Source organism: Ochotona curzoniae, unplaced genomic scaffold, assembly GCF_017591425.1.
Source record: "Ochotona curzoniae isolate NIBS_2020 unplaced genomic scaffold, NIBS_Ocur_1.0 contig_2404, whole genome shotgun sequence".
Classification (NCBI taxonomy): Eukaryota; Metazoa; Chordata; class Mammalia; order Lagomorpha; family Ochotonidae; genus Ochotona; species Ochotona curzoniae.
Window position 1 is genome coordinate 10,423,839 of NW_024465451.1, and position 288,358 is coordinate 10,712,196.

Genomic DNA, 288,358 nt, shown 5'->3' on the forward strand with positions numbered 1-288,358 from the left:
GTGGTTTTCAAAGGCTGAGTCATGGAAAAAGCTTTCATCACGTGCGTCATGAATCAGAGTGCTAATTATGCAGACTTAGAAGTTACAGGTGCCCTGTTCTCCCCTCGGTTTCAAAGGTGCCTTGCAAATAAGCACTGTGTTAACAACAGGGGTCTATGGCCCTGCTCTTGGAGACAGACTGTATCTCTTAGAGAGATCTTGGATTCAGATGTCCAAAGCCTGGCACAGAATTCAAAATGCCATAGTTCAATTTGCCTTTTTTTATTGGAAAGGTAGATTTAAAGAAAGAAGGAAAGACAGAAAGATGTTCTACTGGTTCATTCTCTAAGTGGCTGCAGTGGCCAGAGCTGAGCTGATGCAAAGCCAGGAGCCAGGAGCCTTCTTCAGGTTTCCCACGTGGGTGCAGGGTCCCAAGGCCTTGGGTCACCCTCACTGCTTTCCCAGGCCACACATAGGGAACTGGATGGGAAGTGGAGCAGCCAGAATACAAACCGATGTCCATATGGCATCCTGCCAGATGCAAGGCTAGGATTTAGCTACTAGGTTATGGCACCAGGTTCAGTGACTGGGTTTTATACACATACCATGACTCTCCTGGGTGCTAGTGAGTCGAGAATCTGCTAGTCTCTCAGTCTCAGGCTGTCCATTTACTTGGTGTGGTGTGCTTGGGTCGGGTCACTTGACTCTGGCTTCTGGACGAAGGCTAGAGGCACAGTGAGCAACCAAAAAATGCCAGGACGCTGACCCCTTAGTGATCCTCTGTCCACAAGTCACCTTGGGGACACATTGCCTGGAAACCTTTCAGACCTCAGATTCTTCACCACTGCTTGCATGGTATGTCGCTTACCGCCCCCAAACTGAAATACAATCATTGCTTTTCTTGTAAGAATGTTCATTTATCTGACTAGATGGCTAGAGAAAAGCCAGGCCACAAGCAAGCTAATAGTCACAAGGTAATTTCATGGTTATAATCCAATTCATCAAATATTTACTGAAGGCTCACTGTGTCCCCTTCTCTGGGGTAGGCACTGTGGCCCCAGTGTTCCGCTTTTAGTGGTAGAAGTACACAGGGACCACAGTTTGGGTGGAAACAAGTTAGGTGCTTGTGTGAAGCTGTGTTGGTATGATGAGGGCAGTTTTTATGCACATCGTGCCTATTGGAGGGTTTATAGAAGTTTCGAGAAGGCATTGTTACCTCCCTCTTCTAGCTGGTAGAGCTGGGAAGAGGCAGACTTTTTAACTTAGAACGTAGCAAACACAAACAATCTTAACAGGGTGCAGTGAAGGCTGGCAGAGCAGGATAAAAAGAAGTTTTAAGATCAGAGCGGGGAGGGGCTCCCTACCTAGTCTGAGGGGTCTGGGGGTCCCCTGAAAGGAGACCTGTTGCCATGGTTTGGGACCCTGAAAGTTAGAGCAAACGATCTGGAAAGTGTTTTCTTATTTACCCATTTATTTCCATTACAAGTCTCATAGAGCTACTACATCAAAATCCCATTTAAACATCAAAATCCCATTTAGTAGCACATGAAACTTATATGAAAAGTAATGTAATTCCAGAAAAACCAAACTGATGCTGAGCTAGGATACGCGATGATATTAGCCATGTGACTTTTCTTGACATAATTCATATTTGTGTTTGAGAACTTCTTATAAAGCAGCTGTGTATTTTTCTCTTCTATCTCATGTTGTTGCCATGGTTTTATTATATGATAAGGTCGCACAGAATAGCAACACATTATTACATGCCCTGGCTGGGACAGATGTCTACTCCAGATTGCTCTGATGGTCCAGCATGTTTTCTGTAAAGGATAGTAGTTAATCCACAGGTGGATACAGAGTTTGACCCCCAAGGCCAAGTGCATGTTGGAAGCCTCTGACTAGCTTTACATTCGGGGTAGCTTCTCTTCGTGAGTCTCTCAGGGAGGAGATGGACCTCGCTGACCCAGGTGAGGCAGCAGACTTTATAAGAGGTGCAGCAGAAGATGTTTTGTGATGTAGCCTGCCTGGCTGGGTCTGCAGAGCCTCCTGTGGAAATCTCCTGACTCTTTGCAGAAGTACCTGTCTGAATTGAACTGTGAAGCACTATCACCTGTCCCGTGACCCTTGCTCATGGTCAGCCATACTGGTGTAACTGAAACCATTTGTCTTCACTTTGTATGTCCTGTGTCCACTCCAGAAAGACTCAGAACAGGTGTATGATTCAGCAGCAGGAACAAAGGGCCTTTCAGTACATTTCCAAACAACTACTGAGCATGTGCTGTATTTGACTGGTGGGGGAGGTGCTGGGACGCAGGCGAGTGATGTACAAGCTGGAGTCTGGGGGTGGTTAGACTTCAATAAACCAGTCATTTCCTCATTGATCATAGCTTTGATAAACATCACCCAGAAAAACAGAGGTGACTTACGTAAGGGGTGTCATAAAGGGAATCAGGGAGGAGTGGTTTGAAGATGTGATCTTTCTCTTGAGTACTGGCTATGTTCCACATAATCATAGTAATCCACTTCACTTTGGCTGCTAAGAAGTTAAAAGTCAAGTGTGTGACTCATCTCTTGAAAGGGCATGGGAATTGTAATCTACTCACCTCTTACGTTGCTCCATTTGTAGAATAAATACTCACCAACACCTACTGTGTGCTGGGAGTAGGGATTGGCTGTACCCCAGGAAGTGACAAGCAGGGGTCTGACCTCAAAAGTTTTAGAGACAACCAGAAGACTTTCACAAGGAAAGGGGTCCCCGAAAAGAAATTTGGAAAGGGCTCCATTCAGGGATGTCCAGACAGCTAAAGGAGAATGGGAGAGGAGTGCCCAACCCAACCTGGGTGGGGAAGGCTGTCCAGAATACTCGCTCTGAGGAAAAGAAACTCGAGCTGAGAGGTGACATGAGTGAGACCCCGGAGATAACTATGCCAAAAGAGCCCCATGCGGGACTGAAACGGAGTGCTGCATTCAGAGCCCAGGGCAGCCGACTCACCCCGGGAGAGAACCAATACCCCCTGTGCATGGCCTTGGCAGCCATAGGGTGGCTTTGAGCTCATCCTGAAGGCAGCAGAGTGTTACAGAAGGGAAGAAGGCCCTGTCTGTGGTTTCCCCTAGTCATGTGGTTTCTCTCATTTCATGCAGGCACACATCTTTACATCTTTTTTCAAACAAAGGAAGGGGTAACCAACTGTTTCACTAAATAACATCATCAAGGAAGCACATTTCAGTGAGGAGACTATTTTTTTTCTTTTATTGTAAATGAGAAAAGATAGTTTTGACTCTTTTTTTTTAGAAGATTTATTTTGATGGCGAAATAGGGCAGAGCACATTTAAGCAGACGGAGAAACATTAACCAGTATGAAGCAGAAAGGACACATTCTAGGAAATAGGAGAGGACAGAGCAACAGCAGAGGGATACGTGGAGACCAACAGACACAAGAAAGCAGTGGACACAACAGTGTGGTGTTGCAGTGACTGATACCCCAGTGGCATTTGACGAATGGCGATCTGAACTCCACCTGCAGCCAGAACTTCACCAGCAACCAGGTGAGAAGAGACTTTCACTGACAAGGTGAATCCAACCAAAGAACTGCCCATCCTGCTGATCTGTTTGATTTGACCAGGAGTGGAGATAGAGCAGCAGATCCCAGGCTACCACCTAGAGCTGAATCGGGTGCCATTTCATTTAAGGAGGCAAAGGCTATGGGACAGGACTGCACATGCACTGAGCTGAGAGTGAACTCATTTCGGGCTCAGTGAACTGAGCCCAAGCTTCCACCCAAGGTAGGTCCAGGTAGCCCCTTGACTGACAGCCAGCAGAGCAAGAACTCTAAAGTGGCACATCAGGCACCATTTTGTACAGTGTGGAAAAAGTTTTAGGACTGCAGGGGACAACAGTGAGCTGTGCATGTGCTGAGCTCACGAGAACTCACTGAGCTCATTGCATTGCACTGATCCCATAGGAAAATAATAATGACTATGGTATCATACAGGTCAAAATAGGTCCATATGGCCCTCAGACCTAACACCCAACAGGTTTCTAGAAGTATACCATCAACAACAACCTAACTATATAGAACTCCTGGTGTCTCCCTAATCCTGGGACCTGCTATAACCAGAAGTGGGAGAAAGGTTATAGAGAAAACGGTGCAGCTTCAGCACGGTATTACAGGAGGTGGAGAGTGGTGAGCCACAAGCTGGGAGTACGGAGACAATGGTGGAAATCTAACATAAGAACCCAGACCTGGAACTCGCTGGAGGAAGTGGCACAACTGACTGCAAACAAAGAGCCGTGTGCCAACTGCAATACGTAAAATCAAACTGTAGACCTACGGGTGACTCAGCTTAGAAACCTGCCCCAAGGAGAAGATTCTGCAAACCAGAAGTACAAAGGCCAAGAGCAAAAGAAGATACAAAGGCACAATGAATATTACTGAAGACTCCCCTGCAAAGGAGCAAAACCCTTTGCCAAACTCAGAGTTCACTGAGGAAGACATCGAGAAAATGAGCGATACCGAATTCAAAACACATGTTATAAAGCTTCTGATCTACAACAAGAAGCATGTAAAGCATGCATTAAAGGAATTTAAGGAACATGTCACACTGGAAATGAATCAAATGAAAGCTGATCTATCAGAAATAAAGAATACAGTGCAGCAAATTAAATGTACAGTGGAGAGTCTCCAAAATAGAATAAAGCAAGCAGATAAAAGAATCTCAGAATTGGAACATATTTCCTGTCACCAGGGAGAAACAAACAAAAAGCTGGAAGCAGAGCTGTGTCTAGCTAAAAAAAAGTATTCAAGAACTTAAAGACACTATTGAATGGCCAAATATAAGAGTTCTGGGAGTCTCAGAAAGTGCAGAAAGAGAATCTGAGCTTAAAGATGTATTCAATGAAATAATAAGAGAAAACTTCCCTAATCTGGAGAAAAAATTGGGAAACAACATCCAGGAGGGGCACAGAACTCCAAAAAATGGTTGACCAAAAGTGATCTTCACCACGACACATGATCATCAAGCTCTCTTCAAGCGAACATAAGGAAAGTATCCTTAAATGTGCCTGTGAAAAAAACCAACTGACACATAAAGGAATGCCAATTAAACTCACAGGAGACCTCTCACAGGAATCTCTACAGGCCAGAAGAGAATGGAGCGACATATTCTAGATTCTAAAAGCAAAAAAAAAAAAAAAATTGTCAGTCCAGGATAATATATCCAGCAAAGCTTTCTTTTGTCTTTGAAAATGAAATAAAATTCTTCCACAGTAAAGAAAATTTAAAAGAATATGCCTCTTTCAAACCAGCCCTACAAAGTATACTTAAAGATGTTCTCTTGAAGAGAAGCGGAATAGCGCCCACCAAAACCAAAGGTAAGTATAAAGAACATCTCAGTAAAATGAAAACAGAAGACTAAATCAATGAACAACCCATTGCTAAAATGACAGGACCAAAGTACCACCCATACACATTAACCCTGAATGTAAATATCTTAAGCTCCATCAAATGTCATAGATTATTAGACTGGAATAAAGAAACAATGCCCATCTATTTGTTGCCTACAGGAGACACATTTCACCAACAAAAACCAGCAGAAACTATATCTCATGGATTTTGATGTTTTTGTTTTTCTAAGTTTCATCTCTTCAAAAAACCTTCTGATTAAATTCTTCACTGACTCATAGATCATATATTAGCATAATTTCTTCAAGAAGGTTCCTGATTTTCTTTTTCATGTCTTCAGCGACACTTTAGTCATTCAGTAGCATGTTATTTAACTTCATGGTGTTGTTAATTTCTTTTTTCTTCCTGTTGATTTTGTTTTGTGGTTTTTCACTTAAGGGGATGTATAGTAGCTGTGTAATGGAGACTCTCATATCTTGTAACATGTGATTTAACTTCATGGCATTGTAAATTTCTATTTTACTTCCTATTGTTGATTTTGTACTTTAGCTTTTCAATTAAGGTTATGTACAGTAACTGTGAAATGGAGACTAACATATCCAGATGTGAGGATGCAATGCAGTATGCATCTCTACTTCCAGACTAAAGATGGACTCTCAATGAAACTGTTTACTATATGACAATAGGATGATGGACTCTCTGCCATTGTCCACAATAATGGACATATGATTGTGCATGATATTTTAGTGATGATATAAGGGAACTTGGGGAGGTTTGAGGAGGGGATAAGGGAAATCCCAGGGGTCTATGGAACTGTATCATAAAACGATAATAATATGAAGTATAACCTATCAGGAACATAACAGGTAACTTATGGACAACAGACTCGAATCAGCATTAGACAATAGCAAAACTACAAAGATATACAGGTGGAATCAAGAGCAATCCTGACAACCTCTTAACAGGAGGTCATATGCATAAAGTAGGGGTTGATCCCAGGGTGGAGCAGGTGGGCAGGATGAGGCTTGTATCCCAACCCTGGGGACTCCTGGATCCTCACCAAGGACTATCAGTATGGGCACCAAGGACTACATCCCAACTGCCAAGCAGACCATGGGGAACTGGAATGCCTTTGGAGGCCAAGAACTCTGAGGTCAGCCACCCCCCTTTGGATCTACCACATGGGATGGAAGAAGCCCAAACCCTTCCTTGCAGGCTCCTAGGTCATCGGAACAGTAGGCTTCCTTCAGGACTAGGGAGAGAGCTTTCTCTGGTCCTCACTTAGTTCCAACTTTGGATCCCCACCCTATATTGCAATGACCATCAGGGTCGCTCCGGAGCCCCCCACCCCAAAGCGCACACACACACACACACACACACGTGTGTACACCCGCACGCACACACACACAAATTGGAATAGACAGAGAACAACAAGAAAAACTTGGAACCAGACAGGAAATGGTCAGCGTGGACTCACACATGCCTTACTAGGTAGGACACAAAGATTAGTTACTCCTCACTAAGGTATTGAAATTTCTCTGCACACCCCTGCTAAAACTATTCTGCACTTCAACTGTTGACATATGCCTTGTTAGAGTTATAAGCCAGTTTAGACTATCCCAAAATCTGCCAAGTTCAGAAAAATTAAGCTTCGACACTATAAACTGCTGAATGCTAAAATGAAAATAGTCACGAGACAGCTGAATAGTACCCTATAGCCATTTTAAGGTGTGTAGCAGCTGGTTCTGTGTATAAACCAAAATTGAAATGTCAATGAAGTAGTCAGAGGAAGCGGTTAAAAATTTACATTTTTAAAAACATATTTGTTACTCAATACCATGTCAATTAATTCCATAATGTTGTAAATTGATGTTGATGTTATGTTGTGGCTTTTAATTGATCGGGATGATATTCTACCAGCTCTGCTTTCAGGCCAGAGATGATTTCCCCAAGAAACCGTTGAATTTATCTGGACAATAAGATGCTGGAAGATCTTCCTCTCTACCTTTCCTCTTCTCTATATATCAAACTTTCCCATAAAAATAAAATAAAATAAATCTTTCAAAAGATCTATTATTATTATCTTTTTTGATATATTATTTTTTATTGATTACATTGCATTATAGGACACTGTCTCATAGGCTCTGGGATTCCCCCAACCCTTCCCCATACCCTCCCCCATGGTGGATTCCTCCACCTTGTTGCAGTATTACAGTTCAAGTTCAGTTAAGATTCTTTCATTGCAAGCACAGAGTCCAGCTTCAAAATGCCTGTGGCAAAATCGAATTAAGAGACTCATGCAGGGCCTGGCGAGGTGGCCTAGCGGCTAAAGTCCTTGCCTTGAACATGCTGGGATCCCAACTGGCGCCCGCCAGTTCTAATCCCATCCAGCTCCAATTCCCATCCAGCTCCCTGCTTGTGGCCTGGAAAAGCAGTCAATGATGGCTTAAAGCCTTGGGACCCTGCACCCACGTGGGAGACCTAGAGGAAGTTCCTGGATTCTGACTTCAGATTGACTCAGCGCCAGCCATTGCGGTCACTTGGGGAGTGATTCATTGGACAGAAGACCTTCCTCTCTTCATATCTGACTTTGCAATAAAAAAAAAAATCTTAAAAAAGGGGATTCATGCATAATTTTTAAAAATGATACACCTTTCCCTCTACTTTTTGAACCTCTTCATATGCTGGATTTTAAATTGTTTTGCCCCCAAAGAAGCATCTTTTAATTCCCCTTTCCTGGGAACTTCATGAAGTGCCAACATACAAGCAATAAGAAAGGATATACACAGAGAATATGGATGGCTGGAAGCAGGTGTGATAGGGAGGTTTTTTTTTTTTAATACACATTCCATTTCACCTTTTGAACATCATATGTTTTATATATGTATTAAAAATGAAATAAATGTAATTTTAGGTTTAATAGTTCCAATCAGGGAAAAAAAAACTATCAATGTCTGCTTCTGTCCCATTTCACATCCAGATTATCTCTGAATATCAGAGTTCATTGAGAGCAAACTGATGTGAAAGAAGTAACTCAGGAAAGTGTTGGCACAGAGACCTTTGTGAGGATTTGGTGGTGGTGGTAAGGAGAGAGCAGAACAGAAGAGGGATTCGGTTCTCTGTGTATGCGTTTTCACTTCACATCTGCAGTTTAACAGCAATGCCAGTATTTGCACCCTAGGCTAGCTGAGGGAATTATTAGGTTAGATCCTAGTAATTAAAAGGTGAACAAGACTACCTGATAAGGAAGACTACCTTACCTGATAAGGAAACTGAGGCACAAGAAAAATCAGCTAACCTTAAAGAGATAGCCTGGTGCCAAGGAGGCAGATAGGTAAATAGTTAGTCGCAGTCCTTTGTGGTGAATGCCTCAGGCAAGCCCCAGGTATGACATCAGACAGGTGTACCATGGGAGCTGGTGGAGGGATGCTATTTCAGATGTCTTCCCTGGGCACAGAGCTCGAGATTTTGAGTAAAGGGTGGTGCAAGAATGCTCTCGGTGAGGGAGGCAGTCCAGGGTCCAGAAGTAGCTGCATGAGATGGGGGTGTAAGCTCAAGGGCTGGTGAATTTTGGGCTTCAGATCAATCTGCATTTCCACGAATTAGAACTTCTTTAGAAGACAGTTACAATCTTTTTTTTTAAATGTCTTTTTAGTGGGCACATAGTAATTGTACATCTTCACAGGGTAGAATGTGGTGCTCAGTAGCTGACTACAATCAGCCAATCAGGGTAACTGGTAGATCTTTCACTCAAGACATATATAATCACTTTGTGTTGGGAACATTCAAGATGGCCCCTACTAGCTGCTTTAAAATATTTAGTTATCCTATTGTGCTATAGAACATTAGGAGCTATTCTTCCTTTTCGACCACAACCACACCCATATACTGGTGAACTATCCAATCTGTACCCCCAATCTAATTTAGCCTAGAAGCCACTGTTTTATTCTTAAGTTCTGTGACATCAACCTTTTAGGCATCTACATATGAGGATACCTCAAAAAGTTTAGGGGAAAATGTAGTTAAAATATTATTTTAGTGCAAAAAAAAAAAAAACAAACCTTCAAAATCCTTGCATAAGAGGACCTCTCACAATTTCATTAAAATGTATATTATGAAAAAGCCTAAATACGCAATTCAATTTTTTTGTACAGAATTTATCTTTGAATCCCATTTTCCACAAGTGTCCTGAAGTACCTTGGTATGTGAATCTGCATTATTTGTCTTTGTTTGCCTGACTTATTTCACTTAATATAATGTCTTTCAGTTTTACTTACGTATTTATATTGGAAAGGCTGACTTACAGAGAGCAGTGGAGACAGACAGATCTTCCCTCTGCTGGTTCACTCCCCAAGTAGCTGCAATGGCCAGAACTGAGCTGATCTGAAGCCAGAAGCCAGCAGCCTCTTTGCATGTGAGTTCACAGGCCCAAGGTTTTGGGTTATCCTCAATCGCTTTCCAAGGCCACTTGTAGGGACTGGATGGGAAGCAGAGCAGCTGAGACATGAACTGGTGCCCATTTGGAATCCTGGCATTTGTAGGAGGAAGATTAGCCAATTGAGCTATCATGTCAGGCCCAATGTCCTCTCATTCTATTGAAGTTGCTACAAATAGTGGAATTCCATGCTTTTTAAATGTACAGCCATAGATTTTTTGGGATAAGCCATGCTTACTTTATAAAATATCTACTGCTATCTTTAATTACTTTCATGCTATAAAGGCAGAGTGGAGCAGTGGCAACCAAGATCAGTCCCACATTGCCATTCTGATTACCTGGCTCTTTTCAGAAAGGTTGCACTAGCTGGATCCCACAGGTAGATCCACCACCTGAATTGCTCTTGCTGAGCTGTCCTATCTAAAGATGAAAGACCTGGCTGGTGTCAGGGCTTGTGCATGGAGAGCAGTCCTGGGTGGGAATTCAGATCCTGGAATGGTCAGAACACCGATGGTAGTTCAAGTGTAGTAGTACAGTGATGAGATCAGAGGACTAGGCCTGAGACCTGGGGAAGACTACATCTACAAGTTAGGAAGAGGACGAGTTTAGGAAGGAAGACCCAGAAAGAAAGATCTGCAAACTAGGAAGACACTCAATGTGTCTTCTCAGAGGTCAAGCAAAGAATGGGTTTTACCAAGGGAGCAGCCTGTTGATAAATGCTGCTGTGGAAACAGCCCGTTAGGTGACAGGTTCTGGGCACTGAGTGCCTGCACCCACGGTCACACAGGAAGACTGAGCCTACGATGAGAGAGTAGCTTACATATGCAAATACTGCACACACATACATGGGTGCACATTCACTCACACCACTATCTGGCATTTGTAAGCAGACGTGAGATTAGAGTCTAGGTTCACGTACAGAGCCGAGGAGTTTAATCTTTGACAAGTGTTTTTTCAGTGGAATCATGTGAGTCTGACTGTAAGGAATTCAAGAGAGTGGGAAGGAACTGGAGAAAGCCAGTAGAAACAGCTTGTTTCAGGACTTGCAATGAAAAGTGAAAGCTAGGGAGGGATAGCCAGGGAATGAAGGAGGAGTTCTAGAAGGGTTTTATTGGTAAGGTGGGACACCTGTACCAGTGAAACAATCTTGCAGAGAGCAAGAAACCAGCGATGCAGGAGGGGAGAGCTATGGACATTCTAGCATTGGCTCACCTCCAGGAGGGTGGGCAATTCGTGCACTGCAAGGGGAAAAAGGCACGGTTTGTGGGCACATAGAAAAGTGGGCTAGCAGATACAGAAGTGGTCTTGGTGGCTTTTTTTTTTTTTCTCAGTGAAAGTAGCAGCAAGACCAGCAGCTGAGAAAGAATTCAGGGAGGTGACAGGAGAGGATTGAGGGCAGAGAAGCAAGTGTGACACGATCTTTGTTCCTAGTGCAAGTACTTTCTTACAGTCAGACATTACAGGCATTACTTTTTTTTTTTAATATCGTAAAGGCAAATTTACAGAGAAAAGGAGAGACAAAGATTCTTCCTTCTACTGGTTCAGGGCGCAAGTGGCTGCAATGGGCAGAGTTGAGCCAATCAGAAGGCAGGAGCCTGGAGCTTCCTCAGGGTCTCCCATGTGGGTGCAGGGTCCCCAAGCTTTGGGCCATCCTCTACTGCTTTCCCAGCCTACAGAGGCAGGGAGCTGGAGGGGAAGTAGAGCAGCCAAGACACGAACCAGTGCCCATATGATATCCCAGTGGATGCAAGGTGAGGATTTAGCAACTGAGCCATTGCGCCAGGCCCTGTTAGTGTTGTAGGATGGTGGACACAAAAACACAGCAGCAACCTCAATCCTTGTCTAGCAGGGAAGGAAAATTTTCATATGGACAAACTCTAGTTTCAAAGCAAGATTTATCTGAGAAGAGAGAAGTGACTCATGTCCCGACAACGGGGAGGGGCTCTAAGGGAAGAAAGATCTGTGTGTAGGGGGTACTTGTATCTTTTAAAACCTCATTTCAAAGGAGTTTCTCCAACAACAAAGGAAAAATTTTGGTTTCCATAGTACCTGGCTCTGAGACAAAAATCTCAGAAAGGTGTTATTGGTTAACTTCCTCAGTCCCTTTTTAACGATAAATTGATCACTCAGATCCCTCCTTGACAATGTGGCCGGGAGATAGAGTTAGTCGGGCCACTTTAGGTGGTGGGTTGATATGTTAATTCTGCCCATCTCTTGGAAGAAACTGCTCTGGTAAATTTAAGACATGGAGTAGAAATATAATTTTTATATTTTAGAAAAAAAATAACTGGGGGGCCAGGAAAATCCTAACGGCCTACTATCCCATCTGACTCCTCACACATCAGCGGCATTTTAACTAACCTCAACTGCTTCCTCCAAGAACGTGTGCCGGTGAGAACACCTTCCATTGCATCTCATAGTTAAATCCCGAGCTGAATGCACTTGGGGCAGGTCCGCAGGGTAGCATCAGTGAGATTCAGATTTGGGAGGAGGTTTAAGTACCCTAGCACTCAGCTATTGAATACATTTTCTGAAACACAAATCTGCACGTCACACCTTTTCCCAGAGGAGAAGACTGTAAGTACCTTGGCATAGTATTTGAGAAAAAACATCAACCAGGCCCAAGAATTCATCCGCTACTCAAACAAAAAGCCGCCTGCCTTAAAGCTCCACTATCCATGGAAGAAAACAAAGTCCTTGGCTAGGTTTTGTGCTGGGGCCCTGGCAGCCTTCTCAGCACATTCCCTGACTTGGCTACACTGGTCTCCCACGTCAGCTCGTCAGCGCCCTCTTTCTTGTCCCTAATCTCTTCCGTCGGCATCGCAGCCAGTAAACTCGGGTCTCAGGGTCAAAGGCAGTGTTTCGGAGGCGCCGCGGAGGAAGGGTGGACCGGCGTGCCCGTCCGAAGCCGTCCCCTTTAGCCTCAACTGGCCGCGCGCTCCCCGGGCCCAGGCACCTCAGCATCCGGCGCCGGGGACTTGTGAGCAAAGGCCGCGTTCCAGCCAAGGTAGAGCCCCCCACCGGTGGGGTACACGGGAGGCAGACGAGGGGTGAGGGCCCAGAAGCCCCCTCCAACCCTGGACAACCGAGGTGACCCTGCCGGCGTCCCTCGGCCCACACACCCGGTGGGAGGAAAAGGGCGGCTCCAAAGGAATTCGCACATTCGCAGTTAAAGAGATCATCAGGTGGGCCTGGCCGGCAGTTCCAAGGGGGGAGGCGTGAGTGTCACTGACAGGAGTATTCCCCCTCTACCCGCCCCACAAAAGATACTTGGACTACCCGCGGGGACAAACGCAGCGAGGTAGAAAGACCCTAGAGTGGTGGCCTTGCGGGTCTCGAACAGCTAAAGCCTAGGGCCGCTGCGTTCGCCCGGCGCCTGCGCGCTCGGGCTCCGCCCCGTGATGTTAAGACCCGCCCCACTCCCGCCCTCTGCGTGCGCAGCCCCGAGAGCCCGCCTCTGAGGTAGACGGCCGGACGCGGGGTCAGTCACTGGCTGGCTCAACTCGTCGCAAGCGTCTTCGGCCTCACTCCGTGCTGACGGGAGGTTCGGAAGCCGGTCCCAGGTAGGCTCTGCCTGCTGGACCCCAGGGGAACTGTTCTCGAATGCAGAAGTCGGCTGCGCGAGCCGAGCTCCGGCGGGGGATGGCCCTGAGTCCGGGTGATAGACGGTGCTTCCCACCAATCAGGGGCGAGGTGGCCCGGCATCTTGGCCAATGGCTTGCGCCCCTAACGGGCGTGGGGCGGGCAACCCTGGCCGGCGAGGTGCGGGCTCCCGCGCGCGGGCCGCGTGGCCAGACGCCGCGGGGCAAAGAGGGGGCGGCCGGGTTCGAGGCTGGAGGAGCCGCGTGGCGGCGCCTGGCAGCCCCGGGGCCTCCAGGTCTGGCCTACAGGAGGGATGGAGCCCTGTGGAGCCCCCTTTCGCTCAGTCGAGCCTGAGGAAGCCCGCGCCCCTGTTCCCGTCCGCAGCTGAGGTCCCGCGGGCGTGGCCTCCCCGGGCTGGGGGGCCAGTGGGGGGGTCCGTGGCCGAGGCCTCCTGCCTTGCCACGGGGTGGGCCTCTGGCCGCCACCTCGTCGGTCCTCTGGGCACGCGTGAGGGAAAGGGGCCTGTGTCCTCGCAGGGCGGCCTGGCGCAGCACGGCCATGCTCGTTGTCACTGAGGCCTCGACAGCCCCGCGCGGCGGTACCGAGTCTGACCCCGTTTTACCGGGGCGAGCTTAAGGGCTCCAGCGGCCCGGCTGGGCTGTGACGTGACTCAGGTCTCCCACTGCCGATCTGGGGCTAGGATTCGACCTCACAACTTGAGCAGGGTGGGGAGGAAATACCAAAGCAGCTTCACTCTGCCGCCTCCACCCTATCGTGGAATTTCGGTTGCCCCTTGATGTGTGTTGCTTTGGTACTTGAAAACGGGTCCGTCCCTTCTGGAAGAAAGTTCACATGGGCCATGCAGGCTTGGTCGCCTGGCGCACGCCCTTCCCCTCGTGCTTGTCTCGGCCCCGCCTGTGTTGCCTGTCCATTCTGTCCCCTTGGCACAGGCCGGCTGGCAGGGCCCGTGGCAGAGCAGGTGTGCAGATGGGAGCCTCCCCTGTGCCCTGTACCTCCTCTGACCCGGGCTTGCCTTGGTCTTGGCACTGAGGCTCCCCGTTCACCCTGATTCCCCTTGTATCGCCTCCGGATGCTGTCTCTCTGCTTCCTGCCATCACTAGTTTCCCGTTATTTGTCCATATTTATTCTTGGCGGCTGGACTGGCAACAATTTGAGAGAGCGACTCCGAGCTGAAAAAGTGTTTGTGATCCCCAGAAGTGAGGGGCGCAGCACCCTGTGTGTGTGGGGGGCTCCCACCGGGTCACTGGCCTGCAGTATTCAATGCCCTTGCTGTGGGAGATCTGAAAGAGGGAGGTGCACTTGGGGCAGATGGCCTGCAGATGGGTGAGACAGGATTCTGTAGAAGGAATCCATGTTGTGACTAACCGGCTCTGGGAGGAGGAGGAGGAATTTCTAGGAATTTAGGAAATGTGGCAGAGTAAGAGTGTAGTCTCAGTAGGGAGTATGGCTAAGGCAGATCCAGAAAGTAGCCAAGTCTGAGATTCAAGTGTCAGGAAGGATGGGTTAGCTGTCATTTGAACTCGTGTGTTACCCCCAAATAGTAGGGACTTGGTCAGGGGATTTGTGGGGTGGGGTAATCTGTGTACTGTGGAATCCTGAAGGCAAAGCCCAGTGCGGATTATTGAAAATGCTCCAGCGTTTTTGTATGAAGGAACCAAATGCCTGGGCTTACACCCTGCATTTTGGTTCATCTTTTTATAAAACCTGTTTTGAGAATCTTATGTGTGCTTTGTAGAAACTTTGGAAAGGGCTGTAGCAGAGGCCGGAGGGGCTGCGTGGTAACTTCCCTGGGTCTTACTCTCCCTCTCTCTGTGGGGGGAGCCGTCCTGTGCATTCTCACTTTTGTACCAAGTGTGCTCATTCCTGCTGGGAGGGGGTACTTCGCACAGAACCCCCATTTCCCCTGCTCAGGTCTTGGGCTTTGTTTTTTTTTTTTTTTTTTTTTTTTTGCTCAAACTTGGCTTCTCATGGGTTGCCAGAGGGGAAAACGTTCTGAGAAGCCAAAGCAAGCAAGCATTCTCCGCTGCCCGGTGGTTGTGCTGCTTGTTTTCCCATGTGGAATTGCCAGCTGCATGGTGTTTCTAGGTCTCTGAGTTGGGGGCTGGGGAAAAGTCCTCAGCGTCTCCTTCCAGAACGTGCTGTGTTCCTGCTCGTACTCACTCTGCTCTCGTGGCATCCGCCTGTCATCTCCAAGTCTGTTCAACCACAGCCCTGCTGTTTGGATTTAATCCAGGCAGTCCTCTCCGCTAGTCTCCTGCCTGTTCTGTGGGGTGGGCTGATGTGCCACATTGTTTCTTTTGGGAAGATATGGCATGCATGTCCAAGTCTGAAAAAATTTTTCCCATGTAGGGGAAGTAATGAGGCACCTGCTTGCTCTCCCAATATCTGGCAGTGATCTCAGCCTGGATTTGGGGCATGGCGTTTTATCAACCAGCTGTGAGCTGCTCTTGTGCTAAAATTTGATTCTCAAGGTTTTTTCAAAGCTGTGTTGTTTGAATAGCAGTTTTTTGGCATATGTGTACTATTCAGATGACCTAAGAAACATTTGTTAGGATGTTGTTTAAACCCGACCAGTCTTTCAGAGCCAAGTGACAGGAAAGGAAGGGTGAGGTTTGCCGAGGAGGAGTGGAGGTTTGTGGCAGGGTCGGCATTTGAACCAGGCAGGTTGGTTTGATTTGTTAACATATTTCCTTTGTAATTTGTCCTTGCAGGTCACAAACTAAAATGAAATACATTCTAGTTACTGGCGGGGTGATATCAGGGATTGGGAAAGGAGTCATTGCCAGCAGTGTGGGCACAATACTGAAGTCGTGCGGTCTACACGTGACGTCCATCAAGATTGACCCCTACATAAACATCGATGCGGGAACCTTTTCTCCTTATGAGCATGGTAAGCAAAATACATTTCTTTCTCAAAAAGTAAAAATAAATAAATAATGCTGAAAAGAGATGTAGGATGGCATTATAACTTTGTTCAGTGCTTGAGAAGAGGGAGAATGCTCATCTTTAAAAACAGGATGAGTGGATAGAGTTCTAAGGAAATGGATCTAGCTCAGTGTAAGAAAGATCTTCCTGAATGTGAAGGCAGGTACCCTGCAAGAGTGGTGTCCATGGTGTTGCCCATGATGTTGCCACCCAGGTATCATGAGTCAAGTCCAAAAAGCTGCTGTTTGCAACATGCCTCAAGAAGATGGGGCTGGTGCTGTGGCATAGCAAGTAAAGCTGCTGCCTGCAATGCTGGCATCCTAGTGGCTACTACCTACCTAAATACCTTTCTCTCCTTCTTCTCTTTTCTTTTCCCTTCCTCCCTCTCTTCCTCTCTCCCTTCCTTCCTTATCTTTCTCTTTGTTTTTTCTCTTTGTCTGTCTGTCTTTCTTTCTTTCTTTCTCTCTCTTTTTCTTTTTCTTTTTAGTAGAAAGTCAGATATACAGAGAGGAAGATCTTCTGTTTGCTGATTTACTCCCCAAGTGGCTGCTATGGCTGGAGCTGAGCCAATCCAAAGCCAGGAGCCAGGAGCTCTTCTGGGTCTCCCACACAGGCACAGGGTCCCAAACAAAGCTTTGGGCCGTCCTCAACTGCTTTCCCAGGCCACAAACAGGGAGCTAGATGGGAAGCAGGACCTCTGGGACATGAACCAGTGCCCATATAGGATCCCAGCTTGTGCAAGGCGAGGACTTTGGCTGTTAGGCTGTAGCACCGGGCCCTGCTACATTTCTGATCCAGGTCCCTAGTGTACCTGGGAAAGCACCAGAAGATGACACAAGCCCTTGGGCCTTGCATTCATGAGGTTGATCTGGCTTTGATCTGGCTCAGTCCTGGCTATTACAACCCTTTGGGCAGTGAATCATTGAATGGAAGCCTCTGCTTCTGTTACTCCATCTATCTCTGTGACTCTAATTTAAAAAAATATATATATATATATATAAACATTTAAATCATGGGTCTCCTGTCATGGAGGTATCCACACAGAGGCTAACAGACCTCTGTGTGGAATTATATAGCGGAGGGGTGCTGGGTTTGGAAGATCTGTGAATTTGGCATGCTGTTTTGCTAGCATAGCTTGGAAAATTCAAACAAGGACTTCTGATGTGAGTGAGAAATAAGTGAGAAATGGAAACTTGCAAGGGAGGGTTGGAAAACAGTACTTTATTTCTTCGTCATTACTGAGTACCATCAATTGTGTGTGACTGAGTGACTTCAGAGATTTATTGTTTGAAACTGGAGCGTGACAAACCAGTGAAACCTCCTGGTAACGTTTAACATGCTGTGGCCTTAACACTTCTCTCTAGTGTTGAGGTGGGATCTTTAGGAATTGGAGTGGCTGACGCAGAACTCCTTGTGACTGGTCTGCTGGGCTGCCTGGGAGTTCTCCTGTGGGAATGGAGAAGATGCTATTGCTTCCTTGCCGGGCTCTGAGTTGTGTACCATTGTGATGTTAGGCCTGGGCCATTCTATAGTGAAGCTACAGGGCATCATTGTGAAGTGAGTGGGATAAACTTTGGGACACAGTGTAGTCTGGGAGCTGATTTTTATGATAGACACACAGTACCCTTCCTATGCATATGTCTTATTAGGGCACTCCAAAAAGTTTGTTTAAAAAAATAGGATTAAAAGATAAGTTTGACTTGGTGCAAAAAAAGCTTGAATTGTGAGCACATCAGGAGTCTTCAAAAAGTTTCTGGAAATGTGTCATGAACCTGATTCTGCTCAGGAGATTTCCACAAGTTCTGTTTCCCCAACAGCAGATGCCTTCTTTTGTTTGTTTGTTTGTTTTTATCCCCACATCTAGCCCCTTGGGCTGTATTTCTCCCATCCTGTGCCTTTTTATAGCTTCCTGTAGGTTTGCTGACTTGCTGAAAGGAGCGATCACCTTTATACTCCAGAAGGCCTGTTGTGCCCTTGGTACATGTGTTTCTCTCTTACCTAAATATGCTCCTGTTTCCTGCAGGTGAGGTTTTTGTGCTGGATGATGGTGGGGAAGTAGACCTGGACTTGGGTAACTATGAACGCTTCCTCGACATCCGCCTCACCAAGGACAACAACCTGACCACTGGCAAGATCTACCAGTATGTCATCAACAAGGAGCGCAAAGGGGACTACTTGGGGAAGACCGTCCAAGGTAACATTGCCTTACTTTGATTATTTAAGTAAAATACTAGCCAGCTTAATTTCTCTTAAGTAAAGATTTTGCTTTTTGTATGATTTCAGCATGAAACTGTCGAGGTATTGCTTCAGAAATATACTTTCTATTAGAAATTTAGTGATCACACAGGTGGTTTTCGCAGGGCAGGGCTCATCCATTGCATTCGGGATGTGTTGTCCCGTGTGATTTCCAGAAATGTGGGGAACTTGACTGCATGTTTTGTGGTAGGGAGGGACTGGAATTCATGCTCCGCCCCCCCCCCACCTGAGGGGAAAAAAAAGAAAAGAAAAAAGTAAAAAAAAAAAAAAAATTAGAATCGTGTGGCCTTTTACCACAGAGTGAATTTGACAAGACCATTACTGCTTGGAAAGTGACATGGAAGCTTGTCAGTGCAGTGAGGAATTACAGGGGAGAGGCACCTTGAGTGGGGCAGCTGGGAGCTGTACAGCTGGGACTGTGCAGCCATGACAAGGAAATGAGCAGTTGGGTGCATTGGTTTTGAGACTGCTGGTTGGTGTCATAAATGGGACAGGGAGTCTGAGAAGTGGGTTTCTGGGTCCTCCCAAGCATTCACCAGTGCAGCTTCATTTATGGCTGTTTGCTGTTTGGGGGTTTTACATAAGCATATGTTTGAGGAAAGTTTTCTGCTATTTTATCTACTTTTTTTTTTAAGATTTATTTATTTTTGTTGGAAAGTCAGTTTACAGATAGAAGGAGAGGCAGAAAGATCTTCCATCCACTAGCTTACAGCCCAAGGGGCTGCAAAGGCTGGAGCTGAGCTGATCCAAAGCCAGGAGCCAGGAGCTTCTATCAGGTTTCGCACATGGGTGCAGGATCCCAAGACTTTGGGCCGTCCTCTGCTGCTTTTCCAGGATACAAGCAAGGAGGTAGATGGGAAGTGGAGCATCTGGGATATAAACTAGTGCCCATATGGGATCCCGGGCGTGCAAGGCGAGGACTTTAGCCACTAGGCTACTGTGCCAGGCCCATCTGCTACTTAAAATATTTTTTAAAAGTAGCCGATACAACTTCTCAGGGTACAAGTTAGTAGGAAGCTGGGTGGGAAGCGGCATGTGAGTTGAACCCTGGCACTGCAGTCTGGGATGCAGGCGTCAGATGACTGTTCCCTGGGGCGGGTATAGCCAACAGGTTGAAGCACTGCTGGACATGTGCATCCTGTATTGGAAAGCCTGGGGGTGAGTCCTGCCCTGCTTCTGTTTCAGCTTCCTGCTAAAACTTACCCCAGGAATGCTTAGTGCCTTCCCACCTAGGTGGAGTTCCTGAGGCATTTAGGGGAATGAACCAGTAGATAGAGGATCTCCTGTTTCTGCTTGGTGAATACATAAAAATGAGTAAATAGCAGTTGAAGTCATGCTGTTAGCAAGTCCCTGGTTTCTTATGCTGGCTGTGGCTCGGGTTTGGGGATTGCCGTAAAGTGGCTTCGTCTGAGTTATGAGAACAAATCTGTTCTTGGCTTCAGACTTGCACAGCCTGGGATCTAGAGTCACACTGACAGCTGGCTGGGGTAGTCCTGGCTGACCCGGGGCTGATTGGATCATGATTAGGTGTTAGCTCTGTCACTTGCCAGCTCTGACTGTGAGCACTTTACGTAGAGTGTCTTGGTGGTCTGGTTCCCTTTTCTGTGAAATGGGGAGGCAAATAGCTGGGCTTCCAGGTCATTGGGGAGCTTAAGGACCTGTGTCAGTAAGTAGTTCCCTGAGATCCTGACACAGACCAGCTTGGAGCTGACAGGATTTGATCCAGGTTTGCTGTTCTCAGCTCCAAATGCATTCCTCATCTGCTTATCATTCGTCAGATATCTGTTGGCTGCTCACTGTTGGTCAGGCGATTCCTGGTGCCTGGCATTTATGAGGAACAAGGTCTGTGAGGCCATTGTCCTCAGGGAAGTGATCTGTAGCAGAGACAAAACCAACAGGTGACACAGAGGCCTTCCCAGAGCTGTGAAGGAAATGGAATGAGGAGGAGGAGCGGGACTGGGGAAAGGCACATTGGAGAGGTGGGCAGGGTGGCCCCCAAGGAGAGGGGCAGGTCCTCAGAAGGAGGTTTCCAGGCCTAGGAAGAGTTGGGTGGAGAGGCTTCTGTGGCTCAGGCATGGTCCAGGGGGCAGTTGGAGGTGGGTGAGATGAGCCACGGTGGGGTACAGATAGTCTTCCTGATTACAGCAAAGGGCCTGGGTTTCACTAGTAGTGGGAAGCCAGTGGAAAGTTCAGATATAGGGATGATGAATTCAGATTGGCCTTTTGGGGAGATCCCTTTGGCCTCTGTGGAATGGATTGACTATCCTTGCGCTCAGGGTACTGCCCATTAACTTAGCAGTCTGGAGTTGAGCGGAAGTCTCCACTCCCAGGAGCTGGCAGCCTAGTGTGGCACCGTGCGAAAGTTAGTGCTGCATTGTTGCTGGTGTTCCTGGTGCACTGGTTCGCCAGGCACTCTGATGTGCATTTTACAGATGTTTCTCAAAAGCCGCACAACTTCAGGAGGCAGATGGGGAAATCAAGCCTCAGAATGGGTCTTTGTTGCATGGGGGAGCTGAGCTTCAAACTGGATGCTCTCGTGCCTCATGCAGTGCCCTGTGTTGCTATGCAGCGTCTGGATAGTCATACTTTTTACAAACTGCAGGTGGCACAGCAGGGTCCTGGGGCCTCTGCTGGAAAAGCCTTTGGTTGTGGTGTGCCTGCTTGCAGCCTTGGCCGTCAGTGATGTGGGTGACCGTGTTATCCTTTGTGTTGGTGTGTGGCTCTGCACGAAGGGGCCTGTGCTCCAAGGTAGCACAGGACCCCACTGTTGGGCTTGCTCCTTTCTCGTACAACTTGGAAATCAGAAGTCTGAGAAGGAGTGGGAGCCCAGAAATGTATTGAAGCTGTTCACTGGGGGCTGCAAAATGTGTTTATGCACTCATCACCGCTGTGTCCCTGCCAAGGGAGAAGCAGTTCATTTGAACAGTAAATGTGTTTGCTTCAGGAAAGTGGAGCAGTGTGAATTGTGGATTTCTTTTTCTTTTCCCAGTTGTGCCTCACATCACAGATGCGATCCAGGAGTGGGTAATGAGGCAAGCACTAATACCTGTGGACGAAGATGGCCTTGAACCTCAAGTTTGTGTCATTGAGGTTTGTATGATGTATGCTCATGTCTGTGGGTGTGCTCTTGCATCTCTAGAGCCAGCAGCCAGTGAGACCATTCCCAGGAAGCCTTGGCCCTTGCTGCCTCAGACTGTGCCCTATGTTGCAGGGCAGCAGGTGTGGGCCCTGTGATGGTGGTGCGGAATGGCCATGCATGGAGGACACGTGACTAACATACTGGGGAAAGTGGCATGGCACATTCTCACCTGTCTTTTGAGGAAGTAGCTGTGCTTTCTGGGCACTGCCATAGTGTTTCTCTCTGATCACCCTTTGGTTTTGGTTTTTGTGCTCCTGCTGTGCTGTTCCCTGTACTGGGAGCCTAGCATTCCATCAGAAACGGGAGATAGCTGCTGTGGCTGGGATACTCACACGGCCAAAGTTACACTGGTCCAGGTCCCTTTTGCTTCTGACCTTGTTGAAATGGGTGGAAAGATCATGATCTCGGGTACTGCTGAGCCCGTGGTGACCTTTTAACACAAAGGAACCTCTCACTGTTGTTAACTGATGGTGTACAGGGCTGGGGTGTTGGCCAGGCTCTTGCGGTTGCTGAACTGAGATGTCTGAGCAGCCGAGGGAAGCTGAACTGCCAGAGACAGGTTCAGAGCTGAGCCTCTGCGACGACTTTCTCCTTGTAGCTTGGCGGAACAGTGGGGGATATAGAAAGCATGCCATTTATCGAGGCCTTCCGCCAGTTCCAGTTCAAGGTCAAGAGGGAGAACTTTTGTAACATCCACGTCAGTCTAGTTCCTCAGGTAAGGCATCTGTAAGTGTTCCCTTGGGGAAGAAGTAGAGGAGGGAGGAAAGGCTGGTTGTCGCTTGTTTCCTGATAGCTGTCCATCCTGGACATGCAGGAAGCAGAGGATAAATTTTGTGAATTTAAATCTCTTGGAAGATACCTGAGAAATAAGAGCAATGGTAGTTACAGATGATGGATTGATGATATGTACTTTTCTTTACTGCTCATACATGAGAAAACCAGAGTAAAGGAGTTTGTTTTAAAATAAACTCAGAAATACTGTGGAGGGAAATCCATAGTAACAAGAGAGCAGCAGCAGAAGAGCAGACAGCACACGGGAGGCCCCATGGTGTCCCATGCAATCTCCTGAGACTGGGGTCAGGGTGCTTGGGGAGCCTTGCAACTGCTGTGTATGAAGAGGTAGCCCCTGTACCCCTCCCCAGTGAGCGCAGATGGGGCTCGCCGATTCTGGCAGAGAACGGCATTCTTTGGAGCGGGTATGTCTTTGCAGGGGCAGGAGCACATGCTGAGGAGATGCAGGTCAACCTCTGCCACTCACCTCCTGGGACTGTCACAACTGGGCTGGGCCTCTCCGTGGCAGGGTGGGTGACTAGTCCATGAGAGTGACTAGTGAGACAGCAGAGAGACCTCTCTAGTGGTGGTCTGTCCACTCATGCGCAACTTCTGGGTGGCTATGAAGTGTGCTGTGGTCAAATAGGGAAATGAGGCTTAGTGGGCAGTGAGAAACAACCAAAGCCCCAGAAGGCAAGGGTTTTTTTTTAGGGATTTATTTATTTGTTTTTTTTTTTTTTTTTAAAGATTTATTTTTATTATTTTTTCATTGGAAAGGCGGATATACAGAGAGGAGAGACAGAGAGGAAGATCTTCCGTCCGATGATTCACTCCCCAAGTGAGCACAACGGGCCGATACTATGCTGATCCGAAGCCAGGAGACTGTTCCGGGTCTCCCACGCGGGTGCAGGGTCCCAGAGCTTTGGGCCGTCCTCGACTGCTTTCCCAGGCCACAGGCAGGGAGCTGGAAGGGAAGCGGGGCTGCCGGGGTTAGAACCGGCGCCCATATGGGATCCCGGGCGTGCAAGGCGAGGACCTTTAACCACTTGTGCCACCGCGCCGGGCCCTATTTATTTGTTTTTTATTTGTTAGGTAGATTTACAGAGAAAAGGATAGACAGAAACATATTCCATTTGCTGGTTCACTCCCTGAATGGCTGCAATGGCTGAAATTGAGCCACTCTGAAGCCAGAAGCCAGGAGCTTTTTCCAGGTCACCTTCATGGGTGCAGGGTCCCAAAGCTTATGGGCCATCCTCTCCTGCTTTTCCAGGCCACCAGCAGGGAGCTGGGTGGGAAGTGGAGCAGCCAGGACTTGACTGGCACCCATATGGTATCCTGGCACATGTAAGGCAAGGATTTAGCCATTGATCCACCGCACCAGGCCTGAAAAGGATTTTCGACCTGGAGTTCCATCCTGGCAATCTGTCCATCAAGTGAGCAGGAATGAAAATAGTTAATTGCAGAAAGGAAAGCTATGTCACATGGCATAACTGGTCAATATTTGAATACTCTTAAGTGTGTACACTCCAGGGTGCCTGCAAGCGCAGGAAGGGGGATAGCCTCATTCACGGAGAAATCAGTAGAAAACGCCTCAAACTGAATGTCGAGAAGTAGTAGTGAAGCATCCTGGCAGGACCATTTAGAGGAGTGGGTTTGGGAAGTGGGAGTGGGCAGATGAGGTCGGGGGCTCTGGCTGTTGAAGAGAAGTGTTGGACAGAACTAGCACTTGTGATTAAATTATTTTCCCACTAAAAAAGGTCTAGGGAAAAGTTTTACTTGGAAATTCGTTATCAAAGAGAAATGGACTTTCGTCTTATTTTGTCAAACAGCCCAGTTCAACAGGCGAACAGAAGACTAAACCAACCCAAAATAGTGTTCGGGAACTGAGAGGACTTGGTCTTTCACCTGACCTGGTAAGCTTCCCTGCCATCCTGCCTTCCAGCTGACCTGTGTCCGGTTGAAATCATTCCTCTGGGCCAGTAAGAGCTTTGGCTTTCTGGCCCGCTCTGATGGTAACAGCTAGAGAAAGGCCAGCTAAGCTTTGCAGGATATCTCGGGCTCCCAGTCTATCCTTCATTCCTTCCCTAGTTTCCTCCCTGTCAAGAGCATTAATTAGGGAGGAAAGCCACAGGTTATTCTGGCTCATTGATCTGCCTACTTATTCTGCCGATCCCAGGTGTTTTCAGTATAGGAGTTTGGAATTTCCATTGGAAAATGGAGCAGTGTTTACATTCACTTGTGGTATGTCTTGTCCAGGGTGAAAACCAGGGGGAAAAAAATTTCACCCAACCTGGTGACCGTGTCCTCCTTTCCTACCAGGTTGTGTGCAGGTGCTCAAATCCTCTGGACACGTCAGTGAAGGAGAAAATATCCATGTTCTGCCACGTGGAACCTGAACAAGTAGGTAGAACGTCCATCTCCGTGTAAGTTGTGCTTATGCCTGATTGTCCTAGAGCCTCCACGTGAGGGTGACAAGATTTGTAGTCATTTCAGAGTAAAGGTTGACTTGCCTGGACTGTTGGCAGCCAGTGTCCTGCTTGCTCGGCGAGGCAGTCCCCTGGTCGTGGTACCCTCAGGCTCTAGCGAGAAGCTTCACCTGCCGCACTAGCTTGCCCATAACCCTCAGAATAGTGTTTCTTTCTGGGCTGAGTGTGCCCCACACAAGTCGGGGTGGGCCTGTTTGTGCCCCTAGGGGATGTGTTTGCCACATGTGTGCTTCTATGTTTGCCTCAGATCATGAGTTGCTGGGGTTACAAGGGTCACTTCACATGCCTTGTGGTTCTGTTCCTTGGGGTCCAGGGTGTCATGGGTGCCCACATATGTTACTGTGCCAGTGGAGCATACCTGTGGTGCAGGATATGCACCATTTTGGAACCTGCAGTGTATGTGATTGTGGTACCTGGTACAGAATTTCTAGTGGTGTGGAATTGGGATTGTGGATTTGTTTGTCTGAAGGATAGGAGTAGGGAGTTGGGGTTAAGGACTTGCCAGATTATGGGGTTGTGGAGTCTATTACTAAATTCTTCTGACCAGGAGAGCTCTGTTGGCCTGGAGATGGGGAGAAAGCACCCTAGATTAAAGTAGGAGCCATCCTCCTAACAATTAGGAGGGCTTGGTGGACTATGAGGTGTTCAGAATGTGGCATCCATTTACTTGCTGTTAGAGGAACAGGGGCCTATTGGTTAGTTTCTTTGACAGTTTGACCTTCCTGTTGATAGATAGCCACAGACATGAATATAAGGTAAGTCACTGACCTGAATTCAGAGGAAGCCTTTGCCCATTGTGGAGGTAGCCATCCCATGTGCCAGGGCTCAAGCTCCAAAGTGCGAATTCCCCTGGGGCGTGGGATCAGCTCTCCTGTGTGTGAATCTTGAACTGGGAGATCCAGCCTAGGGATTTGGCTTCATACTGACTACATGGAACACAGTGTTCCAAGCAGCCTTTATCATGCACTTATTTTAGATATTTCTGTCCTATCGGATAAAAGGAATTGAATTCTGTAGCAGGATGGGCTGTGATCAAAATTACATATACGGTTGGGGAAGGTGTTAGAGCTTTGTCCCACATCAGAGGCCCTGGGGTTGATAGCAGGATCTGGCTTCAGAGTTAGAGAGATCTTCCATCTGCTGGGTTACTCCCCTAAAATGGTTGCAGTGGCTGGAACTGGACCAATCCAAAGTAAGGAGCGTCTTCTGAGTCTCCCCTTTGGGTGCAGGGCCCAAAGACTTGGACTGTCCTCTGGTGCTTTTTTAGACAATACCAGCAAGTGGAATTGGAAGTTGAGTAGCTGGTACTTGAACAAGTGCCCATGTGGGGTGCCAGCACTGCAGGTGGTTACTTCACGTGTAAGACCATTGGTTTTTTTATTCCTTTAATAAGGCTTTTTTTTTTTTTTATGGAATTCTGTGGTGAATTCCACCGCTAGGTTTCTAGTGCAGTGGTTCTTAGATGGGCTGCAGAGTGCAGTCAGTAAGCAGGAGCACTGATGCCTCTCTTCCCCAACCTGGCCCCTCAGAATTTCTATCTTAGGTGCTGTGGGTGTGGTGTGGTTTTTGGTTTTACAAAGCTCCCCTGGATAATCCAGTGTGCGTCCAAGTTTGAGAGCCACCATTCCTGGCTGGGCCATTGTGGATTCCTGGGAGAGGTCCTCCTAGGACATGCTTTTAAGAATGCTCTTTTCCCATCCATGTTCAGAATGAACTAGCCACTAATTTTCTGTTCTTGATACGGTTTTGGTAATTTGTTTCACTTTAGAAAATTGTCCTTTTGTCTATTTCAAATCCAGAATAGTTAGTTTCTCAAGGTCATATAGTTTGTAGGAGGCTGGAAGCAGAGTTTTGTTTTTATTAAATGACTTTCTTTTTAAAAACAGGTGATTTGTGTTCATGACGTCTCCTCCATTTACCGAGTCCCCTTGCTGTTAGAGGAGCAGGGGGTTGTTGATTATTTTCTTCGAAGACTTGACCTTCCTATTGAGAGGCAGTCGCGCAAGATGCTGATGAAGTGGAAGGAGATGGCTGACAGGTTGGCCTTGTGCAAGGGGCTGGGAGTGCTGGCACCTTTCTGTTTGGTCTGGGCCTAGAATTTAACTCCCATTTGTGGCACATCAACACTTTCATTGTCGCTTACATTAGAAAAGAAGTTACTGGAAAGAAACATTGGGATTGTGAAGAAGGGAACCCAGCTGTTGTGTAGTTAGTGACACAGAAGAGGTCTGGGAGAGCTGAGCCAGGTCCCAGGTCTCCGGGCAGCGAGTTCAGATTGAGTGCTGTCCAGCCTGTGTGCTGTCCACTGCACAGACACAAAAACAGGTGTCCTTGTGGTGGCAGTCTGTGTGGAGTCACAGCGCCACCACCAGCCTGGGACCTGCCACTTGAACTATACTAGGGCCTCTTGGGGCTTTGAGGACTGTTGAGCTCCTCCCCGTGGCTCAATGCTGTCCTAACACCACCTGTAAGATCTTTTTGTGTGTCCTGGAGCATTGGTTGTGCCTGATGGCTCTCACCTTTTGTGAGGCTTGGGGAGGAAGCTCTGCTGTTAGGGTTTCGTGATGCTTTCTTTTTGGCATTTTCTCTTTTAATCTCTGTCATTAAAGATGTGTGTCTTACGTGTTTGTTTATTTAGTTACTGAAATTTCTCAATGTTTTAGAATTTTTTTTAAACAAAACAAATGGTTTGTTCTGTTACTAATCTTTACAATGAGAATTCTCAATGAGTGTACACTTTTCTATTGTGAATATTCCGTAGTTTTATTTTAAAAATATTTGTATTGAAAGAGTTAGAGAGAGTAGAGAGACAGAGCGATCTTCTGTTTGCTGATTTACTGCCCAGATGGTCACTAAGGCTATTGCTGGGCCAGGCTGAAGCATGGAGCTAGGAGCTTCTTCCAGGTCTCCAACCTGGGTGGCAGGGGCCCAAAACACTTGGGCCATCTTCTGCTCCTTTTCTCAAGGTATATTAGTAAGGATCTAGATCAGAAGTATAGCAGCCAGGAGGACATGAAGCAGTGCTCAGGTGGGATGCCTGAATCACAGCCGGTAACTTTACCTGCAGTACTACAACACCAACCCCTGAATGTCCCATCACTGTCTGTGGGTGGGAGTGAATTGGCTTTTTTTTTTCCTACCCCCCTTTGGGACTTGATTTTTTTTTTTGAGAAATAAGTTGTGAGATTTTAAAACTCACCATAATAGCTTCTAAAGTGCTATTTTTTTTGCTATTGCCTATCTTGTTGATGTGAAAACTGCTTCCTCTTTATTGGCCTTGAAAGACCTCAGGTAATAGTCGTTCCCATTAGACTCTTCCTGGACAGTGTTTTTCTTCTCTTGCAGAAACTGATGTCATGATGGTGTGTGCTTGCTATGTGACCAGGTGTTTCTTGGCCTCTGTTTTATAGATATGACCGCTTATTGGAGACTTGCTCCATTGCCCTTGTGGGCAAGTACACCAAGTTCTCTGACTCTTATGCCTCTGTCATCAAGGCACTGGAGCATTCGGCGCTGGCCATCAACCACAAGCTGGAGATCAAGGTAGGTGGGACCAAGCAGGCACCCAGGCTGTGCTGTCATAGGTGCCTCAGGCTTTGTACATCTTCTTTTTGTGCTTGTTGCTCTGAGTTTTCTTTTAGACTTCTGGCCTTGAGGAAACAGTGTATTCAGGAAGCAATGAAGGACAAAGAAGAATAGAGGTTGGGAAAGACTGAATGCTTGGAGCTGACTATGACATGCCCTGTGGAAATGGTGGGCTCTGATGGGCCAGAGATTCACCGTGTAGTTGATGGCACTGCTATTCTAGACACTTTGGCTGGCACGTGGGCTGCCTTTGCTGATCTTTCTAGGATGTGAGAGTGATCACAAGCCAACCACAGAGCTGTGAAGTATGTCTACTTGCCCAGCTGATGCCCAGGACACCCATAGCTTTTGGTAAAGGCCAGCTCCTGTTTGCTGGCCTGTGTCATGATGGGCCGAGGCAGGGCTGTTGGGACATCCTAACACAGTCCTGCCTGTATTTCCAAGCAGCAGTGGGGGCTGGGGTTAAGAGCACAGGTTCCAGAACCAGATGGCCAGGCTCCACTCTGGGTTTATCACCTGTGGACTGTGTGGCTGTTCACACCTGACTGCTCAGTTTTCTCATCTTTACTACCAGAATTGTTATAACTCTTTGGTGATTTCTAAAAAGTAACATTAAATTTGATTATACAAGAGACTTAAAAAATACTTATGAAAGAGCTGGTGCTATGGCATTATAGGCTAAGTGTCCACCTGAGATGTTGGCATCCCTTGTGTGCACTGGTTTGTGTCCTGTCTGTCGCACTTCTTATTCAGCTTCCTGCTTTTGGCTGGGGAGGGCAGCAGAGGATGTCTCAGATCCTTAGGCCTCTGCTCCTATGTGGGAGATCTGGAAGAAGCTTCTGGCTCCTGACTTTGGATTGGCTCAGCTCCAGCAGTTGCAGCCACTTGGGGAGTGAAGCAGTGATGGATGCTCTCTTCATCTCATTTCTGTAACTCTGTCTTTCAAATAAATCTTTAAAAATTATGAATAAATGAAAAGGTAAGTTTTTCAAGTCAAAACAATTTTAACATCCATGCCTACTTTTCCTAATGCTTTCTTTGAACATTTGGACATCCCTTCATGCATGAATTTAAAAGTTTCATTGGCACCAAAATAAGCAATCTTTTAATTCCATTTTCTGCAAACTTTTTAAAGGAGCCTATTATAATTGTTCCTTTTTTGTAAATCACTTTTATTTATTTGAAAAGCAAAATACAGAGAGAAATGGAGAGGGGGAGAGAGATTGAGACTCTTCCATGTACTTATTCTCCCCTGTAATAATCTGGGCCAGGAAAATGCAGGGGCCAAGCTCTTGTTCTGGGTCTCAAACAGGTGCAGGGGTTCAGGTAGTTGCGCCATCTTTCACAGCTTTGCAAGGCGTATTAACAAGGAGCTGAATTGAAGGTAGAGCAGCAGGGACTCAAACTGGTGCCCAAATGCGATGCTAGTGCTGCAGGTGGCAGCTTTACCCACCATGCCATGGTGCCAAACCCCAACATTATACCTTTGAAACCAAAATTAAGAAATATGAAATATCAATAATACTGTGTTATATCATGAAAGAGGGGTGTGTGTCAAGGCTAGTGCCTTACATACAATCTTGGCTCTGTTGACCCTTCTCTTCCCAGCTTCTGGCTAATAATCTTCCTTGGAGGTACTGTTCTCTATCACCATGTGGCAGGATTAAATTCCTTCCCTGACTGTTGTAGGCATTCGGAGTGAGCCAGTGGGTGGGGGAGATCTCTGTCTCTCTGCCTTTCAAATACCATGTTCAGGTTTATAGTCTGAGCCTGCTCTTCCGTGTCTGAATAATCCCCAGTACATAGACTCCACGGACCTGGAGCCCAGCACCTTGCAGGAGGAGCCAGTGCGTTACCATGAGGCGTGGCAGAAGCTCTGCAGTGCCCAGTGAGTATGCGTGCATGCACGGGATCCTGGGCTTTCCTGCCAGTTAGGTCATCACTAAGTGTCTTTTTACTGAAAAGACCACGTGTTATATGATGTAAACCTTAGAAAAATAAAACTTAACAGTGTAAGTTGGAGCTGAAGAAAAGCCTGTTCTGACTTGGTCCATCCTGTTGCTGTTTGCAGCTGCAGTTGAAGCTTTTCCTCCTAGACACCTCATGAGTACTCGTCAGCTACTGATCACTTTGGACAGTTTCTGTGTAGAACAGGCTCAAGTTTAGCAAGTTTCCTGCCTACCAGAGAAGTGACTGGGGGTAGTGTGGGTGCTCTGAGTGACCTGGAAGGCCCCCTCTTTTGCTCAGGGGAGTGCCTAAGCCTAGAGGGAAGGCTGGTCACATTTCTGTTGGGTTCCTGGGTGTTAAACATGGCAGGGACTCCATGCCTGGCACAGCGCAGTACAGTCTGCATTTTCCATGTAATATTCATTGAGGTCACACACAGCCCAGTGACCATCTGGGGCATTATACAGTTCAGCGAGATGGATAGTGTGTGGCTATGGTGGGTGCTTGGGCCATCCCTAGCTGGAGTGTGTTCTCTTGTGCAGTGGTGTGCTGGTTCCAGGAGGATTTGGTGTTCGGGGAACAGAAGGAAAGATCCAGGCCATTTCCTGGGCTCGGAAACAGAGGAAGCCTTTTTTGGGTAAGGAGCTATGTAGTATGCTGGAAGGGGTAAGGGGGTACAGTGTGCGGGCCCATGCATACCGCAGGGGTCATTAGGCCTGTGCTGGGGCCATGTTGCCCCCGCTGTGCAGTAGAGGGTATCCTCTGTTGCCCCTTGAAGAGCCTCAGGCTGTCTTCAGTGTTAGTGTGGCACCTGTAGGCTGCATGCAGACCAGACAAGTTATTGATTAGGATGTCAGGTGGCATGGTGAGCCCAGCTGTCCACAGCTCACATGTGATGCGCATACCAGCCGGCTGTAATCAGATGCCTTCTGGTGTCATTTCAGCTTGATCAGTTGTAAATAAGCACTTAAGGAGGGAGAGTAAGAAATGACTGTGGATCCTGGGTTCCTGCTGTAGCCTTAGTCCTCGGGTGTGAGCCCCTGATCTGCATGAGGCATGCCAGTGAGGCACTGGCTAAGAGTGGGACATGTCAAGAACATCATTGTACTTCTGTGGCCTGAGCAGCAGAGTCTTTGGCAGACTGGTGAGAAACCCTGGAGCTGCTTTCTCCATGGAGCTTTGTTTGTTCTTCCTTCACCTTAGGTGTGTGCCTAGGAATGCAATTGGCAGTGGTTGAGTTCTCAAGGAACGTGCTGGGATGGCAAGGTAAGTATTCTGCGCATTTCCTGGATAGGCTGGTACCTGGGGCACTAGCAAGGCACAGGCCTGGTTTCGTGGTACCTACCTGGTGGGTGCAGCAAGGGCCTCCTCCACACACAAGGGAAGAGGGGGACACGGTTCAGCAAGCAACAGTTGCTTTCCACCCCCTCATTTCCTGTTCCTGAAATTCTCACTTTGATCATAGCCACCTCCCAGCTGGTGTGCCATGCAGGTTTGCTGTCCTGTTGACCAAAGCTAATCAGGGAGCATGCCACAGTGGGGTGGGGAAGCACACAGGCATGAATCCCAGGAGTGTGGGGTACAAGCCCACGATGGAATATTCACGATGAAATAGCTTGTTTGTTCTTCCTAGTCAGCTGACACGACTAGATTTGCAGACACAGCAGACAGCCCCAAGGAAGCTGAAGCCCGGAACCAGCTGGCTGTGTGCGGTGCAGTGGTGTCTCGGTGGCCAGCTCTGGTCTGACTGGGTTTTGTTGCTCCTTTCATTTGAGTGGTTGCTTCAGTTTGGTAGGCAGCATGCCCCTCAATTCTTGCGTGTGTGTCCGGGCAGGGCTAACTTAGGAGGCTTTTGGTGGGTGACTTGGGGATGGAGCTTACCCATCCTCTGTGGCCCTGGTTCCGCCCAGTGAGGGCCTTGCTTTCCCATGCAGAAGCTTGGTTCTTTGCTGTTTAGTCCAAGTTTGTTTTTCCTGTGATTAGAGGAGAGACAGGGTCTGGGAGTTGCAGGTGATTAATTTTTGGTTTAGCTTTAGAGTGAGGCAGTTGGTGCTGAGGAGGAAACGCAGGGCCAGTGCTTACCCCACTTGGACAGAACATGTAACACCAAATGGGAAGAAACTAAGATAATCTAAGAAACTAAATGAAGATTCATTTTCTTTTCTTTTTTTTTTTTTAAGATTTATTTATTTTTATTACAAAGTCAGATATACGATCTTCCATCTGATGATTCACTCCCCAAGTGAGCGCAACGGCCGGTGCTATGCCGATCCGAAGCCAGGATCCAGGAACTTCTTCCGGGTCTCCCACAAGGGTGCAGGGTCCCAAAGCTTTGGGCCGTCCTCGACTGCTTTCCTGGGCCACAAGCAGGGAGCTGGGTGGGAAGTAGAGCTGCCGGGATTAGAACCGGCTCCCATATGGGATTCCAGTGCGTTCAAGGCGAGGACTTTAGGCGCTAGGCCATGCTGCCAGGCCCAAGATTCATTTTCTAAAGACAGACTGAAATAATGGCATTGCTTTGCTTTCTTTTTGTGTGTGTGTGCAGCTGGGCTTCCTGGAGAGTTAGATTCGTGGGAAAAACTCACCTGTGTTTCTGTGTTCATGTCTGAAAAATACTCTTTTGTCATTGCTCTAATCATTGAATGATTTCAGACTGTGAAGGGAAATTGTGACTTAGCCCTCTACAGTGTACCTTTCTTTTGTAATCTTTTGAATCACTTTTCTTCTGTAACTGTTTTTACAACACAAGTGTTTGAATTTTTTAGATGCCAATTCCACGGAGTTCGATCCTAAGACCAGTCATCCTGTGGTGAGTTGTGCTTGAACGGTTCACTCCACTGGGCTCTGAAGGATGCAGGGAGGGGCCATCCAAATGTGACAGATGGCTTGGGCAGAAAGTGGGGCCCCCTGGCTCCATTCCTGAGAACCTTGAAGTCTTGCGCTTTCAGGCTTCACAGATGGGACAGTTTCCTTTTTCATTATGACATTTCTCACTCATGTTGCTAGTTTTCCAAATAGAGAGCATTTCCCATTAAGCCAATTTTTCATTCCTAGTTGCCTAGCTCATAGGAGCACTTGATAAATAACTCTAATGTCACATACATACACAGGATTAATGTGTCAGCCACTGTTCTCTGTGTTGTGGTGACAGACACATACACAGGGATCATTAAATTCATGGAGAAATAGGTATTATAAATAAATGGTGCATGGATTTCCCACAGTTTTGCATCAGAATTAACTTTGGAGTCCCTGTGTTAATTTATGTAAACCTCAGCAGCAGTCTTGGGAGATAGGGGTGTTGTTCAAGAACTGCTCAGAGACCAGACCAAGTGGCTTCAGGGTGGCCGAGACTTGCTGGTTGCCGCCTCTTGTGTTTCCTGCAGGGCATGGAGCACTGCTCAGCCCACTGAGCCATTAGGGTTCCAGGAGGAGGGACAGGATTTTACCCATCACTGAGTCTCCAGCCCCTTAGTGAGATGCACGTGGAAGGCATTTCTCTTATTTCTAGCATTCTGCCATGTGGGATCCCTATTCTCTAAGTGACTATACAAACTTGATGGGTAAGGTTCTAGTTCATGCACTTAGCGTTAGCCTGTGTTTGACCTACGGTTGAACATAAATAGTCATATTAAGACCTCAGGAAGAAAAAGGAAAGGTTTGGGTACATGGGACTTCAGGGTGGGGAGAGCAGAGTACAAAGAGGCCCGGGAGGTCAGATGATGCTCAGGATCCCAGGGCTGTCTGGTAGGTCCATGGTCACTTGCCCCGTACACCTGCTAAGATGCCTCCTTGGTGTTTATCAGCCTCTCTGGCTGGTTGAGCAGTATGGTGGGTCTGTCCTTAGAACATGCTGCAGCCCAGTAGCACTTGCCTAGTAGCAGGGATGAGCACTGTACAGCATGGTGATCACAGGGGTGAGCTGAAGAGTTGGGACCTGGCCCAAGAGCTTTCAGTGGGTGTCGGGAGATATTTCCTTTGGTGACAGAACATGTGTCAGTAGGCAGGCTGGAACGGCGGAGGTATGTCTCCTACCAGATGCAGCATTTGGTAGCTCACGTTTGTTTTCCAACATCTCCAGGTTATAGACATGCCTGAACACAACCCTGGACAGATGGGCGGCACCATGAGGCTGGGCAAGAGGAGAACCCTGTTCCAGACCAAGAACTCCGTCATGAGTAAGAGCTGTTGGGTGCTGGCCAACTCCTGGCCCAGTTTGGGCAGGACCCATAGTAGGGGGCGGACCGTGGGTCCACTGATGTGTTTTGGGTTTTGTTCTTGCTTTTGAGTTGGGTTAAGTCCAGTGTAAGCTATTATGTTCTTGTACTAGTTAGCCAAGGTGTAGGGAATTGCTGGTAGTTGATTTTGGTCCTATAAAAATAGCAGTTCTATAAGGTTCACCAATAGGTGCTAAAGATTTATGGAAAGTTTGGAAGGAAACTATTTAAGAAAGTAGCTTCTTGCTGTGGTCAGAAGGAGCCCGAGTGTGAATCCAGCTGCGCACTGAGGCATAGGGGCCGGGATGCTGGCTTTGGCTGGAGGCGAGGTTCCTGACCTGAGGTCTGCTCTATTCTACAGGGAAGCTCTATGGAGACGCAGACTACCTGGAGGAGAGGCATCGCCACAGATTTGAGGTGAGACTCCAGCTCCTTTGGCACATGCTGCAGCTGAGCCCACAGGTGGTGAGGCCAGCATTGTGACTTCTTATGATTAACCAGGTAAACCCAGTGCTCAAGAAGTGTCTGGAAGAGCAAGGCTTGAAGTTCGTTGGCCAAGATGTTGAAGGAGAGAGAATGGAGATTGTGGAGTTGGAAGGTGATTCCCTGGGCGGGTAGTATATGGGAAAATGTGTGTTGTGTCCTTGCCTGATGGAGTTGGGAAGCAGCGCTGTGTTGGGAGGGCTGTTCGTGTCTGCATGTGGTCTTCCAGTTACCTTGCCCACGTTCCACTCTCAAGGGGGAGGTTAGCCTTGGGACTGTACCCCTTCCAGCACTCACATGAGCTGCATGACAGCTGTTTAGGGTGGCAAGAGAGACCCTAAAGAGAAGCCCCTTTAGTCTGGGGGGCTCTTCAGTCCTCATGCAGGGTTCCAGTATTAGTACCCCTTTTGCTGATGGAAGTGGGAAAGACTTACACTGTTCTGTTGCCTTTGCCATCTCATGGCTTGTGCATGTCATGGCTTTGTTTCAGATCATCCTTTCTTCGTTGGCGTTCAGTACCATCCCGAGTTCCTGTCCCGGCCCATCAAGCCTTCTCCGCCATACTTTGGCCTGCTGCTGGCCTCCGTGGGCCGGCTCCCGCATTACCTCCAGAAGGGCTGCAGGCTCTCACCCAGGTGGGGCTCCTTGCCACTGTTGACTCCCCCTGGCTGCCAATGGGAAGTGTCAGAAGGCACTGTGCCAGGGCTGCTGTGCTCACAGGGGGTCTTGTCACTGTATCGGCCTGTATGGTCCCTTCCCACAGTCCCTGACGCTGCCAGCACAGTATGTTGGACCCCATGGCTCATGCTAATGGGTGCTGTTGTATTCCCAGGAACAAGGACACACCCTGGGGTGGGAGGCCTCTTGCTGCCTTTGTTCCCACTTGGAGTGGCTGGGCTGGGTCTCATGCCTGGTACCTGGGAGCGCCCCTGCTTGTAGTCCCGTGCTGCAGGTGGCATGAGGCGTCCCTGTTGTGATGGTGGTCACAGAGATAGGGAAGGACACCAAGTTCTAGATCGTAAGTAATGAGTAAACGATGTGAATTCTGCAGGGACACTTACAGTGACCGAAGTGGAAGCAGCTCCCCCGACTCTGAAATCACTGAATTGAAGTTCCCATCAATAAATCATGACTGAGTTGGGAACGTAAGTGGTTTTTTTCTTTTTTCTTTTTTTTCTCTTTCTTTCTTTCTTTTTTTGGTGAAAGAGTTACAGGCAGAAGAAGAGAGATCTTCCTTACACTGGTTCATTGTCCAAATGACCACAGTGGTCATGGCTGGACCACGCCAAAGCCAGGAGCTTCTTCTGGGTCTTCCACACAAGTGCAGGTCCTGAAGCCTTGGGGCATCCTTCCACTGTTTTCCCAGTTTTTTTAGCAGGGAGCTGGGTCAGAAGTGGATCAGCCAGGCCTCAAACTGGCACCCATGTAGGATGCTTGTGTTACAGGCCAAGGCTGTCCCTGTAAATGTTTCTAATTGAGGAAAAACTTAAGCAGATGGGAAGATGCTAGTAATGGAAGGATACTGAGCGTTTAGTGCTGAGTAGGGGTCGCAATGTGTGTGACCTCAGTCATGGTGCAGGTGTGCTGATGTCATTGCTGACAGCCACAGGCAGGAGCTATTGTACTGGATCTGGGGCCTGGAGTCTACGGCCCTGTTGCTTCTTGTGGCTGTAGACTGTGGAGGTGGCAGTGGGTTTGACAATGTGGCACTCTCTGAAGTCTAAGCTCTATGATATGAGCTCACAACTGTTTAGTGTGGATTGCTGCATACCCTGACAGTCCCTCCCAGCCACTCTGCACTCCTGGAATGGCTGACCTCCTGGACCCAGCTGGGTTCTTAGTATATAGTGTGCAGGGGCCACAGTTGCTGCTGGTCCTTTAGGTCTAGAGTGGTCTATGTTGGCAGGGTCTGCTTGTGAGGGTGCCCAAAAGGCTGAGGGCTGGAGTCCAGGCTGCTGGAGCAATACTGGTGCCAGCATGAGATAGGTGACCCTGGCTGATGGGCACACGCAGAGGCAAGGAACAGGAGCAGGGCCTTGGTGCATCCAGGTGTGCTCACAGCATTTCACGGAGGGACTACCCAGCCCTGACCGCTGTGGCTGTGGGGCAGTGTCTGAAACTGACAGGGGACCCGAACGGGAGTGTGGGGAACTCTGGCCACCAGGAAGGTGGCTCCCTGGTCTGTGCAGGAGGTATCCCCTTTGGCTGCCTTGTGGTGGACTATGAGTCTTTAACTTCTGTAATAGCCTACTAATTGCTCTTTTTTTTTCTTTTTAACAGGGATGATGGAAAGCCTCTGGACTTTGGTAGAGTTTACAGCTTTGACTTGACACTTGGCTTTTGACACTTCCTTTAAATTATGTTTTTATTAAGATTATTTTGTTATGGGGGAAAGGTATGTGGAAACCTTTGTCACTTGCATGTCCATCATGTGTGCTCAGCGCACAGCCTCTTGGAAAAGCACGCCTCTTCTGTGGTCCTCGGGGGTCTCTGATGAGCTGCAGCCATCTGACACGCAGTACTGAGGATGGAGGTGCGGGCAGAGGCTCGCAAAGTGCCATGTGTCTCCATAACCTCACGTCTCCATGGATCTGAGGCCACTGGGAGGTGTTGTGTGGATGGCTCCAGGCCCCAGGCCCTGCCTGTGGGGACCTGGGGCGCTTGGTGCTGGGAACCTAAGGGTACTGCTTGACACCAGGAGCTGGGACATTTCAGACCTGCCCGGGGCTGGGGAGACCTAGGGACAACCGTGGCTGGTCCTCATTCAGTGGTCAGGTCAGTTTGGTGTCCCATGAAGCTGAGTCTGTCCCTCTTCAGTCTGCTTCCTGAGCTGGGGACACTCCTTGCATCAAGGGGTCACTTATCGCGGCCCTTGGCAATGGCTGGGACACAAAGGCGTGGCTTGCTGTTGGGATGGAGATGCACCATGAAAGCTATTTTATTAACATGGTGGCCCTGAGAGTCCTGCCACGTTGCCTGCCTGCTGCTGAATTTGGTGTATGCTCTAACTTAAATAAATCATGCAAGCAGGAGGTGGTGTGGTGAAGCCTCTTTAGTTTGCTGCCTAGGGTCAGGGGAAAGAGGCCTGGATGGCCCCATGCTATCTGTTCCAGTCTGTGCTGTAGGGAGCCTTCCTACAAGATGGCTCCAGCATTGTCCACACAGGTTGAGCAGAGAGGCTGAGGTTTATAAAGCAGTGCCGGTTCTGAAGGCTGCCCATGAGGCTGGAAGAGGGAAGTGGCTGCCCATGGGGCTGGGGGAGGTTTGGGGACCCCTCCCTGGGCTCCTTGCACGGCAGGGAGCAGCAGCTCTTCCTCACACGCTGGCTTCTGAGTTCATGCCCAGAAGCTGAAGATCCAAGTTGTAGCCTGCAGAAGGTTGGTGCCCTTGGCGCCAGGTACTGGCTGGAAAGGGTAGTGCAGAACAGGCCTTGGGTGGAGGTGGGGTGGAGCAGTCATTTGGTTCTCTGTAGCCCCAGATCCGGTACCCGAGAGGTACAGGAGAGACCCAGTTCCACTCCCTGACCCACTGCCTGCCAGAACCTTGTGGCCCCTTGGAGTGAGCCCCAGGTCCTTAATTGCTGAGGCCATAACACTGCTCTTGGTGCTTAGTCACACTCCCACTTGCCAGTGGTCCCACCATCCCCTGCATCACAGTGCAGCAGGCTTATTGGTGACAGCGGCATCATTGACAACAGCAAGGACTTAACTTAAGTTCCTGCCCATAAAAGATAGTCCCAGCAGAGCCAGGTGCTGTGGTATAGCAGACAAACCATTACCTGAGATGTCAGCATCCCAAATGGGTGATGATTTGAGTCCTGGCTGCTCCACTTCTGATCCAGTTCTCTGCTAATGTACCTGCCTGGCGAAGCAATGGAGAATGACTCAAGTGCTTTGCACTTGCACCCATGTGGGAGACCGTAAAGGAGCTCCCGACTCCCCGCTTTGGCCTGGCCTGGTCCTGACCTTTGTGGCCATTTGGGAGATGAAGCAGCAGGTGGAAGATCCCCATTTCCCTTTCTGTAACTTTTCCAGATAAATACATCTTAACAAAGACAAGGAGATGGCCACAGCTGACCAGTGGATAGGTGCTGACCATCTGCATAATGCTCTAGAGAAAAGGGACACCGGCCAGCTCCCCAGAGCTTGTTAAAAAAAAAAAAGACAAGGACTGGAGCTGGGATTCTTGCTGTGCCCTGCCCTGCCATGCATACATGCCCTGAGAACTGCTGCCTGCACTCACACTGAGCACTGAGCCTACCCGTGGGTGCTGCTGCCCTGACACACTGGGCCAGCCTGGCCAGAGTCAGGGGGTGTGGAAGTGTCAGGGTGCACATGTCTGTGCTTAAGTTAGAGCCTTGGACCCACCCTGGGTTGTGTCCTTGTGGGTAAGAGGGAGCAGCCCAGGGAGGACGCCTGGGTGCCCACAGAAGGGTTATGGTGCCAGAGTTCATCTGTGATGTCTGTTCCATGGGGGTGACCAAGGGCCTTTAATCTATGAAGTGGAAGGGGATCAAGTGCAGTGTGGTTCCCCAAGTCCCTTTTCTACAAAACTCTTAACAAGATTTCTGGAATTGCTATTGGCTCAGATTCCCGATTCAGGAGTATCCTTTATTAAGGAAAACCAAGTGGGTGACTGCCACGTCCTAGTGTTGGTTCTGAGCACACTGCAGGGGTCAGCACAGTTGACCCCTGACTACTGTGCATGTATGTGTCTTGGTGTGGCGAGAATGAAAAGTCCCTCAAGGGCACAGGCCATCGAGTGCAGACATGTTGGAAGGAGCCGTGGTTGACAAGACTGGATAACAGGCGAGCACAAACCTGACAATGGTGAGGCCTGCAATGGTCTGGAGAGCTATTTCTGGTGGGGGGAGAGGGACAGCCAGGGTGGTGCTAAGGCACTGGGGCAGGAGGGCATGACTGGGTCAGAGGAGCTGGGGCAGGCAGGGCAGAATGTGAGCCATCTAAAACTGGCCTTACTCTTGAAATGGTAATCTCAGAGGGCTCTGAGTACTGGTGAGACTGTTTCTGCTGATGGAGAAAGTGGAGGAAATGGACAGAGCAGGAGTCCTCTCCAGGGGCCAGAGGAGGTTTGGAGTGGAAGCTGGGCCTTGCTGGCACAGGTGCTGCCCTTAGGGTACTGGCCCCAACCACTGCCCTACATAGGGGTGATGCTGAAGCAAGCGACAGTACCTAGTTGCAGTCCCCTGGAGAGCCTGCCTAGCCGGCTGGGCTCTCACCCACAGCTCTGGTAGCAGCCCACCGCAGGCTGTGGCTTTTGGCCAGTAGGAGTCAGGGGGTCACTGGTTGCCATGGGACACACAACCCAGCAAACATCTGACCTGCCATCCAAGAGTCTTGGGAAGAACCACTTTGCCCCTGGTGTGTGCAATTTATTAGGGAGCTTGGGTAGCCTCACGTCCCCACAAGTGGGACCCAGAAGCCATATGTTAGCATCAGTCACAGGCCTCACCCCCTTGTAGGGCTCGCCTGAAGGGACCATCCCTTTCTCACATGGTCCAGTGCAGACCCCGGGCTGGGGCAAGATGAGTGCTTCATGGAGGCTGGTACTGTTGTAGCTTGGCCCTGGGATGCCTGGCCTCATCTTCATAAGCTCCGTGGGGATCATGTGGAGAGCAATGTCAGCTTGGGGCCTGTTTGGGGCTGGAGTCACATGGGGACCATCCCATGTGTAGTGGTGAGGGATCCAGGATGTGGGGTCTCCGCCCACCTCCAGGCGGCTCACTGGGGTGGCATTCAAAGGACTCAGACCCGAACAGGAGCTCCTTGGCTCTCCCTGCCAAGTGTGGCACCTGCCAGCTGCCCCAAGGCCTCACAGGACACAACAGGTGCAGGAGACAGGCCAGAGCCGCCGCTGCTGTTGCCGCTGCTGGAGCTGCTCCTTCTCCACCGTCAGCACCTTCACCTTCTCCTCCAATCTGCCCAGCTCCGCCATCCACTTCTGAGGGGACAGTGCGGGAGCAGATGGCCAAGCTGCCAAGGTCTCAGGCCTGCCCACCAACCACCTGTGATAGAACCTGAGCCCTGGTTGGGTTGGGGGGTTGGGGTTTCTCAGCTGGGGGGAGCCAGACCTGTTGGCCATGCTTACTGTTTCTAGTTTGCCAAGGGGTCCCAAAGGAAGACACCCACGTGTGGGACTTCATGGTGAGGCCATCCTCCTTGGCACCCCTGTTCCTTCCTTCCCTCCCTCCTTGCTCCCTGCTTTCCCCATCTCCTTCCTCCCTCTTAAAAATGTTCTGCTTGTGGCTGTGCTCCTGTCCGCTACAAGGTGAAACTGGGTCCTCGGGGGCTTGGTACCCACTCCCCACCACTCGATACCTGAGTGCACCAAAAACCCGAGCTGGGCTTTGGGTGCTGGAAGAAGAATGGGTACAGATTTTTAAAAGGAGGGTGCCTGGGTCTCTTTGCCTCCCACCATTGAGCAGTGGGGTACAGAATGAGCTGGTGTTATTTTAATATGAACCATGCTGTGTGGTAACACAGGACCAGGGCCACATGGGAGCTGCCTTGGGGCCTGGGATCAGCTTGGGCCCCTGCTCACCTGCCGGCACCACTGCTGGATGGCACTGACAGACAGTGGGCCCTGGATGCTCCCATCGCGGCGCAGGAACACCTCGCCCTGGTCTGTCTCGTAGAGCTGCGGCTCACCCTGGGCCTTGGGGGCGTGCACAGTCAGGCGCAGTACCTGGGTAGGGCAACCATGGTAGACTGCGTGTCGCCCCATGCTGTGGGCAGTCTCCCACTCTCAGGTGGCCCCTCATTCATTGCTCTGCAGCCCCAGAGAGACCATTCCCCCAACCTCCTTGGCTGTGGTTGTCCTGAGTGAAGAAGGATGACAGGGCGGACCACAGGCTCACCTTGAGGGGGGTGTTGGTGGCAGCGGTGCTGATGACAGGAATGAAGGTGAGGGTGTAGGCATCAGGGAAGACCTGAGGTCTGAAGCCCTGCAGGATGGAGTCCACTAGCAGGCGTGCCCGGTCCTCTTCACGGTGGCTGCAGCGGATGCCCTGGACACGGCCACTGTCTTCCACACCCACAAGCAGGCTGCCACCCTCACTGTTGAGGAAGGCGCATGTGTAGCGCCTCACATGGTGCTTGAAGGCCAGGCTCAGGTACTCGCCACTACCCCGCTTGAACTCCATGTTACGTGTCTCACTGCCCAGGAGGGTGCCCTGGAAGAGCCGCTCCTGTCCCAGGATCTCCTGGTGGACAATGGCGCTGTCGGAACGTACACCACTGGGCCGGTGCTGGGGGCTGTGCTGCTGCCAGGCCCGGGGCCTGCTAGGAGAGAGGCCTGTAGGCCGAGCAGGTGGCTGGAACCCAGAGCCAGGGCTGGGGCTGCAGTCCTGCCGGGCATGGTGGGGTAGGAAGAGATCAAGAGCAGGGTGTTTGGACTGAGGCCACATCAGAGCTCCTCCAGCCCTCAAGAGACTGCCAGAACCCTGGCCCATGCCTACCACAGGCATCCTGATGTACCCTTCCGGGGCTTCAGGTCCAGTGATGCCCTCACTAATAAGGGAAGTGCATGGGAGAGCCCCCACCTGTGCTTGAAGGCCTGGTTCATGTGCTTACTGCTGCCCTGCTTGAATGCCATGTTTTCCACCCTTTTGGAGCCAGCAAGGGGCATTGCTGCCAGACCCAAGGCTCAAGCCACCTGCTGCTTGGCCTGCTGGGCTGGGCTGTAAGTGGGCTGTGGTGCCCAGAGGGTGGGGTCAGGGGAAGAGATTTCTCCTTCCTGGGGTTGGAAGCTGGGACACCTGTTGGCTGAACTTTCCCATGTGGACTGCAGATCAGCTTCTGATGCCCAGAACCAGGTTCTTCCAACACTTCTGTGATGGCTGCAGGTCCCTGAACTGTTGGGTGACCTGAGACCCCCACCTATCTCAACCCCTGAAACTTTTGCAGACCACTGTGCCTGCCCCACCCCCTCCGTCCCTCCTGAGGTCTCTTTCGTCTGGTTCCTGTTCTGTCTGGGGCGTAGGCATCATGTTCTGGCCACTTTGCAGGTTGGATGCCCATTCAGGTCAGTCCCTCACAGGTCTCCATGACTCTGGGCACTCTCCATCATGCCCTGCTCACTGACCCTAAATGCCAGTCTGATAGTTGCTTCTACAAACATTGCTGGCTTCCTGCTGCTTCCAGTTCACCAAGCTTCTAGGACTGGGCGCTTGGCCTGGGCTGAGGCAGAGAGTGAGAGGCATACTCCTGGTCCTGCAGCCATCCAGTCTGAGAATCTGGTAAAGCTGTCATACAAACATGCAATCAGCACACATGTGTTGAATGGTAAGTCATTGAGCTGTTCTGTTAACAGTTCAGACACCACAGGTGTCTCCAAAAGAAGTCAGCCCAGGTGTCCTGGGGGTGACCTGCCACTGCCCTCCTGCTCCTGTGCCCTGACTGGGCCATGCTCTCTATCCTACAAGCGCTAGGCCTGCAGATTCCTTCCTAGCTCCATCCTAGCTAACTACAGCTGTGGTCCGAGCCCCAGGGACTTGCTGATGTCTACATAATGCTCCCTCCCTTCTGCACAAAGTGTACTCAACACCTCTCTTTGCAGGTGCCCCCTATTTGCCATGACCTTCTGCCTGCCCACCTAGCTCTCTACAAGCAAGCCTGGTTCCCACTTTATTTAGCAGCTCTGTACTTTTGAACATGTGAGGGAGACTGAGAAAGGTCCAGACCTCTGTGGGCCTGAGGGCACCCAGGCTGCAAGGCTGTGAAGTCCACAGGGCCTGGTGAGGGCCCCCATGTGGCTGCCCAGCTGGGGGCAAACGGTGAAGGCCAGCTTTGTTCTCTGAGGCAACCCACTCTGCAGGCCACTGGCAGCCAGGCCTGCCCTTGAAGTGGGACCTTGGCAGCCTGTTGTGGAGTTCACTCACCTCCCTGCGGCTCGTGGGTCCCCGGCCCTCCGTCAGCACCAGCTCCTTGCCACGCACTGCCAGCTCCTTTAGAATCCGGTGCTCCTGCCAGGCCACCTGCAGGCGCCAGGGGAGCGAGGCCAGAGTGGCCTTGGGGGTGGTCACCTGCACCAGTGCGTAGGCCTTCCCGGGCCGCCGCACCACCTCAATGTCCTCCCGGGCTACGGGCAGCTGCAGACGCTCCAGAGTGTCCCGTAGCAGGCAGGCAAGCACGGGCACGGAAAACTGGGGGTTCAGGTGGCCCACATAGAGAGTGTGTGTGCTGGGCCCCACCTCCAGGCTGCAGTCCTCAGGCGGGGGCTCTTCTGGGGGTATGGCTGGCAGGCACTGCTTGCTTGGGGGCTCCGTGGGATGTCCCACATCTAGGTGCATGCTGATCTCTTTTGGGGGGTCATGGGAAGGGTCTGCCTCCGGAGGGTTCAGAAGGTCCTTACTGCTGGCTGTTCCATCCTGGACCCTGGGCTCTGCAATTAGCCCAGGGCCTCCTGGGGGACTTGGGGCTGCCAAGGCTCCTGGGGGGCTCCCACCTTGGCAGAGGCTGGGTAGGGCCAGAGAGAGAAAGAGGGAGGGAGGGCCTGGCATCTGCCCTTGGCCTAGCATGAAAGTGTCAGGCAGGATGGAGCCAGCCTATACCCCGTGGGAAGACTGAGGGGCAGAAAGGATCAGAAGCCAGGTCCTATAGGGCCCCGTCATATCCTTTCACTGCCTCCCCTTCCTATTCTACAGGCGTGCGGGTTTCCTGCCCGCCAAAAGAGAATCTGCACCTCTGGACATCCAAAACACCTCTCAAAGAAGGCGCTCTGGAGAAGAGGGCACAGCCCAGCACTTTGCAGGCTGGCCAGACGCCCCATGGCTGCTCTCCCTGCTTGGCTTATACCCTGCTCTGAACCCCTAGCATAGCTTGGACCCTCTTTTTGGTTCAGTGAGCAGGAGGGGGCTCTTGTGCCTCCTACTCACAGCCCAGGACCCCCCCCCCCCCAAGCCAGGTGTGTCTACACCCGTAGTACTCCTGCAACTCACCCCCACACCAATCTCTGCTTTGCATGGGAGCTGCCACTGGTCTGTAGCTTTTCAGATTGTATCCTGGGAGCTGCCATGGCTGGGTTGGGGGCAGTCAGGGTAATCAGATGCGCAGAAAGAGGAGGCCCATGAGCTTTGGGTCCTGCCAGCTTCTGGAGGGGTAAGGGGCGTGAGGGGTGCTGGCCCTGTACTCCCACAGCTCCCACGGGGACACTTGGGAGGTTGGCACTGGAGCAGTGAGACCCAAGGTTATAGGAAGTGGGTGGGGCCTACACAACCACCTCTGTGATCTCACTAGCAACAATGGCTTCCCAGGCAGCCTCAGATAGGCAGGCCTGTGGAGGTCAGGTGGCAGGAGTGCTCCTGTGCTCCCAGTGGATTCTGCCCTGGGAGCAGACAGAGTGCCTGCCCACCAGAGCTTTGTTAGATGCTGGGCAGCTTCCGGAACCCCAGGGCTGAAGATGTACCTGCCCTCTTGTAAAGCCTCCGCAGGCCTGGTACCCACGCAGTGTGCCAGCTGCCACTTCTAGGGCTCTGCTGCCCGAAGCCTCTGCTCCTACTTCCAGTCCCAGGCTCTACTGAGCACTGACTTCTTTTGAGATGGATCAAGATGAAAAGTGGGCTCCAGGGCATCCCCCTTACCAGGCCCTTCTCTATGCCCCAGAGGTTAGGGCAGCGAAAGTACAAGGTTAACAAATCCTTCTCCTTGCCTGCTGAATTTGACCTTTGATTACTTTTCTAGTTCTGTTCCCTAGGAAACCAGATAAATGCGGAATGTCAACTGTTTCAAGACAACATTACTTAGGGTAAAAAATGCCCTCTAATGTGCACACTCTGTTCTTGGTGCTCCAGGGGTCAACTACAGATGCTGGAGAGAAGCCATGGCCTTGGGCACAGCCCTCGCAGAAACCCTGGACACTAACTGGGCCTGCTGAGCTGCTCAGGACTCTGCATCCTGGGAGCAGGCAGCGTCTGAAGCGACATCAGCCTTCGTCCTGCTCCTTCCAGCTCAGAGCTCAGTACCTGAGCTGCCCCCGGATAACTGAGAAGTGCTCCCAATGACGATGGCTCTGTAAGGACTGCTCTGCTGGCTTGGGGCAGCATTGTCCCTGTCTAGGCAACCTTTATGGGGAATGCCACATGAGTGCAGCCTGTCAACACTAAAAGGTCAGCCAAAGCTGAGAAAGCTAAGGTTCCTCGTGGGAGTAGCAGGCAGAAACATGGATTGCATCCCTTAGTAGCTAGTGCGTGCTGGGCAAATCACTTAACCTTTCCCAGCTTTAGCTTCCCCATCTGTGGAGGTGGAGGGTGAGGAACACAATAGCTAACTTTTGCAGTGGTTGTGAGGTTTAATGAGGCAATACACACAATTAACACTGCACTCTAAGCCTTCAAAAAAAAAAAAAAAAACTTGTCTGTAAAGTTGTACTACTCTTGGTGATAAAGGGGTTGGGTGATGTGGGGCCATTGTGTCCCATCAGGCCCAGCTTTGACATCTGTCTGGCCTGTCTACCTATGCCAGTGTTACTACCTTAGTCCTTGTGTCTCTTGGGTGGGGCCAATCCCTGCAGTTCACTGCCAGGTTCAGTGAAGTTCTCTTTGGGAATATCCTGAATGAGTGGCTCCTTCTGGGCCCCAGTGCCTGGGACTTTATGGAACACAGAAGCTATTCTGGTTAACAGCCTTGACCCTAATGGCTTCCTGACAACCATGTTAGAACCTCACAGTGGCTAAGTGGGAAAAGTCACAACTTGTCACTGGTGATAGCTACCCTCTCACAGCGAAAAGGGCCTAAAGAAGGAAAGTGGCAGATACAAAGCTTTACAGGCAGTGCTGGAATCTCTGTAAGGCGAGAACCCCTGCCTTGGAGTCAGGTTACTTGGCTCCAAACTCCATCTTGGCACTGCCTGCTGTGGAGACTGAGAGAATTCTAATTCACATAAACCAGGCTATGTGGCCCATAGTAAGGAATGCAGAAGTGCTAGTATTGGGTTAGATCTGGTAGTTGGGCTGCTGCCTCCTCCTGAGGGCTCTGTACCCTCCACAGGGCTGTGTCCCCAGGCTCTGGACTTGTACTCAGCCCCGAGTCAGTGCATGGGGCAAGGCACAGACCTGCCCTGCATTCCTCCTTAGGCCTCCGAGGGTAACAACAGACATGGGCACCGAGGCTTCCTCCTGCTCAGCCTTGTGTGGCTGCTACGCACACCACAGCCAAGCCCCCTGCCAGCACAGGCCTTTTAGGGCAGGGTGTGCATGTATGCGTGTGTGTGTGTGCCCTCCGGGACACTGGGACCTATGTGTGCCTCTGGAAGATGGTCTGATCTTGAGGGATTGCTGGACTCAGCAGAGCTCTTGGGGAATCACTGTGTCTGAACTCCCCACTTTATAGATGGGAAAACCAAGACCAGGAGAAGGGGAGAGAGCTGCCCTGTGAATGCACGGCAGTTTGGCTGTCGGCTGACTAAGAAGACGCTGGGAACCATTTTTTTCTTTTATTTATAAACAAACTGGCATCAAGTCAGTCCAGATGGCAGCGGGAGTAGCTATGCTGTGGACCTGCTCACGGAAAGCATGTGGCTAGTGCAGTGGAAAGAGTCACTCAGCCCGAGACCTTCCCTCCTGCTCCACAGGTGTTAGGGTCATCGAGCCCAATCTTCTTCACCAGCATTTCTGGCCAGGGCGGGGAGCTGTGGTAAGGAACATGAAGCAAGCGGCTCCTCCCATGCCTACAGATGAGGCTTGGCACCGCAAGGGACTGCTGGGGAGAGAGAAGGGAAGGTTGACAGGGACCCTTCCTTCTCCAATGCTAACTGCTATGGTCAAGGCCTTATGGGGTCATCCATTTCAAAAACAAAGTGCCCTTGGGCAGTGCCCTCTGAAAGGACATGACCATCTGGAGAGGCCTCTGGACCCAGCAGGGCAGTCTTCCTCCCACTGAGACCCAGTGACTGGTATAAGAGGATTAACCAGAGGGTTTGCCAGAAATAATAAATTAGCAATAGAAGATTTTTTTTTAAAGGTAGAGATCTGCACCATGAGTTCAGAGTCAGGGAGTTTGGTAAGAAGGGAGAAGCCATGGGGCAACAGGGTGCCCCACCAAACCAGCAGGTGGTGAGGACATGGGCACAGGTGCCAACCCAGGGCCTATCTTCCTAGGCCCCAGGGCTGGCTTCTTCCTCTAACACTTAGAAGGGCTCAGTCTAAATTCCTGATGAGAGGCTAGGCTTGAAAAATAAATAGAGACCTCAGAGCGGTGACAGGGCTGAGGAGAGAGCCCTAGAGCCCGAGTGTTCTCCTCCTCAGTCCTTCATGGAAGGACGTGTCATGGTGGGAGGGGGCAGCAAGGGGCACCACACAGCCTGCTGGTGAGCTGAGGTGGCTGGAAGCCCACTGGGTGTGGGGTGAGCTGATGACCCTTCTTCCTGGGAGGCAGACTCTCCCTCTGCTCTCAGAACTTGCCCTGCTTCAGCCGATCGATGTGGTAGGAGAGCTTGAGGGCAGGCCCCAGTTTCAGACCCATGTACTTCATCATCATGTCGCTGCGCAGTAGAAGCAGGGCCTTGCCATCAATCTCCTGGGGGAAGAGGGGCAGTGCCATCACACACCTGCGTGATCTGACCACCCCAGATTCTGAATAAAGGTCACCCACGAAGGGCCAACCTACTGTGAGTGACATCGGCGCCTGCTGTTCTTCTTACCTTTCATCTTGAAGAATGTTCCGCCCCAGATATCCACCACAGACCCCACCCAGTTAGACTCTTCACACATTCCCATCCTTCTCCTTTCTCCACAGCCCAAGAAGAAGTTTCTTTGCCCTCCCACCGTTACTTGGCTCAACCCCACATCTTCCCAGAAGCCTCCACTGGTAGTGCACCTGTTTCATCCTGACCCTCCACTGCTCCTCTATGGGTCCTCATCTCTCCTGAGTGGTAGGGTCCCCCTCTGTGGGCTGGCAGTGAACAGCCACTCACTGAGCAGTTGAGAGGCCTGTGGGTTCAGCCCTTTCACCTGGCTGGTGTGGGCAATGTCAATAATCAGTGAAAAGATCAGAGATTGGAGGGCCCTTAGCAGAAGAGCACTGGGCTAGAAGGGAGTGAGCTGGAGCCCCAGATCATGAAGATGGATCCAGAGCAATCCCCAGCTGTGGAGCTAAAGGGCTGCTTGCAGAGCTGGGCGGGTAGAGGACCGGATGCTGACAACACTAGACAATGGGGGGCTGCTTTGTGAGAGACTCGTTAAGTTGGGCTGAGGCTCCTGAGTCAAGGGGAGGCAGATGGAGAAGCAAATACACCAAGCAAAAGACAGATTGCTATCCCTGGAACCAAATCCTTAGGCCAAAAACACTAAGAATGTGGCTGAGTCTAATTCTATAACAGTAGAGTCTGTCTGTTTATGGTGCCTCCTATGTAAGTCCCAAAGAACCTGAATCAAATATACTTCCCATACCCTTTAAGAAACTAAAAGCTGCAGAAGCAAATCTCCAAGCAAACATGGCAGAGGTCAGACAGGGCACCTACGTGTTTACGAAAGAGGTCAGCGTGGGGTCCAAGCTGAGGGTCAACTTCCCGGACAAACTGCATCACGTCCTCGACTGTCCAGGAGGAGGGGTCTCGGCCGCTCAGTCGAGAGGCATCCCGGCTTTCCAAGTAGCATTCCGACCCTGTGGGACAGGACGGCACCTACTATAATGAGTGGGGACTGCTCTTGAAACCCCTTGCCCACACACTCTTGGCACATCTCAGTGAACTCCCAGGTGATGGGAGTGCAAAGGCATAAGCAGGGGAAATGAAGCAGCTAATAAGAAAGTCTGATCTTTGTTTTCAGAGGCTAGATTTGATAATCAGAAATGATCTTGAGTTTTGCTATGATTCAGTCTGGGGTACCAATGAAGGTAAGGTAGGGGGCTGGCATAGAAGCTGACTTTACTTTGGCTCTCGGGACCACTTCTAGAGACCCTGGCAGACAGGCAAGAGAGAGATTCTTGGGACTTTGGGAAAAATAAAGTGATGGCTAATAGCCTGGGTCCTCTTCCATGGCCTGGAGAATAGGTGACATCACTATAATCAGATGCATTAAAGGTAGCAAAGAATTTTTGCCTTGGTTGCTAGGAATCACAATGCTAACTACACTGCTCAAATTTTTATCTTAATCTTACCTCAAACAAAACTCCTCCTACTTCTCTTTGGGCCCTGGGCCCTCTGTATTTTGACCATCACCTATATTTTGACCACTTGTAGGTATGTGCCCTCTGCCTGGAATGTGCCCCTTGTATCCCTGCAGTTTTTTCTTTCTTTTTCTTTCTTAGTGAGTCCAACCTCACTAAGCCAATCTTGCCTTCAAAGACAAACTCTTTTATGAAACATTTCCGGTCTCACCTGAATCTCCCAAAGCACAGAGTGTTATCTCTTGCTTATAGCACATTTGGTAGATTTTCCCGAGTAATCAATTCTTCATAAAGCAGTCAATGGGACCTTTCTAAACTATTTAATTGACTCAGGTCACTATTCGCTGAAACCCTCACTGTGATGGACTCCCCTGGATCAAGAAATGCACCCTGAGCTCCTTGGCAGGTTCTCCGAGGCACCCCTATCACCCTGCCCTTCCCATCTTTGCTGTTACTACATTCCATACACATGTCTACCTGCAGCTCACCCAACTCACCTACACTCAGGCACACTGACTGCCTCTCTGATCCTTGACTTCTCTGGGATGGTCTTTCTCCACCTTGAGCTCCTTTCAGATTCTGGAGCTCATCACAAACACTGGTTCCTGAGGGAGGCCTTCCCTGATCACCTCATTGAGGCAGGCAATTCCTCAACAATCACTCTTAAAGCAGGTACCCTAGTTTTTGCCCCTTAGAGATATCACTACCTAGAGTAATTTTATGCATTATTTAATTTGTGCTTATTACCTACTTTCTCCTTACCAAAGATAAGCTATTTTGCTCTCTGCTATGTGTCCAGCACGATTAGAAACAGAACCTTGGAGAAGATGACAGTATTAATAACTTCCCTCATACCTGGGGGATGGTTTAACTTTCAAAATGCTTCTATATTCCTACCTTCATCTGATTGTGGCATAGTTAATGCTCCTGTGGAAAAATCAGGTTGGCATTCCCATCTCTGTTTTGCCTATGACAATGACTTGGGGGGTGAGATGAACTTCCTCAGATGTCAAGACAGGAGGCTGAGGCTAGAATCAGCTTTCCCTTCTATGTCTACTTGAGAGACTTTTGTATTTCATTTGCCACCTTTCTGGGTTAGGGTTGAAGGAGGGAAACTATGAACTCCAGTCTTCATGAAAGCTTTTACTTTTCATTGTGAGCTTTGCTAATGGAATTTTCTTATTCTTTCATATACCCCCAACCCTGGGCTAGGGAGGAGAAACAGGGTATGGAGGTAGCATTCCCCTGGCTCCCTGTTGCTTTTTTTTAGACCATCCTCTTAGAAAGCTCATGATTTTTAGATGCCAAACAGGTACCAACCATCTGTTCTTCCTGGTTATTGTTTAGAGATCTCTATCCCTTGTTAAAAGAAGACTTGTTGATGGTTAGCTCACTATCTTTTGCACCATCTCAGTTCCTGCCATAACTCTTGGAAGCAATCCACAGGTCTACAATGCGACCAATGATTTTCACCTCCACCTGACTTCAGTTATCTACTGCCAAGGTCACTGTCTGGTTCCTGTCATCATTTGGAACACATTCACTTTAGAGTTGGAAATATTCTAATATCTGACTCACAACAACCTGTCTTTTCAATTCTCTTGGGACTTAGATCTGTACAACTCTTACATCACCAAGTTCTTTGGCATATCAAACTTTCAATTTCCCCCTCCTTTTTCTCCTCCCATCTGGCTTGGATCCCGTGACTCATGATTTAAATTCTCCCCCCAGCTCAACTGATGTCTTTACATACTCTCTTCACATTCCTCCCTGCTGGGGTTTGTGTGGTGGGTGTGGAAGACAGGAAGATGTGAAGAGAACTGTTCCATTGCAGGCAGGGCCCCACGGAATTTGCCGCTGCACAGCAGGGCCTCTCTGATGTCTCTATATCCACCTGAAGGCATTTCCACATCCCTATGCATGGACACCTGGACAATCCCACTGGCATTTCTGTAATCTATTTAGACATTGTTTGCCTCTGCGGAGTTGGTCTTTACTATCAATGTGAGCTTGGAAGTTGATGTTGCTGATACCTTTTTGGCAAAAGGGCCTTTTATTATTGCTGCCCCCCCTTGACCATATACTAATCAAGGGTGTTAAGTCCCCAGGTGTAGTGGGAATCTATTCTTCCTTCTTTTCTTGATCTTTAACTCCCTCCTGTGATGCATTTCCTTCCTTAACTGATTCAAGACAAAGGATTATAGTAGGAATGTGTTACTGATTGATATGTACCATCTATTGAGAACTTCCTGACCACAGGGTCAAGATGGATAACATCCTGCTTTAAGGTGAAACAATTGCCAGAATTATCCTTGAACACCCACTTTACCATGACATAAAAAGCCTGAGCCAGAGTTTGATTGCTTGTGTATAAATAAAGCAGACAGCTTTCCCGCATTGTTCATTATGATCCTGGAATTGTAGTGGTCCATTTTTCGTTCCTCTTTACACCTCATCCACGCACCCTTCTTGAGTTCCGAACTTGGCTGGAGCTGGACTCCGGCACCTCCCATCTTCTCTATCTAACTTACCAAAACCTTTACTTCTCAAGCTGTCTTTTCTTACCTCGTATCTAAGTTACTAAGAACAAAAGAAGAAAACTAGAGTTCTTATAAAGTAAAAAACTTGTCTATAAGCATAGCTGGATCTGTAATGTTTCCTGTAAACTATTCCCTTCTCTCTGGTCCACTTTCTTTCATCTTCTTTATGCCTAATCCAATATTTCTGCACTCCTAAGTCCTGTCCTTTTCAGTCCTCTATTTACCAAAGGACACAATCTTCCTTCCCTTCAGCCTTTGGAGTTTTGGGTGCGGCTTGGCACATTTGCGCTCCTTCAGCTAGGTCTGATTTTCCGCTTTTGGAAGACCAGTTCTGTAAACCCCGGCGGGGTGCCGTGTCTCTTGCCATTGGGCCGGAAGTCCCCCACCACTGGGCTGCAGGGGCGGGGGCCCCCTGTACCTCTGAGTCTGGCTGCTGGGCTGTTAACGACTTCGGATACAGGCAGTGTTTTGAGACCTGGCTTGTCCCTTACATAGGGGGGACGACCTTCTATGAGAGCCAATTTTTCTGATCACTGGGTCACCATGGACCACTGGGTCCACTGTGCTAATCAGTCCTGAGTTTTAAGCATGGGAGCTATTTTTTCATCACCTGTTCCTCCCAACACCCCCTTTAGGCTGTCTTCTAGCAAATTTAGAAACCCTTCAATTGGTTTGTTCTCTAAAATGTAAAAGTTTAAGACGCCTCTGTGATGTGGATTAGCCCCAATATCCCCTAGCTAACTCTTCCAAGTGGCCAGTTAATGCCATTTTGGGTCCAGACATCTTTCGGAACCTAGCTGATTGCTGCATGCATTCGGAAAAATGGGGGGGGGGGGTCTCATTCCCTCTTCACTCTCAGTTTTCTGTCTTTTCCATAGTTTTCTAGCCATGAAGTAGGAAACCCTAGTGCTCTCTTCCAGTGCTCTGGCGCCATGTGCTTTCCTCATCTCTTTTGTCATCTTTCTAAGAAACCCTCATCTTAGCCTCCATCTGCAGTCAGCCCCCACCCTATCCCTCTGTCCGCCATCTTGCCTTTTCTCTCCCTTCCATCCCCCTCTGTCTGAAGGTCTCCTTTGCTCTCCTCACTGGGTAGCAAAGATTTCCTGTTTAAAACTTTTTTCTGTTTTAACCCTTGGCCTAACTTGCTCTCCCAGTTTCTTTTGACTTGACCACACCCAGCCACCCTAAGGGCCTAAATTTCTCTAGCTTTCCCTTCCACTCCCACCCCTTAGCTGAGAGGGGTGGGGTAAGAGATAAGTGATTTAGCCTTTCTTTAAAAAAAAAAGAGGAAAAGAGGAAAAAAGAAGAAAAAAAATGCAACTTGTTCTGTAACTTAATGTAATGTAACAAATACTTTGGTATAAAGTTGTCCTAACCCACTGTTAAATTACTCCAAAGCATAGACAAACCTATGTGCTTGCTTTACAAGATATTTCTAGGTCAAAGTATGTCGAAGAAGGTGTGGACAGGTTCCAATTAAAAGCATCTTTAATTCAGGTTGCTAAGAGATTTTTCAAAAAGCTGTTACAAAACCTGTTTTGTTTTATAATGTATGTTACCTGGTATGCATGTACATGTTTACATGGCAAGCTATGTAACCTATTCTAATTGACTTATAGATGAAAATGTTCATAGATGAGAATTGCTAAGCTAAATCTCTTAATTTTGATATAAACAAATCCTTGAGATTAGGGCCACAGAGAAATTCTCCAACTTCTTAGAATGCTTGAGGAATGAATTTGAGTATATTCCATTAGATTCTATGTAGAGAATAGGTGCTGTATAGATGCTAGATTCTTAAGTACCCTGGACATTAGGACAGAGCTTTAGAAACTTACAAATGGGACCTGAAAGTACCCTGATATCCTCTTAAAGGGGTCACTATGGTCTTTTACCTTAAAGACCAGGAGGGGATCCCATGGCAAAGCAGGATGAGAGAAGTGTGTGCTCCTGGTTCCAGTGAGACCCCCGGAGGCCTTCCAAGTGCTCTTAGTTGCAGAAGCAATGAACACTTTGCCAAGGATCATCAGAAAAGACACCCAGGGCCGTGTCCCAACTACCAAGGGGGTCATTGGAGATATGACTGCCCCTGAAGGCCAAGCACTTCAGGTCAGTCATTTCCCATTGGATCTCCCACATGGGACAGAAGCAGGCTGGGAACCTGCACACGGGCTCAAGGCCATCCACGGACTTCGGTGACACCACAGAACAGCACCCAAGAGCCCCGGGTAATTCTCACAGTGGAAGAGAAAACTGTAAGTTTCCATCTGGACACTGCCTTCTCTGTCCTAGCTAGCTTTGGCTTCTTCCCTCTCTTACAGTGACCATCAGGGTCTCTCAGGAGCCCCAAATTAGTTTAGGTGACAGACTAATCCAGAAGCTCAGAAAAGAAGCTTTTCTAGGGAAAACTTGGTTAACCTGTAACTGCTCAGCCCGCATCACTGACCAGGCTCCCGACAGGGCCTGCTTGCCATCTCACTCTTCAGTTTTACTAGACTTCACTGAGGTAGGACCCCTGAACTGTCATAAGGTAGACTTCATGTCTTCCTTATCTGCCAAGTTATTTTGGATTTCTCAGCTCATCTACTTAAGATTCTTGTGTTCTTCATGATTTGTTAGCCTATAAGTTAGTAGATTGCTTGCCTCTGCCTTAAAGTGTATAAAGTTCTGTAAAATCTTGTTGGAATACTATAAACTGCTGGGTTATTATAAATGAAAACTAGTTTAACTCTTGTGCCATCTACAGTGTGACTAGTAAGTCTTGTAACAGAATGTTGTAAGTGCTGTGTGTTATGTTCTAGCTAAATGTCTTCCTGAGACTCTGAGGGCTTACAACGATTGGTAAAGTATAATTGTTTAGAAAAATTGAACACTTGCCTGTTCCCTAGCTAGATGCAAAACTACTATAGCATTTCCAAACGGAAGTTGGCTTGCATTTACCTGTCCTGTGATGAGTTATATTCTGATGCCAATACTAATCCTTTCATTGTTTCAGACAACAATTTCATACAACCGAAAAGGTTTCATGTGTTCCATTGTATTCATTGGGCATGTTTCAAAATTTGGGACGTAAAATAGTTAAGTTAAACTGATATAAATCTAGTCCATCATTTTAATCTAAAGTAATGTTTATTCTGACAAAAGTTTGAAACCTGACAATTCTTTTATATCTAAGCTTGAAAGCCCAAGCAGTCCAACTGGGTTTCTAACTGAACTCATGACCTGCTAGGTTGGGAAAGATTATAATTATAATATGTTTTGTTATCTAGACTTCACCAAAGAGAAACGTTCAAGTGCCAGGCAGTACTTCAGACATCTGATGACTTCTACCTTCTACCAGGAACCTCTAGAACCCCCTACTGCTGCAGTTACTCAACAACGCCCCCTTTCAGCTCGAAGAAGCTAGAGCGGTCGTCGTCCCTTTATCCCTGTTCACTCCTCTGTTTTGAAACGTAAGGAGTTAGATAGGATGATAGACAGTCAGGGCCTCTGGTTCCTGGTGAAGCTACCCTGTCTACTTTGACCATTCAGGAATAATGAAGAAGCCAGTACAAGAAGGCCTGGCTAAGAGAAAATGAACTCAAGCCACCTTTTCAAAAGGACTCTTAATAACCCTTCCCTACATTCCCATCCACTGAAATACAAAATTTTTTTTCTAATCAAACCATTAACTAGTTTCTTTTGCAGGACTAGAAGCGTTCCTCCATCTCCCATTCCTCCCACCAGGCTGCAACCACTGCCAAGAAAAAACAGCTCTTAGAAGCCATAGAGAACAATACCCCTCTTTCTTTATATATAACAAAAGGGAGGAATGTAAGGAGCTATTAGAATATCCCACCCTGGACCTGGTGTCATTCTTTCTTCCTCACAGCTCACGAAATTCGCACCAGTCCAGCCATCCACCAATCAGATGTAACCTAGCATTCCACCTGAGAATCTCACCCCCAATCTTGCAGCCCCTTCCCCAACCCTGCCCACTCACCAATCATCCCTAGGCATTCACCTGCAGGCACCAATCCCCTGGGGCTGCTCTCAATCCCTCCCAATCCCTACCCCCAACACCTGGCAGACAAGGCCCCCAGGTGCTGCTCTCTCTCTTCTTTGCTCTTTCTCTTCTCTTCTCTCTTCTTCTGGCCTCCCTTCCCCTCCTCCCCTTTCCCTTCCCCTTTTCTGATCTCCACTACTTCCACCCTCTTCCTGCCCCGCTGGAATAAATCTCCTAAGATAGCTCATTGCGTCTGGTGTTTTCAGCTCACGGTAAAGAACCAGGTTGTGGGAATTGGCTGTGCGTAAAATATCCTAAGAACTGGAACTTAAACTGTTTTAAATAACTAACATTTGGTCCCAAGGCTTTGTGCTGTCCTCAAGTGCTTTCCCAGGCCTAAGCAGGAAGCTGGATGGGAAACAGGAATCCGGCACCCATATGGGATCCCAGCACGTGCAAGACGAGGATTTTAACCACGATGCTGTTGTGCCGGGCCCAAAACTGGCATTTCTAAAATCACCACATCCAACAGGTATTTCCTAGCCCCTATTTAAAAAAAATATTTATTAATTTTTATTGAAACTTAAAGCAACAGAGAGAAGGAGAAACAGAAAATCTTCTATTTGCTGGTTCACTTCCCAGGTAGTTGCAACAGCTGGAGCTGAGCCAATCTGATGCCAGGAGTCAGGACTTCTTCTGGGTCTCCCACATGGGTGTAGGGTCCTAAGGCTTTGGGCTGTCCTCAACTGCTTTCCCAGGCCACAAGCAGGGAGCTGGAAGGGATGTGGAGCTGCTGGGATACAAACCGGTACCCATATGGGATCTTGGTGCATGCAAGGTGAGGACTTTAACTGCTAAATTACTTTGCTGGGCCCTATCAGCCCTTATTTCACTGAAAATTTGTTGTACTATGCTGGGTACCATAGTATCAAATTTTCTGCTTTCTTTGAATGTGCCCTGGTTTCTTGGTAGGCAGTTCTTCCTAGTCCTACTTTTGGAACTTTGCTGATCCTCAGAACTCCATCTCTGGTCAACTTTTCATTTCACGTTATCTTCTGGAAAATGAGTGTCACTCACCTTATCATGTTCTGCTATATTTAATTTTGGTGCAATAATCCCCCCTAAGAATTGGACCTGCTGATCCTAGGTGACCCAGGAGCTCCTTCCCTTTCCTCTTGTCTAAGCGTGGCTGTCCCTGTCAATGAAAGGCACACAATCTACTCAGCAACTACATCTGGAAACTTCTCCCTCAGAATCCTTAACTGACTAAATTTACTTTTTGAAGTTTCCAATAGATTCTCCAGTCTTCAGTTCTTCTGTCATTCCTCTAATCCAGGTCTAGTATGGTAAACTCCTAATTGGTCTTTTATTCTTACTCCTCCTCAAATTCATGCTCAACACACTAGTCCGTGACCTAATCAAAGCACATTAAAAGCCTTTACTAGCTTCACACTGCCTCTAAGACTACTGTCAGACTCTTCAGCATGGCATTTAAGGTCTTCTCTAAGTCCTGTTAGCTTATATATATTTATATTTTACATTTTATGTTTATATGCAATTCCTCATATCATCTGTATCACAAGAGTACTTCAACAAGTTTGTTAAAAATTGAATTTTCTTAGACAAGTTTATTCTGTTTCAAAAAAGTTAAAATCCATGCATACAAGGGGTCTTCAAAGTTAACAAAAATACATATTATAAAGAGAAGCTATGTACAGCTTTAAAATTTTTTGGCACCATAGTAAACTTCCCTTTAATCCCACCTTTTATTAACTTTCTGAAGGGCCCTCATGCATGTTGCCTTTGCTCATGTTAATCCTCTTCTTGGAAAATTCTCCATCCTCTAAAACCCCTGGGGGCCATCCATGGAAGCTTTGTCTGAACACCAAGCTGCTTCATTCTTACAGTTTTCATATCATCCACAGTGCAACTTTGTCACTGCACTTAAGACATACTCTCGCAATGACTGGTTTAAGTGTTTTGTTTGCTCCACTAGACTCAGGACAGTGATCAGTTTTTGCCTCACGCCTTGGGACTCTGCACCCATGTGGGAGAACTGGAAGAGGTTCCAGCCTCCTGGCTTCAGATTGGCTCAGCTCCAGCCGTTGTGGCCACTTGGGGAGTGAATCAATTGGTGGAAGACCTTTCTGTCTTTCATCCTCTCTATATATCTGCCTTTCCAATAAATTTTTTTTCCCTCACCATGCTAACTACAGATGGTGTTCATATAAATGGCTAAGGGATAAAGAAATGAGTCCTTTTCCTGTCCCCATTGACCTTAGGTCTTTCAGCTTTTAGTTTCTGTCATTCTCAAACCAATCTCAGAGCTCCAGTTACTTCTTAGGTATGCGACCCAGCACAACAATAATGCCACCCCCAGTGCCACCCCTAGGCAAGAGAAAAAGTGGCACTTTCTGGCTTCCCAGAGCACAAGCAACAAGGAAAGGAAAGCCTAAGCGGGGTGACAAGAACCCTAATCAGCTTACCCCGGGAGCACAGCCTGTGCATGGCTAAGGCAGTACTGGATGGAAGGCCACAGGAGGGAAGTAAGGGCCGGAACCCAGGAGTTCGCAGAGTTTGGGAGGTGCTGACAAGGCTGGTGGGATTCAAAGCAGAGTCCATTGAGTCTGAGTGTGGCTCCAAGGACCTGGCCAGATTGTTCCCTAGAACAAAGGTTCCACCTGGAAAACAGTAAACCAGGGTTAGAATAGAAACTAATTTGGAAGGACTGCCTCGTGTTAGCTCCCAGCTATCTGCCTGAGAAGAGCAAGTAGTAACACAACAAACAAGCCTGGCTGGGGATTGGGAGGCCTGTGTACTGGGCATGTCTCTGGCTCTCAATTGGTGACCATCATTAAGTTTAATGTCTTTATCTACACTTGCGTTTCCTTAGAGTCTGTTCCTTAGACTAGATGGTCTTTAATGAGTTTTTTTTTTTTTTCTTTCCTGGTCTGCAAGTCCTGTTCTTTTCTGAACAAGAAGAATTTAAGAAAAAGAAAGAAATTAGGCTACTTTAGGATGGAAGAGACTACCTTGTATCTAAGATACTAGGGCAAGGAACTGCAGCAAGTGCTGTAGCAAGAACACACTTGTTCAGATGAAGGTCCTTTACAAGCCAACCGTCTGGTAAGCCAGCAGGTCAACTCGGGTATACTTCTTGATTCCTGGCTAAAGGTATTTCTGCAAAAGATCCGCTCTTACTTTCATTTCCTTCTTTTGTATTTTCCTGTTTTACAGAAGCATTCCAAGGAAGATGGGGGTATACAGTGGTGAGAGGTTGGGATACTAGAATCAAGCTTAGAATTTGGCTCTATAACCCAGCAGTGTCTCAGTCTGATCATCTGTAACATGGCTGGTCCACTTCTTCCAAGGAGCCTATGAACACCAGAAGACAATGTTTATAAATGTTACGAAGGGAATTGCCCCTTGGTGCCTCTGTGCCCAGCCCGTGGCAGCAGGCAGCAGTGTACCATTATTGCATTCCCTTTCAGGATTGGCCTCAGCCTAAACCAAGGCAGCTCCTCAGGCACAGCATGCCCTGATTCTGAGGGGGTGTCTTGTCACTGGCCCCTTCACCCTCTTTATGGTCTTCCTCAGAGATCAGATACTTAATCTTTGGCATTTACTTGAGTCTCCAATGAACACTGGTTCAAGCACATAGTTTGGCACACAGTAAGACTTCAGTGGCAACACAGTCTGGGATTGCAAGGCTGCTTCCTCACACGTGCATGGGCTCCAGATCAACTCTGGCTATCAATCCTTCTCCCAGGAGGTGATTCACTGAGCCCATTCCTAGAGGCAGTTCTGAAAAGAGAAATCCTGGAGACTCTAGAATACCTGAAGCACATCCCACTGCCTTCCTATTGAGGGAGTTCTTATTCATCCTTTCTAGCAGAGATGAGGGTAGTAGTGTCCACTTGGAGACATGGATGGAAACTCAACGCCTAGAGCAGGGGACCTCAGTTCAGAACATGGACTCATTCACTAACCAGGTGATTGTTGACAAGCAACTTGGCTTCTGTGAGCACCGGTTTCCTTATACAAAAAACAGGGAAAAAAATCATCCTCTGTCAGGCTAGGAGCATCAGGTAAGGAGACTGAATGGATGGAAACAAGTACTGCCTGCTTCATGTAAAGAACAGTGATGGTAGGAAAGCCAGGGGCTTACTAGATGCTGATGTAAACAACTGGGCATTTTTCTTACCAGCAATTTCAAGAATGCTGACTGAGATCTGGATCCTGAGGTGTGGACTGTGAAAACTGGAACTGACAGCACCTGGCCTATAAAGGATCACTATATCTTACTCTAATGAGACATACTGAATGCTCTGGGAGGACCTAGAGCTCTCCAGGTTGACCAAGTGACACCCTGAGTATATCTCGCAGGACAATGCAAGGGTGGAGATTCATCTTTAGAGCACATTCTACTTCTGATATTCACAGATTCCATGTTGACAACCAAGCTTTCCCTTGCATGGGGGGTGAACTCAGTGAGTACCTAACTACAGCTGTTGACCTACAAAACTTCTTATATCAACACAGGATTCATATACCAGTACAATCCTCCTGAATGTTTAAGTCACGCGCATATAAAAAAAATCCCTCTGAACTACATGTTCTACATCCTCCACTACCTGTTTATTCACCAAATATTAACGAATCCTGGGGCGAAGCACACTAATCCTCTGCCTGAAGTGCTGGCATCCCATGTGGGTGGCAGTTGGAGTCCTAGCTGCTCCAGTTCTGATCCAGCTCCCTGTTTGTGGCCTAGGAAAGCAGTGGAGGATGGCCCAAAGTCTTGGCCGCTTGCACCCATGTGGAAGACCTGGATGAAGCTCTTGACTCCTGGCTCTGGGCTTTGGACTGGCCTAATTCTGGCTGTTGCAGCCATTTGGGGACTGAAATAGTGAATGGTAGGTCTCTCCCTCTCTATCTGTAACTCTGATTTTCAAATTAATATTTTACGAATTTTTTTCTTAAAATATTTATTATTATTGAAGATTTACTTATTTTTCTTGGAAAGGCACATTTACAGACAGAAGGAGAGACAGATCTTCTGTCCACTGGTTCACTCCTCAAGTGGCCACAATGGCCAGAACTGAGCTGATCTGAATCCACGAGCTTTTACTGGGACTCCCATACGGGTACAAGGTCCCAAGGCTTTGGGCCATTCTCTATTGCTTTCCCAGGCCACAAGCAGGGAGCTCTAAGAGAGGTGGAGCAGCTGGGATATGAATTGGCACTTACATGGGATCACAGGCATGCAAGATGAGTACTTGGCCACAAGGTTATCGTGCTGGGCCCAATATAAAAATTATTATTATTATTTTTTATTTTAAAGAACTTAGCATGCAGCAGTCAAGGTGACAAGTAATGGAGAAAGATATTGTTCCTCCCTTCATAAAACATTTACTCTACTGGGGAAGATGACTATTTAGGAAGAAAATTAGAAACTATGATAAATATTACAAAGGAAAGGAATGCAGTCTTCGGATCTCTTGGTTATGCAGACTTATTCTCCCTGACAGCTGGATGCTTAAGCTGTGCTCGGGAGGATGGTATGACTACCTGAGAGTGTAGGTGTCCCCAGTGGTGGGATCCAAATCATCATGAACACATCTGAAAATATGACAACACAATGAAGAACCCTATATGAGGATAAAAGGGTATCCCATCAGGTCCCACAGTTCTCACTTGGCTTTAACCATGGTAAATCTTTGGATCTGGGCAGGAATTATTTTAACTAATGCTGAATATCTGGATGGAAGCTTAGAAATAGAATGCACAAAGAACTTGTCATAGGACTAATGAACTACTTTCTCCAGCAGTAAGGAACCTGTAAAATTCTAAAATGGAAGACCCAGCTAATTTATTGAGTAGATTTCAATAACAATGGAATTAATACCATCTCCTGCCTAACACTGTTAACTTTCTAAGGGCAATAGCACCCATCTATCCTCACAAGCTTTTCACTACATCCAGCTGCAAGGGTAGTTCTAAAGAGGGACTCTGCTGTAACACTGTGGCTGGACAGCAATTCTCCCCTCAACTTCTTTCACTTTATTTTTTGCTTCTCACACATGGCTGGGCCAGAGTTAACTGTGTCGTGCTCTTAACACATACATGTTCATCTCTCTTAAGTGAATTCAATTTGTTTCATATATGTCTCCCCAGAATTCAGTACAGAATCTGACATATGGCAAGTATTTAGCAAATGTCTAATGACTTAAACCAAATCAGCTGACTGGATTTTTAAAAATGCCAATGTTAGTGTCAGATCTGTGGCACAGTGTTTTAAGCTGCCACTTGAGATGTTTGCATCTCATACTGGAGTACCATAATATGGTTGCTTTGCTTCCACTCTAAATTCCTGGTAATGTACCTGGGAAAGCAGCAGAGGCTAGTTCAAGTACTGCTTGGACTCCTGCTACACATGTGAGAGACCAGGATGGAGTTCCTGACTTCTGACTTTGGGCTGACCTTGTTGCTGTGCCACTTGGGTAGTAAACCAGCAGATGGAAGATCTTTCTTTCTGTCACTCTTTCAAATAAACAAGCAAAATTTTTTTTTCTAAAAAAGATTTTTTTAATTAAAAATACAGCTTTGGGCCCGGTGCGGTGGCGCAAGTGGTTAAAGGTCCTCACCTTGCACGCCCGGGATCCCATATGGGCGCCAGTTCTAATCCCGGCAGCCCCGCTTCCCTTCCAGCTCCCTGCCTGTGGCCTGGGAAAGCAGTCGAGGACGGCCCAAAGCTTTGGGAACCTGCACCCACGTGGGAGACCCGGAAGAGGCTCCTGGCTTCGGATCGGCATAGTATCGACCCGTTGTGCTCACTTGGGGAGTGAATCATCGGACGGAAGATCTTCCTCTCTGTCTCTCCTCTCTGTATATCTGCCTTTCCAATAAAAAAAATAATAATAAAAATAAATCTTTAAAAAAAAAATACAGCTTTACAGAGAGAAGGAGAGACAGAGAGAAAGATCTGTCTGTCAGTTCACTCTCCAAGTAGCCACAACAGCCAGAGCTGAGCCCATCCAAAGTCAGAAGCCAGGAGCTTCTTTCAGCTCTCCCATGTAGGTGCAGGGTCCCAAGGCTTTGGGCCATCCTCTACTGCTTTCCCAGACCACAAGCAGGGAGCTGGATGGAAAGTGGAGCAGCAGGAAAACAAACTGGTGCCCATGTAACCCATACAGGATCCTTGTGGTGCAAGGCAAAGATTTAATCACTGAACCATTGTGCAGGCCCGGCAAATAAAAAATGTGAAATGATTTTATTTCAAAGTCAGCATTAGAGAGAGAGAGAGAGAGAGAGAGAGAGAGAGAATCTTTAATCCCTACCTGGCTACTACAGCAGAGCTGGACCAGTACAAAATTAAGAGCCAGGAGCTTCCTCTGGGTCTTCCATGTGGGTAAAAGAGCTTAAGGATCTTTCTGCGCTGCTTACCCAGGCCACTAGCAGGAAGCTGGATTAGAAGTGGAGCAGCTGGGCCATGAACTGGCACTCATATGGGATGCTAGCACCAAAGGCTGAGAATTAGCCTGTATGCCACCAAGCTGGCCCGAAAAATGAATCTTTAATTAAAAAATGCCAGTGACATGTCATGGAAGCTGGAAAAAGTAGTTGGAGAAATTTTATAGATAAGCAAACTAAAAAGATAAGACTATTGAAATGCAGTGAATGGATAACCCATTATTGGGCCTAGGAGTAAGACAAAGCCAAAGAGGAGCAGGTATTTGATATAGTGGTTAAGAAGTCTGTGCTCCACATCAGAGTGCCTCAGTTTCACGCCAGATCTATTCCCAATCTCAGCTACCTGCTAATGGGAAGCCCTGAAAGGTAGCAGGTGATGGTTCAAGTGACTGGATTCCTTCCTTGGCTTCCAGTTTTAGCTGTAGCTAAGGGTCACTGGAAGCATACGGAGGTAAACCAGAGGATGGGAATTTACTTTCTGTAGATGTTCTGTTTCTCAACTATCTAGACAAAAAGATTTTAAAAAGTAAAAGAGGGGGAAAAATCTATAAAGGATACTGCAGGAGCAACTGAGGGAAAATTCTACTAAGGACTATATATTTCTTGAACATAATAATACTGCTTTCTTTATTCTCAGGAGATACATAAAAATGAATTTAAAATAAAATCTCATCTGCAGTTAGTTCTAGTTCTCAAATAGTCCAGTAAATTAAACATATGTAAATTAAAATTTGAAAAATATTTATTTGGGTCCAATGTGATAGCCTAGTGGCTAAATCCTTGCCTTGAATGTGCTGCGATCCCGTATGTGTGTTGATTCATGTCCCAGATGCTCCACTTCCCATCCAGTTCCCTGCTTGTGGCCTGGGAAAGCAGTAGAGGATGGCCCAAAGCCTTGGGACCCTGCATCCATATGTGAGATCCTGAAGAAGCTCCTGGCGCCTGTCTTCAGATCAGCTCAACTCTGGCCATTATGGCCATTTGGGGAGTAAATCAGAGGATGGAAGATCTTTCTTTCTGTCTTTCCTTTTCTCTGTAAAGCTGCCTTTTCAATAAAAATTAAATAAATCTTTCTAAAAATATTTGAGAAGAAGAGAAACACAGAGAAGGAGAGAAGCAAGGAGATTGACAGCTCTCATTAGTCTGCAGTTCTAGGGATGGGCCAAGCTGGGAACTGGAAACTCAATCCACACAGTGGCCCAACTAACTGCACAAATACCTGCTGTCTCCCAGGGTGTGCACCGGCAGGAAGTTAGAATGGAAGCAGAGTTTGCACTTGAATCTTGGTACTCAATCGGTAGTTGAATGGTTGTCCATATAGCTACATTTTGTAGGTTTAAGTTTTTAAAAAATAAAACACTAGAGAAAAAAATTTAACAGTCTCATTTGAAGTAAGGAAGCTTAGTGAGATGTAAAATTTAACCTGTGGTGCCAACTTAGTGCCACAGCAGGCTGGACCATCCCCAATGGGCATGCTGATTCAAGTTCCAGATCCTCCACTTCCAATCCAATTCCCTACTAATGCTCTTGGAAAAGCAACAGAGGATGACCCAAATGCTTGGGCCCCTGCTGTCCATGTAGCAGACCTGGATGGAATTCTGGGCTCCTGGCTTTAGCTTGGCCTGGTCTTGGGAGCTGTGGTTATTTGGGGGAGGGAACCAGTGAATGGAAGGTCTATCTCCTAATCTCCTTTCTGTAACTCTGCCTTTCAAATAAATGAATCTTAAAAATAATTGACCTAAGTTTTTGGTGAGTATGAGATACAATGGAAGTGCATGGTCAGCTGGGCCAAGACTATTAGTAGAAGGGTAGTGTGAAGACAAGCTGCAAGGGAAGTGATATCCGTTTGGGTCAAAATGGAAGTGTGTACCCAGGTAAAGGATAGGAATCACCCATAGGATAAAGCAAAACAGTGTTGTCTGGACTAAGCTCTTGAGGAGAGGTTTGAGTCAGTTATTAGAAAAACCACTAGAAATGATAAAGAAATGATCAAAAGTGGTACAGTAGGACCGAGGGGGTAAGAAGTCTAGGCAAGGTTCTGGCTTATTGGAACACTGTTAAAACTCTCATCTTGGAAATAAACAGAAACAAGAGAGCAGACAAGATGCTGCTCAGCCATGATGAGGGCACAGAAAGTTGGTTCTGTTCGTTTGACAAGGAGGAAGGAAGGGTGGTGGTCAATAAAGCAGAATGTAATATTTATGGCTTTAACTCTCTCTCTCTCTCTCTTTTAAAAAGACTTATTTTTCTTTTAAAGATTTATTTATTTTTATTTGGAAAGCAGATTTACAGAGTGAAGGAGAGAAAGAGAGAAAAAAATCTTCTACTGGCTGGTTCATTCCCCAATTGGCTACAATGGCTGTAGCTGGGCCAGTCCGCATTCAGGAGCCAGGAGCTTCTTCCAGGTCTTTCACATGGGTGCAGGAGTCCATGGACTTAAGCCATGTTCCACTACTTTCCCAGGATAACAGAGAGCTGAATCAGAGGTAGTGCAGTTGGGACATGAAATGGTGACCATGTGGATTTTGATGCCAAAGATGGGGGATTAGCCTGCTTGATATGCTACTGTGCTCTATACCTGTGCCCCCTTTTTAATTTGAAAGGTAACGTTAGAGAGAGAGAGAGAGAGAATGAATCTAGTCACTAATTCACATTCCCCAAATGGCCATAACAGACAGGGACGGCCAGGCTAAAACCAGGAGCCAGGAACTCCATCCAGGTCTCCCAGTGAGTGGAGGGGTCCAAGCACTTGGGTCATGTTCTGTTGCTTTCCCAAACACATTAGCAGGGAGCTAGAGACACGCGTATGGGACAGAAGTATCACAGGCAGTGGCTTAGTTTGCTGGGCATGTCGGATGGGCATTTTTAGCAGCAGCAGAAATACTGGATGCAATGCCTACAACCTGTTTTGGAGTGCCCAAGTTTGAAGTTTGGTTTTATATCTGACTGCAGATTTTTGCTAGTGTGCAGCCGGGCTATTTTGGGTGTTTGAGAAGTGAACCAATGAATGGAAGACCTCTGCTTTTATCTCTCTCTGCTTTTCAAATACAATGAAAACAAATAAAAAATTTTAAGAAAGATTTACTTGTTTATTTAAAAGGCAGAGTTACACAGAAGGAAAGACAGAGAGAAGAGAGAAGAGAGAACTCTCTTCTGCAGGTTTACTCCCCAAATTGCTGCGATGGTTATGGCTGGGCCAGTCTAAAGCCTGGAGCCAGAAGAATTCTTTCAGATTTCTTAAGTGGATGCATGGGCCCTGAGCACTTGGGCTATCCTCTGTTGCTTTCCCGGGTGCTTTAGCAGGAAGCTGGATTGAAAGAGGAATCAGTTTTTAGTAGCTATAGTCATGGACCTGTTGCATCTTCTTGCATACCCATTCTTTATGAATCCCAAGCAGGCCTAACTTTCATTACTGAAATGAAGATGAATGTTTCTGTATGCTAGCAGTTGGAAATACTAAAAAACTTGCTTTTGCATTGAATCAACCATACTCAGACTACACAGACTCTACTGTAAAATTCTAACTGCAAGTAAGAATATCATTTTCTGTTCTCAGAAACTCTGATGTTGAAAGAACACCATCCAGAGCGAGTTAGGTGAGCAGAAATAACCTCTGGGTCCCACAAGGAATATCTGGAATCAGATGCCTGCCCTCTCTGCAGTCATACAAGCAATACTCACTAGCATGTGGAAGTATAGATGGGGACAGGAGAGGACCGGTCAAGTAGTTACTTCCCTGAGCACAACCCCCAAAAGTGGCACTACTATTGGAAGTGATTCTGCTGATGAAAAGCCAATAGGGAAGGTAGTGTGGGCATACCTTTCTGTCCCTGCCTCCTCCCCATCTCTTGTATCCTGTCTTCTCTGACCTCAGCTGCTCTGCACAGGACATAGCTCACAGGACTCTTAAAAAGGGCCTTTCTTTCCTCTTTCAACAGTGACCCACCTTGTTACATTCTGGCCTGAACTTTCCTCTCTGCTTCTAATTCTGTGTGGTGAGCTCTAGATTAGAGATGTGGAGTTCTGTTCACTCTTTAATCTCTCTTAAAAGTACTCAACCACTGTTCTGAGCCACACGGCATCACTTTTGCAATGTGGGTTTGGTATGTTAACCAAGAAAGTTATTTTCCAGCCTGGTTAGAAACAGCAGGAACTTGAATGGACTTGCTAGACTGGCAGTGCTGCAAAAGTTAGGGCAATGTGCCAAAGGAAAGAATGAATGGCCAATCACCAGGGAGCTCATTTCTCAATCAGTAGCCTGAAACTAAACCTTTCTGTTGGCAAAGGCCATCTATGTTTGGCTTTTGCTGCCAGGTTCACACTGAGAGATGTACTGACTTCACTCTGTCTCCACATGCAGTCTGGAGCTCAGAAGGAGCATGGGAACCATCTTTGCAAGGATTCAAGATCCAGAGTAAAGAAAGATACTTCCAGAATTAGAAGACAAAATTCAGAACAGAAAGTAAAGATAAATGGAGACTGAAGAAGTCCCTGATATGGTCTGGGGTAAGAAACCAAACTGCTGAGTTCTGAAAGGAAGGGCCAGACCCGGCTCTGAACGCTCACAGCCACCACTGCTAGCTCTGCACCTCCCACACTGGAACCCCCTTTCTCATCTCCCATCCCCAAAAGCTCAGGCCCCATCCCAACTCCTACCTGGTAGGTACCTGTCGTGGCTGTGGCTGTTCTCTATGGCAGTGAGTGACAAGTGAGTCTTCTGTGTAAAGGGCTGGTTGCCGAACAGATTGTCACTCCGAAGGTTGTGGCAGAGTTTCTCCAAGAAGCGGAGGACGTAGGTGATGCTGTTGACTGCTGGAAGGTTGAGAGTATGCTGTTCTCGGTCAAACACGGCTGTGGAGGTGAGTAAACAGGGCCAGGCACGTCAGTGCGGCAGTGCAGTGCAGTGTGCAGCAGGGGCGGGAGAAGCCCAGCCCACTGCCTGCCTCAGGCTCACCTGGTTACACAGAGGTAATCTGGGCCTGGCTTCCTCCCTGACACCCTGACCTCCCTTCCTCCAGGGCTTTGATTTTTACCTGCAACTCCAAAGAGCTTGCAAAATGGGAGTGGCCAAGCCAGGCCTATTGCACCCTGGGGCTCTGGAAAGATTTCATTCACCCTGTAAAAACAACTGTGAACATAATTCTATTGGCTCCATCACTTGGCTGGGCCTCCTCCAGGAAATCTGTTCACTTAGGGTGATGTTTTCACAAGAACTGCCACAAAACTGCTAAGTTGGATAGAAAGGAGACAAGAACTGTTGCCAGAGATGGTTCCAGTATATAAATTTTAATCTCTTTTAGAGCTGGAGAATTTTGGAAACATCTGGAACTGTTTCAGGCTTGATTTTATTTTTCTTTCTTTTTCTGATTGAAAAATCAGTACAATTTTCCTTAAATTTTTAACTGAGGGACAAGTATTTGGCACAGTGGTTGGGGCCTCTATTCAATATGTCTGCATCTCATATGTGGGCATGAGGATTTAAGTCCTGGGCCTGCTTCAGGTTCCAGATTCCTGCCAATGCACACACTGGTAAGGCAGCAGGTGTTAGCTCCAGGTAGTTAGGTCCTAGCCACCACATCAGAGGCTGGGCTGATGTTCCAGTTCTTGGTTTCAGCCCAGCCAGTTTCACTTACAAGCATTTGAGGAGTGAAGAAGCAGTTCGAGGATATATGTGTATCTGTCTCTCTGCTTTTCAAATAAATAAGAAATTTTTTAAAAAGTGACCCATAATGCTTGTAAACATTTATGGGCTATCATAGAGTATGATTTTGGTATATATACAATTTATAATGTATAAAATTATAAATAATCAGAGTAATTATCAATTCAATCTCATTCATTTTTCCTTTTTTTTGACTTCTGGTTATTTGGAAATGTATCACAAATTATTGTAGACTATAGTTAACTTAATCTGATAACATAATTCTCAGAATACAAAAGGCAGGCCTGAGTCAGCATCATTAAAAAGGGATTTGGGAGCTGGGTCACTCTAAGTAGCTAATTTGGGGGCAGAGAAGAAACACTAGAAAAGGAATATGTAATAGAGCAGAACAGAAAGGAAAGAAGGAATCCCCTGCAGACTGCTGTGCAGCAGCCTACCAGAGGACAAGGAGGAACCCGGACCTCAGAAAGAGGGCTTCCAGAGGGCTGAGAGCCTTTCTCTCCCAGGCACTACCTACTCTTCTATAATGATTTCCTTGCTTTTTGCCCCATTTTCCCTATAGCTGATCACTCCCTTGTCACGCTCCCACACATTCCTCTATTATAGTACTTCTTATAGCTAGACATTTCTGCTTTCTTTTCCACAGTGCAGACTTTGGTTTGTCATCTTCTACCAGGGTCTTTCAAAAGTTCATGGAAAATGAAATTTATTTTGGTACAGAAAAGTTCAAAATCCATACATATGGGAAAATTTGTGACAAGCGAGTGTTTTGAAAAATCTGTGCAGACATCTAAATTTATTTTGGCACCCAAACAAATTTCTCTTTTCATTTCAGTTTTGCACCAACTGTGTGAAGCAGCTTTGTACTCTCTCTACTCCCAGCCAGTGTCTGGCAATAGCTACTAACATGTGCAAAGGGCTTAAGCAATGTTGGTTACTGAAACTCACTCAGGAAATGGTGGAGAATCCTGGGATGGCATTACTGAAAGGTTCTAGATTGCTTTCATAAGCTTCATGAGTAAGAAACAGGGGTCTGGACTTAGGAAAACTGAACCAGATGCAAGGCTCTGCAGAACAAGTACACATCTTCAGGAAGAACAAAAAACAGCATGGTGTTGGATCAAACTCTCCCAGTGGGGAAGAGGAGGCACTGACTCTTCCTATTCTGTACTGGGACTCCATTCCCTGTATTAGGCCTGGCAGACGACTGAACAGCCAAGGAGTCCAAGGAATGATAGGAGAATTTAGTATCACAGAAGCCAGGCGAGGAGCCATGGCAGGATGGAAAAGTTTGTCTTTTGCCACAACACAGCTCCTCTGGATTATTTCTTCTGGAAAGCCTTTTAAATCAATATACTCATTTATTTTCTGTTTGGAAGAAGGTCAGCAAGATAACAGGAGAGAGGATTCTGTTTCCAGGCTTAGTTAAACAGAGTCTGGTTTATTCTTCTTGAGTATTCTTGGTAGAGCATCTTGTGGAGGAATGGAATACCACTACATTATCCAACACTTAAGGTTTCATGTAGGAATCAGAATACCCTGTCAGAAATCCAGTGGAGAAGGCTTGGCAGTCTGGCTAAGAGACCAAACCAGTGCAAGGGTGCTTACCTGAGATAACCTCACCACCGTGGCCTTGCTTCAGGAAGCTGAAGACAGTTTTCTGATGATAAGCACAGTCAATGCAAGCCTGGACAGCCTGCTGCAATACCACAGATGCACGGGCTGGCCCAAAATGGTCAGGGAGCTGCTGGACCTTCTTCTTATCTAAGTGGGGGCCTGTGCTGCCATTCTTGTTCAAGTAGATACAAACTACAGAAACAAGAAATCAAAGAAAATTTAAAAGTCTCCAGTGTGCTCTTCCATCTTTCATATCCTGGGCTCTGGTCCCCAGCAACATTTCCAGCAGCTGAGCTAATGAGACACTGTGATCCACAGAGGGGTTGGGGATGTCAAAAAAGGCTGTGTAGCAGCTGTTGCCAGCCCAAAGCGCATGACTGGCCAAAGGCTTTGGGAACCCAGCCTGCTGGGAGAATAGCCCAGACCAAAGGCCAAGACAGAATTTGCACTTTGTCTTGTATGCACTGAGAAGAAAATCTAAACAATTTCCCAGATGTTTGTACTTGAATGTTCTGTACTTGATTACCTCATATATACTTCATGTCAGTTTATATGTTTAAGGAGCTGTAGAACCATGATAATATAAGTTAAGTGTATATGCATATGTTACTAGAATGGCTGGTCACCTGCCTTGCTTTCTGTTCTGAGCCTTAAAAGCCACTTGCTTATCTTCTAAGCCAGCAGTCAGGTTCAAAGAAAATATTAAAAGTAAAAATAAATAAATAAATAAAAAAAATAAAAAACCAGAAAAAGCCTGGAAGTTCCCATCTAGGTATTTACTTGCTTTGTTAGCTTCGCATCTCAAGAAGCTGGGCATTTACTTGCTTGCACCTCTGCACCTGGCGTTGTGGAGAGGGAGGAGTAGAGTGGGCACACCCTGACCATTTGTTCCCTTGGTCTGGTCAGCAATGACATTTCATCTCATTATCTGCCATCTAGGCTCCCACTTGCAGAGGCCAGAGTCTTTTTCTGTTAAGAACAAACCAGATAAAAGCAGTAGCTATGGATGGGTGGCAGTTCTCTCTGGTCTCAGGGTCACCTTCTGTGAACTGAGCAGTCTGAATTACAGGCTCTATGAGGACTTTCCAGTTTTGTAATTCTGAGAAGCCACATGGAGAGAAGGAAAGGGAAAACAGCAGGAAGTAGGAAGTGAAAGGTTACAGTAGAAAAAGAAGGAGAGAAAAAAATAGATGGGTAAGTGACAAAGTGACTATATGCATTTAGCCTTGTTCTTTCTTAGAATTCACAAAGATGAGCCAAGTAAGATAGCACACAATGATAAAATTTTAGAAGCTAGAAATCAGACTGGAAAAATACAACTGACTCAGTGTAAACAAAAAAGCAATCCACAAAAGCTGTAAGCACTGCAGACTGTTTCTGACAGTTGGCGTGAAGGTACATCTAATAAAAGTATTGCTTCATGGGGAAGGGAAGTCCGTGACTGTGGTTCCCTGAAATAAAGGTCATCTAAATTCTTTTCATATATTTGGCTGAATTATTCTTTCCCTAGTGGTCAGCGAATCTAACATTTTGGCCAGAAGTGAATCTAACAGACTCTAGTGATTGACTCTGACCATTAAAATATGTTCGAATTGATGCTATGCTAAGTTCGGGGCTCAGGTCTTCAGAAACAGTAGTCCCCACTTCCTGCTTCCTGGGTCACTTACTCTTGGAATCCAGTAGCCTTGATATAAAGGAACCCAAGACACCTTTCACAGAGGGTTGTTTGTGATGAAATGATATCCAGTACGTTTTGTTAGCTATGAGAATGAAGAATACTTAGCCCCAACGGAGCCACATCAATTGACAGGAGCAGAGATGAGTTATCTTAATTTAAGGCAGCAGCATACAATGATTTATAATTTGTTTATCATCTTGTTTCAAAAAACTTGCCAATGACAAAGTCATAAAGACATTTTTGTATATTGCCATGCTTTGTTTTTCTCTTGCATTCCTGCAATCAGAATTGGGAACTGTTAAAAAAAAATTTAGAGAAGAGTCTGCAACATACTTTACAAGTAGCCACTTCATTCTTAACAAATAAAGGCTGAAAAACCTTAAAAAAAAAAACACAACAATTCTTAGATATGAAAGAATGAGGATAATAGACAAACTACTGCCCTAAGCTCTGGAGAAACAGAACAGAGAATCACAGCTTAGAGGAGCAGAGACCTGTATAGGAGTAGGAAAATCTACAATCATACTTGATGAATTATTAGAGGTTTGTTAGCAACACTAGTACAGGACTCCCCATATTTTCCTGAGTTTTACCTCCAAAAACTCAGCTAGGTTCTCACAACAGAGATCAAGGAAAAATTTCCTGGAGTTTTTTTTTTTTTTTGGGCAGGGGTGAGGTTGGAGAGGTGGGGAGAAAAGGTGGTAGTGTGTATGTGTGTGTAGGGAGGAGAGTGAAGGTGGAAGGAATAACTATGAAATGTGCCACAGCACTATGTCCTAGGCAAAAGCCTTCTTTCCTCAAGAAAATGGCATAATAGAGCCTAACTGCTGGAAATTTTTCAAAGTCTACTCACGAGGGGAAGCCTCCCACGTAGGAGGGAAGCATGTCACTACTGTGACTGTCCTGTCCAAACTGAGAAGCACTAAACAGCCCAAAGACAGAGGCTCACTAAAGGACTGAAATCTTATTTTAGAACTATAGAATGGTTTTCCTTCCACATGTCTTATCACTACACCACTTAAGGCCTATGTAACCCAGTCCTTGTATCCCATATATCATGTCCAGTTATCAAAGAAAAAAAGTACACAATACAAGTGTATTTAAAGACAAAAAGCACAGGGCAACGATTCAGGGTTGGGCTCAGAGGCAGATTCAGGTATGGCAGGGAGGTTATGATTAGAGGCCAAAAACCAACAGACTGAAACAATGCCTTGGACTGACGCAATAGAAGAGGGAACAAATGGCTAAGCAAAGAAATTACTGAGCCTTGGATAGAAAAAAAGATGAAAAGAGAAAGCTGAGCAGAATATTCAAGAACTGTGGAACAACTATAAAAGATGCAAAATATGAAAAATGGTAATAATGACAAAAACAAAGAGAAAGGAACAGACACAACTAGTTGAGAAAATTAGTGACAGATTACAAACTACAGATCTAGACGTTCAGAGCACCTAAGACAGGAAAAATATCAAGACCCCAAGCCTAGGTGTACTATTTTAATAAAAGAAAACCAAAAATAAAGAAAAAAATCTTGAAAGAAGCCAGAATAAAAAACCTATCTCACTTAAAGAAGAAAAACCAAAAATAAGACTCACACCTAATGTCTCCTAAGAAATCTTGCAAGCAATAATACCAATACATTGTAACATTATTGCAACCTCTGACAACATGTATCCAATGCAATAAGACAATGCATTGTAACCTATAATACAACAATCAATGTGAGTCAGAATGCTTAAGATCTACATCAAAGAACTGTAAAACCTAAAACACTCTTAATACCTTATGTTACTCCATAATGGGGAGGGAATGCAGAGAAAGCCCTGAAAGTCTCTAAATAGGAGGTCATGTGTATGGGGCAGGGGGGAGACTCCAGAGTGGAGTGGGGGGTCAGGAGGAGGCTCGCATCCCAACCCTGAAGACTCCCAGATCCTCACCAAGGACCATCAACACGGATACCAAGGACTACATCCCAACCACTAAGGAGACCATGAGGAATAGGATTGTCTTCGGAGGCCGAGAACTCTGAGGTCACCCACCCCCATCTGGAGCCTCCACAGGGGATGGAAGAAGTCCAAACTCTGCAGTGCAGAAACCAGCACCATCCGAACGACGGCCAGGAGCCCTGAGCGATCTGCAGAAACAGAAGAATAATAAACTCCCTCTGGGAGTAAGGAGGAGAGCTCTCTCTGGTCCTAGCCTGGCTCTGGCTCTGGGTCCCCACCCTCCCTCACGGTGACTATTAGGATCGCTCCAGTAACCCCTCAAAACAAACAAACAAATATACATACAAACAAAAAATCTAGAATGGACAGGCAACAACATGGAAAGCTTAGAATCAGACAGGAGACGGCCAGCATGGACCCAAACAGGCCTCACTAGGTGGGAGACAAAGATTAGTAACACCTCACTGGGGTATTGGGGATTTCTCTGCACACCCATCCTAAATTAAAAAAAAAAAAATGTATTGTACCTAAACTGATAACTGTATGGAAACAGGTTGAATACAAACCAAAATTGAAATGTCTATGAAGAAGTCACAGGATGTAGTTAAGAAACCACATCTTCCCCATCAACATACTATTAATCAATGTCATGTCAATTGATGCCATGAGGTTGTAAATGGCTGTTGAGGGCATGTCCGGGCCTTTAATCGTTTGGGATGAAGCTTAGCTGGACTTACCTTCAGACCAGAGATGGTCTCACCAAGAAATCGTGAACCCACTGGGATAATAAGACACTGGACTTTATGCCTGGTAAATATTTCCAATGAAAGAACCACAACTGAATTTGAACTGTGGTAATGCAACATGGGGCGAGGGATCGAGGAGGGGTGGGGGGAATCCCAGTGCCCATAACACTGTGTTACATAATGCAATACAATTAAAAAAAAAAAAAGAGAAATCTTGCAAGCAAAGAGGTAGAGAGAAGCACTTAAAATACTGAGGGAAAATTCCATTATCTAGAATTCTTTGCTCTGAGAAATTAACCTTCAAATAATAAAGAGAAATTCATAGAGTTTATTGGTCTTGCAAGAAATATTTGAAGTTCTTTACAGAGAAGGAAAATTATACTAATTTGAAACTTGCATCTAAAAGAAGAATACTAGGGTAAGTGAGGGTAGAGTAAAACTTTTATTTTTCATATTTTTAATTGGAGTAATTTGTAAAATTTTTGCTCAAAATAATAATGGCAACAACATATCTTATGTGCTTATGTGTGTATGCTTATATATAAGTGAAATGATTACTAATATAAGAAATAAAAAAGGAATTAGCATTGTAAGGCATCAAACTACCTGTGAAGCAACACAGTGGTATTTGAAAATGAACCTGGATAGAGTTTTAAGTGTATATTTTTAAAGACTAGAATAATCACCAGGTAAAGCAAAAGAAATACAAATTATATTAAGAAAACAGAGAAAATGAAACATAAATACTCAGTTGAAACCACTTTACAAAATAAAAGGGCGAAACAGGAGGCTGGTGTTGTGGCAATATGGGTCAAGCCACCGCCTGCAGTGAAAGCCTCCCATGTGGGCATCAGTTTGAGATCCAGTGGGTCTATTTCCCATCCAGCTCCCTGCTGGTGCATGTGGGAAAGCAACAGAAGATGGCCCAAGTATTTGGGCCCCTGCACCCATGTAGGAGACCCAGATGAAACTTCTGGCTTCTGGCTGGCTCAGTGCTGGCTGCTGCAGCTATATAGGGAATGAACCAGAAGATGGAAGATTCTCTTTTTCTCTCTCTGCCTCTTCCTCTCCTTCTCTCCATAACTCTACCTTTCAAATAAATAAATACATTTTTTTTAAAGAAGAAATGAAAACAGAAATAGGAATAGGCGACAGTAACAAATATGGTAGACATTAATGTAATTATATCAATCACTCTGTCAGTGGTTTAAAATAACAATTAAAATAGAGAAAGAATTTCAAAAGGTATAAAGAAAGCAAGTCAAAGTTATATTTGTCTACAAAACAGATTCATTAATATAAAAAATAGATAGGTATAGAAATATATAGCATACCAACACTAATTCAAACAAGGCAGGAATATTAATCTCAGAGCAGAATTCAGTGTAAGGAAAAATATCAGGAGAAGCGAGAGATTTACACATTGATAAAGAGATTGATTCTTCTGGAAGACATATCAGTCCTTACCATGTTTAAACTTGACAAACCAGTACCAAAATGTGAAGGCAAACAGAGGTTTGGCTCAGAGTTCGAGAGGTTAGTGCTGGGGATGCCCACATCCTACCTGGGTAGTACCTGGGTTTACTTCAGTTTCTGGCCCTGGCTCCTGTCTCCAGTTCTCTGGCAATGCAGATGCCTGGAGACCACAGTGAGAGCTGCTTATTGGGTTTCTGCTCTCCACATGGGAGACATGGACTATGTTCCAATTTCCTGGCTTTAGTCTTGGCCAAGACCCAGTTGCTGGTATTTGGGTTGTGAGTGGTGGATGGCAGCTCATTCCCTGTGTCTATATCCCTTTCCAATAAATAAATGATGGACAGGACAAATATTAACAAAAATCCAAGAAGAAACAGTTGAATCCATTATCACAGTTCATTTCTATCAGAAATGAACACATCTAGCAGACAGAAAATCACTGAAGACATAAATAACAGCATCATCAAACACTGGGATATAACTGATACATCAACCACTTTGCTCTACAAGATCAGAATACAAATTCTTCCCTTGTTCATATTTGCTAAAAAATCATTTGGAGAAATAAAAAATGCAGTCAAATTTAAAATAATAGAAATCACAATCTTTTCTCAGGCTATCATGGAATTAAACCAAAAAACCAGTAATAGAAAGATATGTGGTTAAATAAGACACACTTCTTTTTTTAAAAAAGATTTATTTATTTTTATTGGAAAGGAACTAAAAGGTATACATATTGGGAAGAAAGAAATAGAAATCTCTTTGCCCAGAAGACAAAATTGTTTATGCAAAAAATCTGAAAGAAATCAGGGGGAAAAATACTCATTTCTGGAACTAGTAATTTATTATAATAAGGTTGCAGAGTACAAGGTTAACATTGAAATGAAGTTGCTATATATACTTATAATAAATAAATGAAATTAAAATGAACACCATCTGAGGAGCAGGCATTTGATGCAGTGTATCCCACATCAGAGTCCCATATCAGAGTCCTGTTTCTAATCTAGCTTCCCACTAATACCCCGTGGGAGTAGGTGACTGCCCAGGTACTCGGGTCTCTGCCTCACACATGGGGACACTTAGAATGATATCTAGGCCCCTGGCTTCAGCTGGCCCAACCCTGGCTGTAAGAAAAGATTTGGGGAGGTAACTAGCAGATAAAAGATTTCTCTCTCTGTGTGTCTCTTTCAAAAAAATAAACAAACAAATAAATAAAATACACAAGCACCTCCAAAACCAGAAATATTTAGGTATAAATCTAACAAAATATGTAGGGAACTTACATAAAGAAAACTATACAAACTCTAATGAAAGAGATCAAAGAGCAAAGTAAATGAAAAATATTTATGAATGAGGACAGTAAAACTCAAAATATCAGTTCTTCCCAACTTGAAGAGATTCAAAATCCTAGGAAATTATTTTAAAGTGAAAGAGTCAGAGTCAACAAAAATCCAACACCAGGGCCCGGCGCAGTGGCGCAGTGGTTAAGGTCCTCGCCTTGCACGCCTGGGATCCCATATGGGCGCCAGTTCTAATCCCGGCAGCCCCGCTTCCCTTCCAGCTCCCTGCTTGTGGCCTGGGAAAGCAGTCGAGGACAGCCCAAAGCTTTGGGACCCTGCACCTGCGTGGGAGACCCGGAAGAGGCTCCTGGCTTCGGACCGGCATAGTATCGACCGTTGTGCTCACTTGGGGAGTGAATCATCAGATGGAAGATCTTCCTCTCTGTCTCTCTTCTCTGTATATCTGCCTTTCCAATAAAAAAATAATAAAAATAAATCTTCAAAACCTCCAGCTGCCTCCTGGCAGCTGGTGGGTCTCAGGACGGGGCGTCTCATGCCTGGATCCCGGACGGCCGCCATGGGCACATGGTGAGCCGTCCTCCCCGGGCCTGCTGGGTTTCGGGGGCCGCTTCCTTCGGGGTGAGTAGACCGAGGGGGGGAGGCCTCCGGGACTGGGCAGGTCCGGGGCCCACCCGCCGCCTTCATGGGGCGGTGAATGGGATTTGGGAGGGGCGCGACCTTGGGCCTGGGTTATTTAAACCTCCAGCTGCCTCCTGGCAGCTGGTGGGTCTCAGGACGGGGCGTCTCATGCCTGGATCCCGGACGGCCGCCATGGGCACATGGTGAGCCGTCCTCCCCGGGCCTGCTGGGTTTCGGGGGCCGCTTCCTTCGGGGTGAGTAGACCGAGGGGGGGAGGCCTCCGGGACTGGGCAGGTCCGGGGCCCACCCGCCGCCTTCATGGGGCGGTGAATGGGATTTGGGAGGGGCGCGACCTTGGGCCTGGGTTATTTAAACCTCCAGCTGCCTCCTGGCAGCTGGTGGGTCTCAGGACGGGGCGTCTCATGCCTGGATCCCGGACGGCCGCCATGGGCACATGGTGAGCCGTCCTCCCCGGGCGGCCAGTGCGCCATTGGTGCCAGGCTCCGCCTGCTGGCCGCCCGGCTGGGGAGCTCTGGGGATTTGGTTCTTTGAGTTGCTGCTTAATTAGCTCCAGGTTGAACCCATTGTGCTTCTTGGACCTGAAAGAGGCAGTAACTCTTCCTTAGCAAAACTTGTAATCACTAATAATTCTGAGCACCAAATACCAGTCATGCAGAAGCTATGGCTTGGGGCTTGCCCTGCACAAGTAGCTCCAACAGTTGGCCAATGTGTCAACTGGTAATGGAACAGAGTAGATTAGGCACGACTGAGCAAACCTTAGCCCACAAGTAAAACTAGAAACCAGGAGGGAGCAGAGGTCATGCCGAGCTAGGCTCTTGTACCTGCTGGTCTGTGGGAGCCTGGGACGCTAAGCCACAGTGTCTAAGGCAGAGTTCGGGACAGGGGAGGGGTTGTGCCAAGCTGAGTCAGAGCATCCATTGGCAGGCATGTGATCTATGCCTGGGAACGGACCCGGTTGGGGAGCAAAGGGGACAACCCTAGCTGGGCTGAGGTTCCCACCAAGAGGCGCGTGGCCTGGAAAGGGGCTGCGTTCTGATCTGGAAACAGTTGTAGTCTCCCTTGGCACAAGTGTGGACTGGGATTGAATGCACCGAACTGGGCCGGACCCCGACTCCCCCTGGTGTTCTGGAGGACCAGGGCAGATGTGGGATGGACTAGGCAGGGTCTCAAACCCCTACTGAGCCATGTGTGAGCCATACGTGGGTATGGACAAACCATGGCTGGGCTGGAACATCCAACAGCAAGAACCAGATTGGGTTGAAGGCCAGTCAGGAAAAGCCACAGTTCCTGCTATGACAGGAGGTGGACTGAGTAGGGTTGGCTCATGGACCCACTGGTAAGCGTGAAACCTGGCATTGGGAGAGGTTCTGATGGAGGAGCCTGGGCAACTCCTCTGGCAGGACACAGACCCAGCAGGTAAACGCAAGAAACATGATAGGAAACAGCCCAGAAAAGGCCATGGAAACCTACCCACTGGCATACAGTTGGCAGACGTGGGGGCAAGACCAGGCTGAATCTGTCCACATCATCCACTGGCAAATCCAGGCACCAGTGTGGGTCGACCCAGGGTCGGTCGCAACAAAGACTAGTGCACATTATGGAATGCCGAGGTGAGGTTGCCTGTACCAGTAGGGACCGCAGCGCCCAACCAGCCTGAGAACAAGCAAGGAAGTGGGCAGAGCTGGCAGGGGAATAAGGGAGGGTTCCTTTGCTGGACAGCTACTTCCGCAGGAGAGCATGGGCTGGGATGGGGGCAGACCAGACTAGGCAGAGCTACCACACCTGTGCGCCTCATGTGGACTAGATCAGGGAAAAGCCAGGCTGGGCGGATTATTCCTACTGGTGCAAACAAAATTAAAGTGGGCGAGGTTTGTTTGGGCAGCATCAACTGGAATCTGGGAGTGGGAGAGGCCTGGGAGGGAAATAGTGGGCTCATCCCTCTTGGGTTACCACTTCCACGGGAGGACATAAAACTAAGACAGCGGCTGGGGTGGAATGGGATGTGGGACAGACTGGATTACTGCTACACTTACTGGCAAATCAGGGTAGGGGGTGGGCCTGGTTGGGGTTATTGTGGGTCGCTCCAACCTAGGCTACAGCTCCCGCTGGTTTATGTGAGGGCCAAGTATGTGCTGGGCAGAACCAGGCTGGACTGCAACACCCATTGGCTCCAGTGGAAGACGGGAGTGAAAACAGAACCAACCCAGGAATTGCAACCACCAGCTGATTGGAGCGATGGACGGTGCCAGGCCCTGTACTTGTTAGCACATACAAGAAGTTTCTTTGGAGATCTTCCTAATCTAAATGCTGGACTCAGAACCATAGCAAAGAAAAGAGAGAAGACAGAACGGGTCAACCAACCATCTAAGCTATGATGGACTATGTCAATCAGTGGATGTTTCAAAGACCTCATAGTGCTTGGAGCGGCAAGATTGACAGCGATTCATAACTGTTGCAATATCAAAACCACTTGAGCAAGAACCTCAGAGCATGCCCTACACCCGGGACTTGGGGAGGGTGGGAAATTGGGTGGGCCTTCTCCCTTAATACCCCCCTTTTAAACATGAAGGTAACAATATGGAAAACATATTAGTATTATCCACTTTCCTGTAGCCCTTGAACCTTCTTACCCTAATTAACTATGTAAAGAATGTCAAAATAAAATTTATTAATAAAAAAAAATAAATAAATCTTAAAAAAATGATAGGGAAATACACAGGGAGAAGTATATTTTAAAAGACATTTTTTTCTTTTTCTTTAAAAGACATTTAATAAAGGGTTATTACCCAAAATATACAGAGAATTTTAAAATTCAACTCTATTAGGGGGCTGGCATTATGGTGCAGCATGTAAAGCTATCACTGGCTTTGCCAGTATCCCACATGGGAGCTGGGTTATATCCCAGCTGCTCTACTTTCAGGTCAGCTTCCTGCTGATGACCTAGGAAAAGCAGTGGAAAATGGCTCAAGTATTTGAGCCCTTGACACCCACGTGGGAGCTCTGGATAAACCTCCTGGCTCCTAGCTTTGTCCTGGTCCAGTGCTGACCATTGTAGCATCTGGGGAATGAATCAGTGAGTAGAATATTCATTTCATCCTCTATAACTGACTTTCAAAAGCAACTGCTACATTTTTTTTTCAAATATTCAATTTTGTATTTGAAGAATACAATTGAAAAATGGACCAACAGTCTTAGCAGACACCTCACCAAAGATATACAGGAGGTAAGTAAATCAAGTGTGATATATCATTACAGAAACCTAGAAAAATAAAATGCCTTTATCCATCTATTGAAATGGCCAAAATCTAGAACATGGACAACACTAAATACTAATAAGAATGGGGAACAACATAAATCCCTTTATTGCTGTTGGAAATACAAACTGGTACAATCACTTTTTTTTTTTATCTGCAAAGCAGAGTCACATAGAGAAGGAGGGAAGATAAGGAGAGAGATCTTCCGTCTGTTGGTTTAATTCCCCAAATGAAGGATCAGGGAAAAACCCTAACATATACTGTGGACTTTGGGTTATGATGATAAATCAATGTAAATTCATTGATTGCAATGAATTGCCTTCAGCTGGGAGATAATGGTGAATGGCAAGACTGCATGAATAGGGATATAAACATGGTAAATCTTCGTATCTCCCATTCAATTTGTGAACATGAAATTGCCATAAGAAATGAAGTCTATTAAAAAAATCTGGACAACAAAAAGAGCTTTCAATATTAGATGTAAAATTCCAAACATGGGGAAATAGAGTACCAAATACTTCCTAAATGTGTGTGTCTAAATTTTCAAAGCATAATTTATGCAAAGCATTTGTTACCAAGCACGCTTTGGAAAATGCCACTGGAATAATGTAATTTAAAAATAAAATGGAAGGAATGCAAAACTATAGGTTAGAAGGTGGAGTTGAGAAAAGCTTGAATTAAGTTGAAAAGACAAAGAGAGGGCAGGCATTTAATGCACTTGGGACACTGGCATCCTATATGGGAGTGCCTGGCTTTGAGTCCTGGATCAGTTCCCAATTCCAGTTTCCTTATGATCCACACCCTCAGAGGCAGCAGACACTGGCTCAGGTTGTTGAACTTCTGCCACCCACATGGGAGATGTGGATTAATCTACTGCTCTGGGCCCAGCTCCAAATGCTGCCATGAACGGAGGAAATCAGCTGATGGGCGGTCGTTTTATCTTCCTTTCTTTCTCTGCTTTTCAAGTTAAATAAACGAATACTTTATTTAACAAAACAGACCATGGATAAGGACAAAGGGGGATATGAAGACAAAAGGACTAGTTCAAGAGGTTCAACAGCTGAATAATAGCTTTGTCAGAAGGAGTAGAAAAAAAAAAGGAAGAATGAGAGAAAATCACTGATGAAGAAATTTAGGAAAAGTTTCAAAAGTTAAAGTTTCTAGTATGGTGGGTGAAAATACACGCATACACGCAAAATAAAATTTCAGAATGTTAGGGATAAGGAGAAATGTCAAAGCAAATAGAACTGTAGATATAAAACCTAAAACACTTACAGGAGAAAGCAAGTGTGGGAAAGAGTAAACTGGGAACCTAATCTAACAGATGAAGAGAACCCAAAGACACTCAGAAGGCTCCAGGGCAGGTTTCTTCTAGGTATGATATGGGCAAAATATACAATCTGCTCATAAAGAAAAATGAATATATCACAAAGAGATAAAATATTTCCTCTGAAATCAAAATGCTGCAAAGGAAAAGTAATCATTGCACATTATATGGCTCAATTGAGAATTGCATTTATTTACCTATTCTACAAGATTTTTAATCATTTATTTGCAAGTCATTACAAAGAAACAGGGAAAGATGGATAGATAGATGAGGGGTGGGGAGAGAGAGAGAGAAAGTATGTATCTTTCATCTGCTGGGTCATTCTCCAGATGGCTGTAAGGGTCGGCACTGGGCCAGTATGAAGCCAGTAACCAGGAGTTTCATATGGGTCTCCTACATGGGTGGCAGGGGCTCAAGGACTCAAGCCATCTTCTTTTCCTAGGCACATTACCAGGGAACTGGATCACAAGCAAAGTATCAAAGACATGGAATGATGCCCACATGGGATTCTGGTGTTTCAGGCAACAGCTTTAGTTGCTAACCTACAATACCAGCCCCAAGAATGGTACTTAGCTAGCTATAACAAAACACTGGATTTTTATTTATGCAATATTATAATATCACAGAATTTCATTTGGGTGGTGTGTATATGTGGGCAAGGGGCAAGGAGCATGTTCTAAAGTGTACAGTTAATATAAAAATATCTTTTAATAAAAAATAAGAAAGTAAAAAAAAAAGCAACATGAGGAGTCTTCTAAAAACCGATTGCACGGGAGAACTATGTAAAGATTTCACATTTTTGGAAGCAAAATAAATTTATCATTTAACTTCAACTTTCCATAGCTTTTCAAAAATATATGTGTACAAATATGTTATTTAGATATGAGGAGGTAAAGAAAATTGAAAATGATTGAATCAGCTGAATTGAAAATGATTGCCTCTGGGAAGAAATAACTGACACGACCTGGCAGGGTCCGCTGGTTTTGTTTTTGTTGTAAGTTTCTTATATGCTTTAATTTCTTGAAACTATGAGCGTGTATCACTTTTTTTTTAATTCTTTATTTTATGACACAGTTTAATAGGCTTTGGGGTTCCCCTCCCCCAAGCATGTATCACTTTAACTAATATCTAAATAACTTTAAACAATTATTAGAGATGTACATATGGGCTACTAGATGAAAGGTCTCATTTCTTTTTCTCTGTCACACCAAGCCCTCTATTACTCTGACTTTGAAGTAAACAGCAAATCTTTTTAAAAATCAAAGGCATTATAGCAGCAGTTGTATTACTGCATGCTGCTAGGATTTTAGACATTGGGACAGATCACTATGAAGCAAGCCCTCCTAACTGGGAATGATAACTATTATTCTGACTTGGGTCAGGGAACTTTTGGCATTACACACTCCAACTGCTCACCTCTGAGTTTATAGAATGCTTACCTACGTTTCTCAGTTTTCACAGAATGGAAATAATTCTGAGACTATTTCCAATGTCAAAGAATGCATTTTTAAAAGATTTTAGCTAGGTTTAAAAATGGACAAGCTAGTTATCAGTCCAAGACAAGAGAAATTGCAGACAATGGCGCCAGGGACTTTGTTCAGTTAATCTCTTCCTCTGCTCTTACCTGTGGGGGCCTGCATGGCTGAGCTGGGGATGGTGGCAGCATCTTGGGGTACAGTGCTGGTATCCGGTTCAGGGGTGCTGGTTGTAGGTGAGCTGGGTGGTGGGTTCAGCCAAGTCCGAGATTTTCTCTGTCAAAATGGATGGGTAAAAGTTTGCTACCCATGACAGGTAACTTGTCTTCTTCTTTCTTTAATTCTAGCACTTAGTTACCCATGAAACAAAATTGTATTTGAGGATAGAATTGTTTAACTTTTGTTTTTCTCAAGACATTTGGCCCAAAGTTGCGCATTACCTACAGTATATGTCTAGAAAGAATTTCTGATTCAGTGTATAAAGATCTGATCTTCTGTGGAGTCAGAGTTAAATGCAGTATCTTGCACTTGATTCCAAATTTTTGCAAGAATTTCACGATCCTTTATTAGTTTACAGAGAAAAGCAAAAAGAGGGGCTTTTTTTTTTCTTTTGTAGCTTAAGTCTACTCTGACATTATTTTCTTTTTTTCTCTTTACTTCCTATTACTTTACAAATTGCTTTCCTCTGCCTTCTTCCTCTTAGATTATTTCTGTTTATCTAGGAAAAATTCCTAGTATTTCTCCAGTTATTCTTTTATGCTACCTCTGTATTTGTTATATTGGTCAGTGTGTCATCATTATATGTTTATATATTGGTGTCCCCTATTAGTCTAGAGGGCCGCTCCTAGCATGTTTTTCATGAAGTGTACAGTATTGGGTCAAGCAATATAGATTATCTGAAACAAATCTAAGTATCTTCTCTGTGCTTTTCAGGGCAATCAATAGTGGCAAAGGATCTCAGAAGGTTCTTTCTAAGACATACCTTTCTCTAAAAGCCATTCTAAATGAAAGAAAAACATAATAATCACACTGAGATCCAGAAATCTTCTTTACTAAATGCCTCACATAGGACCACTGCTGGAAGCTCTGTAAGTCTGTCTGCCTTCTAGGTGTGTACTACCTGAAGAGACTACGTTAATGACAGTGGGCATTCATTTGATGGCCTTCCCTGTGAAAGCAATTGTGAAACTTTCATGAAGTGTTTAAAAAAAAAAAAACACTGGACATGGACATCTGCTTATACTGTCTAATACTACCGAAAGTGAAAATTCAAATAAGTGGTGAGTCAGGGAGGAAGGGGAAATACCAGATCAACTTTAAGGAGTTTTTAGGAATTTGTAGTCTTTCTAAGGAAGCAAGGCTGTGAATTAGGTGCCACGATATTGTGGAAGCAGAAAGATGAAAGGCATTTCTATTTTAAATAGGTGCATTGGTGCATGGTCCATCTATTCATATATTATTTCACCTCCATTATGTAGGTGAGGAAGGTTAAGACACAGAGTCTCACCAAAGAAGTGCTCCCCAAATCACACAGGCAGTAACAAATAGAGATGAGCTCTATACCTAAGTCTGGCTTTGAAGCCCTTGTTGTAGCCCTATGACCATTCCAAAGCTCATGGACAAACTGGAAAGCATATATATATTTGCAGGGGTAAGAAAAAGAACAGTAAGGAAAAGGAGGGAGTCAAATATTAGGGGATAAAATATAGGATAGCATAAGAATGATTGTTTTCAAGAAGTCTGGAAAACAAAGAAGACTATATTCAACTTCCTGAGGGAGCAGAGTAGAGGCAATCGTTGCATCACAGGTCTTGGATTTTGAAGGCTCATTAATTTGATCCAACCTTTTATCTAATACTTCAATTTCCCTGAAAATACCCCTCCTTCAGAGTCACTGAGTTCCTTATAAACTTATTCTAGTGACATCGACTCCACTGCTTTCATTTTGGGTTAGTTAACTGTTCCTTTTAGGTCAACAAAAAGCCTGTCTGGTTCTGTCTTTAGGGACTACCAAGATAAGTTTTCTCCCTCTTTTGACTAGCCTCAAAATGCTTCCACATCATCAAAAGCTTCTTCTACTTCGGCACCCTTTAAGCTTTCAGTCTTTTCCTTACAATAACAGACAGAAATGAACCAGGGTCTGGGTTAGGGATTAGTGATCACAGATCAGGAGTATTACATGTTACACAGGAAGATTAGAAAGTAATATTGAGAATTCAAAGCCAAAACCAAGAGACAATTGAGATTGATACAACCACCAAATTTCTCCATCCACTCATCCATCCAGCCACCAACCCATCCTCCCTCCCTCCTTCTTACTCATCTTGCATATACTTAATATCTCTCAAGAGACTAGAATACAAGGCAGTGCAGGAGAAAGACTAGGTTTCTGATCTTAAAAATATGTTCTATAGGGACTGAAGATACCTGGAGCTAACAAACAAATCAACCAACCAATCAACCATAGGAAGAACTTATGAGACTGGGATGGAATGTTGAAGGAGAACCAGGTATTTGCACACTGACACTTAGCAACTGTAGCTCAGAGGCGTGTTCAGGGAACTCCCCTGATGGTTAGGAAATAAGTGGAAGAGGTAGTACTAAACTAAAATGGGCTTTTAGAGAAACTAATGAGAAGCCTAGGGAAGATATTCATGAAAAACTGGCTGTGACTAAGAAGTAGTGCTTTCAGTAGTACTACTCAGTGAACCCTCAACAACCTCTTCCAACACGGGAGATAAGTATCATGTTTCTCAAGAAATGTGTAGAATGAGTATGTGGTAGGGCACCAGGCATCTTGGAACTAGAGCAGCTGAGGATCGATCAATGCATCCTTTAACACTTGCTAGCTATGTTACCTCAGGGAGATAATTTCAATCTCTAAATAATGTTAACTGTGCTTATCTTCTTGATTCTTATACAATAGTGCCATCTGACACTTAGTAGGCATTCAATAATTTTCTTTAAAAGAAGGAATAGGAGAAAGAGTAATATATTTCTTCTGCTATTATCTACATGTTGGGTATACATTGTGGTTAGTTCAACAAGGAATAGGGCCTTCCATCTATGTAAAACATCAGATTAGAATTTCTTTGAAGTGAGCAGTTTTCAAAGTCAAAATTTATTTCCTAATCTAACTATGATAGCTCTAATATAAACAACTCCAGGATAAGTAGCTACATAGGGATGATCATCCATGAGATTCCTGGTAAAAGCATATGCAAGTACAGAATTGGGCTACATATGCTCCTTTCCAAGATAGATGTATACGGATGAATCACCCACTTCTAACCCCTTATCCCTGGGAGACCCGTGAGTGTGTGTGTGTGTGTGTTTTACCTACCTTACTGCCAGGTTTGGGACCCCTCTTCTTTGGGAATTTCAAAGGTTCAGCTGACTTGGATGGGGTAGAGATGAGATGGGGAATTAGGGTCTTGGGTGTCCGGCCTCGCTTCTTTCCTGGTTTACGCCCCCTCTGTCCTGATTGATGGTCCAAGACAATTTTGGTGCTGCTGTGGATGCTGGGCTTCTCAGTGTTCACATCAGATGCAGGGTAGGGATTCTTTGGAATCACAACTGAAAGAAAAAGACTCATTCTATCACTCCCTTTCTTCCCCCCCCCCCCCCCCCCCCCCCGCATTCCCATCCCTGCCAGAGGTTTTTTGTATGTTTGTTTAAAAAAAAAATTGTTGCTCCTGTTCAGGTAGTTTTGTCCCAAGAAGCTACCTTCCTAGAATTTGACTTGTGTTCAGAAAATTACAGATAAAAATAGAATTTTGGCTAGAATTAGACATTGCAAATTATTTCTGCTAATTTCTCCCCTAAAGTATTTTAGAGAAATACTGACACCTAAGTGAAAGCTGAAGCATACAATATAACCACAGGCTCAGAGCTGGAGCAACTCCTAGGAGTCTACAATCCTCTCCTGCTAAGGATGATGTCTGAGGCTCAGAAGAGGAAATGACACCTTCACTTGGTTCACTTGGTTGAATGGCAACTTGGAATATGAACTTCCATATTGCACAGGGTACAGATTTTCTACATCAATCTACTTCAAACTTTTAGCCACGATTATTGCAGTGAGGAGCAGTGAAGCACAAAAATGTAAGTCAGACAGCACCTCTTCTTACCTTAAAACTCTTTGCTCCTTGTTACCTTTAAGGTAAATAATAAATTCTTTACTCTGATATCCAAGGATTTTGTGACTCGTCCATCTTTGCTTTCTAATTATTTCTGATGTCATTTCATATCAACAACCCTCATATTCTAGTGATCATATGTTGAATTCTCTATTATTTTTGACCGTGTGTGTGTGTGTGTGTGTGTGTACATACATACAAACACTCAATTTTCAACAATCAATCTGGGGCCACCTCCTTACTGAGGATTTCTCTGACCATGCCCAAACTTATCTAGTGCGCTCCCCTCACTTCCAAAGCATTGTGTAGATACCTATGCTACAGTACTTCTCAACTTTCCTCCAACTTATCTTCTCCTAAAATTGACAGTTTTTCAAAGTAAAAGATATGTGATTTACTTCATAAGTAGTTTTTGAGCAGTTACTAGGGGTTATGCAGTATTGTAAATTCTGGGGATAGAACAGTGAACAAAACAGACATGATTTACACTATTACGGAGCTTACCTCCTAGTGGGGATGGCAAAAAAGAAACACAAATATAATATAAGGTCAGGTGATGGCATGTGTTAATGATCAAAACCAATGCAAGGAAAGAAGGTAGAACTGTAAGGAAGTCTTCTTTGAAAAGGTGATATTTATCCAGAGCTCACAAATGAAGTAAAGGCAGGACCTTATGAAAATGTAAGGAAAGAACCTTAAAAGCAGAGATAAAATAAGTGCAGATTCTGTGACGGGAAAACACTGGTGTGGTTGAGGAATGAAAAGAAGGTCAGTATAGCTGGGATTTAGTAAGCAAAGGGGAGAACGGGAGTTAGGCTAGAAATGGAGAAGCAGTAAGACTGTAAAGGACTTCATAGACTGAAAATGAATGGAAACCTCTAGAGAGTTGACACAAGAATGACAAGATGTACTGAAAAGGACTTTTCTGCTCTGTGAGGACTGCTAGACCAGACTAGTTAATAAGGGGACCAGTGAATAAGTCAGTGGCCAAGCAGAAGACAACAATTTTTACACTTCTAGGTAGGATGTGACAGATTATGTTGGTGCAGTGTTGACAATACACAACCAAACAAAATTAGATAACTATTTTCATGAGGATTAGATGTTTTCTTTCCTGAGTACATTTTCCAGTGAACTCAGGAACATACTCAGCCCATAAAGAGATGCTGTCTTTGGGGAAAGTGAAGGCTGCTGTGATAGATGGGAACTAGAGGTGGGCCCTGTACAAAGAGGACATTTGCTGAATTTTGGGCCCAAACATTAGAGCTACTTGGCTGAGCTGAGAGCTCTAAAAGGCAGAATGAATTTCTCATAATCTTGAAGTTTTAGGAGATTAAAGGCCTGATAGTAGATGGCTTATGTTAAACCCATGTTCCTATCTTCAAGATGTATATCATATTTTGAAACTGTAAGGGGTTAGAGGTGAAAAGAACTAAACACCAAATCTTTCAAGGGCAGGGAAATCTCCTGCAGTGTCTGAGGACTAAAGAGACAGAGTCCCGTTAAGTTCTCAGTCAGGATCCCCAAAGGATCCATATAAAAGAAACAGAAGTGAACTTCAAAAGAATCCAGACCAGGTCTAGCTCAATCTATAATTAGATAGAGGTTATCAGGCCCTTATCCTATTAGCTTACAAGAAAGATAGGAGCTATCAACTGAAATCTCAAGGTTCTTTATGTTAAATGTTCAGCACAACAAATAAAATCAGGCAAAATTATGTGATCAATGATCAAGAGAAAATAAAGGCAATAGATGGAGACTCACATATCAACCAAATAATAGAGTAAATATGTAGATTTTAAAATAAGTGCAATTAATTCTTAAAGAAAGTAGAGAGAACTGAAAAAAATGTAAAGAAAAATATCAACAGGAAATTTAAATTTACAAAATAAATCACATGGACATCTAAAAAATAAAAATTACAATATTAGAAATAATGACACACTGGATGAGGTTAAGGGCAAATAAGATCTAGCAGAAAAAAAGATTGCAGCTGATAGAAACCATCCGAAATAAAGCATAGTGAGAAAATACGGAAAAGCATATTAGAAACATGTAGTCATATCAATAGATCCAAAATACAATTTTCTCAAAGCCAATTAAATGTCAACCCTTGTAGTTTAGAAACTGAGCAATAAAAAGCAGTGAAAAATACAAATAAATAATACCAAGGCATCATTGTCATACTGCTGAAAATAGGAAAAAATGTAAATGAAATGAAAGAGATGAAAGACAAAGGTATATTTTTAAAAGCAGTCAAAGAAGAAATAGGTACTACCCTCACAGGAGCAAAAATAAGACTGAAGGTTGAGTTTTAAACAAGATTACATAAGCCAGAAATAACAGAATAACATCCTTAAAGGGATAAAAGAAATAAACTGAGTTCTACACCAGTGGGGGCAAAAAAAAAAAAAAAAGATTCCTTCAGAAATGAAGGTGAAATGACATTTCCAGGCAAATCAAAGCTGAGAGAATTTGTCACCAGCAGACCTGTTTCCAGCAGGAAATAAAGAGGAAATTCCTCAGTCCAAAGTAAGTAATCCCAGATGGAAGCACGGAACTGCAGGAAGGAAAGAAGAGCACAAGAGAGAGTAAATGTATAAGTAGATACAAAATAACATTATTTACAACATCAACAAAATAATGACTTGTACATGTTATTAAATGTTATTAAATATGCACAGAGGATGGAAGTAGGGAGTAAATAGTCAAACTTTAGTAAGATTTTTCCATTATTTGGGAAACAAAATATTCAGTGTAGATTTAGGATGCTATTTGCATACAGCAATTAATTACAGAATTATGAGCATATTATTGGAAAGCTAGGAGAGAAATTCAATAATAAAACACACATAAGGGGGTAAGTGTTAGTCTAGTGATTAAGATGCCTGCATTTCATAAGAATGTCAGGTCTGATGTCCAGTTCTGGCTCTTGACTCCAGCTTTATGCAAGTGTAGATATTGGGAGGCAGAAATTATGGCTCAAGTGACTGGGTTTCTGATAGCCACATGGGAGAACTGGACTGAACTCCCAGCTCCAGTGTTAGCCTGGGCCAGTCCCAATTATTGCAGGCATGTGAGATATAAAACAGGGATGGGAGCTTTGCTCTCTGTCATTAAAACAAGTAAATGAAAATGAAAAACAAAGCAAAAAAAGTACATTTGATTAATAGTAAAAAAACGCAATAAAGGAGAAATAGAGATGCAAAGAGCTTAAACAGAAAGTAAAGCAAAATGTGAAAGAGCAGACTGAAACCCAAATATTTAGCTATTTTAAGATTCTTACATTTTTAAAAAAGACTTTATTATTTGAAAAGCAGAATTAAGAGAGGTTGAGAGATACAAAGAGAGAGAAAGATAAGATCTTCCATCTACTGGTGGACTCCTTAGATGGCCACAACAGCTAAGGCTGAGCCAGGCTGAGTCCAGGAGCTTGAACTCCAATCAGCTCTCCTGCAGGTGTGGCGAGGCATGAGAATTTGGGCTACCTTTTGTTGCCTTCCCAGGCCATCAGCAGGGAGCTGAATCAGAAATGGAGCAGCTAACACTTGAACTGGTGCTCTAATAAGATGCTGGCACTATAGGTGGTGGCTTATTTAGCTGGTCATAATGTCAGCCCCAATGATTAAAATAAATATGGATGCATTTAGTAAAACAATATGAACAAATAGACTAGTCTAAAAAAACTCCAATTATATTTACTTAGAGGAGATCATCACTGAACTATAAGGACACAGAAGATAAAAATAAACAGCTGAAAATATATATATATATGCTGCAAATAGTAATGAAAAGAAAATTTGTGTGACTTTATCAATATCAAAGTAGTTTCAAAGGGAGGAAGTTTAACTATATTATACAGCAAATTTCATTAAGATAAAATCATCAATTCAAAAGGAAGATAAAATAACTTTAAATGTTATAAACTTAATAAGACAAAAGTTACAAAATATTAGTTTAAAGAAGCCAAAGGAGAGACAGATAAGTTTACAATTATTGGTTGGTAATTTTAACATATACCTTTCAGTAATTTATAGATCAAGAAGATGAAAACCATCAAGAAATACAGGAAAGATCTAAGTAACACAATTAGCAGAAATAACTAGTGAGCCAACCTAATGGATACATATAGAGCATTATACTCAATGAATTTAAAATACACATTTTTTTTCTTTAAGATTTATTTATTTTACTTGAAAGTCAGTTATAGAGCAAGAGTGGAAAACAGAAGGATCTTCCATGCACTGGTTCACACCTCAAAGGGCCACAGCAGCCAGAGCTAGGCTGGTCTTAAGCTGGGAGCCAGGAGCTTCTTGTGGTTCTCCTACATGGGTGCAGGGTTCAAAGGCTTGCACCATCCTTCACTGCTTTCCCAGGTCATTAGCAGCAAGCAGGACTGGAAATGGAGCAGCTGGGATTGTAACTAGCACCAATATGGGATGGTGGTGCCATAGCTAGAAGACTAGCTTGCTATGTCACATGCTGGCCCCCAAATACACATTCTTTAAAGTTACATTCTTATGTAATATGCTGAGTGAGAAAAAGATTTTTTTTTTAAACAGGAAGAAAAATAGAAATTTACAATGCCATGAAATAACATGCTACTATGTATGACAGTCTCCATTACATAGTTACTATATATTCCCTTAAATGAAAAGCCACAAAACAAAATCACTGACAGGAAGAAAAAAGAAACAAATAACTCCATAAAGTTAAATAACATGCTACTGAATCACTAATCTGTTACTGAAAAAATGAAAAAGAAAATTAAGAACCTTCTTGAATAAAATGATGCTACCGTATGATCTATGAGTCATTGAAGAATTTAATCAGAAGAAAGAGATGAAACTAAAAAAAAAAAATCAAAATCCATGAGGTATTTCCATCTATTTTTGTTGGTAGGATATGTCTCCTGTAGGAAACAAATAGATTTTTTTAAACCAGTATACTAATCTATGACATTTGATTGATGAGTTTAAATTATTTACATTCAGAGGTAACATGAATGGGTGGTAATTGGGTCCTGTCATTTTAGCAATGGGTTGTTCATTCAGTATTTTGTTGTTATCTGGATGTTCTTCACATTTGCCTTTGGTTTTGGTGGGTGCTATTCCTCTTCTCTGTCATTTGTAGGGCAGGTTTGGAAGAAGCGTATTCTTTGAACTTTACTGTGGAAGAATTTTATTTCATTTTCAAAGACAAAAGAAAGATTTATTGGGTATGTTATCCTAGGCCGACAATTTTTTGCTTTTAGAATCTAGAATATGTCGCTCCATTCTCTTCTGGCCTGTAGAGATTCCTGTGAGAGGTCTCCTGTGAGTTGAACTGGCATTCCTTTATATGTCAGTTGGTTTTAATCACGTGCACATTTAAGGATACTTTCCTTATGTTCGCTTGAAGAGAGCTCGATGATCATGTGTCATGGTGAAGATCACTTTTGGTCAACCATTTTTTGGAGTTCTGTGCCACTCCTGGATGTTGTTTCCCAATTCTTTCTCCAGATTAGGGAAATTTTCTCTTATTATTTCACTGACTATACCTTTAATCAGTTTCTCTTTCTGCACCTTCTGGGACTCCCAATACTCTTATATTTGGCCTCTTAATAGTGTCTTTCAATTCTAGAATACTTTTTTTTAGCTAGACACAGCTCTGCCTCCAGCTTTTTGTTTGTTTCTCCCTGGTGACAGGAAATATGTTCCAATTCTGAGATTCTTTTATCTGTTTGCTTCATTCTATTTTGGAGACTCTCCACTGTACATTTAATTTGCTGCACTGTATTCTTCATTTCTGATAGATCAGCTTTCATTTGATTCATTTCCAGTGTGACATGTTCCTTAAATTCCTTTGATGCATGCTTTACATGCTTCTTGTTGTTGATCAGAAGCTTTATAACACGTGTTTTGAATTCGGTATCGCTCATTTTCTCGATGTCATCCTCAGTGAACTCTGAGTTTGGCAAAGGGTTTTGCTCCTTTGCAGGGGAGTCTTCAGTAATATTCATTGTGCCTTTGTATCTTCTTTTGCTCTTGGTCATTGTACTTCTGGTTTGCAGAATCTTCTCCTTGGGGCAGGTTTCTAAGCTGTGTTACCTACAGGTCTACAGTTCGATTTTACTTATTGTAGTTGGTACACGGCTCTGTTTGCAGCCAGTTGTGCCACTTCCTCCAGTGAGTTCCAGGTCTGGGTTCCTATGTTAGATTTCTATCATGGTCTCCGTAGTCCCAACTCCTGGCTCACTACTCTTCACGTCCTGTGATACCATGCCAAGGCTGCACCATTTTCTCTACAACCTTTCTCCCACCTCTGGTTGGAGTAGGTCCCAGGATTAAGGAAGATACCAGGAGTTTTATATGGTTAGGTTGTTGTTGATGGTATACTTCTAGAAACCTGTTGGGTGTTAGGTCTGAGGGACACACAGACCTATTTTGATCCATATGATGTCAAGTTCGGTTTTATTTTCCATTTGGGACTAGTGCAATGCAATGAGCTCCGTGAGTTCACTCCCAATGCAGCGCATGCACAGCTCACTGTCGTCCCTGCCGTCTTAAAGCCTTTTCCACATTGTAGTGCCTGGTGTGCCACTTAAGAGTTCTTAATCTGCTGGCTGTAAGGTCATGGGGCTACCTGGACCTATCTTGGCTGGAACTTGGGCTGCCATGTTGTTGCAGTTCACTGAGCCAGAAATGAGTTCACTCTTAGCTCAGTGTATGTGCAGTCCTGGCCCCATAGCCTTTGCCTCCTTAAACAAAGTGGCACCCAATTCAGGTCTAGGGGTAGCCTGGGTTGTAAAATCCACCCTGTTGCTACACTGCCAGTCTGGGACCAACTGCTTTGTCTCTGCTCCTGGTCAAATCAAACACACCAGCAGGATGTGGGTTCTTTGGGTTCACCTCTGGAGCTCCCGGTCGTCTGTTCCCACATGTTTGCTGGTGGAGTTCCAGCTGCAGCTGCAATTCAGATGGCCACTCACTAAATGCTGCTGGGGTATGGGTCACTGCAACACTGCAACATTGTGTCCATTGCTTTCCTGTGTCTGTCAGTCTCCAGATACCCCTTTGCTATTGTTCTGTCCTCTCCTGTTTCCTGGAATGTGCCCTCTCTGCTTCAAACTAATGTTTCCCTGTCTATTTAAAAGTGTCTTTACCCTATTCCACCAGTTTGATTCTCTGAGAACCTCCTCTTTTAAGGCTTGGGTATTTCTGTTTTTAAAAAGGTTCAAAGTTCTAATTTTTAATATGATGATATAACCCACATTAATAAAAGATTTTGAGGTCTTGAAGGATGTAAAAAATTTTTTTGAGACAAAAAGATTGGAGAGGCATTGATTCATAATTATAATCACGGCCTTGCTGTTTTCTTTTTCCAAATACTTACTAATAAATAAATCCAACTTTCATTAAACTCAACACTCTGTCTACACTACATCTAAGCCAGAGGAACTGCACAAGCCAAATGATCTCTCTTTAAACTATTATGAATTCTAAGACTTTCCTGTTTCTCAAGTAATAGACCATGAAACCTAAGGTAATCATCTAATCTAGGTGAGGTATTTGATTCATTAATTCCTGCCATCACATGATAAGGTACTGAGTTCTTACTTATACCCAATATATGTTTGCAGAAGAAAAAAGAAAAGCACAGACCAGGGCATAACATCATAACATGGCTCTTTTCTTTTCTTTTTCTTGCCTCGTCTTGCCTTGCAAACCTGTCTTTCTTTCTTCCTTCCCTCCTTCCTTCCTTTCTTTCTTCCTCTCTCTCTTTTTTGTTCTCTTTTTCAAGATTTCTTTATTTGAGAGAGGAAGAGAGGGAGGAAGAGAGAGAGTGCTAATCTTCTATATACCAATTCATTATTCAAATGGCTGCTATACTCAGGCTGGCCCACACTGAAGTCAGGAGGAAGTTACTCCATTTTGATACTCCATACAAGTGGCTAGAAGCCAAGGACTTTGAGCATCCTTCATTCCCTTCTCAGGCACAATAGAGAGAAAATAGATTGGAAGTGGAACGTCCAGAATTGGAATTGGAATTCTGGTATGTGCCCCAGGTATTACAAGCAGTAGTTTAAATAAGTGTAACATCAAACCCTTGGCTCTTGCAATGCCAATTTTTTTTGACCTTCCCTTTAAGGCCAGACATAAAAGTCAGGATAATTTGCAAACAAGATTTCCTCTCTAAAAAAAATCTAGATAGAAGAAACCAAGCAGTTAGTTTTTTATGTGAATAATTAACACCAAGATCAGGCTTCATGCTAATTTAACAGCTTTTTTAAAAAGTGGACTTTTTAAGCTATACTGAAGTAGTTCAGGACGTGAAAACTTCTGCTTATCAGGATTCCCTGAGCTACCATACCACATTTTAATTATCCTAGTTAGAAAAAACATCAGAGTGGTATTAGGGGGCCAGGGATCTAATTTTATTTGTGTCCCATATGATATAACCTTAAGCATGTCATTCAACCACAATATTTTATTTTTTTCAAATATAATATTAAAAAAAAAGTATTTTACTTGAAAGTCAATTACAGAGAGAGCAGGAGATAGATATCCATCTCCTTGTTGACTGCCCAAATGGCTGCAACAGCTGTAACTGAGCTATCTGAAGCCAGGGGCCAGGAGGTTCTTCTGGGTCTCCCATGTGGGTACAAGGGCCCAATGACTTGAATCATCTTCCACTGCTTCCCAGGCCATAAGCAGGGATCTGGATCAGAAGTGGAGCAGCTGAGAGTTGAATTGGCACTCATATGGGATGCTGGCAACTCAGGAAAAGGCTTAGTTACTGTGCCACAATGCTGGACCCATATATAGATAATTTAGTAATGTAAACATATATTTCTATTTTTGTTGGAAAGTCAGATATACAGAGAGCAGGAGAGACAGAGAGGAAGATCTTCTGTCTGATGGTTCATTCCCCAAGCCACCACAATGGTTGGAGCTGAGCCAATCTGAAGCCAGGAGCCAGGAGTTTCTTCTAGGCCTCCCAAGTGGGTGCATGGTTGCAAGACTTTGGGCTGGCCTGGACTGCCTTCCCAGGCCACAAGCAGGGATCTGGATGGGAAGCAGGGCTAGTGAGATTAGAACTGGCGCCCATATGGGATCTGGTGTGTGCAATGTGAGCACTTTAGCTGCTAAACTACCATGCTGATCCCATAATTTAGTAATTTAACGACTGCTGTATTTCTGAGAATGCTGAAAGGCAACAATATTGTTCAACATATTGATACTGCAGAAGTTGACAGAATTAGACACTTAACAATACAACAATACTTGGATAAAGCTGGACATTTATCATCTCCTTTGCCAAATGAGGAAACTGAATGTTAAGAATGAAAGTGGCAGACTAAGCCAGGATTCTGTCTTTGGTGTACTTGCTGCACACCCTATCATTTAACCTAGAAAGAAGGCATTGGTACTTCTGGTTTGGCAGGAGCCCAGGAAGTGGCAACTGACGTTCTTACTAAATGTGTATGTTCATGAATTTGACATTAATCGAAAATTTGGTAAATATTCAAAGTTGGCCACATGTTTAAGGTGACCAAAACTCAAAATGATTTTTCTTGTCCTATAGGAGGATAACCTGAGAAGACTAAACACAGACCTTCCATACAATGAATCAATTCAATGGATGTGGAAGGTACAAAGTGAACCTGGTATACCTTGATCAGAAGGTAATGAGGGCACCAGAGAACATGGAACCATGTAAAAAACACACAGGGATCAGCTTCAAGGGGCTTCCACTTGGCAAAAATTGGGACAATTTGAGCACCAAAGCAAGTTACCAACACAAATATCAAACTATAACTCACCAAATAAAGTAACAACCCATGAGTCCATACTGATGTAACTTGATGAACAAATAAATAGGGGATAAGGGAAAGCTTTTGCCTATAGTAGAATCCCAATTAATAATCACGTAAAGAAGAGAACAGCAGGGCATAATTAGCAATAACTGATACAGGCAAGACTTAAAAATGGATAAAACCACTAGATGAAAAGTTGATGAGGACAGCACATTGGCTCAACTGGTTAATCCTCCACCTCCAAGTGTGGCATACCATATGGGCATCAATTTATGTTGCAACTGCTTCACTTCCCATCCAGCTTCCTGCTTGCGTCCCAAGAAAGCAGTAGAGGATGGCTCAAATCCTTGGAACTCTACACCCACATGGAAGACCTGGAGGAAGATCCTGGATCCTGGCTTCGGATCAGTTCAGCTTTGGCCATCACATCAATTTGGGGAGTGGACCACCAGATGGAAGATGTTTCTTTCTGTCTCCTCTCTGTAAATTAGTGTTTCCAACAAAGAATAAAAAAAAAAAATCTTTAAAAAATAAAGGTTTTCATAAACCAGGCATTTATAGCCTCAATGTACTTACATGTGACAGAAATCAGTGACAAATGGAAAAAAAGTAACTCTAGTGTGAAGACCTGGAACACAGAGCATGAATCAGTTATTACCACAGTACAAGACAGATACCATGTGCTTCCAAATGTGAGGCTTTTTGAGAAGAACATCATAAACAGAACCTGAATTAATCCTGAGGTAGTAGAATGAGAGTCAACCTCTGATATCACTTGACAAATATTTATAAAAATACATCAAAGACAAGCAAGATGAAGAATCGTACCGGATTAAAGGATACTAAAGAGAGATGACAATGAAGTTTGGTTACATTACACCCTTAATTACCTCTGCTATCCAGGAATGCTGAGTAGGTAGTTAAATAGAAGAGTTAGGAGTTTCAAAGACCAGGAAGGAATACAGGTATAATGCTGGTAGCTTTAGCATACAACACTACATAAAATCACTTAAGGAGAGGCAGTGTGTAGAACAGAATAGAAAGCACTTAAGACTAAATCTTAGAGCACTGCAACAACCAAAACTTGGGAAGTGAAGACCTCAGCCAAAGGATACAGAGGAAGTTGAATCAGTGACACAGGAACCGAATAACTGGAGAACATAACCCGACAGAAGCCACAAGGTAATCTCAAGGAAAGAGTAATCAATCATGCTGAAAGTGACAGACTGAGCAGGATGAGGGCAGAGGGAAGTTAAGGTGTTCTTGGCAATAGCAGCTCTGCTAGAAGAGGGATACTGGAGAAGGACAGAAATAGACACAATGACTGCAGGACTTTTTTTTTAAATTAAAGTGTTATGTGTAGTTGGCAGGATTTAGAGATAGGTAGGTAGGTAGGTAGGTAGATAGATAGCTAGATAGATAGATAGACAGACAGATAAGTAAAGAGAGAGAGAGAGAGAGACATAAATCCCCAAAGATATCCACAACTAATCTATGGAATTCGCAAATATATTGCATCAGGTGGCAAGAGGGATTTTGCTGACATAATTAAGGTTAAAACTTAACCACCAGATTTCAAGTAATGTGTACAGCAGCAATAGGAAATTCATACACTGAGAACAAGGTGTATTATTCGATGGAAGGAAGACATAATGTCAAGGAAGTGTATTGGACGATGAGAGTTGCTAGAGAATGTTAATGTGCTGATGAGCAGTTTCAGAATGGAGAATTCAGCGAATGGTATGGAGGAGAGAGGGGCAGGGAAAGATATAATCAAGCCAACAAGTGTTGTGGGGAGATAGGCCTCTGAGAGGAGCAGCATGACAGCTGCCACAACTTTATATTTACCTTTGGTTTTGGTAGAGGTGCTATTCCTTTTCTTTGTCAAGAGAACATTGTTAAGTATTGTTTGTAGCCAGGTTTGGAAAAGGTGTTTCTGAACTTTTTCTTACTGTGGAAAAAAATTATTTCATTTTCAAAGACAAGGGAAAGCTTTGCTAGCTATGCTATTTTGGGCTGACAATTTTTCCTTTTAGAATCTGGAATATGTCATTCCATTCTCTTTTGCCCTGTAGCCTCCTCTGATAAATCAGCTGCATTACTGGGGTTCCTCTATTCATCAATTGGTTTATTTCATGTGCACATTTAAGGATCTTTTCCTTTCAGCTGAACAGCGCTTGACTGTCATGTGTCATGGTGAAGATCGCTTTTGGTCAATCCTAACGGGAGTTCTATGCCCTTCCCGGATGTGGTTTCCAAATTCTTTCTCCAGATTAGGGAAGTTTTTATTATTTCACTGAATACACCTTTAATCCCAGCATGTTGGGCCTTTAAATCGTATCCTTTAATTCTTGGATACTTTTTTTTTAGCTTGGCCCAGCTGTGCTTCCAGCTTTTTGATTGTTTTCCCATTGTGGCAAGAAATAACTTCCAATTCTGAGATTCTTTCTTTTGCCTCACTTTTTTCTATTGTTGAGGCTTTCCACTGAATTTTAAATCTGTTCCATGCATCCTTCATTTCTAATAATTTGGCTTGATTTCGTTCCAGTGTTGTTATTTTCTGTGTGACACATTTCTCAAATTCCTGCATGTGCCTGTTGTTTTTTATAAGAAGCTTTGTAACAAGTTTTTAAAGTTCTTTAACCCCCATTTTCTTGATGCATTCTTCAGTGAACTCTGATATTCAAAAGGCTTTTGCTCCTTTGCAGGGGAATCTTCAGTAATAATCATTGTGCCTCTGTCTCTTATTTGATCTTGATTAATGCACGTCTGTTAGCAGATTCTTCTTCTTAGGGCAGGTTTCTAAGCTGTGTCACCCATAGGTCTACAGATCGATTTTACGATGGTGTTTAGTACCCAGTTTTTCTTTTGAGCCTCTCCCTCCAGCGGGTTTCAGGCCTAGGCTCTTGCGTAAGGCTTTGACCACAATCCCCATAGCTTCAGCTCCTGGCTTACCACTCCACCTCTGTGATCCCATGTTGTGGCTGCACTGCTGCATGTACAACTTTTCTCCCACTTCAGTTTGAGCAGTTCCCAGGATTATGGAGACAACATGTACCCTAAATAATTGGATTGTTGGTGACCTTGCCAAAACCTGCCGACCATTAGATCTGAGGGCCACTTGGACTTGTTTTGGGTGGGATCTGTAGGATGCCAAACTAGGTATTATTCTCCCTGTGGAACCAGTGCAATACACCGTTCTGGACGTGAATTTGCTCCCAGTTTAGCACAAGTGAAGCTCACTGTTGTTCCTCCAGCCCCGCAGCCTTTGTCACACTGTACAAAATGGCACCTGACATGGCACTGTTGGGGTTCTGGAGTTGCTGGTCATTAGGTCTGGAAGCTATTTAGGGTGGAACCTGTAGGATTCCATGTCAGTACTGTTTTCCCTGTGGGACTGGTGCAATGTACTGAGCAGGAAACAAGTTCACTCCCAGCTTAGCACATGTTCAGCTTGCTGTTGTCCTTCAGGTCTTACAGCCTTTGCCTCACTACACAAAATGGTGCCCAATATGGTGCTGGTGGGCATCTGGATTGTGAAATCCACCCTATTCCTTCACTGCCTAGCTGCTAGGGGTCTGCTGCTCTGTCTCTGCTACTGGTCAGATCAAACAAATCAGCAGGATGGGCAGTTCTTTGCCTGGATTTACCTCCTGAGCTCCCAGTGAATTTCTCTTTCCACCTTGTTGCTGGTGGAGTGCAGATTCCCACTCGTTGACTGCCACTGGGTATCTGGTCACTGCAACACCACTCCATTGTCTCTGCTGTTTCACTGTGTCCGTTGGTGTCCAGGTGCCCCTCTGCCATGGAGCTGCGTTCTCCTATTTTCTGAAGTCTGCCCTCTCTGCTTCACCCTGGCTAATGATTCTTAATCTGTTTAAATGTGTCTTTACTCTATTTCTCCATCTTGATTCTCTACTGCTTATATTTTTTTAACCATCCAGTTATGTTTCTAAATTTAGCGTTATTTGCACGATTACCTCAATTCCCTAATAGTATTTAGACTACATATTACACGAACATATCTTTCTGTCTTGTGGAAATTGGAGGGAAGACATTCAATCCCTAATTAATACTTTCAGTATAGAAGTATTGTTTACCAACTAGCATGTATTTTCTTAGTGCTATTCCAAACCTCTAACTAATAAAGCATTTTCTGGGGAACATCATTTGAACTTCTTCTGTATAGCTCATTTATTTCTTAAAATTTGACATTAGCGATTGATGGTTCTCATCTCTGACTGACCCTTGAGCTGTAGGCCTTTCTGATCTTTGCTTTATGAACTACGCTCACTCTATTATTTGGTTTTAGTGATCAGTACAGGACTCTCAGGATTTGATTTTGGCTTGCATTTTGCTTTCAGTCATACTAATTCCTTGTGTATGTTGAGTTCCCAAAGGGCTCTTATGCTCAGAGTTACATGGTATATATCCAAGTAACCTAACAATCACCAAGCAAATATTCACTAAAATGTATCACATTGGGGACAAGAGTTAGAGTCCTGCCACTCACATGAGACCCACCTGAATGCAGTTCTAGGCTCTTGGCTTTGGTCTCTATTTCTCTCTGTAACTCTGCCTTGCAAATATGTAAATAAATAAATCCTCCTTCTAAAAAGTCATGTAAAAAGGAAATGAAAACAGGAATTACAGAATTAAAAAAAAAAACAGTGAAAACTGGGGCCCGGTGGCGTGGTCTAAAGTCCTCGCCTTGAATGCGCCAGGATCCCATATGGGTGCCAGTTCTAATCCCAGCAGCTCCACTTCCCATCCAGCTCCCTGCTTGTGGCCTGGGAAAGCAGTCGAGGACGGCCCAAAGCTTTGGGACCCTGCACCCGTGTGGGATATCCAGAAGAAGTTCCTGGATCCTGGCTTCAGATCGGCATAGCACCAGCTGTTGCGCTCACTTGGGGAGTGAATCATAGGACGGAAGATCTTCCTCTCTGTCTCTCCTCCTCTATGTACATCTGACTTTCCAATAAATAAATAAATAAATCTTTAAAAAAAAAACAGTGAAAACTGTATATCAACCTATAAGATACCTTTAAATTAGTAACCAAAGAAAAATTCATAACCTTAAGATTAAACGAATTGAAAGAGAATAATGGAATTAAATAAGTAAAATTATATAATAATGAATATGTATGAATTATAGTTTCAACTCAGAAATAGTAGGAAAAAAGAAATGAAATAAAGCATAAGAAAACAAAGGGGATCCAGCATTCTGATACAGCATCCCAGATGAGTAATGGTCCATGCCTCAGCTGTGGTGCTTTGGATCCAGTTCCCTGTTAATTGCCCTGGAAAACAGTGGAGGATTTTTCTAGTGCTTTGGTTTCAAAAACCTATGTGGGAAACTACTATTAAGCTCTTGGCTCCTGGTTTTGGTCTAGCTTAGTCCTAACTGTTGCAGCCATCTGGGAGAGTGAATTAGCCAGATAGAAGATTTATTTGTTTTTCCCTCCTGAACTCTTTCAAATAAGTAAGTCAGTCTTTAAAAAAAATGGCAAAAATCATAAAAAATAAAATAATTTAATAGAAAGTAGGAAAATACTAGGTCCATTTACTAAATGAAAACTTAGGATCCTTGAAAAAACCCCAACACAGCCCAATAATCATTTAAATTAATCAGCAATAAAAAGAAAAAACATAAGTATTAAAACAGGAAATTACAAGAGGCAAAAATGCTAAGTCAAAGACAAACAAAAATCCTAAGAGAACCATTTTATACTTTTAAATGTCAAGATCTAGAAGAGTAGATAATATCTCTGGGGGGAAAAATGGTTACTGAAATTGACCATTAAAAAAGTAGGCAGAAAGCTTAAAGAGAACAACTTTGACAGAAAAAGTAGTGTAAAGTTTATCAACGAGCTACTTCCATAAAAAGTAGCAGACCTTGGGCCCAGCACAATAGTGTAGCAGTTAAAGTCCTCATCTTGAACACTCCAGGATCCCACATGGGCGCCAGTTCTAATCCCGGCAGCCCCACTTCCCATTCAGTTCCCTGCCTGTGGACTGGGAATGCAGTTGAGACGAACCAAAGCTCTGGGACCCTAAACCCATGTGGGAGACCTGAAAGTGGTTCCTGGCTTCGGATTGGTACAGCACTGGCTGATGCAGTCTCTTAGGGAATGAATCATCAGACGGAAGATCTTCCTCTCTGTATATCCTCCTTTCCAATAAAAATAAATCTTTAAAAAAAAAAAAGTAGCAGGCCTATGTAGATTCACAGGGAATTTGAGCTCATATAGACCAAATCTAATGCAAAATGTACATAACATTATCAAGAAACTGCCCCACAAAGAACAGTTCCCCACCCCCGCCAACAAAAAAAAAAAAAAAAGAAAAACCTCACAGGAGAATTTTATCAAGATCTCAGAGACCAATCTCAATACTAACCACATTGTTTCAGAGCATAGAAAATGAAGGGAAACGTTTAAGCGGGTTTTTTTTATGAAGCCAAAATAACACTGATATCTATATCTGAAAAAGCATAAGAGAAAATTACAAAGATGAATACTGTTGGCAAAATTCTAAATATTGGATTCCCAAGTGAAATTAAGAAAACATTATACATGATTGGATAAATTGACAAGATCAGAACATAGATAAATAACATTGCAAAAATGTTGAAAAAGTACATGGAACAGAAGAAATGATAGACAAACCAGGGGGAAATACTGGTAGCTGGTGAAACTGGGTAAAGGAATTTTTTTATTTTGAATTTTTGAATTTTGTGGCATAATTTCGTGTAGACTTGGATTGCCTCCCAAACTCCCACCTCCTGACAAGGAGTTTTTATTTTGAATTTTATGGTACATTTATGTAGGGTCTGGGATCCCCTCCCCCCAAATTCCCATCTCCTGACTGATTTTCTCCCATATTGTTACAATAGTACAGTCCTTCATAACAAGTTATTTCAGTCTGTTACTTAAGTGTGCCCTGATATTGCCGGCACAAACAATCCCAGATAGTCCAGCCTCCCATTGTCTAGATATGTCCAACAGTTTTATTGGGAATCCATCTTTGATTTGGAAGTGGGGATGCATATTGCATTATATCTTCACAGCTGGATATAGCAGTCCCTATTACTCAGTCACTATACATTCCCTTAAATGAGAAGCAATGAAATAAGGTCAACAACAGACATAAAGCTAAAAGAAAAGCAAAACAAAACAAAAAATACAGCACCATCGATTTGAAAACACATGCCACTGAATACTCAGAACATGGGTGATGAAAACACAAAAGACTGATTTGCATGATGGTTTCCTTATATTAGAAAGAACATAAGATATTTGTCCTTTTGGGACTGACTTATTTCACTGAGCATAATGATCTCCAGTTGCGACCATTCTGGTTGCAAATGATATGATCTCATTCTTTTTAATGGCTGAGAAATATTCCATAGAATAGATGTACCACAGTTTCTTTAATCACTTCTTTTTGGATGGGCATCTGGATTGTTTCCATGTCTTTGCCATTGGAGATCATGCTGCTGTAAATATAGGATTACAGCTTCTTTTCTCATATGAAGTTTTTAAAATTTCCTTTGAGTATATTCCTAGGAGTGGGATAGCTGGGATATATGGCAGGTTTATTTGTAATTCTCTAAGCACTCTCCCTATTGACTTCCATAGAGGTTGTAGTAGCCTACACTCCCACTAACAGTGAATGGGGGTACCTTTCTCCCCACATCCACACCAGCAGATGTTGCTTATACAGTTCTGAATGTAGGCCAATCTCACTGGAGTTTGGTGGAACCTCAATGTGATTTTTGTTTGTATCTTCCTGATAGATAGGGAGCCTGGGCATCTTTTCTTATGTCTGTTAGCCATTTGAATCTCTTCTTTTGAAAAATGTCCGTTCATTTCCATTGCACATTTTCTCACAGCTTTTTAAAACTGTCCCTGGGTTTCTGAAGCTCTTTGTAAATCCTACATATTATTCCCCTATTACCTGTGTAGTGTGCAAAAATTTTCTTCCATTCTGTTGGTTGCCCTTTTACTTCGCTAATTGTTTCCTTTGCTGTATAGAAGCTTTTTAGTTTGATGCAGTCTCATTTGTTCATTTTGGCTTTGACTGCCTGTGCTTTTGGCATCTTTCTCTCATCCAAGTACTAACCAGGCCTGACCCTGCTTAGCTTCTGAGATCAGACAAGATCAGGGGTGTTCAGGGTGGTATGGCCGTAGACACTTTAGGTGTCTTTTCTAAGAAGTCTTTCCCTGTTCCTATTTATTGGAGAGTGCTTCCTATGTTTTCCTCTAATAATTTGATAGTTTCTGGGTGTGGATTTAGGTCCTTGAACCACTTAGAGCTGATTTTATTTCTGGATAATGTGATAGGTGCAGGTCTGGCTCTTAATTCTGCAGGCTGCTATCCAGTTGTCCCAACAGCATTTGTTGAAGAGACTAGGCTTTTTGCCTGGATTATTTTCAGTTTTCTTATTAAAGATTAGCTGGCTATACATGTGTGGGCTCACTTCTGGGGTTTATATTCTGTTTCATTGATCTTCTCTGTTTCTGTACCGGTACCAGGTTGTTTTGAGGGCCACCGCTTTGTAATATATCTTGAGGTCTGGAATTGTGATTCCTCCAGCTTGATTCTTATTCTTCAGGAAAGCGTTAGCTGTTCATGGTCTCTTGTGTTTCCAGATGAGCTTTTGTATCTTATTTTCTGTTTCTTAGAAGAATGTTGTTGGGATTTTCTTGGGATTGCAATTTATCTGTATATTACTTTCAGCAATATGGACATTTTGATGATGTTGATTCTGCCAATCCAGGCACATGGTAAGTTTCTCCATTTTTCAAAGTCTTCTTTTATTTCTATTTAAAAACATTTTGTAGTTTTCATCATAGAGGTCTTTTACATCTTTGATTAGGTTATTGCCAAGGTTGTTAAGATTCTGCTCTGCTATTTTAAAGGGGACTGTACTTACAATTTCTTTCTCAGCCATGGCATTATTTGTGTAGATTAGAGCCACTGATTTGTGGTCATTAATTTTGTATCCTGCTACCCTGCCAACGTCTCTTATGAGTTCCAACATTTTTTTTTTTTTTTTTTTTTTTTTTTTTTTTTTTTTATTGTTGCTTACATTGTATTATGTAGTACAGTTTTATAGGCGCTGGGGATTCCCCCCACCCCTCCCATAACCCTCCCCCCATGGTGGATTCCTCCACCTTGTTGCATAACCATAGTTCAAGTTCAGTTGAGATTCATTGCTTGCAAACACATGCCTAGCATAAAGTTCAGCGTCTTATTGTCCAGATAAGTTCAGTGGCCTCTTGGGGAGACCTTCTATGGTCTGAAGATAGGTCTAACAGAGTAGAGATCCGGTCAGTTAAAAGCCCCAACAAGGCCTCAGTGTCAATATACAACATTATGGAATTAATTGACATAGTAATGGGTAGACAATATGTTAAAAATAATGCAAGTTCCATTCTTCGAAACATCTGGGTTGAGACAGTATCAATGACAGGTTCAGAAAATAACCAACAACCAAACAAAAAATTACAGGTTAAATCAAGGCAAACATGTGGTATCTAATCTTTTGGGATTCACTCATTTCCCTTAGCATTATAGTTTCCAGTTGTGCCCATTTAGCCACAAAGAACTGCATTTTGTTTTTTTTAATAGCTGAGTAGTATTCCATGGAGTAGATGAACCAAAGCTTTCTTATCCAATCTTCTGCTGATGGGCATTTCGGTTGCTTCCATGTTTTTGCAATTACTGATTGTGCTGCAATGAACATAGGGATGCATGTTGGTTTGTCGTAAAACAGGTGTTTTGGATATATTCCTAGGAGTGCTATTGCTGGGTCATATGGTATGCAGATTTTGAGTTGTTTGAGTGTTCTCCAGACTGATTTCCATAAAGGCTGTACCAATTTGCAGCTCCACCAGCAGTGGAGTAGGGTTCCCTTTTCCCCGCATCCTCGCCAGCAAGCGTCGTTGGTGTTCTTGTTTATGTGGGCCAATCTTACTGGTGTTAGGTGGTACCTCATCGATGTTTTAATTTGGATTTCCCTTATTGCTAGGGAGCTGGAACATTTTTTCATATGTTTGTTTGCCATTTGGACTTGTTCCTTTGTGAAATGTTTGCCCATTTCCCGTGCCCATTTCTTGAGTGGTTTGTTTGTTTTGGTTTTTTGGTTGTTTTGAAGTTCTTTGTATATCCTGGAAATTAGCCCCCTATCGCCTATATCGTGTGCAAAGATCTTCTCCCAATCTGTGGGTTGCTTTTTTACTTTGTTGATTGTTTCCCTTGCTGTACAGAAGCTTCTTAGTTTGATGAGGTCCCATTTGTTTATTCTGTTCTCAACTGCTATTGCTTTTGGTGTCCTTCTTAGAAAGTCGGAACCTACTCCTAGGTCTTGCAGGGTATTTCCTACATTTTCCTGCAAGAGTTTGAAGGTTTCTGGATGTAGGTTTAGGTCTTTTATCCATGTAGATTGGATCTTAGTGTATGGTGATAGATGTGGGTCTATCTTTTTGTTTCTACAGGCTATCAGCCAGTTGTCCCAACAACATTTACTAAAGAGGCCTTCCCACTTGCTTGAGTTGTCATTGGTCTTTTTGTCAAAGATTAATTGGCTGTATTTGTGTGGGTTCCCTTTTGGTGCTTCTATTCTATTCCATTGATCTTCCTTTCTGTCTTTGTGCCAGTACCAGGCTGTTTTGATAACCACTGCTCTATAGTATGTCCAGAGGTCCGGGATTGTGATTCCCCCTGCTAACTTCTTATTTTTCAGGATGGTTCTAGCTATTCGTGGTTTTTTGTGTTTCCAGATGAACTCTTGAATCATTGTATCCAGTTCCGTGAAGAATGTTTTGGGCAATTTGATTGGAATTGCGTTGAAAATGTATATTGCTTGTGGTAGTATAGACATTTTAATGATATTGATTTTGCCTATCCAGGAGCACGGGATGTTATTCCATCTTTTGAGGTTTTGTTCAATTTCCTTTTTAAATAGTTTGTAGTTTTCTTCGAATAGGTCTCCTACGCTTTTGGTTAAATTTATTCCCAAATACTTCATACTTCTCTCTGCTATTTTGAATGGTATCCTGTTGGTTAGATCTTCTTCCATCTTGGTGTTATTTGCGTACACTATGGCTGTTGATTTTCGTTCGTTAATTTTGTACCCCGCCACTCTGCCAAACTCTCGTATAAGTTCTAGCAGTTTCTGTATTGAGTCTCCTGGTTTTTCTATGTACAGGATTATGTCATCTGCATATAGTGAAAGCTTGACTTCTTCGTTTCCTATACGTATGCCTTTGATTTCTTTTTCTTGTCTTATGGCCTCTGCAAGTACCTCTAGGACTATGTTGAATAGCAGTGGTGATAGCGGGCACCCTTGTCTTGTTCCAGATCGCAGTGGGAAGGGTTCTAGCTTTTCTCCATTCAGTATGATACTGGCATTGGGTTTTTCATAAATTGCTTTGATTATGTTGTGGATTTTCCCATCTATGCCTACTTTGGCTAGAGTTTTTAGCATGAAGAGGTGTTGGATTTTGTCGAAAGCTTTTTCTGCATCTATTGAAACTATTATGTGGTTCTTGTTTTGCAGTTTTTGGATGTGGTTTATAACATTTATGGATTTCCGAATGTTGAACCATCCCTGCATTCCAGGGATGAATCCTACTTGATCCGGATGAATGATCTGTCTGATGATTTTTTGAATTCTATTGGCTAGGATTTTGTTGAGAATTTTAGCATCAATGTTCATCAGAGAAATAGGTCTGTAGTTTTCCTTCTCTGATGGTTCTCTGTCCGGTTTTGGGATTAAGGTGATGTTAGCTTCATAGAATGAGTTTGGGAGGGTTGCTTCCTCCTCTATTGTTTTGAAGAGCTTGTAGAGGATTGGGGTTAGTTCTGTTCGGAATGTTTTGTAGAATTCTGTAGTGAAGCCGTCTGGGCCTGGGCTTTTTTTCGTTGGGAGATCTTTGATGACTGTTTCAATCTCTGCCTCGGTTATGGGTTTATTTAATTCTGCAGTTGCCTCCGGACTGAGTTTTGGTAAGTGGTGGGAGTCCAAGAACTTTTCTATTTCTTGGTGGTCCTCAAATTTGTGGGAGTACAGTTCTTTGTAGTAATTTCTAATTATTTTCTTAATGATTGCAGTGTCTGTTGTTATGTTGCCTTTTTCATCTTTAATGCTATTGATTCTCACTTTCTCTTGTTTTTTTTTGGTCAATCGGGCCAGTGGAGTGTCTATTTTGTTTATTTTCTCAAAAAACCAACTTTTTGATTTGTTGATTTTATGTATAGTTTTTTTGATTTCTATTTGGTTTATCTCCTCCCTTGTTTTGATGATTTCTTGTTTCCTATTGTGTGTGGGACTCTTCTGCTGCTGTTTTTCCAGATCCTGGAGGTGTGAGGTTAGTTCCTGTATTTGGCGTCTTTCTTGGGCCTTGACATGGGCTCCGATTGCGATGAATCTACCTCGTAGCACTGCTTTGGCGGTGTCCCACAAGTTTTGGAATGTTGTATCAGAGTTTTCATTGGTTTCCATAAATTTTTTGATCTCATCTTTAATTTCTTCTCTGACCCATTGTTCGTTTAATAGCATGTTGTTCAATTTCCAAGAGTGCCTATACTTCCTGGGGAGTTTTGAGTTGTTGATTTCCAGTTTCATCCCATGGTGGTCTGAGAGGGTACATGGTATGATACTAATGTTTTGGAAGTTGTTTAGATTCGCTTTATGTCCTATCATGTGGTCGATTCTGGAGAAGGTGCCATGCACCGCTGAGAAGAAGGTATAGTCTGTGGACTTAGGATAAAAAGTTCTATATATGTCTACTAAGTCCAGTTGTTCTATTGTTTGTGTGAGCTCTGTTGTTTCTTTGTTGAGTTTTTGTTTCGTAGACCGGTCCATTGTTGTTAGAGGTGTGTTGAGATCGCCTACAAGAATTGTGCGGGTGTCTATGTCTTCCCTTAAGTCTGTAAGTAATTGCTTTACGTAAGTAGGTGCATTAAGATTCGGTGCATAAACATTAATGATGGTGATTGCTTCTTGATGGATCATTCCTTTCACCAGTATAAAATGGCCTTCCCTGTCTCTTTTGATGTTGGTTAGAATGAAATCTATCTCGTCTGAAATTAGGATAGCTACCCCAGCTTTTTTTTCTCGTCTATTGGCGTGAAATATCTTTTTCCATCCCTTCACTTTCAGTTTCTTTGCATCCTTTCTGGTTAGATGCGTTTCTTGTAGGCAACAGATGGTTGGGTCTTGTTTGATGATCCATTCTATTAATCTCTGTCTTTTGATTGGTGAATTTAGACCATTTGTGTTGAGAGTTAAAATTGAGAGGTTGCAATTTTGCCCTGCCATGTGATTGTGTTGTGTGTGTGTTGTTGCCTATGTAATTGTCTTGTTGGTGCGGCCTTTAGTTTGGAGACCTTCTTATTTGCCAACTTTGTTTGTGATTTGCCTCCTTTTTGTCCGGGACTAGCGCATTTCTAAGGAGACTTTGCAGAGCTGGTTTTGTGTAGACATATTCTTCTAGTTTTTCTTTGCTATTGAAGTATCTGATTTCGTTCTCATATACAAATGAGATCTTTGCTGGGTAGATTATTTTTGGTTGACAGTTGTTTTGTTTCAGGACTTGGAAGATCTTTGTCCATTCTCTCCTTGCTTGTAGTGTCTCTTCGGAGAAGTCAGCAGTGATTCTGATGGGTTTTCCCCTGTATGTGATCTTTTCTCTACTTCGTACTTGTCTCAGGATTCCTTCTTTGTCTTCATTGGAGTAGAACTTGAGCACCGTGTGTCTGGGTGAAGATCTCTTTGGATCATGTCTGTTGGGAGTTCTCTGTCCATCCTGTATGCGGGGTGGATTCGTGTTCCAAGTGTTTTGGAAGTTTTCCTGTATAATTTCATCGAGCACTGCTTGCATCCCAGATTCTCTTTCTACTCCCTCGGGGAGGCCGATGATCCGAATATTCAATTTTCTAAGGTAATCCTTCATCTCTTGCATCATTTTATTAGTTTTGCTGAGGTTTGTCTCCAGCTGTTTAATTCGCTGGGCACTTTCATTTTGTGTGTCTTCTGTTTCAGAGATCCTTTCCTCTGCCGCATTTATTCTGTTGATGAGGCTTTCAATCTTATTATCTTGGGCATCCAGTTTGGTTTTGATTTGTTGTATTTCGGTGATTATGCGGTTCTGGAAGTCTTCCAGCTTTGTGTCCACGTCTCTGAGAGATTTTAGCATTATTTTCATCAATTCCTTTGTTGGTAACACTTCCATGTCTTCATCTCGTATCGTCGATATTGATAATGGCTTTTGGCCCTTGTTTGGTGGGGTGCTGGCTCTTTCATCTGGAGCACAACTCTTTCTGGTGGTTTTTCCCATTGCGTTGGTGTATTCTGGTGAGGCAAATGGACCCGTGTGTTGAGGGGCTGTCAGGTGCTTTCCTGTAGAGATTGGAGCCTGTAGGCGTGGTGTTGCCGGGCGTGGTAATTTTCAAGGCACCGTTGGTGCGTTCTCAGGGCCCGGGGCTGTAGAGCACCACCTTGGGGGCCCAGTGGATTCCAGGCACACTCTGGGCACCTCTTCTACAGGTGTGACACCCCAGGGCGTGGCGGGATGGAGGCGCTCTCTGGGTGTGCTCCCTTCACGGGAATCCGCAGTGCGTAGAAGGTTTTATGTGCTTTCTCCCTGCGTTCTCCGTGTCAGGGACTGCAGGGTTTTTCAGAGCCCACCTGGTGCGTCTCCCACACACGGGACTGTGGGTGAGGCACTTTGCAGGCGTGGCTCTTGTGCAGTGAATCCACCACTCGTGGTGTGTGGGTGTTCAGAGCCCCTGCTCCCGTGTGGCTCCCCCACTCAGGCCCTTAGCGGAGGAGTGGCCCAGGCGCCCTGTTATAATGACTTCACGGCGGCAGGTTCGCACCGTGTCAGTTTGTTGCAGGAGTTCCCCTGACACCTGACACCTGCGCTACGGAGGTGCTGCTGCTGCAGGCGGGGCGCCCAGCCCGCTCGGTGCGGCAGAGTCCTGGTGGTTTCAAGCACTCACCAGGCAGGATGTGGGGGACTCCAGACCCTCGCCAGCTACCTCTGCGCACCGAGCCGCACTGGTCCCCTCAGCGCAGGGACATCCGATGCGCCTTCCCGGGGCCCCCTCAGCCACCAACACAACACCACTGTGCCTAGTTCCACACAGACCCAACAGTTTCGGCCGTCTGCTCCGCGTTCTGAGGCTGGGGCCTCAGCGGGGGGCAAGAAATGCGGAGGCTGCCACGTCAACCCCCAGCTCACCAAACGTCCGGCCGCTGCAGTCTGCCTCCACCGCTGCCGAAGGCCTCCCGCCGGTGACGATCCCCCTGATCTCCCCGCCTCCGAGCTGGCCGCGTCTCCCGTCCGGCCGTTTTCAAAAGTGACTCAGCAGGTCTGGAGTGGGATGTCGGTTTCTCTGCCTTTGCCCTGCTCCGTTCTCGTTGTTCTTCCGAGTTGTGTGGATCTTTTTGGCTCCACACTGTCCCAGGGAGCTTCACGGACCTCTCCCTGCAGTTCCCTGCTGTTCCTCTTTGCTGCTTCTGTAGCTTTCTATCCCTCTCTCACTAGACTCTCCCTCACAGCCCTCCTCCTACGTCGGCCATCTTCGCTCCCCTCCAACAGTTTCTTGACTGAATCTTTTGGTTCTCCTACATAGAGAATCATGTCATCTACAAATAGAGGTAATTTCAGTACTGTATTTCTAATTTGTATTCCTTTAGTTCCTTTTTCTTGCCTAATAGCTCTGGGAAGGACTTCCAACACTATATTGAAGAGTAGCGGTAATAGTGGACACTCCTGTCCAGTTCCAGATTTTAGTGGAAAGGCTTCTAATCTTTCCCCATTTAGTATGATGCTGGCATTTGATCTTTCATAAATTACTTTGTGATGTAAAATGTTCCTTTATGCCTATCTTGCTTAGGGTTTTCAGCATGAAGTGGTGTTGGGTTTTATTAAATGCCTTCTCTGCATCTATTGATATGATCATATAGTTTTCATTTTTCAATTTGCTGATGTGGTGTACTACATTCATTGACTTGTGAATGTTGAACCATCCCTGCATGCATGGGATGAAACCCATCTGGTCCGGGTGAACGATCTGCCTGATGTGCTGTTGAATCCTGTTAGCTAGTATTTTGTTGAGGATCTTTGCATTTATGTTCATCAAGGATATCGGGCTGCAATTCTTTTTCTGTTTGTTTCTCTATCTAGCTTTGGCATTAAGGTGATATTGGCTTCACAGTTTGGAAGGATTGCCTCCCTTTGTTTTGTTTGGAAAAGCTTGTGGGGGATTAGAGTAAGTTCCTCTTGAAATATTTGGTAGATTTCAGCAGAGAAGCCATCTGGTCCAGGACTTTTCTTGGTTGGGAGGACTTTAATTACCAATGCTATCTCATTCCGTGTTATAGGTCTATTTAGATTGATGCTTGGTTCAGTTTTGGTGGATTGTACGTGTCCAAAAATCTATCCATTTCTTCTGGGTCTTCTGATTTGTTTGCTTGTAATAGTTCCTAATAGTTCTCTGTATGTCCACGGGATCTGTTGATATATTTCCTTTCTTGTCTCTGATGCTATTGATGTGTATCTTCTCCCTCCTTTTTTTTTTTTTGATTAGTTGGGCTAGTGGGGAGTCTATTTTTCTAAAAGAACCAGCTCTTTGATTCATTGGTCTTATGCATAGTTCTTTTGTTCTCTGGTTTATTTCATTTCTTATTTTAATTATTTCTTTTTTCCTACTAATCTTGGGATTGTTTTGCTATTGCTTTTCTAGTTCCTTCAACCATAAGGCTAGCTCATTTACTTGGTGTTTTTTTAGTTTCTTAACATAAGCATTGATTGAGATGAACTTTCCTCTTAAAACTGCCTTGAATGTGTCCCATAGGTTTTGATAAGTTGTGTTTATGTCTTCATTTGTTTCAAGCAATTTTTTAAAGACTTATTTATTTATTGGAAAGTCAGATATATAGAGAGGAGACACAGAGAGGAAGATCTTCCATCCGATGATTCATTCCCCAAGTGAGCGCAACAGCCGATGCTATGCCGATCCGAAGCCAGGATCCAGGAACTTCTGGATATCCTGCACAGGTGCAGGTCCCAAAGCCTAGAGCCATCCTCAACTGCTTTCCCAGGCCACAGGCAGGGAGCTGGATGGGAAGTGGAGCAGCCGGGATTAGAACCGGCGTCCATATGGGATCCCGGGGCATCAAGGCGAGGGACTTTAGCCGCTAGGCCATGCCACCGGACCCTGAAGCAATGTTTTAATTTCTCCTTTTCTTTCCTCTCTAACCCACTGTTCATTTAGTAACATGTTATTCAGTCTCCATATGTTTGCAAGTCTTCCTCAGTGATTTGACTACTTGGTCTCAAGCTTTACTGCATGATGGCCTGAGAAAAATGCATGGTATGCTTTTTATTTTTTTGATAAGGCTTGTTTTGTGGCCTATAACATGGTCAATTCTGAAGAAGGTTCCATGTACTGATGAAAAAAATGTGTATTCTCTGTAGAATGAAAGGTTTGATGTCAACTAAGTCCATTTGCTCTAGTGTTTGGGCGAGTTCTGTTGCTTCTTTGCTGAGTGGAAGTTGATCTTGTTGATCTGCCCATTGATGTTAATGAGGTATTATAATTCCCCAGTATTAGTGTATTAGAGTCTATTTCTCCCTTTAAATCCATTAATATTTGCTTTATGTAGTTAGATGCCTTGGCATTTCGTGCATATACACTTAATATGGTGATCTTTTCTTGCTCAATGGATCCTTTGTTCATTGTGGTGTCCTTCTTCATCTTCTTCAATGTTTTTCACATCAAAGACTGTATCATCTGATATATGGCTACACCCACATTTTTCCTTACCACATTTGCTTGAAATATCTTTTTCTATCCTTTCATTTTCAGTTTCTTAGTGAGATGTGCCTCCTATAAGCAGCAGGTGGACCTTTTTTTTTCATCCAGTCCTTCAATCTATGGTGTTTGATTGATGAGTTTAAGCCATTTACATTGTTAATATGGATAGGTGGCATTTTGGTCCTGTCATTTTAGCAATGGGTTGTTCTTTGATTTAGTCTTCTGCTGGCATTTTAGTGGGATGTTCTCCATATCTACCTTTGGTTTTGATAGCTGCTACTCCTTTGTTTCATGAGAACATCTCTGAGTATCATTTGTATAGCAGGTTTGGAGAATGCAAATTCTTCAAGTTTTTCTTTAGTGCAGAAAATTTTATTTCATTTTCAAAGACAAAGGAGACCTTTTGAGGGCCAAAGCGTTTTCCTTTTTAAAATCTGGAATATATCACTCAATTTTCTTCTGGCCTGTAGTTTTCTATGAGAGGTCAGCTGTAAGTTTTATTGGAGTTCCTGTATAGGTCACTTGATTTTTTTCACGTGCACATTTAAGGATTTTTCCTTATGTTCAACTGAAGAGAGCTTGATGATCATGTGTAGTGGTGAAATTCACTTTTGATCAACCCTGTTGGGAGTTCTGTGACTCTCGTGTGTATTGTTTCCCAACTTTTTGTCTAGATTAGGGAAGTTTTCATTTATTATTTCATTGAATACACCTTTAATCCTGGCTTTTTTTTCCCTGTACCTTCTGGAACTCCCATAATTCATGTTGGGTCTTTTAATTGTATCTTTTAATTCTGGGTATTTTTTTTAGCTTGGCCTAGTTCTGCTTCTACCTTTTTGTTTGTTTCCCCCTGGTGACAGGAAATATCTTTCAAATCTGAAATTCTTCTTTCTGCTTTTTCATTCTATTTTTGAGATTCTCCACTGTACTTTTAATTTGCTCCATTGTATTCTCAACTTCTGAAATATCAGCTTTCATCTGACTCATTTCCTGTGTGATGTATTCCTTAAATTCCTTGAAATCCTGTGTTATGTGTTTCTCACTGTTGGTCAGAAACTTTATAATTAGTTTTCTGAATTCTGTATCCCCCATTTTCTCAATGTATTCCTCAGTTAACTCTGGTGATAGTAGAACCTTTTGCTCCTCTGCCAGAGAGTCTTCAGTAACATTCATAGTGCCTGTGCCTCTTCTTTTACCTTTTGTCATTGCAATTCTGGTTGGTGGATTCTTCTTTTAGTACACATTTCTAGGATATATTATCTACAGGTGTACAAGTCAATTTTTACATTCAATCAGTGTCCTGGATTAGGAAGATGCCAGCTGTCCTCAATAACTGGTTTATCAGTAGCGCTGATCTTGTTAATATGTGCTGGCCATTAAGTCTGAGTGCCACCTGGAGTTATTTTGGGTGTAATTTGTAGGGTACCATGATGGGATTATTTTTTCTGAGTAGCTGCAAGTGATTTTGTTCCCAGCTTAGCTCTTGTGCGGCTCAGCTGTCCTCCCTTCAGTCTAACAGTACCTGATCCCATGAAAATGGCATCTGAATGCCACAGATTTAGTGCATGCACAGTTTACCACTGCTCCTTTGAACCCTTGCCCCTCTGTGCAAGATGGCGCCTGGCAGGGCACCGATATAGATCTGGGGCTGTTGCTGGTAAGATCCAGGGAACTACACAGACCCTACAGGATGCAAGGCTGGCACTACTTTCCTTGTGGGCTCAGCTCAGTGAGATCAGCTAGAAACGAGCCCACTCCAGGCTGTCCCTTGACATCTGCACTCTCTGCCCCACTGTATAAGACGGTGCCCGTAGGGCATTCCTGGAGTTACAGGGGCTGCTATTTTTCAGAACCGTGGACCACACAGATCCTGCAGGACGCAAAGCTGGCACTGCCCTCCCCATGGGATTATCTCAGTGTGATCAGCCTACTCTGGGCTGCTCTCTCAGCTCTGCATTCTCTGCCTCACCACACAAGACAGCAAACGATTGTGCTGTGAGTTTTGTCCTACCACTGTTATGCCCCCTGGAGTCTCTGGCTCTTTCTCCACTTGTTTTTGGGCCAAACTATTCAGCAAGATTGGCAGGTCTCAGTCTGCATTTGCCTCCCGAGCTCCCCATGTGAACCTCAGCTCCCACCTGGTTGCCACAAGAGCCAAGTTGTGGCTGCTGCTGGATCCATGACTGTCTTTTTTGGTAATTCTCACAACTTTCCATAAACTTAAAAAAATTACTTGTTAGTAAAAGGTTAAGAGTCTATACCATAACCAAGCAACGTGTATATACCAGGGTTGCAAAAACAGTTTAATATTAGAAATCTGTCAATAGAGCATATTAATAGGTCTAGAGAGACAAATTATAATTCAAAATATACAGGAAAGTCTTTGACAAAGTTTATTATTCAAATACCATAAGAAAAGTTGGCTGCTTCTCAACATGATACAAGTTAACATCAACCCTAAAGATAACATACTTTCAGTCTTTTCAAAAAGGAATTTTCATTTACAAAATAAAGTTTCAGAAGGCAACAGGAATGAGATTTAAACTGGCCCACTTCACTGAATGGCTCATTGCTGGCCAGTCAAGGAGCTTTTCTAGTTTGGCTTCTTTATGTGCAGATGGCCATCAGCTCCTAAAAGGGTTTTGTCTCAGGAGTTGGAAGGCTAAATGAATAAATTCATGTTTTTGTTTCTTTCAAACCGTGACAAAGGTGTTTAAAATTAGATAATATGTTACATTTATAAAGGAAGACTGTTTTTCCACAGTTATCACATTTTCTTTTCTCTTCTTTTGTAGTAGTTCAGCAGCTATTTCAACTGAAGCAGTTTATCCTGAATTCCAATTAAATGTTGCCTTTTCTTTTCTATACCTGAAATAATTTGAGTGTCACTTCTTTTCAGACTTTTCAACATCTGAATTTCTTTAATCTTTTTAAAAGTTCTTTAATATTAAATAAAATTTGTTTTTGCCTTTCTTATAAATTTTAGATTCTATTCTAGGTTTATTCTCTAGGATGTTTTCTCAATCACAACAAAACAACAACTCCACAGTGTAATTAGTTTTCCTTGAAATGCTAAATATACACAATGCCAGAAGCATCTCAGCCTATGGCTTCATTTCTTGACTTCTGCCTTTCAAGCTTTAAGACATCTTCCCTTTCTTCTGGCTGTTAGGTACATGGAAGTTTCACAAATATGTGACTCTGATAGAAACATCTTTCTGAGCAAATAAGCAGTATTCCCACTAAAGTTATGAATAAAGCAATGATGCCTACTATCCCACTAATACTCAGCATTTTAATGGAGGATTAATCAATGTACTTAGAAAAAGTAATCAAAAGCCTAAGAATTGAGGAGTTGGGGAAGTAAAAAAATCTCTATGTGTAATACACCTATAGAACTCTATACAGGCACATCTAATACTGAAAGCAGACACTTCTGGTTACTGAATAAATTGCAATGTGACTAGTTCAAATCCATAGGAATATAGACATATATATATACATATACGTACACATATGCATATATGTATATATATATATACTTTCAGGATTAAATATACACTTTTGAAAATTTATTAAACATATAAAATGTAAAATGTTATTAATTATGTTTTATAATTATTACATATTGATAATATTTTGGATTAAGAAGAATATATTGTTAAAATTAACTTTACCTGTTTCTTTTTACTTTTAAAATATATTTTAAAAACTTTATTTTACTTTTAAAAACTTATTTATTTGAAAGGCAGAGGGATAAAGAGATAGAGAAAAGGAGAAGTAGATCGTTCATGAGCTGGATCACTTCACAAACAGTTGAAATAGCTAAAGGAAGCTGGACTGGAAGCAGAGGAACCAAGACTGGAACCAGCTTTATGACAGGGAATATCTTAGTTTGCTGCATCACAATGCTTGAACCTCAATTTTCAAATATGACTAATAGAAAATTCTGAATTACGTATGTGGTTCAAATTATATTTCTAGTAGCACTGTCCAGTGACAAAACTAGCTCAAACAGTGAAAGAAATCGGCAAGGTAACAATATATGATGCACATGCAAATGATTCAATAGTTCTCATATATACAAATACTAGCCAGCTGGAAGATGTAATGGGAAACACTTTGCAACAGTATCAAGAAAAGATGAAATAGTTAGAAATAAAGTTAACAGAACTATAATCAGAAGATGCAAATATTTGTCTACTTCTCCAAAACAAAACATTGGAAAGACAAACCAGAAAATCATTGAATGATCATTTACAAAGGATGGTGGTAGAGAACGGACTATGGTAGAAGGAAAGGAGCAAAGAAGATATTACTTCCTTTTTTCCCATAATTTTGACTTTTGGAAACAAGTTATCTATTCAAATTTTTTAAGAATTTATTTTACTTATTTGAAATGCAGAAGTAGAGAGAAAAAGAACAAAAAGACACAGGTCTCCCATCTGCTGTTTTACTCTCCAAATGGCCACAATGGCAGGGGCTGGACCTGGCTGAAAGAAGGAGTCAGGAGACTCTTGCCAGTCTCCCACACAGGGGGAGGGACCCAGCCAACAGGGCCATCTTCCATTGCCTTCCCTTCATTAGTGTCAGAAGTGGAGCAGCTAGGACTCTAACTGGCACCCATACAGGATGTCATGAATGCAAGCAGCAGTTAAGGGACTAAGCTGCAACATGGACCCCACACATTTAAATTTGAATCAATAAAGATTGGGGGGGCAACATAAAGCAATTAATATGAAAACATGAACCCAACTATGTTCTAAATTAATAACACAATAAAACAGAAGAGAAAAACTAATCTAAATAACTTACCAAGCACTTTACATATTTCTCATCTGGGGAAAAAAAGAAAGTACAAACATGGAACTCTTGTGAGCTTTTACTCTTCCATAGTAGCATCGAGGTAGCAAAAACCATTTGTATGTATGTTAGGACTGATGTCAATGGAAGACAAGGATTTCGCCATACAAAATGGCAGATCCAAAATATCTTAGCAATTTTCAAACGTTGGGAATGTTCCAGCATTATTGCCAGACAGCTTCTCTTTTCCATCTCATAATCCTTAGATCAGGGTTCTTAAACTTCAGTCTGTTTCAGAATCATCTGCAGGGCTTGTAAATTTTCAGAATGCTAAGTCTTGGCCTCTCAGTTTCTGTTTCTGCATGTCTGGAAATTTAATTTTCAAAACAAGGCTCCAAGTGATATTGATGCTGCCAGTTGAGAGGTCACATTTGCAGAATACAACTCCAGAAGTTTCTAGCCTCATAACTTTGTTCTACCTACAATTAGAACTTCAAAATTCATATTACCAATTTAGAAATTACCTTTAAACTATAGACTCTTATTTCAATAAAATTTCCCAACTGAAAATCTATTAGATGTTCTAATATGTACACTACAGAATTCCTGATTACCAACTTCTCTCCCAGACTTGTTCCTTCCAGTCTTTTCTATCTCATGCTCTCACATTATTCTAACTAAACAACTCAGAATCATCCTTAAATCTTCTTTTTGTCATATTTTATGTCCCAAGAACAACCATTAGCTGTAACTTCAAAATGCTTCCAAATCAGACCACTTTTTCACCATTCCCTCTTCTACTTCTGTGGGGCTGTCATCATCTGTAACTTGGACTTGTACAACAGCCTTTTAAATGGTTTGTTCCTGCCCCTTTTATATATTTTCAACAGTTACTTTTCAAATATGCCTCAAACCTCATCATTCCTCTACTCAAAACCTCCAATAACTTCCCCTCTGACCCAGAGATAAAGCCAAAGTCCTAGTGCAGTTCCACAGAGCTCCACATAACCACCTCACTGCTTTCTGACCCACTTTCTTAGCCCTCTCTCTTCATTACTCAACACTCCTCTACTCAAAATGGAGCTCTTTCTCTCTGTCTCCAAGGCTTTGCATCATCCTCTCGTGCTTTTCCAGGTCACCAGTAGGGAGCTGGGAGGGAAGTGGGGTAGCTGGGACAGCCCAAAGCCTTGGGACCCTGCACCCACATAGGAAACTGGAAGAAGTTCCTGGCTTCGGATCAGCTCAGCTGTGGCCATTGTAACCACTTGGGGACTGAACCAGTGAACAGAAGATCTCTCTCTCTCTGTGTCTTTCCCTCTCTCTGTAAAATGTGCCTTCCTGATAAAAAGTAAAAAAAAAAAACCCAAAAAACATAAAAATAATATGAAAACTATCATTAAACATATGGTGTAGTAGAGCAGGAAGAGGAGGGAGGGAGGGAGGGAAGGAGAGAGAGAGAGAGAGAGATTTTCCATTTACTGGTTTACTTTCCAAATGGCCTCAGGGGCCAGAGCTGGGTTGTTCAAAGCCAGGAACCAGAAGATTCTTCTGGGTTTCCCACATGGGTAGCAGGGGCCCAAACATGTGAGTCATCCTCTGCTGCTTTCTGAGACCATTAGAAGGGAGCTAGGCTGGAAGTAGAGCAACCAAGACTCAAACTGGCACTACATGGGATGCTGGCTCTACGGGTGAGTGCTTAACTTGCTAAGCCATGGCCCTGGCCTCAGCAATGTACTAATTAAAAAAAAATCATTTTCAAAGAATAAAAATGATAATAAAATACACAAAATTCTAACAATGGCTTAATAGACTAGATCTAATCACATAAACAACTACATGGGCAGACACTAACCTCTTATGCCTGAATCCAATTACTAACTGGATGATTTCCCCACATAAAATACTGAAGAGTTGGAAGCGATATTATATATTATCTAGTTTAACCTTTTTAAAAAGTAAACAAATGGAGAAACTAGAGAGTATAGAAGAAAAATGCTTAAGCTATTCCAAGAAACACTGGCAAGTGGAACCATGGGCATTTGAATATGATACACAATTTTGTAGAAGTTATTTCATTTCCCTGAATTGAAGTTTCTTCATTTGTAAAACAAATTACGCTACCTGCCTTTAGAATTATTGTCAAGACAATATTAAATAACATACATGAGACCACTACAATGCTGGTTCCATATTAGCCTCCTTCTCTTTTGATTCTAGAAAACTTTCTGCTACCACATTGCTACATGGGAGGTGAAAAAGCAGAGTGGCCTGGAGAGGAAAAGAGACATAGCTATGTGGCACTTATGGCAGAGCAACACTTGTGTCCCTGGAGGTCTGGGGACTCTGAATCTCTGTTCTGGTAGAAGATGTGGCCAAACAAGTATCCTGTTCTATGGCTACAGTAAGCAAACTTGTAACTCTGCGCAGTGCAGGCCATCTACTATCCCATATTCCCTTCCGTATTTCCCTTTCTGCTCATTCTTCCTAGGCTAATAATTAGCATTAAACAACCTTAATGCTTTCCAGTAATTGGGACCAGATGCTACGGGGATTGTATGAAATTTATCAAAGAAATGACATTTTCTTATGTGCTAGTTTTCAATCACTCAGAGAATCTTTAACTTTGCTCCAACTTTGGCAAGGTGTAATTCAGTGTATAAACAGCCAAGTGTAGCTTACCTAACATAATGATCATATGGCATTTACTTTAGTATCTTTGAAAGAAAAGATATATCCAGAAGTTGCACTAGCCTACCAGAAGCTGGTTCAGAGCATTTTGCTTTTAAGGTTGGAAGAAATTTTATCTCTTACCACAGTTTATCTGGATAATTGGTCTTCCTGATTTGTAACATTGCTGACTGATATTAGCTTACTGGTTTTTGTAGATGCTCATGCTTAGATTTGGCATATTCTGCTGATAAAACATTCTATTTCCAAGTCGGCACTTACACTATTTGCTTGGTTTAGCATCAAGTTCATGATTTCCCCAGTATTTTATCTTAGCTTGTTTGTTCTCTAATACTTAAAGTTTAAAGGGAAGAAATTCAAAAGAGAACATGCTTTTGCCAGACAAAGTCTCGTAAAGATTTTGACTGTTCTGGAAAGCGCACTTCTCTTGTCAATGTGTATAGTTACTTGTTGCTGGTGCTTTGAAGGATCTGTCTTCCACTCCTGATCTGTTCCATTCTCTTGATAATAACTTAGACAGTGAACAGTTAGTGTCCTGCCTCTAGCTGTGATCACCATTATCACCTCTACCCTTTAGTTAACAGATGATAAAGGTAGGTCTAAATCACAAACATGATCATGTCACTCCTTTGGTTACAACTCTTCAATTTTGTTTCTACTTTCTCAGGAAGGTCCCTCTGAACAATCCCTGCTTATTCTCTTATCTAACTTCAGTTTTCTGATATATAACACTTCAACCTTCAGACTATTCTTAGAGCATTTTCTTAACTTGTACTTTCATATGTTTATTCCCCTGAAATTGGCTTTCCATCTGGTAAATGACACAAATTCTGTCCTCTCTGATCTTCCTTTTTTTTTTTTTAACTGATTTAATTTGTACAGTTCTATTTTGGACTTTATATATTGCTTTACTTTTTACTTAAAAAATGTTTATTTGTTTATTTGATGGGCAGAGAGAGAGAGAGAGAGAAAGAGGGTATTTTTCATTTGCTGATTCACTCCCCAAACAGCTGCAAAGGCCAGGTCTTGGCCAGGCCAAAGTGAGGAGCCAGGAACTGCAGGTCACCAACATCTGCTGCCTTTCAGGCACCTGGGCTGCAAGCAGAGCAACTGAAACTAGAACTAATGCTTACATCATGTTCATTCAAATAAAACTTCAGGAAGTGACTTGCTGTGCCTCAATTTCCTTATTTATAAAATAAAAGTATTAGAGTAGAAAATGACAGATTTAAGAAAATCTATGTGCTAGTAATTTCAATACTCATGGAACTCCTTACAATACTACGAAGAGGTACTGCTACTGCTTTAAATTATAGACGAAGAAATTAAGATTAAATTAAGGTAAGTAATTTGCTTAAAAACTAGCATAGTTATTAACAAACTGCTAAAAATGTTCTCCTATTCTAAAAGAATTACATGAAGTCTGTGGTTCTAAAAAATACAGCAAATTTAAAAAGGATGCAGAAGAAAGTCAAAATAGCAACTCTCTTATATATATGTATCTCATCTCTAATAAATTACATTTCCTGCTATACTTAGCATACTGGCCTATACACAGGAGGAATTCAATAAACATGCATGTTTGAATTAATTGCATTTTGTATTTTAACATCATACATATATTTTATATTTTAACATCATACATATATTACACTGAAATCCAGGTATAGGTCAATGGACATTATTCAGAAAGACCAGATAACTTCCTAATGTGGGAAATATGATTAACACATTTTTAAGAAAACAAGATTGGAGTTAGCTATAAACTTAGTCAAAATAAGAACATCATTTTGAGATTATTAACATAAACCTGAAAAAACACACACATATACAATCATAAAGAAAAAGAAGAAGAACTGAAATATCCATCTAGGGACACCAGGAAGGACTCCATTTGGGTATCTTGAGCACATGTGTTTCTTGTTTTCCAACCTCTTGGTACAGTTGCTAGTAGTTTGCTGGTATAGCCACTAGTAGTCTGTTTCTCTGCTTTGTACGACCTACACGCTTCTCTGGATCAAGGTTTAAGGTGTCTCCCTAGCCACTTCTGCTTTTCAGTGGTAATGTACCACTTTTAACTGTTTTATTTTTATGTTTGTTTGTATATGTATGTTGTATCCTGGAAATACCCCAATTGACATGGTCACACAATCATGTCTACAGGTAGCTCTATTCAATGCTTAGGCCCCTGCCTTGTGAGAGCCAATTGCATTTTGTCTTCTATAGCTGGACAGCTGGCACTGACTGGCCCAGAAAGTGCACTTCTCTTGTCAAATGTGTATAGTAACTTCTTACTGGTGCTTTGAAGGATCTGTCTTCTCTTCCTGATCCTTCCCATTTTACTCCCAACATTTCAAACGCATCCCAAACACTAGGAGCTGACTGAACAGCTCTGGGATTTGCAGTAGGTCTCATTTACACAGTTCCAACATCATCTCTGCAAAGTGTTTCTATGAGAAAAAAATTTACAATTCTAAAATTACTTTAATATTCATAAATCGGTCTACATTTACACTTATCTCAGCCTTATCTACACAATGTTCACCTATAAACATTTATTTGAGGAACAGAAAAGTAAACTGTGGTATAGCTGAAATACAGATTTCAAAGTCACAAATACATGGAATCTATGGCACTAGATTCAAGTCCTTCCAAATAACCTCTTTGAATTATGACATTTAATCAAGACAAAGGTCAAGGGTATAGATATGGTAAGCATTGTGTCCGACATGACCTGGAAATTCAAAAAAGTTCAATTCTTATCCCTCCCCTCCTAACATTTTTGAAATTCCAGTTATATTTGAAAAAGGCACAATTGATTCCACAGGGAAAGGTTTGTGCAGTTGACTGAGATAATGTATAAGTTATCTTTGAGACTTTTTACGGCTTGCTAAATATTAACTTCCTTTCTTATTAAGACAGTGTTCATTAAACACTTCTAGGCATACTTCTAGGCAACACTGGAAAAACTAGTAAGTTAAATCTAGCAGTAAATAGGAGATAAAGAAGGGTTAAACATATTTTTGTGGTCTAGCTTGGTGCTCCTCATTCTCTTTCACAGAAAGTTTCAAACACACAAACTAAAAAGTTCTAAACACACAAATGTAGGTGAACTCAACTCTAAGGTAGACTTCCATGTGTCTAAAGAGAAAAACTACTGATTTGAAAGAAGAAAAGTTACTACGGGAAGAAGGGTTGGAATGTTATTTTTACTAGAGAAAATATTCAGTTTATTACAATCTAGGTATTATGATAAAAGATACTTTTAAAACATATTACAAATCTTACAAGTTACTAACTTTGAACCTGAGTTCCAAAAACCAAAACCACAACAAAAACAATCAGAAACAAACAACAAAAGCAATCAGAACCCCTCCTTGCCTTTATGGCCTGAAGTTAGGATCAATTTGTACTGAGACTAGACAAGAAGTAATAGTAAGTATCTACTGTGACAAAGATTTAAAAATGCTTAAAAGTGCATTCTTTAACAAGTTAGGTCATAGAATGGTCCCTTTAAAAGAAACCTGAGAGTGTTCAGAAAGAGTTGAAGGGGAAAACAACTATAACCAGCACCACAACAAACAACTTGACAAAACAAGAGTACTAAGAGCTGGATAAAAAGCTCACTGAAACAAAAAATAAGTGAGGGCCAGAGGGGGAAGGTATGTTTTAACTCAAATTTATATATATATATATGTATTTATATGTGATTGTAAAGGGATATTTACAGAGAGAAGGAGAGACAGAAAGATCCTCTACTGGTTTACTCCCCAAATGGACAGAATTGAGGTGATCTGAAGCCAGGAGCCAGGAACTTCTTCTGGGTCTCCCACGCAGGTGCAGATTCTCAAGGCTTTGGGCCATCCTCCTCTGCTTTCCCAACCCAGAAGTATGGAGCTGGAAGGGAAGTGGAGCAGCCGGGACATGAATCAATGCCCATATAAGATCCCAGCACATGCAAGGCGAGGACTTTAGCCACTAGGTTACCGCACTGGACCTGGCAACTAACTAAACATTAATCAAGCAACTTCTAAGTGAAAGAGAATATGGTAAATAATCATTCCTAGAGCTTGTGTTGGTAATATTAACTTATCCAAAATTCTTATTTTCACTTGAAAGCATACATTTATCACTGACAGTAACATCTGTAGGCTGTACTTAGCACATCATTTGATTTTGGAAAAAAATGTCAAGATGTGATGCTAGATTTTCTACCATTTCAATATCTACAATGCCACGGTACACTTAAATAGCAGAATGTTGGAGTTGAGACTATACTATTATAATACTATGGGGGAAAGTGGTGTGTGTGGGGAGCATGAAGAGAGAGGAGAGGAAGGGTAAGGGGGGAATACCTATACCTACTGTGATTAGCATAATAATAAAATTTGTTAAAAAAAAAAGCAGCCCAGTATAGCCTGTGGATGTGTGAGTATATATTCCATAGGAGAACATGAACAACATAAAAGAAAAATGGACAGGGAGAAACCCATTTGGTTTATCAGTTTTTTTAGATGAAAATCTTATTTTTCATTCATCAAAGTACATTATTATCCTTAGCATAATCATTTAGAGGATGTGTAATTTATTAGCTTTGCCCAACTTAGCTGGGCTCAGTTATGTACTGCCAGCTGGGCTGATGCCAAGGTTATGACTCTACCCTAAACTCCAGTTTATTTAATAAAGCACAGGTTGCCTCCTATTTCTATCAGTTCAAGTTAACACTTTTTGTACTCTATATCAAGCTTTCCCTTCCTAAAGTGTGAGTAGAGGACCTCTGCAATAGAAAGGAAAACAGAAGGATAACTAAAAGCATGCAACACCACAAGTCAGCTTCAAAGCCTCATTACTGAAACTCAAGAGGTGTGTTTAGCTTTCTGAGAAACCAGATAAGAACAGCAATTTCAGCAAGTGGAGAGCTGTACCTTTCTAGAGATAATCTGCTAATACATCAGGTCAAGCCTAGGCCACTCAGGGGAACAGATGCCCACTGTGATGAATCACCTGCTTGTCAGTCACAAGGTCAAATAAACATGCGCTAGCTCCCTTCAGCATGAAACAATACATTTTAAAAATTACAATTAAACTCTTGGGGCTGAAAGTGGGTCTGGTAGGGGAACCTCAGGGACTTCCTGCTGGGTCATTGCTTCTACTGATGAGGTGAGAGCTAGAACTAGGGGTGGACTGTCTAGGCAGGGCTGTAGCACCCATTAGCCAGCATTTGGCCTGGGTCTGGGAGCAGGTTTCCAGGCTGGGCTGGGATGCCACACTCGCTGGTGCAAAAGAGAGCCAGAATGGGTGTAGGCCAGGAGGCTGGGCCGCAGTACCCACTAGCAAGTGCTGAGGCTGGCTGCAAGTCATGCATGCTAGGCTGGACTGCAGTATCCCCTGGCAAGCACAAGATCTGGGGCTGGGAGTGGGCCAGGTTGGGCAACTGCGAACACACATCCTGCTATGTTACAGCTCCTGCTGGTTAGCATATGAGACAGGGCTGGGGGCTGGGCCAGGTGACAAGGTGACAGTATCTGCTGGCATATGGGGATGGGCCAGACTGAGCTAAGCTGTAGCATTCATGAGTGTATATGAGAGCTAGATGGGATGCAGGCTGGGCCAGCCTAGGCCACTTCAGAGGCTGGTATTAACAAAAACCATTTCTGCGGGCAGGTCTGGTGGGGTTCTTTGTGGTTACCCTGACTAGGACACAGCACCTGCTGGTGTGTATGAGGACTGGGCCTGTGATGGCTGGCTGAGCCAGGCCACAGCACCTGTTGGGCATCTCATGAGAAATGAGGCTAGGGGAGAACTGACCAGGTAGTTACATTTACTGGTATGTGCACTAACTGGTGCCAGTGACAGACAACCTGATCCTGCACTAGCTGGTTCACACGAGTCAAGTCTGAGGTCGCCTTGACCCTCTGCATCCTAACCCGAGACCCACATGGGCATTCATCCCTCCCAACTATGTAAATATTAATAAAATTCAGAAAAATGATATAGGCAGCTAAATTACAATATGAAACTGTAATTTCATATTCCAGCATATGAATTAAGATAGGTTAGCATTATAGACATGCTATATTCACTGAATCTTTAATTTTCTTTCTTGGTTTTTAAAACTATAAAGCAACTTTGATTCAGTTCTCTCTCTCTCTCTCACACACACACCCACACACATGCTAAGATAAAAAAGAAAAAGCTCCTGCCTTTGTATAAGTGAACACTCCACATTGGCTAGAAGCTGTAGCTTCTGTCATCAGATTTGGCTTTGAGAGACAGGATTTATTAATCAATCCCCTTTAGACCTGACACAAATCCATCCGGCTCTAACTCCAAAGCAATCAGGAACAAAGAATACCCAGACCTTAACTGCAAAATGGACCCCACTGGCCTGAGGGATTTCCCTAGCTTGCATGCATGCACAGAAGAGTCAAAACTGATGTTTCTGAGGTGGCAAGAGTGAGCAACACTGACGTGTTGAGTATGTTAAATGTAAGAAATAAACAAAAATCAACAAATACCAAACTGAGTGAAAACTCAACTTTTATGTGCAGAGATGAATCAGAATTCTAGGCTATGTGCAGGTCAAACTGCTGTGTGCCAAGGGGCACCACCCCCATGCCATAAACACACTTGTTCATTTCCTGTCTACGAGTTAGTTTGCAGAATCTCTTCTCACTAGTGGTCTTCCTTTTTTTGAACATAAACTACTAGTCTGGATTGTATGATAGTTTGTCAATTTTTAAAAGATTTATTTATTTGAAGGGCAAAGTTAGAAAGGAAAAGAGGGAGAGAGAGAAAGAAACAGAGATTTTCCGTGAGCTAATTCACTTCCCAGATGGCCACAACCCCTGGAGCTGAGCCAGTTCAAAGCCAAGAGTCAGAAGCCACCTTCAGGTTTCCCATGGGGATGCAGGGGCCCAAGCACTTGGACCATCCTTCACTGCTTTCCTAGGCTACAAGTAGGGAGGCAGATCAGAAGTGGAGCAGCCAAGACTCAAACTGGCACCCATATGGGATACCAGTGCTGCAGGCAGCCCCAGGTTCTTACCAATTTCTATTTGGAAGTGAACTAAAGAATTTGGGGTCAGTAACAGATTGATTCCAAAGGTTTAGGGACTAAATGGCTTAGCAAAGAAAGAAAGGAGAGACACTAAACAGCTAGCACACACACTTAATCTCCTCAGAGGGGTGAAGCTATAGTGGTGGAAAGTAGGCTCATTGATCTGTGTGTAAACATGAGAAAAAGTCAAAGAAGCTATTTGCTGCCTAATACCAAGATATGAAACTTCAAGGATTACTTTAGTTTGCTTTCTCACTTATAAAATGTTTGTGGTTCAGTTGGAATTTGAGCCCAGTTAAATCCTCTGATATCATGCCATATTCCTTTTTCCCTACCAAAATCTGAAAGCCAATGTTTAGTATCTTAAATGAAACTCTGAGAGAGACCCAAGGGAAACAGAGATAGCACATAAATGTACATGAGGACAACAGGCACAAAGTCATCCTGGTTCTCACAGTTTGCTTTCCTTAAAAGATCTCCAGAGTGTTTCCCTCTTAAATCATATGTAGCTAAGCCATTGCACTGTCTGCATGTCTGATTCCTAATAAAAATAAGTATGCCTAGGCCAGAGCTATCAGGAAGGTAAAACAATGTGTGTAAAAGAACATTAAGTGAATTGTGGTATTCTTCCCTATTTCCCACTACCAGGAAATAGTCTCATGTTACTGTTAATGTTTAAATATTTGCTAAGTAATGTTCAGAAGTTAGAAAGAGGCCATATGACTAAAAAGAGAACAAGCTTGTATACAGATAATGTCTTATTTCAGGAAATTAATTGTGTAATAGCATATTTTGACATGGTATCACTTGTTCCTAAGCCAAGACGCTGACACGGCTGAACCGCTGTCATTATGGAAAGCTCTGCTCTAGGACTTCCTGAGAGGAAACCACTCTTCTACAGGAGTGATAAATGAAGGACCTGTCTGAAACACCATGTAAAAGAAAATCTCTCCTCTATCTTCTGAGCACCGATCTTATGGCCATCTTCTTTCAAGAATCTAAGGTCTTGGGGTGAATCAAGATGGCAGAATAGGGTAAGGACACGTACAAATGGATGGAGAAACATTTAATCAGGCTGGAGCAGAGAGGACACATTCCAGGAAATAGGAGAGGACAGAACAACAGCAGAGGGGTATCTGGAGACTGTCAGACACAGGAAAGCAGTGAAAACAATGGTGTGGTGTTGCAGTGACTGGTAATCAAGTGGCATTTAGCAAAGAGCGATCTGAATTCCAACAGCAGCCAGAAATCCACAAGCACCAAGGGGGGAAGGGACTTTCACTGGGAGCTTGGGAAGTAAACCAAGAACTGTCCGTCCTGCTGGTCTGTTTGATTTGACTAGGAGAAGAGACAGAGCAGCAGATCCCAGATGGGTAGTGTGAGAACAGGGTGGATTTCACAGCACAGTCAGTTGCCTAGAGCCAAAGAGGGAGCCAAAGGCAAGGGAAAGGACTGAGCATATGCTGAGCTGGGAGTGAACTCATTTTTGACTCAATGAACTGCAACAGCATGGCATCCTACAGGTTCCACCCAAGACAGGACCGGGTAGCCCTCAGACCTGACAGCTAGCAGATCAAGAACTCTAGTAGCAACATGTCAGGTGCCATTTTGTATAGAGTGGAAAAATTTTAGGACTATAGGGGACAACAGTGAACTGCACATGTGCTAAGCTCATGAGAACTCACTGAGTTCAGTGCACTACAATAGTTCCACAGGAAAATAACACTGACTGTAGCATTGTACGGGTCAAAATACGACCCATACAGACCTAACACCCAACAGGTTTTGGCAAGATCAGCGCCACCAACAACCTAGCTATATAGAACTCCTGTTATCTCCCTAATCCTGGGACCTACTGCAACATTCTCCCACAATGAAGTGGGAGAAAGGTTGTACAGATAATGGCACAGCCTCAGCACGAAAGCACAGGAGATAGAGAGTGGTCAGCCAGGAGTGGGGGCTATGGAGACCATGATAGATATCTAACATAAGAACCCAGACCTGGAACTCGCTGAAGGGAGTGGCACAACTGACTGCAAACAGAGCCGTATACCAACCACAATAAGTAAAATCAAACTGTAGACCCGTGGGTGACACAATTTAGAAACCTGCCCCAAGGAGAAGATTCTGATAGCTAGAGGTACAATAATCAAGAGCAAAAGAAGAGACAAAGGCAAAATGAATATTGCTGACAACTCCCCTGCAAAGGAGCAAAACCCTATGCCAAACTCAGAGTTCACTGAGGAAGATATCGAAAAAATGGAGGATACAGTTCAGAAAACTCATTATAAAGCTTCTGATCAACAATCAGAAGCACATACAAAAGTTCAACGAATTTAAGGAATATATGACACAAGAAATTGCAGTAATAAAGCAAAACAAGGTTGACATATCAGAAATTAAGAACACAGTAGAGCAAATTAAAAGTACAGTGGAGAGTCTCCAAATAGAATGAAGCAAGTAGAAAAAAGAATCTCAGAATTGGAAGATATTTCCTGTCACCAGGGGGAAGCAAACAAAAAGCTGGAAGCAGAGCTGTGTCTAGCTAAAAAAAAAAAAAAAAGTATTTAAGTACTAAAAGACACTATTAAATGGCCATATGTAAGAGTTTTTGGAGTCCCAGAAGGTGCAGAAAGAGAAATTGGATTAAAGGTGTATTCAATGAAATAATAAGGGAAAGTTGAAAGGATATGCCTCTTCCAAACCTGCCCTACAAATGATACTTAGAGATGTTCTCTTGACAGAGGACAGAAATAACACCCAAAAAACCAGAGGTAAATGTGCAGAACATCCCAGTAAATGACAACAGAAGACTAAACCAATGAATAACCCATTGCTAAAATGACAGGACCAAATTACCACCCATACACATTAACCCTGAAAGTAACTGGCTGAAGCTCCTCAATCAAACGTCATAGATTAGTAGTCTAGATTAAAAAACAAAACTCTTCTATTTGCTGTCTAGAAGAGACACGTTTCACCAACAAATATAAGCACAAGCTATATCTCATGGATTTTGATGTTTTGTTTTTCTAGGCTTCATCTCTTCAAAACACTTTCTTCTGATTAAATTATTCAATGACTCATAGATCATACAGTAGCATCATTTTCTTCAAGAAGGTTTTTGATTTTCATTTCTTCAGTGACACATTAATCATTCAGTAGCATGTTATTTAACTTCATGTTGTTAATTTCTTTTTTCTTCCTGTTCTTGATTTTGTTTTGTGGCTTTTCATTTAAGAGGGTGTATAATAGCTGTGTAATGGAGACTGTCATGTGTAGTAACATGCTATTTAACTTCATGGCATTATAAATTTCTATTTTTCCTCCTATTATTGATTTTGTATTGTGACTTTTCATTTAAGGGGATGTATAGTAACTTTGAAATGGAGACTAACATATCCAGGTATAATGTAGCATGCATCTCTACTTCTATAGCAAAGATGGACTCCCAACAAAACTGTTTACTATATCTTGACAATAGGATTCTGGACTCTCTGCCATTATCTATGCCCACAATGATGGACATATGACTGTGTATGAAGAACTATACTTTAGTAATGATATACAGGAACTAGGCGGGGGGGGGGTGGGGAGGGAATTGGGGAGGGGATAAGGGAAATCCCAGGAGCCTATGGAACTATATCATAAGATGATAATAATAAATAATTCAATAAATAAGAAAAAAAGAAGAATCTAAAGTCTCTAGAGAGAGACACAGAAGAGAACATTCAGTAAACTGCTCTGGAAACATTAGTTGCACAGTCAGTGAGTCCAGTTTCTTATCAGCATGGTGCACAAGTCAAAGAAATCCATACCAAGCAACTCCTGTGCCCAAAGGCTTTTCTGGTTCTAGAGCTGTCCAACTTCTCTAAGAGATACATCAGTCATACAGACAGAATTCTCTAGGCAAGAAAGTGAGACAACCAATCCACTGTCTGAATAAATCCTAGTGCACTGAGGCTTATCTTGTTTTAGCTTCAAGTGAACAAAAATGATTTCAACACCAGATCCAAGGCATCTATCTTGTGGCTTCCACAAAGCTCTTACCTCACCAAGCATGCAGAAGCACGGCTAAGGGTTTCTTTACTACGTACAGAAGACTGATACTTTTGTGAGCTAAGCAGTATATTTCCTCCTCACCCTGCCCCAAGTTCCCTTTGTCTCAGCTTTCATTCCTTCATTGTCCACAACTACTGCCATAAAACTCATTTTCCATGAAGCAGTCTGAGATATATTTTTATATAACAAATTTGTTGATATATAGTTAACATGCCATAAAATTCACTCCTACAATTCATTTTTTAAATCTACCTAACAGAGTTGGGCAAACAGGATTATTACCTAATTTGAGAATGTTTTCATTATCTTGAAAGGAAGCCCCATACATATTAGGAGTTACTTTTATTTCCCCTTACCCTTCAGCTCTTGTTAATAATTAATCTACTTCTGTAGTTTTCCCCATTTCTGCATATTTTGAATACTTTACACACGTGCAAATATACAATGCCCAGTCTTTTAAAGTGCATTTTTCACTTAAACTTATCTCTGCATCTATCCAATGCTTTGTACCTTTGTAAAATTGTCAAATATTTTATTTATATACATCCCACATTTTATTTTCTATTCATGAATTGAATATTCGCTCTGTTTCAATTTCGCAGCTATTTTAAGTAATGATGTTAGCATTCATGAAACATTTTGGTGTGGACATATTTTTGGGGATAAGTCTATGATTAGAACTTCTAGGTCATATACTAACTCTGTATTTAACATTTTGTATAACTTCCAAACAGTTAAAATGGCTGCAGCCTTTTACCACCTTATCAGCCAGCATTAATTATTCCACATTCTGAATGGCATTTGTTGTTGTCTGTCTTTGGAGTATTGCCATACCCATGAAAGGGAAATGGTATCCTCACTGCGATTTTTGATTTGATTTTCTCTAATGATTAATGATGTTGAGCATCTCTTTAAAGTGCTTACTAATCATTTGCATACACAGCTTTTGAGAAATATCTATCCAAATCTCTAGCATATGTTAAAATTAGTTATTTGTCTTTTTTATTCCTGAATTATGTTATTCATAGTCTGGATGCATGCAGAAGTAATTTTCAGAAAGGGAAATCAAATATCGTCACTCCCCTGTTTAGTACCCTTTAATGATTTCCAAATATGTTTACAATGAAACCCAGGATTCTGAGTCTTAGCTTGCAAAATCCTATATGATTTGCCTCCACCCACTTCTCCAACGTCATTTGGTACCCCTTTCCTGTTCAGGCAGTACAGTGTAGTCAGAGTGGGATGCTTTCTACCCCAGAAACAAACCACACTCATTCACGTCTCAGCACCACAGAATTAACTGTCTCTCCTAGATGCCTGGAATTCTTTTTCCTTGGATGGTCCTTACCTCATTATTCAGGTGTTGAAATTCCAACTCTTTAGATAAAATTTCCTGAAAATAAGTATCTCAAGAAGTTCTTCCACAAAGAAGCTTTTTGTGATGACTGATGATTGGTAGGTTTGCTATCTTTACTGTGAAAATGTTTCAGGGTTATACAGATATGCATGTCAAATTATACTTCAGTGCATCCCCAATCTCGCTGGGTGGGACACAAAGATTAGTTACTCCTCACTGGGGTACTGAAGATTTCTCTGCACACCCCTCCTAAAACTGATCACCTAAACTGTTGACATATGTTTTGTTAGAGTTAGACTACCTGAAAAACAGCCAGGTTCAGCAAAATCATGCTTCAACGCTATAAACTGCTAAACACTAAAATTAAAATAGACATGAGACAGCTGAATAGTATTCTATAGCCATTTTAAGGTGTATAGAACCCGGTTGTATATAAACTAATAATTCGAGTGTCAATGTAGAAGTCACAGGATGTGGTTCAGATCTTGCAATCTTTTTTTTTTCTCTCTTTCAACATATTGGTTACTCAATACCATGTCAACTAATTCTATAATGTTATAAATTGTTACTGATGTAATGTCGGGGCTTTTAATTGATTGGGATGATACTCTGCTGGCTCTACCTTCAGACCAGAGATGGTCTCTCCAAGAAACCGTTGAACTTATTTGGACAATAAGATGCTGGACTTTATGCTTGGTAGATGCTTGCAATGAAAGAATCTCAACTGAATCTGAACTGTGGTAATGCAACAAGGTGGAGGAATCCACAATGGGGGGGGGGAGTTTGGGAGAGGTGGAGGGAATCTCAGTGCTATAAAACTATCACATAATGTAATGTAATAAAAAAAAAAGAATTACAAAAGCAGGCAGTAGACCAAAAACTACAAAAAAAATTATACTTCAGAAGCTACCAAGGACAATGCTCCCTTCATGATCACACCTTCAATGTCATTATCTTATCATTCTTTATTTCCTCTTAGGATAAATTATTTGTACCTATAGAAATTATGTATCTGAAATGATCTTATTTCTTGACTTAAATCTTTACCTTCTTTCTCACCTCTCTAGAATAGAAGTACAGTAATGGTGAAATAATTATCATCTTTGTGACTACTGTATCCTCATCATGGCTTACAATCAGGTATTCAGCAAATATTTGGTTAAATCAATAAATTAATTGAAAAAAATTTAGAAGAGATTCAGACAACAGGAGGGTGACTTACCAGCTCTCAAATTTTCAGCCTTAAGAGAATAAAATGATGACTTATTTCTTTACTAAGGGCAGTTAGTAAACCCCCATCCTGGATGGTCTCCAATTTCCACCATCATCACAAATATCATATGTCATTCATTCAGTCTGTGATAGGATCCCATGCCCAACTGATAGTGGTTTGTTTTTTAAAAAATAATAATGATATTATAATAATGATATTATTGCATATAATAATAATCACATATTACAAGAATATTGTGCTGTAATCAATACAATATAGCAGATTAAATATAATGGCAGTCATACAATAAAAATTACTTAGCACTTGCCATTTGTCAGACACAAACATTTTATTCATATAATCTCATGTATTTCTTGTAATAACTTTATGAAATAGGTACAGAATGTCAAATTTGAGGTTAAGAAAGCTGAATTAACTGCTCAAAGTCACACACAGGTAGAGCCAGAACTCAAACACATATCTTTCTAATTTCACCCAGCTACAATCGTTTTTCAGACTTTTACAATATAATGTTACTTCAGCTCAACTACAAATACCTACTATCTAAGAAAGATGCTTTCTTTGAGAATAATCTTATTTCAAATTCTGAAATGTTTGATGGAAAAAGAAAGAGGTGAAGTTAGATGCCTGGGAATAAGCCCAGATATTTTAAGCAAGGAATTTTTTTACTTTATCCCAAATTCTATGTCTAGCTTTGCTATACTAACAATTGTCAGTATTTCAGATTATTCTCTGGAAATCCTTGTCCCTCCCTGCCTACTGGCTAAGTTCACCAATGAAAAGTTGCTGAATGTGACAGAACTGACCATGACAGACAAAAACTTATTATCGGGGTCCTGGTTTAGGGCCCGCAGGTGGGTGTTTACCTTTGGTACCAGGAGGCTGCAGGTTGTCTCCAGTCAAGGAACACCAGCCCACCGGGAAGATGTCTCGGGAGTCGAAACGGCACCAGTAGTCAAAGGCTCCTCGCCATCCATCAAAAGTAACAAGCACCTCTGAACCCCGAACTTCCCCAATAGTGGCTGGACAGATGAAATGAGGGTTCTTCCTGTCCACAGCTTCTAGCTTCATGCCCATTTTGAAGAAGTTGTGGGAAGGCGATGGCGGCTCCTAGATGAGAAACAGAAATACACATACCTAGCCGTAAAGCAGAGGCTGTGTATGCTAACAGAATATCTCCTTTGGATGAGCAAAGAGAACTGCTACATGAAATTTATAATGGAGATTTAGTCATATTTTAAATTTCAAAGTATGCCAAAATATTACTTCATTAATGTGAACATTTTTAAACCTTTGTTAAATAAATAAATTTGCAATTAAAGTCAAAATTGCCTTTGAGCCTTTTCCCTCTCCTATTCCCTTTTATTTACACCAGAGAAACAACTACATTTTTATACTTTATATATGTACAAATTGATTTATATGCTTTTCAGTTTTACAAAAGGTATTATACTGTGCACATTTGATAACTTTTAAACATTTCTGTAATTGTCCATGTTTATAAATATAGCTTGTTAATTACTAATAATATTTCATTATAAGCATACACAAAAATTTACTCACTCTCACTGTTCCCAATTATTTAATACTTCAAAAGAGTTCTGGGTTCAGTGTGACAGCTTAGTGACTAAAGTCCTCGCCTTCAATGTGTATCCCATGTGGGTGCCAGTACTAATCCCACTGGACCTGCTTCCCATCCAGCTCCCTGCTTGTGGCCTGGGAAAGCAGTCCAGGCCAGCCCAAATCTTGGGACTCTGCACCTGCATTGGAGACACAGAAAAAGCTTCTGTCTCATGGCTTCAGATCATCCCAGCTCTGGCCATTGTGGCCACTTAGGAGTGAACCAGTGGACAGATCTTCCTCTCTGTCTCTTCTCCTCTCTGTATATCTGACTTTCCAATAAAAAGAAATAAATCTTTTTAAAAACTGCAAATGTTTAACAGACAACATAGAACAAATAACCTTCGCTGTGTGTGATAATGAACTTTTGAAATTAAAGACTCATTTAAGACATCTCTAATGCAGATTTATTCTTAAATATAGATTTTTAATTCCCTATAGAAATGACTAATTTTTTTACTAAAAAATCACATAATTTTAATGTCATCATCAATGACATTTAAAATTTATTTTCAAGTCATTTGCTGTTGCTAGGCAGAAATAAACTGGTATTTAAAAACTGACCAACCAGGGCCCGGCACAATGGCCTAGTGGCTAAAGTCCTTGTCCTGAACATGCTAGGATCCCATATGGGCACCGGTTCTAATCCCAGCAGCTCCACTTCCCATCCAGCTCCCCGCTTGTGGCCTGGGAAAGCAGTCAAGGATGGCCCAAGGCCTTGGGACCCTGCACCAGCGTGGGAGTACTAGAGGAGGTTCCTGGCTCCTGTCTTCAGATCAGCTCAGCACCAGCTGTTACAGCTACTTGGGGAGTAAATCATCGGATAGAAGACCTTCCTCTCTGTCTCTCCTCCTATCTGTATATCTCACTTTCCAATACAAATAAATAAATCTTAAAAAACAAAAACAAAAACTGATCAACCAGCATTGTAGTATTAGCACCACATGAGTACCACCAGTTCAAGACCTTCCAGTTTCTCCACTTCTGAATCAGCTGAGCTTCAGAAAAGCAGCAGAAGATGGTTTATGTGCCTCTACACTTATACAGGAGACCCAGAGGAAGTTCCTGGCTTCAGCTTGGCCCAACCCCGGCTGTTAAGACCAGCAAACAGAAGACTTCTGTCTTCTCTCTGTAATTCTGCCTTTTAAATAAATTAAAAATAAATCTAAGGGGACAAAACATGATTAACTGATTTGACCCTGAACAGTTTTACTGATTGATACACCAAGCTCTGTATGCTAAATTATTATTTTTAAAAAGATTTATCTATATCTAGCTAGCTAGCTAGCTATAGAAAGAGACAGAGACAGAAACAGAGAGAGTGTCTTCTACCTGCTATTTCACTCCTCAAATGGCTTTGAAGCAGGGAGCTAGGAATTTCTTCGGAGTCACCAAGTAGGGCCAATGGCCCAAAGACTCAGGCCATCCTTGGCTGCTTTCCCAGGCCATAAGAGGGGAGCTGGATCAGAAGTGGAGCAGCTGGGACTGGAACCATTGCCCATAAAAGATTTTGATGCCACAGGTGGAGGATTAGCCTTCTTTACCAGTGTACACCCTTTTGATTTACCAATTATTGAGAAATATGTATTTATAATCCTTTGGTGTTTTCTCAATTTTGTCATGTTTTGCTTTATGTACTTGGAGGCTATATTTTCAGGATTACATAATTTTACAATTGCTTTAATCATTTTTTTGTGAATTATACTTTTGTTTTCCACATGGGTTCATAGACCGAAGCACTTGGGCCATCCTCTGTTGTCTTCCAAGGGGGCTAGATCAGAAGTGGAGTGGCTGTGGCTTGAATTGGTGCCCATATGCAATGCTGGTGTCTACTTGGCAGCCCAACTTAACATGCCACAATGTTGGCCCACTGTAATTTTTTTTTAAATCACTAGGTAGTTATCTCTCATGCTTTTTAACATCAACCTCTCTTTCCTCTGATATCAACTTCATTTGGCAAAAGATTGCCTAATATATCTTATTTTTAGTATTTTTATGTCATTATACCTAAGGAATGTCTACTTTAAATAGCATATATTTAGTTAGATATAAAACCTAATCTATATTAATTGATGAGTTCAAGCTTATTTCTTGTGGTAATCGATATATCATAATTTTTTTATAATCACATTCTATTTAACTTCATTGTCAATGTTCCTTTTTCTCCTTTACAATCAGCTCAATCTTTTCTTTTTTTCCCCTCTACTGATTTAGAAGTTAAACATTTTATTATCTTTTGGTGAATCCCTTTAAGATTTTGATTGACTGGTTGATACAACAAAGTCTAACATCTTAATTTCTAGTCCCAAACAATAAAACAACTTTAGAATATTTTAAGTACACATGTGTTAAGAGATGTAGGTAACTTGGTTCTACATTGTTACCCTATAAATTAGTCACTTTCGTTCTTATAATTGGTGGATACAGTAATAGGCAGTGCTTGATTCGTTTTACTCAGACTTTAACCAATCTTTCTTCACCACTGTAGCATTCTATTTTTACTTTCTGCTTAATTTTTCTTCTTTTGAAATGCATTTTCAGTTCTTAGTTGATGTGTTAGTATCCACTTGCAATCTTTTCTGAAATGTTTAATTTCACCTTTCTTCTGAAATAATACTACAATCAGATACAGAATTTCAGGTAAATGACTATTTTCTCTTAGTTTGTTTCAAATATTTCTTTATTTTTGACTTGTACTGGTGCTACCAAGAAATGTGCTGTCAGCTAACTGTAATTCCTTCAAAGATGGCTTGACCATATCTTCTGACTTAAGTTTCCATGATGTTTTAAGATGTGTATTTGTCTTCATCATACATGCAAGAAAAAGCTTGATTACTACATTTTCTTTTTTTATTTCTTATTTTCCATTATACAATTCTGTAGCTATAGGGCTTCCCCTCATTCCCTCCCTTTCTTCTTCTCCCTTCCCCAGTGTCCCCTGTATTTTGTAGTAATATAGTCCTTCAGCTGCAATCATGACTCCAACGTTCTGTTCCTTATGTGGTCATGACACTAGGTGTAGGAAAGGGTAGAGAATCTAGAATCAAAGTATATTAACAGTTTTACTGGAGGTCTTCTTTTCTTTGTTTCCTGGTACTCTAATCTCTATCACACTGTTTATTTTTGAGACTATAAATATTACATTTTTAAATACTGTCTCACTCTTTCCTAATTTATTTTTTCAGATTTCTTATTTATCATTTATTGAGCCTTACAATATATTATTTTCCTTGTTTCTTTTTCTAATATTTCAATTTTTCACTCTATGCTACAATATAGGAAAATTCCTTACAGATGTCTTTCATTTATTTTTTTATGTTTAGCTACATATATATATATTAATTTTTAATCTTAACGACTTAAAGTTTAAGCTCAATTTCTAAATGCCTAATTTAATAGTTTATCAGATTTTTTTAAAAATAAGTGTTTTGTACTTTTTCTACTTTTTATTCCTTTGTACAGATCTTTATGTTATTTTCCTTTTTTTAAAAGAATTGTTTATTTTTATTGTAAAGTCAGATATACAGAGAGCAGGAGAGAGAGAGAGGAAGGTCTTCCGTCCGATGACTCACTCCCCAAGTAGCTGCAATGGCCAGAGATGTGCCGATCCAAAGATAGGAGCCAGGAGCTTCTTCTGGGTCCCCTACTTGGTTGCAGGGTCCCAAGGCCTTTGAGCTGTCCTCGGCTGCTTTCCAGGCCACAAGCAGGGAGCTGGATGGGAAGCATGGCCACTGGGATTAGAAATGGCATCCATATATGATTCCAGCGTGTAAGAGGGGAGGAGTTTCGCCATTGGGCTACCGCACTGGGCCCCTTTTATTTTCAATCTATAACCATTATCTGAGATCTCTATCATCTGAAAGTCTTGGGATTACACCTACAGATTTTCTATCAAGTTAGGTTTGCTGTAAACACATCTGAGGGCTATCTAGATCTGGACCACAGGTTCACCTGCAATGGAACTTCACTTTGATGCCTCCCATGATACCAAACACTCTTGAGTTTTTGAGACATCTCTATACCATTCTGGAGTCCTAGGCAGCACAGGAGTTATATTTGAACACCATTCTTACGCTTGCCCAGTGTCCAGAACAAATTATCAATGTCAATCTTGTCACTAACAGATAAACATTTGAAGGAGCGATCTAGTTTTATGCGCAGTTTTAGGCTCACATCCTGACAGTGCATGGGCCCAAGAGCTCATCTATCTTACTGATGCTGCAGAAAGACAAGATTCCCAGAAAGAAAGGCTAGTAAAGTCCCTTTGGCAAAAGTAGGGTCAGTGGCTCCATTTGATGCTCTTGTTCAGACTTCAATTTGGCCCTTCAAGATTTTCCTAACTTAATAAAACATTGAAAATGTTATTTTGGAAGTTGGAGAGTTTATAATTAGCTGAAAGCTTAGGCAAACCACATTCTCTCCTCTTTACAATAACTCTCACCTCATCAAAGAATTTAATTAATAGCAGACTAATATATTTGCTTAACTATTAAACACCAATAAAAGTTATTTGTTCATAAAGTTGCCTGTGGGTACTAAATGAGCTAGTCTCCTTTCTCTTGTTAAAAAAAATTAGCCTCATACCAGGCACGGTGGCCTAGTGGCTAAAGTCCTCGCCTTGAACGCACTGGGATCCCATATGGGTGCTGGTTCTAATCCCAGCAGCTCCACTTCCCATGCAGCTCCCTGCTTGTGGCCTGGGAAAGCAGTTGAGGACGGCCCAAAGCCTTGGGGCCTTGCACCCATGTGGGAGACCTGGAAGAGCTCCTGGCTCCTGGCTTTAGATCGGCACAGCACCGGCCACTTAAGTCACTTGGGGGGTGAATCACCAGATGGAAGATATTTCTCTGTCTCTCCTATTCTCTATATATATCTGACTTTGCAATAAAAATAAATCTTTTTAAAAAATTAGCCTCTACCAGCCTCCAACATATATATATATGTGTGTGTGTGTGTATATATATATTATATATATATATATATATATTTATTCTCTTAGGTTGTATAACGTTTTATGGTTCTAATAAACACATTTTGATTTCTCAGCAACCCTGTGAGGTACAGTCTCATGTTATGGTATAAGGTCAAAAGGATCTTAATTTACATTATTATTGACAGCTGAGACCCTTAAAACCAAGAATCCTAACTTATATCCCAACTTATTCCTTTTGGGATACTTGTTACTTGATGAAGTACTAAACAGTTCTAATAAAGTAGCTTCTCAGAAGGCATCTTCTATCTATAAATATAAGGTAGATGTCAGAAGGTTTGTAACTGACAGAATTTAATTTTATCTGAGTTCATGTAGCTTGGAGTTGGTGATATTGAAGGGAGAGCATACCTTATGGAAAATCCTGACGGGAGCCATTTCTGCTCCATTTAGTGTCTTCAAAAGGAACATGGGCCAAGAGGAAGCATTCAATCGAAATCCTACAGCAAATATAATGGGCAAAAAAATACAAAAATGTTTCAAAAGAAAATGGTGACAACAAATTCTCCTTTTGAAATTCAGTAACTCATGTAACAACTTATGCTGTGAGTCATAGTATCAGATGTTGTTAGCAAAAGGCTTAAATATTTAACTGAAGAAATGCCTCACTAGATACATGAGAAAAATGAGACATACAAGAGGAATTGTAACTTGTCTGAGATAATACTGCTAAAAGTATATCGTCTCCAAACCACGTTCCCTGTCTCCAATACATGTGTTAGAGGATATGTCAAAATGTCTGGAAAACTTTCATGGCAAATCTGAAAAGTAAATGAAATATTACTAACAAATGCTTAGAAATGACCTAGACAGTGGAGTGTGAAAGGGGTTTGAATCTCCTAAGAAGTCAAACATGTGAACTGAAAAACTCAATATACTCATTTTGGTTTATCTTCAGATAAACTCAATATGCTCATATAAGTAAATCATTTTATTTCAGTATAAACAAACTCATTATTTTTGTCTTTCTCACACATCACACACACACATATACAAAGCACAAAATATTTTCTGATATACTTGTTTACTGATATTCTTTGTTCACTCAAACAACTAATGCTCAAGCAATGATGGTATCAGATAGGATCATCCTATTAAAAAAAATCTTCACATTCCAAAAGTGAAAAATAAGCCCAGAGAGATTAACTTGTCATCCATCCAGTCAATTAGAATGTGCTGTTGAAATAATGCATCATAAGAATAGGATCATTATTGTAGGTGGGTATTCTACTGAAGAGCTCCAAGTACTGCTCTGAACTTGCCTTTATGCCAGTCTTCTCATTTCATTAAAAAAAAACCACGTAGGCCACACCAAAGCTGCAGAGCTGGAAATGACAACAGCAACAGATTCTGATATTACTGAGCACATTGTTGTGTGCTAGGCACTGTGCCAATCACTTTGCATTGACCATCTAATTTAGTTACCAAGATAGCTCTAGCAAACAGATATGATTTTCACTTAAAAAAAATTTTATTGGAAAGGCAGGCTTTAAAAAAATTTTTTTAAATTTTTATTGGAAAGGCGGATATACAGAGAGGAGAGACAGAGAAGAAGATCTTCCGTCCGATGATTCACTCCCCAAGTGAGCGCAACGGCCAATGCTATGCTGATCCGAAGCCAGGAGCCTCTTCAGGGTCTCTCGCGCATGGGTGCAGGGTCCCAAAGCTCTGGGCTGTCCTCGACTGCTTTCCCAGGTCACAAGCAGGGAGCTGGATGGGAAGCAGGGCTGCTGGGATTAGAACCGGTGCCCATACAGGATCCCGGGCATGAAAGGTGAGGACCGTAACCACTGCACCATCGCACCAGGCCCGGAAAGACAGATTTTACAGAGAAGGAGAGACACAAAGATCTTTCATTCACTGGTTCGTTTCCCAAATGGCTGCAATGGCCAGAGTCAGGAGCCAGGAACTTCTTCCAGGTCTCCCATGTGGGTGCAGGACCCCAAGGCTTTGGCCCATTCTCTATTGTTGCCCTAGGCCATAAGCAGAGGGATGGTGGAAAATGGCATGAACTGGCACTCATGGGATCCTGGTGCTTGCAAGTGGAGGAGTAGCCATTCAGCTATTGCACCAGGCCCATAGTCTATATTTTGGAGATGATGAAATACATACAAAGTTGGGCCTGGCAGCGTGGTCTAGCAGCTAAAGACCTCACCTTGAACATGCCGGAATCCCATATGGGTGCTGGTTCTAATCCTGGCAGCTCTACTTTCCATCCAGCTCCCTGCTTGTGGCCTGGGAAAGCAGTTGAGGACGGCCCAAAGCCTTGGGACCCTGCACCTGTGTGGGATACCTGGAAGAAGTTCCTGGATCCTGGCTTCGGATCAGCATAGCATTGGCCGTTGCGCTCACTTGGGGAGTGAATTATCAGACGGAAGACCTTCCTTTCTCTCTGTCTCTCCTCCTCTCTGTATATCTGACTTTCCAATAAAAATAAATAAATCTTAAAGAAAAAAAAGAAATACATACAAAGTTAATCAGGCTGCTTATGATTCAAAATGACAAGGACAGGATTGACTCCAGAGCCTGTTTTGTTGTTGTTGTTTTTTAAGATTATTTATGTGAAAGAATTACACAAAGGGGAGAGATCTTCCATGGTTCACTCCCCAGATGCTGTACTGTCAGCATTGGGCCAGGGTGAAGCCAGGTGGCAGAAGTCAAGAGCTTCCAATCTCTCACATGGGTGGTAGGGGTCCAAACACTTGGCCCATCCTTTGCTGTTTTCCCATGGCATTAGCAAGGAGCTTGATGGTAAGTGGAGCAGCCAGGATTTGAACTGGCACTCATGTGAGATACCAGCATCATAGGCTGCAGCTTTACCAGCAATAGTAAAAAACTGGCCTCAGGAGTCTCACTCTTTAACCACTGTGTTGAGGTGTATTTAATTAAAATGAAAAACAAAGTCAGTTTTTGGACTAAATACTGACAACTATAATTGAATTCAAAGACATGAAGGTGAGAAGGGAAAAAATGAAAATAAAAAGCCTCCATCCCATATGATTTAAGATTTTTGCTCCAATATTTGCAAAGCTAAGCTAACCTTCCAGATTGAAAGATTTCCTGGACAGCTCATCCCTATCAACAATGATGACAGTGAAGTGGATATTCTTGTCACTTAATAAAACTGCCATTACTTATGTTCCTGCCTGCTTAGCTTTTTTTTACTTTTGGAAAACAAGACACTTCTAACTCCATGTGATCTGGTGGGGATATTAATCGCATGGTCCCACTACCTGGTCACGGGGGTGGAAAACAATGTCATCGGGTTTCCCTAGACAACAGGAGTGTGTTTGTGTGTGTCTATATTTATCTTCCAAGTTGGACAATTATTTTCCTGGATGTTGAAGGGGAGAGTCATTTTCTTCTTAGTCTGGTTTCCACATAGAAGTCAGAGTAATATGTGTAGGGGTTTTTAAAATATGTATTTGTGTGTGTGAATAAAATAAAATAAAATAAAATAAAATACGTATTTCGTGTGTGTATGTAGATCTCCCATCCAATGGTTCATTCCCCAAATGCCGACCATAGCCAGAGCTTGGCCAAGCTGAAGTTGGGAACCAGGAACTCTACCCAGATTCTCTAAGTACTTGAGCCATTACTTTCTGCCTCCCAGGGTGTGCATTAGTAGCAAGCTGGAATCTGAAGTGAAACAAGGTCTTGAATTCAAATACTACAATATAAGATACAGGTATCCCACACAATAGCTTAATGATGAGGCTAACTGTCCATTTGGAATCTATGTGTATTTTTTTTAAAGAGGTCAGATCATTTCACTCTTATGCCTACATTCAACAACACAAAACTATCTAAAGGAAAGGTGTATGGGATAAATATTTTGTTTTTCCTCCTGTATCTGTGGAATGTCTGGAAGGGGAGAGAAAGTATGCCGCTGCTTCTTGTTGTCACACTGTATCAGCCCTCAGGGGTGCAGATCATCCTTTGAAGCACCAGTGTGGGGAAGGGTATTCCAAAGATGTCACTTCAGTGGTCTTGATAGTTCTGAGGTTGACTTTGTTACCCTACAGGTTCGAAAATCTTTCTAAGGCATGCTGGATGTCCTTGTGTGCCGTAGACCTAGCTATCTGTTGTAAAGCCTGGCTGGGAGTGTTGTTTGCCATCTTTTACAACTATTCTTCACATCTTTGATGAGGTACTCTAAGTCTTCCATTGCCTTAGGTGAGCTGGCCGTCTTTTGTTTCATGTTCATCTGGGTGTGCTTTCCATTTCCCATTTTGCATGAGGGTCAGCAACAGAGGTGGCCCAGTCTTGCAACACGGGCTCCAAGATCGAACCGTATGTCTATTCTATTTTGCCTGAGGTCAGGGATTGAGCATAGCAGTCTGGTTGGGGAACCCATAACAAACCTCAACTGGGAGGTCTTCAGATCTTACTCTTACATGTAGCAGCTAGTGCAGTGTCAAGTTCAGTATACCCCCTTTCCCAGCCAACATATGTACAGTGGGTGTAGCTGCCTGGTCAGTCCTTTCAGTCCTGGCAAGCGCTCTGGCCCAACCCAGCTTGGCCCACCCCAGTCCCTATGCTTGTGGGTAGGTGCTGCAGCCTACTTGCGGCAACCCCAAAGAATCTCAACTAGCCCACCCCAGCCCATTTTTTTGCTTATGCCAGTGGGTTCTACAGCCTGGTCTGACCCAGATAGCTCCCATACCCAGTTTTTGTGTGCTTCAGCAGGTGCTAAGTTTTATAACCACCTACTATGTCTATCCCCAGCTACAGTTCTCACAAGTGCAGGAAGGTGCTGCAGTCTGGCCTGGAGAAACCAACTCACAGCCCTAGTCCTCAAGTGTACAATGGGCACTGTGACCTGCCAGGGTGTCTCCAAAGACCTCCCTGGTAGGCCCACTCTCTGCTCTGGTTCTCACATGTTCTAGTGGGTGCTGTTGTAGTCCAGCTTAGTGTAGCCTGCCCCCACCCCCAACAGTCACCAGCAGATGATCTCAAAGAATCCTTATTTGTCCCTAACCTTGTCTGGTCTGCCCTCAATCTTGTTTTTTGTGCATGTGGGCAGGGCTTTTTCCTGACCCAGGGAGGTCCTCAGGAGTTCCCCTTCTGAACCATTCCATCTCAGTTAGGTTGATTAACTGAGGGTGCAGTGGCCTGGTTCATGGAAGCCACCATAAATCATTTTATTCATGCCAAACAAGTCCTCAGTGGCCCCCATTCCAACCCATCCCCAGGCCCCCAACCCCTAGTAACACGTGGCACATGTGCTTATGGCAGTGATGGTGCTGGGGAGTGGACACAGTGACACTGCGGGTGCACTACTCCCTCTTCCCTAGATCTTTAAAATAAAAAAGGCAACTTTGCTGGCACACCAGCATAGTTAACAGAGAATTGGCATTTACCAGGCTCATAATGTCCACCAGCTACTGGTACGTTACTTCCAGCAGTGTAACTCCTGGCTGGCTTTGGTCTGGCTCACCTCCAACTGCTGAGAGCTTTTGGGAGAGAACCAGCAGGTGTAAGCTGCCTTTCAAATAAATCAAAAATTTAAAGACACTTTTTCAGATTTATTTATTTTTATGGGAAAAGCCAGATCAGATTTATGGAGAGGAGAGAGATTTTTCATTCACTGGTCCACTTCGCAAATGGCTGCGACAGCTGGAGTTGAGGTGATCAGAAGCCAGGAACTTCTTTTGGGTCTCCCCCACATGTTCATGGTTCCCAGGCTGTTGAGCATGGCGCTGAATGGAGAATGGAATAGCTGGGACATGAATGGGCACCCATATGGGATCCTAGTAATTGCAAGGTGAATATTTAGTCATTGATCCTTTGCACTGGCCCTAAAACACTTCTTATAGCAACAATATGCTGGTGATTTTCTAAGCTTAGTATGATCACAAATGTGTATTCAGTTTTTATTTAATTATTTGAAAGTCAGAGTTATAGAAAAGAGAGACAGAGAACTTCCATCCAATGGTTCACTCTGCAGATGGCTATTCAGGGTTTGGCCAGGCTGAAGCCAGCAAGGAACTGGACTGGAAATGCATAAGCCAGGACTCAACCACTGCAGCTAGAATGGTAGGCTGTGGCTTTACCTATTATGCCACAACACTGGGCCCCATTTTTATTTCTGAAAAACAGTTTTGTTCGGCATAGAATACTAACTTCATTTTCTTTTTGCTTTCAGAACTTAATGTCTTCTCTTCAGAATTTGCATTCTGGCTTGCAATCTTTCTGATAACCTGACACCATTCCTTTTTCTTTTGCACATTGTGTGTATTTTTCTCTGGCTGCTCTTAATATTTTTCTCTTTACAAGTTTTCAGCAATTTGTTAATGCTGTCATTAGTGTGTTTTGTTTCCTTTTTCTTTGCTTGGGGTTCAATGAACTTCTTCTGTCTGTGAAGTCAGAATTTTCATTGTATTTGGAAAATGTTCAAATAACTTATTTTCAATGTCACAGCTCTCCTGCAGGAATCCAATTATGCATGTTGGTGTGCTTGAGACTGTCCCGTGGCTCACTGATGCTTTGCTTCCTTTACAGTCCTTTCTCTCGGAAGTCTTAAGCTATTCCAGTTTTTCATTTGATACACTGCACTTTCTATATTTAGAGATCTTTTTGTTTCTTATGCTCATGATTTCCTCTACCTCCTTTAATATATGTTGTGCAATTAACTGCTTCAATGTCCTTTTCCACTAATTCCATTAACTGTGGCATTTCTGGATTCTAATTGTAATGGTAGATCTTTTTCTTGCTTGTTTGTATACATGTCAGTTTTTATTGTGATATAAAAATTACCATTACAACCATTCTATGTGTGATACAAAAAACATTTATATTGTAGTGTAACTATCACCACTAAGCATTTCAGAACTTTCTCATTTTGTATAATTCAAACTGTAACTATTACAAAAAAGTCTTTTTTTTCCTGATTCCTGGAAACTACTATTATATTTTGTCTGTATGATTCTGATTTTCCAGTTTTCTCATATATAAGTTGAAGTATACAATAACTATCATTTTGTGAGCAGTTTCAACAAGCTTCCATTTTGTAGAATGTACCAGAATTCATTAAGGTTGAATTTTTCCATTGTGTGTGCATATACATACATACATTTCACATTTTATCCATTTTCCTAGCAATGGACACCTAAATGGCTTCCACTTCTTGACTACTGTGATGGTGTTTTTAAATAAAGGTATAAAAATATCTATGTGTGTCTCTGCTTTCTGTTCTGTGAATGCACACAGAAAATGGAATATTAGATAATATGTTATTCTCTTTAATTTACTGAAGAACAGTCATGCTATTCTCATAAAGGCAGCACATTCCACATTTCCATGAGTAATGCACAAGGGTTACAATTTCTCTATGCTTTCATAAATACTGTTTTTTTAAAAAATTAATTGACCACTTTTAATTTTATCTGAAAGGCAGAGAGAAAGAGATCTACCATCATTTGTACGCTATCCCAAGTATTCACAATAGCCAGGGCTGTCAGTCCAAGGCTGGGAGGCTAGAACTCAATCTGAGAGTCCCATATGTTTGGTAATGACCCAAACACCTGAGTAACCACTTGCTGCTTCCCTAGCTACTTATTAACAGGAAAGCAGAATTGGAGGCAGAATAAGACTCAGACCAGGTACTTTGATATGTGATATGGGTGTTTCAAGCTGTGGCAAACACTCATCTTTTCTTTTCCCCCTCCAAAAGGATTCCAACAGGTATGAATGGTCTCTTATGGTCTTGATCTGCATTAGTGATACTGAACATCTTTCCATTTACTGTGAACCTAAAGATTCCACCATGTGGCAGATCCAAAGGAAGTTCTTGGCTCCTGGCTTGTTATAGCCATTTGGGTAGGGAACCAGCAGGTAGATGTTGTCTTTCTATAACTCTTTTAACAAATAAATCTTTTGAAAAAAATTCTAATCAAGACCTTCAGTCTTTCTGGATTATTTAATTATGGTTGAGGTATAGACTTTTAAAAAATATATACTTTGGATATTAACCACTTAAGAAGATATGATTTGTAAGTATATGCTGCTGTATGCAAATTAAATGTTATGAATTTTTTTCCCTGTATATTTTATTCTAGGAATTTTATCTTTTACCTCATACATTTATGCCTTTGACACTATCTGAGTTAATTACTGCTTAGGGTATATATAGTAATTTTAAATGTGAATATCTGGTGCCCCCGATACTACTAAATCAGATAATGCAGGGTTTTTTTTAAAAGATTTATTGAAATATAATTCATATACCATAAAATTTACTCTCTGAATTCTATTAACAGAGTTGTATAAACATCACATTATCTAATGTTAAAACATTTGCCATCATTACTCTAATAAGAAATCCCATACCTGCAGCAGGCGCTGGTGCAGATGTTAAGTCACTTGGGATAGCTTCACCTCATGCTGGAGCGCCTGGGTTTGATTCAGAGCTCTGCTTCTGACTCCAGCTTCGTGCTACTGCACATTCTGGGAGAAAGCAGCTGATGGCTCAATTGCTTGAGTCCCTGCCATCTATATGAGAGATCCAGATTCAGTTCTGAGTTTCTGCTTCAGGTTGCAGCTATTTGGGGAACGGATCTTTCAGCAGATGAAAGATCTCTGTCCTTTTATGCCTTTCAAATAAAAATAAACAAAAACTAAAAAGAAATTCTGTATCTACTAGCAGTTATTCCCCATCCCAATTTTCATCCACTATCAGTTCTATAATCTACTTTCTGCTTCTAGGCATGTCTACTTTCTCCACTGCATGGCTATCTTTTCATTGTTTTGACAGTGTCCTTAGAAACACAAAAGTTTTTGATAAAGTGAAAGTTACATCTATATTTTCTTTCTCTTTAGCTTGTGTTTTTGATGGTGCATGTAAGAAACCATTACCAAATCCAAATTCATGACAAATGACTTGTTTTCTTCTATTGATCTCCTGGTTTTCAGGCAGCAGTCAATTAAATTCTTTTGCATATGGATATCTAGGTCTCATGTCCATCTTCTCCAAGGTTGATTTTCTGTAATGTATGGCAGTCAGTGACAACCAGAGGCCTGCAGAAGCAGCACCCTACACCAATTACCTTGGGTAATTCCATAGAATTCCTCCAGAGATACCTTTCAACAAACAGCTTTCACCACACTAGAGAGAAAATTTTCTAGCCAACTTTTGCCAACATGGTACTACAGTAATTTCCCTGTAATGGCTTCCTCTCCAACGAAGTCTACACCTCAGTTTTCGGGGAAAAGACGTTATTTTATCTTCTTAGCTCCTGGATAGCGGTTTTTCTGTCTGCTATTCCTCTAGAATTCTTTTTCCTTTTTACTAGATAATCCCTCATCACTCCAATACTTTGTTATAATTAATAGTTATATCAAATTTTCTGTGTTGGAATTACTGTATTTTCTCTCTTCAAAAAACATATCCTTCTTTCTACCTTCTTTTTGTCTTAGACGAATCATCATTTGGTTAAATGAAGCTCTTCGATTCCTCAGGAAATACTTGGCAATGCAGTATTCCCTTAGTTCTTACACGTTGAAAACCATTTCAGTATAAACTCAACAGAAGAACAGTTTGATTAGATATGAAATTTTCCCCCATTTTACCTTCTTGAATCTCTTCAAAGCGCTGCTCCATTTTTTCATGCATACTTTTCTGGTAAGAAATCTAATGCAAACCAGACTTTCTTTTCACAATGTAAGACTTGACTTTTTTCCTGGAAGCTTCAAAGAATCTTTCTTAGAATAATTTTACTAGAATATATCTTGGAGTTGTTTGACCTGAATTAATTTTTCAAGGAACAAGGTAGATTCTTTCAATATACAGGTTTAGGTCTTTAACATGTTAAGTTCTTTCTTGGTTCAGTGTTAATTCTGCTCTTTTTATTTTCTTGACTCTTTTTCTTCTTTTCTCAATGTTCCTGATTATATTGTCAGTTGAGTCTATTTTCTGTTGATTATCTTAGAATTCAGACTCTGACTGCAATGACTTTTTTTTTCTTCAAATGTTTTTACTTAAGGTTGGACAATCAGATTTTCACATCTTTTTATCTATTGTTCAACCAGACTTGTAATTTATAATTCAAGGCATTTTTTTTTCCTATCTCTCAGGACTCATTTAACTCAACTTGCAGTTTTCTTATGATTAGTAATTGATTTTGGCAGTAGAATTTTCAGTCCTTGAAGTCATGTTATCCTCATCTGGAATTTTTTTTTAAAGGATACTGAGTGCTATTTCCTGATCAATTTGAAATGTCTTACATTTTCCTGGGATAGCTATAGGTTCCAAGGAATTTAGGTCATAAATTGCTAGAGTGAAACATAGTTTCTTCAAGAAATTAGCCTGTTTTGGATAGAATGAAAGCATTGGCATAGCTTTTAATTTGATTACACTGTTTGGTACTTTAACGTTAGATTCCGTCACTTACTCTCTTTCTCTCTTTAATAGTAGCCTTCCTTCTCCCTCAAAGGTAGTGTTCTTCCTAAAACTGGTAGTCCTAGTCCCTCAGACTATCCCTTCTGATTCCTCAGTATCACACATACATTCTAATACCCTAGGTTTTACCTCTATTCCCAGTAATTCCAATTCTGAATGGGATTATTTCTCTTTTGAGGGAGATTTTTGCTTTGCAAGTCCCCACAAGCTCTTCATTCTGATATTAATCAGGTCCTGGCTCTACTGCTTTTAGATCCTACATTTTTTTTTATATATCCACTAGCATGCTAAATTACATTTGTGGTTTTCTTAATTCATATACTTAAGCATGAAATATGAATGGTTTGATCTGCTTCCTTTTATAATTTACATGTTTCAGGAGAATTTTTGTGAAAATTTTTATTTACATAGTTACTATTATTCCCGAGAACTTATATTTTAACTATATTCTAAAGATGATTTTAAATAATCAATAAGGGGAAGGAACATGGCACAACAATTAAAGACACCACTTGGGAGGCCTGCATCCCTTATAGAGGAGTCCTGGCTCCTCTACTTCTAATCCAGCTTCCTGCTATTGTATATTTGAAGAGGCAGCAGATGATGGCTCCAGTACTTGGGTCCCTACTACCCTGTGGGATATACAGATTGAATTCCCAGCTTCTGGCATTAGCAAGTCCCAGTCTCAGCTGCTGTAGGCACCTGGAGAGTGAACCAGTAGATGGAGCATCTTTGTTTCTGTCTCTTTACCTTTCAAATAAATAAAAACCAATTAACTAAAAGATGAAAGAGGGGCTGGTATTGTAGTGTAATGAATAAAACCACTACCTATGATGGATACCACCTCCGATGATGGGTACTGGCTGCCTCACTTCTGATCCAGCTTCCTGCTATTGGCCTAGGAAAAGAAGTAGAAAGTGGCTCAAGCACAGGAAATCTAGAAGAAGCCTCTGGCTTCAACCTGACTCAGCCCTGGCTATTATGATCAACTAAGGAGTGAATCAGTGGAATGAAGATCTTACTGTCTCTAGTTCTCTCTTTGTAACTCTGACTTTGAAATAAATATACATTTTTTTTTTTAAAGAAAACTCAGGGTGGGAAATTTAAAAAATTAGTGATTAATAAAGAAGCATAAGACTAGTATTGTTCCATGCAGGTATAAAAAGGAATAAGGAAGGACTGGTCTTGTTGTATAGTTAGTTCAAGCTATCGCCTGCAATGCTGGCATTCAATATGGACACCAGTTCAAACCTCAGTTGCTCCATTTCCAATGCAGCTCTCTGCAAACGTACCAAGGAAAGCTGTATAAGATGGGCCAAGTACTTAGAACCCTTTCACTCACATGGGAGACCAGGCTGAAACTCCTGGCTCCTGACTTCAGTCAGGTCTAGCCCGGGTGGCTGCAGCCATTTGGAAAGTGAACAAGAAGATGGAAGATCTCTATCTCTGTAGTTTTCCTTCCCTCTCTATAATCTGGCCTTTCAAATAAATTAATTAAATAAATCTTTGAAACAGAATGGGGAATGTATGCATAGTACTGTGAAGTCATCATTAGAACATATCATTAAAAGAAAAAAGCAAGGCTGAAAAAACTGCATATATGCTATCACTTATATAAGCATATATGGGTCAATATACATATAGATACACAATATATATTTGCCAATACTTTAAAAACAGAATAATAGGGCCCGGCACGGTGGCCTAGCGGCTAAACTCCTTCCCTTGAATGCGCCAGGATCCCATATGCAGCTGGCTGCTCCACTTTCCATCCATCTCCCTGCCTGTGGCCTGGGAAAGCAGTCGAGGATGGCCAAAAGCCTTGGGACCCTGCATCCTTGTGGGAGACCTGGAGGAGGTTCTAGGCTTCTGTCTTCATTCCTGGCTCTTGGCTCCAGATCGGCGCAGCACTGGCTGTTGCGCTCTCTTAGGGAGTGAATCAACAGATGGAAGATCTCTCTCTGTTTCTCCTCCTCTCTGTATATCTGACTTTGTAAAAAATAAATACATATTTTAAAAAAAACAGAATAATAAACTAAAGATTTAAAAGAAAATGGCTACAGAAGGAAAGAACAGGGTGAGATTTTTCTGAATATGCTTTGTTTTGTAAATTTGACTTTTAAAATGTATATATGTCCTGTGCTTTTATAGAGCAAAATAATATTTTAAAAAGCAATCCTCCAAAATAAATGATAAATGTAACAAATTAACCCTTAGTTATCAATTTGGTGATATAACAAAGTAGAAATAAATGACCAAATGACCTTGTAAAACATTTGTATTTCCCCTGAGGGTAAGGAAAAAACGCATATAACCCCACACCGGCAGCAATTATAATCATGGTAGTATTGATACTGTTATTCTGAGACTACTGCATGCTAAAAATATGATGAAGCAAATTAATTTCTTGATCTGGAGAACAAGTTTTGTTGTGGTAAAGAGAATACACGAATTTGAGGTACTAGAAATAAAGTAGGCAATTATCCTGAAATTTAGTGGGAAATATCTACATGAATCAAGGATATATTTACCTTAATAATAAAAAAAGTTTAAATGTAGTTTCTGATTCTATATACCAAAAACATGTATAAGGAATAACTAATAGAGATGTGTTATATATTTTAGCTCTTCATTTATGTTTTCTTTTTGCTTTATGGTCCTATTTTACCCCTAAAATGAACCCAGGCTCCTAGAAGCTGACTTCATACGTGGAACAGGAAATGCAGAAGATGTATCTGGAACATTTTCACACTTCAAAAATACAAGAGAGTTATTTTAAAAAGTCAGGATACTGGCAAACACGAGACAATTCAATCACCAGTATGGATAATCAGTCCAATGGAGTAAAACACAGCAAATAATGTACAAATCCTTGAGTTTCTGGTACTAAACTCAAAGACACAAACACAAACTCAACAACAAAAATCCTTCCTGAAACACATTTGTGGGATGCTAGTAAGCTAATTAATCATTTTGAAAACTGGCAGATAAAGAAGGGGTAAACAACTAAAACTTTCTACCTTACACAAACTATATTTCAGATTAACTAAATAGTTGGTTTAATAGTCAGATTCTACTTAGTTTATGTAGATGGAATGGCAGAATCAATATTTCCTATTTTACAACTATAATAAACACATATTTAAATCATAAGCCAACCAACCACAGCTAGCAGGGCTTGGGTACCTTTGCACTGTTAAAGTTTTAATAGAATACAACCTTTCCTACTTGTTTATATACTATCTATGCACTCTATTTATATTACAAAAACAAAACAGAGTCATAATGAGATTATATATCATATAATTCATTAAGAAAATCTGTCAATTCCTTTTTATCATAAATATGAACAATTTTCATACTATAAAATAAGAGACAACCATACCACATATTTACTAATAGAAATAAATACTCTATGTGAAATATTCTTACAAAAATAATGAATCTACATCTTACAAAGTCTCTAGCTCCAACTATCAAATTCTAGGAAACGGGTGACAGAGAAACACGTTAAATGATACCATAAGGATAAATAAGCAAAACACAATTGTATGAAATTTCAAAGATAAATGACTCAGGCTTCCCAAAAAATAAACCGCAAGCCGGAAAAAAAAAACAGATTAAATGGGACTTAAGGGATATATTAACGGTAATACGTGTATCTTATTTGGGTCTTGATTCAAAGACATTGTTGAAAGACTGAGAGAGAGAGACAGCGAGCAAGAGAAAGAGAAGAGGGAAAGGAAGGGAAGGGAAAGAAGGGGATAGGAGGGAAAAGGAGAGAAGAGGAGACGAAGGAGAAGGAAGGAAAGGGGAGGAAAGAGGAGGGAGAGACTAGCAGAGTAGAAAAATAAAAAAAAGCATGTCAGGAATTGAAAAAAACTTATCAAATATTTATTGACACTAAGAAATCATCATTATATTTAAAAAGTATTGCAGGAAAAACAAATACCACCTGTTCTTAAGATTTGGGAAAGCTAAAAATTTATCTCATAAAAGTAAAGCATAGAAGAATGGCTTGGCTGCCAGAGGTCAAGAAAAGTATACAGAAGAAGTGTGGCATAGAGAGAGGATGGTTAATGGGTACAAGGTACAGTTTGGTTCGAATAATATCTTGTAATGTTCTACAGCAAGTAAGATAACCATGATGGACAAAAATAGTTCTATATTTCAAAAAGCTGGCTGAAAGAATTTGAATGTTCCCAAGACAAAGAAATGATAAATGTTTGAGGTGATGCTTATGCTAATTACCTTGACATATCATTACATATTTTATGTATGTACCAAAATATCATATGTATCCTATAGTTGTATAATTACTGTGTACCAATTTAAAAAATAATTCTCATCTGTAACAGATACAAATTTCATTTAAAAATGACACTAAGTTGGCACATCTGAGAAGAAACTATATATAAGTACACATAAAGTAAGATGCCATTTGTTGATAATTATTAACAATGAAGGAGATACACTTGTTTGTGTATGTTGAAACTTTATATTGTAATTTTCTTGAAATGGCAGAATATGTTAAACAAGCACTTGAGGAGTTCTTTCAAATACTATATGGTCCCTAACTGTCAATTTGATGCAGCTTCTTGAGGGTTGCATGGCTGGCCCTAAGTCTGTAACCCATGCCTAGCTGTCCTTCCCTGGATTCACTATAATGGTAACTGAGTAACTGGTGAGGTACACTGAAGCTGAAAAAACAGTGACTCTGATATAGAAAAGCCTACTGGGATTTTAGATTTAAGTAAATACTTAGATTTTACTTAACAGTAAAAATGGAACTGAGAAGCATGCAAGGACCAAGCAAAAATTTGGGAGAGAAGAAATAAACCCTGATAATAACTATCTGTCCTACACAGAGATTTGCCCATCCTTTGTCATCATTAGAATTTGATGAAAACTTTACTTTTTTTGAGGTGGACTAAATAGGAAAACTTTCCATTCTCAGGACAACGGAGTACAGGCAAAAAAGGAAGAATAATGTATCATGTTAGAGAAAGTAACATTTTAATAGAAGTCTGAATATTGTAAGTCAATAAAGAGAAGGAGATGTCCACATACTGCAGTTCACTGCAGTTTGGGTGGAATTTTTATAAGGAACCATATGAAAAACAAGGTACAAGAGTCCCTAGTGTAATAAATATATATATATATTTAAAAAGATGGTGTTGGTAAAAGGTGACTTATATACATTAAAAAAAAATGGTTCCATCAAGGAATGTGAGTGCCTGTCCTTGGGTGGTGGATTGGCACTCTGCCCAGGACCAAGCAAGAGTCTTCTTTGTTCAGCCTCCTGTTATTTAGAGCACAGGCTTGGGAATGTGAACCAGACCAGAGCATTTTCAGATGCTAGCCAAATCCGAGGTCACGCTAATCTAGGACACACAAACGTGAGCTGTTTTAGGCTTAAGAAATAGGGAAAAAACAAGAAATTGTCCTGTCTTTCCAGCAAGAGGAGTTCAGCTGCTAGTTCCCCATGACTGACTGCTGTGGGATGTGTCACTTGGGTGATGTGGTAGTGTGTGTGTGTGTGTGTGTAATTATGTACATATGTGGCTATATACATGGTAATGTATATATCTATATGCATATGGATATACACCTTTAACATACGGTTTTTCCGCTTTAATAGACTTTTTAACATCTGTCTGGTATGGAATCCTTCATTCTCTGTGACTCAAGTCAGAATAAAATAAGTTTGTGCACAGCATAACAGGGAATAACTTACTTGTAAATTCACCTGGGATTTCCCAGATAGTATGCATGATTCTTGGAAGCTAACTGACTAGGGAGGACCTAGTTACTTACCCAGAGGGGGCTGCAGCATGCCCCCATTCTTCTCACAGTTCCCAACAGGCTGGATTTCAGCTGAGTCAACCAGCCGCCAGAAATCATTCTTGTTGTCACTGCCATCAAGGCGCAGACGAAGGCGGGCACCTGTCAGTCCAACCACTGTGGCAATACAGGTGGATGTGGTGTTCCTGGGGTCCTGTGCTTCCAATTTCATGCTGATCTTGAATTCATTGCTTGGAGGTGTGTAAGACTGAGGAGAATAAACCACGGGGATTAGACAGGCTAACAGTAAAATGCATTTTCTGAAAGAAACCTGAAAATCTAGGATTTGAACTCAAATAGCTGGCCTAGGGACAGCAGCTCTGAATTAGTTAGCAAAAATTTCATGCAAAAGAAAAACTGGAAGGTAAGAAGGAAAAAAAATTGCTTTCCATGGAAGCATCAAATATTGACTAATACTAACTTTGAAAAAGCATCACTAATTCACATAGTTCAGTCACATGCTTTTTAATGCTGTGCTTTTCAACTCCCTAGGCATACAGGTGTAACATTTTCTTCTGAGGATCACTGTATTACATTTGACTATGATTTCCATAGTGTTTCTTCAACATTTTTAAATACTGGTCTGTATATCTGTCACACAAACTACTGAAGGTATAGCTGACTTTGTAATGAAAATAAAAAATAATTCTTTAAAAAAATAAATTCTACATATTGTCCATGCCTACAATATTAGGAAACACTTCAATAGCGGAATGATGGACTTATGACTGTTCATCAAGGATTATCATTGTAATATTAGAGGGAAAATCGGTGCGGGGAGGGGGAGGATTTAGAAAGCGGGAGGGGCCTTCCTAAATCCAGAGCAAATGGTACTATGTCATAAAATAATAATAAATAAAATAAATTCTACAGTTTATACAGAATTTACACATTTTTCTTAAATATTTGAAATAATCCATCACTTATATAAGACAGGTCTAGAATATTTATTTGTGGGAAAGTTTCTGTAACAGGAGTGTAATATTCAGTTTCTATCTTCTTGAATGAGTTGGGGGTAATTCATACCACCCGGAAGTTGTTTTCAGTATCTTAGTTGCCAAATTTAAAGGTATGGATTTGCTTATAATACTTCATTATTACTTCACTACTATAGTTCTTTGTTACAATACTCCCTTTATTATTCTCTGGGGGTACTAGTAATATCTTACTATCAGTTTGGGTACTGATTATGAGTGCAGTAAGAGGATAAAAACCCTATCTGTCTGTATAGTCATGTGCATTTCTTTGTATGTATGCTGTATCTTAATGTTGAAAGATATAGAACTACATTCTCTATCCCAGTAATAGTCTTTACTGTGAAATATATTTTGATACATTTTTAAAGATTTATTTATTTTTATTGGAAAGTCAGATATACATAGAGGAAGACAGAAAGACAGAAAGATCTTCCATCCAATGATTCACTCCCCAAGTGAGTGCAACAGCTGATGCTGTGCCGATCTGAAGACAGGAGCCTAGAACCTCCTCCAGGTCTCCCACAAGGGTGCAGGGTCCCAAGGCTTTGGGCTGTCCTCAACTGCTTTCCCAGGCCACAGGCAGGGAGCTGCATGGAAAGTAGAGCTGCTGGGATTAGAACCAGCACCCATATGGGATTCCGGCATGTTCAAGGCGAGGTCTTTAGCTGCTAGGTCACGCCACTGGGCCCTCTTTGATACGTTTTAAAAGAATTATTTATTTATCTGAAAGTCAGAGTTGCATAGATGGAGGTGTTCCACCCACTGGTTCTCTCCCCAAGAGGCTGAAATGGCCAGAGCCAAGACAGGCCAAAGCCTGGAGCCAGGTGCTTCATCTGAGTCTCCCACATGGATGACAGGGGCTGAAGCACTTGGACCAACTTCTGCTACTTCTGTCAGATACATCGCCAGGGAGTTGTGTCAGAAGTGAAGAGCCAGGACATGAATCAACCAGCACCTCTATAGAATGGCAGTGTTGCAGAAGGCAGCCTTACCCACTATGCATCATGCCAGTCCCACGCTCTGATATTAATATAGTAATTTCAAAGGTATTATGGCTAATATCAGCATATTTCAAATGCCATTCTTTTATTTTTAACCTACTATATTTTTATAATGAGCAGGTACTGGTATAGTGGTTAGGATGACACCCAACATTCCACCTATATCAGAGTGCTTGGGCTAGAATACCAGTTCTGCTTTCAGTTCCAGCTTCTTGCTAATGTGCATCCTGGAAGGCGGCAAGTGGGTCCCTTTCACTCACACTGGAGGCCCAGACTGAGTTCTGGGCTCCCAAATCTGGCCTGGTCTAGCTTTAGCTGTTGTGGATATTTGGAGAACAAATCAGCAAATTAAGTCTGTCTCTGTCTCTCTGCATTTGAAGTAAAATTTTAAAAACAAATGTAAATGTAACTTTTTCCCCAGAAGTATATAATTAAGTCTTTTGTAAAAATCCAATATGTTAATCTCAGTTTTCTAGTTGGAATATTTACACCATTTAGATTTTATTTGATTACTGATGTAACTGAGCTTAAATCCATATTATTTCCATTTGTTTTCAATTACTTTAGTGTTGACTTAAGGGCTCTACTGTTTTTCTTTACATTTATTTTAAAGGCAGATAACTGAGAAAGAGAGAGAGAGCAAGACAGGAAGTGAACTAGTGAATGGAAGATCTTTCTTTTTGTTTCTCCTTTCTCTATATGTTTGATTGGCCTTTCCAATAAAAATAATTAAAACTTAAAAAGGAAAAAAAACACTTTACAATAGTATATTTAGGTTTCTACAAACTTGCTTTTTAACTGTTGTTACACATTTTACTTACATATGTTATCCCCATAACATATTATTACTATTCTTAAGAACTATCTTTTACAGAGACCTAATAACAAAAACACCTTATGTATGTACTCTTACAATTACTGGAAATTCTTATAATCCTACAAAACAGATTTTCTTATTTTTTTATTCCTAGTTGCAGTTACTACAAACAGCTTGATCCTTTGAGTCTTTTTTTTTTCTTTATTGATTACACTGTATTATGAGACATAGTTCTATAGGTCCTGGGATTCCCCCCACCCCTCCCCAAACCCTCCCCCTATAGTGGATTCCTCCACCTTGTTGTGTGACCACAGTTCAAGTTCAGTTGAGATTCCTTCATTGTAAGCATATACCAAGCATAGAATTCAGCATATTATTGTCCAGATAAGTTCAATGGCTTCTTGGGGAGACCTTCTCTGGTTCCAAAGGAAGGCAGCCTATGGGGCTCCGGTAGGCCCTGGGGCAGCTCCCCATGTGGGCGTGGGAGCTGATGTGGTAGTTACCAGGCATGAAACGGCACGTCCCGGGGGGCCCCCCAGCTGCCATGCGGTGGCTGGAGGACCAGCCCCTCCTTTGAGTCTTTTACAGCAGTCCTCACTGGTAGTTATTCCCTGCTACTAAGTAAGATCTTCATGAGGATTTTATTGTAACACCCAATGAATTATGAGATTTTTCTAACCAATCTGATAAATTCATGAACTATTTTATCCTTGTGTCAATATCAGGATCTGTTCCTTCTAATCCTTTTTGATGGGCTTTTCTTTGGTCTGAGGTGTATTTTGTTTCATACATGTCCTGAACAGCAGCACTTACCTAAATACATCAAGGGAATGGTCTGTAAACTTCTATTTTTCTCTCTGTCCAGTTCTTTCATTTCTAGTACTTTGTCCTGTATTTTCTAGTTAGTTTTGGTATCTCTGAACTATATGACCCTTCTCCATGAATTGGGTAATCCGCAAACTTATACTGAACTCCCCTTTCCTGGGCCATGATTAAAAAACTCTTCAAGGCATCAGGGACTGTAGGGAAATTCATTTGTTTCCCATCTTTCAGAAATCACTGGGTTGCTCCTTAATTTGCAGTGGCTTTGCCTAATTTGCATGGTCTATTGTACCTTTTGTCTTTCAAAAACCATTTTAGGTAGAAGTATGAATTTACTTACAAATGGGCATAATTTTTAAACATATATGTTTAATTAGAACATAGATCAGATTTAAACTTGAAGTGAAACATGGAAAAAGATAGCCATTATTTAATTAAGGAAGAGATACAGGATTAGTTTCCTGGTACTGTGTCTAGTACCAGCGGACTTCTTATCAGTCTTATCATATACTGATACAATCAACATCTATAGTGCTTGAGTCTACATGGAAGGTTCTAGGTGATCTCTGAAAAACAATCAAAATGTTTCACAATGTGATCCAGTGTTAACATTCTTACAGAAAGACTGCATAGAAATATGGCTCTAATTCCAAAAACTAAGAAGTACAGAACTCTATCCTATCTCTCTGAATTAAGAGTTACAGTAACACAAAATATCCTCAAGAAGTAAAGAAGAAAAGAGTGTTACCTGGGATGAAGATTGCTGCCCAAAGCTACAATCTCCAAATTTTACCTCTTGAGTAACATTCCTCCTACAGAGCTTTCCACCAGAGTTCTGTGGTGAAAAGGCCAAGGGCTACCACTTTAATGTAAGAACCAGGAAAAAAAACCTACTTGTTTCCCACCTACTAGAAGATGTTGAGAATCATTACCTGCTTGAAGCAATGGATAGGAGCTGGGACTGAACACGTTTCTTTCAGGTATTTGTCCCAGGTAAAATGACCTGTAAAGGAAATAGAAATCTCTATCACAGTCAACTCACTAAAAAAAATGCTCCTGGGACATAATCTACACTAAACATTACACATTTTTGAGCATGAGAAAATGCCTTTTCCCTATTTGGGCCCAAATGAGTATTAGGGGAAGAACCTAGGTGATCTGAGTGGATCTCTCAGATTAATGTTTTAAAGTCACAATCTAAAGATAACCTGAGATATTTTTCATGTTGACCACTGTAGAGATCCCATATCAATATTTCAAAGAAGTGTTCAGGAAATTCATGAAAAAACAGAAGTGATATAAAGGGAATGTGGAGATTCCTTTTGAGCAATCTGACTCTTGGGAGAGGTCCCTTGTTGCTGTCAAATGACAGTTTTAGCATCCAGAATGGCTGACTCCCATCCCATCCACAGCTGTATTGCTCTGAGGCGCAAAATAATAATGATCTGGTAATTTGGAGACAAGTGGGACACAGGAAGTTTTTTCTAATGACACTAAATAAGAACAGGTTGGGGAATCTACAGTCTCTCTTAACCTGAGAGGCCGACTAAGAGTCTCTCGAAGTTTAAAGAACACATAACACTAGAGATATAACAGTCAAGGTGATACTATCTGGGGTACAGGAAAACAGTTTAAGGACAAATTCTTCATTCAAAGGTTAGACCAATTACCAATATTTCCCTAATACCCACCTGGAGGTGACTCCATGATAATAGAGTCAAGAAGATCCCAGAGAGTCTCACCGGCTAAAACACTGTAGCAAACCAGCATTTCTTGAAGTTTCCTCTGTGGTGGAGCAGCACAGAATCCTTTTGGGCAATGCAAAAAGCACTAGATGCTGTAACAAAAATGAATCACTGAATGATGAAATCTAAATCACTCCAAACACAACCCCAAGACCCAGAGAACAACAAGGAAAGCTTGGAACCAGACAGGAAACGGTCAGCATGGATTCACATATACCTTACTAGGTAGGACACAGAGATTAATTACACCTCACTGGGGAATGGAAGATTTCTCTGCATGCCCCTCCTAAAACTGTTCACCTAAACTGTATGCCTCGCTAAAGTTATAAGCCAGTTTAGACTATCCTAAAATTTGCCAAGTTCAGTAGAATCATGCTTCAATGCTATAGACTGCTAAACATAAAATGAGGATAGACACAAGACAGCTGAATAGTACCCTACAGCCATTTTAAGGTGTATAGAAACTGGTTGGTATATAAACTAAAATCGAAATGTCAATGAAGTAGTCACAGGATGTGGTTCAGAATTTGCATTTTGTAACATATTGGCAATTTAATAATGTTGTAAATTGTTGTTGATGTTATGTTGGGGCTTTTAATTGATCAGGATGATATTCTGCCAGCTCTACCTTCAGACTAGAAATGGTCTCCCCAAGAAATCGCTGAATGTATCTGGACAATTAGATGCTGGACTCTTTGCTTGGTATATGCTTGCAATGAAAGAATCTCAACTGAATTTGATCTGTAATACTGTAACAAGGTGGAGGAATCCACCATGGGGGAAGGGTATGGGGAGAAGTTAGGGGAATCCCAGAGCCTTTGAAACTGTCACATAATGCAATGTAATTAATAATAATAATAATAATAAAACTAGTCCCTTCCCCACTATCCTTAACTAAGCCAAGCAGATGTGGCAAACATCATTTTCAGTTCTGAACAGTTTCTGAATTGGTCAATGATTAATCATCATGGCCAGACAGTTCATACGGTAAATGAGATGGATATTTACTCAAATAAAGATTTTAAAAGGTTACCAGGATTTATGAAGAATTTTCTCTTAGCTTAAAAGGCCCTCAAGCAAGGACTAAACACAATTCATCACTATTTGCTATGAAAAAAAAAACATTTCTGTAAACTGTTATTTCATCTTACACATGAAAGAGTAGATCAAATAGTATGTCTTAGATTTTGTCTACGGCCATACCACCTTGAACACACCCAATCTCGTCTGATCTCGGAAGCTAAGCAGGGTCAGGCCTGGATAGTACTTTGATGGGAGATTCCACTGGACTCAGACTTCACCTCCAGTTAGTATCTGTGCTGATACAATGTTCTGTGTCTGCACTGACCAATGAGGTGGCCACTTGTAACTACTTAACACCTGAAAAGCAGCTACTGTGAATAAAGAATGGGATATTAGTATAGAACATCACTGATTGCCACACACTAGCCCACACCAAAGCTATGGATGGGGGCCTCTTTGGCAGTGTTGAGTACCATTACCCAACTGAGTGTTGCAGTTGTAGAGTGGTCACATTTGGTAGGATCAAGACACTATCCAGCATGCAAGAGAACTTGGGCTGGGGGTAGACTCTGTGGGGTTGTGTGGGCCCAACCTTTTGGAATACAATTCCCCCAGGTTTGCTCGCAAGCTGGGGTTGCAATGGTCTAAGCTAGGTGTGAACATGCCACCTGCCATCACTCATGGGTAAAGGAATCCACAACAGTCAGGGTAGGTCAAGGCAGCAGCACCCAAATGTGCATCTTTAAACAGGATGTGGGGTCGGCCGGGCTGCCACTGGAAGGGGGCAGAATGGGCAGGGCTGAAAAAACCTTAACTCACAGGAAACATCAGAAATCAGGTTGGAGCACAGCTCATGCCATGTAGGTCCTTGCATATACTTAGCTGTGTGAGGCAGAGGCACTAAGCCACAGCATCCAAGGGGCCAGGACAAGTGAGGGCCTCTGCCAAGCGGAGACAGAACAACCACCGGCCTGCACCTGATCTAAGGCAGGGAAGAGGCCCGGTTAGAGAAATAACGGGACACCCTTGCTGGGTTGAGTTCCCCACCAAGGAGCGCATGGGCTGGAACTGAGGCTGCAATCTGATCAGGATACGATTGTAATCTCACTTGGCACAAGTGGGGACTGGGACGGGAAGCACCAAGCCAGGCCAGATTCCGACACCATCTGGTGTTCTGGAGGACCGGGGAGAGATGTGTGACAGACTAGGCTAGGTCTCAGCCCTCACTGAACCATGTGTGAGCTGTGTGGGGGTATGGAAGAGCCGTGGCTGGGTTGAAATATGCAACAACAAGAACCAGCTTGGGTCGAAGGCCAGTCAGGAAAAGCCGCTGTTCCTCTTAGGACAGGAGGTAAACTGAGTAGTGCTGGCCCAGGGACCCACTGGTATGCACAAAAACTGGCAGTGGGAGAGGTTCTGGTGGAGGAGCCTGGGCAACTTCTCTGGCAGGACACAGTCCCCTGCTTGCAGGCAAGCGCAAGAAGCACAATAGAGAACAACCCAGAACAGGCAATGGAAATTATCCCACTGGCATACACATGGCATGGGTTCGGGGCAGACCAGACTGAACCTGTTCACATTACCTTCTGGTGAATTCGAGCACCAGAACAGAGTGCGGGTTGAGCCAGGTTCGGTTGCAACACATACCAGTACACAACAAGTAGTGCCAAGGTGAGATGAGCCGTACCAGATGTGGTTGCAGCGCACAAACAGCACATGTGACAATCAGGGAGGAGGCAAAGCCGACAGGGGAATGTGGGCACCCCTGCTGGATAACTACTTCCATTGGAAAGCGTGAATTGGGATGGGGGAAGTTCAGACTAGGCAGGGCTATAGCACCTGTGGGCCTCACGGTAAGCTGACTGTTCTGACTTGTGCAAGTAAAATTAGAGTGGGTTGAGGGGTGTTTGGGCTTAGCCACAGCATTAGCTGGCAGAGGCTGGTACTGGGAGCTAATTCTGTCAAGTCAAATGCCAGAACCATCTGGAGACTGCATAATCTGGGAATGGGTGTGGCCTAGTAGGGAAATAGTGGGCACCTCCCTCAGGGTTACCACCCCCACTGGACAGCACAAAAACCAGGATAGGGGCAGGGGTGGCTAGACAGAAAGGCACCTGCCAGTAGGTGTATGGGCTGGATAATAGGTTGGTTGGGTTGAACTAGGCTTCAATGTCCATTGACGTGTGCGAGAGCTAAATGGGATGTGGGACAGACTGGACAAGCCTGCGCTATATACTGGCAAGCATGGGAACCAGGGTAGGGGACAGATCTGGTAGGGGTTCTGGGGAGTCACGCCAACTAGGCTGCAGCTCCAACTGGTTTGCATGAAGACCGAGTATGAAGTGGGTAGGATCGAGCTGGACTACAACACCCATTGGTTCACGAGGAAGACGGGGCTGGAAACCGAACGGACCCAGCAATTGCAACGACCAGCATGTGCATAAGCTGATTGGTGTAACGAACGGTGCTGGAGCCTGTACTAGCAAACTCACATACAAGAATCAGATTTGGGATCAACTCAGATGAAGTTTCTTTGGATATCTCTCCAACTGAACTGCTGATCTTGGACCCCAACCATCAAGAGAGTGTCAGCCAGTGGACTCTGAATAGGTTTCATTGTGGTTGGGACGGTGAGATTGGCAGCAATCCAGCACTGATGAACTATCAAAACTGTTTAAGCAGGATCCTTGGAGCGCGCCTCATGTTGGGGATGTGGGATGGGTGGGAAGTTGGGTGGGGCTTTTCCCTTTGCTACTCCCCTAGCCCCAGATACAGGGAAAAATGATTGTATTAGTGTGGAAACAATGATATTACCCACTTTCACCCTGTAGCCCTTGACCCTTTGTACCCTAATCAACTAAGATTAATATAAAAAAAATTGTATTAAAAAATAAAAAACAATCCCTCCCCAAAAATGGTAAATATTATTTATTTTTAATTAATGTAAGTTTAGATACCTGCATGTGGTTAAGAGTTACTGTTTTAGGCAGCACTGGTCTAGAGGTTTGATCAGTCTAACATAATTGCTTATAGTGAGTTGTATCCAAAAACACCCAGGAGATTTTGGTTTTAAGAACATAGCAGGGGCCAATGAGGTGGCATAGCAAGTATTTCATTTTGGATCTGACTTTATTCCTGGCTGCTCCACTTCTGATCTAGACCCATGCTTATGACCTAGGAAAGCAGAGGAGGATGGCTCAAGTCCTTGGGCCCCTATACCCACATGGGAGACCCAGAAGTTGTTCCTGGCTCCTGAATTCACACTGGCTCAGCCCTAGCTGTTGAAACCATTTGGGGAGTGAACCAATGGATAGCAGATCTCTCTCTCTGTGTCTGTCTCTCCTTGTCTCTGCAAATCCACCTTTCAAATAGAAATATTTTTTAAAAAGAATATAGCAACACGAGGGGTGCCACAATTATTAGAGTATTAATAACAGTTCTCTATTATGCACATAAGCTTTAGTAATCAATCCTGTGTTGCAAAATAGAGAGAACAAAAACCTCAGACTTTTCACAAAACATCCTATTACAAACTAAATGAGAAGAAATCACTTTGCTCTAATTAATCCACTCCACTGTGATGGTTGACTGGCCTGAGCCATACCTAAATTAGTATTTCTCTTATATTTGGCAGTTTGGACTATCTAAGACTTAGTTCCTTAATATCAGGTAAATTAGAAAATAAGATAACTTTTATTGACTCAATAAGAATATTTGCATATCTACTATCATATCTATCATGAAGCCAGACATTCAAATATTAAGGATTTGGAATATTGTAGATATAGGGTTACCATATCTGTTAAGTATTAGAGTAACAAACGAAACAGGACATGGAGCTGGTGTTGTGGTGTAGCTAGCTTACAACCTTGGCATCCAGTGTTAACTGTGCTTTTGACTCAGATTTCTGCTAATGAACCTGGGAAGGTGGAGTGCGATGGCCAAAGCACACAGGCCCCTTCCATCCATGTGGGAGCCATGGATGGAAATCTGGGCTCCTGGCTTCTGCCTGACCTACCTGTGGTGATTGTGGCCATTTGTGGAGTGAATCAGTAGACAAAAGATCTCTCTGTGTGTCATTCTGTGTTTTAAATAAATTACAGAAAAAAGAAAGAGAAAAACAGAGAAATGCCACCACTTGCAACACTAGCATCACATATGGACAATGTTTCCTGCTTTGGCTTCTCTTCTGACCGAATTCCCTGCTAATGGCCAGAGAAACACAGCCCAAATGCTTGGAACCCTCTACTCATGTGGAAGACTCAAATGAAGGTCATGGATCCTGGATGCCAGGTTTATTTGGCCCAGTCCTGGATGTTGCAGCCATCTAGGGAGTGAAGCAGGGGATGGAAGAATTCTCTCTCTGAAACATGAAATTTTATCAGTTTGCATTCTTTCTTTTTTAATAATCCTATTAGGGTACAAAGGGCCAAGGGCTACAGGAAAGTGAGTAATACATCAGTTTGCATCCTATAAACCTAATAGCAGAATGATGAACTTATAACTGTTACTGAAGGACCATAGCATTGTAAATATATGGAGGAAAACAGTAGGGGGAAGGGATAATGAAGGGAGTGGAGGGGGAAATCCCTGAGCTTATGGGACTGTATTATGAAAAAAAAATAAACAAACAAATGATATTTTAAAGGAAAAAGGATGGAAACAGGATGGGCAGCAAATTACAGAGCAGGAGCCCACAAACTTTCTGTAACAGACAAGAGACTAAGAATTCTATGCTTTGTAGGTCTATGTTCATTGTTACAACTATTCAACTCTGCCACTGTAAGTATGAAAGCATCTATAGATAGTACACAGATGAATAAATGGTTTGTACTAAAGCAGGCAGGAAACCAGATTTGTCTCCCCAGCAGCAGTTTGCCATCTCCTGGCATTAAGCACTAATCCCAAAACAAAACCTTCAAAAGCTCTCACTAGGCAGCATTTTGAAGGTTTCTTAGGTAATTCTGATTAAAAAGTTATATATAAAAACTATCGGTGTGGTTGAAAGAATGTGATAAGTAGGTGTCAAATTAAGTTTTTCTATAGGGAAGTTACTTACTTCTTTTAAGCCTCAGTTTATTCATCTGAAACCTGGAGATAATATTTATCTCAGAAGGTTGCACACATAGCCATAATCCAGTAAACAGACATCTCCAAATGCAAATAATTACATTAAATGCTGGGAGAACAAGAGACACATGAATTCTAAATTCACAGTTTTCAGTCAAGATAAGCACAGATCTTAGATAAACAGGATACAATTACAACGGTGATACATTTATATTAATGAGGTGTAGTATCAGAATAGCATCCATGAGAAGGCACAATTGAGAAATTTAGTCCAAACTTGGGGTCAGGATTACTTTGACTATAGTATTATTAACTAACAACATGGGCACAATATTTTATAATTAACTTATGTAATTTGATGATTTTGAATTATTTATTTGACAGATGTTAATTGAGTCTCCTTTATGTGCATAAAACGGTTCTGGCCCTCACTATATTTACATTTTGGTGTATGATAAGAAACAATTAATGCATAATCAAGTGACAAGGCAGATACTAAGTGACAAGCACTTTAAGAGAATAAAAACAAGTAATGGACTGGGGTTTCTGTTAAAGTTATAGACAGATTCTCTACAAGGAAATACTTTAGCACCTAACAAATGAGAAAAAAAACCAGACATCTAATTTATATCATTCAACAATACTGAAGAACATGTTTTGTAAATTCTGTTGTATACAATATAATAGATATAAACATTAAGTGAATAAGATCCCTGCCCTGAAGAGATTTACAAATAACATAAAAGTATCTGGAAAATTAATAGACCCCAAAATTCATCTACTTAGATACATGACTTTCCTTCTCCAATATCTATCAAACGGCACGCATTGAATGAATGTCTATTATGTCAAGTATGGATCAAGAATCTGGTGCTACATGGTGAATAAATGTAGCCAAAATCTCTGCCTAAATGGAGCTCACAATTTGAGGATATAATAAACAAATAAATATGTCAGTCCAGGGGAAAAAATGATGATTCTATCATTCCTGGTTCTTTTCAAAAAGGAAAAAAAAAATCATGGCAAGAAGGAGAGAAAATGTGTGCTATTATAGACAGGACAGCCAAGAAAGGCATATGGGTCACATGACAAAAAAAAAGTTGAATCTGAATGTTCCCTCCAGCCTCTGTGGTATAACTCCAATCATGGGTCACTCCTTGTTTTTTGGCCATTATTTTTTGTTGTTTTTTGTTAAAGAGTGCAAATGAGCAACTTTTTACAGTTAATACCTGGCTCTGCTAGTCCTGGACCTATTCTATTTCTTAGTACTAGACATACTTCTTTCTCTAAGTATGTCCAATATTTTTCAACTGCTCCTACCCTGCCATACTGGTCACTCTTACTGGCTATTTTGTCACAATCCTGTGTAAGAGTTCTTCCTTGTTCCATCTAATTGTAAAATTCAAATTCCTTACAGCAATAAGAGTAATCAAAGCCTTTAGCTCAGAAAACCCACTCCAAGATTACTGTCTATTGTTCTGTTATCTATATGTACCATGGTTTATTTAACTTATACACCATAATTAATGTAATAAGAATATTTATTAAATGCAACCTTTGGTCATAAAATGTCTAATTTTTTAATAAGTATGAGTGCATATACCTTTGAATTTTTTTAAGAAGTTCTCTTTGGTACATATTCCAAAGAACATGCTTAATGGACAAATAATGCATGCACAGTTCAGATTTTAACATAGTGCATATGCTAAAATATTCCCTTGAAAGTTTATGCCTGTAGGTCTCAGGATGGGGAGTCTCATGCCTGGATCCCAGACGCCAACCACCATGTGCACGTGGTGAGCCGTCCCTGGGCGGTCAGTGTGCCATTTGGCACCAGGCTCCGCTTGCTGGGCGCCCGGCAAAGACCTCTGGGATTTTGGTTCTTTGAATCGCTGCTTAGGTAGCTCCAGGTTGAACCCACTGTGCTTCTGGGATGTGAATCAATCCTAAAGATTCCCAATGACAGTAATTCTTCCTTTGCAGAACTTGTAATCACTAAACAATGCTGACCACCAAATACCAGACCATGCAAAAGCTGTGGCTTAGGGCTTGTCCAGCAGAATCATATCCTGTTACCTGACATGATGATGGATCAGGAGAAGGGTCACATTAAGCAGGGCCATTACATTAACTAGCACTTGAGAACCATATCCGGGGGTAGATTCTGTGGGGGATGTGTAGGCCAAACCCTGTGGAAATTTTAACCCCACTGGTTAGCTCAAGAGTTGGGGTAGTGATGGACTAAGCTAGGTGTGACCAAGGAGCCTGCCATCAATCACAGGTAAAGGAACTGACAACAGTCTGGACTGGTCAATAGTCAAGGCAGCAACACTCAAATGTGCATCCTGAATAGGGTGTGGGGTAGGCTGGGCTGCAATGTTCACAAGCTCATATAAGGCCAAATGGAAGGCCAGACTTCACCGGAACCTGGCCTAAAACCCAATGGCATGAATGAGAACTGGGTCTGGGAGTGGATTAAGTGGAGGATCTTGGGAAACTTCCGTGGCGAGTCATAGATCCCGCTGGTGAACATGTGGTCCTGATTTGGGGGTTGGACAAGCTGGGCATAGTAGCTCCAACGGCTGGCTAATGTGTCAACTGGTAATGGAACAGGGTGGACCGGGCAGGACTGAGCAAACCTTAGCCCACAAGCAAAACTAGAGACCAGGATGGAGCACAGGTCATGCCGAGCTAGGCTCTTGAAACTACTGGTCTGCATGAGCCAGGAATGCTAAGCCACAGTGTCTAAGGCAGAGGTTGGGACAGGTAAGGGGCTGAGTCAGAGCAACCATTGGCATGCACATCATCTACAACTGGGAACAGACCCGGTTGGAGAGCTAAGGGGACAAGCCTAGCTGGGTTGAGGTTCCCACCAAGGGGCATGTGGGCTGGAATGGGGGCTGCGTTCTGATCAGGATACAGTTGTTGTCTCCCTTGGCACAAGTGTGGACTGGGATTGGATGCACGGGCCAGACTCCAACACCCTCTGGTGTCCTGGAGGACCAGGGTAGATATGGGATGGACTAGGCAAGGTCTCAACCCCTACTTAGCTATGTGTGAGCTGTATGTGGGTATGGACAAGTCGTGGCTGGGCTGAAATATCCAACAGCAAGGACAAGTTAGGGTTGAAGGCCAGTCAGGAAAAGCCACTGTTCCTGCTAGGACAGGAGGTAAACTGAGTAGGGCTGGCTCATGGACCCCCTGGTATGTGCAAAATCTGGCATTAGGAGAAGTTCTTTTTTATTATTATTATTTTTAATTGATTACATTGCATTATGTGACACAGTTTTATAGGCACTGGGATTTCTCCCACCCCTCCCCAGCCCCGCCCCCCCCATTGTGGATTCCTCCACCTTGTTGCATTACCACAGTTCAAATTCAGTTGAGATTCTTTCATTGCAAGCATCTACCAAGCATAAAGTCCAGCATCTTATTGTCCAGATAAGTTTAACGGTTTCTTGGAGAGACCATCTCTGGTCTGAAGGTAGAGCCAGCAGAGTATCATCCCAATCAATTAAAAGCCCCGACATTACATCAGTAACAATTTATAACGTTATAGAATTAGTTGACATGGTATTGAGTAACCAATATGTTGAAAGAGAGAAAAAAAAAAGATTGCAAGATCTGAACCACATCCTGTGACTTCTACATTGACACTCGAATTATTAGTTTATATACAACCGGGTTCTATACACCTTAAAATGGCTATAGAATACTATTCAGCTGTCTCATGTCTATTTTAATTTTAGTATTTAGCAGTTTATAGTGTTGAAGCATGATTTTGCTGAATCTGGCTGTTTTTCAGGTAGTCTAACTCTGTAACTTTAACAAAACATATGTCAACAGTTTAGGTGAACAGTTTTAGGAGGGGTGTGCAGAGAAATCTTCAATACCCCAGTGAGGAGTAACTAATCTCTGTGTCTCACCCAGTGAGTTATAAGTGCATCCCCACTGACCGCTTCCTGTCCGTTTCCAAGCTTTCCTTGCTGTTCTCTGTCTATCTATTCTAGTTTTCTTGTTTATCTGTTTATTTATTTGTTTGTTTTAAGGGGTTTCTGGAGCGATCCTGATGGTCATTATGAGAGAGGGTGTGGACCCAAAGTCAGCACCAGGCAAGAACCAGAGAAAGCTCCTCTCCCTAGTCCCGAAAGAAGTTTACTGTTCTTCTGTTTCTGTGGACCACTCAGTGCTCCCGGTTGTCGTTCCAATGACCTTGGATCTTGCAAGGCAGGATTTGGGCTTCTTCCATCCCATGTGGGTAGATTCAAATGGAGGTTGGTGACCTCAGAGTTCTCAGCCTCTGAAGGCACTCCAATTCTCCGTGGTCTCCTTGGCAGTTGGGATGTAGTCCTCAGTGCTCATACTGATAGTCCTTGGTGAGGATCTGGGAGTCTTCAGGGTTGGCATACAAGCCTCCTCCTGTCCACTTGCTCCACTCTGGGGTCCCCCCCTGCTCTGTGCATATGACCTCCTGTTAAGAGGTTGTTAGGATTGCTCCTGATTCCCCCCATATGCCTTTGTAGTTTTGCTATTGTCTCATGCTGATGTGAGTCTGTTGTCTATGGGTTACCAGTTATGATCCTGATAGGTTATACTTCCCGTCTTCCTCACACCTTCTAGGGTGATGTAAGATTTCTCTGCTCTTTCTCACCATTTCTGAGCAGCATAGGGCCTTACAAGTAAATTAGGCTTTATAATTCTTTGATGTAGATCAGAAGCAGTCTGACTCATATCGATTGTTGGTTCATTGGTTACTTCACAATATCTTATTCCATGAGATATAGGCTGTTTGGGGTTGAAATAATATTACTGTTTTTCGGATTGACATCATTTCATAACAGCCCTAAGTGACACCTTTGACTGTAATACCTGAAATAGTGCTTCAAGTAACCTGAAATTTTTAGACAACAGTAGTTTAAGAGGTTATTAATAATAATGAACTGGTGTTAGTTATAGGATAATATAGGAAAATATAGTTTTGTAAGAATTTTGTCTTAAAAGATGATTTGTTTTTAACATTGTTCAGATAAGTGGTTTTTTTTTTTTTGAGAAACAAAGTTTCATGTAAGTGCCTTTGTATTGAAAGATTTTTTTTTATTTAAAAACTTTCATGGCTTATAACATGCTGTTTGTTAAGATTTAGAAGAATTTATTTGCCCAGATCAGCTTAAACTTCTAAAAATAAATATGCTGAACAGCAGGAATGGGATTCCTTAAAAACTTATGGCAGGTTTAGCATTTGAAATAGCGTTTTATTAACATTTGTACATACTTGTCCATTGTGGAATGTGTATTTGACTAAAACCATGTGTGACAATGGAAACCCCTTTTGTAGTTCAGAACATACCAATTTTGTGTTTCACTTATTGTATCAAATTACTGCTTTTAGCTTGAAATAAGGGTTAAAATTACATTTAAGGAGATTATTGAATGTTATTCTGTGAAGCCGAACTTTTTGTGCTGATTATCAGTGTTCTCTATACTTGGGGGACAATTTTACTTTCTTAATCTATTTGAATGAGTAATGAAAAAATAAACAGATTAATGCTTGAAAAAAATTAACCTGTATTTTCTTCTAGGATTTTTTCAGATTTATTTTTCTTACACTTAAATATCTGATCTACTTAATTTATTTTGTGAAACAAATGAAGGTTTTAGTTTTCCTCTTTCACATCCATTCAAGCAAAGAATGTGTTCCAACATCCTCTACTGAATAATCTTTTCTCTATGATTTTAAATGTCACCTTGATGTTCTATTTAAATACTTTTATATCAATTTCTAGAGCTCATAATCTGGCTCCTCATTATTCTATTCCAACACTAGCAATATTCTTTCACATAATTTTACAATCAATTAAAACATCTGGTAGAGCAAGTGTTCTTCATAAGTTATATCTTCAATTCTATTTTTCTTGGCTCTTTATTGACACTTAATAAATTGTGGCATGGTACTTACTAAGCCCATTATAAAATGTTTAAAGCTAAATTATAGGGCCCGGCGCGGTGGCGCAAGTGGTTAAGGTCCTCACCTTGCACACCCGGGAACCCATATGGGCGCTAGTTCTAATCCCGGCAGCCCCACTTCCCTTACAGCTCCCTGCCTGTGGCCTGGGAAAGCAGCAGAGGACGGCCCAAAGCCTTGGGACCCTGCACCCGCGTGGGAGACCCTGAAGAGGCTCCTGGCTTTGGATCGGCATAGCATCGGCCGTTGTGCTTACTTGGGGAGTGAATCATTGGATGGAAGATCTTCCTCTCTGTCTCTCTTCTCTGTATATCTGCCTTTCCAATAAAAAAATAATAAAAATAAATCTTTAAAAAAAAAGCTAAATTATAAAACACAATATTCCCTCCTGAATAACTTGATATTTTAGTAAGTCATATGAAAATAAATTATTAAGCAAAAAAGAATTTTTGAAAAGAAATGTCTGTAACTGAATTATTTCTTCAGTGTCTTTCTAAAATAAACCATGAGTCTCAAGAACTCATCATTCACTGTGGTTCAAGAAGGGAGGTTTTAAGTAACAGCCCAGCTTCCAGCATCAATGCAATGACTCAATGCCTTAATTACTATACATTCCTACTCCTGGGCTGGTTTGGAAGATGCAGTAAAGTTAAAAGTGAGTGATATAATACTTAGGTACAGCCTTTCATTAAATGCTTCAATGTTGGAGCAGACAGTTGTATTAAAAAAAAGTTTCAATTGTAATATTGTTTCAGTAACAGTTTAACACAATTTTCTCTTTTAAAAAATTAAATCCACTCTAAGTGGTTTTAATAGAATAAAGCTTCCAGGGCGCATGTATTGTTTTTGTTTGTTTGTTTGTTTTTTCAGACAACAGAAAGTGTTTCAGGGTGAATAAACCATAGGCTTTCTGGAGGACCCAGGCAGGTATCTTGCAATAATAAAAGTCTGGATTTTGAAGGCCTCACAAATACGCCAGAAAGGACCACAGAGTCTCCTAACACAAACTTTTGCTGTTCTGGGCGTCATATCCACTCACAGTACTTCCACACAGTGAACAAAATGCAGCAAAAGCGCTTTCTCGGCAAAGCATTTTGATTTTTCCTGTTCTACCATTTTGCAATTGCCTCCAACACTGTTAACATCTTTGTTTTCACACTTATCACATCATAGTATTATAGATGATTTACTTGGCAAATCCTTTATGGATACAAACTATTTTTTATTTGTATTTGATCTTCCCTAATTGCCAGAATGTCTGAAACTTAACAGAAGCTTAATAAATTTTTGAGTGATACAAAAGCAGAGCAAAGAAACACATAAGTAACAGTCCCATTCTTTTCCAGATTAATAAAATCATATGTTGGATATTACATTTTGTTTTGGGCATTGTACTTCAAAAGAGATCCAGCAAATCAAAATCAGTTTACCACTACCCCTAAACCATGTCATCTGAAAACTAGTTTAAATACAATTCATTTCATGACTAATTACTTTTCGAAAATTTCCACCCAAGTCTGACTTACGGATGGTGAAGGTTTACTTCTGGGATCAGCAAAGTAAGAGCTATTACTTCCAGTTTGGTTTAGTTTCCATTCCTCCCTATAGTCTATGTAATTAGCCACATTTGTGGGTGCCTTTTGTGGGTACCTGATTAAACGGGAACTGATGTGACAGCTGAGATGGACTACATGCTATATTAGGCAGAAAGGAGTGCAGGACTTCACAGCTGTATGACACAGACACATGGAATTTTCTTTTTTGATTAAAACTGACTCCAATTCAACCTTTGCTTAGTGATCTCCCTTACTTAAAATAAACACAGCAAAATATCTCACCTAACTCCAGGATATCAGTGACTTCTATTAAAGAAAAATTCAAGTCAACACAACAAACATATCAAAATGATAGGAAGGTGAAATTCTGCAGTAATTACCCAGTCCAATTCTCTTATTTTAAAAGTACTGAGTTCAACATTGGTAGTCGTAGAGTATAATACCCAATTTTGCATTATTCCAAAATCTGAGCCTATAAACGCTATTGAAATCAAGAGGGGCTAAACAACTATGTCTAAAGCTGTGAAGTCAACTTGAGACAATCTAGCTTCCAGTTTTCAGTTTACCAAAGTATACTATCCTTGACACATACCTGTACAAATGAAAGTATCTGATTTTGTTTTATTGTACAAGTTATGTATAAACTCAGATCTATAAGAACAAAGTTTACTTATGGTAAGAAATTTCAAATAAAAATTTTTCACACTGAAGATTTTAGTCTTACCTTGATATTGGGATGGAGATTCTGATAGGTGACCATATTTATGTTTTCTGATATCACTCCAGTCTACTGCTGCAGGAAGAAAGAAAATAATCATGTGAAATGAAAAACAAGATTCAATGTTATTCCAGTATGGCAGGATGTACTAATGGCTTCTAGTAAAAACAATTCACTTCTGAAATTCTATTTTAAGAAAATAATTCAAAACATTGAATAAATAGTTATTTTCAAAGCTTTAACACTATTTATAACAATAGAAAAAAGATAGAATGAGCACCTCAATGTTTGCAACAGAAAACTAATTAAAGATTGATAATATGATCACTTGGAAAATTATAATGCTTAGCAAATACTGACAAGAGCATAAAAACAGATCCATCGACCAACAGAACAGAAACAAGGCATTAGAAGTTAACTCACATATCTACAGAAAACTGTCTTTGACAAAAGTCCTAAATTACACATTGGAAAAGAATAGTCTTTTAAAGAAATGGTACTGTGAAAAACTGGATGTCCACATATAAAAAATATACAAAAATCAATTCAAGAAAATCAATATGGCGGAATAGGGTAAGGACACGTTTAAACAAACAGAAATGTAAGCCAGTGTGAAGCAGAGAGAGCACATTCCAGGAAATAAGAGAGACAGAACAACAACAGAGGGGTGCCTAGAGACTGACAGACACAGGAAAGCAGGAGAAACAATGGTGTGGTGTTGCAGTGACTGATACGCCAGCAGCATTCAGTGAGCGGCAATCTGAATTGCAGCTGCGGCTGGAACTCCACTAGGAACAAGGTGGGAAAGGACTTTCACCAGGAGCTAAGGAGGCACACTGAGACAAAGAATTGCCCATCCTCCTGGTCTGTTTGGTTTGACCAGGAGTAGAGACAGAGCAGCAGGTCCCAGATGGGCAGTGCAGGAACAGGGTGCATTTCATAGCCTAGGCTACCCATAGATTTGAATCAGGTGCCATTTTGTTTAAGGAGGAAAAGGCAAGGGAAAGGACTGAGCATTCACTCAGCTGGGAGTGGACTCATTTCTAGCTCAGTGAATTGCAACAGAGTGGCATCCTACAGGTTCCACCCAAGACTGATCCAGGTAGCCCCTAGACCTGACAGCCAGCAGATCAAGAACTCTAAAGTTGCTCACATCAGGTGACATTTCATACAGCGTGGCAAAGAAGTTAAGACTGCAGGGTAAACAGTGAGCTAAGCTATGCATGCACTGAGCTGGGAGCAAACTCAATGAGCTCAATGCATTACACTAGTCCCACATGGAAAATAATAATGACTTTGGCATTGTACGGGTCAAAATAGGTCTGTGTGGCCCTCAGACCTAACAGCCAACAGGTTTTGGCAAGATCAGTACCACCAAAAATCTAGCTATAAAGGACACCTGGTGTTTCCCTAAACCTGGGACCTACTCCAACCAGAAGTGGGAGAAAGGTTGTACAGACAATGGTGCAGCCTCAGCACGAAAGCACAGGAGATGGAGAGTGGTCAGCCAGGAGTGGGGGCTATGGAGACCATGATAGATATCTAACATAAGAACCCAGACCTGGAGCTTGCTGGAGGGAGTGGCACAACTGACTGCAAACAGAGCCATATACCAACCACAACAAGTAAAATCGAACTGTAGACCTGTGGGTGACACAACTTAGAAACCTGCCCCAAGGAGAAGATTCTGATAACCAGAAGTACAATGACCAAGAGCAAAAGAAGATACAAAGGCACAATGAATATTACTGAAAACTCCCCTGCAAAGGAACAAAACCCTTTGCCAACTTCAGAGTTCACTGAGGAAGACATCGAGAAAATGAGCGATACAGAATTCAAAACACTTGTTATACAACTTTTTCTCAACAACAAGAAGCACGTAAAGCAGGATTTTAAGGAATGCAAGGAATATATTACATGGAAATGAATCAAATGAAAGCTGATCTATCAGAAATGAAGAATACAATGGAACAAATTAAAAGTACAGTGGAGAGTCTCCAAATTAGAATCAAGGAGGCAGAAGAAAGAATCTCAATTTTAGAAGATATTTCCTGTCACCAGGGAGAAACAAACAAAAAGCTGGAACAGAGCTGGGTCAGGCCAAAAAAAGTATTCAAGAATTAAAAGACACTATTAAAAGGTCAAATGTAAGAGTTCTGGGAGTCTCAGAAGGTGCAGAAAGAGAAACTGGGTTTGAAGATGTATTCAATTAAAGAATGAGCGAAAATTTCCCTAATCTAGAGAAAGAATTGGGAAACAGCATCATGCAGGAGGGGCACCGAATTCCCAAGGGGGTTGACCAAAAGCAATCTTTACCACGACACATGATCATCAAGTGAACATAAGGAAAATATCCTCAAATGTGCACGTGAAAAAACAACTGACATATAAAAGAATGCCAATTAAACACACAGTAGACCTCTCACAGGAATCTCTACAGGCCAGAAGAGAATGGAGTGACATATTCTCGATTCTAAAAGAAAAGAATTGTTGGCCCAGGATAACATACCCAGCAAAAGTTTTGTTTGTTTTTGAAAATGAAATAAAATTCTTCCACAATAAAGAAAAGTTCAAAGCATATACCTCTTCCAAAACCAGCCGTACAAATGATACTTACAGATGTTCTCTTGACAGAGAAAAGAAATAATAATCCAGATTCAAAAATACATGGCACATCTAAAGCTCATTTCTTAAAAGATGAAATACAAAAAAATTTTAAAAAATTAAATACGACATACAAATGACCAACGACTGCAAAGTCTGGAACTTCTTCCAGAACACCCACATAGATGAAAGGGCCCAAGCATTTGGGTCATCCATTGCAGCTTTCCCAATCTATTAGCAGAGAGGTATGTTGGAAATGGAACATCCAGGACCAAAACCAACAGCCACATGCCATTCTGGCATTGCAGAAAGGAGCTTAACTCAGTATGGCACAACACCAGCTCTTCAACCCTCTGTTTATTTCACACATCCATCTTCTAACTTTTCTCAAGTTATTTTTTCCTCATCCCCAGATAGTATCCTCATTCATGTAGGGTTTTTCTGTCCAACCTCTACTGAGATTATTCCCAAGTTGTCATTTCTAACACTGACTTCCTAGAATTCTACAGTTACATATACATTTACCTACAGGCCATTTCTAATATGGTTATGAATCAGATGTTTCAAACTAGTAACCTGTTACCATCTTTGTCTTCACTAATTCCGTACATGGCATCTCCTCCACCTAGATTCACAGATTATATGCACGGGCACACAAAACAGTTAAAATGCCTTTGTTCCAAACTCAGAAACTGTTATACAATGAGAAGGGTACATATCAAGATGATAGTATTTCAATGCATCAAAATTAACAGTTGAATAATGCTTAAGATAGCAGAAGAAACTATGGTTAGTATCTTACACATGGTGGCAGGAACTCAATTACTTGAGCCATCACCACTGTCCCCCTCTACCCTAGATCTGTACTAATAGGAAGCTGTAGTCAGGAGTCAGGAATTGAAGCCAGGCAGGTACTTTACATGGGATGTGAACACTTTAAACCGCATGGCTTGTATTATGTTTCTACTGGACAGTGTCAAATTGGACAACTGCAATTCAGTATAGCCACAGCATAAGGCATATGCCAGAAGGATGGGGTAAGACAGGAGAAGTAAAAGGAGGTCCGGAAAATCGGCCCTATATTTCATTTTAAAGGAGAAAGCAGATAGACCTTAGCTAGAAAAGGCCAGTGGGCAGGGAGGAGCATATGTGAGGGCTGGAAGACAGAATGTATTAATGATTTTTGGGACTTTGGTTCTGGAGGTCCAAATTAAATCCCTTGTTTTCATACGGCTTGGCTGTTCCCCGGTAATGAAAGGAATCCTATTTCAGATAGTATGATTTCACCATCAAGCAGAAGAGCAAAACTGACTTAATCCCATATAAAAGACTTAAGTAAGTCTCTAGCAAGAGATACATTATAAGGTATAGCTAGAAAAATATTCTTTAAAATAGACTTTTGGGGGTCCTGTGGGGCCCAGGTTGCCTGGCCTGGGTCCTTTTGGCCTGCCTGTGTGGTGGGTGCTGGTTCCATAAGCCTAAAGGTGGCGGGGCGGGGGATCCAGCTGGGCCCAGGCCACTTGGAACAGGTTCACGGGCCCACCTGTGAGAAATGGTCCTCCTCAGTGTAAAGGATGAAGTGGTGGATGGCAAGCCTTGGTGCACATACAGGATGTTGTAGCCCACTGGAGCCTGCAGAAGACAGCTGGTACCACAGCAGAGAATGGAGAACAGAACATACTGGACAACTACCTCAGCCAAGTGATGACAACAAATATATTAGTGAATGGAGACACTAAGGTCGACAGTGTCAGCCAATGGACACTGGAAAGGTTTCCTCATCCATAGACTGGAGAAATGGACAGCACTCAGAACTATCACCTGGGTGGTTGGGAGGCTGGATATAGCTTCTCCCCTTGCCTCTCCCCTACCCCAGAAATGGGAAGAAATAGAAAATTTGGGAACAATGATCACATCCACTTTTCCCCAACCCTGGATCCTTCCCACCCTGATCAACTATAGTAAACATCATCTAAAACACACAAACAAATAAGTAAAAAAAAAAATACTTTGATAAGGTTCTTAGTTTCCATAAAACCAAAATATAATTAGGATCAAAATCCTAAAATGCATGCAATATTTTCTAATAAATATAGTAACACTAAAGTCACCATAAAAATAAACAAGAATGGGCCCAATACAATAGCCTAGTGGCTGAATCTTTGTCTTGCATGAGCCAGAATCCCATTCCCAAGTTTGTGTTGCAGATGCTCCAGTTCCCATCAGCTCCCTGCCTGTGGCATGGGAATGCAGTGGAGGATTGCCCAAAACTATGGGCCCCTGCACCAACATGTGAGACCTAGAGGAGGCTCCTGGCTCCTAGCTTTGGATTAGCTGAGCTGTAGCGATTGCAGCCACTTGGGGAGTGAACCAACAGATGGAAGATCTTTCTGTATATCTTCCTTTTCAATAAAAAATAAACTAAATTTTTAAAAAAATTTGACAAGAATGCATACCTTCCAGAAATGGCTATAAGTCTTTATTATTATTATTATTTTTTTTTTTATTGGAAAGGCGGATATACAGAGAGGAGAGACAGAGAGGAAGATCTTCCATCCGATGATTCACTCCCCAAGTGAGCGCAATGGTCGATGCTTTGCTGATCCGAAGCCAGGAGACTCCTCGGGGTCTCCCACGTGGGTGCAGGGTCCCAAGGCTTTGGGCCGTCCTCAACTGCTTTCCCAGGCCACAGGCAGGGAGCTGGAAGGGAAGCAGGGCTGCCGGGATTAGAACCGGCGCCCATATGGGATCCCGGGCGTGCAAGGCGAGGACCTTAACCACTTGCGCCACCGCGCCGGGCCCACAGAAATGGCTATAAGTCTTAATGATGCTTCTGTAAGACAATATAATGAATCTAGAATATTACCTAGCACAGAGAATAAGTCCATTAAATGGTGAGTTTTCTTCCTCTCTTGATAATAGTTTGTAATATAGTCAAACTGTTATCAAATCATTTTAGATATTTAAAAATCGAGACTTTCAAATTCTTCCTGTAACTTGGAAAATTCATGATAATAACGGATGACAGTACAACTACATATAATAATAGTAGATAATGAATGGTTTAGTAATGAGTGATTCTTTAAATTGAGTTCTTGCTAGATCTCTTACACCTCTCTCATCTCTAGAAAAGAGTAAAAAGATACCTACCACCGGGCTGCATGGTCAATGGAGTAACAGCTAATCAAGCAGTTAAGAAGTCTGGGATTTACTCCTGGATCTACAAATACTTTGCTCTGTCCTCTCATAAGTTAGGTTTTCTGTAGGTTGTTTCTTCCATCTGTAAAACAGAGGAGAGAGGAAGTGTGACTGTTTAGGTAAAGTACTGAAATATTTAAGTGTTAACAAATTATGCTACATTATAAAAAATTTAGGATTGTTATGGGGTGCAGCCAGTGATAGCCAGCACGCATTGACAGTGGGCAAATGAAATTTGGTTGTGTCCCCTACCCTCTGTCCTGATAATTCCATCCTCAACCACTCCCCCCACATACTAATTTAGCCAGGATGTTGGATGCAGATAAGTCCAATTAGTCTGGGTGTTTTTAGCTGTAAGCCCTGTTCCTGTTCCTGCCCATCCCAACGAGCACTATTCAACTCCTTAGCCCATAACATTTAGGTATTCGCTCCTGCCTACCTGTAACTCACCTATCAACTGAGAGGGGATGGTACTGCATTGCTGCGTAACCACTCCCTTCACAAGCCCCTTTAAAAGGCCCATGAAGCGGGGGTTCTCGCTCTCTTTGTGGTCAGGTGCTTCCATTGCTCTGGCACCTCATCTCTACTCTTGGCTAACCCAGGACAGGTAATTCCCTAAGCATGGTCCCTGTGTACTACTTAGATGGGACAATGGATATAATAATATTGTTTCTGGTTTGTGCGCTGCCACGAGTTCCAGGAGAGGTGAGGCCTAGCAGGATTGGAATGTGGGCAGAGAAGCAAGGGAAAGGCAAAGGTCTGCAGCTTTGTAAGTGTGTCCAGGTTATTCGTTGCATGTCTCTTAGGATAAATTATATTATTGGGGAAGCTGGGACATAGGTCTTCAGCTTAATGGATGGACTTAATGGAAGGACTTAATGGATTTGTTCCTTTTGGGATTATGTTTGGATTATGACTGGTTGGATTGCCGTATGGACTTGTGATTTGCTATTGTGCTCTAGTATCACCAAGCCTGGTTAATAAAGACTCCTTAATAAACCTTAGACACGTCTGGTGTGATCTCACTCGCACCCCGCAACAAGAATATTTAATTTTTTTTTTTTTTTTTTGGAAAAGCAGATTTACAGAGAGAAGGAGACAGAAAGAAAGATCTTCCATCTGCTGGTTCTTTCTCCAAATGGCCACAATGGCTGGAGGTGAGTTGATCTCAAGCCAGGAACTAGAACTTCTTCTGGGTCTACCAAATGGGCACAGACTCCCACAGCTTTGGGCCGTCCTCTACTGTCTTCCCATGCCATAAGCAGGCTGTTGAATAGAAAGTGGAGCAGCTGGGACACGAACCAGCACCAATTTTGGATCCCAGCACTTGCAAGGAGAGGGTTATCTCAATGAGCCATTGTACTAGGCACTAAATATAGGATATTTAGATCAAATTTCTCATTATCGACCTTAAGGTTGGATGGTACTTTATAGCAAGCACTACTGATTTAACCTAATTAAAGCTCTGTACTTTCAGAAATACACATAGTTGCTCTGTTTGGGTCTATATTGAATATAATTTTCATTAATATAGCACACGAAGCTGCCACCTGAAATGCCAACATCCTGTATGTGCACCAGCCCAAGTTCCTGTTTTGCTCCTCTTCCAATCCAGCTCCCTGCTAATGTGCCTTGGAGAGCAATGGAAGATGGCCCATGTGTTTGGGCCTCTCCAGCCATGTGGGATATCCAAATGATTCCTAGATCCAGATGGCTCCTTGCTTTAGCCTGGCCCAGCCCCATGCAGCTTTTTAGACTAGACTGGGTACATTCAGGGTGGTATGGCTGTAGACTATGGCAGCTTTTAGGAAGTGAACCAGTAGATGGAAGGTCTTTGTCTTTTCCTCTTGCTATGACTCTGCCTTTTAAATAAAACAAACAAATCTCTTTTGTAAAATAAAAAAGTCCATTAACATGGTAATATGTGTACTGAATTGTGTCTCCTTCATCCTGTTCCTCCTCCTTGCTTAGTGCCACAATTCATACAAAGAAACCCTAACCCCAAGTGTAATGATGGTATGTGGAGATGAGGGTTTAAAGGAAGGTAACTAAGGTTTAATGAAACAATAAGAGTGGGGCCATAATGTTACCACACTAGTGTCCTTAAAAGAGGAGGAAGAGACATAGAACTTTTTTTTATCACTTACAGAGGAAAAATGCCACGTGAGGACACAGAGAGAAGACACCATGTGCAAGCAAACGAGAGAGACTGCAACAGAAACTGTTCCTTCTGGCATCTGGGTCCTGGACTTCTAGCTTCCAGACTGTGATAACATAAACTTCTGTTGTTTAAGTCACTTAGTCTATGGTATTTTGTCATGGCAGCCTGAGGACATGGTCACAGGATAAATGAGCCTATAGAAGTCTTAAAAGTATCTCAGTTCCCTCAAGAATTTTTATTCTGTCCTTTATCACAGTCTGAGTAGTAGTAAAATAGAGCCTAAAAAAAACCAATATACAAAATTTAAAAAGCTGAATTTGAAATTAAATTTTTATGCTTGTTTAAATCTGTTTTCCCTTTAAGACTGTCTTCCCTTTATAACTCTTGTTTAGCAACACTAGGGTAGCACGGAACCTCAGTTTTCTTACTAATGAAATGGGAATAATCTCCTACCCAATCCCCCAATGGTATTTGCTTCACTGGACCATTACAAAGAACAAACTTTTAACAAATGGCTTTACAAGCTGACAATGCTAATAATAAAGATGAAGGAAAAAATTTCTCATAGGAAAACTTAGACACAAATATAATACAATGTACTTACAAGAAAGACATTACTACCCACTATAAGTTAGCTGTGAGTCACAAATTAAGTAACTATTCTATGGAATATCTTACTCATACTTTGTTTATCCTTACTTTTACTGTTGCTTGGGATCTTTGAAAATTCTAGCAATAGAATCTTCTTGAAGTAAAAGCACCCAAAAGATAGCAATGATGCTAAGGGACTGGAATAAGAAGTGTTATTATGGATCCTCAAAAGGAGTTTCAGAGCCAAAAAGTAGTAAGGTAATAATCTCTGGGCCTGGCATTTGTGGTGTGGTGTATGAGGTAACGACTTGCAACACTGGCTTCTCACATGACCACACTAACTCAAGTTCTAGCTGTTCCACTTCTGATCTGGTTCTCTGCTAATGTCCTGGTAAAGCAGCAAAGGACAGCCCAAGTTCCTAGGCCCCTGCACCCATGGACAGACCCACAAGATGCTCCTAGCTTTATCTTGGCCCAAACCCAGTCATTGCAGCCATATGGGGAATTAGTTAGTAGATGGGAGATGGCTCACTCTTTCTCTCCAACTCTGACTTTCAGATAAATAAAATCTCTTAAAAATAGAGTGATTTCTGGAATATTGTAGAAATTATGCCCTTTTTGATTTCAGAGAAAAAGATACAAGAAATAGACTACTACTAATATCTGAAATAGAGCTATCCAGAATAGCATAGAAATGTAATGAAATGTTCTATATCCATGTTGCCAAAAGAGTAGCCAATAGTCAATCACAGGTCATTATTCGGGCTTTGAAATGTAGCTATCATGATAGAGTAGTTGGATTTTCAGTTACATTTAATTAAAAAAAATTTTTTTTAATTTATTTTTATTGGAAACTCAGATTTACACATTTCCGTCTGCTAGTTCACTCCCCAAGTAGCCACAACAGAGCTAAGCTGATCAAAAGCCAGGTGCCTAGAGCTTCTTCTGGGTCTCCCACATACATGCAGGCCCCCAAGGCTCTTGGCCATCCTCAGGTGCTTTCCCAGACCACTAGCGGGAGCTGATGGGAAGTGGAGCATCTGGGATACAAACCAGCACCCATATAGGATGCTGGCACATGCAAGGCAAGGACTTTAGTCACTAGGCTGCTCCGACCAACAGAGCCAGTAACGTGGACACGGAGAGGGTCTGGGGATGAAGCACCGACAGGAGCCCAGTGATGGTGGAAGTCTCTGCTAAGTCTCGCTTTATTGCTCCTTCACCTCTCCTTGTATGCTCTCCCCCTCTCCACCACGTCCTAATTTAGCCAGGATATTGGATACAGATGAGTCCAATTAGTCTAGGTGTTTTCAGCCGCAAGCCCACTTCCTGTTCCTGTTCCTGCCCATTCCAAGGAGCACTAATCAACTCCTTAGCTCACAACAGGTCTCCCTTTTTTATTTTAAAGCAGACTTGAATGCACCTGTCTTAGGTTGTGGACTCTCAGGTTATCAGCCTTACCCATCATCGGGAATCTCCACAGCATGATGGAGCCCCTGTCTTAGGTTGGTCAGTGCCCGGTCCATCTTACCCGTCACTGGCTGCCATTTAATGCACTGCCTGCTGCAGCTGCACAAACCATACTTGGGGAGGCTGGTAACCCTGTTCCATGGCTAGGAGTATCTTTAGCTTGGTAGCAATAAGCAGATAGCAGTTCCTGGGCTTGGGAAACATTTTGCACTTGCACAGGTGTTATATACATAAAGACATATGATGGGGAACAAGTGGCCCTGACCACATCCCACAGTATCCACTGCTCCTCTGCCAACAAATCAACCTGCTGTTACAACATAAGCATGCCCACCGGCACGTGTTCATCTACAGTTCTGTTGTTCTATAGCTCAGGCAGTCAGTTCTGCAAGCTTATTCATGGTCTCAGCGGTAGCTGTAGGGTGTCCTAGGGTCACCACTGCTGTGGTGGTGGCTGCCGACACTAGGGCTGGCTACATTAGCCGATGTTATGCCAAAGTCTCTTTTACACCTTATCAGGCCAACAGAGGCCTCTCCGTTAGCCCCGAAAGGCACAGGCAGGATTCCAGGCAGCCGCATGGCAATAGCAGTATCACCATTGCCATTCCAACATGCTGTTAGGGTGTAATTCACTTCAGAGACATTTTCTGTATGTAAGAGAGAAAAATGGGGCGATAACACAGGCAGACACGGGTTTAAAATTCAAGGAGCTAAGGTTCCCCAATGTGAGCGAGTCCTCAAATCCAGAGGAATAGTTGAACTAACAATTTCCATAAGAATAATTGCCTCCCTTAATAAGGGAAAGGGGAGGCATGCAGTGCATGTCCATATGCCACAAAGTTGTCACTTAGAAAAGGTGGGAAATATCAGGACCTCAGTGCTCATAGGAGGAAGATAAAAGGGAGGTGCTTAACAATATACTAACTTACTTATGTATTACATAAATGCCTAATATACTTGCTTGTCGCATCGATCTTCCGACTCAAATGCCTTTACCATGGCCAGTACCCAAGCTTTCACAAGACTCAGCAGGAGGAGCCTGTCGGACATACCTCTCAGGAATCCACCGTGAGCCATTTTCATTTTCTGAAAAAACACAAACTGATCTTCACCCCCATATGAGGACGAGATCTAGGCCTTGCCACTGACCAGTCAAGGGGTCCTTCCTTCCACATCATGTAACTCTTCGGCTTCTCAGATGGATTTTAATGACGATCTGCAGTAGAGTGTCCCTCAGTATCCAATGTTAGAAAATTTAAGATAAATAATACAAGGTTCAAATGATCTCAGGGAGTGCTATACTTCCCCTTTTTGTTTCAACAAGGTAATTCTTAATAGTACGGTTGGCGCTTTCCACGATACCTTGTCCTTGAGGATTATAAGGAATGCCTTATAAGGAATGCATTGCAATGGGGCAGAGCGTGCCTGACTCATTTCCCTGAGGAGTAGCTAGAATAAATCCAGAGCAAGTATTAATAGTAAAATGCACATAATTTAGTGTCCCAAACTCTGGGATGTGTGTTACGTCCATTTGCAAATAATCTTAATATAATTCAATCAACCTGATTAACTGTTTCCACAAAACGAGAGATTAATCCATTGGCATTCTTGAGGCCTCATAAGAATACCAAGGGAAACCCTAGAATTTGAAACTTTTGAATTTTTGGATGCCTTTTTAAAGATGGCCAAAAACATCTGGGCTATGGAAATTTGGAGGTAGGGGTTTAATACAATTCTGAAAAAGTTGAAATTCCAAATAATTAAACAGAGAAACAAGTTGTATTTATCTGGGAATAGCTAATCTTGTCTCAACTGAAGGGAGACACGCTAAAGTTGCTCCTGTAAGTAAATCTTTCACCGCTGCACCCAGATTTAATGGCGCTAATGGCACATGTAGCACAGAGGATGCCGTGACTGTCCGAAAGGGATTTGTACTCGCACACACACTATGGGCACAAGCTCTATGGGTGGAAGATCCTCAGCAAACTCACTTCTATCCTCTTTCCCTTCCTCCTCCTCAGAAGACCACAAATCTTCACACAGTTTCTCCAGACTTTATCTGGTCTGGGATTCCTTTTCTTTTTTTTAACCCTGGTTTGGAGTTCCCTTTGTCTTCCTACTCTGGTTTGGGGTTCCTTCTGTCTTCTTACTCTGGCTTGCAGCTCCTTCTTTCTTACCCTGGTTTGGGGTGCCTTCTGTCTAGTTACTCTGGTTTGCGGCTCTCTCCCCCCTCCCCCTTCTTATAGATAATTTTTTTTTAAAGATTTTATTTTTTAATTTTTTTAAATTTTTTTTAAAAGATTTATTTTATTTTTTATTGGAAAGGTGGATATACAGAGAGGAGAGACAGAGAGGAAGATCTTCCGTCCGATGATTCACTCCCCAAGTGAGCGCAACGGGCCGATACTATGCCAATCCGAAGCCAGGAGCCTCTTCTGGGTCTCCCACGCGGGTGCAGGGTCCCAAAGCTTTGGGCCGTCCTCGACTGCTTTCCCGGGCCACAGGCAGGGAGCTGGAAGGGCAGCGGGGCTGCCGGGATTAGAACCGGCGCCCATATGGGATCCCAGGCGTGCAAGGCGAGGACCTTTAACCACTTGCGCCACCGCGCCGGGCCCAAAGATTTTATTTTTTTATCGGAAAGGTGGATATACAGAGAGGAGACAGAGAGGAAGATCTTCCGTCCGATGATTCACTCCCCAAGTGAGCGCAATAGCCGATGCTATGCCGATCCGAAGCCAGGAGCCTCTTCAGGGTCTCCCACCTGGGTGCAGGGTCCCAAAGCTTTGGGCTGTCCTCGACTGCTTTCCCAGGCCACAGGCAGGGAGCTGGAAGGGAAGCAGGGCTGCCGGGATTAGAACTGGTGCCCATATGGGATCCCGGGAATGCAAGGCGAGGACCTTTAACCACTTGCGCCACCGTGCCGGGCCTAGATAATTTTTGAAAGAAGAGTTGCACCACCACTTGAGGGGATGACAAAATATTTTTTTACCAAGCGCCAGAGAAAAAAAAGGTGGTTACAAAGAGAGCACACCATGGGAATACGTTGCAGACAGTTTCAACAAAGTTCTGCGAGGCCTTAAGCTTAATGTCAGTGCCTTGTGACTGGAGCAGATCTCGGATTCCCTTAATCATCTACACTTTAGCAAGTTCTTGCCCCATGATAAATTTTACTTATGTCCCTGTAAAATATTTAATTCTAAGCTTACCTCTGGATTTCTGGGGTCCCTCAGATTATCCCTCGTGCCTGAGGATGGGGAGAGGTCTGGGGATGAACTCACTTATGCCCTTACAAAACTTTTAATTCTAAACTTACCTTTGTAGGTCCAGGGGTCCCTCAGACTGTCCCTCGTGCCAAGTCCCACATTAGGCGCCATTTGCTCCAAGCGGCAGAGCCAGTAACGTGGACGGGGAAGAGGTTCTGGGCTACCATGCCGGGGCCTAATTATATTTAATTTTTATTAAGTTTACAGAGTGATATAAGTCAGATGTAGAAAGACAATACCATGCATGCTCTCTTACATGTGGGAGCTAAACAAAAGACAATATGAATGTAGACTAGTGATTAAAGGGACAGCAAAGACTATGGGGAAGCATGGGTAATGCAGAAGAAGGCAGAATAATGAATATTAAAAGAGTTAGATGAAGATATGACATTCTAATGTTCGATAGCACAGTTCACAAAAAACTAAAATAAATCTTATTAATGGCTGGAAGGAAAGAAATCAAAGGCTCCAAACATGTAATGATGATGGAGAGATGTTGATTATCCTACTTTGGTCAGCATACATATATAATCATATATGTACTGGGATATTAATTTGTACCCTGGAAGCATGTGCAACATCATGTGTCAACTAAATTTTTTTAAGTTTATGGAAATGAAAATGCCAACCTTCATCTGATCATTACACAATGCAGACATGCCACAAAGGAACACACCATATCCCATAGAAATGTGCAATAAAATGCTTTTACATAGACACATATGAGTAGTGACTACTGTAATAACACAGACCTAGAGACTGGAAAGCTGTGGTATTTCTGAAAATATTTCAAAGAAGGATAATGTATAGTAAAAAAAACTTGTACATCTGTGAAAGCACTCTCTGAAAATGTTATAAAATAACCATAATAGGTCACTCTTGAAGCAAGGAAAAGCAGAAATAATTTTATATTACAAAAATTCAGCTGTAAGTTATCACTTGCATGTGAATAATTAATATTATATAGCCATTATTTGAAGTATTTATTGTGCTAAGTATTCAATGGCATCATCTTGTTGAATTTTCACCACTTAACATGGTATTATTGCTCCCTATTTACTAATAAGGGAATTATATCCAGAAAGGCTGAGTTTCTGAGAGGACACAGTCAGTAGAAAAGTCAGAATTTGAACCCACCCATGTTGCCTACTGCTACTCTCAGGAAAAACACAAAAAGCAATCATGAAAATGCTTCTACCACAAAATAGTCCAGTTTGGGAAGAACTTATAACCATGTAAGACTATGATTGCTCTACTACTCATTTTGCTACAGTAAAAACTGAAGCACTAATGCTCCTTAGTTTGTTTTGCACACTGAATTAAGCATAATGTGGGATTACAACATTTAAAGGTAAAATTACATAGAATAGAAGATATCCACAGGTTTTAAACACAGAATTTGGAAAACATAAGAAAAATAATATAGGAGATATCTATATCTATGTATATATATCTATATATCTATATAGATACAGATATACAAATGAGGAGATGGAGGAAGGAAAGGGGGGACTAGGGAGGGTGTGATTTTTCCACCAGAAATATAAAGTGATACACCAAATGTGTTTTTTTTTAAGATTTATTTATTTTTATTACAAAGTCAGATATACAGAGATGAGGAGACAGAGAGAAAGAGCTTCCGTCCTATGATTCACTCCCCAAGTGAGCACAACAGCCAGTGCTGTGCTGATCCAGAGTCAGGAGCCTGGAACTTCCTCCAGGTCTATCACGTGTGTGCAGGGTCCCAAGGCTTTGGGCCATCCTCAATTGCTTTCCCAGGCCACAAGCAGGGAGCTGGATGGGAAGTGGAGCTGCGGGGATTAGAACCGGCGCCCATACAGGATTCTGGTGCATTCAAGGCGAGGACTTAAGCAGCTAGGCCACCGCACCGGGCCCACCAAATGTGTTTCTGAAAATTCATTAAGAAATTCTTTCAGTGTTAGCTAAACCACAATCTTATGCCAGTATGCATCAAGATGAAAAGAAAAACTGGAAGTAGAATAGCAGCTCTTTGTGATCATGAAAGATAAGCTAAAAGTAAGCACGAGACAGATGGGACTGTTTGGTGATGTGCCACCAAGTAACCACTCTTTGGGCAAGCATTCTTGGTGCCTCTCAGCTGATTTCATCTCCTGTTCTGTTTTGTTGCCAGCCACATCTGTATGTACTGGCTACATGCCGTACCCAAAATGGCGCCGGCCGGAAAAGCCACACCTTGGTTCCTGGTGACGTAGCTTTCGTGGTACTGCGCAGGCGCCTAGCGCATGCGCAGTGAGCTGAGGCGTGGCCGGCGCATGAACACTGGGACTGACGAATCCAGTCGCCCAGGACCCTGCGTAATCATGACGCCGACCTATCATCGGCGGAGGCGGGGCCAGTCAGCACATAAGAGCAGACAGCCTGCCGGGGTCGGAGCCTTTTCCCTCCTCATCTTTGTGCGCGCAATAAAGATACCGCAGAAGACTTCACTCGCGTCTGCCTCTTATCGCCGGACGATAAGAAACGTGGGCGCGACACTGTTTTACCGACTTTGACTTCATTTAGGATCATCCTCCAGAAGACAGGAGAAGAAAGGTAAACTGGACAAACTCCTCTTCAAACAAAGCAATAAATCCAGGCCCCTTCCTGAATCAGATGTGAACAAAGAAGATAAAAACGATCTCTCCTGCCTGACTCTTGTCCCTCCCTCTACTTACTCTGTGACAATTACATACTTCTGTGTGGGAACGCAGAGGGAAGAACCCCAGAGACTATCAACATTTCCTTTAATAAGTAGGGCAGCTAGTTTCAAATAGTTACTAAAAATACAAAGAAGCTCTGATTCCCTTTGTCCTACTGACAGTCCTTGTAGATCTCTATGTATAATTGTGTTTTGCCCTCTGCAGATGCTAACGCAGGTATAATTCAGAGCACAGAAGCTGATGTTTTTAGAATGATTCTGGCTCACACTTCTTGAAGAAATTTAGTAGTACATATTATACTTTCTAGAAGATAGTTTTATGGATCTGATATCACAAAATGATTAATCCCACATGCTACTGTCATCATTAGCATCACCACGCCAGTCAACATTTGCAATAAAGGAAATCACAGTTCCAAGTGCTTTACTTTCTGCCAGTCAGAACACGTAGAAGGTAGAGGGGTGTTAGGATTTTGTGCTTGAGAGAGAAGGAGGAGGACTAAGGATAAGAGGGATAACTCCAAACTGCTGGCTCACTCCCCAAACATCTATAACAGCTACAGGACTGGGAACTTTGGGACTGAGAACTAGAAACTACAAGATTGGAAACTAGTAAGTCAGCTCTTCTATGTGGGTAGCTACAGGCAGTCTACAAAAAATAACAGTATGACTTGATAAAGAAGAACAGGACAGACTGTGTCTGGAATCTAGTTTACAGACTGCTGGTGCTGGAGATAGAGGTCAAACTCCACAGGCAGCAGTCCAGGAGTGGACAAAAGTCCAAGACCAAGGTTGAGGCCTATGGGCAAATGTCCAGGGCTGGACAATGGTCCAGGACCACAGAACTGTGTTCTTTAAGATATCCTTGAGATAGTCATTGCACTGACTTCTGCACATGGGTCCCACTGTGGCTTCCTGATCATCAAGCATTGGCTGGTTAACATCAATATGGGACATAGTGATCAACATCTGTGCCACATCAACTGCTGTAATTCAATCCCTCAAACATTTCAATAAAAAAAATGGGGGCAGCAGTGCCTTCTATGTCGACCTCCTTCCCCAGAGTGTCTCAAATCCTGGTCATGTCATGCTGATCACAGTATGAGTGGTAGGAATTCAAAGTTTTGGGACATTATTATCACCTTCCAGTCTGTATTAGCAAGAAGCCAGAATTAGGAATTAAGAGCTTCAAATAGCAAGCAATTGGAGGGAGCCAGATCTGGGCCTCAAACCCAGGCACTCCTATGTGGAGAATGGGCACCCTAACCACAAGGCCAAAGGGTCTATCCCAGAAGTAGAATTCTAGGTTCAAACCCAGATCCTAATATCCTGAAAGATATATAAGCACACAATATTATTTAAAAGAAAGCAATAAGGAGAAGACTTTCAAAACTAAGGAAGTTTAATCGGGAGAAGAAAATACTCAGGGGAATCACAGGAGTAATTTGCAAGTGTTTGGAGAGTTCTCATACAAGGGAGCAATGACTTTTATTCTACTTGTTCAATCTTACATCAGCGGAAAAAACTAGGACTAAGTGGTGGAAGCTAATGTTAGGTTCAGCACATGATCAGAAAGAATCTTCTCTCAGTCTGAAGTTTCAAAAAGGAAGTAAAAGTAATATCATTAACAGTATGGAAGAAGATATCTCTTCATAAAGATTAAACTAGGGGCTAGGCACTCTGGCTTTATGAGCTAAGCCTCTGCCTGTGGAGATGGTATCCCATATGGGCACGAGTTCATGTCCCACCTGGCCTACTTACAATCCAGCTCCCAGGATATTTAACACTTTATTGTAAAGCAGTTTTCTATCAGCTTCTTGGGCCTAACTAGAAACTAAAGTAAATGTTCAGAATACTTTTAAGATAGATGTTTATGGCACAGTGCAATAGTTAAATGGCTAAATCCTCACCTTTGAAACACCAAAATACCAAATGGGTGCTGAATCATGTCTCGGGTACTCTACTTCCCTTCCAGTTCTCTGCTCATGGCCTTAATGGGAAAGCAAGTATATATGTCAGATTTTGAACTTACTAAGAGTATTTTCATTTATGATGTTTATAAATGCTTGCTGAGCCAATCTAAAGCCAGGCTCCAGGAGCTCTTCTGGGTCTCCCATGCGGGTGCAGGATCCCAAGGCTTTAGGTTGTCCTTGACTGCTTTCCCAGGCCACAAGCAGGGAGCTGGATGGGAAGCGGGGCCGCCAAGATTAGAACTGGCGCCCATGTGGGATCCAGGTGCATTCAAAGCAAGGACTTTTAACTGCTACGCTATCGCACCAGGCCCAATGATCACTTTATGTAATCACTTTATTTAAGATATCCAACAACCTGGCATTATTCTCAATTATATATTTTATATTTTTTAAATAAAAACTTAGGTTCTGGAGCTGGTACAGTGGCATAGTGAGCTGATCTTCTATCTGCAGCACTGGTTCCATAATTCATGCCCTGGCTTGTTCTACTTGAAATCCAGCTCCCTGTTTGTGGCCTGGGAAAGCACTGAGGGGCAGCCAAAAGCTTAGCTGAAAGTCAAAAAAAGGAAAAAACAAAACAAAACAAAAAACACAAAAAAACAAGCTTGAACCCACATATGGGAGGCTCAGAAAAAGCTCCAGGCTCCTGGATTCAGACTGACACTGGAAGTGAACAGGGGACCCAAGATTGATCAATCTCTCTCTGTCTCTCTGTCTCTCCCTTCTCTCTGTAAAGCTATCTTTAAAATAAACAAACAGGCAAAGAATAAACTCTAAATGGTATTTAGCCAAGGAATAGCACTAATTTCAAAAAAATTAATTTGGGGGGAGGTGGTATTTGATCTCATGATACCCTACTGGTTAGGATGCCTATATCTTATAGTATTCTTATTTTATTTCCCAACTCCAGTTTCCAACTACCTTCTAATGTGCACTATGGGAGAAACTGGTAAAGGCTTAAATAGTTGCATTCAACCAGTCATTTGGAAGCCTGAATTGGGGTCATGGCTCCTAGATTCAGTGTGGCCCAATCTTGGCATCTGTGGAGTAAATCAGTGGTTGGGAGCTCTTTTTCTGTCTCTTGAATAAATAAATCAATCAAGATTAAACAAATTTGGAGGTGATATATAGTTATCTTTTCCTAAGAGTATTTACCAGTAACCACTATGTTAACTACTGAGAAGTGTCTCTAATCAAGCCTAAAAACCTTCCTGTAGAACCATAGAACCAGCAGAAAACAAGCAGCAAAAGAAAAAAAAACCTGTCCAGTTATCTGTGTTTTTTATTTTAAATTCTACTAATATTATTATTATTACTATTATCATTTTATGATACAGTTCCATAGGTCCTAGGATTTCCCTTACTGCCTCTCAAATCCCCTCCCCTCTCACTAAATTCCCCTATCTTATTACTATAGTATAGTTCTTCATTAACAGTCATATGTCCATGATTGTAGGCATGGACAATGACAGAGAGTCCAGGATCCTATTGTCAAGATATATAGTAAACAGTTTTATTGGGAGTCCATCTTTGCTCTGGAAGTAGAGACGCATACTTCATTGTATCCTCACATATGGATATGAGAGTCTCCATTACACAATTACTATACATCCCCATAAATGAAAAGTCACAAAACAAAATCAACAACAGGAAGAAAAAAATTAATAACACCATGAAGTTAAATAACATGCTACTGAATGACTAATCTGTCACTGAAGAAATGAAAAATGAAAATCAAGAACCTTCTTGAAGAAAATGATGCTAATGTATGACCTATGAGTTGTTGAATAATTTAATCAGAAGAAAGTGTTTTGAAGAGATAAAACTAACTAAAAATCAAAATCCATGAGATACGGTTTCTGCTGATCTTTGTTGGCGAAATGTGTCTCCTGACAACACTATGAAGTTAAATAACATGCTATTAAATGACTAATCTGTCCCTGAAGAAATGAAAAATGAAAATCAAGATCTTCCTGAAGAAAATAATGCTAATGTATGATCTAAGAGTCACTGAAGTACTTAATGAGAAAGTTTTGAAGAGAGATAACTAAAAAAAAATCAATATTCATGAGATATGGTTTCTGCTGATCTTTGTGGTGAAATGTATCTCCTACAGGTAACAAATAGATGGGTTTTGTTATTTTAATCAAATCTAATAATCTATGATATTTGCTTCATGAGTTTCAGCCATTTACATTCAGGGCAATATGAATGAGTGGTAATTTGGTCCTGTCATTTTAGCAATGGGTTGTTCATGGATTCAGTCTTTCGTTGTCATTTACTGGGATGTTCTTCCCATTTGCCTTTGGTTTTGGTAGGCGCCATTACTTATCTATGTAGGGCAGGTTTGGAAGAGGTATATGTTTTGAACTTTTCTTTATTATAGAAGAATTTTATTTCATTTTCAAAAACAAACAAAATTTTTGCTGGGTATGTTATCCTGGGCCAACAATTCTTTTCTTTTAGAATCGAGAATATGTCACTCCATTCTCTTCTGGCCTGTAGAGATTCCTGTGAAAGGTCTACTGTGTGTTTAATTGGCATTCTTTTATATGTCACGTGCACATTTGAGGATATTTTCCTTATGTTCACTTGATGATCATGTGTCGTGGTAAAGATTGCTTTTGGTCAACCCCCTTGGGAATTCGGTGCCCCTCCTGCATGATGCTGTTTCCCAATTCTTTCTCTAGATTAGGGAAATTTTCGCTCATTCTTTAATTGAATACATCTTCAAACCCAGTTTCTCTTTCTGCACCTTCTGAGACTCCCAGAACTCTTACATTTGACCTTTTAATAGTGTCTTTTAATTCTTGAATACTTTTTTTGGCCTGACCCAGCTCTGTTCCAGCTTTTTGTTTGTTTCTCCCTGGTGACAGGAAATATCTTCTAAAATTGAGATTCTTTCTTCTGCCTCCTTGATTCTAATTTGGAGACTCTCCACTGTACTTTTAATTTGTTCCATTGTATTCTTCATTTCTGATAGATCAGCTTTCATTTGATTCATTTCCATGTAATATATTCCTTGCATTCCTTAAAATCCTGCTTTACGTGCTTCTTGTTGTTGAGAAAAAGTTGTATAACAAGTGTTTTGAATTCTGTATCGCTCATTTTCTCGATGTCTTCCTCAGTGAACTCTGAAGTTGGCAAAGGGTTTTGTTCCTTTGCAGGGGAGTTTTCAGTAATATTCATTGTGCCTTTGTATCTTCTTTTGCTCTTGGTCATTGTACTTCTGGTTATCAGAATCTTCTCCTTGGGGCAGGTTTCTAAGTTGTGTCACCCACAGGTCTACAGATTTTACTTATTGTGGTTGGTACACGGCTCTGTTTGCAGTCAGTTGTGCCACTCCCTCCAGCAAGCTCCAGGTCTGGGTTCTTATGTTAGATATCTATCATGGTCTCCATAGCCCCCACTCCTGGCTGACCACTCTCCATCTCCTGTGCTTTCGTGCTAAGGCTGCACCATTATCTGTACAACCTTTCTCCCACTTCTGGTTGGAGTAGGTCCCAGGTTTAGGGAAACACCAGGTGTCCTTTATAGCTAGATTTTTGGTGGTACTGATCTTGCCAAAACCTGTTGGCTGTTAGGTCTGAGGGCCACACAGACCTATTTTGACCCGTACAATGCCAAAGTCATTATTATTTTCCATGTGGGACTAGTGTAATGCATTGAGCTCATTGAGTTTGCTCCCAGCTCAGTGCATGCATAGCTTAGCTCACTGTTTACCCTGCAGTCTTAATTTCTTTGCCACGCTGTATGAAATGTCACCTGATGTGAGCAACTTTAGAGTTCTTGATCTGCTGGCTGTCAGGTCTAGGGGCTACCTGGACCGGTCTTGGGTGGAACCTATAGGATGCCACTCTGTTGCAATTCACTGAGCTAGAAATGAGTTCACTCCCAGTGTTTGTACCCACATGGGAGACCTCGGCTGGGTTAAGCAGCATCATTTGCTACCTCCCAGAGCTATACATGAAAGCTGGTGTTGGGGCAATGGCTGGCTGGACTAGGCCACATTTCCTGCCCGGAAGTGGCAGGGCAATGGGTGGGCCACATCAGGCTGTGCCCCAGCACCTACTTAACACTGTGTCTCTGTACTAGGGCCATATCTGTTATTTATGTAGTATTCATTTTTTGAAACGATTTTTATATTTTTGTTGGAAAGGGGAACATACAGAGAGAAGAGAAAGAGGAAGATCTCCCACTTTCCATCCACTAGTTCATTCCACAAGTGGCTAGACCTGTTCTGATCTGAAGCCTGGAGCCAGTAGCTTCTCCCATGTCTCCCATGGGTGCAGGGTTCCAAGTAGGACATCCTCTACTGCCCTCCCAGGCTACAAGCAGGGAGTTGGATGGGAAGCGGGGCTACTGGGACACACACGGGTGCCTATATGGGATCCCAGGGCATGCAAGGTGAGAACTTTAGCCACTAGGCTACTTCACTGTGCCCTTCTGTAGCATTCTTGCCCAGCAGATCTGGAATAGTACCTGTTACAGAAGAGGTACTAAGTACCTAGAAATAAAATGTATGAGTGTTAGTCATTAAGAAAGAAAGGTAAAAAACACAAAAATTATATGATCGGGCCACTGTGACATCTGAATTTTTAAAGTGCCATTATGGATATGTTTTGTAATTAGAACCTATAAGTTGATGTCTGACCAAAAAGTTTAGAAAATTCTCTTAAAATGAACCAAAAATAAGTAGGGTGCTTTGGTTTGTGTAAATCATACTAAAATTTGACAGGATAATTACATAAAGGAAATGGGAAGATAAAAAGTGTTGATAAACATAATCCTGAACATAATTTAGCTTTTCACAGACTTTTGAATACCCAACTTATTAAGAAAATCCATGTAACACAAAGGCATAGTTTCTCTGATTAAAAGCCATTTAAAATGCATAAACTAAATGACAAGTGAAGATTTATAAAATACTCATATATTGCTACTTCGCAGCATTGATAAAAATGGAAGAATCTCTATAAAGAGCCAGAAACATGGAAGAATTTCTGTAACCTATAATCCTAGAATAACTTTATAATGGAGAAAATCAACAAAATCTGAGGGGCTCAAACCAAACACAGATCAAAGATCATATATAAAATAGTCCAATTTTCCAAAATCAGTGGATTAAAAAGCTTAGACATAAAAAATGGGGAGCTAATGGAAAGTTCTGAAATGTACAAGATTTGAAGACCTGTGCTGGGACCCTGCTCTACACATTCAAAACTTTTAGCTGTAGCATTTGCCACCAACCCACAAGGCTTAAAATGTATTAGTTGTATTCATTAAAAATTTCTAAATTTAACTAGACAATGACTTGTATAAAACACCCATTCTAAATGCGACATTGAAAAAGGATTCACTGATGGTATTCTCCAGATTGATTTATATGTTAGCAAATGAACCAAGGCTACAAATGATAGTGAGGCAAAAGACAGTAAGAAGAGGGCGTGGCGCGACAGCCTAGCAGTTAAAAGTCCTGGGTGCCAGTTCTAATCTCGGCGGCCCTGCTTCCCATCCACCTCCCTGCTTGTGGCCTGGGAAAGCAGTTCAGGACAGCCCAAAGCTCTGCACCCACATGGGAGACCCGAAATAGGCTTCTGCCTTTGGATTGGCTCAGCTCCAGCCGTTGTGGTCACTTGGGGAGTGAATCATCAGACGGAAGATCTTCCTTTCTGTCTCTCCTCATCTCTGTATATCTGCCTTTCCAATAAAAATAAACTTAAAAAAAAAAAAGACAATAGAAAGAGATCCAAATAGTAAGTAATCTGGTTAATGAAATTCAGCACAGGTACAAAGCAAAGAGAGTATGAAAAGAGTAATTAAATTACAAATATTTGAAATGTATAACAGTCTCCAAGAAACCTAATCGAAGATGTATACTATAAAAAACTATGCATAGATTTCAGAAAAATTTGGCACCAAAATAAACTCATCTCTTAATGTAGTTTTTCCACAAACATTCTGAGGTACTCATTTGCATCTTTGGCCTCCAAATTAGTTACGAACCTCTTGCAAAAAAGTCTCAAAGAATCAGCAAAGAAGTTTTAACACAGCTGGTGGTTAGAGAAAAGATACATACAGAAATATGACATTTTAAAGTAACAGTAAAATTTAAGTGGTGGAAATAATAAGGATTTTCACTTATAAAAATTTGGAACAGGCATTGTGGTTTAATGGGTTAAGCTGCCACTAGGGACCTGTGCATTTCACACTGGAGTGGCCTGCTGACTAATATACACTTTGAGTCCAGCTTTCTGCAAATGCACCTGCTAGGCAGCACAAATGAGACCCAAACACGTAGGCCTCTGCCACTTATGTGAGAGGCCCAAATGGGAGTTCCCCCTTCAGCTTCGCCTAGCCACAAAATGTTGCAGGCATTGATCTCTCCTTATCTGTCACTCAGATAAATAAACATCTTAAAAAGAAAACCCTTTCACTTTTGGAGTATGCTTCTGATGGGGTTCAAAACACACTACAAATATTTTAAGTTGAAGGAATCTGGTGAAACACTAGAATCAAGTTCACTTTCACCTTCCCTCCCCCAATACTACTTCTCCTCTGAATTAGGTCACAAAACCTACAAAGGATTTTCTGAACTTCCCCTACAGCAAAGAAATCATAAGCTGTGACAGCTTCCCTCTCTATACTTAGAGAACAAAAGCCTCAGACACAGAAGCCCCCAGAGAATCTGAACAAACAGGCCTTGCTACTGGGAAGATTGTTATTTTTATTGAAAAGGTAGATTTTACAGAGAGAGGAGAGGCAGAAAGACGTTCCATCTGCTAGTTCACTCCCCAAATGACCACAATGGACAGAACTGAGCTAATCCAAAGCCAGGAATTCTTCTGGGTCTTCCACATGGATGCAGGGTCACAACGACTTGAACCATGCTCTGGTGCTTTCCCAGACCACAAGCAGGGAGCTAGATCGGAGGTGGATCATCCAGGACACAAACCAGCACCCATTTTAGATGCTAGTACTTAAACTGAGGATTAGTCAGTTGAACCAACTCACTAGCCCCAAATTATACCGATTTTCCCAATCCCAATTTTATCACTCCATGACTTTCTTTATTGTAAGGATTTATTCATTTGAATGGCAGAGTGACAGAGAGGAGAAACAAGACAGAAATTGAGATCTTCCACCCATTACTTCACTCCCCAAATGTCTGCAACAGTTGGAGCTGAACTGATCCAAAGTCACGAGGCAAGAGCTTTCTTTCAGGTTTCTCATGTGGGTGTAGGGGTCCAGAACTTGAGCCATCCTCCATTGCCTTATCAAGTCATACGCAAGGAGCTGGACCAAACGTAGAGCAGCTGGGACTCAAGAACCAGTGCCCACATGGAATGCTGGCATCAAAGGTGGATGCTTAGCCTACTATACATCATGGTTCTAGCCTCCGCACAATTCAATCTTTTTTTTTTAAAGATTTATTTTTTTTTTTTATTGGAAAGGCGGATATACAGAGAGGAGAGACAGAGAGGAAGATCTTCCGTCCAATGATTCACTCCCCAAGTGAGCACAAGGGCCAATACTATGCCGATCCAAAGCCAGGAGCCTCTTCCGGGTCTCCCACGCGGGTGCAGGGTCCCAAAGCTTTGGGCCGTCCTCGACTGCTTTCCCGGGCCATAGGCAGGGAGCTGGAAGGGAAGCGGGCTGCAGGGATAGAACCGGCGCCCATAAGGGATCCTGGGCGTGCAAGGCGAGGACCTTAACCACTGCACCACTGCACCATGCCAGGCACAATTCAATCTTAAAAAGGTGGCAGCAAGCGCTGAGGTATCGCCAAACAAATGCCTACAATTCATGCTGGAGTGCCAGTTTGAATTCTGGCCACTCCATCTCCAAAAGCTCCCTGCTAATGTACCTGGGAAAAGTAGAAAAGGACAATCAAGTACTTGGGCCCCTGCCACTCACATGGCAGACTCAGATGGGATTCCAGATTCCAGGTTCAAATGGCCCAGTTTCAATCCAGCCACTACAGTAAAAAGAGAAGTAAGTTAGCATATTTAAGATTTCTTTCTGTCTTATCCTCTCTCCGATTCTGCTTTCCAAATAAATAAATTTTTAAAAAATCACCTGAAATCTAAATCTTATTTATCTTTCATTTTGTAAAGGTATATAAGAAGCAACTATCTCTTTTGCTTGTAGAAGCACTTTAATAAAATTAATGTGAAATATATTTATAAAACACAACAATATGTATCATACAAAAAACTTTAAAACTCCAGTTTCAAAGCAGATGACAATTTTCAGTTATCTGACTCATATATTATGCTATTTGTATTAATTACAAAAAAAATCTTTTTAAGATTTCACATTTTCTTTTTTCTTTAAAGATTTATTTTTATTTTTATTTTTTTATTACAAAGTCAGATACACAGAGAAGAGGAGAGACAGAGAGGAAGATCTTCTGTCCGATGATTCACTCCCCAAGTGACCACATTGGCCAGTGCTGTGCCAATCCAAAGCCAGGAGCCTACAACCTCCTCCAGGTCTCCCGTGCAGGTGCAGGGTCCCAAGGCTTTGGGCCGTCCTGCTTTCCCAGGCCACAAGCAGGGAGCTGAATAGCCATAAGCAGGGAGCCGTCAGGATTAGAACTGGTGCCCATATGGGATCCCAACACATTCAAAGCAAGGACTTTAGCCATTAGGTCACTGCGCCATTTCCCCAAAAATGATTTAACTCAGATATCAACAAATCCTGTTTTCCTCTTAACTCCTTTTTCTATAGAACTATTTTCTCTCCTAAACTTCATCTATTTCTGGTTAATGTGTATAGAATTTCCAAATACCTTCAAATTACATTTTTTAAAAATTATTTTTATTTTCATCTTATAAGGCAGAGACAGAAATCTTCTAGTCATTGGTTCACTCCCCAAATGCCCACAATAGTTGGGGGTGGACCAAAACCCAATACAGGTCAATAGTGTCAGCAATTGAAATATGTGAGCCATCTATCATCTGCCACCTCCTAGGATGAGTACTGAAGCTGGCCTGCCAGTGAAGCATTCCAACATGGAATGTGGGTACCACAGGTGACATTTTAACCAGAGTCAACCAACCACTCCACAAATTGCTAAAACAAAAACAAAACCAACAAAAAAACTACTTGAGAAGACAGGGAAACTCTTCCATCTACCAGTTCACTCGCTCAAATACTTGCAATGATTATGGCCAGACTAGTGCTGAATTCAGGACCCAGGAATGTAACCCAGCTCTCCTACTTCGATGGCAGAAGATCAACCACCTAGAGTCATCATTAAATCAACAGGAATCTCGAGTCTGAAACCAAAATCAGGTACTATGATATGGGACATGGGACACCGGCATCTTAATTGCTAGGATAATGCCCACAGCCTACTTAAAGAATGTAAGCATTATATTTAATTATTTGCTTATATTCCTCTCTTCCTCAAGGTGAAGCCTTGAAGGATATCATAATCATCATTACATGCTGAATGGCCTGACAGTAGCTTACATCAGATGCATGTTTAGTGAGTTGCTTTATCTATACTCACTTAAAAATACACAAATACTAAAAAGGAGTTAAATTTTATAAATCATAAATGTTTCACAAAGGGGTTAAAAGGCCAGAAACCCTTTAACTAAACTTTGTACAATGCCAGTTTCCCTGAAGGCCCCTGATAGCATTCTGTGTCCCAGCTGAGTCTCCAGGAAGTTCATTACTTTGATATTATCACTGTGGTAATTTATTAAGGGGTTCAGCACAAGCAATACAAATTGAAATGACAGTGCTGGCAACCCCAAATTCTGATTTATCAGTACAGCTGGTCTCTCATCAGCATAATCATGGCTAAGTCTTTTTAACTGAAGAACAATATAGAGTATTTTGCATAATTGGTACTAAGGAGAATTTTTAAAAGTATGTGTGGTCATTAAGATAGGAAAAGGATGTGTTCTTTAAAAAAAAAAAATAACCCCAAACTGCACAGTTGTGGTAAAGGACTCATTGCATAATTCATCCTTTATGAGTCAACTGCCTGTCCAATGGCTCACTGAAGTGGCACTAAAGCTTCTAACATCCAGGAGAGAGCAGACATTATAGGAACATTCAGGAGGAGAAAACCAAAAGCAGTACTAGGCATTATGACAGAAGAAAGGCCTTTAAAATTAAAGTTCTTACTCCTCCAAGGTTTGAAGACTTCTTTGCAGAAGGGCATCTCTACTTAAAATCCCCTCAGATCAAATAAAATGACAAGCTGTTAAAATAAGTAAACTTGATGTGGTGTAACTGATGCAAATATGATTAGGAAGAGAGAGAGTGGAGGGAGAGATGTGATAGGAAACTTTGTACTTACTACCTTTCACTAGTGACTATAGTAGCTGCATGTAATATTCCCAATTTCTCTTTTCATGATAGCAAGAACAAAGTACTCTGAAATGGATGGCTTAAACAGAAATGTCTGCTTTCTCAGTTTTAGAGACTAGAAGTCTGAAGTCAAGGTGTTGGTAGGGTCATGTTCTTCCTGAAGCTTCTTTTCTCTCCTTTGTTTCTCACAGTTTTTGGGAGCAGAAAACTAATTCAAATTTTGGTACTGAGATCAGAGTGCTTCTTTAAGAAACACTTTAAAACTGTTCTGAAGTGACTTTAAAACTGGATAGTGAGTGGGGATTGAAAGAATTTTGAGATGCCTATCAAAGGATATTACCAAAGTTTATTGTTATGAGTAGATAATTTATTTTAAGGAATTAATGAACATATTATTGGACACCTGAGGAAAGGCAATCCTATTAGAACAAAATGATCAAAATTATCTGGATATGTTCAGCTATTAGGTAAAATACACCTTAAAAAAAGTAATAAGCTTGAATATTTAGCTAAGACGTTATCTAAGCAATGTTTTAAAATGCAATCTGATTTCTTGTTAGTGTTTATAGTCAAATACAAATGAAAAGTGAAATGGAGGAATAACTATGATGCAAAAAAAAAGGAAATAGTGCTTGATGATTGGGAAAATTCTCTGCTTATCCAGATAGTGTGTTCCGAGAACAGGGCCATTGGTGTGACCAGGCAATCACTTATTTTTGACTCAGGGATCCAAGGAACCTACTTAGCAGAAGCCAGGCAGAGAAAAAATTATATAGGAAAATTTGTGGAGGACCCTCTTATCAGATGTTTGGGCAACATGCACTGCATGAGAACACTGACAAGGTTTTTGAGAATGTTATAGCAGAACTGTAGCCAGGCTCTGGTGCTGTGGCAGGTTAAGCCACACCTTGTGATGCCATGAGTCCCAGTTGTTCTGCTTCCAATCTGGTCATAATTATAGAGAAAGGAAGAAAAGAGAGAGATCTTCCATCTGGTTCACTACCCCAGATGTCTACAATTGCCAGGACCAGAGCAGGTCCAAATCCCCAACATCAGTGGCAGGAGCTCAAGCATTTGAGCCACCTTCTATGCTTTTCCCAACCCATTTGCAGGGAGCTGTAATTTAAGTGGAGTATCAGGGACACAATCCAGTACCCACATGGAATGCAGCATTGCAAGCAACAGCTTGACTTGTTTCACTATAGTGTTGGTCCCTGCATTGAATATATTTAAACATGGAAGGAAAAGCATTTGGGAGGGCCAAATTTATGAACTGTACCTACTGGAATTATGTAACCCTGATAGCTGTGAATACAACCTTGGAGATAAAGGTCATCACAGAAATCAACAAGAAACAATGAGGAATGGTCGCTAAGCCCAATATGACTTAGTGTGCTTAAAAAACAAGTTAAATGCCAGGTGGCAAAAGAAAACACAGGGAGAACACCCTGTTTTGATAAAGGCCAAGATTAGAGAAATGCAGCTGCAAGGCAAGGAACAATAATCAACAGCCATCACCAACTACTAGGCAAAGGCATGAAAGAATTCTAGAGTCTCAAAGAGCAAACATCAACCAATACTTTGACTTTAGATTTTTGGCTGTTAACCTGAAAGCAAACACATTTGTTTTTCTAAGCTATCCAATTAGTGAAACTAAAAAAACTAAACATGGCCCTAGAAAATGAAACCACCCCTTTTATGTTAGTTACTTAATATTAGTATAGTCCAGATTTGCTATGTACCTGGCTTGGTTCTAAATGCTCTTAACCATTGCATCATTTTTTTTCTAATGCATTATGTGTTATACAATAAAAAACTTGGTCTATGGCTAAGGCATGTAGCACACAATTACTAAAACCCTCAAAATTTGCAAGTGAACAGAGAATCTGTTACTAGTAAGTATCTGAATTCATACCTAATCATGTCACTAGAGCATGGGGACTTCAAGCTAGCCCAACCTTTTGGGAACAAGGAAATATCAATAAAAGCTGTGGATACTGAAGCCTAAAGCCCATTCCTAGAGGTGAACACACTGATGTACTAAGAGCGTGATGTGACTTGACTCTACAGAAAAGAGGGCACAGGCTCTCCTAAATTTGTGGAGTCTGTACTAACTCTAGGTGGTTTAGTGTCAGAATAGCTGGGATTAAAACAGAATGGAAGAATTGAATTCTACTGTAGCTAAGTGAAAAAGCAACCAGTGAGAGTAAACAGAAAAAAGTGCTATCAAAGATACAGATCAGGGCTCAGTGTGATAGTCTAGTGTCCTCGCCTTGCATGTGCTGGGATCTCATATGGGTGCAAGTTTGTGTCCTGGTGGACCTGCTTCCCATCCAGCTCCCTGTTTGTGGACTGGGAAAGCAGTTGAAGACATCACAAAGCCTTGTATCCCACACCTATGTGGAAACCCAAAAGAAGCTCTGGGCTCCTGGCTTTTGATCAACTCAGCTCCAGCCGTTGCAGCCACTTGGGGAGTGAACCAGCAGATGGAGGATCTCCTCTCTGTCTCTCCTCCTCTTTGTATACCTGATTTTCCAATTAAAAAATAAATCTTGGGCCCGGCGCGGTGGCGCAGTGGTTAAGGTCCTCACCTTGCACACCCGGGAACCCATATGGGCGCCGGTTCTATCCCTGCAGCCTCGCTTCCCTTCCAGCTCCCTGCCTGTGGCCCGGGAAAGCAGTCAAGGACGGCCCAAAGCTTTGGGACCCTGTACCCACGTGGGAGACCCTGAAGAGGCTCCTGGCTTTGGATCGGCATAGTATTGGCCCTTGTGCTTACTTGGGGAGTGAATCATCAGACGGAAGATCTTCCTCTCTGTCTCCTCTCTGTATATCCGCCTTTCCAATAAAAAAAATAAAAATAAATCTTTAAAAATAATAATAAATCTTTTTTAAAAAAAGATACAGATCACTTGGTCTTTCATGTATTTGACTTTCATATTATTCTTCAATACACTAACACATTGAGCTTTTCATTGTTAAATTATTTTACTAGGAAGTGAGTTTGTGCTGATACATGGTGACATATTTATCAGTGAAGAATTGGAGTTTTTGTCAAGTATTTGGGGATTGGGTTTATTTGTTCATACAAAGAAAGTCCATGAACCACAGCGGGAGCACAGTGCCTGATCCAATCACTCTTCACATAAGTTCAAGAGTGGCAAGCACCAACGGGGTGCTGGGCAAACAATAATTGATTGAATCCCGTGAGGTTATATGTACATATTTTTAGATGCACTACTTTCAACCCACTGACACAGACCAGTAATAGCTAATTCCCCGCAAAACGTTCCTCATGTGAACCAAGCCCTATAAATGACTGAAACGCAATATCACATTTTTAAAAAATGGGTCATTTAATGTCAATATGTTTGGAACAGTAACAGATTCAAATAGGAATTGATTTTGATGAGGAGGATTTTTCCTTTAAATATCATATCCAACTGGACTTTAAGTTCCTTAAAAGTAGGAACTAAATTTACAGCTGTGTCACAAAAACCAGTTTAACTGAACAGCAAAGAAAGAGCAGATTCAGAGAAATATGTTTGGTGACTTCTAATTGTCAGACTGATATTATGGATCTAAGAATGAAGGATAATGAACCTTGTTTTGATAAAATCTTAAAATCTAAAGGAAAGTAAAAATTCAAATCTTAACATGAAAATAAAGCTTAACTATTTTTACTGAATTTTTTCTTGAACTATTTTTTTTTGAAACAAGATAATCAGACATGTAAAAGGACAGGAAACTATTCAATACCTTTCCAATGCTCTTTTGACATGGGTTAGAGACTACTATCCCATTTTGGCATAATAAACATAGCAAGAGCCTTTTAAGACGAAACACTGAACAAATTTTGCATCTGTTGCTTCACATACCACAATTATGGATGAATTATTTATTTAAAGAGCTAAGGTTATTTCTAAAATTTCACTTGGATGGTTTTGATAGCTTACTGATTACTTCATTGTCTTTTCATTATGTAAATTTTAAGATTTATTCATTTTTTATTGGAAAGCCAGATTCATAGAAAGGAGAGACAGAGAAAGATCTTCCATCTTCTGGTTCACTCCCCAAGTGTCTGCAACGGCCAGAGATGAGCTGATCCAAAGCCAGGAACCAAGAGCTTCTTTTGGGTTTCAACATGGGTGCAGGATCCCAAGGCTTTGGGCCATCCTCTACTGCTTTTGCAGGCCATAAATAAGGGATTAGATGGGAAGCAGGTCCACCAGGGATACAAACCAGCACCCATATGTAATCCCAGTGCGTGCAAGGCAAGGACTTTAGCCACTAGGCCACCAGGCTAAGCTCTGTAAATTTTATTTTAAAAATATATTTTACTTGTAATTGACACCTACTAAATGTACATATTTATGGGATCACAGTGTGACATTTAAAGATCTATATATGTATATGACCAGATCAGCATAACTGCCATATTTATTACCTTAGACATTTATCATTTTTCATTGGAAACAAACAAAATCTTCTATCAGTTATTTCAAAATAGCCAATTAACTGTTGTCAATTATAGTGACCCTGCTGAGCTACTGAACATTGGATAAACCATTCAATTTCCTTAGTTTCACTTTCTTTTATTATCAAATGATGGATAAAGTCATTTATTGGCATAGATCATGTTCAAGATTTAAAAAAAAAAAACCCTGACCTCCCCTTAAAAAACCCACTAAATAAACTGTAATCATTATGAAGAGCACTACCATAATCACCAATATCACATTTGAAAATTCAACGAGGCTTGCAGTCAAAAAATCGCAAATATTGCTAAGATTTTTCTTAGATGAGGTCCCCAGACAAATTTAGAGATAGAAAATACAATAGGAGCTGCCAAGATCTTGAGGAAGGGAGAACAGGGATTATTATTTAGTAGGTACAGAGTTTCACTGGGGGAAGAGAAAACAGTTCTGGAGGGAAAACTTCTGGTGGCAGCAAGTGCACCAGGCATAAAATGGTTACAATGCAAAATTTTACATCTTGTATATCACAATTTAAAATAATTATAAAACAGTATAACCTGTATTAAAAACAAAAAGTACAGGAACAATATAAAGAGAGAAATATAATACGACAAAATTTTTCCAAAGATAACTCTACAACCAACAGAGAAAATAAAAGGCATCAAAAGTAGTTGAAGCAGAGTAGCTACAATACATCTGAGTAATTCAGGTGAAATGATAGAAACTTGAATCACAAAGATGATCAGTCACAGTTACTAACAGCTATTCACTCAACAACTATTTAATGAATGCTGGTGTTTTAAAAGTTTTGTATGTATTAGACATGAAAAAGAGTGCAAAGAGCCCTGCCCTCATGAAACTTGTAAACAAAAATAACACATATTTACATCATGTGATTAAGGGGTAAAACAAAAACAGTAACTGTGGAAGAGCAGTCAGGCCTCTAAGGAGAAGTGATTTTTGAACTGAAAATGACCCAATCAAGAGTTAGGGGAAGGCCTTCCCAGGCAGAGCCAACAGAATCTACAAAGTCCAAAAGGCAAAAAGCTGCTTCACACAGTCAAGAAGCAAAAAGAGAAACCAATGTGACTGGAATTTATCTAGAGGATAATAGCAGCACCTAAGACTAAGAATGTTGGTTTCATATTATATATCTAAAATGGAAAATATCTTTCATATATTCAGTATAATAGCACAATGACCTGGTATAACCTGTGGCAACAGTATTGGTAGGGGATGAGTACAGATACAGAAGCATGAAAACCATTTAGGAATTGGTACAATGGTCCAAAAGACGAGCCATGGTGGCCTGCGTTAAAGTAAAGGAAATAAATGGAGAGTGGTATAAAGATTTACTAGGACTATTTATAGACCTAATGGATATCAACAATGAAGTAAAAATAAAGGTAATTTCAGAAATAACTCCCAGTTTTGTGGCCTGACCAAAGAGATGAATTAGGTCCTTCTCTGAAATGGGCAACAATTAGCAAGTATCAGAATCACTTTGAGAGCTTTTTAAAAATACCAGTTCCCATATTCTACCTCCTTGAGGTCCTAATTCAATTATACGGTGTGTAGAAGGGTATGGGGACTTTTTAATTTTAAAAAATCTACACATATTGGGGCTACTGGTGTGGTACAGTAACACTATGACACTGGCATCACATATCAGAGTGCCAGTTTAAATCCCAGATGCTCCACTTCCAATTCGGCTTCCTGTTAATGAACCTGGGAAAAGCAGCTGATGACTGTCTGTACCATAGCCCCTTCCAACCCACATGGGAGACCCAGATGGAGTTCTAGGCTCCTGGCTTTGGCCTGGCTCAAATATAACTGCTGAATTTATTTGCAACATGCTGAAAAGTTGCCCATTCTTAAAATGTGGCATGAGACTGTTGGCCAAACTTCTTCTGTACTTCTGTACTATGACTCACAATTACTGCAGTACATTACCACAAAAAAAAAAGACATAAAAGAAATCTAAAATATATATGGCCATACATGTGACCTTCAATTAGGTCCCATCAAAAAAGAAACTACTTGGGCCCGGCGCAGTGGCGCAGTGGTTAAGGTCCTCACCTTGCACACCCGGGAACCCATATGGGCGCCGGTTCTATCCCTGCAGCCTCGCTTCCCTTCCAGCTCCCTGCCTGTGGCCCGGGAAAGCAGTCGAGGACGGCCCAAAGCTTTGGGACCCTGTACCCGCATGGGAGACCCTGAAGAGGCTCCTGGCTTTGGATCGGCATAGCATTGGCCGTTGTGCTTACTTGGGGAGTGAATTATCGGACGGAAGATCTTCCTCTCTGTCTCTCCTCTCTGTATATCTGCCTTTCCAATAAAAAAAAATAAAAATAAATCTTTAAAAAAATTAAAAAAAAGAAACTACTTAATATGAAATTGGGAAGGAATGGTGTTGTGGTACAACTGATTAAGATACTGCTTACAAACCTGGCATCCAATATCAAAAAGCCAGTTTGAGTTTCACCTGCTCTACTTCTGACCCAAGCCCTGCTAATGTGCCTGGGAAAGCCGCAGATGGCAGAAGAACCTGGGCCAGAGTTTCTGGCTCCTGACTTAGGCCTGGCCCAGCCCTAGCCCTCACAAAAATTTGGTAAGTGAACCAGTGGACAGAAGTTCTTCACCCACTAACCCACAACCTGAGTTAACCTGAATGTACTGGAAATATGTCTTTCCCAAAGAAGTTCAATTTGCCTAACACTCGCACAGGAGCATTGCTGAGTTGGAAAATTCTATCCAGGGCCATAAACAGTAAGCATGAGAGAGAGAGAGAAAGAAGGAGAAAGAGAGAGAGAGAGAGAGAGAGAGTAAGCAGGATCTACCACTGTAGGAATAACAGGTCCTCCTAGACACTTTTTTGCCTGATAGCACTAAGGTAGAATCCAGAAGCCACGTGAAGATTATTAACTCTCCTTTCCCTGAGCCCTAAGTAAACAATCCATTTAGGTTAGATTTCTGCCTTATGCAATTAAAGTGTTAATACACTACCAATATTTTAAAACCAGAACATTGCTTCCCCCATCCACCAAAAAGAATTACCAGAGGAAATATCCCAAACCTACTGAAACAAACCCCCTAGATCAGATATGCTATTTTTTCTTTTACGCTTATTTTTTTTTTCATCTCTTTGATAGGGAAGGAGGGGTAGAGCGAGGGAGGGAGGGAGGGAGGGAGGGAGGGAGGGAGGGAGGGAGAAAGAGAAAAAAACTCATGCACTTCTGTCTGCTGGTTCATTCTCCAAATGGTTCCAAGAGCTGGGATCCTATATGGGTGTCACTTCATATTCCAGCTGCTCCACTTCCCATCCGGCTCCTTGTTGTGCCCTGGGAAAGCAATAGGGGATGCCCCAAGGCCTTGGGACCCCTACCCATTTGGGAGACTAGGAACAAGCTCCTGGCTCCTGGCTCCTGTCTTTGGATTGGCTCAGCTCTGGCCGTTGTAGCCACTTGGGGAGTGAACTAATGGATGGAAGATCTTTATTTCTCCTCTTTGTATATCTTTCTTTCCAATAAAAAAAATAAAAAATAAATACAATTTAAGACAATGTGTGTTCTGCCCCATATTCTTCCTGGGCTTTTCCCCTCAGCCTACCATTCAGAGACACCACTATGGGGATTTGGCATTGTGGCCTAGTAAGGTAAGCCACTGCATAGTGAGTTAAGCCACTGCACACTAAGTAAGTCACTGCATGGTGAGTTGAGCCACTGCATGGGTATTGGCTTGTGTCTCAGCTGCTCCATTTTTAATCTTGCTCACTACTGGTGTGATGCGAAAGCAGTGAAAGAAGGCCCAAGTACTTGAGCCCGGGCACCCATGTGAAAGACCCAGATGAAGTTTTTAGCTTTGGTCTAGTCTAGCCTTGGCTGTGGTAGTCATTTGGGGAGTGAACCAGTGGATAGAAGATTCTCTCACTAACTGTGCCTTTCAAAAAATGACAGATCCTAAAAAAAAAAAAAAAAGAAGAAGAATTAGAAAGAAAAACTACTGGAAACAGACACTGAATACTCTGAATACTCTTTATTTTGATACTGCCATGTATTTAAACAAGCATTACATCTTCCAAAATAACATGTATATTAAGTGTATTCTGCATATAAGTGTATTCTGCAATTTTCTTTACTCACTCAACCTTTCAGCAATTTACTTATTATACAGATCTAATACACTAATTTTCAGTATTATATGGAATTCTACCAGGCAAATATGCCATGATATTGTCATTGCTTCACTGACCAGACACTTGGAATGTTTTGTTAAAATGTTTTGTTATAACAATGTTGCATGAATACTGTCACACATAGTGGAGAATTTCTGAAGGGTATACATCCAAGAGTGGGAATGCTAGATTTTAGCTTATACACATTTAATTTTTAATAGATATGTCAAATTGCTCTGTCATGTTTGGGCAATGTCTATTCCCATTCATATTGTCTAAGAGGGGCCCACATTGTGGAGGAGTGGGTTAACCTGCTGCCTGCAATACAACATCCCATGATAAGTGCCAGTTTGAGTTCCACATGTTGCATTTGTGCTCCAGCTCCCTGCTAATGCACCAGGGGAAGCAGCAGCAGATGGCCCAACTACTTGGATCTTTGTAACCCATGTGTGGCAGACCTGGATGTAATTTTAGGTTCCTGGCTTTGGGCTACCTGGTCATTACAGCCACTTATGGAGTGAACTGGCAGATGGAAGCTCTCTCACTTGTCTCTCCCTTTCTCTTTGCAACTCTGCCTTTCAAACAACTAAGTGGGTTAAGCTGCTGCCTGCAAGGCTAAGATCCCATATGCATCTAGGGTCAAGTCCTGGCTGTTCTACTTCCAGTCCAACTCCCTGCTAATGTGACTGAGAAGGCAGCAGAAGGCCCAAGTATTCAGGCTCCTGCATTCACACGTGCGATCCATATGGAGTTCCACGCTCCTGACTTTTGCGCCTGGCCTAGCACAAGCTGTTGTGCCCATTTGGGAAGTGAACCAGCAAATGACTAATGAATCAATCAATCAATCAATTTCTCTCTTTCTCTTCACCCCCAAATATAAAATAAACAAACACACATATATATTCTCTCTTATTTTGTAACTGTGCCTTTCAAATAAAATTTTTAAAAAATTTTTAAGCAAAACTGCCAAGTGGAGGCAGTGCTGTGACAGAGTCGGTTGGACTGCCACTTGCAGAGCCAGCATCAAATATGGGTGCTGGTTCAAGTCCAAACTGCTCTACTTCCTATCCAGCTCCATAGGAATGTGCCTGAGAAAGTAGTGGAGGAAGGCCCAAGTATCTGGGTCTCTGCACATACTTGGGAGACCCAGATGCTTGGCCCTAGCCTAGCTGCTGCAGCCATTTAGAGAGAGAACCAGGGAATGAAAGATTTCTCTTTGTAACTCTACCTTTCAAGTAAATAAATCTTTATATAAACAAAAAGTTCAAAAGAGTCCCATTAATTCCACATCTCCACCAATATTTGCCATTATATGACTTCTTATCTACTGCCAATTTGATAGATGTCACAGTATCTCATTAGAATTTAAATTTGCTTTCAATTTACTCATTAGAACTTTGATTTTTTAATTTGCTAATTACTGATGAATGTTTAATAAACACTTGAAATGTCTTATTTATGCCACATAATTTTTATATTGAGCTATCTCTAATCCATTTGTGGAAATCCTTTATTGCTATGGATGGTAATGTTTGGTTGTTAAACATACTACAACTATGTTGTTAAACCTTGATTTTCTTTTCTAAATTATGGTAGTCATCTTTGCCACAGCACATGGCACAAAGTCTGGCAGTTACTAGATACTATTGTTTGCTGAATGAATAGACAAATTAAAAATCAAATAAGCATACACAAATAAACTAGACAATGCTTCTAAGCTTTTTTAGTCTCTTAATTTGGAAGTATAACTGCCAAGGCATGTCAGGTTTTAGAAATTTCTATACTCACAAATTCCTTTTTTAAAGAAATGAGAAAATCTGGTTTACAGAATTCCTGGTAGACCCTGAAGGCAACAGAGACATTGCAGGGGACTAAAAAAAAAAAAATCCTACTGGAAGTCTAAAATTCTTTAACTGCTAGGCAACGCCACCGGGCCCAGAAGTCTAAAATTCTAAATTATTTAACACAAGTTGTTGTTCTCAAATGTCTTCAAGAATAAGTATGTTAATTCTCATGTTTTCTATTATATTTAACAGAACATAATAGCCATCATGTTTAAATGTCCCAGAGCAAAGTCTACATAAGCATGAGTGTAAAACAATTATAATATGCAAATACTTGGAAATGTGCCTATAAAAAACATTGAGCAATAGCCATAATTGTTAAAATGAATATATCCTATGTATAAGCTTTTTAATTTTAAAGCAAACAACTGTAACATTTACAGTAAACACATAAGGGAAAAATAATGTAGTAGCCTTCATCTGCTTTAAAATTTAGTTAATGATAGTAAATGATGACTTGCAGTAGAACCAGCAAGAAGCTCGAATAGCATAGTATTTTTAAAAGGTAACCAAAGGAAGCAATGAGTCGCTGTGGACAAGCACACAACCTGCAGTAAGAATGGTCTTGTGAACTCATTCTGACATTCACTAGCTGTTTACAATGTGGTACAGCACTTCCTCTATCCACTCATCAGTGCTTTATCACAGTTACTGGGGTTTATAATAAATGACCTGGCATCTTGCCTTACAGTATTAAGAAATTCAAATTAAACAGGAAATAGGCACGTGACAATACCCCCTTCCTACTTATTTTGCTTTTCAAACAAGAAGTGGGGCCATAAACTGAGAGTGAGAGGAGAAAACGTGTTGGCAAGAAGCCTGAAAACAGAATAGGTTTGACATAAGACATCAGAGAAAACAGGGCCAAAAAATAATAGGCAATGAAGGCCTACTGGTAATAATCCACATAATTGTGCGATTTTTCTCCAGCAAAACTCAGCAGAGCTGATACAGGCAAGGAGAAAAAGATTAATTTGATTCAACAAGCTATGGGACTCTGCCCAGACAAGATGAGGCAATGTAACACTGAAGTAAAGGATAAAGACAAAAGAGTCAATGAAACAGTAGCGGATTAGAGAAATTATGCAGGATAAGGGAGAAAATAAAGACAGGTTTTGATAGTGTCAAGTAGCAGATAAAATGGCAACAACTGAAGTTCAGATAGAGAAATTTCAAACAAGGCCACATAGCCTCATTTATAATTTTAGAGATAGACCACATCTGGGTGATACAAGGTTTGTAGTATGAATGTGGGAGTTAATTAGCTAGAGATGATAGCCTGAGTTGAAGAAATCACTGTAATGAGAGAAATAAGTCTTCCACATGAGTAATAGTGTCACCCATGTTGAGGGCAGTAACTGAAGAACAAGGGGAAACTGTGTGTCAGGTCCCAAGGGAAAGAGAAGACCTATATGCCAGAAATAAGGGGAGAGTGTTTTTTTAAGAAGATGGAGAAGCAATGGTCTAGAAATAGTTATCCTCACTTCTTTCTTTTGAGATTGGAGGGATGTGAAAGAATGAGCTACACCCACTTAAGAGGACTACAAAGCAAGAAATGTGCTTTCCATGACTCAGGAAGGAGCCTTTAGTTTCCAGTAAAGGCCAGTTCACAAAAAACACATCCAATAAAATAATTAACAGGGTAGGAAACAGGAATTTGGACAGGTTTAAGGAGAAAAAATGAGGTTGGAATAAGTGAAAATAAGATCAGCACAAGAATGATAAGATAGAAGACTTGTGATGAGAGGCTGAGACAAAGAGAACAGATAATCAGCTGGATTTATCTGGCCATAAAGTTACCCAAATAATTAGTTCCAGCACTTCCCTGATGCCCACAGATGGACAAATTAGCACAAATTAGCACAAAGTCTTGACAAAGGATCATTTAGTGATGGTAAGGGAAGGACCCAACATTTGAGGTCTAGTATGTGACTAACCTTATATAGTTTACCTTACCTAAACTTAGTGTACCTACACTGTGCCTTATTTTATAAATGAAGGAAGTGAGGATCAGAGAGTAAAAGTGACCTGGCTAAAGCTATACAGTTAATTTTCGGTTGTACTGAGGAACTCAGACTTCTTTGCAAATCTAAGTAGGTTCAGTAAAATGAAAAGGAATTATTTGCAATTGGTCATTTTCACTGGTGAGATTTTGTATGTTTCTCAACTTCACAAAGCCTATCTGCCAAAGAAGGTTATTATAAAGATCAACACTACAAATCTTAGTGATTCTTTTTGTAACCTAAAATTGGCTTATATAGGAACTTATTTTCAAATACAGATTTTTTTCACCCCATGGTTCCCTAGGATATCTAGAATCAACTCCAAACTTAAATTTTCAAGTTTTCAGTACTATGACCTTAGCCCATCTCTCTAGTCACATAAACCACTATCAACAAATACAAATCTGATACTCAGTACAAATCTGATACTCAAAATGTCTGGTAACTATTAACACGTACACTCTAAAATTCCTCTAATTTGTATCTCTACCTAAATTAGTATTAAAATTTTTTTCTCTAAGACTCCTATGAAATTCCTCCTGAATGTGAAGCTTAGTGTTGTCTCCAAAGGTTGAAAAATGATGCTCCCTCCTCTAAACGGCTGTGTCATTTTGCTTTTACCTCCCTTAGAAGGGATTTAAGTCTCTGAGGAAGTTTCATTTCTGCTAGAACATAAGCTACTTAAAAAGGATGGAAGACACTTAACATATTTTCCATCTATGACATGCCATTTGTTTTTTTTTCCAGTGATACTCTGTCAATATATCTAATTTAATCTAATTTAATCTCCTATGTGACACCCTGTGAGGTAAGAATTTTTCAGATAAGACACTGAAGTCTGCAAAAGCTATTTACATGTAGTCACAACACTAGTGAGTGACGGAGTTCAGAGCTCAATCTTGGTTTAACTCTAGTGTCCAGACTCTTTTCTATTATACCCTGCTCAGAAACCATGACTATATCCTCACTGCTCTCATTATCTCCTATCCACCCACTAGTCTCAGAGGAAAAAAAAAAATCTGCTTCACTGCCTTTCATCATTAAGAATTAACAGAAAGACTTTAACACGAGGTATCTGGTCTCCCACGTTCCAACAAGAGACTTCAGAGAAAACAGAATGATTAATACGAGCCCTGAATGTAGAAGAGAGCAGAACACTGCTTCCAGGAGGGAAAAGTTAAAACACAATACTCTTCCCTCTAGCGTTTGAAAACTCCTCCTCCTCTGAGGTTCTCGCCATCTGGCTCTATCACTTGACCCCACCACCTTATCTGCCATCTACCACTCTCCTGATTAATCACCCATCTTTACTGCACCTGGGTCACAACCTTCCTCTTCTCTATATCCTATCATCTTAAATCACTTCGCTATCCCCACAGATGATTCACTCACAATTCCTTATCATACCCAGCTTCACTCTCCCTCATCTCAGCTACCCTCACAGAACACCTAGCTGTCACTGGGAACCATCCTACATCAGACACTTGAACTACACATTAAGGATCATTAGTAACATCCCACTTTCTGGTCACAATATCTTTTTTCCCAGCTTACATCTACTACATTTGCTCCTTTTAACTCAAGAAACTGTAGGTTTAACTCAAGAAATCGTAACATCTTCACATCTGAAAGTACCACTGAGCTTCCTTTCTCAGTGAATGTTATCACCATTCCCTTAGTCATCCAAGCCAAAAGCTTGCATATCACACCAGACTCCTTATTCTTTCACCTATGCATTCGATCAGTCATAAAGTCTCACAGCTTTTCTCCAATTCATTCCTACAAAAACATTTTTGAAACGTTGCTTCAACCATTTGATAAAAAATCCTTCAAATTTCAGTATACAATTATCTTCATTCTTAGCACTCCCAAACTGTCTGTGGTTCTCAATGCAAGCAATTCCTTTTCTCACATGGATGCTTTGCTCGAGTTATTTATGGTTTGAAGCATACTCTCTACTCATTGTTGCCTAACTCCTTATTTGCCATTTAAGATTTGGGTCAGGCATCATCTAGTCCCCAAAGCCTTGATTCCTATCCTGGTCTAAGAGCTTTCCCCACTTTATTCTGAGATGACCTATTTAAGCACCCAGCTTGGCAGCTCCACAAGGACTAGAACTCTTACTCATCCTGGGGTTATGCACATTACATAATGACTGACACATAGTAGGTACATATGTATAGAGGCTAGAACATGAGAACTGTATGTTTTCAGTAGAATAGTCATTTAGCACTTTCCTACCATTTAGAGTTTCATATCTTTGATGCCAAATATTTTGAAGGCAAGAGCCACAGCCTTTTCTGCATCTCTATAGTTCCAAGACAAAATAGAATAGTGCTACACAAAATTTCACTCACATAAATGGGAAAGAGCATTTTCACAAACATTTGGAATCAGAACTTGACATATACGCTCCAAACTCTGAAACCACTGAGCAACTTTTAAACGAAGGTATGAGAAAAAAGATAAAGAACCAGTTCTGACTGCTGGTATGTGCTTGCCTTTGTTATAAAAACAGTGAAAGTTCACTTAGAATTTCAACAGGGTCCCACATACAAGAGCTTAGTACTTTATCTATAAAATATCACATCTCTGCTGAACTTAAAAAAATTACTAACCATACAGGGTGGTTTGGGCAAGGGGTTAGGAAGTTAGCAAAAGACTCTTCTCGAAACAACTCTATCTACCACAAAGGCTAAGTGATGTAAAAAAAAAAAACAAAATAAAAATAGTGTCAGCGAGAGAAAGTGTGTAAACATATAAATATACTTAAGGAACTTTGGCTTTCTATTTGCTGTTAGAAATAAAGTAAGGAGTTTGATGCAACAAGGCATTTCCCTTTGCAATCGAATATTAAACTGCAGTTCGGCACCAAACCAGATCCCAATCCTTTTCAGATTAAAAACAGTATGCTTTTCTGTTTGCATGACACACGACACCTGAAAATCCTTTGATACACATTAGTTTACTTGATAACATGCTTACTGACATTTTTTTAAGGGGAAAAACATAAAAACTTCCGCAAAATAAAACCTCATGTAGTTTGTTTCAACACCGACTTTTTTAATTTTTAGAAAGTTCAAAACACAAAGAGGAGAGATTGAGGAAGGGATTACGTTTTTTAACCTAAGCAGGTGAGTGTTCTCGGAGTTACTAGCCATTGACCGCTTCCTTGCTCCCAGTTGGAAGCTCTCCTTTCAAGGGAATTTGCGCAACCTGCAGTTCATCCAGAAAACAAATCAGAGAATCTCAACAGGAGAAATTCCAGAAGCAACGGGAATTAGTGAAGAACGGGGTGGGAGCGGAGGGGTCTTGACGTGTGGCAGCTGCAGAGAAACTAGAAAGGACCGGGGGCAGCTGTTTGTGTCTCCATGACCTGTGCTGGGGGGCCGGGGGGAGCAGAACGGGCTTCCTTGGGAACAGCGGTCCACACGGGCTTGTCCAATTAATTAGCGTACAAACGGAGGGTTCTCACTGGCACTCCGGCACGGGACGCTGGAGCAACCCTTTCAGGACTTACAGGTCCGTTGTGGGGCTCACCCGACTCCTCGCCCACAGCGGCGGTCGCGTCCAGGCCACGAGCCGCTCCCGCCCCCGGAGGAGGTTTACAAACCGGCTCTTCTTCGCCCCCTTTTCCAGCGGAGCCCCGGGCAGGTGGCGGCTGTGAGTTGTCCCAGCGCGGCGCTCGGCGCTGCTGACAGCTCGCGGCCCCCGGTGCCCCAGCCCCGCGACCCGCAGCCCTTGCCTCCCCGCAGCCCCCAACTCGAGCCCCGCATCACTTACTCTGGGTCTGGGCTGGTGCCCACCACCCCGACCTCCCCCGGCCCACCGCAGCCGCGCCCCGCCCCGGCACCCCCCGGTGCGCCCGGCGCGTCAAGGGCGCGGCGGGGGGCACTGGGCCCCGCGGCCCCACGCCAACGCCGAGCAGGCCGACCGCCCGGACTCGGGCCAGCCGCCACAGCCGGGGAAGGGCGGCGGCACGGCGGATCCCCAAAGAGGCCAGCGGACCTACAGACAGACTGCCCGACGCTCGGAGAGGGGGGCGGGCGCACCTCCCGCCGCCACCTCAGCCCCCCGGCAGCCGGGCCCGTCCGGACGGCCGTGACGCGCTTACCTGCGCCTGCGGCCGAGCGGGACGCGGGGGGGCTCACTCCTCTCCCGCCGCCATGTTTCCGCGGTGAAGGCGAAGGACGCGGGGCTGCGGGTAGGGGCAGGCGGGCGGCCGGGGGCTCCACGGAGGCGGCGGCGGCTGACGGGAGGACAGCGGGCAGCGCGGACCCGCCCCGCGCCCCTCCCGCCGCGAGGTGGCGCGCGCCGGGCCGTTGGGCTCGCGCGCGCGGGGGGCGGGGCTGGCGGCCCGGCGCGCCGGGGGGTGGGGGGGTGGAGCGGGGGACTGCGACGGCCGTCCGGAGGAGCGACCCCGCCGCCTCCGCGACCCCCGCCCTCCCAGGGGCTGGCCGTGAGACGGCCTTGGGAGCGCTGCTCCGCACCTCCACGCGGCGGCGGCGACGCGGTAGGGCCGTGGAGCAGGAAGGCTGGTGCGACACCAGCACTTTAGTGCTTGGCAGAAACCAGGGAGCCGTGCCGGGACCGAGTGGATCCCGGGCGTCGGCGGTGGCTTGGCCGGCGCGTCCCGTCAGCTGGAACGCGGTGGGCCCCGGTGTAGCGGAGGTTCTGTGGTTTCCTCACCCCGCCTCGGGCTCGTGGCTGCACAGTTCTGGCGAGCCGCCAATGCGAGTTAGCAGTGACTTGCCTCTCGGGTCAGCCAGCTGGTAGATGGCCATGTGGGGGGTTCCTGGCCCGCCTGGCTGTCCTCCGCAGGGAAGGATGACCCTGCCGGGGTAGGTCAGGGGAGCCTCCCCGCCTCTCCGGACCGTCCAGTCCAACTTGGCTCCCGAAGCAGTCCTTTTGGCGCGGGCGCGCTGGCCGGCTTGCAGAGGCTGGGGTGAGGACCGGCTGGTTGCCGGTGCTGTGCGAGTCCAGGGAAGGAATTATCCAGGCAGAGGTAGCCCTGCCTGTTTAGGTTAAGAGCTTCGGGTGTGCTTTGTAGATCAGTGGTTTCCAAAAGTCCTAGGACCCTGGGTGTTCCTGAGATTTGGACCGGTGAACTCAATTATTTTCATTATAACTCTAAGTATTATTTTTTACTCATTTCTCTCTGGCGAGTGCGCTGTAAGGACACGATAGCGCCGGGCAGATGTAATACACAAGCAGGTTTAGAATCCAGCTGTCTTCTTTTAAACCAGTCGTGAAAAGCAGATTTGCACAAATGTGAAACATCAGTCTTCTCATTAATTTTTTTAATTTAGAAAATGTTTTCTGTGAACAAAATTATGAACGCATGATAGCTCTGTGGCTGTCACTTAAAACGGGTCTTTTTAAGTTCTCAATGTTAATTTCTAATATGATAAATGTCTATGGAAGTGACTTAACTGTGGATAGAAAAGTTCTTCAAGGTCCTCGATAATAGTAGAGGCATAAAGAGACTCAAAGGCTTGGGAATGCTTTGCTATAAGCCATGAGAAGCTTTTGAAGAGTTTTAAGTAGGGAAATGATATAGTCAGGTTTGCATTTCAGAAAGCTTTCAAGACCCAAGCTGAGTCCAGAGGGTGAATTCAGAGGGCGAAGGGATAGAAACTTGAAAGCATGAGGACTGGGAGCCAGGTGGCTGTCCCTGTTCTCCATCCAGCGCTGCTTCTTGACCACCATGCCACCTCAGCAGGTCGGCGCCAGGACAGGTGTCCTGGTTTAGTCCACTTTGCTCCGTGTAGTGAGGACTCTGCTGCTGCTGTCTGCGGGTGCAGCGGCTGTTCCTGACCCATTGGCACATCCTGACCTGTTCTCATTGCCTGTTTTGCTGAGAAGCAGTGGAGTCAGAGAGCCAGCTGGGAGGAAAGGTGCTGGTTGCCAAAGGCACCACAAAATGGTTGTGAACATCCCAGCAGAGGGCCTCAGTGAGAAGACCCAGTAGTACCAAACCTCTTCTCCCCAGAAAGCTTTCTTCGAAGATTCCTCCTCCAGCCCCCTCCACTAAGTACTGAGAAGTGTGCACAGCAGATAAATGCATTTGGGAAAAATTCAATATTTTCTTAACTCATTATAAATACAAACCAGTAACAATATCAGGCTTTCTTACTGTTAAATCTTGGGATACTGAGAAGAGAAGGGCTATGACCCACCTTAAATGACCCCAGAATGCTATGTTTTTGGAGTTCTAGTGATGACTTTGTAAAGTTACTGTCAGCTGCCCTTGTGCTGTCTTTGTACCTGCCCCTGCTGCTAAAGTCAAGGAAGTGCATAATGCAGATTTGCTGGCATTGCCAACCACCTCCAAGCCAGGGTCTGAGGGACTGTCTCCAGGTAAAGCCCTGAGAAGGTCTCCTGCTGGTGGATTGTGAGTTGTGAAGTTGAGGAGTTGAGGCTAACTCCTCTAGTTTGAGGTTCTTCCTCTTTAAAACAGGGATAATCACAAACTCATGGAGGTGTTGACAGGACTCCAAGCACATAGCCCAGGTTGCCAGCCCTCTCTCCAGGCTTGCTTGTTCTTAGCTCCAGTTCCATTAGCCTACTCCACATGGAAGCTTCAGACATCATCCCAGACCTTCTTTATGTGTACTTCCCATTCCAGGTCACCATACTCCCAGCTACACAAGCCAAAAACTTTACTGTTTTTTTTTTTTTTTGTAATGCCTTTGTGCTCTCTTCCTGAGCTTCTAAATCACACAGACCTTGCCCTCTGAAATGTCATTGCCCAAACTATAGGAATTAGAACCTCTTGACTCTTCTCTCCAGTTTACCTCCCACACCTGCCATATCCCAGGAGCATCATGTGTTCTGAGGCCAGGAGACGTGACAAGGCCTCCTTCCTTTTAGGACAAACTTCAAACTTCTTAGCCTTAGCCTTGCATTCAAGGCCCTCTGTGATGTGGCCACAATTGTTCCTTCTGAATGTTGATCCTTTCTGTTCCCCTTTGCTTAGCTTTTGATTCACTTTAGTTTTCTGTATTTGTCCTCTGCTGCTCTTTGTTTTTCCATATATGATCTGCCTTCCCCTCCATTGCTGTATGTTTGAATCCTGCTTGGGATTTTTTTTAAAGTCCTAGTATGCATTCATGAAGCCTTCCATGATACCCCAGTTTGAACAATGAAAATTAGCACTGATTTGAGTGCAATGCCTACTATGAACCAGACCGTCTTCCAGATGCTATATGTATTTTGCCTTATTTAGTGCTTCTGATTATTTTCGCAGCAAACCTATACAGTAGGTATTGTCATTATTACCTAAATTTTAGAGAAGAAAACCTAGGCATAGGTATGTAAAGGAATTTGTCCAATGTCACACATTTAATCAGTGGTGAAATGAGAAGAGGAATCTAAGTTGCCCCTAGAACCCATTTTCTCAACTACTATATCAATGTGAACAGGGTGCTCTTGCTCCTGTTCCTGTGAATTCTTATGTGCAAATCTCCTGGGGCCTTCATCATTTCCCACCTCATTGTTGGCTAGTATGTCTGATCAGTGTCTGATCTATAACAGTATCTATTTGAAGCTTAGTAAATATATTTTGAGCAAATGAATGAATACATACACAATAGAAAACTCTATAAAGACAACAATGAATGATCCGGAACAGGATCAACTCTGTCCCCTCTCCTATTTGTGTTTGGCCCAGGAGTTAAATTTGTTTTTACATGTTCAAGTGTTTGAAAAAAAAAAAAAAAACACAGAAGCAGCAGCGTAATTTCATGACATGAACATGAATAAGTTTTATTATCATACAGCCATACTTCCTGTAGCTACCTTTGTGCTGAAATGGACCTTAATGGTCTGCAAAGCCTTAAGTGTTTGTACTCTGGTTGTTTACAGAAAAAGTTGCCAACATCCAATCTCTAGCTCCATATAATAACATGAAAATACCTAGAAACAAGATTGAGCTGAAATGAATAAGCTGTTTGGTGCCACTTATATAAATTGTCTTATTTTTTTTTAACTTTAATTATATTTGAAAGAGAGCTTCTATCCACTGGTACAGCCCCCAAAACAGTTGGCATTAGGCCAGATCGAGGCCAGGAACCCTGAATTCAAGCTGTGTTTTGTGGGTGGCAGGGACCCAAATACTTGAGCTATCACCTGTTGCCTGCCAGGACATACCTTAGTGGAAGTTTGATCTGAAGCAGACTAGCCAAGACTTGAAACAGCTACTCTGATGTGGGATGCTAGTGTCCTACAGGGCAAGTTAAACTGCTATGCCAAACACTCATCCTATGTTTGCAAAATAAACACAACAATATCAATTTTATTAAGGAACTCAGATAAAATTACAAAGACATGTATGAAAACAAACCTCCTTTTGTTCAGTCCATGGTCTTTGTGTCAGTCTGCTTGCTTTGGGGAAAAGGAAATGGGGAGAGTACCATCCAAGTACTTACTGATCAGGTCCTTGTGTCTCAAACTTGGACTCCGTGGGATTTTCATGAGTACTTGTATACTAACTATATTATAAGGATCATTAGATACAACCTGAGTCTGAAGAGCCCATAATTGGAAAAATAATTACATCTATGAGAGCACTGTGCTATAAAGAGCTTATATTTTCTTTTAGAAATATTAACTTACATGAACATAATTAATAGATCTTAACACTTGAAACTTGACAGTATTTACCTAAGAGACATGGAAAAATGGATACAATGGGGTGTAAGAAGGCTTTTATTTGCTGGTTTCCAAATATCTGCAAATGGTGAGAGTGCCAGAACTGGGCTGAGACAATCAGGCCTGCTATGTAGTAGCAAAATTACTTGCTTTACTTGAACCATCCCTGCTGTCTTTCAATGTCTGTATTAAATGAAAGCTGGAATCAGCCAGAGCTGGATTAGCAAGAGCAGAATCCATCATAGATGCTATTCTGGATCCGGAGGCATTGTACACCAAGGACCCAGAATTGTAAGGATATCTTCTACTTCTGCCACTATACAGCTTGTGAGAAAAATTCTCTTTAACATTTCTCTGCCCAGCTCCCCTGGTGGTTCTGTAACTCTCTCCATGACACCATAGACACTGTATTCCCATTATTGGGGTACACTTTTAAACTCTTTTTCTAGGCTGAAAGCTTTTTTTCTTTTTAAAGATTTACGTTTTTTTTTTTTTGGAAAGTCATATATGCATAGAGGAGGAGAGAAAGAGAGGAAGATCTTCCGTCTGCAGATTCACTACCCAAATGACCGCAATGGCTGGAGCTGAACCAGGTGCCAGGAGCCAGGAAGTTCTTTCCCGTCTCCCATGTGGGTACAGGGTTCCAAGACTTTGGGCCATCCTAGAAAGCTTTTTGGAATCATGAACTTCATTCACACAATATCTCCAGCAAGGCTAGACGTGAAGGAGAGAATGCTACAAGTTTGCTACACATTGTCTGTGTATCTACTTACTATACTGTTCCTCATGAATATGTGCTACTATGTGTCAAAGACTTAAAATAAGTAAATAAAACACAAATGAAGCATGTGTGTGTGTATGTATATATAAATATATATATATATATATATATAAAACATCTGAGGGATTCCTGTTTCTGTTTCTAGATCCAGCTCAAAGCTTTTCTGTGATGTTTCAGGAAAGCCATTTGCGCCCTTCTCCCTGCCAGGAACTGGTGAGTGTCTGCATGTCACAAGATAAATCCCATCATTGTATTTCAAGTTAGATTGCAGTTTCTTTGTATGTTTTTTTTTTAATTTTAATGAAAAAATGTAACTAAGATAACAATAAAATATTTCACAGTGTAAGTGCCATGAAGTTCAAGGTAATTTAACTAACACCGTTTAGTCCATCCTGAACCTATGGTTTGTTTTAAATCCACTTTTCATAGCTGAAGGAGCAGAATATCCTATATGTCATTAACTGCTTAATGTTTGATTTTTAAAAAGGAAATGGAAAAGGCCAAGAGCAGATGGGTATTTGGGATATCAAAGATATCAATGAGGTTGCATGCATCCCATATTGAAGTCCTTGGTTCAAGTCCCAGAACCACTTCAGTTCCAGCTTCCTGCTGATACATACCTTGAGAGGCAGCAGGTGTTGTCACGAACACTTGGGTGCCTATCACCCAGGTGGAAGACCCAGATTGAATTCTGGGATCCTGGCTTCAGCTTGGCTCAACCTCAGTTTTTGCAGACATTTGCAGAGCAAGCCATCACATGGGAGATTTTTGCTTCTCTGCCTTTCAAATAAATAAGAATTAGCCAAGAGACACATGGAAGATAGAATTTGGTTTGGAAAGGATCATACATGGAAGAAAGCAGGAAGTACAGAGGCAATGGGGAATAGGCAACTTAATCAGGATCTTTTTTTGTTTGTTTGTTTGTTTTTAACCTCCAGGCCTGCTATTTCATATAATGCATCATGGGTTAAACCTGACAGAGCCCTGTAATAGTGACAGCAAAAAAGGAGCATGCATTCTACCACGTTGAGGGATTTTGACTGTGTTGTCAGAGACCCAGCCTTGGGGAGCTAAGTGCACAAAATGGAAGTGAAGGCTTCTGGTACTTCAAGAACGTGTGTGGGGTAGGGACTAGGACTGGGAGTACTGAGACACATTAGTACTGTCATGGTCAGTAGATTTTGTTGTTTTCCGTTCACACCTTCTGACTGTTGGCCATTTGCAATTTTTTCAAGGCTTCCTGAGATCAATGAGTGATTTAAGCAGCTGCCATGTTTGTACTAAATTTAAGATCAGTTGAAGGGTTGAAAATGCTTCAGTTTAACTCCCCCAAGAAAGTCTGGGTACTTTGTTCCTTCCTGGGTAACTATCCTGTTGAGTGGCAAAGAGGATACAGCGGAGAATACATCAGACCTGACATGTTTTGATTCTACCACATACCCCGTAGCCCTGAATAAGCATCTTCAGCTCTCTGAGCCCTGAGCTCTCCCTGATTTTGCTCCTCTATGAAGAAGGGACAGTGTGCCTGTGTCACAGAGTGATACATTCCAGCCACATGCTTGTTCTCTAACACTCATCTCACCCTCTGGAATGGGCTTCCTTTGAATCAATCAGCTAGTCTTAACACTTGCTCTATATTTTCCCTTTCCACCATAGCTTTGTCTTCTGGCTCATATGACTGAAACAATTAGGGAATGGAATTAGCTAGCCAAAGTCCTCTGTTCATAGAGAGGGAGAGGTGGGCTCCATTCCACATGAGTTCAACATAACAATAGCTGCAATGGCCAGAGGATGACTGAGAACAATTCCAGCTTTCCTTAAGTGGTGGTCAAACAGCGGATTCATTAAGACTCTATCATTAGACCACTTTCTCATTAAGGTCTCTGTGCTCACAGTCCACGTGATTGCTGGGGAGATGGCCATCTGGCCAGTTGTTGAGTGCTACAAGGTATAAAGCCCTGGGGAGAGATCAACATGACCTAGCATGCTTCCTTGGGGACCTACAGTCTAATGAGGACATGTATTATAACATAAAGCAGAAAATTCCAAGTGCTGCAAAAGAAACGTAATCCAAATTTTCTAAGATCTAGAAAACATTCAGAAAGGACTACATAGAAAATGCCATTTTATGTTTAAATAGTTTTTTTTTAATTTTATTATTCTATTTTCCATCTGCTGCTTGAGATTCCAAATGTTCTCAGTGGCCAGGGCAAGGCTCGTCCAAAGCTATGAGTCTGGAATTCAATCTGAGTTTCCCACATGGATGGCAAAAAGCCAAGTACATCACCTGCTATCTTCCAAAGTGTACATTAGTAGGAAGCTGGATCAAGGACAAAGGGGCCAGGACCTGAACCAGGCACTCCAATATGGGATGCAGGTGCCCCGGCAGTATCTCAACTGCTGTGCCAGACATCAGTCCCAAGAAGATGGCATTTTAGGGGTTGGTGTAATGGCTGAGCTGGCTAATCCTCTGTCTACAAGTGCCAACATTCATCTGGGAACCAGTTCATGCCCTGGCTGCTCTACTTCCCTTCTAGATCCTTGCTTGTGTCCTGAAGAAGTAGTGAAGGGTGGCCCAAACCCTTGGGACCCTGCACCCACGTGGGAGACCCAAAAGAAGCTCCTGGCTCCTGGCTTGGTTCAGCTCAGCTCTGGCCATTGCAGCCACAAAGGGAGTGAACTAACAGATAGAAGATCTTTCTCTCTGTGTCTCTCTTTCTCTCTGTAAATCTAACTTTCCAGTGGAAATAAATATATTTTTTAAGATGGCATTTTAGAAGGCATTGAGAAATGGATGGACAAGCTGCAATCATAGTAGGGTAGTGGAGGACTATACTGAGAGGAATCAGGAGGGACAAAAACCTGAGTACACATATAAGATATGGTAAGTGGTTTTGTGTGGTTTCAGCAGAGTGCGTGTAGGGAACAGAGGGAGCAGGCTGAATTTTTTTCACTATCAGCAAAGAACCCTGAGCATTAAGTGGGAGGAGCTAAGGATGTGCAGAAGTGAGGGGGCAAATAAACGAGGTTGATCCTGTGGGACTCTTGCTGTCTCCATTGTTCACAGTGACTCCTTCACTCAGCCTTCCTTAACAGTTGTGCACCTGTGCCCATCACAAACACCATCTAAAGGCAGCTCCCTCTATCTCCAGGATCTTTTGCACTCTGATCTCCCACAGTTCATGATCCCACCCTTTCCAATGACAGCAATCATTATTTCAATATGCCTCTTAAGCTTGGTCAGTATTTTTTCTTAAGATTTTTAAAAAATTTATTGAAAAGTCAGATTCACAGAGAGAAGGAGAGACAGAGCTTCCATCTGCTGGTTCACTCCCCAATTGACTACAATAGCCAGAGCTGAGCCAATCTGAAGCCAGGACCAGGAGCTTCTTCCAGGTCTCCCACATGGATGCAGGGTCCCAAGGCTTTGAGTCATCATGCACTGCTTTCCCAGGCCACAAGCAGGGAGCTGGATTGGAAGTGGAGCAGCCAGGATGTGAACCGGCGCCCGTATGGGATCCAGGTGAATGCAAGGCGAGGACTTTAACCACTAGGTTACTGTACCGGGCCATTGGTCAATGTTTTTAAGGTTAGCATAATCTTCTCGGGTGCTTTGCTTGTCACCTGGATGCTTGATCATGCTCACCTGCACTTCTGTAAGTATGGTAGAAAGGATGCAGATTCGAATGTTTTTCTACTCAGTTATATTACAGGTTGAGATTAGAAGGGAGCTTAGAATTCATTGAGTTCTCAATTTACTAGTAAGGCCCAGAGAGGTGTAATAAATTCTTCAAAGTCATATAGTGAGTTGAGGATCTGAAATAGTGTTTGTGAAGGGCTTATCACAGTTCCTTGCTTACAGCAGATGCTTAGTAATAAGCTATTCACCTCCCCAGCGCCATGTATTTGAGTTCAAGTCTAAACTTTATAATTCTCCTCGCATTTTATGGGAACTTTAGGCAAAGGCTCTGCTATAACTAGAACTTCGGTTTCTCTCTCCTCCACCAGGTTAACTCTTATTCCTCAATTAATATTACCTCCTGGGGAGCAGGTGTTTGACATAATGGTTAAGACACAACTTATAACAACCACACCCCACATCAGAGTACCTAGGTTCGCTTCCCAGCTCCCCTTCTGATTCCAGCTTCCTGCTTATGTGCACCCTGGGAGACAGCAGGCGATAGCTCAAGCATTTGGATCCCTACAAGATAGGTGAGAGACACAGACTGAGTTCCTAGTTCCTGACTTCAACCTGGCTCAGCCCCAGCCCTGATTGTTGTAGGCATTTGAGGAGTGAACCATGGGGTAGGAGATTATTATATGTCTATTTATTTGCCTTTCAAATAAGTAAATACACTTTTTATTAAAGATTACCTTTCTTAGGCACTTCCTCTGATGTTTTGTCTTCTCTCCTCACCCCAGGATGGATGAAATGTTCCCTAACTTGTTCCTGGGCCTATACTTTGATTATTGTACTTAAATAGTCTCCTGGGGCCCAATGTGGTAGCCTAATGGCTATAAGTCCTTGCCTTCAATGCACCAGAATCACGTATGAGTGCCAATTCTAATCCCAGTGGCCCTCCTTCCCATCCAGCTTCCTCTTGTGGCCTGAAAAAGCAGTAGAAGACGGTATAAAGCCTTGGGACCCTGCACCTGCATGGGAGACCCAGAGGAGAGACTTCTGGTTCCCAGCTTCGGATCGACTCTGATCCTGCCTTTGTAGCCATTTGGGGAGTGAATCAGTGGACGGAAGATTTTCCTCTCTATTTTCCTCCTCTCTGTATGTCTGACTTTCCATAAAAATAAGTAAAATCTTTAAAAATAAAATAAAATAGTCTTCTGTTTATTCCCAAGTCTGTCTCCTGTCTAGCTATATGTTCCAAAAGATGGACTTCTCTCTCTCTTCTCTCTCTCTCATTCATTCATTACATCCCCAGCTCCTCTCACCTTGTCTGTAACACAGTTGGTGCTCAGTCAATATTTGTGGGATAAGTTTGCACAGAGGGACCCCCCTCAGACCCAGGCCACAGACCAGCAGCAGCTTCCTTGTGGTTTACCCTGTGACCCAAGATCCAGCCAGTAACTCAGATTCTATTGGTGTGAGTGTTTTTGCAGACATATTGAGCCCAAGCCTCATTGTTTATCTAAGATACTTCTCCTCTTGCTCCTCTTGTAAAAAACCAAATAAAAGTAGTTCCAGGAAGCTGTGTGGTTGAGAAATTCCAGGCTCTGTCTGAGCCACCAGAGAAAGGCTGTTATTGTTAGAGAAGTTGGTCATTAATCCAACATGCCTTTCCTCTGTTCTTTAGTTTCACACCCTTCTAAAGGCACAGATTCTTTTTGTCCTCCATTGCCCTTAAGCTTGTCACTAGCTGGTAATGGGAAACAATAATACTAACGTGACAGTAGTTGATAGAAACATGATCCAGAGGTACTAGTTGACCACAAGTTCACTTTGTTTTCTGGACTTGTGGCTTTGTTAACTCACTCTCAATGTACCTGGCTACATGGCCAATATCCTCATCAATGAAGTATAAATAACACCTACCTCACCAGATTGTTGTAAGAGGAAAGAGGATAATGTGGGCCCGACCCCCAGGTACACATTGATGTTCCTTTTATTTCTTGACTGTAACCCCTTGGCGTTGTCCTGCTGCAGCCAGACTTTGCCTGGGTTATTAGGTTTTGTCCTTTACACCATGTTTTACAACATAGACTTCCAAAGTAAATGGTCAGATAAGGAATCTGGAAATCAGACTTCATGAGACAGCTGAAAGGGGATTAATATATATGTATATATTCTTTTTTATTATTTAATTTTTATTTTTGATGATGATTACATATTACATGGTTGATCAGAGTAGGAAGGTTCGAGGGTTTAGGAAAAGTGGATGTAATCATCATTTCCAAATTTCCTATTTCTTCTTGTCTCTGGGAGAAGGGGAGAGTTAAAGGGGGAAACCACACCCAGCCTCCCAAATGTCCCAGTACCCAGGAATGGTACTGCTATCAACCCTGCTATCAACCCAGGGTCCCAATGTAGTACATGTTCTGAGGGTTATGATTAAGTAGTTTGGATAGTTCTGAAATGCTGTCAGTTTTGCCAATCCAAGGGTGAGGCAGCCCTCCCAATGTCCATTGGCTGACATAGTCGACTTCAAGTCTCCATTCACCCAGATTTTTGCTGTCATCCTTTGCTGGAGTAGTTGTCCAGTTTGTTCTGTTCTGCTTCCTCTGTTATAGTACCAAATGGGCTGCTATATTCCCCATGTGCAGGGTCTGCATCCACTGTTCTACTTTTTTCACTTGCAGACAGATGCAAGGACCAGGGCCAGGTGATCTGAGCCTCACTGGATTCCCCTGCCTCCGGGAGCTCACAAACCCAGCATCTACCATGTAAGCGGGCCTCAGGACCAAGGCCAGGCACCCCAAGCCCTGCTGGATCCCCCCCCCCCTCACAGGGGGCCAAGAGACCAGGACCAGGTGACCTGAGCCCAACTGGGTCCCCCACTCCCGGGGCTCATGAACCTGGCACATACCTCACAGGAAAGCCAAGAGACTAGGCCCAGGTGATCTGAGCCCAGCCAGGTCCCCTGCCCCTGTTGCTCACGAACCTGGCACCCACCTCACAAGCAGGCCAAGAGACCTAAGTCCCACCAGATCCCTTGCCCCCAGAGCTCACGAATCAAGCACCCATCACACAGATAAGCCTCAGAACCAGGGTCAGGTGATCTGAGCCCCATTGGATTCCCCACCACTGGGGCTCACAAACTCAGCACCCACTGTTCCAATGGTTTGACTCACCTTAGCATCCACTATTGCATTGCGCAGCCTGGCTCAGTGCATCCTGACCCAGTCCCCAGTTACAGCTCACGATGTGGTTGAGATGTTCCTTGCCTTGGCTTTTTTTTTTTTTAAGATTTATTTTATTTTTATTGCAAAGTCAGTTATATAGAGAGGGGAGATTTTCCGTCCTATAATTTACTCTCTAAGAGACCGCAACAGCCACAGCTTTGCCGATCTGAAGCCAGGAACCAGGAGCTGTTCTGGGTCTTCCACACACCTGCAGGGTCCCAAGGATTTGGGCAGTCCTCAATTGCTTTCCCAGGCCAGAAGTAGGGAGCTGGATAGGAAACAGAGCCGCTGGAAATACAACTGGCACCCATATGGGATTCTGGCACATTGAAGAGGGGCTATAGCCACTAGGCCACTGCGCTGGTCCCATTGCCTTGGTTCTGGTGCTCACCTGCAGGGACTGTGTCCTGATGAAGGAGTTTCCCAAGCTCTTTTGTTGGGTCTCCTCCCATTGGTAGATTTTTTATTTAAGTTTACTCTTGTATTACTATCATTTTATAATACAGTTCCATAGACCCTGGGACTTCCCCATACCTTCCACAATTCCCTCCCCTCTCACTAAATTCCCCTATATTATTACTACAGTATAGTTCTTCATTAACAGTCATATGTCCATGATTGTGGGCATGGACAACAACAGAGAGTCCAGGATCCTATTGTCAAGATATATAGTAAACAGTTTTATTGGGAGTCCATCTTTGCTTTGGAAGTAGAGACACATACTTCATTGTATCCTCACATATGGATATGAGAGTCTCCATTACACAATTACTATACATCCCCATAAATGAAAAGTCACAAAACAAAATCAACAACAGAAAGAAAAAAAATAACACCATGAAGTTAAATAACATGCTACTGAATGACTAATCTGTCACTGAAGAAATGAAAATCAAGAACCTTCTTGAAGAAAATGATGCTAATGTATTATCTATGAGTTGTTGAATAATTTAATCAGAAGAAAGTGTTTTGAAGAAATAGAACTAACAAGAAAAATCAAGATCCATGAGATATAGTTTCTGCTGATCTTTGTTGGTGAAATGTGTCTCCTGTAGGTAACAAATAGATGGATTTTGTTATTTTAATCCAGTCTATTAATCAATGATGTTTGCTTCATGAGTTTCAGCCATTTACATTCAGGGTTAATATGAATGGGTGGTAATTTGGTCCTGTCATTTTAGGAATGGGTTGTTCATTCATTTAGTCCTCTGTTGTTATTTTACTGGGATGTTCTTTGCATTTGCGTTTGGTTTTGGTGGGCGCTATTCCTCTTCTCTGTCAAGAGAACATCCCCAAGTATCACTTGTAGGGCAGGTTTGGAAGAGGTATTTTCTTTCAATTTTTCTTTACTGTGGAAGAATTTTTATTTCATTTTCAAAAACAAACGAAAACTACTGGGTATGTTATCCTGGGCCAACAATTTTTTTTTTTTTTTTAGAATCGAGAATATGTCACTCTTCTGACCTGTAGAGTATCCTGTGAGAGGTCTACTGTGTGTTTAATTGGCATTCTTTTATATGTCAGTTGGTTTTTTTCACGTGCACATTTAAGGATCTCTTCCTTATGTTCGCTTGAAGAGAGTTTGATGATCATGTGTAGTGGTGAAGATTGCTTTTGGTCAACCCTCTTGGGAATTCAGTGCCCTCCTGCATGATGTTGTTTCCCAATTCTTTCTCTAGAGTAGGGAAATTTTCTCTTATCATTTCATTGAATATACCTTTAATCCAGTTTCTCTTTCTGCACCTTCTGAGACTCCCAGAACTCTTACATTTGGCCTTTTAATAGTGTCTTTTAGTTCTTGAATACTTTTTTTGGCCTGACCTAGCTCTGTTCCAGCTTTTTGCTTGCTTTCTCCCGGTGACAGGAAATATCTTCTAATTATAAGGTTCTTTCTTCTGCCTCCTTCATTCTATTTTGGAGACTCTCCACTGTACTTTTAATTTGTTCCACTGTATTCTTCATTTCTGATAGATCAGCTTTCATTTGATTCATTTCCAGTGTAATATATTCCTTGAATTCCTTAAAATACTGCTTTACTGAATCATCGGACGGAAGATCTTCCTTTCTGTCTCTCCTCTCTGTATATCTGCCTATCCAATAAAAAAATAATAAAAAAATATATATATAAAATACTGCTTTACATGCTTCTTGTTGTTGATAAGAAATTTTACAAAAAGTGCTTTGAATTCTGTATCGCTCATTTTCTTGATGTCATCCTCAGTGAACTCTGAAGTTGGCAAAGAGTTTTGTTCCTTTGCAGGGGAGTTTTCAGTAATATTCATTGTGCCTTTGTATCTTCTTTTGCTCTTGATCATTGTGCTTTTGGTTATCAGATTCTTTTCCTTGGGTCAGGTTTCTAAGTTGTGTCACCCACAGGTCTACAGTTCGATTTTACTTCTTGAAATTGGTACATGGCTCTTTGTTTGCTTCTGGGTCTGGGTTCTTATGTTAGATCTCCACCATCTGGCTCACCACTCTCCATCTCCTGTAATACTGTGCTGAGGCTGCACCATTGTCTGTACAACCTTTCTCCCACTTCTGGTTGGAGTAGGTCCCAGGATTAGGGAGACACCAGGTGTCCTATATAGCTAGGTTGTTGGTGGTACTGATCTTGCCAGAACCTGTTGACTGTTAGGTCTGAGGGCCACACAGACCTATTTTGACCCATACAATGTCAAAGTCATTATTATTTTCCTGTGGGTCCAGTGCAATGCACTGAGCTCAGTACATGCACAGCTTACTTTTGTCCCTGCAGTCTTAACTTCTTTGCCACGCTGTACGAAATGTCACCTGATGTGCTACTTTAGAGTTCTTGATCTGCTGGCTATCAAGTCTGAGGGCTACTTGGACCTATCTGGGTGGAACCTGTACGATGCTGTGCTGCTACAGTTCACTAAGCCACAAATGAGTGCACTTCCAGTTCAGTACATGCACAGTACTATTAGCCCTTGCATGCTTAAACAAAATGGTGCCTGATATAGCTTTAGGGGGTAGATGGGGTTGTGAAATCCATCCTGTTCCTGTACTGTCTGTCTCAGATCTGCCGCTCTGTCTCTGCTCCTGGTCAAACCAAACAGACCAGCAGGACAGGCAGTTCTTCGTCTGGGTTCACCTCCTGAGTTCTTGGTGAAAGTCCCTTTCCACCTTGTTCCTGGTATAATTCTGGCTGCCGGTACAATTTGGGAAGCCACTCACTGAATGCCGCTGGAGTATCAGTCACTACAACACCACACTGTTGTGTCCGCTGCTTTCCTGTGTCTGTCAGTCTCCAGTCACCCCTCTGTGGTTGTTCTGTCCTTGTTCTGTCCTCTCTTATTTCCTGGAATGTGCCCTCTATGCTTCACACTGGCTAATATTTCTGCATCTGTTTAAACATGTCCTTACCCTATTCCACCATCTTGATTCTCCCCATTGGCAGATCTTGGTGACACAAGTAGGTCCTTGGCCCAGGTTGACTTTATCTACCTCTTGTCCTGGCAGGAACAGTATCCTTGCACAACTGTTTCACACACATTCTGGTTTTTACTGTTGGGTGATGCAGCTCAGCCATGCTTTACACCCAGATACAGCTTTTGTGTGGTTCAGTGGTAGTCAAGACCTAGCTCAGCTCATTCTACACCCGCTCTGGCTCTCACAAGTACCAGTGGGTGCTGGAGTGTAGCCCAGCCTGTCACTCCCCAGACCCAGTTCACACCTGCACCAAGGGAGACTCTATCCATGTCACAAGCCCAGCCTGTTGTCCTCAATCTGGCTCTCATGCTCACCAGTGGGTACCCCAACCCAGCTGGAGCATCCTGAAAGGGGATTTTTTTCAAAAGATTGGTATATTGAAAGAGTTGCAAAAGAGAGAGAATGGGGGAAGACACACACACACACAAAATAGGGGAGACACAGAGAAATCTTCCATCTATAGGTTCATTCTCCATATAGCTGTTAACTGCCAGGGATAGGTTAAATGGAAGCCAGGAGTTTCTTCCTAATCACTCATGTGGGTGCATGGACCCAAGCACTTGTGCCATCCTCTAATCCTCTTTAGAAGGGAGCTGGATTGGAAGAACAGCCAGAACTCAAATCAGTGCCTATACGGTATGCTGGTACCACAGACAGACACTTTACCCACTATGTCACAATACCAGTTGCCAGAGTTGGGATCCTTAGCCTGTAGAAGAAACAACCAGTAATAGAATGAGATAAGGCAAGAGCTTGGCAAGGCCCCCAAATCCAAGAGCTATTATGGGAAAGGGTTAAGATTCAGTTCTGTTCCCCAAACAGCTATGGAGTGTAAAGAAAAGTAAAATATGGCTCCCATGTCATTGAAGATCTTGAACCACAGGTCATGACAATGCAAAGGAGGCTGTTACAAAGGGGTCAACAAGGTAATAGAGAAAGCCAAGGAAAATTCATTTTATCTGGATTATCTGGAGAAACCTTCACCAAGGAGGCAGCACTTGAATGGATCTTGAAGGAAAACTGTGAGTTCTTCAAGCATAAAAAGAGGGAAAGAGGTGTGGAGGCATCAAGAACATCCAGTGCAACAAGAAAGGCATGCGTGTGGAAAACTGAGGTGCCTTGGAAGAACAGGGGAAAGTGAGCTGGCAACATCTGCCTGGAGCCAGATTGTCAAGGGTCTTGATTATTAAGCTAGAGAGTTTGGACTGTTTACTTGGAGTGGCACTGAAGAGCCATCAAAGGCATTGAAGTAGGAGATTTTTATTTTCAAAGGAAAATTTCAGGGCAGTGTACTCAAAAGGCTGTACTGAAGAGAGATGGGAGGTAGGAGGCCGCCGTGTGTTTTGAAGAGAGCCTGTGTATCATGCCTTTCACCAGTCACAGATGAACTTGTGCACATTATTTCAACTCAGAATTTTTTTACTTCTCAGTCTGTGAATTGGAATACAGATAGATTGAGCATCTCTAACATAAAAATCCAAAATCTAAGGTCTGAAATGCTCCCAAGCCTGAGCATTTTTGAGCACCATCGTTATTCCAGAAGTTTTTTGGGAGAATTTCAGATTTTGGATTAGGAAAAACTCACCCAATAAAGTCAATACAGCTCATCCCAAACCCGAAAACTCTGAGATCTAAAACACTGGTCACAAGCATTTTGGATAAGGGACACTTAGCCAGTAATCACAGTACATTACACAAATTTTTTAAAAGATTTATTTATTTATATTTGAAAGGCAGATTTTTGCAGAGAAAGAAGAGAGAAAGGTCTTCCATGCAGAGGTTCACTCCTCAAATGACTACAACAGCTGGAAGTGAGCCAGTCCGAAGTTGCGAGCCAAGAACTTCTTTTGGGTCTCCCACATGGGTGCAGGGATAAAAGGACTTGAACGATCTTCCACCATTTTCTCAGGCCATAAGTGGGGAGCTGGATTTCAGAAGTGGAGCAGCTGGGACACAAACCAGTACCCAAAGGGATTCCAGTGCTACAGACAGAAGATTAGCATGCTATACCACCATGCTGGACTTAAAGAAAAACATTCTGTTTTTAATTTAATGTCCTGACTCCTACGCTCTTCCCATCCTGTTCCCTGCTATAGCCTGGGAAAGCAGTAGAGGATAGCCCAAAGCCTTGGGACCTTGCACCCATGTGGGAGACCTGGAAGCAGCTCTGGCTCCTGGCTCTGGCCATTGTGGCCATTTAGGAAGTGAACCAGTAGATGGAAAATCTTTCTTCTTCTGTCTCTCCTCTCTATAATCCTGCATTTCCAATAAAAAAAAGTAAATCTTTAAAAAGTTTATTTTAATATTTAAAAAGATAAGGGGGTTACAGACACATGTAGGCCTCCGATTCTGATTAGGATGGAGAAGATCAGTGGGGTGGAGAGAAGCTAGTGAGATGTTTCTGTTTTCCCCCCCTACACAATGGGCCTCTGGCGGGGGAAGAAAGTATGCTGCTCCTTGCTACCACATTATATCAGCCCCCTGGGAAGAGACAGTCATTTGAGGCCCCACTGTGGGGAAGAATGTTCTAATGGTATCATTTGAGTGGTCTAGATGGTTCTGAGAGGTTGTCGGGTTTGTTACACCAGAGGTGTAAAATTCTTTCTAAGGCTTGCTGAATGTTCTAGTCTACCTCAGTGTACCAATAGACCTAGGAATCTGTTGTAGAGCCTGGCCTAGAGTGTTGTTCAAACTGCTCTTCTTTCCATCTTTTGATGAAGTACTTGCAGTTTTCTCTTGGCTTAGATATGCTGACTATCATGTTCATCTGCATTTGTTCTCCATTCTTGCATGAGGGTTAGCAACTAAAGTGACCTAGTCCTGCAACATGTGCTCGAGGGTTGGGCCACATACAGTTTTCCCTGAGGTTAGGGATGGAGCACAGTGGTCTAGTTGGAGCCTCTAAGAAACCTCACCTGGGAGATCATTAGGCCTTGCTCTTGTATGTGCCAGATGGTACAGAGTTGGGCTCAGTCTGCTCCCTGCACCAGCCAATGCACATGTCAGTGGGTGCAGCTGCCTGGTCAGTCTCACCCCAGCTCTGGTCCTAACATGAACTAGTAAGTACCTTAGCATAGTTCAGCCTACCCTACCTCTAGGGCCAGCTCTTATATGCACTGGTGGATGCTGCAGCCTTGTTGGGGTGATCCTGAAGGACCCTTACCTGGCCCAGCCCCAGCCCATTTTACTGCATACCTACAGGTGCTGCAGCCTTCATTCGTGTGCAAATCAGGCCTAACTGGGCCTGGTGTGCCTCTAGCTCTGGCTTTTACATGTGTCAGTGCGTGTTACAGCCTAGCATAGCCCAACCACTTCCAGCACTAGCTCTTGTACATGTTGGTTGATGCTGCAGCCTAGCAGGGGTGACCCCAAATATTTCCTGCCAAGTCCACCCCCAGCTCCAGTTCTCATGTATTCTGGAAGGTGCTTCAGTCCAAACTAATGTGAACTGCCTGCAACTCTAGCACTTGCTGACACGGGCGCTATGATTTAGCCAAGCCTGGCCCGTCCCCAGATCTGGTTATCCTGTACACCAGCAGGTGTTGTAGCCTAGCAGGGGTGACCACAAAGATCCCCTACCAGACTTCCCCAACCCTGGTTCTCACACACGCTGGTGGGTGCTGGAGCCTAGCCTGGCCCAGCATGCCCCCAACCCTGGCTTTTTCATGTACTGACTGATGCTGCATTCTAACCCAGCCTGGCCCACTCCAAGCTCTGGCTTTCACATACACTGGCAGGTGCTACAGTCTAGCAAGGGTGTCCCCAAACATCCCCCACCGGACCTAACCCAAGTCCCAGATCTTGTATGCATAAGGAGGTATTTTGGCGTTACCCATAAAGGTACTCTGTATTCCCCCATCTGACCCATCCTATCTCAGCTCCCTCAATTACCTGTGACTACAGTGGCCCAGTTTTTGGAAGACCCCAGAAATCATTTCATGTATGTCAAGCCCTCAGTTGCCCCCAAACTATCGTGTCCCCAGTTCCCTGGTGTCTAGCAGTGCACATTCACCCCCCTCTTCAGCAGCAATGGGGTAGGCCCAGCTGGAGAGCACCTGCGGTAGTGTGGCAGGCACTCTGCCCCTTTTCCCTCATGTCTTTAAAGAAAGAAAAAATAGAATAAGCAACTATGCTGACACACTGATATATTTAACACAGAGTTGGCATTAACCAGGCCCAGAGTACGTGCCAGCTATTGGCTGCCTTCCTCCCAGCAGTGTAACACTTGCCTAGGTACAAGGCAACATAGGCGATTGCTAGAGCTGGGGTAAAGGGATGTTTTAAGAGTCAAACGAGATCATACTTGCGTTTCTAAATCCTTCACATGTGCCTGGTATCCAAATGGTGCTTAATAGGGAATGGCTAGCCCCTCCTCTTTCTGTTAACACTGATGAGACAGAGACACAGAGTTCTGCCCAACGAAGCTGGAAGCAGCGATCGAACAGTGCTTAAACTCTCTTGGGAGAAATGAGTAAATCACTGGACATGTTCAGAAATAATATTCTTTGGTAGAAGGAGAATTGAACCAGATAAACTTATAAAATCCCTTTCTTGTCCAAACATTTTGTTATTTAATTGCCATTAGGACCTTATTATGGAGATGGTCAAGAACTTAAGGTGTGTTAGTCATTTAGTATTTATCTTGCTAAAAAGTGATCAATGAGTCTCAAAGGAAATTACTTTTCTTCAAAATGACCGTCTGCCACTAAAATGTCTGGGTTGAAAAGACCAAAGATAGTATCCTAAAATTATACCAGTCTTTTATTTATTTTTTTTAAAGATTTATTTTTATTATTTTTTCATTGGAAAGGCAGATATACAGAGAGGAGAGACAGAGAGGAAGATCTTCCGTCCGATGATTCACTCCCCAAGTGAGCACAACGGGCCGATACTATGCCGGTCCGAAGCCAGGAGCCTCTTCCAGGTCTCCCACGCGGGCGCAGGTTCCCAAAGCTTTGGGCCATCCTCGACTGCTTTCCCAGGCCACAGGCAGGGAGCTGGAAGGGAAGCGGGGCTGCCGGGATTAGAACCGGCGCCCATATGGGATCCCGGGCGTGTAAGGCGAGGACCTTTAACCACTTGCGCCACTGCGCCGGGCCCTATATCAGTCTTTTATACCAGTCTTTTAACTATATGTGAGGATGAGCACTGGGTTTTCAAGAGCTATAGTCCATCATCAGACACCTTGCATTCTGTCATACTTTCTTGGAGAAGTCATTCCCTGTACATGGGCCCTGTACATCAGCCACTAGGCCATCGCACCAGGCCCAACAGATGTTGTTTTAAGCCTTTAAATTTGTGCTGTTGTGTTAGGCAGCCACAGATATGACTTCCCCACCTCCAACACTTAAAACTCTAGTTCTAGCATTCCAGGAATTCTAGTCCCTGAGGTTGTGAAATTATGGAAGTAAAAATGTTTGGAGATTCCAAATATTCTCTCAGCAACTAATTCACGCTCGTGTACATATGTCTTCATTTAACAGCATTAAACTCCATCTCAAATAGATTACAAAATGTGTCACATGCATTGGGAGGTGAGATTCGTTTGACATTCTTCTTAGAATCAGAACTTTGGAATTCAATGCATTTCAATTCTCAGCGTTAATTTAGCTGCAAATTAAATTATTTCATATTTTTGGTTGAGAGAAAAGGCATTTTTTTTTCCCAGCGCAGCCAAGAAATAAAAAAAAAAAGTCAGTTATTTATTGCAGAAGGAAGAGATTGTTTTGTCTCTAAGTGAACTTCGGGACCTGGAGGCTGCCTCATCTAGAAGTAGACATGTAGTGGAGTCCTGTGTTTGGGTGTGCTTTTCCTTCTGACCAATGGCTCCCCAGCAATGCCTGCTCACCTCTGTTAGAGGCTCTCCTTACCCATCTCTCTTGGGCAGAACAAGTGTGTGCATTCATTGTGCTTCCTTGGCCCTTCGTATCTGGGAAAGCACTGATCATTATTGCCTGTGAGACTGATTGTTTACAAATGGATGAGGATCATAATACTTGTTGGTGTTATGGATCAGGTTTGTACATCATCTTAGGTAGCCCACACAGCAACTTGTATAGAATTGGTATTATTATCTCCTGCTTGTCTGCCTAAAACTGAGGACAGAGAAGTTCAATAACTCATCAGGATCAGAGAGCTAGTAAGTAACTGTGGCTAGCTTTGAATCAAGCACCTTTTTCTAAATTTCCAAGCCCATGTGTTTTTTGTTGTGCCTTTTCTACCTATGTTGAATGATTAATTCTGTTCAATCCAATAGGACAGATTTACTGAATGGAGCAAAATGCCAAGATGGGCTGTAGAGGAGAGTGTAATTGGGTGGGGGTCAAGCTAGCCTTTCCTTGACTTGAAGTGAGCTTCTAGAGATATTTGCTTTGAAATAAATACTCTCATTAGCCTTGCTGGTTTCTCAGCTCTGCAGGAGGCCTTAGTGGTCTCTTGGCAGGGCCAGCTGGCATGTTAGACTTGTTTAAGCCACATTCGTTTCACATCTTTCTAACAACCCTGTTTTAAGATCCTAGTGTCATAGCAGAAACAGAATTCAGAAAGAACTGTCATGTGTGTGACAAGGGCTATGCTCATCAGCATGCGATTCTAAGAGCAGTTGGAGGCCGTGATGATTTCTGTTTATAAGAATTGAGGGACGTGTCACAGAGAAAGTGTCTGAAGGATAAGTAATTTTATTTATTTTTCTATTCATTTTGTTTACTTAATTTCTAGGCATAGGAAATACAGAACACTACTGGTAGAGAATATGTGAAGAGAGAAGAGAGAGGCACCAGCAAGAAGTACCAAATAGTTCCTTATGATGGAACATTAGGTACCAGAGGAAATGGCGGGAGGCAAGACACACAAAAAAACTTGGTGGGACCAGCTAGTCAAAGAGTCTCGGTTGTCATGAGGATATAAAGATTGTCATCATAAGGACTTAGGTTTGCTTTAGATATTCTAAGGAATGTCAATAACCACTGAGTGGCAATTTCCAAGTGCTCCTAAGTGTGTAACTTCTGGCCCAGAAGACAGTAAACAGAAACAGAGACAGCAGTGTGTTGCGGTCAGAGGGTCTGGGTTCTAGGCTGACGCCACTGTACACTCACAGATGCACTACTTTCTCCAGGTTTCAGCTTTATCCCAGGAAATGGTCCATTTAGCCTGGGAGATAGCAAACAGATGTTGCTTTTTTGTTTTTGTTTTTTAAAGATTTATTTTATTTTTATTGCAAAGTCAGATACACAGAGAGAAGGAGAGACAGAAGTATCTTCTGTCGGATGATTCACTCCCCAAGTGGCCGCAATGGCTGGAGCTGAGCCAATCTGAAGCCAGGAGCTCTTCCGGTCTCCCACGTGGGTGCAGGGTCCCAAGGCTTTGGGTCATCCTCAACTGCCTTCCCAGGCCACAAGCAGAGAGCTGAATGGGGCCGCCAAGATTAGAACCAGCACCGATATGGGATCATGGCACATTCAAGGCAAGGACATCAGCCACTAGGCCATCGCACCAGGCCCAACAGATGTTGTTTTAAGCCTTTAAATTTGTGCTGTTGTGTTAGGCAGCCACAGATATGACTTCCCCACCTCCAACACTTAAAACTCTAAACTTAGGCCTTTCATTTGCCACTCTATGCCTCCTTCCTTGTGAATAATCCGTGGCAATATTCATGTGAGGGTGGGTTTGTCTGTCTGTGGGTCAGAGTACTTGTGATAGTTCATTCAATACATCAACTTGGTCATGGGGAAGAGTGTCCAGACAGGTCCTGCCCCATTTTATTTCTAGGTATTTCTAGAACAGAATGGCATTTTAACTGTTGTACTGAGTGAAACAAATTATCCTCCCATGTGGGTAACCTTCACCCAACTTTTGAAGGCCTGAATGGAACAAAAACCCAACCCAACCCAACCCAAACCAAACTAAACCAAACCAAACCAAGGCCAAAGTGCTGAGGAAGGTGTATGTTGCCTTTCAGCTGCCTGAGCTGAGCTGGAACACTGAAGCTCTCCTGCCCTTTGGGTTCTTGGTTCTCCAGTCTTCAGACCTGAAAGCTCCCTCTGACTTTCCTGGTTATTCAGCTCACAAATAACAAATTGTGGATTTGTGGATGTTTACAGCCCCTAGAATCATGTAAGCCAACACATCTATGTATCTGTGTGTCTGTCTATCCATTAATTCATTGATCCCACTGACATTTACCTATACAACATAGCTATCCACTAATCAATCCACTCATCACCACATCTATCTATCTATCTATCTATCTATCTATCTATCTATCTATCTATCTATCATCTATTTATCTATCATCTATCTCCCAGTCTATTTTATCTATGTGTCTATATCTATCTACCATTCCATCCCCCCTCTACAACAATTTATCTAACTTCATCATCATCACCATCATTTATCATCTCCTGTCAGCTTTGTTTTCTTGGGGACCCTAACCACTACAATTACTATTCAATCACAGACTTTTAGAAAATTCTTAATATGTACCAGGAAAATGCAGATATGAATAAGCCCAGGGCCTCACTGAGTTGTTTTCAGCTTGGTGAGCAGTCCTGTGACCCTGGAGTGGAGAAGGGCCCACACACCAGGATGAGATAGCCAAGGAAATGAGTGTGTATTGAGCTTTGGATAAGTGAGTTTGCTTTCCCTGTATTATCTCATTGGATTCCTACAAACCACTAAGGCAGATCCTATGCAGACGAGGCTGCTGAGCCCAGAGAGGCTGACAGACCTGCATTGGATCATATGCTTCACGTGGATCAAAGCCAGGACTCCAACTCAGTTTTTCTGGCTTCAAATCATTTTGACAATTAAGACCCGGGCATGCATTTCCTCTGTGTTAACAGATTCTCCTAGAACTTCCAGCAGGCAGACTGTCTGGGAGGCGACACGGTGGAATTCTGCCTGATTCTAATGCTCAAACACCCATACTTTGTCAACCATCACCTCATAGGTGGGAAAAGAGATGGAAGGAAACCTGGGCCAGGACATGCTTTCAACAAGATCCTCAGATGTTTCTGAGCTGGGAAATCACAGATCACTTGGACATTTGCTATATAATCGTGGCCAAGGCAAGCTGAAGTTCAGTTTGCTTGTATTCTGACAGGCGTTGTTCTTGAACATTCCCATTACTGTTTACACTCAAAATTCCATTTCCTTGTAGAAGACAGGAAGCCAGTAGTGTGCTGGCAAATGGAAAATGACCATTTCTAAACACACACACACACACACACACACACACACACACACGCTCCCTCATCGGAACTACTTCTCAATATCTCTGGTCGCACAGCAAATGACCAAGGGAGTCTATCAGCTGTTGACACTGCTGTTGGGGAGAGATGCACACTTTTGCAAGGTGGTCAGGGCCAGCTCTAACCACCAGGAGAAGAGGCCCAGGAAGGAGAGGTGATTTACTTCCTTGGACCTCAGCTTCTCCACTTACCAAGTCAGAATTCATGAAGATTTTCTGGTCTCTGATGAATGACGCTTTACTGGGGGCTAATAGTGAGCTCAGCCCTGAGGTTGTGGGGTTGATGGAGGTTGCCTGGAAGTCTATAGCCATAACACCCCAAACACACCCGATCTCGTAAACTAACCAGGATTGGGCCTGGTTAGTACTTGGATGGGAGGAGGCTGCGTGGAAGTGACCAGAAGGCCAGGGCACTTGAAGACAAGGGGATAAGATGGAACAGGCACCCTTCTTCCTGCGAGGTCACAGGCTGGGTTTAGGAACCAGTCTTTTTCAAATATTGACCCAAGCACTTAATAAATTTCTTTGAACTTCAGTGTCCTTATTTTTAACCTGAGGGAAATGAGAATACCCCTAACCTGCAAGCTGTTACAAGAATTAAGTAATGTGGGTGATTGCGCCTGGATCTCTGCCTGCTTAGCCTATGTGGAGATCATAGGCATGTGATCCATGTCCCTGGGAGAACTCCCTGACAATGGTTTCAGGTAACTCAGACCTCAGCCTGGCCTGCTCACTGGTCATATAGGTGAGGGCAGTGGATTGCACCCCAGTCTCTCTTCTTTGTCCTTGGATGAACTATTTTGGAACTTTCTTGATTGTAGATGTGGCTCATGTTACCTGCCAGCCTACTTGGTGTATGTGACCCAGAGCCTACCTGCCAATTGTGTATTGTAGTGACCTGTGACATAACTGGAAGGTCTAGCGAGACGTGCCTTCTACCCAATGACAATGCCATTGTTGGGTGGGAGTACTGTTAGGAGGTGCCCCCTACCTCTGCCTTCCCCTTTCTTAGTCTATATAAGCTTGTGCTTGCTTTATAATAAATAAACATACTTTACCAGACTATCTCTGGTGGTTTGTGATGCTGAATACTGTTGTCTCACTCCCTCAGTGGTTTGGTGGGGTGGGTGCTGCTGGTCAGGAAACCCCTAAGAGAGTAAAATAAAATCTGACTTGTGATCAAGATTCTATGGATTCTAATCTCATTCCTTGCCACTGTTTCTTCCCCCTGCCCAGGACAATGATTTCCACAACTTTCTCCAGAGCCTGTTTAGGCCCACAAAGCATAGTAATAAGTTTCCTATATTCTGCAATTTGAAGCAAAGACCATTTTGAAAAGAAGAAGGAGGAGGAAGAGGAGAAGAAGAAATCCATGCAGTCTTTTTCATAATACACATTTCCAAGAACTTGTTGAAGATCCCTTTTACATGCAATTGCTAATTTTTTGAACCAAAAAATTGACTTGCCTTTAAACTTTGTCTTTTTTCCAGGAACTCTTTGAAGTGCCTTCATGTAGATCTGTGTATGTACTCAGGTGCCCGTGCCTGTGTATATGTGCGTATTCCTCGACTATCTCATCATGGCAGTCTAAACTTCTGTCATGTTAATCTTTGTCCATGTTCCCCCACAAGCAAAGGGCCACCAGAACACACTTGCAGTTAAACCCACCGTGCGGAGGCAGGGCACGCCCCAGGGAACTGTGGACATCACACGATTGGGAGTCAGTAAGAGCTTATTATCAACAGGGGTCAGTGTCAGAGAGTAGAGGCTCTCCCAGGACCAGGAGGCACATCGTTTTATCCAAGACAGGCAAGAGAGCAGGACCAAGCTATCGCCACCCAGAAATCATGACACTTGTGTAAGGTGAATGTTTGTTCCTTCCCACCTGGTTCTGGTTGGTGCCTGTATTCAGACATGGCTGTAGTGTGCTGTTCTTCTTGCCTTGCGATATCACACCTATAGCCACCTGACTGGTACTGGTGTGCTGTGGCCTTGCTGGTGTTCAGTGCCACACTGTGGCCTCAGTGCAATAGCCAGGCCAGCAGGCCACTGAGATGCTGCTGTTGGCTTTTTCATTGTGAAATGCTCACTGAGGCTGTCTGCTAGACACCATTACTGTATTGTCTCATTTAACCTCACGTGGTTCTCTGAGGAGTCCTTATCTCCATCCTTCAGACAAGAACGGAATTCTGAAAGGTGAGCTGGATAAGAGGCGGAGCAGCCAGGTTTTGAACTTTCAGCCACGTGGGATGCTGGTGTGGCAGGCAGCAGCTTAGCCTGATTAGCCACAGCGCTGGCCCCTGGAACTACTTCACTCTAGAAGGGCAAGAGGCCATTGCAGAGTGTTGTGGAAGACTCTGGGCTGGCAGCGGGCATGCGGAAAGAGGAGGACTTGGGTTGTGGCTTCTGTTCTGTCGCTGAAGGCCTTAGGTAGATCACTTGATCTCACTGTGTATCAGTCTTCTCCCCATCTCTCCCAGAGGGAGCCTGCTGGCCTGAAAGCTCTGGAGATACTCGATCCATTATCACAGCCGCTTGCCACGAGGGGCTATTTCAGCTTAATGAATGGCAAATAGATACATTTAAAAGTCGGGTCCCCTGTGGCATGGGCCCCATTTCATGTGTTCAAAAACTCCTGGTGGGAAGTGGACATTTGGCACAGCAGTGAAGGAAAGTCTGCATCCCATCTAGGAGTTTCCTGGGGAGGCAGCAGGCGATAACCTTGAGCTCCTGCCACCCAGGTGGATTTCCTGACTCCTAGCTTCAATGTGTTCCACCTTGGGAATTTGCAGGCTGTTGGGGAATGGACCAGTGTAGAAAATCCCTCTCTCTCTCTCTCTCTCCCTCACACACACACACACACAGACACACACACACACACACACTCTCTCTCTCTCTCTCTCTCTCTCATTTTGCTTTTCAAAAAAATCTTTTTCTTTTTGTAAATATATTTTTATTGTAAAGGCAGATATATAGAGAAGAGGAGACACAGATCTTCTGTCTGATGGTTCATTCCCAAAGCAGCCCAAATGGCTGCAGCTGAGCCAATCCAAAGCCCGGAGCCAGGAGCCTCTTCTGGGTCTCCTACACAGGTGAAGGGTCCCAAGGTTCCCAAGGCTGTCCTCAACCACTCTCTCAGGCACAATCAGGGAGATGGATGGGAAGCAGAGCCGCCAGGATCAGAAGCAACACACATATAGGATCCCAGGTGAGGATTTTAGCTGCTAGGTTATTGTGCCAGGCCCAAATAATTTTTTTTTTTTTTTACAAATGAACACACATATGCCACACAGTTATAAAATGGGTCTCATAAATAACAACCTTATGGAGTAGGGAGGTGAGTCATCTCATGAACCTTGCTTTAGACACAAGGACATGAACTTAGATAACATGCCCCAGGTTCACAGCCATAGGGGCTCACCCAGGCAGGGGCCTCAGCCCACCTCTCACCCTCAACTAGGATCCTCTCAACTCCACTGCTGTGGGACTTCAAGGGCTTGAAGGAGCCTTTGCAAGCACGTGGTCCAGTCCCGTGTTGTATTCATAGGGGGCATTGAACCACTAATGGTTACTTAGACTTTTTTTTTATGAGGGACCTTGAACCTGACTGTTTCCTACTAGTGTTCTTTTTGGTGCCCAGATTTAAAGAAGCAGATGGATACAGGGTGTGCACGTCTCCACAGTGCTCAGGTTGTTCTGGATGCTTTTATAGGAAGAGCAGGCAGAGAGAAGCCCTGGAATCGAATCTTACCCAGTGACCTTAAGGGAGTTCCCTTCTGGGTCTTGATGCCATTTCTTCAACTGACAAATAAGGACATATGTGCTTTAAGGATAAAACCAGAATGCCCAGCTCAAAGTGATCACTCAGGAAAACAGCGTGGGTGTTGAAGACATGGGTATGGCCTTCTATACCTGGAGGAGAGACCAATTGGCCAAGCAGGGGAGGAGTGGGCACTGTCGGAGGCAGGTTCCATGATAAATATGAAGACAGCTTATGTGTTCTCGGTTTCAACTGGAAGCAAAGTCTTTAACTGTGGGCTGATTGCAGGATTAAGGATTCATGCAGGGAGTGGCAGGTGTTAGGTGCAAGGCTCTGCTTGGCAACACCTGCATCCTATATCAGAGTGCCTATGTTTAATCCTGGCCCCACTTTCCATTGCAGCCTGCCCGGGAGGCAGTGGTGATCATTCAAGTACTTGGATCTCTGGCACCCATATGAGAGACCTGGGATAAGTTCTGGTCTCTTGGCTTAGGCAGCCCCTGCTATTGCAGGCATTTGGAAAGTGCCCGTAGATGAAAGATCTCTGTCTCCGAATCTCTCTCTGCCCTTCAGATAAATGTTAAAAGGGAGAGTCGTGATGGGAAGAGAAGGGGAGGGGAGAGAAGAGGAGGAAGAGAAAGGGAAGGGAAGGAGAGGAGAGGGAAAGGAAGGGAAGAAAATCTTTCAGAGAAAGGTTGGCCTGCAGGAACCCATAATAGTCAGCAGGTGGCGGTGATGGCCCATGTGGGAACAGGGTGAAACCAGCTTGGGTCTGGAGACTTGGTGACCAGCAATTTCCCTCTTGCATCTTGCAGGATAGGAACCCACACTGGGAGGAACTCTGGGGACTGAGGAGTAGACACTCTGCCCCAGGAAAGGAAGATAAATGGGATGTTACACCCCTTGCCAGTCTTCACAGCCACCCTCGCAGGGGTTTAGCTCAGTTTTTGCACATAGGGCAGTGATGCAGAGATCAGTTACTTTCTCAGAGGGCTACTGTTGCAAAGTGGCCTCAGGCCCATGCTGTTTCCATGGAAATGTGCTCCTTCCAGCCAGTGCGATCATTGCCACCTGTGGCTCACCAGGACTTGAGTGCAGCAGAACGGGGAAAGGAAGCAGAGTGTGGAGCTCAAGCTGCCTCCTTCCTAAAAGCGCCGGAGACCATCTCCCACCTCTCCCCTTAGGTGGCACCACAGCCTCCGGTCTTGTCCTCTGCTGCAGTCTGGCTGGGGTGGGATGAGCAGCGCAGACCACATGTTTTCTTCCCCCTTCAGAACTTACCTGTCTGCCTTGGCTTCCTGTTCCAGTTAGAAAAGTTGTCCAAGTTCTCCCAGCACCTGCAAGCTATGATGCGCTGGAGACTGCTTGAGAGTCTGCTCTCTGAGTTAGGGTTTGCCGAACGTGGCGACCACACTTGCCTTGGCAGGGTTCGAGCACAGCTGGGACTCATTGGCTTTCTGGAGAAAATCAGTTGGAATTGGCACCAGGGGGCCCCTGTTGCCCATATGCCACACGGAGGTTCCGGCTCCAGGCTGTTTTCGCAAACAAATGGCAGAACCCCTCAGCTTGCTCAGGAGTCTGGGTTGCTGACCCCTAGCTGCTTCCTGACTTCAAAGCACCTTTGTGTCATAGGGCTCTGGCCCTGGCTGTTCTCCATGCTTGAGATGGCTCTTCCATGTATGCACTGCCATATCACTGGATTCTGGTCTCTGCTCAGATGGCACAGAGAGGCTTCGCTGAACGAATTAGCTAAGGTGCACTACCTCCCGGCTTCCAGTGCCTTTGCATTTATGCTTCTCCAAGGGTCTGAATGTCTTGACACTTCTTGGTCATCACTGTATTGGCACCCCAAGGACAGGCATAGTTCACAGAAGATACTCAGCAAATGCCCATTGGACTCTCAGCATGAACACCTTCTCCGGCAGCAGCTTCTAATGGGTTCTGCTGTCCTTGACATGTTCTAGTTCACCACCAGGCACCTAGGTGCAAGTTTGCTTTTCTTGCTCTGACACTGAGCTTGCATTTGCAATTGAAGCTATTAGGTTTTCCCTTCCCTCCCTCCCTTCCTTCTTTTCTTTCTTTCTTTTTCTTTCTTTCTTTCTTTCTCTCTTTCTTTCCTTTCTTCCCTTCCTTCCTTCCTTCTTCCTTTAAAAAATATATTTATGAAAGGCAGCATCACAGAATGAAAGGAGAGACACAGAGAGGAGAGCTCTTTCTTGTACTGATTTCACTCCTCAAATGGATGCAATGGCCAGAGTTGGCTTGTCTGAAACCAAGAACTAAGAGCTTTTGCTGGCTGTCTGACGTGGGTACAGGATCCCAAGCACTTAGATTATCCTCTGCTGCTTTCCCAGGCACATTAACAGGGAGCTGGCTCAGAAGTGGAGCAGAGGGATTTGAACCAGTACCCATATGGGATACCGGCACTGTAGATAGTGGTTTTACTGCCATTCCACAGCATTGGTGCCCGTTCTTATTTCTTTAAGTTGGCTACTTTTGAATCCCCTCCGTCCTCCTGGAGCTCCTACATAACAGCCTGTCAATCTATACTACATGTCACTCACCTCCTTTAGGTAGGGAATACCTGTTTTTTCTCCAGTATTTATTCCCCCTTTTTCTTAGTAATGGAATTTCTCACTTTTCCCCAGGTGTGTGGCCTCTTGGGTTAAAGGCTATACTTTTGAGTCTCTATTTAGCTATCTATGGATGTATAACCAAGTCTCAGACAGTAGATTGAAGGACAAGTCTTGCAGAATCTCCTTGAAATGTTTTAAAAGCAAAGGCATGCTCAACCTATCTCTCCTGGGGCATCCTGAACCATAGCACAGACGTCAGAAGAAGCGTGGATCTTGGTGACTCTATGAAGTTGCCCTTCCTTGGAAAAACTCCTTGGGAAAGAGACAGATTTCTGTATTATTTAAGTAGTGGTTGTACACATGCATGTGTTTATTTTGGGTTTCTCAAAATCAGACTCTGAGATTAGGATTTGGGTGCAAGGAGTTTATTTGGGAGGTGCTCCCAGGAATTCAGCAAAGGAGTGGGGATGTGAGACAGTAAAACAAATGAGATTCTGATCTGTAAGCTGTGGCCTGGGCAGGGCAGGTGGTGGGTGTCAGAGAGCTGAAGCCGCCACCTTGCTGAGAGGCCCCTGGTGGTCTGTGGGAAGCAGGCTACATGGTCCTCTCATCAAGGGGAAAGGCAGCTGCAGGCTTTGTCCATGAGCTAATGTCCCCTACTGGGCGAGGGTCTTTTCTGGATCAACTGCTGCAGGGCCCTGCCTGCCCCTTGTGCAAGCTGAGAAAGCTTCTGCGGTCAGCAAATGCCATCCTGGACAGAGCTGTCTCCAAGCCATGGCTGGAGTCAGCCAAGGGCACGTGGGCCGGGCACTGACTGTCTGCAAGCTATCACCCTAGAACATTCCCTGACATCTACCATGCTCTCTCCCATGGCCTATCTCTATCTCTTATCGTACTCTGTGTAAAATCCCCAGCTCTGTTTCTCTGATTTGTTACTCTTTATCTCCCTCCATGTCTAATCTAGGCATATTGTGTCTCTGGTACATTTCATTAATCCATATAATAAGAATACTTCTTGTTCCCTAGTGTTTCTAGATGGTTCTGCTGTGTTCTGTTTTCCATGTACACTTTACTATTCTATTTTTTATGGATGGACATTATTCCTGAACTTATTCGTACAGCCTAAGCGTTCACTTAATTCCATTGGTCCTCTTTTGACCACAGTGGCTTCACTCTGTGGATGGCTGACGTCCTTGGCTGCTCTCCTCAGCTGTTGTTTTCCTCCTGTGCTTTGTAGTGTGTGCTTGCAGGCCTCTGGAAAGCGGGACGCATGATTCCCGCACATACCCTCACCCCACCCGGCATTTGGATGGTTCTTTCCTGCTGGGGCCCCATCCAGAGCTGCTGCCTGTGATGATGATGATGATAGGCATGTCACATGTCCTGCCACTGAGCCCTGGCCTCCTGGGGGGCTCCCTGCCAGTCAAACTCCCGGTTGCTCCCCGCCTCTGTGTCTGCAGCCAGACCCCTGGCTGCCACATCGTCGTCACCCGTCGTGTTTCTGCCACATCCCTGGCCTACGGAGGCACTGATCCTTTGATCCTCTGCTTGGTCTCAATCTCTTCCTAGCCCTGCCGTGAGTTTTGTGCAAGAGGGTTGGACTAAAGACACAAATTTACAGTGCCTTCTTGACCAGAAGTTTCTGGACCCTTTGTGTCTCCACAGAGAAAATGTTCACGCTGGACAGGATCGTTTCCAGCTGCCAGGCTTGCAGACACAGGAATATACCCTTCTGGATGCTTCTCTTACTCCCTGGGAAGACAGTGGCCCTGGAGGACCCCCAGGCCATGTGTTTGGTCCTCTGGCATCTTCCAGACTGGGGTTGACTGATCCCCCAACTTCCCCCAGTCATTCAGCTGCACGCCTCTCTGCCAACCCTTCCGCCCACCCCTCTTTCCCCCCACCCAATGGTCCTGACCCACGCCAGCTTTAGGTGTCTCAGCAGCCATATTTGCATTTCAACAAGGGACTCATAAAGATGTTTTCATCTTCAAAATGCACAGCAATGGAATTCAAATGGCAGAGTGACAGGCCATGTGTGGGGTTGACTGGCTGGGTCACAGACATCGCACCTGGCTGGCGGGAAGAACGAGCTGACGACAGGAGCTGTCCAAAGTGGAGTGGGCTGCTGTGATGGCAGGAGCTCAAGCAGAGAACAAGCAACCTCTGCCGGGCACCCAGGTGAGGCCCTGGAGCAGGGGAAGCCTAAGAGCACTGTGCATGCCGACAAGGGGCACCACTCTTGTCCTAGGAAGCTGCAGTGCTGCTCTGTGAGCCAGCCTCACCCTCCATGCCCAGAGCGGGTTTCTGAGTACTTGGGACACTTGGGACCCCTGGCTCCCTTCCCAGGTGGGACTTCCACACATTGATTCTGAGTATCCACCAGCAGACTCCAGGCACAACAGGACTATGCAGTCTATTTGCTCCTTGGAGTCCCCTCCTGTGCCACGGGCTCCCAGCAGATGACCCCACTTTGCCACGATCTCTGTACTCTTCAGTACCATCCACATCTCCAATTTCAAAATGGTAACAGAATGACTGGGATGTATAGGAAGTTACAGAAATGGCACACAGGGTCTGGCTGTCCTTCACTCTCTTCAGTGACACCAGGGAGCTGACATTGCCACCGCGTGTGAGTCATTCTGGGTTGTCAGTGACATGGGTTTATATTACCAGCAGCACAGCCAAGCTAAAGAACCTTCTATCACCACAGAGTCCTGCCTCATGCTACCCATTAGTCAGAGCTTTCCCCTTTCCTCCGGCTGTCCTAAGGCTGGCAATCACCTGTCTGCTACTCTTGGCCACAGGGCAGTCATTCCTGGAATGTCCCAGGGACGGAAGCCTTAGAGAGTTTGTGCCATGGACTTGTGACCCTGTCCAGGTATTGTTTGTGTCAATGGCCCATTTCCTTTTATTCCGTGGATTAAAAACTTCAGTGACTGAAAAACTTGGGAACACAGAACAGAAGAGAGAAAAGACGGCCAAGCCCCACAGTTGGAGGGGGATCGTCTCTTGGTCTCCTTGCTGTCTCAGTTGGGGTCAGGTCTCACCCTGGACCCTGCTGGGCTGACCCTCTGCAGGCCCTGGTGCAGACAGAAGGACGAAGCCAGGAAGGCAGCGATGCCCTTGCTCCAGAGCCCACCATGCCTCTCCTCCATGGGACTCCATCTGGCCGCAGCTGACTCTCTCTGCATCTGTCTCCTTCCCTTTTCTCCTCTCTTTCTCTTCACCCTGTGTGTCTCCATCTGTCTCTCTGAGTCAGTCTCTTTCTTTTTTCTCCAACCACAAAACATGGCTAAATGCAGTTTCCATTGAGTGCAAAATCTCGTGTCTGTGCTTCATTATTCTGTCTGGATGGGTACATGTTTTTCAATTGCATAATTCTCCTCCTTTCTAATTTTCTCCCCAAGACTTTCTCCCACATAATATGAGCATTTGGGGGCCAGCTTTTGACAGTTCTGCTTTTGAATGCTGTGAAAAGTAGAGCGAGTGCCTCTTTCAGTCCCACCCCTCCAGGGAGGCTGTACTGGTGAGTTCTCCTGGGGAGTTTTTGCCAAGTTTTGTCCCTAAGGCCAATCCTGGGCACAGTGGGAGTGACCCCTTACCAGCACTCCTCAAAGCCAGGGCTAACTGTAGCACCTGCCTTGGGAGGGTTTGAAGAATCTCTGATGGCCACAGCCATCCTCCTTGAGTCCCAGCTCCCTTTGCTGGTTGTTCAGACCCTCACAGCTGATCCCACCCTATTTATTCTTTCACATTTTTCTTTCACCCACATCCAAATGGGCAGTGTTGCTTATTGCTCCTAAGGGTTCATAGAAAATAATCTCAGTTTTCGTCTCCAACAGGAAGAGCATGGTGAGAATTCCCATGGGAGCAGGTGGCACAATATCACAACGAATTGTGGTTTGGAAAGGTTTCAGAGTGGGGAGACAGCCATGACCTGCAGGTAGAGTTCCAGCAGTGTAAACACACTCGGGGCTTGGACACAGGGCTGTGAGAAAAGGCAGCGTGCAGAGTCCTTGTTTCAGGGTGGAGGGGATGATAGGTGGCTTCAAGCATTGGTCTCAATGTTCATAATAAGCAGGTTTTAGCTTTGCACTCAAACAAATTTGCATTATTAAAAGTAAATGAATTCTGCTGGATTAAAAAAGTCGCATCCTCAGTGCTCTACTCAAGTGGCATTCCATGGGCTTGGCCTCTCTCCTGCCCCAGTGGACTCATGGGATAGCGTAGGGCATGACAGCCCAGGCACATTTTTTGTCCTGTTCCTGGCGGAGTGTTCAAATCATTTGCAGAGTGGACACAGCCTGCTGGATGTGAGTTTTGCACAGCATTCTTTTTCTTTAAGCTCATTTAAATGGAGAGAGAGAGAGAGAGAAAGCTCTTCTCTGCTGGTTCACAGCCCCAAATGGCTGCAATAGCTGCAACAGATGGAAGCCAGAAGCCAGGAACTTGGCCTACTTTCCCACATGGGTAACAGGTACCTGTTGCTTCTCAGGTTGAGAATTCTCAGGTAGCTGGATTGGAGGCAGAGGAGCTGGGGCATGAACCATGAATTCTGCTATGGGCTGAGGATCTCCCAGTCATTGTCCTAACGCTGTTACACATGGCTGCTCTCCTTGTAGTACGTAACAGAGAGCAGGCATTGCCCACCCCCTCAGTGTCCTTGGCCTTCTGCACCAGCCTCAAAATAGATCAGTTGACCCCATGCCACTTGCATTCCCAGCACACACAGTGCCATGTACTCCGACCCTCTACTGGGAGCTAACAGGGACACTTCTGGGTCCAGCCCAATGCAAGAATTCTAGAATGTTCCACTTTGCCATTCACTCTTGCCCGAGAGAACAGGGCCAACCCTTCCATTTTCCATATGGAAAGTCACAGATGCATGTGGAGCACAATATTTTTTTTTATAAAGGGATTTCTGAGCCATCTCTGAGAGCATGCAGCAGACTGCGGTTTGGCTGCCTGGGTGGCAGTTTACAGCTGAGCTTTGGAGCCGATTGCCTTGTTTGAATCCCACCCTGTCACTTAGGGCATGCTCCCTATCCACTCTGTGCCTCAGTTTTCTCTTCCGAGAAACCTGGGAAAAATAACCCAAATGACCTGATAGGACTTTGATATGAATTAGGTGAGTGGATTGGCAGCAAGTTTTGAGAGCAGTGCGAGTCTTGCCAAGGCATACGGAGGGTGGGCTGCTCTGCCTGTCCTTCTGAGATGCTCTCATGAGAGTGAGAAGGCAGTGGGGGCTGATGTTGGGACTCTCCCTGGGATAGATACCAGGTAAAGGTTGCCAGTTAAGGGTCTGCCTCTAACCTGCCCCCAAGAGAGATGCAGTGGATGTGGACTGGGGAGGGGAGGTCAGCAGAGCTGCTTAGAGGACCCTCCCCGTGACAAGCAGATCCCAGGGCGCAGAGAGCAGGGGTGTGGCTGTGAGCAGCAGGTATGAGGAGGCTTCCCCAGGGTCTGAGGCGGGAGGGGTGGTTCATGGGTAAGATTGCAACAAGGGACATTTCTGAATCTGTACCCATGAGGTGTGACTTCTCAAAGTCACTCTTCAGGGTTGGCTCAGAATCAAGGGGCTCACGAAAGCTCCTACTGGGCCGTAATTTGCTCAGGACTCTGTCTGTATCAGGGAGGGCAACATTCTGAGCCTTAGCTCCCACCTTTCCTCAGAGCCATGTAAGCTGGTATTCTAGGGGCCAGGCTGGGGTAGGGTGGAGCCTCAGAGCAGCCACCTGTCTGCAGGAAAGACAGAAGCCTGACCAAGTGTGCCAGAGACCTGGGTTGGGGCTGAGGTGGGGTGGTGGTATGGAACTAACAGGTCAGTTAAGCAGGAGCCAGTGTGAGAAATGAATGAGCACACAGAGTTGGGTCAGCTACTGTCCAGAAGGGTCAGGGAGGGAACCGTGTCCCTCGCATCCCTTGGGAAGAGCTGGTAGGGGCTGAGTTATTGTTATCTCATCTCCCTACACTGGGGAGTGGTGGCAGGAGTGAGCAGAGGGCGTGGAATTTGCAAGAGAGACCCTCGGCTACAAACTCCATGAAGGCAGGGGCTTTGTTTGTGTTGTCCATGTCCACTCAGCCTTGCTGTCTAGGGCTGTGCCTGGCTCATTGCTGGGGGCATGAGATGAGTCCATGAGAGATGGCTCCGCTACGCACATTACTGTGTGAGCTGGGGAATGTGGCCTTGATCCTTGTTTGTACTGAGGGCCCTCAACTGAAGTCACTAACACTGGCTGAGCACCTGCAGCATGCTAGCAGACCTGATGGAACTCTTCTCCCAGGAAGCTCCTGGTCTAAGTGTAAGGCAGGCGTGCAGGTGGCCAGAGCATCAAGTACAAAGCCCAGAAATGGGTTTGCCACGGAGGAGGAGAAGGGGCAGGCGTGCAGGTTCAGCTAGCACTCCATCAAGGGATGGAGCGGGCTATAGGAGGGAGGCCAGGGGACAGTCATGAGTTTCTTTTATCTTAGGCCTTTGCCTTTGCGTGCCCACACATGTGTGAGCACATACCCCACACACAGTGAATATTTGTGACTTCCTTATCCTAAACACAAATGTTTTGCCACTACAAATTAAAGAATGCTTTCTGTAGCCTACCTATTGTTTCATTTTTTACTTTTGATTCTTAGCACAAATTCAAACAAGTTCATGGGCTCCTGAAAGGGCAGGGGTCTGAAGCACTAGCCTGTACAAGGTGCCAAATGAGCGAATTTGGGCTGAAAGGATGTTTCTAAGCTGGTAAGAAGGGGACAGACAGTCCCAGGTAGAGCGAGAGTGGCATGAGCAAAGTGTGAGGTGCCAGAATGTTCCAGGAAGGGCAGGTTGTTTTGTAAGATGGAACAGGGGGGTGTTTGAAGGGATTTGAAGGAAATGGAATAGAAACATCCAACTGAGGCCTGTGGCCTTGAGTGCCCTATTCAGTGCATCGTTGGGGTTTAGTCGCAGGATGGAGGTAATTTCAGAGGTTCTAGCTGGAGGAGGGCAAGCTTCAGAAAGCCTGCCAGGAGAAGTGGGGGTTGGGGGTAGGTGTGCTGAGTCTTCCCCTGCTTGTGGGGTAGCTCCCTGGCTAGAAGACCCGGATGGAGTGTGGAAAAGTGAGAGTCCTGGTTGTTTCTCCTGCTTTCAGGAGAGTTGCTTCTGAGAGCTGCAGAGAGGGTCTGTGGGGTGGGCCAATCGGGAGGACTGCAGATTCAACTCCCTGGATGTCACCTTCCCCAGCTCCAGGTCCCCTGTTGCCATGGCTGCTCCCTGAAGGACTGTTGGAGGGATTGAGTGTGAATGTTATACTTTGACAAGCCATAGACACATGGGAGTGCCAGCAGAAGTCAGAGACGGCAAAGCTTATGATGGGCTGTTGGTGGCTACCAAAACCCTGCCTAGGGTGAAAGTGAGCATCCAGGATGTGCCAGTGCAGAGGTAGCCCTGACCTCTGGGGAGCGCTCTATACCAGCAGGGCCACCCCTCCCCAGTAGGAATGTGGGGGCTAGTCATCTGTCCACTCAAGCTGGGAGATAAGCAGGGTTCCTCTGGGAGGCTGTCTTTGCCCAGCCAGGCCCTGGAAATCAGAGCTCCCTGGAATGGGTCAGTGGACCAGCCAACCTTGAGCAGTGAGGTCTAATCCAGCTCTTCACATGAATTCAGAGCCCCCAGGGGCAGCTATGAGTACCTGTTCTGATTTGCAAGGGCAAGGAGATGTGCCTGAGGGTACACAGTGGACTGGAACTAACCTGGGCCTGATTCCAGGACCCAGCACTGCTTCCAAGCATAGGGGTGAGTGGAGTGAAGCTGGGCGAAATGTGATAACGCAGGCAAAAGTGACCCAATGCTCCTGCTCCTGGGGGCTGCCCCCTCACCTCCAGCCTTGTCAGAGTCAACGAGTTAGGGAGAGGCTCCCTGGTCCAATCTGTGCCCCATCAGCCGACACTCAGGGATGTGTTCACAAGTGCATGTGGAGGCCAAACAATGCAGAGAAGACCCTGTGCCTTCCTCCCTGTCCATAGCCGACTCCTCTACCTTAGCCCATGGACACTGAGGGCCAAGGGGGTGATTCTTGGGGTCCCTGCAAACTATGGGCTATGTAGCAGCACTTTCTAGGTGCCACAGGCCCCCCGTAAATGACAGCCAGAGATATCTCCAACAATGTCCAGTTTCTCCTGGGATAAAACTTGGCCTGGCTTCAGCAGAGGGGGAGGATGGAACATTAGTATTGTGTGTGCAGTGCTAGGTGGGCTCGGGAGGATATGGGAGGGAAGTGTAGCGACAGACCAGGGGCTCTGGGACACTGGGGTTGTCATGGTTTTGGGATTCAATTCCGGGCTCCCTCAGCTATATCCCTACCAGACAGCCGCTGGGCTCCAGTACCCTCTGCTGCCTGTGGCTCCCCCACACTGTGGCCCCCACCCTGCCTTCAGCAGGCTGGCTCCCCCCACCAATGCTGGTTGTCGGGACGCGTGTTCTTGCCTGCTAGGAGAGGCTCTGCTCATCCCTAGAGATAGCTCTCTGGAAGCTGACTGGGTGGCCACTTAAGTACTGTGCTTATGCTAAGAACAATCCTTCAACCAAGCGCTTCAGCCCAAGTACTTCCAGGTCCCCACTCTGCCAGAGCCGCCGCGTGGGAAGGAGAAAGCCACATGGCGCCAAGCTTGGAGCCTGAGCTTTCTCCATTCTGCCCTGCCGGCAGATGACCCAACCCACCGGCACAGCCGGCCTCCCCCTCTGTATTCACCAAATAGGCACGCCCTTTCCTCCCCATCTCCTCTTTGTATCCTGGAGGAAACCCTGAATATTTCATAGGAAAGGATTTCATCATTGAAAACAGAATCTCCACATTCATTTCTTTCTGGGTTTCCAAGTGGTACTGAGGATTTGCCTTTCTTTCTTTTTTTCCCTTTCTTTCTTTCTTTCCCTTTCTTTCTTTCTTTCTCTCTTTCTCTCTTTCTCTCTTTCTCTCTTTCTTTCTTTCTTTCTTTCTTTCTTTCTTTCTTTCTTTCTTTCTTTCTTTCTTTCTTTCTTTCTTTCTGACTCAATGATTTGAGCAGCTGTCTTTATAGGCAATCTGTGTGTGCTGGGACCCTTTTCTAGACAACTCAGGGTATGAGACAAATGTTAAGCAAGAGAGGGTGTCAAGTGGCAGCAAATGCTGCACGAGGAGAAGGCGACCATGGGAAGGCAGGGTGTTGGGATTTCAGGAAGGAAAGAACCCTCTAGAAGAAGTGAGATCCCAGAGTCAGGGGGGCAATCCCAGATGCCACATACCTGGCGTGTTTAGGAACTGCGGGAAGGCCAGTGGGGAGTGGGTGGGGAGGAGGTGAAGGTCAAGAAGGAGAGGGAGGATTCCCAGGAGCCTTGAGGCCACTATGGGGTTGGTGGCTGATGGATAAAGGCCTGGGGGGCTCTGCTGTCAACTGTTTGACACACTTTGTGTTGATCCTCCCAAGAGCCCTGGGGGAGCCTGACTCTTCCACTCTGCAGTGGAGGCCAGCTGCCTCTAGATGGTGCAGTTTCCCCAGGCTGAGTCCCGGACACCTGCTGTCCTTCCACAGTGGGTTGGAAGATTTGGGGGAGACGGAGGGGCAATGGTGAGATTACAGGATGAGTAAGGTGGGAGTTTGTGGTCAAAATGTGCAGCCATTACCCGGCTCCTCCTCCAAAGGGCAGCACTGTGGGAGTTAGTGATGCAGGGCATCCCGACCACTTTGGCCGTCAGATTCTGTAGCCCTTGGGGCTGTAGCGTGAAGAGCTGGGGGGTGTGAATAGTACAGTGTCCCATGCTCTTTCACAGATGAGAAAGCTGGAGGCCAGACAAGAGAGATTTGCCAGGGAGCCAGCAGTGGTGTAACTGGACACTGCTGGTGGCATGTTATCTTGGCAAAATGCTGCAAGCTTGGAATGCCACCCCTCCCCTTGACTGTCATCTCCTTTTACTAGCTGGGGACCTGACCTGCTCCAGCATTTCCTCCTGGGCTTGCCCTTACTCTTCTACCACTGTGGCAGAAGCTGGGAGAGCAGTCATTTGTTCCTTAGACAGAATGCTGGGACTCAGGATGGTAGAAGTTCGTTGGGCAAGGTACGGTAGACTCAGCTGTTGATGTGGATAGTTCTGCCATTTCTGTGGGCACATGGCTCTTCTCTTCTTGGCCTTTCAGTTTTGTATCTGTGAAGTGAGCTGGGGGAGAAAGTGAGAGTTGGGCTGGATATCACCAAGGTCGCTTGGGGACCCCCTGAGTTGCACTTGAAGCATGTCTCCTGCCCATCAGGAAATAGGTGGGGGAGGGAAAGGTTTCAGGTATATTATTCATCAAACCTGGAGGAGGAGACTGGGTGATGTGTCATTCTGGCTCTGACATTTGGCTTGGCAAGAATGAGAGGCTGTCACCAAAGCCAGAGCCATCCATTGGAGCTGCTAACACAGGGCCACCCTGTCTGAGAAGGGACATGGTTGCTAAGAGGCTATACACGGAGCGCACCCTCCTCCCCTTGCCGGAGCTGAAGCCCATTGGCACACCCCAAGGATGTACTTTTTGGCTTGGTGAGTGTCACCTCCCTGATCAGAGGAGCCTCTCAGTGACCTTGGGCTCTTTCCAAAATCAAATCATCTTTCATGGGAAGTGGGAGATGAGTCACAACTGAAGAAATTTAGAGAATGATAACTGGAGTCAAGATAGGAGGGGAAGGAGGACAATGTCACTGGCTGTCAGCCAGCCATGATCTGTGTCTGTGGAATCCCTTTCCCATGCAATAAGTCATTCGGTTCTGCCCATGAAGGATTATGAGGACCCATTTTCAGGTGGCAAACCATGGAGGATGGGAGTTAGTCTGCTCATATAGCTACACAGCTGTGAGTGGTTAAGCCAAGGTTGGAGCCAAGCCTCAGACTCTGCAGTCTGCCCTTGTCCCCTCCCATCTATTACAGAAGAGCAGAGGGACAGACTGCAGAATGGGAGCCTGGTGGCTGGCCCCTAATTCTTCAGAAGGGCTATGTGGGAGCTGCCACCTGATGATATTTTTTAAAAGGTTGATTTTTTATTTGTTTGAAAGGCAGACTTATAGAGAGAAGGAGAGACAGAGATCTTCTATCTGCTTGTTCATTTCACATCCTCCCCCAACCCCACCAAATCACCACAATAGCCAGGACTGCACCAGGCCAAAACCAAGAGCTAGGAGCTTTGTCCAGGTCACCTACAGGGGCTCAAGCACCTGGGCCATCCTCTATTACTTTCCCAGGCTCATTTGCAAGGAGCTTGATTGGAAGTGGAGCAGACAGGACTTGAACTGGGAGCCCCGGGCACTGCAGTGCTATTTGATAGCATTTTATAGTTCCAAAGTGACAACCATGCAATGTCTCAGAATAGCCCATCCTTCAGATGGGGAAACAGGCTCACCCAGGTCTAGTGACTTTGTCCAGTTGTCACAAAGGAGCTGGCTGGCTTTAAGCCGCTGCCTCTTTGGGACTTGCAACAAAGTTTATGCACCTCACAAATGAAGCAGATTCTCTGATGAATAGAACTTCTCTCCCTGGACCCCATGTTTCCAGTCTGGGAGAATAAAAGGCCAGATTAGATCCATAGGCAACCACTCATTTCCAGTCTTTGATCTTCACAGGGAGAGCAGGGGATCAGGAGGATTACAAATCTGGTGAATCCTTAAACTTTGGTCAAGTAAGAACATCAAGTTTATAAAGACCTTTGCCCTCAAAGCTCTGGGAGGCTGTAATCTCAGTATGGTATGGCAGCAGGGAAGGGGACAGTGTTCAAGAACAGTGATCTCTGCAGGATAAGCAGAATATCTGGACGAGCCCTTGTCAGTGACCAAGCAGTTCCTGGGCCTGGCTGGAGTGGACTAAAAGGGAAGTGGAACTAGAACAACTCTCTGCACGAAGTTTGAATTGCACTTGGGGTTTGGAAGGCTTGGGATGTGAAAAAGGAGTGGCTGCAAGGATTTGTCCAGATGCAGAGCCACGGGTCCTGCAGGCTACCCTTGAAAGTTCCTCGAGTGGAGAACAGCCCCAGGAGCCTGGGAGAAGCATGTCTAGTACTTCAGGTAGCTGCAGATAGCTGCTGTCCCAGTGTATCACTCCAGCTACGGGTGCTCCCCCAACTCCAGTCCAAGTGGCTCCCATAGTGCAGGAGCTCAACTGAATGACAACGTGGCAGTGTGAGGGAGGGGGCTCTGGCCAGGAATGGCCAGGCTCTTGCAGATGTGCAACTGGGGCCCAGCTGCATCACTTGGAAGTCAAGGACTCATCTGGGTCCCAATGTCTGTCTCTGTGCATCGCCTGGGACATTTCCTACCTGGGAGGTTGACAGAAGATAGAAATGAGCCTGCCCTGGCACGCAAGTCCTCAGTAAATAGCTACTTAGCGCCTATTATTGTGAACCCTGGTTATTTGGATATTCACAATTTTACCGACTGTGGCAAGCTTGTAGGAGGCTTTTGTCTGCTTGGGATGGGGAGGGGCAGCTTTGGCTGCTGTGAAATGCAACACTGGATTAGGCAAGAGTGTCTTCTGCAAGGGGAAGGAAGGGCGTCAAGCTCAGTGCTCCTCCTCCTCCAGCCACTTGTCCTGTCCAGGCTGAGCCCTGCCTGTGTCTGAGAAGCTGCTCCTTTGGCAATGACAGTGTTTCATTCCGGGGCTGATCCCAGGGGGCAGGGCTCCCACCAAGGACAGGCTGAAGGCAGGGATGGCGGGGGTGGGTCACAGTGCTTATGAAGGGGAAGACTTCCCAGTCACTGACCCTCATGGCAGAAGCACAGTGTATGTGTGTGCACGCACGCGTGTGCACGTGCTTGATTGCATGTGCATGGGACTCTTGTAACCACGTGTGTGCAGCAGGTAGCAGGTGCATGAGGTGTAGGCGTATGGGTGTGACTGTGTATGAATGAGTGTGCGAACCTGTCACCGTTTGAGCAGATGAGCGCGTGACTCTGCATGTAAGCAGTGGGTTGTGTGTGTGTGTGTGTGCATGCATGTGTGCAAGAAGTTCCGGTGCACGTGTGCCTTGGGGAAGCTTGAGCGTGCTGGACTGGAGTGTAGGGCTGACTGTATAACTGAGTGCCAGTGAGATGGGGCTTGTGCCCCGTGGGGGTGATGTGTGGGGTGTGTAGAAGGAGAATCCCCCAAAGACTACCACCCCCACCCCTTCACCATCCACACCATATCCATCAACGATGCTCCTGCTTGCAGCTGGTTTCAACAGTAGGTTGGGAGGGGAGGACACAGAAGAGGTCGGAGGAGGGGGAAGAATGACCGGCCCCCTAGCCCCAGCACTTGGTGCTGCCAGGGAAGCGTCCTCCTCCTACCCCCACCCCCAATCACTGTGATTCCTGCTGTGAGGGAGAGAGGAACCCTCCGTTTCCATGGCAACATACCAGCCCTGCTTCTCAGCCTGAGCCCAGGCTCCTCTGAGCCCCACAACGAGTGGGAAGAAAGCCCCTCCTCAGCTTTTGAGCCCCCCAATCCGTATCCCCCCAGGACTCTCACCCTTGCACCCTCCACTTAGTTACTCCTCACGCCCCTCTACTGCTCATTATCCTACTGGAAGCCCCAGAGCTGTGCACACCCAGGGTCTGGGGACCTGTCTTCTCAGCCCAGGAAGAGCTGATCTGAGCAGGAGCCCCAAAGGGCGGCAGGCTGGGGTGAAATGCCAGTCTTTTACCAGGGTGAGGGCACTGTACCTCTCAGGCCATAGTGCCATGCCACGGGGCTCGGGCAGTGCCCTATAACTTGTGTCCATATAGGGCCTGTGTGCCCTTCCCACAGTGGGTTGCCACCTGTCCCAGCCTCTTGGCAGCAGCACCTTCCCCTGGGATGCTGCTGCTCCTTCTCAGCCCCAACAAGGCACTCACAGATCCTGGTGGCGGGGTGTTCTGGAAACAGCCCTGACGTCCCTCTGTGGGGAGTTGCTTGAACACATCATGGTGCCACACCAGCCTGACAGTAAAGTGACAAAAAGCAAGAGGGAGCCTAGGTGTGAGAGCTCTGCAACTGAGCTCCATGCTGGGTGTGTGAGCGTGTGGGTGGGCAGAGGCCTTGAGAGGGGCCACGGACGGACACTCCAAGGGGGTGGGATTGTACGGGGAGGCAGGGCATGGGGAACTTTGTTATTTACTTGCTTAGATGCATTTAAAACACAGGGGGAAAGAGAGAAGACATGGGCAGACAGAGATTTTCCATTTGCTGGTTCACTCCCCAGGTGCCTTGGGCTGGGCCAAGTCAAAGTCAGAAACCAGGAATTTGATTTGGATATCCTGTGTGGGTGCCAGGGACTCAAGGACCTTCACCTGCTGAGTCATCAGCTGCTGCCTCCCAGGATAAGCATTAGCAGGAAGCTGGGTGGAGAGCCGAGTCATTCCAAGTAGCATCTTTTTTTTTTTCCTAAAAATTTATTTATTTGAAAGACAGTATTATAGAGGAAGGTGGATCGAGGGGTAGGGGGAAAGAGAAAGAGCTATCTTTTATTCACTGGTTTACTGCTAAATGGCCACTGTAGCCTGGTTGAGCTAGGCCAAAGCTAGAAGCCTAGAACTCCATCCAGATGTTCCACATGGATAGCAGGGGCCTAATGACTTGAACCACTTTTTGCTGCTTTCTTGGTTGAGTTAGCAGGAAGCTCGAGTGGAAGCAAGCTTCCCTGACTCAGATATGGGATGCTGGTGCCATAAGTTGCAGCTTAACCCACTGGGCTGCAATGCCAGCCCCCAAGTAACATCTTAACTACTGTACCAAATCCTAGCCTACGAAGGGAACTTTATTTTTTTCCTTCTGTATTCTCTAATCTGCTTGCCTCTAGGGTAAATATAATTTAAAGGTGGTATGTCACTACTGTCACTGTTCTTAGGAGGAACACATAGCAGCCAGAGAACAGGGCTACATCAGAGAGACATGGAAGAGAGACAGCCAGGAGGACTTCCAAGAGGAGGAGGAAGGTGAGCTGCATCTCAGCATGTAAGTAGAACTGGGGAGGGCAAGCTGGCACAGGTGCATGCTGGGAAGCAAGTTGGGGTGTGCCACAGGAAGATATCTAAAGCAAGAGATGTGCAGCTGCAGCTGCAGATGTGTGGGACTCCTTGCCACCTGGGCCACACCCTGAGGCCAGGAGCTGGGTCAGTCTCATCCATGGCCATGCCCTTGGCTTGAAGAGACACAAGGGAATGTGGCCATGGGATTTGTCTGTGGTTACTGCAGGGGACTCTGTAAAGTGTGGCTGCCAAGCCCTGTCATTTCTGCCCAGGGGACAGTGAGACAATAGATCTGCTGATGGGCTGTTAGCTAACCTTGGGCAGACCTTAGGTGACCCTTGACAGGCAGCCCAGACCAAAGTCACACTCAAGCTGGTTGGAGACACGGAAGCAACAGGGACTCTTTAAAAAAAAATTTTTTTTTTAATTTATTTGAAGGGCAAAACAACAGAGAGGGCGGGGGGGGGGGGCGGAATACAAACAAGAGACAGAGATCTTTCACCTGTGGTTTCATTTCCCAAATGACTATAATGGCTAGGGCTAGACCAAAACCAAGAGCCAGAAGCTTCTTCAGAGTCTTTCACGTAGGTGCAGGAGCCCAAGCATTCAGGCCAGCCTCCATTGCTTTCCCAGGCCATTAGTAGGGAACTAGATCAGATGTGGAGCATCCAAAACTCAAACCAGCACCAGTATAAGATGCTGCTGTTGTAGGTGGCTGCTTAACTGGTTGTGCCACAACACTGGCCCCAACATGGACTCTTTGGCAATGGAAGGAAGGAAAGTATGAGCTAAAAATGACAAAAGCCTTTATTTCAGGTCCACATTATTGCCAATCACAAGTGAAGTGTTTGAACTCATTGATCCCGTCTTCACAGGACCATGAAAACATCCAGCTTATTTTCACAGGTAAGCAAACAAGTTTCTAGACATCCACTCATTCATTCATCAGCAGACACTGATGGAGCAGTGACTATGGGAGACACCGTTCTAGCTGTGGAGTGATTGAAATCCTGGAGCCTGCAAGCCGGCAGGGGAGACAGGCAGCAAACCTAATCAGCGTGTGATCTAACAGCAGGTGACAGGGAGATCTCAGCGGAACCCAAGGCTGAACAGAGAAACAGGGAGCAGGGAGCGTCAGGAGGCAGTGGGGTGGAGGGGGACAGTTCCCTCTGACTTTTAAGTGGAGAACTGCAGGAAGCCATTGTGTGACAGTTCTGAGCTGAGACCATGGCCATGCAAAGGCCCTGGGGTAGGAGCATGCTTGCTTCAATTAGGGGAGCAGGAAGGCACTTAGGGGTGTGGTGTGACTGGCAAGTATGGGGAGAGCAGATGAGGTTGGAAAGCCAAGAGGACAGTAGGGATGTAGATTGTGAGGGACCAAAGACTGAATTCTTTTCTGCAGGTGTGAGGGAGCTGCTACTAGTGGGGTTTTCACCAGGAGGTTGACATGACCTCAGATTCAGGTTTTCAAAAGATCCCCATGACCTCAGAGTGCAGATGAAGCTGTATGGAGGAGCGAGAGCTGAAGGGTTAAACAGAAAGCTGCTGTGCATGTCCAGGTGAGAGGAGAAAGACAGTTCAGAGCACAGCAACAGCCGTGGAGGTGGTAAACAGCTGCGATGGATTTCAAAAATAGCAGCCATGGGGTTCCTGTTGGGCTGCATGGGGAACAAAAGATAGAGAGTGGCTGAGGGTGACTGCAGACTTGGGGCCCGATGCCTCACCACCTGCCGAGATGGGGAAGACATGGGAAGAGGAGGCAGAAGCACAAACAGACTCTTTTTTATTTTGAGATGGCTTCAGACACGGCAGCTGCAGTGTCAGGCGGCAGCTGGATGTGGGAGACGCTGAGTTTGTGGGAGATGTCAGGACTAGGAAGCTGTCAACGTGGGAGCAACGGGTGATGTCACTCGAGAACACACGAGAGAGTAGGGCAAGGAGAGCAGGGGCCTTGGCATGGTGACGGCACCTGCAAATCCCCGGAAGAGGGGTCCTGGAAGACATGTCTGGCAACACTGGGTACCTTCATTGTCACCCAAGAGGAGAAAGCCCTGAATGGCTCCCTCTAGGCTCAATAAAACCTAGATCACCCAGTCCAACCCCTTTAGGTGTGTGCAGGAACCAGGAACCGCACTTGTTGCAGGTTCTGGCTGCAGCTGGTGTGGAGACCATGTTGTGGCAGCTGCTGGTCCAGGAGATGAGGACTTGGGCAGTCGAGCACAGGCTTTGAAGCAGGTGGACGTGGCCTCAGATCCGAGTTCTCACACCCTCTTGCCATGGATCTTGGGGCAAGTGGGTGTCTGTCCCTGATTCTCAATCTCCTTGCCCACAGTATGAGAATGATGGCACTGGTCACTCAGAGTCCTCGAGAAGATTCCAGGAGATAGCACCTCTTTAGCTTCTGATGTCACACCTAGGTGGGCTGTGGTTCAGAATTCATCGTTACCCCCGGAAGGCATGGGACAGATGGGAGGAAGTCGGTGGCTCTGGTCTGGAACCAGGGAGAAGCTTCTGGGCAGACAGAGGGACGTTTCCACTTTGGAGCCCACCACCTGGTCCCCTCGCAGAGAGGCCCCTTCACCTGGGCTCCTGCCTGCCCCCAACTCTTCTGCTATCTGTTCCCTCTCTGCCTGCTCATTACCTCCCAGGAGCCCCTCTCTCCCTGGCTCATGGACAGCTCCCCTTCCCCTGACTCCAGCCACCTGCAACAATGTCTCCTCTCCTTTCTTCCTCCTCCCAAAGCCTCATCACTCAGCTTCCCCTGAGAGAGAAGGAGTGTGCCCTGACAGCAGGAACGTGATTTGGCACTAGGTAGATAGGACACAAGGGCCAGGGACTGGAGGTAAGCTGTCACCTGCCTTGACAAAATGGAGATGATGAGGCCATTCCACCTAAGACTGAGTGGGGACTGGAGGGAGAAGACAGCGGGCCACTTGTGTTCCCCTTTCTGTCTGCCTCCTTCTCTCCACTCTATGCCAGGAGCCTCCCTCTTGAAGTGGGGCTGAGGTTGGCAGTTTTGGGGGCTGCAGAGCCTGCTCAGGCCTGGATGCATGAGAGGAGAGAGGAGGCTGCTTCCCCCTCCCCCCTGTTGCTATTTAATGCCACTAACAATGGATTCATTAACTGGGATTAATCTCATATACCAGCTCTCTATCCCCTTGGCTATTAATCACTCACTTCATTAACAGGACAGCATTAGCCAACCTGGGAGCCAAGGCATGGCGCCCATACCAAGTACCTGTGTCTGGGCCTTCTCAGATCTCCCTTCACCAGCCCCTCTTCTCTGGGCCTTCTGCCTCCTTGGCCATCAGGCACACACATCCCTCCGAGTCTCTCTCTCTCTCTCTCTCCTTCAGTGCCCTCACAGCCTCATCTCCACCCCTGCTGCCTTCCAGGCCACTGTGGTTTTCTTGAATCTCACGCACCATAGATTCTCCTTAGAGGGGGCTGAACAAAGCACAGACACATCCAAGCCAAGAGGTGCTTTCCCCCCCCCTTCTTCTTCTTCTTCTTTTTTTTTTTTTTTTTGGTACAATCGCCTTTGCTGTTTACTAAAATAATATATGCTCACCGCATGCCATGCAAACTGCACAAGCAAGCCAGGAAGAAGAAAAGACAATCCTCTGAACTCTCCCCGTCTCCAAATAATAACCTTTAGCGTGGTGGTGTGCATCCCCCAGCTCCTGCGTGATATATATATAATTTTACCTAAATGGGATCGTACTAGGCATGCTGTTTTGCAACCTGCTTTTCCATTCAACAATATGTTGTCGAAATCTTTCCATATCAGTGAATATAAATACACATCGCGCTTGTTAATGGTTGCACAGCATTCTGTTTGTGTAAGTCCTGCCACTGAGCCCATGGACTTCCTATTGGCAGGCATGGAGATGGTCCCCATGTTTTCACTTGACCATGATTGTCACAGAGATGACAATCTGGCATGTGTATTTCTGTGTTTGTCTAAGGAACTCTTTGAGATGAATTCCCAGAGGTGAAATGTCTAGGACAAAATATTTGCAAATTACCACTTTGGAATAGAAACCTGGAATTCAACACCAGTTTCACTATTTCCCAGAAAGGGGATCTTGACCAAATTACTTATCCTCTCTGAGTGTCAGTTTCCTCATCTGTGAAATGGGGATAATAGGTTTTATGTTACAAAATTCCTTTTGGTTTAAATCTGCTAATCCATGCAAAACACTGAGAACTTAATAAGGGCTGTGGGTGTGGCCTCTGCTGGGGAAGGGGGTCCACTGGCTGCCAGAAGCACTGGCCCTATTCACATTCCTCCTGCCTACAACATGGGAGAACACCTTGCCTTACCCTGTTGCTAATGGAAAATCCCTCTGCCAGTTTTTACAACTTTTGCCACATGACAGGTACTGGTTAAGACCTATTTCCCATTTGCGTTTCTTGGATCAATGTCATACAGGCACATACATACTTGTTGCTTAGTGGACAATTCGTTGTTTGGTCATCAGTTGTCTGGCTGTGCTCTTACCCCATTTCTTTTTTTTTTTTTTTTTTTAAATGCATCTGTTAGAGAGAGGAGAAACTATCTCATCCCATCTACTGCCTGCAATGGCTGGGGCTGTGCTGGAGCTGAAGCCAAAAGTTGGGGACTTCATCTGGGTCTCCTACGTGGGTGGAAGAGGCCCACCTACTTGAGCTCTCATCTGCTGCCTTGCAAGATGGGCTGTGTAATCGCGGGAAGCTGGACTTGAATCCAGGCACAGGTGTCCTAAACAGTGTCTTAACTGCTGGGTGAAGCTCCTGCTGTGCTTGCCTGCCTCTCAGCTGGAGCATCTGTCTTGTTCCTTACTTGGAGGCACTCCTTTGTGTGGCAGAGAGAGCATCCCTGCTCTTTTACTTCACCCTGACATTCAGTCTTATTAGGGATTTTTCCAATTTTTGGTTGTTTGTTTGTTTATTTTTTTGATCCTTCATAAGTACTTGATTTTGATATGGCTAAAGTCTACCTGGCTTTTTCTTTTGTGACTTTTTAATTTCCTGGTGTGCTTAGTGAGGCCCCTTTTCCTTTAGTCTTGAGCAGTTTCACTTTCTATGCTCAATGTTTTCATCCTAACAAACTCATTTTTTTTTCACATGAAGAGGGACATGTGACTCCAGCATTAGGGCTTTTCCAACAGCGGTCGGCTATCCCAACATAACATAGGCCTCTTCCTTCCTTCTCCCTGCCCCCCATCCTCCCCACTCGCTCCAGGGTGAGGACCAGTCAGGGAAAGGGATAAACCAGTACTGTTCTAAAAGGGGTGCCTACAACCTTGCAGACATGCTCTGGGCTCAACTCCCTGGGATATGTTCTCAACTGGCAAGTCCCTTTTCCTCTTGGTTCTGTTCGCCCTTGAATGGGCAGAGGCCAGGATACTGGAGGGACTGTACCAGCCCTGGAGTTATTACTAAAGCCCTTTCTAGCAGATTCTACATGTACTAAGCAACCTTGTTCTTAACTCTCAACAATCAAGAAGTCGATTTACCCTCCTCCTTTGGGAATTAGTAGCAAGTTGGCCTATAGCTTTGGGTCTTTGTCCTTTGTAGTCCCCCTACAGCCTTGTTTTTCCTGGCCAACAGGCTCCTCTTGTGACATTTGGTCCCCATTGCCATGCTCAACTCATAGACCCTCCCTGGGCTGTGGGGCCAGAAGGACAGGTGCGGGCAATGCAAGAGTCTGAGTCAGGCACAATGCCAAGCAGAGCAGTCATCCTCTGGGCACTGAGGGTGAATGATGGCCCCAGGGCCCTGCAGGGAGCAGGCACAAATCATGGAACTGTCGAGCAGGGGAAAGGCAATGACTGCCCTCCCCGTCCAGCAGGATTGATGGACTCAGGTCCAGGGTCTGTGTTCAGGACGTTTGGACTTCACAATGTTTCATTTCCCTGGAGTGCTCCCGAGAAAAGCTTGTCGTCACCCAAGACTGCGGACGTGTAAGCGTATGTGTGGATTTATCATTGCATGTGACCGGCTGCCATGAAGTGGCGGGGGGTGAACTTTTGGATCACTCTATGTGGTTCTAGTTTGGTTTTTGTGGAATTGAACAGGCCTCTGAATTCTGCATGGGCCTCCAAGGAGTAGAGCTGTGGAATCTGAATTAAAAAAAAATACATATGTATGTATTTTATATATTATATATATTATTTTATATAATATTTATAAAGGCAGAGTTAGAGAGAGAGAGAGAGGCAAAGAGAGTTCATCCATCTGCTGGTTCACTCTATAGATGTCCACAATAGCCAGTGCTGGACAGGCCGACAGGAGCCAGGAGCTCCATCTGGATGTCAGGGCCTAAGCACTCGGAACAGCCAGGACACAAACCACATAAGATACTAGAATTGTAGGCAGCAGGATTACATACTGCATCACAACACCAGCCCCAGATTGTGCGTTTCATGGACAATAGTGTGTGGGGGGCACACACGTGCATCTATGCCGGAGAATGAAGTGGGGTTCTTGAGTGAATCTATGAGAGCCCTAAGCCAGAGTGGAGAAGAGCAGGAAGAACAATTAGTGTGGCAAAGTTTTGGATTTGCTGGGTTTGGTATCTGGGCTGAACTTTAAGGGAAACTTCTGGAAAAGCGGGACAGGAATGAGCATGGTGGCACAGTGGGTTAAGCTGCCATGTAGAATACCCACCTTCCATATCAGAGTGCTGAGTTGGGTTCCTGCACCTCCACTTTAATCCAGTTTCGGCAGCAGATGGTGATGTAAGTACTTGTTCAGTTCAACTTCTGGCTTCAACCTGGCCCACCCTTTGGGCATTGCAAGCATTCGGGGAGTGAGCTAGTGGATGAAAGCACTCTCTCCTTTTCAAGTAACCAGAAATGAATAAATAAACATTAAAGATAAGAGTGATGGGATTTGAGAAAACAAACGGCAGGGACATCTTCGCTCAATCTGCTTTCTGCATGTGTACAGATGAACACATGTAGGAGGAAACAGTGCATGGTTGGAATGCTTGCTCACATGCATGTATGCGCACACACACACACACACACACACACACACACACACACAGGTCTCTGTCCCAGCTGGACAGAGATGCTGAGAGATGCACCCAGTGGGGAATTCAGGAATTTCCTGGCAGAGGTGGATCCTCCTGGGAATCTTAGCAAAGAAATTGTTCTGGTCCCCAGTAGCTGGGCAGAGACAAATGCTGCTGCTCTGAAGTATAGACCTTGGGCAGGCAGGACCATACCCAAACACAGTCAGACTCCTGTTGGGAGAGAAGGGCAGACATCCGGTAGGCAGTGGATTATCTCCATTCTATTAGACCATCATCAGCACCAGAGCGTAATGGGTGAAGACAATTGCAAGTCTGTTATCAAGGTGGGAGCTAACATTAGGAGGCCAAATCTAGGGTCCAGCCATTTAAGATGCACCCTGGATCCCAGTAAAATCAGCAGACAGGTTGGACTACAAACAAGCAACTCATCACCATCCATGTCTCAGCAGATGTGCCCCCATTTTAAACCTCTTCCAGGGGCCTTGCCTCTCCTTGTCTATGAAGCACTCCTTCCTGCCTCAGGGCTTTTGCAGAAGTAGCTGCTGTTCAACTGTTCCTTTTGTAACCTTTCCTCCTTCATCTCATTCTGTGGTATATTTCCATGGCTCTCTAAATTTTGTTGGTGCCCTACTTGCTACATACATCCCCTGCCAGTTCTCAGGCTCCTTGAAATTAGGAAGATGCGCTGTATACTGTGCTGTTCTCCCTCGACAGTGCTGGGCATTTGGTAAATGTTTGTTGATGAATTAATGAAATCCTGTTCCCAGGGACAAGTCTGAATCTAAGCTGTGGGCAGGGCGGGAGGGTTAAGAATTAAGAAGATCATGTCTGTTGAAGACACCTGATAGATTCTGAGCACAGAAATGGTATGGGCTTGAGGCTCTAGACTCCATGGCAGGAAGGATGCCAGTGGCCATAGAGGAGCCAGGAAGCCAACCCAGGCCCTGTGTCCTCTTTATTCCCTAGGATCAAGCCTAAGAATCAGTGTCCAGAGAGTCAGTACTACCATTATAAAGATGGGAAGGGTGGAGTGGTGAATGTTGGGGGTAGCAGCTCCAAATGGTGCAAGAGATTTGGCACAAAATGTGGTGGTAATGGCATCTATTACATGGCCTTAGGAAGCACAAATGAAACAAGGTGCACAAAGAACTTTACTCTAGTGTTACGGAATGCTCAGTAAATAATTAGGTCTTGGTTCCACCTTCAGCAACTTCTTTTACAAGCTGAGGCATTGCCCCATCCCCTGCCCCTAGCCAATTATGAGTTGGTCCCAATTTTCTTTCCCAACCCAGCAAGACCTTCCAGTGTATAATGCATGGTGGTTTTTCTCCCCACCAACTTTTGATCTCCTTGGGCCTTTGCTTCTTCTCCTGGTTACATGGCAGTAACAATACCCTCTTATTTCACCAGTATGAGACAGCATAGTTCAGGGCGCTTTAGATCCTGCAAAGGACTGTGGGTGCATCAAGAATTATGGTTCTGATTATTTTGCTGCAGTTAGGCTTCTTCCTGGGCCTGGCATCTGCCTGACTTTTCCAGATCTTGTTTCTTGCCAGTCTCCATTTGCTTGGAGCCACCCACGATTCTGGCACTGACTGTGGAAGGGTGGGGAGTCTGAATGTAGATGGAGACGGAAAAAACGTGAGAACACCTGGCAGCCCTCTCTCTTGTTCCCGAATCCAGAAATGACCCCATTACCTTTCTGAGCCAATGGACATTGCCCGCGTTCTACTCACATCGAACCACTCCAAAATGCCATTCCCCATGACCTGTCGTGGTATGGAGGGTTGGGTTCAAAAGGCTGTTCTACCTTGTGGGTTCTGGGATCATGGCAGTCAAGGGTGGCTGGGCTGGAGCCACCTGAAGGTGTGACTGGATTAGAAATTTGAGATGGCCTCCTTCACCCTGTGCCTGGTGCCTGGTGCCTGGTGCCTGGTGCCTGGTGCCTGGGTTGGAATGGTTGCAACAGCCTGAGACTGGTTTCTCTACATGATTTTCTTGGACTCTCCCCTTGTATAGCATGGATGGGCTCTCTGTAGGACAGCTGGCTTCTCCAGATCAAGTTTTTGGTGGGCACAAGGCAGATACTTTGTGGCTCCTTCTGACCTAGCTTTGGCAATCAGTAGCTATTACTTCCCTTGCACTTTCTTGGTTACAGGGGTCAGCCCTGATCCCACATGACAGGGGACTGGACAAGGGCAGGTGCACTGGGAAGCATGGCCCTTGGAGTCATCTTTTTGACTGTGCAACAAGAGTCTCCTCTGGTGACTGGGGGGGTGCTTAGTGGAGCCCTCTGGAAGGCCGGGGCTTGGGAGAACAAGGCAGGCAACACTGGAGGACTAGAACTCCCAGCCCCTGACTTTATCTCATTCGCTGTGTACCAACTAGTTATTATTTAGTATTTGAGGGTTTTACAAATAATTTAATGTAAATTAAGTCCTGAGGCTCATTTTGCTAAAGAAGCAATACAGATGGCAAAGAAACACATGAAAATATGCTCAACAACATTAGTCACTAGGGGAAATGCTAACTAAAACCCCAATGAAATATTCCCACATGCCTATTGGAATGGTTAAAGTCATCACAATTTTAAAATGCTAGTAATACCAACTGCTGGCAAGAACAAGGACAGCTGGAATTTGTGCACGCTGCTGGTAGGAAGGCGGGCGAGACAGCTACTTTGGAAAACAGTTTGGCAGTGTCCTGTGAAGTTACACACACAGCAGTCCTAGCCATGTGCTGTGGGAATGTGAACACGGGAAGCATAGCCACACAAATTCCTTAGCAGCTTTTTCATGATCATCCCACACTGGAAAAAGCCAGCCAACACCCATGTGCATCAGCTGTGATGGAATGGGCCATCATGGTGCCTCTGTGCTAGGGTGCACTTCCTGGTAGCAAGGCAGAATGACTCCTGGTACACGTTTGCACGGACACTCTCAAGAGCAGTAGAAGAAAGTAGACACTGGCCATTGCCTGTGGGAGTGGCCGTCTCTGCACGAGGTCAAGTTGTTATCTCAGGAAGCATATCAGTGGTTGCTGAGGCTGGTGGCAGGAAAGGAACCTGAGACTCAGGGAAGCTCTGGGAGGTGGTGGAAATGTGCTAAAAGTTGAGTGTGGTGATGATTTCAAGACTGTACACATTTGTCAAAATGCATTGAACCGTCCACCAAATACCGAGGAATTTTCATGAATATAAGTCATGTGGTCCTGAAGCTGACACAGTTGGCCCATACAGAGAGTCCTGTCTCCTATAGGTCCCCTTCATTTAATGAATCTTCCAGTCCTTCTCAGGCCTGTTTCTGGCTTCTGGTAGACCTGTGCACGCACATCTGCTATCCTCGCCTCTCTCCAGCTTTCTCAACACTGGACTATCCTTTTCCCACCAGTCGTATTTATCCTTCCAGTTTCATCTAACTAGCGCTGTCCCAAAGAGGATCTTGTTTCTCCAATTTAGATGCGAAATCCCCTTCTTGCAAGGAATATACTTACTTTCCTGCTCTAACATAAGGCATGCTCTAGCAGACAGGGGCCACCTTTGGCATGCAATTGGCACTTAGTTTGCTCATGAATTAACAAATATGAGACAGATCTCCACATCCACACAGTTTGGCAATGCATTCACATGTTTCTCCATAAACATTCACTGCTATTTTCACTGACTTTTACTTGTTTATGTAGAAGGGAGATAATTCAAATGTACACAAAGTAAAAAGTGAGTCAAACACTTTTTTTAAAATAAAAATAAAGGTCTAACTTTACCTGTTCTTACACAGAAATATCACTGATTCTTTTTAGCAGCTGTGTAATGTTCTAGAGTGTGGTGGTACCACTTTAGATATTTTTGATTCACTAATGGGAATTTTGGGCTTTCCTTCCACCAATGTTTCCCTATTTAAAATATTGCATTATATGACGATATATTCTGTGTGGATCTTATGTAAAAGATGAGCTCCTAGACAATTGAAGTGTTAGGTAAGAGGATGTGTCTATTTTTAGATGGGCAGCGTAACTACCCTGTTCCAGAAGATGTGTGCAGACACCTGAAACTTATCATTGCAGGGCACGAGGAAGCCCAAATGGCTGCAGCCTTGACACTGCACCCTCACCACACAGGTTCAAATGCTCTTGTGTCATTTTTATTCCCATTCCCTGCATCAATACTGGGTTTGTGCACATGTTCATATGATCATAAGCTATTTGTATATCTTGTAGTGTGGATTCCTATAACCAAGAATTCCAGAATCAGAATCCCATGCCTATATATGTGTGTGTGTATAATATAGTTGCATATTATTATATTATAATTCCATGACATAACTATATTATTAATGTAATTAATTATATATAATATAATTATATTATATAAATATTTATTTTATTTATTTGAAAGAATGACAGAACCACAGAGAGAAATAGAGATCTTCCACCGTCTGGTTCACTTCCACAATGGCCAGGGCTGAACCAGGTCTAAACCAGGAGCCAGGAACTTCATCTGGATTTCCCACATGGGTGGCAGGAACCCAAGTACTTGGATCATCGGCTGCTGCTTTCCCAGGGAGCTGGATCTGAAGCAGAATAGCAGTGATTCAAACCATTGCTTGAGCATTGGAAGTGGTGGCCTAACCCACTGTACCTCAAATCTGCTCCTTCATTTTCATGCTTTTGCCTTATTGGTTTATAGAGACTCTTTAGGTATGTATGATATGGAAATCGTCAGTTGGAAAGTTATAAATAACTTTTCGGGGTGATGGATATGTTCATTCTTGATTGTGGTGATTTCACAGGTGTATACTTATGTCAAAACTCATCAGATTGTACACCTCAAATAAGTTTATTGTATGTCAATCATATCTCAGTAAAGCTGTTTAAAAAGTAGAGTTACACAATCTATAATGAATATTTCCTGTGTCTTTATTCATTTTTTTATATTTAATCTACTTTTGGAGGCCCTGTAGAAGTTTGTGTACTACTCTGGCTGGGACCCAGGGAGCTTGTGTGGCAGGAGCTGGAGGCTCAGAGCAGAGGCTAGTGGTCCTCTTGAGCCATAAAAAGGTGGCAGGAGGACCTGGGCATGGCCTACTTCTAGCACTAGACTCTGTCATGCTGCCCTATTATGCCATGGCACCAGCCCCAAACATATGGAAATCTAAGGACCCTCAATAATTAAAAAATTTAGAGATGAAAAATACTACATGAGGTATGAAAGTAAATATTTGAAATGGCAACAGAAATCACAGCACATTATACATTTTTAAAACATAGACATGCAGTGATGTGATGGCTCAGCTGGCTAATCCTCCACATCCAAACGCCGACATTCCATATGGGTATCGGTTCATATCCCAGCCACTCTACCTTCCAATCCAGCTCCATGATTGTAGCCTGGGATAGCAGTGGAGGATAACCCAAAGTCTTGGAACCCTCCACCCACATGGGAGACCCGAAGGAAGCTCCTGGCTCCTGGCTTTGGATTAGCTTAGCTCTAACTGTTTGTTGTAGCCATTTAGGGAGTGAACCAGCAGATGGAAGATCTTTCTGTCTCTCCTCTCTGTAAATCAGCCTTTCAAATAAAAATAATTAAATAAGAATTAATTTTACAAATCTCACTTTTGCTACTTGAACAAAACCAAAGGCTGAGTGAGTGTATGGTTGGGTTCTTGGAAGGGGATCCTGCAAAGGTAGGGGTCTGACACATTACCTTTAGAGTCACTTCTTTCTGTGGCTGTAACCAATTAGTATGCATTTGGTGGCTTGAAACAACACTGATTTAGGATCTGAGCCTTGTGGGATCAGATGGCTGAAACTGATGTCAGAACTGTATTCCTCCTGGTGGATCCAGGGAGGTTGTGGTTTTTAGTTTCCAATAGCCACCTTCCTTCTTTGGTCCATGGCCACACCACTTACCTCTTCTCTGCCTGACATGTCTGCTGCTTTTCCGTCTTAGGACCCCAGTGTGGCATTGGGACCATCTGCACAGGCCATGACCATCTCTCCTGGCAAGATTCTTAACCACAGAGCAGTCTCTTTTGCCACATAAGAAAGCACATTCTTGAGTCGTGGGTGTGTCATTCTTCAGGCCACTGCATCTTCCCAGGACCCACCCACTTCCCTTTAGCTTGCTAACATCTTGCTTCCTCCTTGTCTCAGAAGGAATGCTCCCTGGGTGCTGCAGGATCTCTGCGGACAGGTGTGGTTGCTGCAGCTAAAGGCTTACATCAGTCAGGGTCCTCTCAGAAAGACAGAACTATGGGCGCTAAATAGGTGAGATCTGCTTCAGGTTTTGCGTTCTGTGATCACGCAGAGAGCCTCAACCTGGCCACACCATGCACAGGGCAGGCTGCTGGGAGGGGCCTGGGCTGAAGCAGAGTTGACAGGTGGAGTTTGTTCCTCTGGAAGTCTCAGTTCTGCTGGCAAAGCCTTTTGGCTGATTGAGTCAGGCCCACCTAGATTATGTAGGATTATCCCAGCTACAAAATGCGCCCTTGGCAACACCTAGATGACTGTTTGATTGAATAACTGGGGCTAAAGCTTAGCAAGGGAGAGGCATGAAACCTACCATCGCAGGGCCTTTTTTTTTTTTTTCCGTTAAGGAAGCTTAGTGTGAATTTTTTATCATCTATGGAGATAATTTAGTTTTCTTTCTTTACTGCATCATGGCAGTAAATTAAAAAATAAAATTAAATTGATAGTTTTAAAACCCATGCTGATTCTTGGGATAAAAATCGACTTGGTCATGACTTAATAATCTTATAGGAAACAGCCAGATGAAGTTGGCTGCCACTTCATGTATGGGTCATTCCATTATGTAATTGTGATGAGGCTGCACTTTGATGTGTCTGTTCTCTTTGTTTAGCTTTGAGATATCTGGGCTAGTTACTTTATTTGAAAATGACTGCCTGGGCCTGCCATTGGTGGTTCGACTGGCTAATCCTCCTCCTGCAGGTGCTGGGATCCTACGTGGGCACCAATTCACGTGCTTGCTGTATTACTTCCCATCCAGCTTCCTGCTTGTGGTCTGGGAAAGCAGTGGAAGATGATCCAGAACCTTGGGACTCTGTACCCGTGTAAGAGACCCAGAGGATGCTCCTGGCTCCTGGCTCCTGTCTTTGCATTGGCTAGCCTCTGGCCATTGCAGTCATTTGGGAAGTAAACCAGCAGATGAAAGATCTTGCTCTCTGTCTCTCCTTCATTTTATGAATCTGTCTTTTCAACAAAAATGAATAAATTTTTTTTTAAAAAAAAAAAAGTAAGAAGGGCTGGTGGCATGGCCCAGCAGCTAAGGTGCTCACCTTGAATGCCCCGGGATCCCATATGGGCGCCAGTTCTAACCCCTGCAGCTCCACTTCCCATCCAGCTCCCTGCTTGTGGCCTGGGAAATCAACAGAAGATATTCCGCATACTTGTGGGAGTATTCATGGGGGAAACCTGGATGGAGTCCTTGGCTCCTACCTTTGACCAGGCCAGCCCCACTCATTGTGGCCGTTGGGGTGGGGAGTGATGGGAGATCCTCATTCTCTCCCCTCATCTTAGCTAATTTAAACCCTGATTTAGTGAGCTACAGGGTGTAGGAACAGGGCATCTTCTGACATGGCTGCAGCCAGGTCTGTCCCCAATACTCATTTCCTCCTCTGCCTTGTGGTTCTAGTTTCCCCTTGTGTCAGCTTTGGTCTCAGACTCCACATGGCAGGCAAATGGCCACTCCAGGATCTGAGAGCCTTCGTCTGAAGAGCAACTTTCCAGAAGTCACCAAAAAATCTCCTGTGTCTTATTGTATTTGGCTGATTCATACACCCATCCCCAAGTTATTTGTAGTAGCTGAGGAAAAGCAAAGCTTGATGAGGCATGTGGACCCAGTCTTAGAACTGGAGATGGCATGAGCCTCTTGAGAAGTTGACAGATGTAGAGTGGGGTGGAGAGAGTTCCCTACAAGGAAGATCAGGCTGTGGCTACTAAATGGACAAAGGAACAAATGTGACAGTTGCCTACTGGGGTTGCACCAGCTCACATAGTGGATGGGAAAGTTTTTGGTCTTTATATCCTATGACAATCTACATATCAGAAGTTATTCTTTGAAGGCTTGATGTAACTTCCCTTTAATGCACTCTTGCCTGATGTCATTTTCGGAAGTAGATTTTTGATGATCTGATGTCTTCTTTGGATATTAGCATTTTCATTTATATTTGAACCACTAAGGGAATAAATAAATGAACTAACCAGCATTTGGTATTATTTTTCAAGTCTACATTTGATTCCCATTTCATTAATTTCTACTTTTATCTCTATTAATTCCTTATTTCCACAGAGTATATATCCTTCTAATTTTCTCTTCTCCAACTATTTAGATCAGACCTTCTTTCTTTGCTCTAATGTGCACTCAAGGCCATACTTTTTTCTATAAATTTTTCATTGGCCTTGACAATGGGTTTCACTATGTGATGCCTCCAGGGTCATTCATTTATTAAAAAATATGATGACTCAATTATGAGTTTTTCTTTAACCTGGCAGTTATATAGAATAGTATTTTGAAATGTCTAACTGCTGGGGTTTTGTTGTATGACTGTTACTATTCCACTGTTGGTTCTTGTTTCTTGTGCTACAGTCAGAAAATGAGGTCTGTATGGTTTCTGCTTTCTGGAATTGAGGTGTTATTTGCAGTCTGTTTTGATGAATGGTCAATGTTGGTAAGTGAACTGTAGACAGGAGAGATGTGTGAATGTGCATCTTCTGCCTTGTGTGCTGCTGAAGCAGAGCACTGCAGGCTGGGTAATGTATGAAAAACAGAAGGGCCTCATAAGGGCCTGCATGTGGTGAGGGCCATCTTGTTCCACCATGGAGTGATGGCAGGCATCTCATGGGTGAGAGGGGAGTGTTGGCTAGGAATCCAAACTCATCCTTTTATCAGAAAACCACTACCCAGACAACTAGCCCACTCATGAGTTAACAGCATTAATCCCACTTTTTAAGTGAAATTCCCTCTCAACACTGTTACACTGAGAATTAGACTTCCAAACCAGGAACTTTGGACATCTTCAAACCATGGTAATAAGTAGTCTTGGTTCAGAAAACTTAAAAAAAAAAAAAAAAGATTTATTTATCTGAAAGACAAAGTTACAGACACACACACACACACACACACACACAGATCTTCCATCTGCTGGCTCACTCCCCAGATGACCTGGGCCAGGAAGACACAAGGAGCCTGGCACTGCATCTGGATAGCCCATGTGAAAGGTAAGGACCCAAGTATTTGAATCACCTTCTGTTTCTTTCCCAGATGTTATCAGGGAAGT

At 43.5% G+C, this 288,358-nt stretch overlaps 3 protein-coding genes and 1 non-coding gene across 4 annotated transcripts; 2 read left to right on the top strand and 2 right to left on the bottom strand.

Moving 5' to 3' along the window:
- The first annotated feature begins 13,266 nt into the window (after window positions 1–13,266).
- CTPS1 (CTP synthase 1) lies at window positions 13,267–38,552 on the top strand. Its single transcript, XM_040974307.1, has 19 exons — window positions 13,267–13,379; window positions 16,131–16,309; window positions 18,368–18,538; window positions 21,590–21,690; window positions 22,338–22,454; window positions 24,340–24,423; window positions 24,830–24,910; window positions 26,883–27,034; window positions 28,407–28,539; window positions 30,381–30,469; window positions 31,071–31,165; window positions 31,732–31,794; window positions 33,294–33,337; window positions 34,610–34,706; window positions 35,107–35,162; window positions 35,247–35,343; window positions 35,719–35,863; window positions 36,280–36,373; window positions 37,509–38,552. Exons 2-18 carry the CDS (start codon window positions 16,144–16,146, stop codon window positions 36,362–36,364), a joined length of 1,776 nt encoding a protein of 591 aa, XP_040830241.1. The 5' UTR covers window positions 13,267–13,379; window positions 16,131–16,143; the 3' UTR covers window positions 36,365–36,373; window positions 37,509–38,552.
- Window positions 18,655–18,821, top strand: LOC121152420. Its single transcript, XR_005883263.1, has one exon. It is a non-coding gene; the product is annotated as a U1 spliceosomal RNA (small nuclear RNA).
- A 2,340-nt stretch (window positions 38,553–40,892) lies between the features above and the next one.
- On the bottom strand, window positions 40,893–44,656 carry SLFNL1 (schlafen like 1). The gene is given in 5 exon segments (XM_040974309.1): window positions 40,893–41,189; window positions 41,790–41,933; window positions 42,106–42,450; window positions 44,128–44,501; window positions 44,504–44,656. Coding segments are annotated over 5 exon segments (1,050 nt in total). The 5' UTR covers window positions 44,562–44,656; the 3' UTR covers window positions 40,893–41,060.
- Window positions 44,657–47,665: 3,009 nt separating this feature from the next.
- SCMH1 (Scm polycomb group protein homolog 1) lies at window positions 47,666–186,761 on the bottom strand. The gene is made up of 14 exons (XM_040974306.1): window positions 186,742–186,761; window positions 180,994–181,062; window positions 166,605–166,750; window positions 165,846–165,916; window positions 161,270–161,504; window positions 145,405–145,493; window positions 139,310–139,553; window positions 88,810–89,042; window positions 85,616–85,742; window positions 71,616–71,816; window positions 69,002–69,196; window positions 59,362–59,556; window positions 49,704–49,846; window positions 47,666–48,760 (listed from the first exon to the last, which is right to left on the bottom strand). The coding sequence occupies exons 3-14, from the start codon at window positions 166,681–166,683 to the stop codon at window positions 48,635–48,637; spliced, it is 1,938 nt and encodes a 645-aa protein (XP_040830240.1). The 5' UTR covers window positions 166,684–166,750; window positions 180,994–181,062; window positions 186,742–186,761; the 3' UTR covers window positions 47,666–48,634.
- Window positions 186,762–288,358: the final 101,597 nt, after the last annotated feature.

What these genes read in the sequence shown, in the direction of transcription:
- CTPS1 (XM_040974307.1), top strand. Translation starts at nt 16,144, where the DNA reads ATGAAATACATTCTAGTTACTGGCGGGGTGATATCAGGGATTGGGAAA. An exon ending in GACCAAGAACTCCGTCATGA is followed by an intron (nt 34,707 to 35,106) that starts GTAAGAGCTGTT and finishes TCTATTCTACAG; the next exon opens with GGAAGCTCTATGGAGACGCA. An exon ending in GGCTGCAGGCTCTCACCCAG is followed by an intron (nt 35,864 to 36,279) that starts GTGGGGCTCCTT and finishes TGAATTCTGCAG; the next exon opens with GGACACTTACAGTGACCGAA.
- SCMH1 (XM_040974306.1), bottom strand. Translation starts at nt 166,683, where the DNA reads ATGCTGGTTTGCTACAGTGTTTTAGCCGGTGAGACTCTCTGGGATCTT. An exon ending in CTATCCATTGCTTCAAGCAG is followed by an intron (nt 161,505 to 165,845) that starts GTAATGATTCTC and finishes TATTCTCCTCAG; the next exon opens with TCTTACACACCTCCAAGCAA. An exon ending in CGGTGGTGAGGTTATCTCAG is followed by an intron (nt 69,197 to 71,615) that starts GTAAGCACCCTT and finishes TCACCTCCACAG; the next exon opens with CCGTGTTTGACCGAGAACAG.